This window comes from Barbatula barbatula, assembly GCF_947034865.1.
Source record: "Barbatula barbatula genome assembly, chromosome: 10".
Classification (NCBI taxonomy): domain Eukaryota; kingdom Metazoa; phylum Chordata; class Actinopteri; order Cypriniformes; family Nemacheilidae; genus Barbatula; species Barbatula barbatula.
This window is the reverse complement of record NC_136773.1, coordinates 21,480,655-21,739,677: the sequence shown is the minus strand read 5'-3', so window position 1 is coordinate 21,739,677 and position 259,023 is coordinate 21,480,655. Positions and strand designations below refer to the sequence as shown.

The 259,023-nt window shown below is 39.0% G+C and overlaps 10 protein-coding genes across 24 annotated transcripts in view; 5 read left to right on the top strand and 5 right to left on the bottom strand.

Moving 5' to 3' along the window:
- shank3a (SH3 and multiple ankyrin repeat domains 3a) overlaps nt 1–63,609 on the bottom strand; it is a 170,279-nt gene extending 106,670 nt beyond the window's left edge. Inside the window, exons 1-2 of the mRNA XM_079466447.1 lie at nt 63,518–63,609; nt 16,570–16,943 (exon numbers count right to left, since the gene is read on the bottom strand). Coding sequence (XP_079322573.1) covers nt 16,570–16,878 — 309 coding nt within the window. The 5' untranslated portion in view covers nt 16,879–16,943; nt 63,518–63,609. The remainder of the gene's footprint in view (nt 1–16,569; nt 16,944–63,517) is intronic.
- A 20,672-nt stretch (nt 63,610–84,281) lies between these two features.
- arsa (arylsulfatase A) lies at nt 84,282–88,214 on the top strand. The gene is made up of 8 exons (XM_079465715.1): nt 84,282–84,708; nt 85,147–85,387; nt 85,487–85,705; nt 85,803–85,972; nt 86,054–86,178; nt 86,417–86,544; nt 86,818–86,920; nt 87,008–88,214. Exons 1-8 carry the CDS (start codon nt 84,500–84,502, stop codon nt 87,304–87,306), a joined length of 1,494 nt encoding a protein of 497 aa, XP_079321841.1. The 5' UTR covers nt 84,282–84,499; the 3' UTR covers nt 87,307–88,214.
- A 1,377-nt stretch (nt 88,215–89,591) lies between these two features.
- Nucleotides 89,592–113,908, bottom strand: mapk8ip2 (mitogen-activated protein kinase 8 interacting protein 2). 4 transcript variants are annotated; one of them, XM_079465857.1, is made up of 14 exons: nt 113,804–113,908; nt 113,485–113,676; nt 105,347–105,452; nt 99,926–100,147; nt 99,777–99,855; nt 99,181–99,375; nt 96,645–98,972; nt 95,164–95,239; nt 94,800–94,972; nt 94,500–94,609; nt 94,296–94,418; nt 94,108–94,178; nt 93,766–93,864; nt 89,592–92,831 (listed from the first exon to the last, which is right to left on the bottom strand). In XM_079465857.1, exons 2-14 carry the CDS (start codon nt 113,547–113,549, stop codon nt 92,759–92,761), a joined length of 3,720 nt encoding a protein of 1,239 aa, XP_079321983.1. In that variant the 5' UTR covers nt 113,550–113,676; nt 113,804–113,908; the 3' UTR covers nt 89,592–92,758. The 4 variants fall into 4 exon arrangements, with proteins under 4 accessions (XP_079321983.1, XP_079321984.1, XP_079321982.1 ...); XM_079465858.1 differs by having other exon boundaries at nt 99,283–99,375; nt 113,485–113,881; XM_079465856.1 differs by having other exon boundaries at nt 113,485–113,872.
- A 2,096-nt stretch (nt 113,909–116,004) lies between these two features.
- Nucleotides 116,005–122,109, top strand: chkb (choline kinase beta). The gene is made up of 11 exons (XM_079465535.1): nt 116,005–116,673; nt 116,777–116,885; nt 117,066–117,179; nt 117,679–117,812; nt 118,293–118,397; nt 118,905–118,963; nt 119,211–119,295; nt 119,405–119,513; nt 120,133–120,227; nt 120,335–120,416; nt 120,707–122,109. The coding sequence occupies exons 1-11, from the start codon at nt 116,342–116,344 to the stop codon at nt 120,761–120,763; spliced, it is 1,281 nt and encodes a 426-aa protein (XP_079321661.1). The 5' UTR covers nt 116,005–116,341; the 3' UTR covers nt 120,764–122,109.
- A 406-nt stretch (nt 122,110–122,515) lies between these two features.
- Nucleotides 122,516–125,367, top strand: LOC306899640 (kelch-like protein 32; the record flags this gene model as incomplete). The annotated part of the gene is made up of 4 exons (XM_079466005.1): nt 122,516–122,776; nt 123,482–124,204; nt 124,622–124,922; nt 125,027–125,367. 4 exons carry the CDS (start codon nt 122,516–122,518, stop codon nt 125,365–125,367), a joined length of 1,626 nt encoding a protein of 541 aa, XP_079322131.1.
- Nucleotides 125,368–126,559: 1,192 nt separating this feature from the next.
- On the top strand, nt 126,560–133,878 carry cpt1b (carnitine palmitoyltransferase 1B (muscle)). Its single transcript, XM_079466599.1, has 19 exons — nt 126,560–126,894; nt 127,892–128,053; nt 128,163–128,302; nt 128,652–128,823; nt 129,039–129,140; nt 129,268–129,405; nt 129,484–129,561; nt 130,053–130,160; nt 130,475–130,559; nt 130,643–130,838; nt 130,984–131,169; nt 131,383–131,488; nt 131,559–131,675; nt 131,812–131,976; nt 132,654–132,788; nt 132,955–133,107; nt 133,207–133,320; nt 133,439–133,531; nt 133,608–133,878. Exons 2-19 carry the CDS (start codon nt 127,913–127,915, stop codon nt 133,689–133,691), a joined length of 2,313 nt encoding a protein of 770 aa, XP_079322725.1. The 5' UTR covers nt 126,560–126,894; nt 127,892–127,912; the 3' UTR covers nt 133,692–133,878.
- A 347-nt stretch (nt 133,879–134,225) lies between these two features.
- Nucleotides 134,226–138,374, bottom strand: sephs1 (selenophosphate synthetase 1). 3 transcript variants are annotated; one of them, XM_079465482.1, is made up of 10 exons: nt 138,278–138,354; nt 136,861–137,128; nt 136,637–136,740; nt 136,439–136,546; nt 136,183–136,337; nt 135,762–135,852; nt 135,572–135,671; nt 135,287–135,499; nt 134,997–135,166; nt 134,226–134,500 (listed from the first exon to the last, which is right to left on the bottom strand). In XM_079465482.1, the coding sequence occupies exons 2-10, from the start codon at nt 137,051–137,053 to the stop codon at nt 134,342–134,344; spliced, it is 1,293 nt and encodes a 430-aa protein (XP_079321608.1). In that variant the 5' UTR covers nt 137,054–137,128; nt 138,278–138,354; the 3' UTR covers nt 134,226–134,341. The 3 variants fall into 3 exon arrangements, with proteins under 3 accessions (XP_079321608.1, XP_079321609.1, XP_079321610.1); XM_079465483.1 differs by lacking the exon at nt 134,226–134,500 and having other exon boundaries at nt 134,514–135,166; nt 138,278–138,365; XM_079465484.1 differs by lacking the exon at nt 134,226–134,500 and having other exon boundaries at nt 134,814–135,166; nt 136,183–136,304; nt 138,351–138,374.
- A 1,204-nt stretch (nt 138,375–139,578) lies between these two features.
- Nucleotides 139,579–145,583, bottom strand: bend7 (BEN domain containing 7). Its single transcript, XM_079466322.1, has 10 exons — nt 145,271–145,583; nt 144,157–144,231; nt 143,824–144,096; nt 143,055–143,186; nt 142,493–142,773; nt 142,172–142,397; nt 141,163–141,276; nt 140,937–140,993; nt 140,545–140,592; nt 139,579–140,466 (listed from the first exon to the last, which is right to left on the bottom strand). The coding sequence occupies exons 1-10, from the start codon at nt 145,332–145,334 to the stop codon at nt 140,423–140,425; spliced, it is 1,314 nt and encodes a 437-aa protein (XP_079322448.1). The 5' UTR covers nt 145,335–145,583; the 3' UTR covers nt 139,579–140,422.
- A 497-nt stretch (nt 145,584–146,080) lies between these two features.
- Nucleotides 146,081–149,813, top strand: prpf18 (PRP18 pre-mRNA processing factor 18 homolog (yeast)). Its single transcript, XM_079465710.1, has 10 exons — nt 146,081–146,314; nt 146,467–146,544; nt 147,870–147,974; nt 148,069–148,182; nt 148,392–148,535; nt 148,770–148,838; nt 148,965–149,105; nt 149,189–149,260; nt 149,336–149,491; nt 149,574–149,813. Exons 1-10 carry the CDS (start codon nt 146,249–146,251, stop codon nt 149,652–149,654), a joined length of 1,026 nt encoding a protein of 341 aa, XP_079321836.1. The 5' UTR covers nt 146,081–146,248; the 3' UTR covers nt 149,655–149,813.
- A 3,718-nt stretch (nt 149,814–153,531) lies between these two features.
- frmd4a (FERM domain containing 4A) lies at nt 153,532–219,410 on the bottom strand. 10 transcript variants are annotated; one of them, XM_079465753.1, is made up of 24 exons: nt 219,117–219,410; nt 181,048–181,113; nt 176,530–176,624; nt 175,360–175,452; nt 173,748–173,832; nt 172,349–172,405; nt 171,826–171,848; nt 171,154–171,237; nt 170,765–170,830; nt 170,581–170,638; nt 170,232–170,318; nt 165,407–165,483; nt 163,703–163,841; nt 163,158–163,299; nt 161,211–161,344; nt 160,765–160,887; nt 159,898–160,129; nt 159,611–159,667; nt 159,164–159,401; nt 158,926–159,081; nt 157,910–158,742; nt 157,415–157,511; nt 156,631–156,698; nt 153,536–156,172 (listed from the first exon to the last, which is right to left on the bottom strand). In XM_079465753.1, exons 1-23 carry the CDS (start codon nt 219,129–219,131, stop codon nt 156,635–156,637), a joined length of 3,021 nt encoding a protein of 1,006 aa, XP_079321879.1. In that variant the 5' UTR covers nt 219,132–219,410; the 3' UTR covers nt 153,536–156,172; nt 156,631–156,634. The 10 variants fall into 10 exon arrangements, with proteins under 10 accessions (XP_079321873.1, XP_079321870.1, XP_079321872.1 ...); XM_079465750.1 differs by lacking the exon at nt 219,117–219,410 and adding an exon at nt 210,475–210,900; XM_079465748.1 differs by lacking the exon at nt 219,117–219,410 and adding an exon at nt 210,475–210,900 and having other exon boundaries at nt 159,611–159,682; nt 163,703–163,845; nt 165,408–165,483.
- Nucleotides 219,411–259,023: the final 39,613 nt, after the last annotated feature.

The window sequence follows — 259,023 nt, the reverse complement described above, 5'->3', positions numbered from 1 at the left end:
ACAATGATGTGTGATAACATGCTGTGGCTGTTTTTCAGTCGGTTTACTTTTACACAGACAACGCAGAATCCTAAAATACATTACACGCAGTGTGTCAATACACACATCTATGCTGACCTGATGTTTATCATTAAACATCTTTAAGTCATGCTGTTTGCTAACTTAAGGTTAGGCACGACATTGAGCATTTAAGGTGATGTGTGTAATTTTTCGGCGGATCTATTGACAGCAATATAATATACATAACTATGTCTTCAGAGGTGTATAAAGACCTTACATAATGAAGCGTTATGTTTTATTACCATAGAATGAGTTATTTCTATCTCCATAAACAGCGGGTCCCTCGCATGGAATTCGCCATGTTGTTTCTACAGTAGCCCTAAACAGACAAACTGCTCTACAGAGCCTTCAGCAAACAAGTGAAACCGTGACGTCATCTTTGTCCTGTGTCAGCCTCCATAGTACTTAGGAAGGGAGGGGTGGAGTGAGCTGCTGGTTGCAATCCGCAACCTACACTAGACCTTTAAACGTACATTATATATAAAACTTCGGCACACGTTTTTCCACAGCCCTGCGTTATGCACATGGATCACGGCTCAAGTCATGCAGCTAGTTGAAGACATGTTTCACCAGGCCGACACTAGTCAATACCTGTGTGAACTTTTAAAGTGGGACTTGAGCCATATCTAGAGATTACGATAGCATACACACTTGGACGAGACACATTTCATCCAGCTATCACATAGCAACTACACTGAACAGGACGGTAAAACTTTTCAACTGTCAAGACTACAACAATCTATTTTCAGTCACAAACACACACAAATTCAGGCATAGATATGTACTGTAACAGAGATGGCACTATTCGGCCGCTCTAGACGCGTCAAAACAACTGTCACTTAAGAACGGACCACATTTTAGTTGCCGTCATCTTACAGCGAAATAATGCCTTTATCTTATATCGTGTCAGTTTAGGAATTATAATGTTTGGGTCTACACTGCAGCACCTAAAATGTGATATTCATTCTTGCATATCGTTGCTGTCCTTCTGATATCTTAGGAAATTGAAAAGACACTTTAAATAATGAAGTACTGTGTTGTAAAAGTTGACAAGCACTTCCTACTTTTTATATATATTTAGATTTCCAATATGGCAGAAGACTTGCGTATAGTGGCCCATTCAACATTCATCTATGGGCGTATATAAATATACGTATATGTTATAAAAACTGTAATGCATAAAAGCATATATGACACTGTCAACAAGTAACATAAATCAGTTATAAAATAACATTTAACTTCTGAAAGAATAGTCTAAGCAAGCTCATATAAATCTTTGAGAATTTATGAGCCTTTATTTAAAGCCAGGAAATGACCATAATGAATAATTGTCCATCAGCCGAGTAGATTTATGGCATCATTTAAACACTCACATTTAATGAATCTTTTTGTCAAAAACTCATAATGGTAATACCAGCGGCGGCTCTAGAAAATGACATTTACGCTGACTGTTAATGTCACAAAGCACATGGGTGTTGACATATGCTTTTTAATAAGTGCTGCAGAGAAAGTTGTGTCTGGTCACGGGGCTCAGCTGGCCATGTGAGACTGACCAACACAGAGGAAAAGATCTGATTTCTGCATCTGTCTTTCAAGCCTGCTGTGCTGCTACAGGCCATTTGGGAACAGAAAGCAAACAAACAAGAGGGAAAGCCGATCGAGGAGGGGGAAGCGTGACGGACAGAAACAGACGGCGAGATGAAGAGAAAAAAACGGCATATTTTACCAGAGTTCTGCTTCTTTGCTTTACCTGTCTGAGCAAAAACTTCTAAATGCTGTCACTGCTGAGACTGACAAGCTTTAAAAAGCTTTTAATCACAAAATGTCTTACAAACCAATGTCAAAATGACTCCTGAGACATATTGTTTGCTAGTACACGATGCCAAAACATTACAGGTGTATGGATACTGTCAGCTCTCGATACTGGCTTCACAATACGATCACAATGTTTTGAACAAAATAAAAAAATGAAATAACATTAAACAGTAACTGTTTTTAATAAAACATTTTGTCGTACATACAACTTGTTATAATGACAACTTCAAAGTTTAACCGAACCAGTCATTTAATAAACATTTAAAAGGTACTGTCACTGAAAGTCAAAACTGAATTATAACTAAATTAAAAAATACATTTTCGTAACCCCTTAAAATGATGCATGTGCAATACTACAAAGGATCAAAACCGACTCGATGGTGGGTTGTCTTAGCCACGGGTCGACTAATCTTTAGAAAGTATTAAAAAATAAGGCTTGTTTAAAATGGCAATGCTTGTGGTGGAACAAAGTGTCCAAACACATCTATCTGAATGGTTGATTTGCCTGTGAGAACAATTTAAAACACCACCATTGAAACAGGATTAAACAAATTAGGCTAAATTGAACAAAACAGCGACTCTAACTCAAGCTCGATGACACAATTCAGAATCCTTTGCAAGTTTATAGTGCCTAGCTGCCTATTGCTGGCCAAATGCTGTGTGGTGTGTTAACCCAAAGAAATAATTCAACTGTGTGTGGGGGGAACACAACTAAGCGGTACCTGAAGAAAAAAACTGTTAAAAGCCCAGATCAGCTTCTATTATTTATAAGCATGTGCGTGTAGACTGTGCCTTGTGTGTGTTATATCTGTTCAAGCGCCAGTGGTCACTGACCCACACCTGAACTGAATCACACACACTTGAACTTCTCTCGACACTCTCTTACAAGCTCACAGACGACCATAAGAGCATCCTAGCGTCAGGACGGAGAGAGAGGGAGCGAGCTACTCATCAGCATCACCAAACATTGACCACAAAAACATTTCTGCATAAACATTTATCACATATTCCTGGCCTGCAAAACCCGATGGGAAACGCAGGAACTTTTACAGCCATTAACAAATATAATAGTCAAAACTAAAGTATATTACCAACATAAACAAACGTTACTGCGCATGTGCACTTTTAAGACCCCAATTTACACATTCACAAACAATAGAGTGCCAGTGGATTATTTCTGCTAACAATCAAAAGAAACAGAGACGAACCTTTACTTGGCTAAACTTGTCGCTTCAATATTTTGAATTTAGACTGCGATACCAAGCCTAACCACTAGATGTCAATGTATCATACGGGTACTTTTAAATGCGACTGAACCACAGGAACCATTCAGCAAATTTAATATAATTATTAAACAGTAAAATAATAATACAAATGAATATTATATTATTAGCTAACACAAACCGGAAGTTAACTGGGGGTCATTCGAGCCCGTTAGATGAATCGGTCTATAGTCTTAACTACAGTATAGGTACAAGATATTGTTATCATAATGTTATATATATATGTATCGTCATATACTATTGATAGCACAGTGAGGTAAGGTATAGTATCATAAGAAATATGAAAAATGATTGCTGATTGCAATGCATTCTGGGATTCTATTATATTCACAAAGAATACATGTGACGCTGCCTTAGACATTTGAAAAGCAGCATAGTTTTCAGAATAAGGGCCAAAATGGGTTGAGAACGGTGACTGATATGATGGATACGTTTAAAGAAATAGCTGCTTTGTTCTGTCTCAATTGCAGGCGCAATTAAAGTCTGTCTTTTCTTTACTGTCAAGTTCAAAGGCATCTGTCACACAATCTCATTGTTCGTGTCAGTCAAGACCCTCTCTTTTTCTCGCACACACATACACTTGTGTGTGCCTGTCAGGATAGAAATAGCAGAACTAACTCCTCTTATTTAGAATGTCATCTATCCCACAATGGCCGACATAAAAAAATACAGAAAATGAATAGAAGGAATACCTTGATCTTTCCAACATGCTACAAACTCTCGATGGTAGCTTTTCTAACAGGTGTATCTCTAAGAAATGTTGACTTTGTGTCTTCGTTATTCTCATGTTACTAGGATGAATCGACCCATTATTTTTGAAACTTTTATATGTCTGTTTGAATAAAACATCTGCTAAATGCCAATATGACAATAGTGGTGGAATCATCAATTTACAGTAACAAGAGTGTCCCCTTTGTATATGCACGGTATTAAAACAGACAGCGTCACGCTGGATACACACGGAGCGTCAGCGCTTCTCGTTTACTTTGAATGGGTGATGTCTGAATTGTGAAACTGAATTGTGGGTCCGTCAGCGTCGCTTCACTGGCATTGCTTGCGGCAAGAAGTTGAACATTTCTCCTTATACAAATAACCTAGTGCAGGCACTAGCCAATTGCGTTCATGTAAGGTCGGAGAACAATTTAACTGGCTGTGTCACTAGGACGATTGCGTCGGCCACGCTCCGGCCAAACCCTCCGTCAAGCGCTAACACTGTGTGATCGGAGCGTCAAAGTACAGTGGTGCCCATCTGATTCAGATTCTTCAAATGTCTAAATTGGCATAGTTTTGAGAGTGTTGCCTACACTAACCTAGTGTAAAAAACACTTTATAAAAAAATATAATCCAGAGATCTATAAATTCTTCCTTAGTTAAAATCATAATTCAAAGATATTTTATCTTATTACACGGCGTTCTGGAATACTTCTGATTGACTAACCACAACATTCCAAGGTCTGACATTCCCAGATAACAACCGCTCAAGACTCACGTACAGAGACGTACAGAGACGTGCATTATCCCTTACTTAATGCCGACATAATATAAGAACCGTGACAAGTTATACTTAATCTTAAACAAGTATTCAGCTGGTAACCAGATAAAACGTCCGTCTGGGTTCATGCAAGCTATTAAACACAAAGTCATGTCTGGCATTTCAACTTTTCAAACCAACATTGCAATCCTACAAACGGTGAAAGAAATCTAAATTAATTTATGTTGCCGTTGACAGCATGGCATAGATTCAATACACATTCATACGCATCAAGTCACAAATAAGCCCAGGCAGCTCCAGTCACACCACCCATAAAATGACCATGAGTCACATCTGATAACAGTCTTTCTAAACAACACTTCATAAAAGAGCATCATTTTGTTGTAAAATCTCGACGAGTGGGGGTATTGAATATGGATGCAAGCCCCTCGTCTCCAGAGTGGTGTCGATTTAGAAATCCGGCCCTCAGAAACCTGCTGGTGGTCCAGATGCCTCTTGACAAAGATGGCCAGCCACCAGCTACCCCCTTACATATGACAACAGCGGATGTCCATACTTATATATCAAAACTGTTGAGAGCCCTAACCACAGAGGCTTGACCTCCCTATATGCTCTGAGTCACTGTGTGGAGAGCAAAAATTGACGACTCTCCTGCGCCACTATATCAAGGATATTAATATTAACAAGATGCAACACTGCCATTACAATGAATGGGGAGCAATGCAGCGCTCAATATGGCCGCTCTACCCAAGGAAGTCCTGCCATCCAGTGAAACGAGCCAATCGTCTATCAGTATTGACTGGCGATTCTCTGGGGCGGGGCTCTCGTGAGGTGCTTACCTCGGAAAAGGTGATTTTTAGCGCAATTTATGCGTAGCAAACCCAAGTTGTGGTACAGTTCATGTCAGGTTTCATTATTGATCAGAAATATGCGGTTTAATTGCGTTTTTTTATATATGCCTTCCCCCATTCAGGTAGATAGGACTGTGGACTTGCTATTAACTGCCCAGAGGCGTTGCAAACACGGCCGCCGAGTGGCACGACTTCCGTATTAATGAGAGAAGTGCTGTATTCTTCTATTCACCTGCTGGATTACTGCGATACTGACTCACGAAAATACCTTAACATGTGCACGCACATGAAAAGCCCATCCACAGCGTGCAAACTGATGCGAAATCTAACTGAACCCTCTTCACATTATACACACGCCTGGTCTTAATCTTGTTTTATGTATTAATTCGCTCCACCTCTAAAATAACCTTTTATCTGGATGACATCATCAAGGCCTTTTCCTCCTGAAAGAAAAGAGGCTTTCACTTCACAATTCCATTGCAACTGCAAAAGGATACAATAACCTTCTGATCTACATTTAGCTTCAAGCGCAATGAGCAACAAAACATAATTATTTACATGCTAGTTGAAACATATCATTATATCAGGGTACTAACACAAACATGCTGCAATTACTACAATAGCACACGGATACACAGACCAAGCCATAACCCAAACCCCCAGTGTCGCATACAGTACACCCCTCCATCCTCGGTTACAAACACAAACTAACAGTTTAAGATGAGCAAAAGCTGCCCTAACACATCCCCTCAGGACTGCATTGATTTTTTAGAGAGCATTCGCTCAGAATCATCTATATCAAATCAAAATAAAAGTGTGTGCGTGTGTTTTGGAATGTAAATTGCCCAGGGCACTGAAGCTCCCTATGGCACTTAAACAGTAAGAATGATCTGGAAAACACAAACACGACACCTCTAATACAACAGAGAGAGAGAGAGATGGCCACATAAAAACAAGAATATTACAAAGAAAAGAAATAATGAAACGCTTTGTTTAAATGAGAGGCTATGTGTACAGTTGGAAGATTCGGAAAACAAAACCAATCTTTAGGAACAAACAAAATGGCAGACAGCTGCAGTTGTTGTGTGTTTGGTTTTTAAAACTGCAATCCATAACGTTTATTTTGCCATCTCTGCTTAAAACATCAAATCCCATTGGAAATTGGAAGATCGCAAAAAATGAAAGGTTTATGATGTTTACACGTTTTGTCTATCAAGCGTATCTTTACAAATGAATACAACATTTGTTACTTTTGAAAACGAAATACAATCGGCAGAAGAAAAAAGCTAACACGATGCTATAAACAGCCTACACTTAAGGTCGCTCGATCAACATCATCACCACCACCATGCCTCCGACAACTTTTTCAAACTTTATTAAAAACGTGTTCCCTGTAAGTAATTATTCCGTGAAATAATCTGCATCTACGTTTTAAGAGATGTGTGCCCAACTGCCCATGTTGCATTATTTGTGAGCTTTATATGCGCGATGACATCTAACGTCACAAGCGGGTCATAAATGGTGAAAACGTGAAAATACTTAGAGGTTTTGTTTACCACGGTCTTTATTTCAGGATATTTACCAAAAACCCATTCAAAATACTGGTAGACTTTGGAGCGATGGAACCGGAAGTCCTAAAATGCCAACTCGCTTCCAGCATACAAAAATATGTCATCTCTGCGGCTCCCTATTTCACTTTTTGAGACACAAGCAATGACAGTGATGATGCGTTTCATTTTCTTCACCTTAAAGTATTTTAAGGAAGCCAATTCATGACACTTATCCATATTCTGCACAAGAAAATTTAAAACACTTTCAATTTGCTATAGTGTGTTGTGAAGTTCCACCCCAATTGTAATTAAATTATAATTAAAATAAACTATCCATGTACATATGTTTTGACTTTGAGTTGCCTTTCCAGCTTGCCTCACCTCACGGAGCAGAGATGTATGTGAAACGGCACATTTAAAGGTCTGCAGTGCAGATGCTGTGACCTTTATAAACACCTTACCAAGCACAAATTTACATTCATCTCAGACCTTCACTCCAACACTTCGTAATGCTTTATCAGGGCAAACCAAAATCCTTTTTAATATTTATCAATGAGCACTGTTGTTTGAAAACATGTCGTTGACCACCAAAGCCAAAGCTAAATAAACCTATACACACATGTAAAACGTGCAAAAAAATAATAATTTATGATCTACACCTGATGCATATGATTTTCTACAGGATTCGGCCACTTCTAAAATCTTTAGAATCTCTGAGACACATTAACTCTCAAATAAATGTAAAAATGATACGATCCGTGCAACAGGCTAGAGTTTAAAACTATGTGAATGAATAACACTAAATTCATTCAGGAATGAAGAGCTGCAGGGAAAACCTTCAACATATGCAACTAAAGACATTCACAAACACATCAATAAAGTTTACACACACATGTCTGTAGAGGGTTTCAAAGCAGGAACATAGACACATGTACTGTGCCTGGACGCTTTTGTGACCAAAACTGAACTTCTCGTACACATCCACAAAAAAAAAGAGTTCATGTAGATAGTTATGTGTATTTTATAGCCACTAGCCAGACCAGACACAGACCGGACGCTAACTTTGGGCCATGTGCATCTGCGTCCAACGAAATTGTCTTTCAAAGTTTTTACAAGAGAACAGATCATCAGCTAAAGCTTTTCCTTTTTTAATCCCGTTTTTTGCAATAACTATTAACATACTTAACACTAGGGAATTTATTTTGATCCATTTTGGTCATTTTCACTGCTTGACTACAGGTATATAAACCACACATAGATAAATCGTCTAAAATAAATAAACCGATTCAGAAATACATAACTTATAAAAAGTTATTTCTAGCACAATCATTTTGAATTATACATTTTTTAGGGTGGCGTTTTGGGTTGTCTAAAAACCTGCACATGCAAATCTCCATTGTCTTTCACATAGGACTGCAACAGTTGTTATAGCCTGTTCCTCACTTTTAAAAATGTTAATATTTGCCCCACCCACTTAAGGGAAATACTGCTTTCCAAAGACCTCGCTCAAATCCATCTGACATGCCCTGTTTCACAACTTCAGATGGGACAGAAAGGTTGAACGGCGCTTTAGCAAGAAAAAAAAAGGGCAAATGCCAAAAGAACCAGAGATCTCAGCTGATGTCTGTCCTCGTTGTCATGTGCATATTAATCCCACAATCCACTGGGGCCACAGCAAACTTCACCTGCTCAACCAGCAACACACGCAGGACACACCTGAATAACAAGGTGCAGACGTTCGCTTCTAAAATCTCTCATTCATGTGTGTGTGTTGTGTCCAGACGGACCGGGAGACCCTGTGGCAGACACGCTTGTGCAGGTTGGGTTTGAATGAGCTAAAAATACCAGCGGAAGAACGTGAGATGCCTTTGCAAACGAATCCTGCCATTTCCATCTCCGCGGTGATGGATGGCGTGGCCGTGCCGTGCAAACGGCTGTGCCAGAAGAGGGGGCAAGATGCCTTCACAACTGCAGATGGTTGCGGAGAGAGAGAGGTGTAGAAGACAGACGTGCACAGACGTAACAATGATAACAGAGGGAAACGTGAGCTAAACGATCAAACCGAACGTTCAAAAGACTGAGAGATTGAAAGGTAAACCCCAGCTCTAGTGACACGCAAAACAGGTGAACGAGGCAGATTTATGGCCGTGCATTACCGCTGGCAGCATGCTGGGTTTTGTTAAAGAGGCATCCATCACTTGTACTTAAGTATACAGCGGAGAACAGAGAGGATGAGAGTGAAAGAAAGAAAGAGAATGAGATGCTTTTATGATGTTTAGAGAGCTTAAGTCACCGGCTAAGCTCACCTGCTGAGATCCAAACAAAAGACGCTCTCAATAAGTGGCTTTTATTAATCAGCAGGACGGGTGGCGTGGGGCTAATACGCTCACGACACGATGCTAATAACGCTAACCACCGAAGAACAATGACGTGCGTTCTATTGCTTTAGCATTGGGGTTTCTAACCAGGCAATGACAATCTTCAGCAGAAGGCAATTTGTTTGTCTACACTGAAGGATACATGACATGACATTATCATCCCTCTGGATAAACCAACCAGCTCTGATAGATGTAATTTTAAACCTAATTGTAAATGTCTACAATGAAACTGAAAATTCAGCCACGCGGTCAAAACCAGAATACTTTTGGTTTTTAATGTGTTGTTGTTTATACTGTTGTGCCTGGTTTGGACAAAAACTGATACAGAAGAGATTTATCGGTGTTTAATGCTGTGCTTGGTTAGGGCATCGCCTGAAGTGCTGCAGTCAAGTCTCAAGCTGAGATGCTGAGGTCTCGCCTCATACTGTCCACAAGTAATGCACATCATGCTCAAGAAAAAAACGATATTTTGGTGTAAGAAATGTAACTTTCTTTGGCTCTGTAACAAGTTGTATTTTCTGCTGGCGTAGTCAGGGTCGTGTACACAGGCAAAAATAATATTACACAATAATGACATTACCTAAAATCCTTGTTTCATTCAAATCCCAAAGCATAAATTCAAACACCATCGTACATAATGTCCTACTAAGAAATTCAAGATATCACAAATGATTTGCGACTAAATGTTTTAAATTGTTTAAGTTTTAGGTGGATGCAGATAGCAAAAAGACTGGCATGTGGATGTTAGGAGTACCTACACTGTTGATGTGTAAAAGATGATCAAGGATCAAAAAGAATGTTAAACACGTATGTTGGTTATATTGGAGAAAAACATTCAATTGAAAAAAGAGACCATTACAAATGTTCATGTAAACTGCATTTTTAGATATATCGTGGTCATTCCAGTCCAGTGTCTCTTGAATTTCAACTAAATCAAACCTCAGGAGTGACAAAGTCATTCAACAGTGACGTGAAAGACTGACAGCATGATACCTAAAAACTGAGATGAAATTTTCGGGGTTTCCTAAAAAATGTAGAAATATTACAGTTGTTTTGCTTAAAGGTGAATATTATCTTGTTTTCTTTGCATTATTTTGAAAAATACAGAGCGTTTCTGTTAGTTTGACCTGATTCTCCAGATTCTCCAGATTCTCCGGCAAAACATTTATTTGAAATGTGGGAGAAATATTGTTAGTATTTCACAGAAATGAAATAAAAATGATAATATTACCTAAAAAAATACCAACAAATTGTAAATTCAGAAAAACTGAAATTGTCTATTAAGTTTTTATGCATTTCTTTTTTCTATTTAATTCCTATTATTCACTTTACAAACTGTAATTGCTTCGTATTGGATAGCATGCACATCCTATATATCGCATTTTTCATCAATATCGTGAAGCACATTAATAAAGTGAACTTCTTTGCAAATGGTCCCCTCCCACACGCACGTACATAAATGACCATTAGACCTCAGTGTGTAGAGGAAGGCCAGGTGGGCTGTAAGGTGCAGCCCAGTCCATACTGTGCCACACAAGCCATCTGTCTGGGACCAACCGCCCGGTTCTCAAAGCGTTAAGAACATGTCAAATCTTCAATCAAGCAATAACAAACAAAGCTTATGGCTTTAAACACAACTGCAAACAATTAAATAGATTCCTATGTGTAGGACAATCGTGAATCTTTCTCAATGTACACATAAAAGTCAGACCTATAGAGAGTGATGAAAGGTCAGCATGAAGTCTCTCCAAACTTCCACATTACAGTATATGTGGAAAGATGTGTTGGAGGGGTTAAAGCTCAAGGCTGAAAACCAGGAAGTTTGATACCTGCAAGGAATGAGCCACGAGCCATCAATATAGTGCCCTTCAGCAAAACATTTAACTCCGGGTTTCTCCAGGGAAGTGTCTTTGTAATGAATGTGCTGCAAGAGCCTTAGGATAAATGCGTCTGCTAAATGACTACACTTACTTAATGCTCCCCGAGCTGAAACCATGAATCCAGCAGATCTTTCAATACATGAAAAACACATCCGGATGCTTCCATAAAACACTCTTCACGCTGCATAGCAAGAGGTAAAAGGAGATCTATGATTGGTTCCTCGCTCTCAGGTGGGAGCCTTCATCTTCTTGAAGATGCTTTCAAAGCATACAGACAGAAGATAAAGTACGTATAACTTTGAAGGCAAGCTGCATATATTCAAGCTAAACTCCACGAAGGACAAATCTGCATGTATATACTGTATTCAACATATTAGATCTCATCGTGACAGACATCTATGTGGGTTGGATTTTAAAATGGCTATAATTTACTCAATTTTATGTAATTTCAAGGCTGTTTCACGTTCTTGAGAAATTGCAAAAATGCCCAGAGTGCTTTTATTCTTCCTGACTCCAGCGACGGACGCTGTCGAGCTCCAATAAAGACCAAACAAACACCATAAATGATTTTCCACTATATTCCAGGCTTTCTGTATTACTATAGGATGAGTCAAATTTGACTCCGAAAATACATTCAGTTGAAAGAAGGCACTAAAAGATGCTTCGTGCCAAGTTTTGAAGCAATGGCACCTGACATCACGGACGTCAGACTGGCTGCATATCGATCTGCAATGTACAATGAATTTGAGCATGAATGAATTTTAAGAGCTCTGGCTGTTTTTGTTCTTCAGAAAAATCATTCAGCTCGAATGTAATTCCTTCATAAAATGCAAACATACTGTATGGCTTTGAATATTTCAGTGCACATGTTATATGGACTGTTTTTATGGTGCTTTTTTTGCCATTTTGGGAGCTTGACAGTCCCAATGCCCTTTATGCAAAACTGTACATATAATATTTCTTCTTTGCAGTCCAATTTGGAGCTTCATGAGAGGGTGAACATTTTCTTTTTGGGCTGAACTGTTCATATAAAAATCTAAAGATCGCACAAGATTTCTTCGTAGAAAAGTATTTGACTACCGCGCAACTGATATTACCCATTTAACAAGTTTCCCCATTCATCCATTTATTAAAGGACCCACACACAGCAAGCAAACGCTTCTTCTGTAAACAGGTGTCCCCGTGCGATTACGGTCAGGGAAAAATGCTTTTGTCACAGTTGAAGATCTTTACCTGAAACCCTCCAGAGACATGTGCTTTCCTTTCTGCATATCACACATCCTTCTCCGCCCTTCTCTTTCCTTTTCATGCCCTGTTTTATTTGTTTTCTGCTTCCTCTCTCTCTTTAATATTCTCCAATCTTTTGGAAGTCACACTGCAGTGAACACGGGTAACAAAACTGTAAGCAGATGTGACATTAATGCAATGTGAGAGATTCACTAGAAAACAAAAGCCCAAACCTGAGAGGAGTGGATCGGTGAAGCAGTCGAACCGGTACGACACACCTGTACGGCACAGATTCAGGTCTAATGCCTGAGGACGCTATTCTGAATCCTCCACATCACTGTGTGATACACTTCAGAAAGGACCTCACTGATTTTTCTCGCTGTCAGATACATCACAGCCTGTAATAAAAGAGCTGCGCTGCTTTTTAGAAATTATGCAAATGTTTTTAAAAGAAAATGAACAGAAAGGTTGGCTGAACACCTTCACACAATTTCCATTCCTTAATAAATTCGGCTTCTGTTCTTAACAAGCTAGCAGACATTTAATACGTTTTTAGTATATTTTGACAGTACATATTTAACAGATTCAGTCTCCCCGGAGGTAATGTGATCCTTAAATATATAATTAAGAAATACATTTGATAATATATGGAGTATCGAATACTTGATCATCTTTCACATCTTTAGATTTGACAGATCAACAACTTATATTACACTCCACATTGAGAGCGAGATCACCAAACATCATTAAACACATAAAATCACATCCATACTGGATAAGATAGCCTCCATACTGTACAATAGAAAACTGAAAGAAAGATTCATAACACCTGTCTACATGAGATCCAGCATTTCAAAGAAGGTTCCCCGGGAGCAGTTTGGCCACCTTTATTGTTAAAAGTTTGGGACATTCAAGAACATTTTAGAATAGTTCTCCAGATAAATCAGCTATGTGGACAATACAGACCTCTGGTCACAGCTGTTTACAAGATACTATGTATGCCAACATGCCTTGCGTTCGCCAAAAGACACTCACAGAACTTAAAGAGAGAAACACATCACTCTTTGGCTTCAATGTCGAATGACATTTCTGTTAAAAAGTCAACACTTGGCTAATGCAACACGATGGTGTCATGATGAGGCAGGAAGCTTCTTTACGGTCTAGGTCTCAGAGATCAGATCATTTAAAGAGCTAATTACTTAGAATGAAACACAGAAAGGTCTGCATGGGTAAAAAACCTCACCAGAGAACATGCAGGCTCAGACTGGGGCAATGAGCCATATTTCAGCATGACAAGAACTGGAGAACCGGTTTTTGAGAGTCTCTAATTGGCACAGCCAAAGCCAAGCGTTAAACCCACAGAAAATGTGTGGAGAGACCTGAAGATTACAGTTCACAGACATCTGCATGAAAAAACTGACCAAATCCAGTTTAGCAAAGCTGGTAGAAGCGCAGCCAACGCAAAAACCAATCGCACAGCTGTCACTGACAAACGCAAGTCCACAAAATGCTGAATAAAGACAATGATCGTACACGTCTATGGAGAATTTCATTTCACATTTCATATATTCATTTCACACGATTTAAAAAATCCTTGCTAATGACTAGATTTCCAAAAGAGTTAATGTCGTACAGACGTAAGTGTCGATGACATTAGATGGAGAGCAAATGGAAACTTTACCAGAGCAAGAGTATTATTGTTCAGATGTTACTCTTTCATAGCTCAGAAGATTTGGAGTTCTTATTTGTGTTTCATTTATGTGTCAACGTCGTTTCAGATGTTTCTCAACAAAAAGAGTAGAAGACGAATACAAATAATCTTGGTTAAAATAATGAAGGTACAATTATCATGTTCTGGGTAAATTTGATGAGAAATTTTGAGTTCATATTGAGATCTTGCAGACGGATCTCAGTTTGTGACATTTGTGAGATTTCTGAGACACTGGAGACTTAAGCAAAAGCTTCCATTTGCGCTTCATTTAATCTCATTGATGAACTATCTCATCTATGATTTTCCTTTTTGGGGGATTTGCATAAATTCAAAATAGCATTTTGCTCCAGAGGAAAAGTGTTTCAAAAAGGGTTCAGATTTGCCAAGATAGCAAGATCTTCAACTCACTGTCAGAGATTTCGATATGAACACTCATCCACAAATTCAAAAGATCTGATTTATTCTGTCTGCATTTATTTATTAGCTTTACACTCTTAATGGTAATCGTTTGTTTTGATTATGCATTGTAAGGAAGCTCAGGAGAAACATCTTATATACAGTTGATATCTAAAGGAAGCATAACCAAATCTATGATATAAAATTTTCTTTTGAGAACATGTCATCTTAAAAAAACGGTCCACATCATAGAAACCCTCCACATGTCAAAGCTGGATGCTTTCACTCCGAACCGCCTGTGGCCCTAAAAGCCAGCCCAAAAGCACTCTCTAAAATCTGCCAGACATTTATAATTTCTCAGACTTTCTCACACTCTGAACTCAGACGCGGGTGCACTTGAATAATGGTTGCGATATGATATTGATCAATGTGGATTATAAAGCTCTCACTGATGGTATCAGGATTTAGCGGGTGTGAGTTAGCATTTGAAAGGCGAGCGGTGACGTGCTGATGAAAATGTGGCATTTATCGCATTGTTTCTGATCCATTCAACCTCATTATTAACACAGGCGCTTGGGCCCGGCTAAATTCGAACCTCATAACACCTGGACCTTACGCTTTTAATGAGGCTCACATACATACACAAGCTTCCATGCGACCAAAACCGCATACAAATGAGCGTGTGGACACTCAGGCAGGCTCACGCAGCGCTAAGAGGCAAAGATGAAAGGTGTGATGCTGGAGATTGAAGGAGAAGGAAATTCCTGACAGGCGAGATGTGCCATTGATCTGTAGCTCACTCATTCCACTGCAGTTGCTCTCATACACTCTAATGCACCATATATGCACTACATAGGCAAAACATCATTGTATGTGCTTAAATGGTCAATTATTAATCTGTTATACTTGCTTTCAATGTAGGATCAATGAAACGTTCAAAGGCTCTTATAGAAAAGCAGACTGGAAGCTGTCCAAGCATATGAGCACACTTAACCCAACACAAATAAATCCATCCACGCTAATGAATATAACTTGAATCCATACCCTTAAAGCTTCAGCATTTTATTACTTCAGAATCCAAAATGTTCCCCTCAAAGAGCTTTTTACACAAACAGCGATACAAAGCTCTGCACACTTGACAAAACTTCCGTTTGAAGGCTAGAAATGCATTAGGTTTGGAGACGTGCAGAGAGTCGCATCGGTTTGAAACCAAGCAGGGATATAAAAATGGGGTTTCAGAAAGCACCCTAAAATTCCCATTGGTCAACAGAAGCTTCCGTCAGCAAGGCGTCTTGACTGCATTTGCAAAAATGTGAACGCTGCTCAACTTGCATCACCTCGCAGCGGCCGCCTCAAAATCAACCAATCTCATTGAAAATAAATGGAGCAAATCATTTAACCGAACATAAAAAGCAGATTAAAGTTCAAGCTTATCTTTAAACCACGAAGCCGACAAAGCTGTTCCGTCCAACAGACATTTAAATTAAAGATGCCACTGCAACAGTAACACCTGTATCTCTCCAACAGGAACAGGTGAATAACTGCACTTCAACCCTCTCTCTCTCTCTCTCTCTCTCTCTCTCTCTCATACATCCATCAGCACCATATGTCGCTTGTAAGGCCCTTGGGACTCGATACAATACACAGCAAACCAACTGTCCACACTGACAGCTCCGTGACAACAAGAAGAGCTTGTGAATTACAGTAAAGCTTCAATGACAGACCCGTGTCAATGCATCCAGTTCTCTTCAGTTTTCAAAGTCAGCTACAGCCGCTCTAATGAAGAGAGGTTTAATTCAACAACTGACCAGCGGAGAGAGATAAAAAAGAACAATCGTGCATATTGGTACACGCTGGAAATAAAGAGCGACTGAGAGAGAGGGAAAAAGAGAGTTTGGAGCAGTAGCCAGTAGTATAGTAACTCACCGTTTGCTGCAGGTCGGGGATGCCTATGCGGACGACCAGACTGTTGCCCTGGGGTTCCTCCATGGGGCCGGCCGGCGCTCGGCAAACGTCGGCGTGCGGAGATCGGGAGCTGTCCTCCAGGCTGGTGCTGAAGCGGTGACGGGGAAGAGGCTGCGCAGGTCGAGAGTAGATGAGGAGAGGGAGAGGCAGCGAGAGAGGCGGAGAGAGAGGGTGGGCAGAGGGGGGCTCAGATGGGAGTTTGGGCTGCTGCTGTGGACGATCTCTGGGCTGGGAAGGCTCATGTTTGCCCAAGCCCGCACTCACAGGCATGCTCTGTGTGTGTGGAGCGCCGACTGCATAGTGTCTCCCTCACTCACACGCGTATACACACGGAGCTGATCGGATACGCACACACGCACGCACAAGTGTGCAGGGGGGGATAGGGGAGGGGAGATGCAAGAGGGGATTGGAAAGAGAGAGAGAGAGAGAGAGAGAGAGAGAGAGAGAGAGAGAGAGAGAGAGAGAGGGGGGGGTTAGATGTTTGTTGTGATAAAGCACTAAACCTTTGGGCAATAATACTGGTGTAACACATTTTTTAATACACAATCTAACAAATTACAAGCAGTCAAATAAGGCAAATGAATCATATCAGATGAAAAACGAAATATTTTTTTTCTGCACTCAGTTTAAAAAAAATAAACCTCGTAGGTTAATAAAACCCTGAAATCTAATTGACAGATGTGATTTGTTGTGGCAGGGCATTGATTTCAAATATCTTAACAATAGGATTTCATCACACAGTTAGTTCTGGTGCTCTAATCTGATTGGCCGAGCTGTGATCTGAAAGTGATGATACTGTAATACATCAACACTTTGAGGGCAGGGAAACCTGTGAACTATAATACCAGTTGAACACGACATTGGAAATACATTACATTTGCGCATTTGGCGTATTTTCCAAAGCAGCGTACAGTACATAAAGTATATACAGTATTGTTATTTTCTCAGTATGTATGTTCACTGGGATCGAACCCACGACCTGTGTGTTACTAGCGCAGGAACACATCCAACAAGACCAACTACCATGTCATTAAATCATTTAAAAATATTCATATCACATCCCAAAAAATGTGAAAAGATCTGGTCAACTTTATAATGACATATGAAAGAATGAAAGTGAAAAAGGAGAGAAAGAGAGGGAGACAGAGAGGCTGTTGATTTAAGGCACATATTTCTCACAAAGTCTACAGAAAGGCATATCTCTTGCTGTTAGTGTGTCGTTCATTTTACAGGATTTATAACTATTTTATGAACTATTGAAAGGATTCTTGCAAAACCCCTTACATCTGCAGTCCCTCTTACCAATGATGAATTCATACAAATTAGCCACCAATTTTTGAAGTGAGATTGTGTTGACAATTGTGAATCTGTGCGTAAACGTCAACATTTCCTCATCTATAATCTAACCCCACACTCTCTCAAATCTACATTTGCATTTTGATAAAAAATGTAACATGCACAACTATAAAACATCAAGCCAGATACGTGATATACAGAATACCCACACATTCAACACCAGAGACAAACACATTTCTGTCTTTAATGACTCTTTAAGCACAGAGTTAAAAGCTCAGAGGGATAGTTTACCCCAAAACGAAAATTCTTTCATCATTTATTCACCCTAATGTAATTCCAAACCTGTATGACTTTCTTTCTTATGTTGAACACAAAAGAAGATATTGTTTAAGAACGTTGGCAACTAAATAACATTAGCCTCATTGTCTTCTATTGTATGGACACAAAACTTCTCTTTTCATGTGTATTCTACCTTTTTGGGTAAACCGTCCCTTCAAATGTTCACCACAGGTATCACATCCCGCCCATCATTCTCATGTCACAATGTCGGAGAGCATACGCTACTAGCGGGATCTGCTCACACGCTCTCAGTTTTATGCCCAAGGGAAAATCTGATTGACCACATGTCATTGTTCCGCTATATAACCCATCTCAGACGAGTCCCAGAGACGTGTTATTACGGGATCACGCTTTCATCCCTGCCAACAAAGCTTTTATTTTCTGTTGCTCTCTTTGTTTCAGGTCTCTCTCCTTTTATTAACCGAAAACTTCCTTCAATTTGTCTCCCTCGGCAACATAATGGTGTGTCTAAATCTTCTCTTGCGTTAACACTCTTGGGCATACTTGCATTGTTTTCTACACTGTCACTTTTCTCAGCACGCACAGCTTTGTCATCTCACGATGTCTCTTACTGCGGGAGGTTAAATTAGCAGAACAACGGGAAGTACATGTAAAAACAAACGAAAGTTTTGAAGGGTGAAGATAAAGATGATGTTTACTGTTCATGTCACCTACAAAGAAGGTGGAGATTTCCTATAGATTTCACGATGAGTGAAAAGGTTTATGATCACTGCTTTCGCCTTTGGTGAACTTTAAAGCCACAAAGAGCTCTTGTGTCCTTTTAAAAGCTCATAGAAAAATCAGAAGCGACGTAAAATGAAAACTATTTTTTTTTACAGTTTAAAACCACAGCAGGATTCACAAAACATCTGCCCTAAAGCTCACCCTGGGATACACTTAAGGTCCTCGTGAAAGTTGCTGCAAGTTGGCCCAGAAACACACAAATACCCCAAAGGACCACTTCCTTAAAAAGGGAACACAAATAAAAGCGTGCTCTTCTGATATCAAGAGTGAGACTCAATAAAGTTCGTTTGAGGTGAAATGAGTTTGTGATCAGTCTGGCTTGTGCAAGCAGATGAAATCGTCTCACACATTGAAGCAGTCTGCGAGTACGCGCGCCGCTTCCAGATGGAGAATAAGACACATCGGAGTCTCCACAGCGGATGTTCACTGCCATCTGTACAGAACCCACACACAAACCTGACATACTTATCTGAGCGTTCAACGAATATTATCAACATTTCTATGTACAATTGAACATAATTCTTTTTCATAATTTCAAACATATCACCGATAAACCTTTGTATTTAAAAATCTTAACCTTGCCTCCATAGGTTTATGCAATTGACACGTATGATACATCAATTTGTGCAGCTTGTTTAAAGTGATGATTATCTAAAAGATGCCAAACAGGTTCCAAATGATCTTAAGGTGGGAATCAGCGGCCAAAGAGGCAGTAGTAAAACTTTATTGTTAACATACATTATGACGTTCTTTCTTCGGTGGAAGACAAAGGGAGATGTTGGAAGTGAATGGTTCCACTGAAGACAGAAATTCTTACAGTAGCTGCGTTACCTTTACCCTTCAAAATTATTGAAAATACGCTCGGTGGAAACATGTCCATTTCGTAAAAACTCCAGAAAAAAAACATTTACGAGTCACCTGGCATACAAAAGCGACCTTAAACAGAATATAAGGATATCACATCAAGTACTATCTTAAATGCAGAAGATAATATCGCTCAAATAAATCTGTAATGGAAACCTGGCTAATTACAACCAAAAGATTTTTTTATTTACAGGAAATTAATGTTGTTCAAAACCTGTATATAACTTGGTGAAACCCAAAAGATATTTAGAAAATTGTCTCAGTGGTTTTGTGCTCATACAATTGAAGAAAATGGGACCAATGTTGTTTGGTTATCAACGTTCCGCGTTCTGTGTTCTGCAGAAGAAAAGTCACACATGTTTGCAATGACGTGAGAGTGAGCAAATCGTAAAATATATTTGTCTTTTAAGATTAACAATCCCTTTAAAAAGGTTTCTTGCAACACCCCTCACATTCGCAGTCCCTCTTACCAACCACAGAACAACATGAACCAAAAAACCATTGTATTCAAACACTAAATTAAAAAAATGAGATGATCTGCAAAAGTAATATTTTTATTTGTCATCAATGGCTCTGAGTCCTTTTCTAGTAAGCACATCTGTTACAGAGTCCAATATACACCGAAAACTAAACTGCAGACACAGATTTATTCCCAGAGATTTAAAACACTCCTTTCGTTTGAAAACTCACCAAGGGACGAGCAGAAATGAAGGTGACGGGTAACTGAGAGATAGAGAGACTTCTAATGGAAAACAAGTCTTGTGCGACGTCTGAAAACATATTTCATCTCCATTACATCATACTCTGCCAAAGACAGACACTATCTATACACTAGAGCTGGTCATCACAGCGTTTGCAAGCACTCAATGAGAATAGAGATGTGTGTGTCTGGGCATGTATGGATGTGTTTACAACAAGTATGTTTTTGTGATATATTTCTCCAAAATGTGTGGGTTTAGTCTGTATGTGAACATGAAATAAAATGAGACTTTGTCTTCAGGTTAAGAGAGGTTATGGGGTTTATTATATCACATACCCAAACCCTCCTTCTGCTCCAACACAACAAGATTCTGTGAGCTTCTACAGTATGTGGTTCTGTCTTCAACTATCTCCCATAAGGTCTCTAGCACTTCTCTGTATCTGTTCCTGCTGTCAAACAAAGTGAATTATTCATGTTCCTACTGTACACTGGGCTTTGCACAAACTGGCCAATGTATGCGCATTTTAAATCGGGCTCGAAGTCAAGTTACGACCAATTTCATGACTAAACATCTGCCCTAAAACCTTTGAGGGGTGATGCGGATCAGACCTAGACTTGAACTTGTATCCAGATCTTTTATCATCTTTTACAAATCTCTCTCACCGTCACAATCCAGATCTCCATAGAGTTGCCGACAGCAAACAACCTAAGAGATAATGTTTTATTTAAATCAGCTCGGATTCCTTTGACAGTGAATAAAAATTTCATTTGATTTATGTAAATGCATCATCTCTCATGTAAACATTACTTTGTGGATCCATTTACACGCTGAAACGCTGTACTTATCAATGAAAGCTTAGAGAACACTTGTATTTGCAAGTTGCACAGCAAGATCTTCGGGGAAGTTCAAATATCTTCTCTATCCCTTCTGTATATTCTTACAGCTGTAACGAAGGAGATGAAAGACAGCAAAGAAATCAAAAACATAAGATTTGAAATCAAACCGTACAAACAGAAACGCAGCTCCGGGGTCCAATGCGACAGCGCAAACATTTCGCAACAACACTGGCGCAGCCGACAGACGGAAATTAATTAAGTGACAAAAGTAAAATGAGCTTTAATCAGGATCCGTAAACAGGAAAAGAAACTGTTAAACCATCATACTCTATAGCTTGCGAAGATAAGCACGTCTGAGATCATCTGTCATTCAGACACATGTAACTACGTAAATTAAGTATAACCACAATGACCATTTGAAACTTGTTTTGCGTGCCGCAGCTCTCTAATTTAGGAGAAGAATCATGTTAGCTCCCATCTTCTCCTCTCCTATTGGCTATCGCTCAGTAAAGTTGCTTCTCATCTGCATAAAGTTAAAAGATTTTATCGTTAAACACGCCCTGTCCGGTCACCTGGTAGCTGTCGCTCGCTTCTGACGCCGGAAGGTGCCAGCTCTCCAAAAAAATGTATGGGATCGCTTCGCTTTGTGACATATAGCGTGAACGGCGTTAGTCTACAATTTAACGTGTTAATTTAGTGCAAAAATTGTAAAGTAAAGAAACACTAGTGTTTACTAGTTGCTATGAAAATACATTGACAATTACGCATTTGGCAGATGCTTTTATCCAAAGCAACTTTGCATTTATACTACACATTCGTATCAGAGTATGTGCAATGCCCCGGGATCGAACCCATGACTTTGACGTTGCTAGCACCATGCTATAACCACTGAGCTACAGGAAAGTTAAGTAAAAAGTAAACAGGAAAAAAACTGATTTAAATAAATCATTACCACAAACTCTGTAGCCTATAAAAGTATTTTCCTCATCAAATATTTAACAAAGCAACATTAACTTTATTCAAACTATTCACAGCAACCTCTTTAGTCCTGGCTTTAAAATACTGTATGATTTATGCGCTTCACTGTCAGTGGCTCATATGATAAAGTTTATAAATCTAATGTAAATAAAGCACTTGATTAACCCTGTTTACGAAAGAAAGACTGACGATGATACTGTTAAGATTAACTTCTAAGAGCACCATGACAGTTTGTTTAGCGCACTCATCCAGACACATGCACACATACAGATATGCCCCATTAACGGAGAGCATTAGACAGCCAGAGCCACTGATAGGGCATGAGATGTCTCTTATCAGATCAAACGGAGAGCCAATAAGCTTAATGAATTCCGGGTGAGCTGCGAGCCGGCCGTCCTCTCAAAAGGAGGCGAGTTGAAATCAGCTTGTCATTTTGAGTTATCACTTCATTTGGGGCTCTCACACTCCGGTAGCGAGAAAATCACACGCTCACGAAACTTTCACAGGTGCTGCTTTAACACGACGCTTTTACAGTTGTTTATCACTTACAGTATGATTCTACACACAAACTTGAAGAAGTATCCGTCAAGTCAACACGGCGGAAAACAAAATAGCCAAAGTATACAAAGGTCACGAGAAGAAATTGCAACTATGGAAGGTGGATGTTAGGTACATCTTAAAAAGAATAACACTCATAAAACCATCAGAAACAAAATGGATCATGTGACCTGATGGTTTCCAGATGTGAGCGTCCACAAGTCCATTTCTACAAAACCTGGCAGTGCATTCCAACCAAAAAAAAGAAAATGATGTCGGCTGATATCAAATTCAAAAGCTTGTCGTCATAAATCAACCTCTGATCTGATTGGCTTGTTTTATTTCATTTCCGGGACTCTCGGTGCAAATAATACGCAAATATTATTAATATGCTGTATATAAAAAACATCTGTGTGGTATCTTACATGCTTTTCTACATTGTGGTTACGACAATGTAGAAAGTCTCACATCCTAAATTGTTGATTACTGGACGGAGAAAACTGCGATGTGAACAAGCATAGAACCAGAAAACCAGACCGCCAATTAATGCCAAACATACGACTCGCACAAGACTTACCAAATAAAACCTTCAAAGTAACATATTGCTTCATAAGTGCCTCACATTTTCCCCAATTGATTTGTAAAAAGATCTCACCTCTAGGGCGCTTCAAAGCCAAGACGACGTGCGGCAATCTGAGAAAGTACGACAACTGGAGAAAGAAAGTCTGATGGCGAGGAATGTGTGTGTGAGAGTTAAGAGCAGCTCAGACAGGTTCATTTCATGCTTTCTGCTCTTCCTCGCCTCTTGTGTGTTCTGCCAAACACTGTCCCTCAACGGTAAAACACACACACCTCAACAGTGCACACCATATACACACACAATGAAGCTGTGCAGCACCATTCCTAGATATTCATCATCACTATAGGCCTATGTGTCTGTATTCACGTGCGAGGTTGCTGAGATGTAAATGATCGTAATTCACATAGAAACCAAATGTGTCCGTGTCAAAAATAATAAAATAGAATATTAATGCCCGGTTTCACAGATAAGACTTTCGACAAGTCCAAGAATTAATTTAGTTTTGTATGAGCTTACCCTGACATATCTTAAAGCGGAGGTAACATGCTATTTCATGCATCCTGACTTCTTTACACTGCATTGGCAGCGCTGGGAGGGGCGTGCCGGGGCTATGGCCCTGTCAGATATCTGCTTAGCCCCGGCATAGCACCCCCCCTCTCAACAACAACTCTTCACCACATGACATGAGCAACAAATAAGAGGTAGGACTATACTGACTGTCCAATGGCCAGGCATTTTTAACCCTCCCCTGCGGGTCCAACTTACAACAAACAAATCAAAAAGGAAAGGGCAAAATAGAGCCACACCCTTCATTTTTCAAGCCGTTTCACTTGGATATACGTCACAATTTGGAAACGAAGTAAATCGCAACATTCGTTTCATGGTGACTTTAAGTGCCATTGTTTTGTATTCATGTCTCAAGATGCACACTGGTCATGTTTCCTTCTCAGACAGGTTTAGCCTTTGCTTTTCTGAAAATGTGTGTGTACAAATAACATTATAATTACAATTCAAACAGATCCACAAAAACACTAAATACGCTGTATTACGCAAGTCAGGTTAGTAGTTGGCAATGCCACTAAGTACTTGAACATGCCTACAGGATGAATATGTCAAGGCATGTGCATTATGTCATTGTTTTCCCAAATTTCTGTTTTAAATAATATTATAATAATATTTGCAAAAACTCAACACCTGCTTCAAATTAGGCCTTTTTAGACCCCCAAACTATTGTTGAGAATGTAAATGAAGTTTTCAGATTTAAATTGAAAATGGTGTTGCATAGAAAGACGTTGTAACAAGTACCGCAGACAGAATGACGATGCCACACAGGGAACAGAAGTAATCTGATTATAATTTATCGCAGGGTTGAACGGAGGAGCAGGTGACCGGTTAAAATCCCTACAACAGGTAACATTCACAGGTAAATATGCACGGGTATCCACGGGTATCCACGGGTATCCACGGGTATCCACGGGTATCCACGGGTATCCACGGGTATCCACGGGTATCCACGGGTATCCACGGGTATCCACGGGTATCAAACTAGTGCAAAACATAATAAAACTAGACTTGACCCACAAAGCATCACAACACATGTTATAAATAGTGTCCGGGAAATGAGGTACAGGTGTGAGTGCAATGATTGGATGATAGGGTGCAAGGGATTAAGGGAAGAAAGCGCTGATGCTGGGGGGTGTGGCTGACATACAAGAGGGGATGTTACGGACATCCAATTACAACAAACACAGCACACTGAAGTGTTTAGTGAATTTGCTCATGTTATTTTGGAAACTGACTAGCATTCTTAAATTAACATTCTGCCATCCTCACGTTGTTTGGGACAACATGAGGGTGAGCAAATGATGACAGAATTTATATTTGTGGGCGGAGTATAACTTTAAGAACACGTGCAATTCTGATTGGTCAACTGTATTGTATAGTTTCTGGCTTCTCTTATAAGGTCTATAAGGATGTGTTCTCTGCCTCTGTCATTCTTCAGCCAAGCGGAGAGATTTATAACCTCATACTGTCTGCCTGGATATACATACACGCACGCATACATTCTGCGCTCTCTCTCGCTCTCTCTCTCTTTAAAAGATCAACTGTGCTTCAGGGACTATGGGGAGATGTTATTCATTTTAGATTGTAAGGCAAAAAAGACTTTACAATAAACAAGAACTGCCATTGTGAGATTGTGCGCCATCCTTCATGTGCTTGTGTATTCAGTGTGACCATATGAGCCAGTGCGGCTATACATGCCTTTAAGCAAAGAGCATACCAAGTGTTTACTGTGTGTTCCTATACGGTATGTATTGAGCCTACTGGAGACAGTAGAAACAGGAATATAACTGAGGAAGGAGAGAGAGGAGAAAAATGCGAGAGCCCTGCGGACGCTGCACTCATATTAATGAGAGCCTTGGTTAATATTGTGGCCAATTTCCACATCCAATCAGATGGGCTGCTTTCGGAGCGCTCAGGGTCTCCCCTTGAAAGTGAGCCGCACATTATTGACTCACAGAGACCACTGGATTTTACAGCATCAGTTACCCATTAACCTGAGGACACAAACACAAGAGAATCTTAAACGGAGGGAAGCAAATCTATATTCAGGCAAAAAGCAACGAGAGGCTGTGCGATACAGTGAATACAGATACGGTCAAGGGCGCTGTCATGACCGGCCATAACTTTATTTATAATATAGCACGATCTTGAGGGCCATACTTTTTATTGAACGTGTAGAATTGAGGGAATAAGGGACTTCCTAAACTAGGTAATAGTCTATGGATGCTGCAAGAGTTGACAATGCACCTGGAGTCCTGGATTGCTGATTGGTCGATACTGCATTTCATTGATCATAACAGAAACTCACACACCTACAGAGACACCCCATACACAAACAGAGCAGATGATATTTTAATGAAGGATTGTTTGAACAAAATATAACTAATAATCAACTTTGGAAAAATGGTTCTTATTAACTAGAAGAATACAGTTTAATTGTCGTTCAGAAATTCATGAAACCGCATAAAAAAAGCATGGGTTGGTTCTGTCTGTTGTCCCAAATCCATGAGATGTGGAAGGTGTCCATAATGTGCAAAAGCTGCTCCATCACATGCAGCCATTCAGGCCAAAGGACACACACACGCTTTATAACAGAAAATATAACTCATCACAGCAGCAGACAGAAGATCAGGATGGAGAATCAAGGTGAACACATTTTATTAACTGCTACGACAAGAAGCACAACTCTATTAAATATCTGTCACATGGTGGCGTTTGCATATTCTAATATTCTTTTGTCCAGGAGAACAGGGGCATGAAGACATTTTGTACTTTAGTAATGAAGCAAAAAGTACAAAATGACATACAAAGCAAAACCTCAAATGAAGATGTTAAAAGACATTCACGGTGACATGAGTAATTACAAGGGTAAGAAAATGTCTTCAGCTCCATTGGTGGGATTGAAGCTTTTCATGCCTTAATGGTCAAAATGATTTTCAGTTTTCTTTTATGTACCATTTGTGCATTTATTTGCAGAAAATTTAAACTAGAGAAACATGTCAAAATAACAGAATATAGCAGGGGTTCTTAAAGTAGTGGTCGGGACACCCCGGGGACGGTAGATGATTTCCAGAATTTTTTTTAAAATTAGGAACAGCGTATTTAATGAATTAGTGTAACAAAATATGAAGATATTAGTAAAGTTAAAATAAAACCATGCAAATAAAAAGCCATCAGCCTTTGGAATTTCCTCCCCCTCGATCGTGACCCCTGAGGTGGTTACTTCACATTAGCAACAGCATTAGGTTAGTTGCATCAATTCCCATATGTGCAGGCAGATTCTTTTACATGCTTTAAGTTTAGGATATTTTTATTTTTTGAAATGAAACGTTGGTTAACATCAACCGGAGACAATGCAGGAATGCCAGCGGAGGAGGGCAGAGAATCGGTGCAGTCAGAAAAGCCATTGTTCTCGGGTACGAAATGAGGACCCGCCGTTTGCATAAAGAGGACATCCAACTTTGGAGTTTGTGCGCTGTAAAGTTTGGGAACCTCTAGGCACTTAAGATTAAAAAAATATTTGATCCGTTCTAAATTTGACAAATTTTAAACAAATAGTTTCTCACACCGTCGTAATGAATCTTCATCTTAAGAGGGGCGATTTTACTGTCAATTTCAATTTGGTTCCAACAACTCGAATTTATACTTCCAGGTAACCAGTTGACATCATTCATTCATGTGAATCCACCACCTAAACGTACATCAGGTGCATCTCAAACAAGTTCCTCATGCACACCCAAATACAAACCGTGTTTGCTCAGCGAAGCGACCCTAAACACCTTAAAAAGCCCAATAATCTATAGTACAATCTATCTGTTAGATAGCGCAACGCAGACAGTCACCAAAGCACTTATGGATTCAATTAAATCCCAAATTGATTTTGTAAGTGGCCAAGCAATTAGTGGTGGATTTCAACCTCAAACGGAGCATGCTGCACAGGTGGCTTTCATCTCCAAAAGAACTTGAGCCCACTGCTTCATGCCAAAGAAACAGTCCGTCCCGCACGAGCCCGAGATGCGATGCAGTCATGACGCTGCACCGGCAATTCACAACACAATGTCTATTCGCCACCGTTCAATTCACACTCTTCATCCGCCGCCTTCCTCGAACAGACCAATAACAGCAGTGTCACCTCCTTAGCGAGGTCAATCAGATGGAACACACACATTGCCCCTTATGGAGCCTTCATTCCTCTCATCCTCATGTAATGACCTAACACCCGTTCCTGAGTGCAGGGGCAGAGGGGAAAAATCCTCTCTGCTCTCCCAGCGGAGGAAATTAGGTAAGAAAGCAAAAGGATTTGAAAGGCTATTGTTGCCAGCATGGGCTGCGTTTCATCAGAGCGACTGAAAGGAAATAAACGACTTAATCCTTGAAAAGGAATAGAGGACCCTTGAAAAGCAGCACAGCGAGAACACGCAAACAACAAACTGTAATCACATACATAAACAGGCTTTCAATAAACATATACGCATGTATCGACAACAAAAAGTTAGATATGCCAGTCTGTGTTTCTCTGTAGAAGGTGTTGAGTGGCTCATTTATTTGGTGTTTTGTCTGGTTTTAAATTGACTACAGGAAGTGGGAACTGTTGTGGAAGTTGTTTTGCTGATGGTGTGACTCAAAATCACATTAATCACATTGAGTCATTGAGTGAAACTTGGTGATTCTTAATTCTACGTGATTTTGATTGATCACATTCGATACTCAAAGGTCAGGCTCATGAACTCGAAACGTAAAATTGACTTTTGTCTAATGCATCCGATTTCCTACTGTGGGGTTCAAAACACTCTTGGTTTCCTCTTGGTGTACTTTGTTAAATTGCAAATTAATTTGACATGTTTAAATATCATTCATTGTGTCAAATAAAATCTATAAAACAGATAGAAATAAATGTTTTTGACTCTAAACATGCAAATGTGCTTTTAAATTATTGAATTGCTTTTAAATAAATATATTTTGGATTTTATTGACATCATGTAGTTCACATGGTCATTGCTTCTCTACATGGCCGGATCAGGGGCCTCATTTATAACCGTTGCGTACGCACAAAAAAAGGCACTGAAACAGGCGTACTTCACTTCGCACGCATAAATTGTGATTTATAAAAACAAACTTGACGGGAATATTACCTGCACGCAAACTGTGACCCATGCGTACGAACATTTTGGAGACAGAGCAGTTTTGGCGACAACCGATGGTGAGTTGAGGGATTGACGGTAGATTAATGAAATTAAACACATTGAACTTGAAAAGTTGTGCATATAGACCTATCCATATAACCATAAACATACAAATCACTTTCAATCTTCATTATGCGTCCACAACATAAAACATGCATGTCCACAATACCAATTTATATAAATAAATGGTAATAATTTATCAAATAAAAGTGCATCAATATAATTTATTTTACTTTCATTTGCTAATGATCTAAGGGTGGGCGTATGGGTTTACCACTCATTGTCTGATTGGTATGACAGGTGTAAAGGCTTGAATGTGATCGCTGCAAACATAAATACTACGGTGAAACCCCTGCATCTACGGCATGATGGATGCGCTGGCATTGCTGGATGACTATGCCAATGGCAGACTTAGGAGGGAAAGGGTGTTTAGAGACCGATTCCCTAGAGCCATGCTTTTGGATCTGTGTGCTGAATTGGGGCCAATTACAAAGGCAAACTAGACGAAACCGCGCCATCCCGGTACCATCCCAAGTCCTGTCAGTTTTAGGATTTTTAGCAACCGGGAGTTACCAGCGGGTGTTAGCCAATAGGCAAGTTAGGATAGTCTTAACGCCTGTGCGGGAAACCACCCCATAATGACTTTAGAAATACAATACAAGATCAAACAGGATGTCACAATAAACCGGCACTTGTTCAATTTGCATATCCTTACGAACGAGGGAGTCAATTTTGATAATAATAGCGTACCAGCATCATTGTCAAGCGTGGTCACAATATTGACACAAAGCATCAATCAGACCCCTCATGAATATCTAGATGGAATGATGATGTTCTTTAGAGCTCTGTTACATACGGCCGCTATCAAGAAAGCTTTGAAGCAATCTTACAGTAACACCAGCCGGTCATGTAGATGAATATGAAAGATGTGTTCGTGCAAAGCGAAGGAAGAGTTGAGATCTGACCTTGCAGGCGTACTACTTTAATCAGACATAATTAGCAGGTGTATCCAAGTGAGGGTGTATTTGATTGGGTGGGTGGGTGGTGCGATTTGGGTGGGTGGGAGTGTGGGTCGATGCATGGATTTGGGTGGGTGGGTGTAAGTGTGGATGTATGGATTTGGTTGGGTGGAGGGATTTGGGTGGGTGGGAGTGTGGGTCGATGGATGGATTTGGGTGGGTGGGTGTAAGGGTGGATGTATGGATTTGGTTGGGTGGAGGGATTTGGGTGGGTGGGAGTGTGGGTCGATGGATGGATTTGGGGGGTGGGCGGTCCGGTGGATGGATTTGGGTGGGTTGGTCGATGGATGGATTTGGGTGGTAGGGTGGGCCGATGAATGGATTTGGGTGGGTTACCCTAATGACATACTGGAAAGCGTCCTTATTACAGCCATAAACATGTCCTTATAGTGAGAAGCTGGTGTATTAGAATCTCACAGCTGTGTACCTGTGTCCCATTGGTACAGGCCAGGAGCTAATTATAAAGAATGATTAAGATTTCTCTCGCCCTCTTTAGAGCAAATGGTCTCATCAACCTCTCTCTTCTCAAAGTTAATTACCAAACTGACTTTTGCTCTCATACAAATCCCACACAAACAAACAAATCTATCCAATGGTAAATGCTAATCAAACCTGTGTACGCATTAGCGCCGGTATTGGCAAGCACCTGATGACACGGTACACGCTGTGATACAGGTTACATACATCACAATAAATCAATGAAATGTGATTAAAACTGCTGAAAACATGCTACGGAGAACCAAAGCGTGTCCATGAGCGTCCATGATTTCAATCCATGAGTTTGACATATTTCTACACAATATTTCAGACTGTAGGAACTGATAAAAACATCAATAGACAAAGTAGAGATTCTCAACCAAGTTCCCATTTACTGTAGACTACATTTATGAACACAAGCTTAATAAGCATACATTTTAGATTCAAAATAAGCTGCATGCAATGTTTAATTGTAAAAATGATACTAATGGCTCTGGTGAAGTTTAATTAACTAACCTCTGGCCTTGAAACCCTAAAAATACATTTCTGTCACTCTTCCGTTACCCATAAAGACCTTTAGACCATATAGAGTTTAACAAGTTCTGTCTAACTTAAGACACGGGTACAAGGTAAGACCTTGAGACACAATGTGTGTGAAGGTTTGTGATGTACTTGAAGACGACAGGAAGTTTCTTCGCCTGCTGTTGTCTCAGCTGTGAAGTACAGGGAGAAGACTCTGACCTGCTGACAACTGCTTCATATTGAGTGTGTGTGTGTGTGTGTGTGTGTGTGTGCGTGCGTGCGTGCGTGCGTGCGTGCGTGCGTGCATCCGTCCCTCCCTCCCTCCGTCCGTCCGTCAGTCCGTCCATCCTTGTCAAGCTCTAGTTCAGTAATGCAAGTCCTTTTTCACCTCTAAGTGGCCTTGAACTGTATAGTTATTAACAACTGCATTTAAAGCGATAGTTCACCCAAAATGGAAAATTCAGTCATGGATTACTCACCCTTAAATTGTTCCAAAGTTGTATACATGTCTATGTTTGATTGAACACAAAGAAAGATTCTCAACCGAGATTCTTGGGGCACCACTGACCACCATTGTAAAAAAAAATATTTGTACATTTTTTGTTCTGTTGAGCACAAAATGAGACATTTCAAAGGAATTTAAATGTAGGGAACTTAGGAAAACAAACAGTTCTGGGACACAGATCTCATCCATCATTAACTCCCATTGTATTCGTTTTCCCTACTATGGCATGAAAGGGGGGGTGAGCTTTGTTTGGTTACTGAAATTCCTTCGAATATCTTCCTTCGGGTTTTGTTGAACACATTTTTTTACAGGTTTGGAACAACCTGAGGGTGGTTAAATGATGACAGCATTTTTAGTTTTGGGTAAAGTATCGCTTTAAGCGGTGACATCACTTCCTGACCAAGGAGTTTATTCTAAATTTGTATTACTTTCATGCTAAAGCCTGGTTGCTTATACAGTAGGTGTCTTTGCAAATACAGTAAGATGGTTTAGGAGACAACACCAACAATTTAACACCAACTAAATAACACACTTCCCCTTTAATCTCTTCTAATGAACTCATAGCCCACGGTACTGAAGTAGGTACTTGTTGCAAAATATGTAATTGGAAAAGGCAGGTGACACTGCTAAGGTCGATAGCATCAGGGTCAATTCATTTAGCCTTTTAATTTAGTCTTCACACCCTCGACACACAAACACAAGCTCTCAATGTAAAGGCTCAGAAATACAGTAGAGACTGTGAACAGTATCATGTCGCCAGAAGTGCAAAGACATACTGACACATTAATGAATTCCTGCAGCTGACCAGCACATCTTCTCACCCACTAACACTTCACATGATAGATGCATGGCCTCCAGGCACACGTAAGAATGTAATGAGGTAAAAAAACAGCATTACGGCCAGAATATGCTCAACTGGGCGTCTAAGTAACATAAGGAGTACGATTACTTGTAGGTATCCGCAGTCAAAGGTCCAGTTCACCCAAAAAGAAAAAATATGTCATCTTTTACTCACCGTGGAGTTGTCTTTAAAGATTTCTTTGCTCTGATGAACACAGAGAAAGACATTTGGAAGAACGCTTGTAGCCAAACAGCTCTTGGCCATCATTGACTACCATAGTAGGAAAAATGACAATGGTAGTCAAAAGTGCCCCAGAGCTCTTTGCTTTCCAACATTCTTCAAAATATCTTCTTGTGTGTTCAACAGAACAAAGACATTTGTCCAAACTCACACATAAATTGGATAACAGCGTCTGCTGAAATGTTAAGCACAAAAGCTAAATAGAAGTTAAACAATCTATTTTTCTAGCTGAGAACTGTGCTTATTTCTTATGAGCTGTAAAAGCTGCTTGTTATATCTCACACCCATCAGTTAACAAAGTGCCTGATCATTTACCACCATCATAAACACCGTCTGCATCCCGTTTCCTTAACGTCACAAACAAACACCCGTCTCTGTCACCTCAGACGAGTGTCGACACAAGAGCAGAAAAACACAATTAGCTCTGAATAGCGACTCGCGGCTTTATTATGCAGAAATGTTAATCCAGCTCCATCGAGACGGCCGCGCTGGAAGAATTAGGCGGTGGAGAGTTTAATTCCTGTGTTTGATATCGGGATCTCGCAGAGGATGAGATTTAATCAAGATCAATTGCTTCAAAGCAATCAAGCCATTGCCTTGTTGTCCGAACATTTTTCTCCACGGCTCTCCAGAGATTTTCTCAGGGAAAGTGTCAATATTTATTTCGTTTTCCTTTATTAACACATCAGCGAGCACATTCGCACAGTAAAATGTTGATGTAGCGTTTAGGTATTACAGATTTTGAGATCTGCAACTCAGACTTTCCCATTCGCAGAGATTTCAATATGAGCTCATATATTCTAAGAATAAGTAATGGTTATATTACAATATTCCGTTGTAGAAATTCCTATGCAAGTCTTACAACACATACCATAGACACACACAAATCACACTAAACTTACTCTCTACTGGATGGAGGTGCTGTTTTTTCAACATGGATTACCTTTTCGTAACAAGGGTTCTTGGTCATTTATCGGACAGTTCTGACGGAAAAAAAGCACGACAACGGATCATCCAGCCAGCAACAGAAAGAGCACTTATGGAAGTTTATCTGTCTTTGGTTGCTTACGGTATTTCTGTGATGAATGTTATGTAAACGGTAGATAAAACGCTGCATTTGGAGATGGTTTGAAACTGATAGATGGCGCTGTCCCTGCGCTACAAGATGCCGGACATGTACCGTACGCGGTAAGTCAAACTAAGTCATATGTTTGTGTTTTGTTTGCAATCTGCGTGTCTGAGAGCGAGAGTACAAATGTTTTATATTATATCACACATAGATAGTATGTTTCAACAATATAGTGTTTTATAATTACTTTAGTGTCTTGCTGTCATGTTGATTGTATGGATGTGTTATTACTAATAAAGGTGTGTAATATAATAATAAAGTGGCTTTTATTCAAACAGATCAAGGAAAAGAAAGACAAATATAGTTTAAAAGTTTTTTGTGTATGTGTTGCATGTGTCTTATGGGCTCTAGACCCATTTTTCCCACTTGTCGCACTTTTTCATTTGGTCGCACCAACTTACAATTTAGCAGCACCCTTTTTTATAATAGTCATAATGACCTCAGATCAAAAATCATTCTGTCTTTTAAAATAGTCGGCTGTAGACCGCTTCATATTTGTGCTTTAACACTTCCGAGCCAAATAAATCCAAAATAATTGCAAATAAACTTTTTTTTACAGTTGTTATTATTTAATGTTATACTCAAGTTATATATTGGCTATGAAATGATCTGACACAAATATAACCTGTCACTCTTCACAACCGTGTGAAATTTTACCTCGCACTTTATAAAAAAAACGATCGCTTTCGAGTGCATTTTGGTCGCAGTCTAGAGTCCTGCTGGATTCAAAGGTATGGTGAAAAAAAAAGAGAGAGAGAGAGAGAATGCAATCACTTCAGATGGGCTTACAGTGCCATGCATTCATTAACGTCTAAAACAGCAGAAAGCCCAGATTCTCAGCTTCACTGGGAAAAACCAATCCATTTATTTCTATTCCATTTATTAGTATTAATTCAGACAATTGAACAGACACGGGGACAGAGCCATTTTCTCTTTCTTTCAACTGGCATCCGGAAGGAAGAAAGAATGATGATTAGAAACATTGAGAGAATTATGAACGCTATGAGCTAAAAGCCATAAGACACATACTGTAACGGTTCTACTCCATAACCACCACTGCATCACAATTCTTAACAATAATAAACAGATCGTGTAGGTTTTAAATAATTCAAAAACGACTCAATATATGATATGCATCTCATGTGTGATTGATAGTTTCCTGACCAATGACCGGTACCCTCCTGCTGACTCCATCAGCGAGAGTCAGAGGTTGTGAAGCAGGTCATGTTTGCCTGATACGTCCCATGGCATCGCCATGGCGACAGCTTGTTAGAGTGGGTTGCCGAGGCTGGCGTAACGCAGCGCCGTTCCACCGCGAAATGCTGTCTTGCCCCATTTAATGCCCTTTCTCTCCAGTTTAACACAGAGACACTGCTGGCAAACAGCTCTCCCATGGCAACCAATTTAGACGCTTTGGAAGAGCCCCATTTATCAATTAATAATATCCAGAACTTGAAGGAAGGAAAGCAAGTGTTTGAGTTCCTGTTTGATGTGAGCTGCTAATGAATGCATAAACCATATCGCACAATATCTTGTGTCTTTGCTAACATTTTTAAGGCTCAAGATAAAGCCATTCATCTTAAAATCCAAACTGTTGTTCCAATACATGGGTCAAGATAGACAACCATAGACCAGCTTTCCGAAAGAAATAGCTTGCTCATTAGTGAGATGACTAATAGACTAGTTTCATACTGTATTCACAGTTCAGTCACAAGCTTAGAAACATCCCTGACTGACGCCTATTGAACATGATGTCTGATGTCATCTTTAAAGTCACGTTCACGCCAAAACTGATCAATATAAAGATAACTACACTACGAGTCAAAAGTTTGGAAACACTTATTCTTTCTTTATTCATATATTTTCCATCGTTAATAATAGAAGTAAATGTATCAAAACTATAACTCTGAATTATGTTGCAAATAAAACATCTGAAATAAATCAAAACTCTTATATTTTAGCATCTTTAAAATAGCCACAGTTTGACTAGAATTTGCAAAAACATTCATTTGGCATTTTATCATCTAGCCTCTTGGGGGTCTTTATTTTTAAAGACTATACTCTATCTATTCAGGGCTCTAATGGGCTTTTTATTCATAAATATCTTGTTTTTCACAGACCTACTTCGAAATAGCATTTACATTTGCAAGTAATCTGAATTAATTTCATGTCACCTTTGTAATGTATAGTTGAACGGGGTCAACATTGACCCATCTATGTCTCTCCTCTCTTTAAGTGGCATCAATAGGTCTCAAATAATGCTGCTACTCTTCATTATGAATTATGGGAGATGTTTTTAATTGTCTGCCTTCTTTATTAGTCATGTGTGAAAGACGCTCCACTAAACACCAAAACAGTTCAATTATGTTGAATAAACATGCATGCAAACAAATACCTGCAGGTGCAACAAAATGCCTGAATGCTCAGACAACAAACAGTCAAACTGGTTGACTTTCATCGTGTCTGTGCATGCAAGGAGAAAAGAAAGAAAAGAAGTCAAATACCTGCTTTGGGAAGATGATGGCCGATGTAAGTGTACTTAAAAAAACGTACAAATGAGCAAACTTAGAGATCTTTAAGTCAGTATTTGAGAATAGAGTGCATGTCTGCGACTACAGTACAGCGCGCTCGCGTCCACCAAGTACAGTAATAGTGCTAATAGGATCATGCTTACCATCTGTTCCCTGATGCACACTATAAATGACACTTCAGTGGCAGCAGGAGACGGCGGGACAGGCCAGGTAAGGCTTTTTTTATCATGAAGCAACCATTTCAACTCAATTTACTAGTCAAGCGAACAGACTTGGTTTTAAACACTTCCACGTATCAATAAAAATTGCATGTGTGTGTACTCCATCTCCACCATCTCTTTCGTTTCTCCAGCTCTGGAGAACCGCAGAAAGAAAACAAAACCACAAGACTTCATGGTCTTTAGCAGACAAGCTCAACCACAGCGGAGTGTGCATCAAGCTAAATAATTCACAGCAAAAGGAAGCCCCTTTATCACACACTGCACTCTCACATGCACACTACTGTCTCCTAAAAGCATATAGAGACGCGTGTAGCAGCTGTCCATCCCTACAAAGACTACATCCGAAATTCACAGTCAATCCCTGATGTGCTCACCTGTCTAACAGACTTCCAGAGTTCTGTACTGTGGCTAGGGCAATGATAAAATGATGGTCTCAGTCAGTTTGACTATAGGGTGCAAAATCAGCGTCCACCATTGACCAATGGTAAATTAAATTAAAAAATATTCTACTCATAGATATTCATACATTTTGATCAAAGAAATATCTCTGACAACCAAATGTTGTGTTGTAACCACTTTTTAACTTTGCTTTTTGAAAACCGTGGTTATTTTGTGGTAACCATGTTTTTCCGTTTCAACTGTAGTAAAACAATGTTTTTCTTTTTGGTTTTAAACCTCGGTTCATTTTGGTTAGGGATGAGAAGAATATTCCACTCGTGTCGGCCCAGCGTTAAGGAGAAAATATAATCTTTCGAAAACTTCTTGTGATCAATTTCGTTCTGAGACGCAACTAAAGACCAAAGATGTTTTCTTCAGTGGATGTTTTGTATGTCTTTGATTGGCGTCACCGAGAGTCAGACCATCAAGTCAACTTGCAGTTCCTATTCAATTTTTCCAGCCAACTGGTGAGTAACCATTTTGTTTACATAAAGCCATTTTAACGTGCATTTGGGTCTTGGCAAATGTTTTTTTTGGACCTTGATTGGGACCTCTAAGCATACCCCAACCTTCACCGGCACAATGAAGTTAATGACCACTAGAGGGGATAAAAGAGGCAATTGGACATGCACCAGAATAGTCTTAGGTAAAATGTTTCTTTTTCGGGATAAAATATTCATGTGTCTAAGCCAGCCAAGGCAAATTAATTTTCAAACAATTAACCAAATATGAGCTCTATCTCTTTTCTAACTAGTAATAAAATAAAATAAAAAGTGTCCTGTTACTATGACAGATCGAGCTTTGGCATTTTCTGGCATATCACAGGATGACATCTAACAGTAAGTATACTCGGTAAGCTCAAATGACAATACTTTGCTTTGCTTTTTTCATTTTTTATTTTGAATACATTTACAAAGATTTCAAACAAACTTCTTTCACGTGGACGTGGTCATTATGGGGTATTGTTTGTAGAATTTTGAGGGAAATAATGAATTGAATCCATTTAGGAATAAGGCTGTAACATGACAACATGTGGAAATAGTGAAGCACTTTCCAGATGCACTGTACTGTACTTAATATATCTCTTCGCCAGTCAGTTGATCCATAGCGTGTGACTTGGTGGTTGGCATTGTAAATGAGAAAACGAAACAATCCCTGAACATCCTTCCATCAGATGTGAATTTACAACAAAAGAAAAAGATGGAAATGATCTTGATGCTATTGATGGGAAGCAGGTAATCGGTGAAGAGGCTGACCTCTGACCTCTTTACTGTCACTCTCTGCATTTCTTTATAATACAATCTTAACAAGCAATTACTGTTGCAATTATATAAGTCACCATGAGCTATTAAACCCACAATCTGACACGTCATCTGACATTTAACTCTATATACTGTATCGAGGAAAAAGTCTATTAAAGGAAGTGTCCTGAATCTTGATAATTATTAACAACTGCAAGACCGATAGAAAGAAGGATGGGGAGAGAGAGAGGGTTATATGCAATATGATACATAAAATGAGTTACTGGACATCAGACAGAGCAAGAAAATTGCACAGGGCCTCAGTGGCGAATAAGAGATACGATTGGAGAAAAAAACGAATGGCAGAAATAATGGATCCAGTTAGAGAATGATGCACTATCCTTTCATAATACTGTATTGCAATCTGTCTGTGTGAAAGGGTAGAGTTGACAACATGACAAACACAATTACATACATACACACATGCACAAATATTCATCTGTCACTATGCGTTACGTGACGGGACACTGGAGGAAATTAAAGTATCTTCTCTCTGTGCTATCGTGCCTGGAGAAAGCTCTCTGTTAGAGCTCTCTGCTCATTCATCTCAATGGCAGCTGCTCAACAACGTTACTCAGAGGAAGCACATGATTTGAAATCTGTCATCGCAAGAGACTATCTGTGAGGTTAGAAAGAGGTGAAAGGGGAACATTTCATATACCTGTGTGTCCCGTGCAAATAAAAAAGAAACCCTTTACATATTTAAACACTGGTTAAACATTACCTATAATATAAATCTGGGATTTACAATAGTATTAATTAACTAAATACATAATGAGTGGTCAAAGCCCTTCGGCTTTTTAAGTGTAGTTACAATATCAACCTGCAGGGGCGCTGATCAGCATTGACCACTCATTTTCTAAACTGCATTTTAAAAACAGAGCTTAAAATTAAAGACAAACCAAACCACAAAAAATCACAAATGAGATCTATTCTCAGTTACTTTTCATGTCTCAGTTACTTGTCCTAGACATCAATAAGATTAAATGGAGAACAAATGTAAACTTTGCTTAAGCCTCTTGCGTCTCAGATATTTCTCCTACGAGGCAAAGAAAGTCCAAGATATCTCAGTAATGTCTCCCTCTAGAAATTCAGAAGAGATTTCAGCTATATCACAAACTGAGATCAGATTTGCCAAGTCTATACTGTATTATTGAAGATCTCAATATGAACTTAACCTTCCTCATCAAATTGACCCAAATCCAGATTACTTTACAAACAAACAGTATAATACACGTTCACTTTACACCTCCATACTTCTAAGGTATTTTAACAACGGTCTCATTTGTTTCTATTTTTATTTCTCTTAAAGGGATAATTCATCCCCAAATGAAAAATCTGTCATCATTTACTACAACCCTCAGGTTGTTTCAAACCTGTATACATTTCTTTGTTTCAATGAAAGATATTTGGAAGTATTTTAGCAATTTCATCCACTAACAAAGTAGGAAACAAATATTGTATTTGTTCTTCAAAATATCTCATTATGTGTTCAACAGAACAAATTACGTTCTCGGGCCTCTTTGACTTCAATTTTTTTTTTCTACCAATTTATACAGGTATGAAATTACATGAGCGTGAGTAAATGATGACATGATATTCATTTTTGTTTTAGGGGAAACATCTGAGAATAAGTTGATCCTTAAATAAAACACAACTGAGAACTCCATCAAAGCTCCTGAGCTATGAAAGAGCAACACAATTCCCATCTGGGATGCTGGTAAATGATACATATAGACACATGAAAAAAATTAAGAAACTTTATGCTTGGATAGCTTCCTAACACTAAAACATTGACAGGGTCTACCTTCAATGACAATGTAGGTGTCTTCTATCCTAAAATCTTTAAATTGCTCCTTCTTTTAAATTTGCGCTGGTGAGAAAGTAAATCTTTTTGTTAATGTCCAGCTTTTTACATTAAAAATACAAAAGTCAAATGACAAATACTACAAGGGACTTTGTAGAAGTTATAGCTAAGGTTAAGATTGCTGCTCAAGGTCACAACGGCGATAGTTCACGGCTCCCTCCTCATGTCCCAAAGAAGCCTTCCGGCTACGGATTCTGATTACAGACTCCTCTCACTCTGATCCAGGAACTTTGATTAAATTTGGTGATCATTCTGGGATGGTGAAACACAGAGAAACTAGCTTCAGAAAACTGGCGTGATGCCAGAGCGATGCAGTGTAACACAGCATGACATGCGAAAGACTGAAAAGGAGACCACTATTAACATGCTTGACAAAACAGTCTTGAAGCTTGTCAGACATAAAAGCAAGTCTTTCAACGAACATACTGATACAAGGTCTTCAGGACACAAGCTTATCGGGAAATTCCACTTTCATCTGTTCTTTCAGTGAGGATATCAACAAGCTAAGCTAAAGCTACAAGGCTGACTTTAGTCATCTTTTGATGTTTATAGCCTCAGACTTTCCCAAAACAAAAAAGCCTACATCACAGATGACTCACAATGCCTTAACGCTGAACCTAGTCACAGACGCTACAGATTTCAAACCGGTTGTCAGAAGTATATCATAATATATATATTCCAAAGGTTTAGGCTGCACTAGTTAGATCAACCGGAACCAGGAACACTTCTAATAACAACTGATGCATTTGTTGTATCAAAGAGTGCAGAACAGTACTCTACTCTTGTCTCATTGTTCCAAGGTTACCAGAGCGGGTAGGATGCAGTCCATGCCCAGAACTGACAAATGCTGTGATGATAGAGCTGGACAAAGGACATGGCGACTCAGCCGCTATTAGAATATTAATGATTATCTTAAATCTATCTTGTCTTGTTGTGCAAGCACTGTCGAGCTTGTGCAGAGGCTGAAGCTTTTGCCAGAGGGGAACTGGAATCCCCTGGTTAGGCCTGGTTTCCCTCTGAAGTTTTTTGCTCCTCCAATGGAGTTTTGGCTTCCTCGCCACCTTTTGCATACTGTTTTGCACTGTTTGCCTGGCCGGGGGGGGGCTGGTAGAATTGTATAGTTTTATTTAATTTACACTGCATATAGGAGTTTATAGTCCGTCTGATATTTGACCTGTGTTTTGACTTCGATAACCTTTTATATTTTACTTATAGTCAATGTTTTCTTGTAAAGCTGCTTTGTAACAATGAAAATTGTAAAAAGCGCTATATAAATAAAGCTGACTTGACTTGACATCAGAGCGATTCAACGAAGAGTAAATTCAAACTTTACTCAGATACTTGAGAAAGAGGAGATCAGAAGAGATATCGGCAATAATAATAATTCATTACATTAATATTCTAGCGCTTTTCTGGGCACCCAAAGCGCTTTACATCGAAGGGGGGAATCTCCTCAACAACCACCAATGTGCAGCATCCACCCGGATGATGCGACGGCAGACATATTGTGCCAGAACACCGACCACACAGAGAGGAGACAGTGTTACGAAGCCAATTGGTACATATGGGGATGATTAGGAGGCCATGAAATGGGCGAATTTGGGGGAGAGTGAGGACCTCGGTTTAACGTCTCATCCGAAGGACCCATCACTATACTGGGGCATTAGGACCCACACCTTCCAGCAGAATCCTAGTTCAGTGGGCCATCAGTCCTGGGCTACAGTGTGATATGGCTGCCGACACAATGTCACAAACTGCAATCAAAAGTAAATAATATTGAAGATCTCGACCATTTCACATCAAATTGACCCAAATCCAGATTATTGTACCTCTACAGCGTTCATTAGTTTACTGATATCCGGAAGAATCAGAAGAGAGAATTACAAGAACTCTTCTAAGCTATGAAAGAGCAACATTTTAGCAATACAAATTTCCTCTGGAATGCCGGTAGATGAAGAAAAGTCACATCAGAAAGAAAACACAAACCTCCAAATACGTAACTGCTGTCCATTATTTAGAGGAGAAATGAGATGCTCAAGAACTTCAGCAATTGTTTCATCTTCACAATACGAAGCTCAGAATATTTAGTGTAGAGGATTTAAAACCTGCGACTGGCACACTGAGACGCTAAACATCATTTAAACCACAGATAAACACTCATAATATAATAAACTGCTGTCCTGCTTTGGCATCTTGAAATAATTTTTCATTTCAGGAGGATCTTCAGTCTCTACTGACACCGTTGAGAGAGAAGCAAAGATTGCTGTCAGTGGCTAAATTGACCTTTGATTGAACTGCTTAACACGTTAAAGTGAACTGACAGACCTGATTCTCTGGTAGTCTAATGCAACAGTGCTGTCCAAAACTGATTTGATTGTTTTTGGCAGAACCAAGACCCGCAAACAGAGAATCGGATTAGAGGAGTTTAGATGTCCTCACATGTTTCCGCAAAATGAGTCTGCAGCCAGAAGAGCTGCACAGAGGAAAGAAAAACAATGAGACCAGGAAATAATCACATCCAATAAAGACACATTATTGACGGAGGATGTATAGAAAGGAATTTTCTTCTTATTTTTCTTACCCTCCTCTCACCTCCACCTGAAATCTTCCAACATCTATGTGTCTTATTTTTTATTTCATTCACTTCTGCGCTGGAATTAATTCGATAAAACAGACACAAAGCACTGTGTGAATCATATGATATTACAGTCTTGGCTCCATCAATCTGAGTCACTCGAAACACATTGAGGTTCATACAAAGAGAAGCCATCTTTCTAATATTATAATTATTATGAATTTTATTTTATCACAAACCCTTGTCACTAAGAACCACATTATAGCAATAGCAAATTCTGCAGAACAGAAAAGCATTTTTGGAAGAAAGTTGGTAACAGAAAACCGTTGGTCCATAGAAAAAAATTAAATGGGGACCAATAGTTTTCGGTTACCAATAATCTTCGAAATATCTTCTGTCGTGTTCTGCAGAAGAAAGAAAGTCATACACGTTCGAAATGACAAGAGGGTGAGTAAATGATTTGATGGTGAACTATCCCTTTAAGAGTATCAAACTCTTTAAGCATCTAAATAAAGCAAAACTTGACAAAGCAACAATGCAGGATGATCTGCTTGGTCCATGAAATGAATGGAAGCCACAAACAAACGTCTAAACACGTTCAACAAGACTGTCAATCCATTCTCCTGTAACTACAGTTCACATCATCCTCTCTGAATCTCACCAGCAGATTCCCCTCTACAGCTATCGACCGACACAGCCATCACAGAGCCGAACCACAACATCTGAATGCGGTCGTGTGGAGTCGTGTGGCCTCCTACCGACATTTTACCCACTTCCTGAAACCTTTAACTTTAATGGAGACATTGATTTTGTTCGAACATCGCATTTTATTCTCCGTCTGAAAGCTTTGGGATTTTTATTCCACAAGATTTTATGTCACGCCTTGAAACCCCTTGAGAAGCTCTGAAGAATTCTGGTAGTGAAGGTGTGCTTTGCAATTTCTGCTTCAATTTCAGATTAGAGCCGATGCATTTCCGGTCAAATAGAAGAATCAAAACTAAACAAAAACGTATCTAAACGCACTTTTAACGTGCCACCATTTGCGATATAATCCAGTCGATTAATCCAGTTCTCTTTCTCCATCGCTCACAGTGTGAAATAGACGTGTTTAGCGAGCCAAAGACTGTATCAGCCTTATTAGTCCCAAGCGAAGCCATTTCGGTTATTGTGAGACCACCTAGTGCGCACAACCAAACGCAGACTTTCAAACGGAGTGATTATGGTATAGCATCACATGCCATGCAAAGATTAAACAGTCTCGACCACATTCATCTATTTTCTGACTAAAAACGTCTGCACGCACATAAAATTCTCACTAATCAGATGGCTTTGAATAAATCAGATAGCTTTGAATAAACCAAGGCCCCTGGTCTCTTTTAAAAAAATTCATTAAAAGTATTTCTAGCAAAATTATTCTAGAAAAGGAAAACAAGAATATTCGATATTCAAAAGCACAGCTTTGCTGGTTATTAATATACAGTATGTTGACTTTTTAAGTTGAAGGGACCTTTCACCTTATGTTGCTCCAAACCTGTATGACTTTCTTTTGAAGAACACAAAAGAACATATTTTGAAGAATGTTGGTAACCAAACAACATTGGCTTCCATTGTATGGGCACAAAACCACTGAGACATTCTCTAAATATCTTTGGTGTTAGACGAAAGAGTCACAACTAAAAGAAAACTAGGTTTCAAGATTATACTCAATATTAAGACTCGCCCACCATCACTGTGTTTGAGTCACAAGTCCTGAGCAACGAATGGTATTCGTTCCTTTCTAGGCACATTTTGACAGTGAATCATCCGCTTTTGGTCTGCAGAGGCACTTTTGTGTGAGGATAGATTAATCATTTATGATGATTAATCTAATCTCATAATTTACACATTTGCTTTAGGGAGGCGAGGATTTGTATTACAGCCGTGTGACACATCATAAGAATTAATGTGACATTTGGCTATTCTCTGTCTATCAGCTATAGAGCAAAGTTTGATGACTCATTGCCGAGTTCACCTGCAGATCTATTATTTAAAGAATGAGCCGAAGAGCACAGGTGTACAACCTTAATGCGATCAAAATTTCATGTGCCCATTTAATACGACTGAAAATTAATACTTTCATATATTGAAATTATAAAACCTGTTGGCCAAAGGTGCCAACATACAGTATGCCTCAAAAACTGAGCTTACTTTTATACATATACGAAGGACACAGATTTACATATCAAATCAATAATGTCAATAACATTAACATACAGTATACTGTATTTATGCATTTAGCAGATGCTTTGATCCAAAACGACTTACAGTGCATTCAAAATATACATCAATGTGTGTTCTCTGGGATTCGAACCTACAACTTTGCGCTACTTAAACAATGCAAGTGTGCTACAGAATCACCAAATAATACCATTTGGTTTATATTTTCTATTCTATTGCAACGACTTTCATATATTTCAGGTATTTCAATGGTGCAATAAACACCATTACATCCACTCTCGAAAGTCTCAAAATTCATGTCAGCAAACCGATATACAACAACGGACAGACACAGAATGCATCAAAATTGTCCGATCGGTTAAACAACAGTGCACCACAGTCAGATTCTTTGCCGGTTACAGCACCCGGGGCTGTCACAGAAACACTGGCCATATCTCAATACACCGATTCACCCATTTCAGCTAAATCTATTTGGTAGAAATGACATTTTCTGCATTCTCTTCTGTTAAAAAATAGCTCAGGGCACTTTTAGGAGTCTGCATACTGTACATACTGGGCCTTTAACCGTTACACCGCATTCAAAACTCATGTTTGTTTTTTTCGTATGCCGGTTTCAGGGGATGAAATTGATTAACGTTGGTTTCCTGGATTACTGACAGAATGACAGACCGTCTGACGGCATTAGTAAATGACTGACTGATTGTTTAACTAACTGTCTGTGAAAGGAGGCTGACCGCCAGGGTCAAGCGGCTCTTCCCAGGCTTTATACATAAAGAAAAACCTTCTCTTTAATGCCCAACAACACCACCCGCGTGTCACACTCATGGCCTCCTGCTGGACATAATTTGGTTCAATGCATGTAAATGACACGCTGTATAATTACGGCAAAATATCAATGGGTATCACGCTAATGAAATAAAGAAATTAAAATTGTTCTACTCGTGAATACACCGCATGAGGCTGATTTAAACACTTTATTAGCCATGTGCATAAGTAACCTGATTGGGTTGCCATGTCTTAATGTGATTGTCACAGCGAGAGTAAGGCCATACAGTAGGTGTGTGTGCGTGTTGAACTGACTACTGGAGAGTTGTACTTCATGTGCTGCAGTGTCGGCATGACCTGTAAACACAAAGTTTAATCCTAATTTAAAACAAACAAAGCTAGAGAGCGGAAAAGATAAGCTCTGCTCCAAAAACGAGTGAGTTACACAAACCCGACACACTGCTCATTTCAAAAAGAGTCGGACATTGGCATGTTGATAAGCAGGCAATATGTTACAAACAGGAAATGTGTCTGAAGTTAAAAGATTACTTGCTTTTCGAAACCACTGAAACGTCATGGCAGGATTTGAATTATGAAACATACAATTGGTAAAACAAAAATGATCACAATAAAGCTAATTGTATTTCTACCTTGGACAAAATATCATTGATGCATTAATTATTTAATTTATTGCTCTTTTTGCTGAAATTCTCACATGCATTATATGTTGCAGAGTAAAACTGTAAAAAAATATATAAACATTAAGTTTGATTTTATGTGAAGCAACATATCTACTAGTTAAGAAACTTCTTCACGACTTTGTCCCTCATTACCGATGTAGGAAGTGTTCCACATTTAAAGAAATTGTACAAGTATAATATTCTATTAAAATATAATTCATTAATGTCTTATTATGTATGATTGATAAAAACTTGCTTGGAGGCTTTGCTTGTTTTAAGCAAAACATGCTATAACATTGACATTGGTTTTAAATGGTTACAGTAATGAGAAGTTTTAAGGACTTTTTGTCCTAATATTTCCTAATATTGTATTCTGTATTTATTCTAACTGTATATCCTGCACTTGCTAATTGCTCTTCTGGTTAGACCTAAACTACATTTCGTTACACTGTACTTGTATATGTGTAATGACAATAAAGTTGAATCTAATCTAATTTGTTCATACAAGTGTTTTTAAGAAAGTATGTTCGACATCTTGAAACCAAGATTCAAACAGTCTAGAACACAGAACTGCATTCATAACACACTTATCGAGATTACAAAGAAAATAAAATGGTTTACACCCTTTTGGAAGTCAGCTCCTTGGATTTGGAAGTGAGTTACAGACATAAGGAGATTGCAAGGCATATCAAAAGCAAGCTGAAGGACAGAATCACTCAAAAGCACAACCACACCGTAGAGTCGACGTCAAAGCAATCCAACAAACTACTGATTGAAAATGAATGCTAAAAGTTGCAGTCTTTGTTTCACTTAAAGCAGAAAAGAGAAATAGACCAGTTTCATGTGCTACTCACCATAACAGAAATGCAAACAGGCCTTTCTTTTCTAGTCGCCATAGAGATCCAAGTGTACGAGTAAGCAGAGAGAGAGAGAGAGAAAAGGAGGCAGAGAGAGGAGAGAGAGGGAGGGAGGGAGGGAGGGAGAGAGAGAGAGAGAGAGGGAGGGAGGGAGGGAGGGAGGGAGGGAGGGAGGGAGGGAGGGAGGGAGGGAGGGAGGGAGGGAGGGAGGGAGGGAGGGAGGGAGGGAGGGAGGGAGGGAGGGAGGGAGGGAGGGAGGGTAAAAAAGACAAGACACTCCACATAACTTTAAAGCTACTTGCTCTCTTCCTCTCTGGAAGGGTGGATAGAGGGGGTCCCAATAGTTTGGTATGTTCCCATGGAAACAGAGGAAGGGCCAAACAAGAAGTAAAGAAAAGAGAAAAAATGAATAAAGAGAAAATCTCAGATCTGAAAAGATGGAGACTGTCAGACTGCGTGCACACACACACACACACACACACAGGAAATGTATGAAGTTAAAAGATTACTGAAGATTAGCACTGGAGTTTTATGTATTATGTGTAACATTTGACTCAAACAGTCTAGAACACAGAACTGCATTCTTAACACACTCGGGATAACAAAGAAAATGAAACACTCAAGCATGGTTTACACCCCTTTTTGTAGGCCAAGAAAACTCAGTAATGTCATTTCAACTGTAATGTTATTTCTCATTCATGTATTCTAGAATGAAAATAAAAGGTATAGTTTTCTGTTAGCCCAAAATTCTGATGTGTTTTAGCTCGGGGCGGATCAAGAATGTACATTTTCTAGGTTCATTTAACCCAACGATTGGGTTTGTCACTTTTCGACCCAACGTGGGGTTGAAATTATCCCAGAATTGTATCACAATTTTAAGCAATTATTCATAATTAAAAATAGTATGAGCCGGTTAAAATTACATTGCATGCATCTGTTGTATCCCACTTTTTAACAGTATACCATGTTGTTACACAAAATGTTGGGTTATTTCAACCCAGCGTTGGGTTGACAATGGACCAACTCAACAGTTGGGTCATAAATTAACCTATGCTGGGTTGTTTTCAATATATATTCAACCCAACATTTTTTAGAGTGTATAATGTTTTTTGGACACAAGAATCAACATGAACATGCCATTTTAAAAGTAATTAGATTTTAATATAGTAAGCATCAAACTGTGGTGCACAGCATGGAATTTGTGGAGGGCTTTTGTAGGAATCTGAATATTGAAGCTGACAACAGTCAGAAGTGCAAGCATGAATGAGTATTTAAACAAGCAAACAGCAAACCACAGTTACAAGGTGCTCTTGACTGTCTGTTGCATTTTCGCTGAGAACACTCTAGCCTAAAAGCACGCATAAATTTGTATGTTTTTACGCTTTATAATGAAAGTGATGCATACTCAATTAGATTTTCGAGATGTTAATGCATGATTCAAGTAAAATTGCTAAATACCCATGTACTGCTTTCCGCTGTATAATTGGAACCTCCACACCCCACTTATTTCAATGAGAATGGAGGAGCAGTTCAAGGTTGCTGAGTTACCAGCGAGTTCTCTTCATTAAAGGATTTCACAATATATTAGCCGTTAAATGGTTGTTTCTCTTGCTTTGTTTTCAAACGTATCACTGCCTTTTTTTGTTTCTTGCTCTAAACGACAGCCAATGCAATACACAAAAAACTACAACTGGCAAAGTTACTGACCACGCCCCTTTACAAATGACACCTTTAAAATAGCAGATCAATAAATCCGACCGAATCTAGAACCAACCTCTAGTAAAATTAGCATTTTACAGATTTTCTTTGAGGAAGCAGGTGAGTCTTTTGGGACAATGAAACTGAAAGACACAGACATAAAAAGATACAAGAAAGCCGGATAAAAAAGAAACCTTGCTCTTTCATCAGTGTAGTCAGAGAAGCGCCCAAGGCCTTTTAATAAACTATGAAACTCTTGTCTGACACTTTAAGGAAAATGATTGTATATAGTCAAATGTTATTACTTGTAAAAATGTTGTTTTCTTCTAAGAAAAGCATATTTCTAACATAATTCCATGTTAGGATACAAAGCACAAATGTTTTGATTCGACTCAAATCATCGCACGCTCCCAGCGTTGCCATTACAGTCAATAAGCGACTCAGTTTCGATGCGTTCGCAGGTTGCCATGGCAACCTCGTATCAAGCGTTTACCAGACGCCGCCGAGAGCTTCCTCTCTTTTCTGTGTCTCGTCTTTTATGTTGGCCACAAGAGCCTGAGCAGCATCCTCTCATTACCGTGACACTCTGCATTCAGCTACATCCGAAACAGGTCATTCTCCTTATCAGCAAAGAGACGCACCGTTTACCGCGTCAGGTAAAAGCGAAGGATCCGAGGGAAGTGAAAAGGAGAGCGTGAACGGCAGCGTCTGAGTGGTCATTAAGAATTTAGAAATTGAGCAGTGAGCAGACTCGTGGAGCAGACTCGTGGAGGTCTATAAAAGATGCAAAAAGGAGAAGCAGCAGCTCGGAGCTCATTACGCCAGCTGATCAGATTTCCTGTTCTGGTTTGTTCACGCTGCCACCAGGCTCACAGCAGGACGGCCCAATAAGATTTAGATAAGATGAAACTGGGGCTCGCAAGGATCACCCGCATCCTGCTCCATCCTTAATTTGAAGGTTGTGTGCACTATAGGGATCCTTCAGGATTTGGAGTAGAATACTAGGGATGCACGATATATCAAAATATTTAATTCAAAATATCAAATAGCATGCAAAAACAATGCATCAAATGTGCATATTGAGATGGTTTCTGATTAAAAAAAAAGATTTTTAAACACTGCAAATAAAAGCATAACTGTTCACTTTCATAGGTTGTACACCTCCTTCGTTTCTTTTCCATGAAAGACATGTATATCCTTTCTCCTTTAAAATATTTAGTTTAAATTGATTCGACAAACTTAAAGTTTATATAGCAAGTTATTCTTCAATATCATGCAGCCCTGTCATGATCCTATGTGTGGAGACACGTGGTCTTTGTTTTGACTTTGCACCGCGTGTCCTCTGGTCTTGTCTATTGGCCCCCTTGTTTCTCAGTTAGCGTCCCATTAGTGTTTCATTCCCCTCACCTGCCCTGTGTAATTACACTTGCTTAGTGTCCCTACCTAGTTCCCTCCTGTTTATTTTCCTGTGCGGTTTGTACTGTATCTTTTCTAGAGTATCCGTGCATCGGTTAAGTCATGGGTTTTAGGTCATTTTTTGTCACATGGACTCCCTTTGTTTGCGCATCCTCGTGGGTAGTTTTATGTTTGCCTTTACTATTTAAAAAGCCTTTGTTTGTGTTCAACGCTGTCTGTACTTGGGTCCCATCCTTCACGTATCATGACACAGCCCTATATAATAAGAAATGACGAATTATTATTTTTAACCACCTTTATTGTTTAACCACCTTTACGTCATTCCAAACCTGATATTTTGAGGAAAGTTTCAGTGATTTTGCGTCTGTACAATTGAATTCAATGGAAGCCAGTGTTCTTTGGTTACCAACATTCATCAAAATCCCTTTATTTTGTGCTATACACGAGTGACGGGTTATTAATAACATAACGTCGAGTAAATAATGACAGATTTTGAGGTAAACTTTCCCTTTAAACATTCAACAAAAGCAGAAAGATGACAAAGTACAAAACCTGCCAAAAATACAGCGTAATACATCAAAGCTAACACCCAATTAGCAATTCAACATTTCTGCTTGACACAAGCATTTATTTAGTCGCAGAAAATTGATAGCGATGAGGAACAAGGAGTTTTGGCGAGACAGGAAATGTCTTTCCTGTTAATAGCAGCTATCACATTGAACCTCAGCAGCATTAGCTTAATGAAAGTACACAGCGGTGCAGGAGTGTCCGTACCCAGCTGAGAAACACATTCTGCCGCTGCTCTCTTTTAATCTGTGTCACTAATCCACTACAATCCATCCGATCCCTCTGGACATGCCAGAGCGTGACTAGCCTATCCAATTAATTAGCTAGCCATACACAAAGCATTAGCTAGCCGCGCACCTAACTGCTCTCTTATTAAGCCGAACGGAGCCGCGGTTCAGACGTGGAGGACCTGAAGGGTACGTTCGCTTCGACTGGTACACACGAGGGGCGATGTTTATTTAAAAACAACACAGTGTGGGAAGGACAAATTTAATGCTGTGTAAACATCAGTTAGCGTTCATTAGCCACTGTTTGTTCACGGGAGATAATAGAGGGCAGAGGGGTAAGATGCTGGGCTGGGGAACGTAGCGTGATGTGTTCAACTTTTGGGAGTTCATTTTTCATATCATTTTAGCGTTTAGCAAGACAAAGCATAGAACTAGTTATACAAATGTCCACCCCACGATGCTATTTAAGATTATACCCAATTCACACAAATTGTATGTGTACATTTCTAATGTAGCCAACAAGGAAAAAAGTGGCTGAATATGTGGAACAGGACGTGACAGCGCTGGGACCCTACTGGTGGAGAAACGGCAGCGAAGATTTGGCATCCACAGATGTTACATCTTGAAGCCAAGCGAGCCAAGTGTAATAGCATTAAGTGTTCCCTCTCTTTCTCTGTTTTCCCCGTCTAGGTCACTGTCAATATCTCTCACTGTCTGTCCAAGCACATGCCATGTGGTGAATGTTTGAGCATCTCGAAAACCAAACACACTGATGTCTCATCTGAGAACACAAGCGACAGCAGGACACAGCTCGGCCTTGAGAGTCTCACACCCTGAGGTCTGAAACACGGAGAGATAGAATATCTGATGCAGATATTAAGAGTGTAAGAGAGGCAATGAGGCATTTTGAGGACTGGGAGAGACAGACAGCAGAAGTGAGAAAACGAAGGATGGGATTAGAAGACCAAGGCACTGCAAAGTTGCTGGGGTGACAGCTTCATTTAAATGCAGAGGAGAATCTGTTCAATCGATAGTTCTCTAGACTTTTCAAGCCAAGTAACAGCTCTGATGAAGTCACAACCTCACAGGACCGCCACAAACCTTCATGCTTTCTGCTTGTTTACTGTGTGCAACATACACTCTATTTAGATTAATATCAATATTTCTGTATTCAGTAATTCATATATACTGTACATCATAGTATTATAATATTTGCAAGCCCGACCTGTTCACATAGTTATTACACTTCTGGGATTTGACCATGTGAATTGTGCAAACGTTTACAATTATTAGAAAAAGCTCTAACCCTTACCCTCTAAACCTAAAACATCTGTATCGAAGAGACAAATCTGTGTACAAACATTCTGTGTCAAAATCTGAATGCAGTATTGAATAAAAAGCAGTCCACTCAGAAATACTGTAGATAGTAGTATGAATATCACTTCACGGTTTTGCAACTTTATTTGTGCTGCAGTAGTGCTCCAAAAGAGTTTTTATCAGCATGAACGAAGCATGAAATTCACACATTGTACCACAATGTTGAAGAAATCATGTTGGTGATGATGTAGGTCTAGATATCCCCCATGTGGTTGATAAGCACAATTGTCTGTGTCGAAAATAATGTCGCTGTTTAAGCTTCCCTGTATATTTCAAGCGCAATTCATGTGAATTTGTTTACTAGGCGCTAGTAAAATTCTTCGGGTTTGGAGTTGTTCTACCAATGAAATAATTTTAGAGACATTATTTTAAGGTCGAAAAAACTGCAAAGTTTTCCTTTAAACTTTGCTTTCTAACTTTTATTTATATTAAAATGAAAAATGAAGTACAGAACCAGTCGAATGTTTGGAAATGCTTGCTTATGTTTGAGCATCTTTAACGTTGCCACCTTTTGACTAGAAAATGCGTAATCGTTCTTTTGGCATTTTGATGTCACACCCTGAGAAACTTTCTAAAGAGTATTCAAGGTTCTTATTGCAGGGGCGGAGTCATCTCCGCGCTGGAATTCACGCATGGTTTATGTTACGCGCCCGCCTGCCGATTGGCTGAAGTTTGGTCTTCTTCAGTCTGATTGGATGACATTCTGCTGCTAAATTGATCGAATTTAGTCAACTCAACATTAGGCGCTAGCCGCTTGGGCGTCTCTAAATAAAAAGTTTAATTAAACTAACCAAAAAATTCTCACTTTTTTTCAACTATGCCATTAACTATTTTAATGGCTGAAACAGTAGTATTGGCCTGTAATGGAATACAGAAAAAAATCGGGCTCTAGGTGGGCCGAGAATTCTGATAAGCCTGCTATTATTTATTTATATCCCAACTGTGGGCCGGCCTACATTGAGCAACATAGACTATTCGCCACGAACCGGTAATATCTGCATCACCTAACAGTTTTCACATAACATAACTTCACATTAAAAACGAAGACACTGTAATAATGACTGATTTGAAAAGCATGTTTACTGTCAGACAAATAAAAAATAAAAAGGGACCCCTAACGTACACTAACCCTCTTCTTTCAAAAGGTAGTGGTCTAGCTTTTGTTGAAACTAGTAACTTTGTATTAGCACCTAATGTACTATTGCTCTTTTATGACATATCGCTTATTGCTCCCCGAATTCTTTGTAAGTAGCTTTGGATAAAACCGTCTGCTAAATGACTAAATGTAAATGTACTGTCAAAAGATTCAGCATTTTAATTTGCACAAATGTAATTTACCATTGTTTTAATCTGAACCTCTTCTTCCGTAAAATTAGCTGGAGTGGATGAGTTTAAAGCTGAATGCTGCCACCCAGCGTATTGAATTAATTCATTTTAGAAACCCGAGATAGATTCGGGGCTTTTAAGAAAACATTCGTGGCTTGATCCCCAAAAGCCACCCCTCCACTCCGCCCCTGTCTTATTCTTCATGGTTTGGTCCGGAGTCATTTCTTTCATTAGAAAAATTATTTATTAGGAATATATGTTGGCACAATTATATTTTTGTCTACCAAGTATCTGATATTTAGGCATACGCCTTGAGAATAAAAGATCATTAGAAACGTTTCAGTCAAGACTTTCTTAACCTGCCTGGTGCTGAGATACGTTCATCAAGTCACACAGATGAGTTTACATGCTTGAGGAATCAGACGAGCAGACCTTACAGTACAGCAACTAAAGTTTTAAAGAACAGAGTGATGTAGCCTAAATATTCACGTTTAAAATATGATTTACTGTAAAACAAAATGGGTTAGTCTCTTTAAATAATGTTAACCACAGACCTCATTTTAAATCGAAAACCTGTATCCTAAAAAGCCATTAGAAACGGGAGGGAACACGTGGCTCCAAAAAATGCTAATTCTGTTCACTACTACAAACTCAACAGTTGTATTGCCGTTTCATCACCTCCCTTTCTTTTGCCTCAAAAATATATTCCTCTCATTTCTCCATCTCGATTAGAACATCACCTCAATGTTTCTCCTGAAACCAGCTCAGAATAATCAAGAGAGAGAGAGAGAGAGAGAGAGAGTCACGGCACAGAACGCTCAGCACTTCTATCGATTCCTGCCTGATCTTTTCAGATTACACATTTTCTGTGTGTTATCTTGTTATTTGCCAAACCAGATAAGCATCCAGAGATGTTTTCAGCCACTGTGCCTCGAGCAGCCTCATTTTCATCCATTCATACGAAACCTTTGTAACCACGGTGGGGAAAGAAAGCCTGCTGGATATGAGTAGTAAAAAAAGCATGTGAATGGACGACTTGGAGATCGATAAACAACGTTAGAGATCCAATACAACAGATTTATCTGTTATATCTCATGGGAGAAGAGACGCACGTACAAAATCCAACAAAAACATTATACTACAGTTTCAAACGTTCAATCTTATTGGACATGAAGCAGTCATTTTCTCACACTGCTGGTTCAACATTTCAAGTTCAGATGGGATTCATACGTTTGATAAAACAGGACAATTGTACGTACTGGTAGGAGTTACTCTTCTATCAGATAACCGTGAGGCAAAAGAAGGTTACTTTATGTCAATATGTACAAAACCAGCAACAAAGAATTTGTTATTGAGCTGCTTGAAGTAAAAGGACGGTTATAGAAAGCCTAAAAAGGTCTATTCCTCCAAACTCTACTTAAAATTCATGATATTTAACATTTAAGCGGGCTTCCTTTTCCAACCCACAGAACAGACACGAGATCAAGTCAAAGCCATTTACTCGCATCAACTTCTGGAATAAAGGAAAATCTCAAACACAACATTGTGCACAAAATGATGCTCTTTAAGGATCACACTCCTCGTTTTTCAATCTCACGCTTGTTTTGCTTTGAATATTTTTAAACCGATCGAAATATACAAACATGCCATCAACAACATGCAAGTAACACATAACCAATTAACTAGAAAAATCATATTAACACCGAAAAGTCTATTACTATCATTAAGTTAATGACAGGTGAATTTTCAGTATTTTGCCTATGAAGCCTACTGGACTAAAATCTAAATGTTTCATTTCCTTTTACAGCGATACATCCCATTACAACAGTTCATAGGAGCTTCTTGTATGGTTTTATGGTTTAATACCAGACAATGAACCCTGTAATTCTCTGTGCAAGTTATTTACATTCTGTATGTATACATGTTACCTGACCATGCATCACAATCGCTCAACCTTAAATTAGTTTTAGTAAAAAAGTTTTGAATCTATTGGGAAAAAACTAAACAGCCAGCTGGAAATCACCTAGAACACACAAGCAACATTAGCAACAACATGGAAACGCCCTTGGCATCGTGATGGCAAAGTCATACAGGAAAAATACTACATTTTTGTAAAGTTAAATGAAAATCTTGTTTTACATGTTTGCATAAGAAGGAAATAGAATAGAACTGGTTATACGGACATACAGTGGGTTAACGTTTTCATTTCAATATGGTTAGATTTCATTCACTGAATCTTATAATAAAATGGAAGCATTCCCAAAAAATATAAACAGCTGCAAATATTGTACGAGTTTATTTGTAACTTGGTGACCAGGGTTACAGCTGTATTTTAACTCTATAAATATATTCATTGCTGCCAAACTGCTTCACAGGATCAAATAAACTTGTAATCCTTCAATATGAGACTCATCTGTTTCACACAATAATCTCAACAGCATGCAGTCCAAAGGAAGCGTTACAAGATGAAGCTTTCCGCCAATTCGGCTCCTTGGGAGGCGTTTGCCACCGATAGGCATTTAAACACCGTCTATGGTCACAGCAGCTCTAAAAAAGATGTGCACATCCCTATTTGTCTAGACAGCACTGTCTTCTCAATCAACATCTCACTGTTCATTGTGTGAGGGAGAGAGAGATTGCCCATTCCAGACTTCAATGTCAGATAAACTGCAAGATCAATCTAGCTGCTATCACGAATCGAACTCCACTATGCAGAAGACGAATCCAACACAGACACACACCGATGAGAACGCACACCTGCGGCGAGAGGGAAGAGGCAGCCTGATTGCGAATGAAAGATGCAATATGAACTCCCACGGCAGGCATGTTGCTCTCACATTATATCCAATTATTCCCATGAAGCATCCTTGAACCACAAAACATCCAATCAAACATCAGGCAGGACGTCACACTGACCCATGAGCTTAGACCCATTACTTAAAACAAAAAGCGAGAATGTTGCAAAAGTAAGAGCTTTCATTGCCGTTGAATTAAAACACAATCACACGCATGATAATGCAAATCATGTTCGAAACTGATTAGATGGACCTTAGCGAACTATAGGAAGTAATGACAAACTAATGATGAATAATTACCAATGAAGAGTTTAAAATTTAGCTAATTTAGTACATAATGTTTGTATCTGCCCTGGGTAACCAATAGCAACAGAGAAACTCCTTAGGACCCCAGCACTGTCTGTTCGGATCCCTTTGGTTCCATATTATGCACATAATTTAAACAAACTTCGCTGTTCAAATAAAATGTATATATATATATATATATAAAGTATATTTGCTGTAAGGTTAGTACACATAATAATATTCATGTTTTATATTTTATACATATACAGTCACGGAAAAGGTAAAAAGAACATTTCATAGACTGTTTTTCTGATTTCAAAATGTACTATTTATATGTGTTTAGGTAAATTATCACTTTTGTTTCATTCTATGAACTAATAACAATATTTCTACCATTGTATATTAAAAAATGTTTCTATTTGCATCTATTTTCTGAAATTTGAAAACTTGAGAAGCTGAGTCGGCCATCTTAAATTTGCCTTGATGCGGGGAAGTGTTTGGCCAGCCGTTGTGGATGTGGAACACAGTTTAATTCGTTTTTATTTATTTACTAAATCCCCCCGCTTCAAACCACCACCACATCAGTCTTATCATCAGCCCTGATTTGGTAAGAAACGCTAAGTTTTTGATATTCGATAAATAGTTTTAAATTTGGAACTGGGAATACATTTGTACAATGTGCACATATAACATTTGTTGTAAATAGTTTACAAATACAAGTAATTGTAACTTTAGAAGTTGTTGAATTTGACAAATACCAATCTTACAAACGGAAAAATGTTATCAGCGGGTTTCCTGGATGAACTACATTTGCCAAAATGCATGTTTGCCCGGGAATCTGACCGTGAAGGAAGCGCCGTGAGTCTGAACTCTCTGGCAATTAAGGCACGTATATGTAAACATATTTTAAGAAGTCTCCACTTAACACTGTCAATATTTTACGTTGTCGAGCTGTGTGTGCTAGCTTCAACTGTTCAGGTATGATATAATATGAATTAGTGTTATTAACAATTGGTTTTATTTTGTGTTTCCACAGTCATTCTTTTGCTATTTCTTAAAATGTTTTATATCAACTGTGGTCCACAGTTGATCACTTGAACACTTTATTAATACTTTGTTAAAAACATCAACAACAGAAATAGCAGATCTATGCACACAACTTTGATGCTTTACTTGTTAATAACTTGCTCATCTTTTAACTTTCTAATTTTTACTAAAATTAGTGTTAAATTAATGTTTTTGATATATTTGAAAACGTTTTATCTGTATATTCACTTTTTTAAATTGTATTTATAGTTTGTTTTATTTAAAAAAATGAACATTAACAAATCATCTTTGTGTGCGTGTTACATACAGATATCGGACTACAAAGAAAGAGTGCTACAGAGAGTCATCTTTTCACCATCAGACAGGTGCCAATAGGTGAGTTTTGTAAATTGGGTACTAATTTGAATTACAAAAATGCAAAGAACAACAACACTTGTTAGCACTTGTCATTTCTAAGTGCTAAGTCACAATAACGTTTAGACATCATTGATTTGTATCCTTGAGGGGCTGAACTCATTCTTGTATTATTTGTGTTTTCTAGTCAGCGGATGGTCAAGACCTCACTGACCGGTGGCTCTCCGGACAGTCGTCACGGATGACACAACTGAATACTGATATTCTGTTGCCTAATGCCTACCTTGATGTTGCCAGTTAAACTACTGGAGACCCAAAATACTGAATCTACCCTCTGTAGCAATGACCACTATCAGAATATGAAGATATTAACACTTAATATATGTAAAAACAGATTTAGTTTTTTATGGAGTAATTTTCTTTTGTTTTATTTTATGACAAGCACTTTGCCTTGACTGAGCCCCTTTGATTCGTGCCTTTTAAAACGCACATTGTATTAAATAAAAAAAGTTGTTCAATTGTCACTTTTATGCTTTCTAACGTTATTAGCTGATTATAATTGTGTAGTGGGCCGACATCAGTATTTCAGTTTAGAATTAATTTTGAGGGCATGTCCCACATTTTGAGGTGAAATTACATTATAATATAATATACATTATATTAGTTGAAAAATATAAAAAAATTCTATTGTATTTCCCACATTTTATGAGTTGAAAAATATTAAATATTTTGAGTGAATTGCTCCCTTATTATAAGTTGAGGAATATCAATGTTTTTAAGTTAACATTGGGGTAAATTAAGGCGACTGAAAATGTTATTTTTATGTTATGTAAACTTAAAACTTTTAAAAACATCACTTAAATATTGTTGTGTAATCGGTTACAAAATAATTTTTGAGTTCTGTGAACTTACAGTGAATGTTTTCATGCGTCTTGTCATGCTGTCAGTCTTTCACATTGCTGTTGGACGACTTTATATCACTCCTGGGGTTTATGTTGAATTTCAAAAAACACTAGAGTAAATGCATATATTGTAATAATATAAAAATAAACAAAAGGAATGCTTTTATAATTAATTTAGCAGAAAACGTCAATAGGCACACATACAAGCGCATGGGATCGATGCAATTTTGCAAGACTGGTGTTTTTCATGCAAGATTTTCTTGCGTTAGTAAAACTACAAGTGTCTTGAAGCAGCAAAATAATCTAAATTGTCATTAACTTTAATTTTCCCACCGTGTGTTCAAATGGATTTCTCTGACACCTGTCTTATTTTTACCAGCTAGGTGAATAAAAGGTGCACTTTCAAAGTTATGCAGTGTAATTCCAAGTCTACTGTAGCTTTCCAAATCTTAATACCATCACCGATTATATCCAGAACATTTCAAAGCAAATATTGATGTACAGAACTTACATGCAAATAAGAATCATTATCATGCTGCTATCAGTACCCCAAAAAATGCAGCATGTCACATTACAGGTGTAGAACGCTATTAAAACCTTAAAATGGTCGTGGCCTATAACATTTTATTTTTGTTTTTTAAGGAAAAATGTAATTTCACCATTATTACCCATCATATACAAAGACACTGCATGTATACTCTGTGGTCAAACAACATACAAACATAAAACACACACCGTATCTGCGTGTAGCCTCACAAATTCACCCCAATTCAAAAAGCACAAATGAAAGTACTTATAAAAGTTGGGACTTCATTCCAACATTTGCTTAATCGTTGACAGTTTCAACTACATTTAAGCTTCTCTATATCAAAGGTTTTTGGGTTTTCTCAATTACCATTCATTATCTGCTGAAAACTGACATGTAATGTAATGCAAATCTGTAGGAGGAACATGAGATGGAATAATGCAAAAAGTGAATATTCATATAAGAGTCTCTGTAAAAATGATCCCATTTCTGCTTTTATAGGTCACATGCTAACAGAAACTGCACACTGGGCGGTGTATTCTGCATTCTACCAGTGTAATATGTTTTAAACCATTCATTTTAGCTTTTTTCACCGCTCAAATAATGTAGTATAACGACAGCTACAGTCCTGGTACATGCATGCTTCAGAATTATTATCATACAATTATGAAGAATTATTAGTTAATTAACAATTTTGCAATTTAAGTTGTTTTTTGTTAGCATTAATAAATTCATTATCTTACATGAACGAACAATGATCAACATAGTTTTGTAGCATTTATTTATCTTTGTTAATGTTAATGTCAATATGTTTATTAATTTAACACTACGAAATAAACGTGCTTCATGCCATAGAAAACCCGTTTTTGGTCTAAATAGTTTCATAAAGAACCTTTAATCCTTCAGATTATAAAAATGTAGGAAAGAGATGGTTCTTTAAAAAAAACAAATGTTAATTTAGCCAACTTGTTTTGCTCAATTTTATATTAAGTTATATTGTATCATATTGAAAAGCAAGACAAAATATAAAAAGCATTTTGACCATTGAGTTTATACAATAGTGAAAAAATTGGCACACAATATTAGAAAAAATGCGAAAAGCTGTGTTAGGTATTCGGCCTTCAGCCAAGTGTTTTATTTTTATTGGGCTTCAAATTTTCGTTTCGGTGCATCCCTAAAACATGCTCATGAATATAACACATCGAAGTCGATGTGCTGCATAATTACTTCTAATAAGTATAAAATCCAATCTCTCCGTCCATCATCCATGCTTTGCTCTTAGCACTTGAAATGAGTTATGCCAATAGAATCAGCACTTTAACAACAACCTTGTCATCAAAGCGAACATCAATCCCCAGGCCCACAGCAATTGTGTTCCTGGCTGCATATACACATTTTTCTTAGAGGAGGGGTACAAGCATGAAATAGGTTTGTAACAAACTCTTCACAAATGGATTTCGGTGTTGTGTCGTTCGTCGTGGTGGTGTGCGTCAGGACTGAACGGTTGCTGGTGGCCTGCGAATCTCCGTTTTATTGAATTTTTTTCTCATTTTATTTGGCTCTTGAAAAGATATTGAAAATAAGTACATTCATATGAAGCGTGATTAAAAACCGTCCACATTTAATGTGACCCTGGACCACAAAACCAGTCATACAGCACGTGTATATTCGTAGCAATAGACAAAAATACACTGTATGGGTCAACATTTATCTTTTTATGTCAAATATCAGTAGGATATTAAGTCAAGATCATGTTCAAGAACAAGATATTTTGTAAATCTCCTACCGTAAATATATCAATACTTTGTTTTTGTGAGTGGTGCCTGTTAACACACCCACAAACTTCGATCACTGCTGCCCGCTTTTGGGGAATTACCCACTCAAGTTTGGTATCAATGTAAAGATTAGAATTTCGGCTTTTGGGATCATCTATTCTTAAGAACGTCATTTCAGCGGTTAGCCAAAAAGAGTGTAAAAACAAACCTGTTTCTTCTTAGTAACGGCCTGTTACAGCGCCTCTGATAGACAACTTTAAAGGCGATTTTCTCATTATTTGGATTTGCACCCTCAGATTCCAGACTTTCAAACAGTTGAATCTTGGCCAATTATTGTCCTATCCTAACAAACCATCAATTGAAAGCTTATTTATAAAGTCTACATCAAGTCTACATTGGTTTGATCTTTAACAATATTACAGCATTTTGAAAGCTGTAAGGTAGGCAAACTTGAAATTGTGAGGCTTGCTTTAGCATGCATGTTCATTAAACCTGGTCTATGGGATTTAAAACTGTAATTCAGATCAAAAATATATTCGTTCCCAACATTCTTCAAAATATCTTCTTTTGTGTTTTGCAGAAGTCATACAGCTTTAAAACAACAAGAGGGTTAGTAAAATATGACTGAATTGTCTTGTTGGGCGTAAACTATCCCTTTAGTCCCATTCTGCTTCGCATTGACATGGTTTGGGCTTGTGGCCAAGTGTTGGGAGATTCCCATGTACACGAGGCACCAAAAATCGAAAGGGTCTCTGATGGGAAAGATTTTCAAAGGCCTTCCCACATTCCTTTGGCCCAAGCCAGCTTACATTTCAACCCTGACTCTCAGACAAGACAAACAATGGATTATTTAGTCAGTGCCTCACAAGGCCATTTAGCATTTTCCTACTGCACAGACATCTTCATTGAGGACCACAGAGTCCAACCTGTAACCGTGACACCATCCTGTAAATCCATCGACCTGTCTTGACACACAGATATTTAGCATAAAAAATGAGTTTACTTTCAACCTGTAATTATAAGGGCAAGTAAACATCCGGTTGTTCCGGATGTGTTTACGGGAGACGACGGTGTTTAAGGGCGAGATGATTGCCGAAGTCATATTAACCCTCATTCAGACAGATGTTTCGTAAGTGTTTGGAAATAGCTATGATTGCCGTCAAAAGCAGCAAAATGCAATTAGCCGCTAATCCAGGAGCCAAAACTGTGGCGGAACTCATCTACTGCACTGCGCTGTGTCCAATTACTCACCTCTCCTACATTAACACTGACAGGTAGTGCTAATGAAGCTAGCATCACAGAGAGAGAGAGAGAGAGAGAGAGATAAAGAGAGAGAGAGAGAGAGAGAGAGATGCCTCATGCATAAAGCAGTCCTCACTCAACCAAAATCCTTAAAAGGATAGTTCACCCAAGGATTATTTTTCATCATTCACTCATCCTTGTCATTCCAAACCTGTCTGACTTTCTTCTGCAGAACACGAAAGAAGATCATTTGAAGAACGTTTGTCACCAAACAATATTGGCCCCAATTGTATGGACATAAAACCACTTACACATTTCTTTGTGTTCCACAGAAGAGTCATATTCAGGTTTTGAACAACATATGGGTCGATAAATAATGGCAGAATTCTAAGAACCGACAAGTATCTCTACCAAATTCTGTAAGGATAACTGAAATCAAAATGGGTATTATTTTCTGTCTGTGCGTGTTTTCTGTAAGTGATCTACAAGAAAGACCTTTCATGGAAGAATACAACACACAATACAAATTCTTTCATGTTTTTATACTGCAAGGATAATGACTCACCGTATAGTTAGCAGCATTATTCCACACAACGTTACATAGAGGCAACACATACGTTGTGAACACTACATCCAATTCGACATTAGAGATGAAGCTGTGGATCTACTGCATTAGAGAGTTGAGGGAGAGACAGATGACATAGGAAGACAGAAAACTCAGTATGCATTTCTGTGGGAAATTTTCTGCCCTTTGTGCAGCGCACATTTACTTATTAACTCAAAACAAACGTTCATTAAGTTTACTAAGCAGCGAATGACACAAATGGTTTGTTTTAGGGTCGATAACGGCATATTAAACAGAAGTAAGCATTTGAAAAGCCAGAAGTATGTGGCCAACCATATGTGGTTGGTAAGCATTACCTTTCCAAACACTTGCATTATGGGGCTGGACCGCACTTTGATTTTGTAAAAGCCACTCACTCCCTTTTCTGTTGGAATGTGGCTGTGGAGATTTCCATTTAGACACAGGAGCAGTCAGATCAGACACAATGTTGAATGATGCGGTCTGGTTTACAGTCACCGTTCCAAATCCCTCCTTTGGGATTCAGGTCTGGACTTGACGCAGGCCATTCGGAGCCTCCAACACCAGACCAAGTAATCATTTCTTCACAAAACCTGCTTTTTGCACAGGTGTATTGTCATGCCTAAACAAAAAAAGGCCTCCAAAAACCACTGCCAAAAATCTAAAGGACGCAATTGTCTAGGATGTCATTGTATGACATAACATTCAAAATTGTCTTCACTGGAATTGAGAGGTCTAGCCAAACCTTCCAAATCGTTCTAACTTGCCATTCACCGCCTCCAACTAAACAAACAATTGCCAATTTCATTTTGAACAGCATGTAGTGATTTGGCCGTTCTTGCCCCAACAAATTGTGAAAAAAACAACTTGGACAGGCGTTATAGGTGGTCCTTGTTAGTAACGCAAAAATCAAGTTTTACTCTTAACATACTGTCAACAGTAGCCTGGCACGAAAACTTTAAGCATGAGATGTCCTCACACACTCTCTGAAACAAACGTGTGTGTGTCTTCGAAGACGTGCTATTGTGTGGCGGTGTTATTTGCAGGCACGCTTTGTGTGACATTTAAGCCCAGTAGTGCCGTAAGTCACGCACTCAGTTTAATTGAAACAGATGGAGAGTCTGAAGCGCAGCCACAGGGCATGAGCTTTAAACTTGCGCAAACACACACATCACTACACACATACAGTATATATCTCTGCTTTTATTAGGCAAGCATAACTATCACTAATAGAAGTCCCTAACATCAAGTATTAAACTTTAACTTGTCCTGTGATGCTTCTGCTAAATATATGAATGACACCCCACATCCCCAGAACAACGAAATGCAGTGAGCTAGCAAGGACACTGTATAATAATTACATTGCAACCTCCAACACTGAAAATGTTTGGCATGAGTAGGTACCTTTCAATTTCTACGGTGGACAATCTAGTAATATAAGTCTTGGAACAAATAAAGAAAACGTATTTGGGATCCTAAGGGGCACTATCATACGCTTAATTGTAAAGTGCTGAATTTTCATAGTAATTTTGTATTTAAAGGAGCAGTTGACCCAAAAAAGAAAATATTATCTTCATTTACTCAACCTCAAGTTGTTCTAAATCTTTATAATATTTTTCGGTCCGTTTAAAATGAATGCTTGTAAACAAAAATGTAAATGCAAATAAATGTATTAGTTCTGTTGAACACAAAAATATATTTTGAAGAATGTAGGAAAGCAAACCGTTCTGGGGCACTTTTGACTTCCATTGTAATTTTGTGCCATTTAAATTTATACAGATTGTACTGTCCCTTTAACATACAAAAACATTTAGTATACCCAAGTGTGCTTTTTTAAGACACAGAGAACAGAAGTACAAATAATAAATATAAAACATATTCGATATAATATAAACATATTTTTAGTATAAGTAAAAAATGTATGTATAATAGAGCTTTTTTTAGTATGGAAGTGTGCTTAAATATAGTGTACTTTGCACTTTTGTACTTTGTAGCTAACATTACAAAATAACAGTTTCTTTCTCTGTAAAACCATCAACAAACTGGTGCTTGACAAAACCAAAATAACCAATAAATGTCATATCAACAACTTCAACAAAGTCTCTAAACCAAAAAATTAATTCATAATTAAATGATTAATGTTAACACTAATAAATAATCATTCATATTTTACTAATTGTAGCTAAACTTACTCACCCAACACAATGAAAACTGGCAGCTAAACTTGGTCTGGGTTGCTTGAAATGGACAAGTATAAAATGACTTTCTACTGACCGCATAAAAACAGCTCTTAACAGCACTAAGTGAAGCACAAAAAGTGGCCTTAAATATCCGAAAATAAATATCCGGCAACTCTTAAAAGACTCTTGAATCAGATACAACATCAACTAAATATGAAAAAATCTTTAAAATGTTATTGCACTTTACCTTGATCACAAAGAGAATCTGAAGAGGATAATCCACAGCGCTAAAAAACTCAAAAGCTGAATGTTGGTTCTTTCCAAGCCAAAGTTCAGTCATAACTCAACTCCATCTGCTACCTGTTTCAGGACCCCTCTGAGAGAAGAGGAAGGACTGTGAAGGCAGAGGGTGGAGGGGTGAGATAGTCACCTGTGGAGCAAGCGACCAGATGCATCCAGCCAAATCGTGCCGTGAAACCTGTGGAGAACGGGTTGTGAAGCTGGTCCCAGGTCAGTGGGCAGGCCGCTGTGATCTCACATTGCCCTTCTGTGTGTAGCTGATAGCCGGCAGGTAAGAGGATCTGTACTTAGTCGGGGAGGAAAACAATACCTGCTCACTCAGGCCCGAACGGCTCGGAGGGGAGGTAGAACAGTTGTGCGCTTTGGTGGCGGGGCGGTCAATGAAATAGACCTGTCAACACATAGCTGTTATGTGAAGATAGGCCATACCGGTGCACGGAGATTCACATACTGTTAAAAAACACACATTTACATACACAAGCAAAAAACAACAGGGTCCTATCCTGGCAAGAGGTTGCAGAATGCCGGGCCAACAGACGGGTTTAAGAAGACAGCATGGAAATGTGATTTTAAAACTAAGATATAGTTTATAAGTTCTGTATTGGTTCATATATCTAAAGCGTTTATTTTGATGAATGTGTGCGATTCTCCAAGGAGCAATAAAAAGATGACATTTTGAATTCTCAGAAGAGATGTAAGGTACACCTTCATTCATTATACATCTTCATTTCCTCTCACTCTTTTTGTCTGTCTCTGGATGTGTTTGAAATGGGATAGTATCGTACTACTCGTGCTATTGTTGTATTGTCGTGCTTTGCATCCTATGCATACTTTATGTACGGAAAGTCACATGAAAATGAAATATAAAAGCACAAATACTAGTTTTAAATAATGGCCAGTATGCGTAATACACTATCTATTATGCAGCCAGTTAGTATTCTATCATTCCATAAAGTTCATTTTTGATGACTTGAAATCTGTGCCAAACATACACCGCCCATTACGTTTAAATGTGAAAACTTACCTGTTTATTAATGTCCAAGTGGTGTAGTGCCATAACTTTTAAAAGTAGTCGAATAAAACTTCAAAAGGAGGGTGATATTATTCCCTAGACAGATTTCAGGTCAAAGTGACAACAGAGGCAAGGTCTTTCCAGTATAAATATTGCCACTTAAACCTGTTTAATATTATAATGAAAACACGCACAAACTGTTCCCTGCACCAGCGCACGCACACACAAACACCAAAACACACACTAGTCTAAAATAAATATGCAATGAAGTAAAAAAAGAAAGAAAATGTGATATCCTTATCGATATAGTTGAACATTTATTTGTTTCTGTGCATGAATCCAAATGTGAAGAAACTAACATTACTTATCAATTGTGTGTGAGGGAGAAAGAGATATGGCAGGCTTTTTGCCGGCATGGGGTGAGAACCTACCGCTGTCAGACACATTTGACTTCAAACAGAGCAGAAAAAGATGGAATTAAATATGCATGATGGAAAGGAGAGAGAGACTCGACGGCGTGCCCAAATGTCATGAACTTGAGAAAGGCTGTTCTCAAGACAGTTCACGTGCCGAGCCTTTGACCGAGTCAACGGCCCAGACATCCCGAGAGAACCACACGTGCCAACCTTTTAACCTAATATGATCCCATTAAAAGCCTCTTCAAATCCTGACTGATGTCATTAAGATTGTCAGCATACGTAAACTTACGAAAATCATACGAGCCAGCACTATTCCGAAGCTGGGCTTAAAGGTTTTGATAAACTTGAGTTCTCGAGCGAAAAAAGCTAGACTATCGGACTTCACGGCAACAGTCGAAAGGCTCCACTAGATCGCCTCATAAAGCGCCGTAGTACTTGAAAGAAATACACCTGCTGAAGACCTCCTGCGGTTCTCTCAGAAGTCTCAAAGCTGTTTGTCTCTCTCAGGACAGCATGTTTATCAGCTCAGGACGCATGCTGTGAGTGTCAAGGAGGCACTGTGAGAAGGATAAACTTGTATTAAACACTGTTTACCGTATAGGGAATTAAACACACTCACATTTCAAGTTCCCTTATGGAGTCACACACTAAATCTCAAGAACACACATGCACGTGATGAAATCACTCATCTGAAATAACATGAACGACTTCTCTAGAGAAGCACATCCAACCAGCATCATTACAGAATACACATTACAACACTACCACGTTCATAAAAATACAAGGCAACTCGCTACTATGCTTAGGTATGGAAACCCTTCATGCCAAGATCTGAAGATGGAGTGAATGAGAAATCGGGTGGAATGAGTAGGATGTCGAACAGCAAGGAAAAAGGGGCAAGGGGAACTATACGATTGCCGTTATCGAGTTGGACAGGTAGAAATTGAATCAGCGCCGCGACCGGTGGAGGAGTAATTGATTCTTAGATGAGGCAGCTTTGGGATACAGTGCGTGTATGTGTGAGAGAGAGGGTGACAGACTAAAACGGATTAAAAGTGGTACATTTTTGTAAGATCCAGGAATAATTTGCAGATATGAGCGTATAATCTGTGTATATAATAAGGAAGAGGTGCATAAAGGAATATGCATGGAAGTTATCAGAAAGTGTGTGTGTGTTTACAACACATATTCGGCCCTCTCGCTGGACTTTAGAGAATCGGCAGAGACGTGCACCAGCATTCTTATTGAGCGACGTACAGTCGCTTAAATCTCTGGCTTTAAACACATGAACACAGGATGAGAGTCAGACAGACATTAAGAGGACAGGGCCCTTTGTTCATTTAATAAACAGCCACAATGTTTCCTCTTCGTAATGTTTTTCGTTTTAAGTGGAGTCTAAAACATTGGTTCTATATGGTTTGAAGCAGATTTACTATCGCAAGTTAATGGCAATGTTGAAAAATTTAGAAAAGTCACCTGGTCTCTTTTATTTTTGGTATAATCTTCATTTATATTTCCCACAGCTAGATAAAATGACACGATTTTACCTCATTTATTTAACTCAATTTTTCAGAGCAAACAATCGCAGATATATCTTCCGAAAAAAATCTCTTTGGGATTTTTAAAGATGTTTTATCTCACAATGTGGTCGGATTTGTCAACATATTGACGTTTGTGATCTCACTGATTTTCATTTTTCAGTCTCCCAAAAAAAAGAATTATTCGAGTTGTTTTATCCACATTTATTTGTCAGCTGCTCTTATATTCTGTGACAACGGTCTCATTTGACTCAGGATGTTTCTTCCAAACTTTCTTAGGAGAATTACAACAAAAGCTGAATACTGAACTACAACGTTGAAACTGTCATTTACTCATTTGTAATGAAAATTTAATTGAATTTCGCTAGCGGGGCGTCAGCTATATCGTTGTAAAAAACTTTACGTTTCTTGCACGATTTACTTCATCGCCAGGAGTTACGTCTGTATCTGCTAAGGTCATGCATTTTATGAATCATCAAACACCATGATTTCTGCCAAAAAGTATCTTAACTCTTTTACTGAAGAAACAAAGTCACCTACATCTTTAATGGCCCGAGGGGGAGAAAATTACAAGCAAATTTTTATTTTATCTAACCCTCCTAGACATTTTTAAATGGTAATCGTAAGTTCTCGGTTCAATGTAATAAAGGAGAGACTTCTGGGGTCATAACAGTATCTTTTGCCATTCACCAATTAAAGTGATTTTATTTACAACCAATCAAACAGCGTTTAGCGTTTATCTCTAAAGTACATGGAGGGGACACAATAACTCTTCCACCAAAACAAATTTGTTTCCACAATGTCTGTCCACCGACAACATTAACCTCGGTCTTATTCTTGTGCATATTTCCGTACTTTTTACAATATCACACCATTGCTTGGAGAATAGGGATGGAGGCTGACGTGACAACTCATAAGTAATTCCATGCAGACGTGTAGTTTTACCGCAGGGAACAGAACTGATCACACACAGGTAAAAGCACTATGAAAATGAAGGGAGACATGCAACGGCGTCGCGTGCTTGGTAATTCAATACGTGTTTACATTAATATGGAAATGGAAGAACGTTTTTTTTGTGATCGGATGAGGGGAATGACAAACAGTAAAAATACTAGACGCTGGCGTTCAAGATAATAGATGCTGGCAGAGTTATTTACAGAGAGTGTGACTACGTTTTTAATAATATTCAATTCTATTGGACCTGTTGACCCCATGTTGTCCATCAAAATGTGAGTTCACCCAAGTTAAACTGAAAACTGCACACATCCTGCTTCATATCTTTAGTGGTCTATGGAGAAAAGAAAATGACACAGTTTTAAATTGACATGAGGATGAGTCAATTATGGCAATTTTCATTTCTGAAATGTACAATTCATTTCAGTAATATGTTGAAAAAAACCAGCAGGTGTGATGCGCGATTGAGAGCACTGTATAAACTGCGTGTGAACGTCACAGTGGTTAAACTGTAGAAAATCCAAACTATCACAGTGGCAAACAACACACAACCATAACAGTCATTACACAAATCTACACACCGTGCTGTTTACCCCCAGCAAGAGACAAGCAACGCTTACAGTAACAGTCATTACCGCAACATCTCAGTATCTGGAAGAACTCCAGTTTTGTGCAAGAGTGTGTGTGTGTGTGTGTGAAAGACCCAAAGACTGACCCTGTAAGAGCCAAAATCCACAAGTGCACAAATAATAACCTATTACGCTCTAAATGTACTGTGTGGCTTTACAGCTGAGGTTTAGTGCCTAAAAGATCTCCTGTAGGAAAAGAGAGTTTGCTTTGGGATGTAGCTAATGCTGTTTAACACTTCTTTCTTCTATATGCAAACAGTCTCTCTGTGGGGCAGTTCTGCTTTGACGGAGGAACTGAGCTCATCTCTTTTACATCTGTCTCCACCTGATTCTCAAAGCAAAAACTAGTTGGACATATGACGAAGTATGTCTGTGCTCGATACTCTTCCCCAGCGCAATAACTTTCTTAGACCCTAAAGGTGGATTTTTACTGCTGCGTCGGAGGCAACTCTGCAGTTTTTGTTTTTACTTGTGCGTTGTTGTCCGCGTCGACAGGCAATGGCCACTAGGCGTCAGTGTCTATAGCCGTGTTGCTTGAGTAACCAAGACAAGTGCTGAAGAAGAAGCGGTTCGTTGTGATAGCGGCAAGTACATTTTCACTTTTGCAGCTCGAGTTGTTACATACAGAAGAAGACACGCAATTTATTTAGATATTAATTCGTACAATGAAACACAACGCTCTCACATCGTTTTTGACCTGAAGGCAGGGGGTTCAATCAGACCAATCACAGTATTTGTGGTCCACATCGCATTGACGCGCTGTTACATTATTGGAGAGGTGCACGTCAGGCTATGGCGCAGGGTAGGGAGTAGGGTACACGTCTCTGCCTAGGCTCCACCGTAGGTCTGACGCAGAAGTAAAAATCCACCTTTATTGGACAATTCCCCCAGAAAGCATGCCCTCTTGTCAACCAACAAGAGCAAGAAAGAGCACGCCCACGGGTCAACCAGGGAGAGCGGGAGAAGGAGCATGCACACACGTCAACCAGCGGGAGCACTGCGATCGCAAAGTGCAACTGTGTTTGTTTGTTCACTGCGTTTTGCTGGATTTGGAGATTGTTTGAAACTGATAGATGGAGCGGTCCCGGCGCTAAAAGATGCCAGTCATGAACTTCTCATGGTAAGTGAAACCGAGGCATGTGTGTCCGTATTTTGTTGGCAAACAACGCATGCGTGCATAAGTTACACAACATTAACTTATAGCCAACAATTATGCTGGGACAATGCATTGATTGTTGTATTGTAGTCCCACTACAGCACGAGTTCAGTTCTGAGAAATAATCGTACAGCTGTATCTGTCTTTCATAAACCTATCTAAGATACGAAGCATGCAATACTACTCTATAGGTACTCAAGATTAATATGAGATTGGCAGAAACTCCCTGTTACGCCCCTTTAAAATTAAGAAATCCATAAACAGCAAATGTAAACATCACTAATTGAAATCACACCAACAAAACACGGTACATACCTAACGCTTAAAAAGTGAAAACAGTCCTTTACATATTAGTCTCCAGATACCCTGATGTCTAAATTTTATTTTACAACACAGAAAATTGACTATTGGAACTGAACTCCATTCATAAAGCAAATGAAGCTGTCTGTACAGGCAGATGGTATGTTCATTTGGATGATATCTGATGTTATACATGAGGTAACATCTGGAGTTTGGTCATGGTTTTAGTTTAGTAACCTTTCTAGTTTTTCCCTCGGGAAAAAGTTGAGAGTCAAAGGGGTCAAACAACACCCTCTCTTTCTCACATTGATGGTCAATCTGTTCCTTTATAAAAATCTATATCAAATCACATTTCTTCATTTCCTTTAATCGTTTGGTTACCTTCATGTCATTCCAAACCTGTATGACTTTCTTTCGCAGAACACTAAAGAAGCTATTTTGAAGGATTTTGGTAACCAAACAAAGTTATCTCCCACTGACTTCCGTTGCGCAGACACAAAACCACACAGGCACTTCTCAAAATATCTTGTTTTGTGTTCTACGAAAGAGACATTTACAGGTTTTAAACAGCATGATGGTGAATAGAAGATAACTACATTCCCTTTAATCGTAATCTGTAGTGTGCTGCATTTCAAGAAGCTAAAAAAAATAATTAGCCGTTTCCCAAAAGCCTCACACACACGCACACCTGTACGTAAATGTAATGCTCTCTCTCACTCATATGCATAAATACTAGCATGACTGCACTCCAGGGTCAGATGGAGAAAATGATCTACGTTAAGTGGCAAGTATTGAAGTTAGCTGAAATTGCTCTTGCTACCCAAATGACTCTTTAAACATTTACAAGTATGAGCAGTTGGGCTTACATAAGCTCGCTCCGAGCGCAAGAACCAGCCAATTATACCAAAAAATTACACTGGTGGATGTATGCCACGATACGAGGATGCTTGCTGCTCACTGCACTGTGGGGAAAATAACGTCATTCTCCTAGAACAAATAATATCGAAGACTCAAATCCTAATTACAAAATTCTAGGTTCAATTAAGCAAGAACATGCCTCTACTTATGATATTTGTTTAAGTGACTGTGTTCTTGTTTTGCTTGGTTGGTTTAAGGGAGCAGTCATGCTAAAAATCAGTTAAACTAATAACGTGTAGAAACGTTCCTGTTGTCCTTATGAGGTTAAGCACTACGTGACACCTGTTTGTCAAAAGCTACAGGTTTTGATAGCTGACAGTGATTGAGAACCCATGTAACTTCATCCAATTTATCTGGATCTGATGAAGCAGCTCCATCTAGTGATCTAAAGTTAAGATGGAATTCCAAAACCGGATACTTAAGCTCGTGGCATCCTGCAGTCACCCAAAACAATACAAGCCACCCTGATACAAATAATATAAAATCCTGTCATCACTTACTCACCCTCTTCTCATTTCAAACCTGTATAACTTTCTTCTGCAAAACACAAAAGAAGATATTTTGAAGAACGTTGGTAACCGGACAACGCCTGCACCAATTAACTTGCATTGGTTGGGCCATGCAATAGAAGTCAATGAGTACCGCCATTGTTCGGTTGCCAACATTCTTCAAATATCTTCTTTTGTGTTCTGCAGAAGAATGTCATAAATGTTTAAAATGACAAGAGGGGGAGTAAATGCAGATTTTTTTGGGGAAATGAAACTATCGCTACAAAAAGTGTTTTTTATCATGACTTTTAAATTAAAATATTAACATGGTTTGTTAAATATGATTACATTAAATATGTCAAGATTAAAACTGAATTGAAAAGGTGATATAGTAATACAGAGTGTCCTTCTATTGCTCCTTGTGAGCATTTGAGAGAGAGAGAGAGAGAGAGAGAGAGAGAGAGAGGGTGAGTGTGTGTGTGTGTGTCAGGTCTTATCGCACTTTTCCTTCAAGAAATAAACCCTCTCCCTGGTGTTGTGTTGGCGAGAGAACCATTTCCTGATGCGTTTAGAGAGTAAGATTGACTCCGCTAATGTAAACCCATCCCTTACGATGCCATGAGGGAATCGCCAACAGGAAGTTCATTTTTCAACGCACCACCACACCCCTGCAAAGAGAGAGAGAGAATGTGTGTACGTGTGAATCTCTAAGGCCATATCTAGACAGATTGGTCTATTCCCGCCGACACTCACCCCCAACTGAGAAACATGAGTCAGACACGACCAAACTGTGATAACAACATGGAAAACCCCTTGAAGTCAGACACATGCCACACATAATAATGAGTATGGCTACATGCATACACATGCAAACGCAAACTCGCATTTGTGCTGCATTGCCACTTAGTAGTTTTTTACTTTATGTGGAGAAAATGTGGATAGTGCTTGGGTGTGCAAAACACAGTGCCGAGAGTAAGGCCTGGTATTTCACAACAAGTCTTGATGCCCAATTCCGATTTTGGGACTATATCAGATTTGTTTGGCGACTTGCTTACATTTTCTTTTAAAAGTGACCCGTGTTTATACTTTACCTGCATTTACACTTTATGCGACCCAAGGTAGACGTACTGACCGGAAAAGGAAGTGAAAACGACAGGGACATTTCTTCTTTAGGGTTTTGCGGTACCTGACACCAACTTGTTGCATTACTGCCATCTTCTGTGGCCCAGTTGTTGTCCATCTGAGTTAACGTCAATCGCCACCATTGCTTAATCAATGACCTGTGACCAGTGGTGGACTGGCCGTCTGGAGCACTGGGAGATTTCCCCGGTGGGCCACTGCTCAATGTGGGCCGGCCCACTTTAAGGGTATAAAGAAATTATAATAAAATTTTTGTTTGCTCACTTGTTATAGTTGTGATTTCTGTGTCCTAGCCACAGCGGTATCAGTGCCCGTCAATGTCAAAAGATTGGCCAATCAAACAGGGTTACGAGAATTCTAGCCAATCAAAATACGGAGGCCAAGCAGAACTTAAACCAATCTGAAGACAAGATGTTTAAATCAATTAAATTGAAGAAGACTGGAAGACAGAAGTTCGGTAGGCGGGCCCTAAAAGAAACCAAGTGCGAATTCAGTTTGAGGACTGAGTTAGTGAGATATGGGAAGTCAAACAGAACGAAGCCAACTGTTTAACAATAAAACGAGGGCCAGGGTTAAGAATCGCTGGTTTATACCATTCAAGCCATAAGATAAGACTGTGTAAGTTATATGGTGGACTTAATTAAAATTGAAGAGTTCATTAGATTGCAGAACTATTATCACAGGTAATGAAATGACTATTCTATGTAACGTACAGTTTTGTTAGGCTTATTGAAGCAACTAAGTTATTAAGCCCAAAGTGGGAATGTTTCTCTGCTCTCTTCTCGATTTAAAATTTTAAATGTTCACTTTTGTTTAGACTTGTATGTTGACTTTGGACTTGATTTTTGAAGTAAAACAAGAGTTTTTAGCAAAGTGTAGTCGCACCTTTTTGGCAGCATTTAAGTAAATGATCTTGCCTAGGAATTATTATTATAAGTAGGAAGTCGTCACCCTTAGACTTAAAACAGGGTAAAACTTGAATCTTTGACTCAGGTGTGTTACATGTCATTTACAAACGGTTTGAATACATTATCCTACATTACACTGACATGTTTAGGCAGGCTTTTATGTAATTCTGATGTCTGTTTGTTGCTTAGACTACACTGGCCTTTACTGTTTAATGTGTTATTGTTTTATTGCCTTTGTAATGTGTCTTTAAAAACATTGTTTCTAAATTGTGGTGTTATAGACTAATTTGTGCATCAATAAGCTGGTGTTTTATGTTGACAGCCTGGTGCTGTGGGCTGCTCCTGGTGAAGAAGTCCAGTGCCACTTTTTAGTCTGAGTCCGCCCTTGCGTACGACTGCACGTACCCGATTCACTTTTAACTGACAGTGTAGAAGTGTGTGGCCTTCATGTACTGTAAGTGGTTGCACAAGCAATTCTATACGTGTTTTTTAGCATGTTGCTATGAGGTTGCTAGGGTGTTCTAGGAAGTAACTCAATGGAGTTCAACACAAGTTTCTAAGAGGCCATCCACACAGAGACGCATTTAGCTGTATACGTAAAGATTTTGTATCATTTGGTCATTTCTTTTTTGTGTGTACACAGATATATCTTGAGACAACGTTGTGAAAAGGGAAAAAAAAGATCGGATAGGGAAAGCTCTGGCTACGACTGGATGTGGCCTAAGATGTACAGTTGACAAAGCCCTTTTTTGGCTCTGAGATCTCCAGTCTCCAGGTTTTTCTTTTTGCTCATTCATCATCCGCCAGATAATTGTCATGCACTTATAGAGCAACAGTACATCTCTCCACAACAAGCCATGCAATTCAATATTGAGGTATCATTCATATCTGTAGCATAATACTTTGCACATGAATTATACTACTTAGAATTTAAACAATCACTTAACCCTAAATGTGAGCAATAGTAATAGTCGTGGTTCCCTTAGCAACACCAATTTTTTTTTTTATAATTTGTGCTCAAGGACGAAGAAACGCAGCAACATTTTCCGTAAAAGTACCGATCAGCCACTCAGCAACCAAGTACTTAATATAACTGTCCCGAATACAAAGCCTGAGGGACGACCGGGCTGTTATGACATACACTGACCTTAAAGTCCGTCTGCTTAAGACTTTATTTCCCACGTCTGACCCGCAATGTCACACCAACCCCGAGTGTAACTAATTGCTTAAAGTTTAAGACACAGAAAGATAGGTTTCCCCAAGCGGCACGTATATGCAGTCCTCATATATACACATTTAAAAGGTCAGAGATGTCGTTTTTGTCACACGGCCCTGAAGAATACCATCTAGACTGTTATTTACCCCTATCATACCTGCTGCAGATCCTATTCAGACTCTTCCTTGCTCGTCTCGAGCCACTGTGACATTTTATCGCTGTCATGTCAATGTGTCACTTCATGTCCCGCTCATAGCTATTTTTTTCCTCTCCTAAATCATATGCTGATGTTTTGTCATTTCTGGGTCACCCCCTCAGCGTCCTTCTGACATCAAAGCGAGCATCATTCGGGTGATTTTGTACTGTAGTCATGTCCAACAATAAAACACTGCAATAAGGTGTCACTCTGAAACATGCGATTGAATTAGCATTCGTATAAAACACAGATGTGTGTCGCCGCAGGTCTCTTAAGGCATGTCACGGCGGGTGTAATGTACCTTTAAAACAAGGATGGCTGGAATTTGGATCTGCTGTTGATCTTGTGTACTATAAAAATCAACAGTTGAATTAAAAAGTCAGGAAGGAAAGAAATAAGTATATCGCCTGATCTGACACACCGCACTGTTATTCTACACAGCTCCTTTACGAGTTTACCCTTTGTGTTAACACGTAGGTCACATTTTCTTTAAAACAATTGAGCAATTTTAAAGCAGGACTGTGTATATCTCCCCGTAGCTCTTTTGTGCGTCTGCGCGTGGCTCAGCCACCTCGATTCCAAAGAGCAGCAAACAGCCAGACACAGCCGAGAGGAGACACTCAATACAACCTGAATTATTCAACAGCTTTATCTGCTGTCCCAAACAGACGAGGAGAGAGAGAGAGAAAAAGTGAGAGAGTGTGTGTGGGCTCTCTCTCGTCATCTTTTTCCTCCCTTGCTCTGTTGTTCAATTATTCAAGTGCAGATAGTTGGGCAGAACGCAAGTCTTTTGATAAATGATGACTGGCAATCAATAGACTTAGTAAAAGCGACGCACAAACACACAGAACTGTGACTAACATGTGCTTTATCAATTTGGCCACTGAACGGCGACATATGCCAATGTCTATTCATTAAGCGCGATCATATAAAGATGAACCAAACTATTCTCCACTTCTGTCTTATTAAAGACCTGCAGATAATCACCTCTCCTTCCTTTATAAGAGTCTACTGCAGACGGACACGCATCTTGAATATAAAGTTCTTATTTAAAGCCAAATCCATCCATCTTATTAGGCACCAACTGCCCTTAGTCCTGTTAAATTAACACAATAAAGGTTTAATCTATTATCTGTTTTAGGTAGAGATTACATCAAGGAATTACACCAGAATGTAAACGGGAAGATTGATTTACTCGATTATCTAAATATCTAAACATGCTCGTCTTATTTTTGTTTCACTAGTCGGCTACGGACATTTTTCTCTTGAGAAAAAGACATTTATCATATTTTAAGATTTATCTTCTCTAGACTATCAGAAAATATATCAATTAACCTAAAATCAATATGTTAAAGGTACAATCCGTAGATCTTTTGATAAAGAAAATGTATTATTTTAATGATTTCTAATAAGTTATAATGTCACATCTACAGTATGGTCGGTATCTGCGGCAGCAACATATACAAACATTATAGTTTGTGGCCCGAACTTCGGCAAAGAATGAATAACAAGTACATTCCCTGTAGAGTAGATAATTTTATTACAATTCATATAAACTAAAATATGAATATACATGTGATATAATATAACTTATGTTGTATACTATAGACCAATAAACAAACACCGACTGGAAGTTAACTGAGGCCAGGCGCATGCATCCGATGAAACTGTCTATAAATAGAAAGCAGCGGAAGCAGTTTGCTCTGACATCTGATTCAAAAGAATAAATGTTTTTTTCCGTCAATGGGGGCCAAGAACTGTTTGGTTACAAGCATGTTCCCCAAATATCTTTCTCTGTGTTTATCAGAACAAAGAAATTTAAGCAGACTGTAAATGTTGACAGAATCTACATTTTTGGATGAACTGTCCCTTTAAGGGACTTTAGCTTAGGCCCGATTCACATTTCGCGTCTAAAACCGTGCGGAAACGCAAGCTCTCTTCTCTCTTCATATGATCCACGGTGGGTGCGCGGCACTCCGAAAAGTTCAACTTTTTCCATCTCGATGCGGCACCGCACCGCATGGGTGTCGCCTCCACGTCGCCCCCTATTTGCGCGCGCCTGCCACGCTTCTACGTTTAAAATGAAACGAATATGCGCGCAGAAAAGATGCAAAATGGGAATCGGGCCTTAAACTGCTCTCAGAATGCTGAAAACTACCATTTTCAATACGAAACTTTTCCTATATTATCTGCTCTAACTGATAATGAAAGGTAACATAAGTAATTGAACTCGTTCAGGTAATTATAATGCAACTGTCAAGTTATAAAAAACCTTTAGTTGACTTTCGAGGGCACTCTTTAGACCTACTGGAGCAGTGCCACAGTCCTCCTCAGAACTGCAGTCTGTAATGTGACCTCATCAGTTTGTGACGGTCATTTAAACTGTCAAGACTCACAGGCAGCAGTGATAAATATCAGTGATTCAAAACCACAGCTTTCTGTCTGCCTGCCAGAGTTATTCAGCTGATCAGAGATCCGTTCAGCCCGCCTATATTTATGCCAAACTGCAGCCTTCATATTGAACAGATTTAACTCTTTCCCCAAGTGGCCAGGCAGGGCCAAAGTTTTTGAACATTTTCACTAAAATTGTACGGCTCACAGTACATTTTATGTGATGAATATGTGGACAAACAATATATCAAATGAAAGAACAGAGTCTCTATTTTTAAACAAAAGAAACTGTATTCTTCAATTTTTTTACTTTGTTTATTCCCTCTTATATCTGGGTAGGTTTAAAAAAACTTAGATAATTAGCATTTTCTGTCAAAGTCTCCACCCAGATTAGACTCCGATCACATATTTCCATAAATGTGTAACAGCCCCATCAAGTACAAATACAGACTGCCGTAATAACTCGTCTTTGGCAGGGAACCGATTTTTTTAAATGGCGAGATACCTTGGCAGAGAATGAGTTAATACTCTAACATTGGTATAGTAATACATCTGAAGAAAATGAGAAGAGAGTGCACAGGTTGTGGTTGGATTGCCAGGGTGTTGCTATGTGGTCACTGAAGTGTTTAAGGGGTTGCTAGGGTTTTCTGAAGGATCGCGTACAGGCCCAAATCAGAAGAGCCCTGTGACATGGGTTTCTGTATTTGCATTATGAAACCGTAAGTCAGGTTAAAACGTAACAGTTTCGAACAAACCCCATCTTTAAGTATAAGCACAACTTAAAAAGACAATCAACGTCTTTAAAAACACCAATAGGATTGTATTAAGGCTGTAATTATTATTTTTTTACTTTCTCACTCCTTTGAAATGTAAGAAATTGATCATATGTTTGCGAGACTCTGATGCAATCATTCTTCAGAGCTCATTGCCTTTTAGGAAATCGTGTCTATAAAAACGAAATTGGGGGTGTCCGCAGAAATGATTTAATGCATTTGAGCAACATTTTTCTCGAAATGAGCCTCCGCTGCAAACATAATAAGGATTGTAATAAACAGTCTTAATTTACGTTACACTACACGGGTCCTTTCAATATAATTTCCTTTGAAAGCTTGTGTCGCAGATTCTCTAATAGTCACATGATAAAAGAAACTGTCTTGAACAGTCGTTCTTTCGTAAAGAATAAAGGATAGAAATCACAAAACTGATACAAAACTGAAGGTTAAAGCATTAAAGTAGAGAATTTACTTATTTGTCAATAAGAATTTCACCCTCATGCAACATGTCCAAGAAATGTGCAGGTTTGTTAGAGCAGGACATAATGTATTGTATGAAGTAGTAAATAGCATTTGGTTTACCTCAAAGTGCAGAATTATGACGTCACAAAATGTATTAATCTGTATTGGTGGAAGTAAGTCACAGCGATTAATCGCATCCCGAATAAGCGTTTGTGTTTATATAATACGTTTCTATGTGGTGTGCATATATTTATACACATACATTTATGCATATGTAGGAAATATTTACTAATAATTTAAATTTAATATACACTGTACTTTGTTTAGTTTTTTCTTAAAAAGTGCATGAATGTGTATGTTTTTATAAATACAAAATTAATATGCACAGTACACAGACATGTATTATGTAAACACAAACCTTGGATGTGATTAACCGTGATATATTCTTTTGATAGTTTAGTCGTACAGGTAAAGCTGTGTAATATTCATCATAGAATGGGCGGTCTTTGGAGGATCAGAGGCTGGACAGGTGGATTTCTTTAAGTTTAAATTGACAGTTTTTGGCTAGACTAAAATGCAAAGTGCGCAGACTTTTTTCTCCGCTGGACTTTAATGAGCATCTGACTGCAGGATATTCTCAAAAGCGCTGGCCGTTTCCATCATGCAAATACAATGCGAATAGATCCTGAAGCACCAGACGTGGAAATCATTACAGAAAATTACCATCTTCTGATCTTTGATCTTCGCTAAATCTTTACTTCCTGCACTGCCGAAAGAAGTTCTTTGCGCCTTCATTTTCTTATTACTTCTGACAAATGTGTAATGTCAGATTGCGCTATACTCACAATTAGTTCAACAAACTCTCCAACACAAGATCTGAGATCAAACGGCGAGTCAAGTGGACGAAGTATGGCTACATAATACAGCAAGCCGATAGATAGCATTCTAGCCCTCAGGTCCCCAAGCTGACACCACGCTACGGCCAAGATTTAACACGGCACGAATGAACGTACTGTGCCAAATGCATCAGTGGTGACAAGGGCATGATGTGAGGGCCTGCTTTTCCTCATTTTCCGCCAGCAGGAATGCAGCCAGACGCAGTTTAAGTCATCTAACATGGCCGCCGGTCACCAGGGCAAAAATAATAGTCTTTTTGGGACATGATAAATAAACAACAAACAAAAAAACAGCATAGGAAGGAAGTAAACAGGCAGAGAGAGCGAGAGAGATTCACCAAAGGGCACGTTTTAGTTATGCCCACTGTTTCATCTTCTATTCTTCGCTCACCATTTAATTTTCTCTTTACCTCCATTCATTGTTCTTTCACCACACACGTGGGTCAGGGATGAATGCAGGTCACCTCTGGAGGGGCATCTGAAAGTAAATGGCAAATCAAACCAATCTATCAGTGTGCAGATACCCAGAACATCACTACAAAACTGACCTCACGCCTGATTTATAAAGAAAATACATATATAGGAGCTCCCACTTCATGCACGCAACACACATAAAGCCATTTTCTGAATAATATGCAAAAAATGTAGGCTAATAGTTATCTGATCTAATATCTATAATATTCTGACTGCAAACTGTAAGTGTGGATATATTTTCAATAGCATGTACTGTGCCAGCACTGAACTTTTTAAATGTATTAAAAACAGAATGAGGGTTGGTGCATAATAAATCCAACTGCGCATTAAATACATAGAACAAAGTGTGGGATCTACCAAATTGTAATTATGCGTAGAATTGTGTGTAAATATATAAGCAAACCGGAGGTTTCCTGTGTCCTTTAGATGAAAACACTCAATTGGTAAATTCATAGTTCAAGCTAGACATGTGTATGATTGGTGTGAGAAGCTACAAAATACAGATGGGAAATAATTTGAAATGAAGTTGTAATGTCATGCCTGATCTCACTTTGCTGGATCTTTTGAACGTTTATTAAAAAGCACAATATAAAATACACACTTAATGCATGCAAACATAATTTAAAAAGAACAAAAACGTTCAAACAAACTGAAAAACAAACAAAAGAGGTTTGCTTATAAATCATTATAACAAAAATGACATACATAAAAAAATTATAATCATATTGCTTTTCTATTCTATTGGGATTTATCAACAATGATTAAGAGGCCGTTTACTCCAGACCGTTGTCAACTGAAAATATGTGCTTTGGCTGTCCGTTTACCCGGAAACAGGGTTTTAGGGGACTGAAAACGCAAACGTTTGAACGTTTCCACCTAAACTGCAAGAAGGAACTTTCTGAAAACGACATCGACATGACACGCATGCTTATTACGCACGAGAATAGCCAAAACAATATGGTGGCTTGGGTAACGCAAAGGAAAAACATTTCATCATGTAATACGTGAACCTTGTACGGTTTTGTACTTAGACACATTCAAAATGTCATTCGTAGGACAAATAAAGAGCCGTTTTCACGCACTGTTGATAAATGAGGCCCTACTGTTTAAGGAGTCTCAGCATCCTTTTCTGTGTGTGAACTCTGAGGTGTCATTCACATGCAGAGCGTGTTCGATTTCTGAAAATCTCCTCCAGACAGCAATCTATGTCATTCCCATTCATTTCGTTGACGCATTGTCACGTTGTATATCAAGCAAAGCTCACAGAGGACGACGTAAAGGACATCTGGATACTGCACCGAAGCTCCTAATGGGATATTAATGATTGAACCTATCAATCTGCACAGCTCCGGTGCCCACATGAGCTTCTACCTCTTGTGAAACAGCGACACGCAGTGGTAAAAGGGTGACGGTGCATCTTCGCGCTTATTGCTGGTGACGTCTCTCCAGTTTGCGAAGTATTGTCATGCCAACATTTTAATTCCTATAACAAATATGAAACCACAAATGTGTATTACTTATGCACACTTAAATGTGCATAATACTCCAAACCTCAAAGATGTCGCACAGATAATTAGATTAGATTCAACTTTATTGTCATTACACATGTAAAAGTGTAACGAAATGTAGTTTAGGTCCAACCAGAAGTGCAATTAGCAAGTGCAGGATATACAGTTAGAATAAATACAGAATACAATATTAGGAAAATATTATACAGTGGGTATGGACTATGCAAATATTTTACAGTAGGTATGGACTATGAAATTATATACAGATGGCTATATGCTATGAACATTAATGTACAGGTGGCTATGAACAGATAATAATTTAGACTAAACAATAGTGCAAGTGAATTAAGTGTGCATGAATTATAAATTATGTTTTGAATCTAATAAATCAAATACACATGGCGTTGCTGAAGACATTATATTTTTTTAAACGGTTCAATATGGAAAATTTAACATCTGGGCTCTGAGATCTATGACAGCACAACAGTAAAACATTCACTGATACACAAACACAATCTTACCTTGATACGGTTAAGATTTGCATGGCACTCATTTATATTCCGGATATTTCGTTTCTTAACGTATCCATTTGTTAAAAAGTTCGCCACAGAAATGTTTTCATTACTCACCCACGAACTCGTCCCAAATCCTTACGATGCTCATTTTCCTTTGTGCACATAGATGCTTCTACGTTAAAAACAAAATTTAAGTTTATATTTGCATTATTACATTTTTGCGTTCAATTACAATATTGTGTCCCAAAGAAGCACGAAAGAAAAACAACTGAAGTACCACAAACAACAGAAATCTAAACGACTCGTGCGAACATCCATTCAAACAGGTTGACGGTAGTCTTTGAATAAAAAACTACAAATCCCACCAAAGAGCACCACGTGACCGCGATCAGGTGACCCACGCGGAACAAACGTGAAAGACTAGTTTGTTATTAAAGACAGGTCAATAAAGATGCGGTGATTAAAACTGATGCTCACAATACGGGTTTATTCATGAACCGAGCAACCGATCTGTCATTCTATTTGAAGTGATCGGAAAACGATTTAATTTGATATTTAAGGGTTCGGGTGCAGCAGATCGCCGGATCAAAGATGATAGCGGTTTTTGTATTGATCGCGGTAGCGTGTGTTCGTGCATCTCCGCCGAATTTCGTGCTTATCTTCGCTGATGATTTGGGCTACGGCGATCTGGGATGTTTCGGGCACCCGAGCTCTCTGACCCCGAATCTGGACCGACTCGCGGCGAACGGGCTACGCTTTACCGACTTCTACGTCACGAGTCCCGTGTGCAGTCCCTCCAGGTACAAACAGACTCACCTGTTCAATGACAGACAATCTGTTCTACTTTAATAATGCGATTTAATAGACAACGTGTTCATTATATTAAAAACGTTAAGATTGATTTAAATCAAGTGTATCTTTAAATATTTAATCGTTTGATAATTTGGTTAATTTATGCACTGGTTTTGATCTGATTTCCGTGCTTCGATAAAAATGTCCTTTGATTTATTGTATTCTTATTTAATCTCTGGTTTACATGATCCATAATTCATAATTCAGTTTATGGCACAGAAGATGGCGCCAGAATACATGTTGAGAATGACAGGGAATGGCCACGTGTAGCATAATATGCAGGATGTATACTGTGTAGTATGCACTAAATACCTAAATAACATTAAAAGTATTGCAGTACAGTATTTTGTGCTATTCAAACATGCCCATTATTTTATTCTGTCCAGGGCCGCACTGCTAACGGGTCGGTATCAGACTCGCTCTGGGATCTTTCCGGGTGTGCTGTATCCGAGTTCCAAAGGGGGTCTGCCTCTTAATGAGACCACCATCGCAGAGGTGCTGAAGACGAAGGATTATTCAACAGCCATGGTGGGAAAATGGCATCTGGGTGTTGGGCCGAACGGCACTTATCTGCCCACCCGACAGGGCTTTGACAATTATCTTGGTATCCCTTACTCTCACGACCAAGTAATTGTTTTCTTCTTGTATATTTTCATTTATCTTTGCTGCATACCGCCGACACAGTGTTTACAGAGTAGACCGTCACACTTTTTTACTCCATCAAAGGGTCCATGTCAGAATCTCACCTGCTTTCCCCCGGATGTGAAGTGCTTTGGTCGCTGCGATCAGGGTTTGGTAACTGTGCCTCTCATGTTGAGAGAGACGATCAAGCAGCAGCCTGCAGATTTCCTGAAGATTGAGAAGGCCTACGGCGACTTTGCCTCTCAGTTCATTCGTGTTGCCGTCCAAAATGAGCGACCCTTCTTTCTGTACTACCCTTCACATGTGAGTGTTCATGCTGAACTCTCGATTGTATGGCTGAATATTTTGCATACATTTGATTTAATATGACCCATGACAGTCGTTCTCTCCCTCTCTTTAGCATACACACTACCCTCAGTATGCAGGTAAAGAGTATGCAGGTAAGTCCCTTCGAGGGCCGTTCGGCGATGCACTGATGGAGTTTGACGGCACAATTGGGAAGATTCTGCAGACTTTGTTGGAAACAGGCGTGATCAACAATACACTGGTCTTCTTCACTGGTGACAATGGGTACGTGTGAAATGAAAGTCCATTAGTTTGTGACTGTTTCTCACCGTCACGCAACCTACATGGGTGTGTTTGTGCTTCTAGGCCAGAGCTGATGCGGAGGTCTCGTGGTGGAAATTCAGGACTGCTGAAATGTGGCAAAGGCACAACTTACGAAGGAGGAATGAGAGAGCCAGCCATTGCATATTGGCCGGGTTTCATCCAACCAGGTGCTAGGGAAAACACAGTCACAAAAATGAACAACCTTTAAAAACGTATTGCAAGCGTCTTTAGAGCATTTACTCACCGTCATGTAATTCCAAACCTGTACGACTTCCTTTCTTAAGTGACTAAAAATAGGTCACTTTATTCATATGTATGGTTTGAGGTTAATTCTAAATGCCTAAAAATGTGCTAACATATGCTGTACATATTCTCACCATGGATTCATTTTCTCATTGTTTACAGGTGTTACTCATGCACTTTCCAGTTCTTTAGACATTCTGCCCACTTTTGCCAAATTGGCAGGGGCTTCATTACCCGAGGTGCAACTGGACGGGGTGGAAATGACAAATACCCTGTTCAATCTCGGACCGGTAAGAGACTTAAAAGATACAAAATCTTTTTTTTTGACAGACATAAATAATATCGGTCCAGATGCACTTTCTTTTTTAGTTTTTTACCATTTTACATGTGTTAGAACAAAATACAATCAAGAGAGCATTACCAACTGAAATAAAATGTTAAATCAACGTCTTTCAATTTAAACCGTGTGCCTTAAACAGGCCAGTACACATGAGACGTTATTGCATTACGTCTAGGCTATTTCTCAAATTGTCTAGCTATTTCAAAAGTGTTTGGTGTTTCAGAGTAAAAGAGAGACCATGTTTTACTACCCCACTGATCCAAGCGAGAAGTATAGTGTGTTTGCAGTGAGATGGGGAAAATACAAAGCTCATTTCTACACACGAGGTACGCTGCATTCAGACTCTATTTAATCTTCATCTCTTTTCTCCATGTTTCTTTATAACACATCTTTCTTTACCTCCCATAATTCAGGTGCCACTCACAGTGAGACCACTCCAGACCAGGATTGTTCCTTATTCGCCTTCCAAAAGTATCATGACCCCCCTTTGCTCTTTGACCTGGAGGCAGACCCCTCAGAGAACTACAACCTCACCGGTCCGGTCTGGGATTTTGTGAGGAAGCAGATCAAGGTTTTGAAGGAGCAGTTTGAGGCTACTATGGTGTTTGGAGAGAGTGAGATTGGAAAAGGAAAGGACCCTACGCTACAGCCGTGCTGTACACCCGATTGCTCCCCTAAACCCGACTGCTGTAGCTGCGATTCTGAGCTGTGATGGAGTCTAGCATTGGCCGTACATTAATACCACAAGGGAAATTACTGTGGTCTGAACATGAAGAAACATGCTGCTTATTAACCTTCAATCACTGCACAGAATGAAATGTATGACCGTAGACTAGTTTGACAATAATTTTATAGGTGGTCACTCAAAAACTTGCTAAGACTTCTCTGGGTCAACCCAGGAAATCACTCCCAACTTCTAAAGACTAAAGTTTAAAGGGTTTTTATTTCTTTAATTTACGTTGACTTGATGAAAAACAGATTATAGTAATGAGCATCACCTTCGGGAATAGCAGGAATTAAGAAATGTTAATGGTCCCAGAACGAATTTCCTTTATCTAAAAAGGGACGTGTTTTCTTGAAATTCATGTATGAAGGATATTACAAAAAAAGAAGTGACTAATTTAATCGCAGGTGCTGGATGGAACATCATGAACATAAATGTCAGTGTTAAACTATCCTTTCATTTTTAACATATTTATAAAAAATAGACCAGACCAAGGAAACTGACAGAACAAGTATGAATGTATAGTATTCTATAGTTTTTACAATTTTAAAGTGATAAAGTTCTCCCATAACTTAAAATTCTGTCATAATTTTCTCATTTTCTTTATACTTAAAACCTGTATGACTTTCTTACGCAGAAAACAATATATATATATATATTTTTTTTTTAAAGAATGTTGTTAACTTGCCCCCATTCACTTGCATTGGTTTTGTCCATTCAATAGGGTCTAAGTGCTGTTCGGTTACCAACTTTCTTCAAAATATCTTATTTTGTGTTCTGTAGAAGAAAGAAAGTCATAAAGGTTTGAAATGCCAAGAGATTTACATCATTATGTAAATGATGACATAATTTTTTACTTGAACACTGATTTTCAGAAATAAACGTAAACAAACTCATGTTTTTAGTTTCTCTTCCTTAAGGTATCACTAGTTAAAGGGACAATTCACCCAAAAATCGAAATTGTGTCGTCATTTATTCACCCTCGTGTTGTTCAAAACCTGTATAGAGTAGTTATGTTCAAAGTAATAGCAGTCCAACATCACTAACCAGTCACTGTTTTTGGTAGAAATGTAATTTCTATGTGGAAAATATTTTACTAGTAGTTGTAGTAGACTAGAAAACCAACAGTCATGACATGCATGCTGTTAATTTCGTGTAATTGAGTCATTAATTAAAAAGGGCGTGTTCAAAATAATAACAGTGTGGAGTTCAAATAGAGAGGTCAATCATTCTGGCCCTTATTTAAGTAAGAAGGCAGCAAATTTTGTACTGTGCATTTCTCTCTGACTGAATTCAAGCCACAGGACTGTGAAGACAGTGAAGCATGGTGGCGCAAGCATCATGATATAGGGATGTTTCTCATACTATGGTGTTGGCCCTATTTATCGGATTCTCGGGATCGTGGATCAGTTTGAGTACATTAAAATACTTAAAGAGGTCATGTTGCCTTATGCCGAAGAGGAAATGCCCTCGAAAATGGTGTTTTAACAAGACAACGACCCCAAACACACCAGTAAGCGTGCAACACCTTGCTTCCAGACCAACAAGATTAACGTTATGAAGTGGCCAACCCAACTCCAGACCTTAATACAATAGAAACTTGTGGGGTGACATAAAACAAAACTGTTTCTAAGGCAAAACTAAGAAATGCAGAGGAATTGTGGTCTGTAGTGCAATCGTCCTGGACTGGAATGCATGTTCACAGGTGCCAGACATTGGTAGACTCCGTGAAACACAGATGTGAAGCAGTTCTCAGAAACCGTGGCTATACAAATAAATATTAGTTCAGTGATTCACAAGAACACTTAATCTTCAAGCATTTTTCTTTTTAAACAGTAAATGTTTGACTTTGTAAAGAAAAATACAGACACTACTATTCCTTTTTCTTCACTTTCTGTAGAGTAATAACAAATGTCATATTTGAACAAAGTTATTATGAGGATTGTGAGATTTAATCGAACACACTGCTATTATTTTGAACACAACTGTATATACATTTAAATCTTAAAGTCGTCTGTTTAACATTTGGATTTGGTTATAAATGTTCTATTAGTTGCCTTTTGTTCATACATTTGTGTAGTGTGAAAAAACTGAACCATGAAGTTGTTCTGGACCAGCGTTGTTTACTTCTTCCGAAGACTCTTCTGTGGAACACAAAATAATAAGGGGTTCTGTGCGCTCGCCTTCGTTGTCCGTTTAAAAATATAATAAGTTAAATTACCTCCAGAACAAGCGGTCCTCAGCTTTGACAAACAATCAAACAGAAACACTTTGGTGACATCAAGCATATAGTATTTTATTCATAAGACCAAATCCATGACAAGGCAGTGAGATTTTTTTGTTGTTTTTTACAAGTTGTCATTTTTAAAGATACAAGATACATAGTTCGTCATACTGAAGCTGTTTCCATTATACAGTGAAGGACTGAATTATGTTTAAGTCCAGAAGGTTGTATTCCTTTTATTTCAGCTACCCAAGCTTAAGTTATCGGTAAGTATTAGATGCTCTGCCTGAATGTGTTAGGGGTTCCACAGCCAATTTGTCACTACAAATCGCTAAGTGAAGGCTAAAACATTTAGGATATTTACTGCATGAACAAAAAATATAACAGTCGTATCTAAAGAATCAGAAGCTCTCAGGAACGAGACGAACATGATCGCTGATTTGACCCGTTAGATGGTGAAATGCAGAGGACGGCGCTTGTGTTTCTGTGCGTGTATGAAGTTAAATTACACATCTGGTGACACAGCAGATCTGTTGCATGTAACTCCGCACAAGATGACAACACATCCAACGGACAGATGTATACCAATGTAAAGCGGATAAAGGAAAGGTACAAATACTAATTCCGAGCTATTTATATCTTTTGACCCCATCGCAGTTGGCTTTTGGTTGTGAGATTAACATCATCAACAATATTATTATTATTTCTTTTAAATGTACATATTTATCTCAATAACATACTCAACAGAAAGGACACAGCATGGCGATGCTGACTCTAGATTATTTACAGCAATCTAAACAAAACAAGTCACATTGAATCCGTCAAGTTTCTGCCCTCTTTGAGAATGTCACCATCACAAATCAACGGGTAACCGTGGAAACAGATTGCAGGCTGCTGGGGTTGCCAGTCGTGTGACACTTACAGGGAGTGTTGGGCTGAGTTCGGGATGGCATACTACCATACGACGAGTTTGGAAGTATGTAAAGTATCTGTGTGTTTGACAACCTTTTGCTGAATATTTAGTATATAACCAAGTACAATGCACGACATACTTTCCTACAATGCTGATCTTTGATTTCTAGTGTGGTGAGACAATATAAATGCCAGAAGTTGGATTTTAAATGCCAACATTTCCAACAAAACTAGAATTATTTATAAAACGTGTCACACGATAAGATCATGTGAGTGAGTACAGTCGCATATGACTTTTTGTAATGTTTATCACTGCATACTTTATGACTTGAAAACCGCTGTTAATCCTTTAACGCAGTTCTAAAGACCATGCTTAACTTGTTAAGATGTGTGCAACATGGTGGACCTCTAGCAGCAGCTCTGAAAACATTTGGAATAGTGTAAAATAGTACGCAGCATGCGGTAAACTGTATGCTAATATTCCATTCCGAACTTAATCTTAGCCCAGACATTGTTTCCTATATCTACCTGTCTAAGTCTACGTTTATGTGATCTAAGGACCTGACAAAGTACCGTATACAAAAATGAACCCCTCAAATTCTAGAATCAAACAGGATACTATTTGACTGCTATAACTGTCTTTCATTAATATAATTAGAAGGCAATATAGTTTTCATCTGCAAGACATTTTCATGTCTCAAGCACGGCCCGGATACGGCTTCACTTCTGATGTAGGCCATTATGTGATTTTAAAATAAAGTCAATAGTCACTGAATGTCAAATGTATGATTGTCAGCTTGTTGCCGCTATTATATGATCGTGGATTGTGTTGTATCTTGTACACTAGACGAATGTAATTGTAAGTAATAAGTGTTTGGAGCTGCAGGGGGAGCCGGTCCGCACAGCTTTAACGCGTCCAGTCAAGGCCAGGACAAGGACTGTGATAAAACAAGTAAGAGAACAACTGTTTCCGACATTTCGGAGGGATGCTCTTTTTTTCATAATGTCAGAATTAGAGCTAAATAGCCTCAGCAAAAATGAATAAGGACAGTTGTTTTTCTCATTTTGCTTCCTGGACGTTCCTCACTGAAATATATACCTGCCATCATCTGAAGCGTGACTATTTTCGACTTGACGTCACAAGGTATCGAGGTATTACCTGATAATTATACAAGATATCTGAAACTGTATTGTTCAACTGAAAGCCCACAGGACTGTGCCAATCTCTGATAGACTGTCAAGAACATTCCCACGACATACATCATCCTGAAATCACAAATTATAAAGAACATTAATACTATTTTTTTCTTTTTTGCCATTACGACATTGCTTCCATTACAATTGAGCAAAAATCTCATTATAATTCTAAACAAAATGTCGTATAATGAGGAAGAAATGAGAATCGTCATTAAGATTATCAGACAAACATCCAAACACAATTATTTTTGGGGGTAGATGCTCAATTACAGCGAAAACAAGTCCACATGTTATCATTTTCCTTAAAAATTCCTATTCTGTCTTTGTATTCAGAAGTAAACTACAGTATGACCCAGAAATGTTCTTGACAGAACTTGTTTCATACATTTGATCAAGTCACCTGCAGAACCTGCAATCTGTCCCACTTTCTCATCCATAGACCCTAATGTGATCATCTGTTTTCACCTACAAACCACTCGAATTATACATTATTTACATTGCGGTGAAATCAGAAACGTACAATAAACATTCTACTACCGGAACAGACAATCTGTAGACCTTTCAAGGATTCCAGGTCACGTCCTACTGCCCAATCCTTTGAAGTACAAATACAGTAATGTATCAGAATCAAACAAATACATATTTACAAACCCAGCCTCCGATTCAAACCTCTGATCGCATTTCATTTGCAGCCATTTCACTGAATTGTGTACGTGTGTGTTTGTGAGCATAAGCCTCAAAAGCCATGCATTCAAACATGTGTAGTCATATTTCTAAATCAGAATTATAAAAAATGAAATGTAACCAATGTATCCATCCCTCACCATGTCCCTGTAATTATATAGTAGAAAAGTTAAATAAACAAGCAATCCATCTCAATGAAGAATACATAAAACGGATAAACATTGAAATAAATAGACAGACCTCTACTGTATGTGGAGTATTCAGCTCAGTTCATGTTGAGAAAACGACAGAAACCGAGGAGGAGAATAAAGACATGAGGCCTATGTTACATTTTGAAAAGGCTGGCAGACGCCCCGCAGTGGCCGAGCCCAGGAACAGACATCTGTCGAGAGGGACAGCAGTTGCCACGGTTACCCATTTCCTCTACTCAAGGTAGATATCCTCGGTCGGACAGGCGTATTCTAGGTGTTCCTGGTAGTACTCCTGGAATGACCGCCTAGAACAAACAAGGAGAAAAGGAGGGTCTTAAATAAGGATTTAATGATATCTACTAAAGGATAGTTATTGTTATCAACCAATCATTGCTCTATGATGTAAAGAGTTAATGTTCTGATTGGTTGAATACAACATGTAGCTTTTTGTTCAACTTTACTAAAAACGTGTTCCCTTGTAAACACCTCTACAATATTTTTGCAGTTAAATCACTAGGCCAGTGTTATATATTTTGTTCAGTTGAGTACTTACAATATCTCAAATGTTTCCAACTATCAAGAGATAATCGGCATTTTAACAAGTGACACGGACCGTGTCTGGCAGTCGTCTATCAATGGCGTAATATCCGCGTTACCGAAGACACTAGATGGAACGCCTGCAACTTTCAGCAAAATGCAGGCTGCAATATGATTGGCTGATGTGATACGTGTTAGCCATTTCCAAAATGGAGAGAGTTGCGTGACAAATTTGAACTAGACAGAGAAGCTGATCTCGCATGTGTTACAGGTGAGCAACAGAAAACCTATGATTATTATATCGATCAACGAGGTTATTCTTATTGTTTGATAGTTTTTTTCTTAATTTAGCACGAGTGTCATGAATATATTTACTTAACAAGCATCATTTTTAGATCATCTGACTAAATAGTAATAAATTAATGTTAGGAATTTCGTCTAATGCGTCTAATTCATTAAATTAAATAATGTAATCAAACGCAACATTTATTAAACGTTATTACTGTACATCACCCATAAACATGATTTCTCATTCACTTCTGATTGGTTATTAGCGCCTTCAGAGCGTCATCAAGCTACGCCTTTGTTGTTGTTTTGAACATAGCTGTTTTGAATGTCGCGCTTAATGCTTCATTCGCGTTTGGTGTGAACGCAGCATAACAGGGATCGATGCCTTATGTGTATTGAGAGCACAGAACTCACCCCACACACTCGGCTACATGTCTCATGGAGTCCTGAGAGACGAAGACGTGACATGCAAACCTGTTCAGCATCGGGTGTTTGGTGATGAAACCGAAGTAGCTACAGGAAAACACACAGATACAGGTTAGCACGGCTTATTTAAACAATCACCTGCATTTCGTCAACCAGATACTGGTGCTGAGTTATTTACAATATTATCCTGTTTAGTATTTACACTTAATCTGTGATTGTTGATCGTGGTATATTGCAACACCTCATTGTACAACATTATCAAAATTGAGAGATCATTTTGCCTGATTGAAAAAAAACATATAATCCTGGCCTGTGTGTGTGTTTGCATACCAGTTGTTTTTGGGATGACATCCACAGAAAGAGATGTTCTTCATTTGGAAGAAGTGACTACATCTGTCAAACTGGGATGAGAGAGCAACACAGAAATTGTATTCAAAACTCTTTCAGAAAATCCTTTAATCTTACAACTAACCCACATTCTCTGTGTATCCATACTGTATTTTTAAAGTCTCTCTCACCTCCCCTGAAAAATCGTACTCATCGTCCAAACTCATGACCAGTTTGACTCCCTGTAGGCTTATTTCCAGCTCGCAGATAGACGGAGGATGAAGATGCACCGTTCTCTTCCTCGCCATGGCGATCTACACACACAATCATATTTGTTCTGCTTGCCTCGTGGGATGTGCAGCTGTCTGACTGCTAATATTTCCTGCTGACTGTACCTTCTGCATGGCGGCACAAAGGATGCCGTTGCCTTGGTGATAAGGAACCTCCACTGATCCCAGGAATTGCACTCGGAAACTTTCCATCCAAGCAGGGTTCCTCTTCATTGCTATGGAAACAAACACATACAGACACTGTTGACTAACCGTCTCTTTGACAAAAGTTCAATTGGGAAGGCCAAAGAAGAAAAACGTATTTGGATCAGAAATCTTTCTGTTGGACTAAATAAAAGTCTGCATTCTTCAATCTGTTCTTATGTAGATGCTGTCAATAATAACTCATTTTACAGATTTTCTTACTCATCAGATCTTTAGTCTGTCCGACGACCTCATGGGCGTAATACGCTGGGAAAATCCCTGTCGCTCCTGTGCGCATGTTGTACCCACGGTACCAGTAATCGTCCTCCTCTTCCTCGACGAAAAGCGGATCATCAACATCTAGCTCCAGCTCATCTGCATGGCGTGGGATGAACCTGCGGTGTAGGCGTTTGCATTATTTGCATCATACTTTCTAAGCAGTCAATATGATGCTTTAAAATAGATGAAAGGTGACGTGTGAGTTTTTTTACGATTTGTGACTGTACGTTTTTATCAACTTTAAACATGCCCGGAGCGTTTAAGTTGAGGCAGTTTTTAGAATGCTGGTAGGCCCAGTATTACTCACCTGAAGACCGCTCTGTGAGTCTGGTCCCTTTCTTCTCCGTTTATAGTGCATGAGAAAAGCCCAAAGGATTCTGTGCCTAGAAAACATACATCATACAGGATATGCATGATCCTAACACTTAAGTAAAACGTGTCCCAATAGGTTTAATGAGCACTAATAATGCAGAATCATACAGGACACATATATGCCTTCATAAATCATACATTTTAAATGCAATGTAACTAAAATGGATCAAAATGTGTGCAAAAAACTGAAATGTTTTTAATTTTTCTACTCACGTGAAAGTTAAAACGCTGTACAATGTGATGAAATCACAGCCAATCAGAACATATTTCATGTTAAACATATAATTAAGAATAATTATAATAATTCTTACAATTAAAATAATTTTAAACCAATGAGAGCCAGTGTTTCTCGTTGCTCATCAGTTGCTGTAACTGGTTCAGACATTGGGTATAACATCTGTGCATGTGTGGGTCACAGAGTAATTTAAAACTCATTTTGTCACATTATATCCTTCATCTTCTGATGCATCTCATTAGGATTATTAAACACCCATTCTGTTCAGTGAGACAGCTTCCTAAATTATGTAAAATGATCATCTAAATCTCTTAAGCTGTACTTAAAAAAGCCTAAAATAGATCAGTGAACGGAAATGAATTTAGATATGGGCAAAAAGCTTTTACCTTTTATCAAGGTAAAGTACATTTTCTATTATTTGTCCGTCTGGTGCATAAAGACCCTTAGTGTACTTAAAATATTAAAAATATATATATATTAACAAGATTTGCTTCTATAGTAAATATATTTTGTTTAGATCTTTCGAAACGACCACTACCGGTCAATGAGTTTCAATTACTAATTCATTATTTTTTATATTCTTCCACATTTTAGAATAAATGTGAACTCATCTAAACTATTGACAAACACAAATGTAACTATGTGAATTGTGTTAGGGCAAAATAAAATAAAAATATGTCAAAACTGTTATATTTTAGCATCTTCAGTTTAGTTACCCTTTCACTCTCAGAATTTGCAAAACATTTCAATTGGCTTTTTTGATGAAAGCTTGATAAATGTTTTACCCCGAGATGTCGATAAAACAATATTAAAAGAGTTTCCATCTAGTCTGGGCTGTTATTGGATCATTTTTCTTTATTTAGTCCAATTTATTTTATTTTAAATAAGGCTTATAAACTTATAAAATATATAAACTTTAAAAGTATTGGCACAACGAACATCATTTTAAAAATCTAATGGTTCACCCAAAAATGAAAATTCTGTCATCATTTACTCACCCTTGAGTTCTTCCAAATCTGTCAATTTCTTTGTTCTGATGAACAAAGAGAAAGATATTTGGAAGAATGCTCGTAACCAAACAGTTCTTGGCCACCACTGACTACCATCGTAGGAAATATTACAATGGTGGTCAAAAGGTCTTCTTTTGTGTTTGTGTTCAGTACATGTGTGTGTTCACTTACTGGAGGACCTCGATGTACCGTTGACAAACACGTTTAGGAACTTCTTGGAGAAAGGCATATCCGCCTCAGGGGAGGAGTCTTCTTCAGATGAGCTCAACAGCAAACTGGGTCTCATGCCTCCAACCATATGTCCCCGCTCATACGCATCTTCATCAGCTGCCTCATCATCACAGATCGTTAAGAGTCCATCACTGTCATCACTCAGTACAGAGGTGCAGCGTTTCAGACTCACCAACTCAAGCGTTGTGTTTTCATCCACCACCAGGGTGTACTTCATCGAGTCATACGCCAACGAGTCATCAACCGGCCGCACGTGCACAACATCAGAATTCCTCAACTCTCGCACGCTCTCGTCAATAGGTGGAGAACTGTCAAGGTACGTCTCATTTTCATAGTTTGAGTGTACCTTCTGAAGATCCTCCAGAAAAGGAGAGGTATCCCGTTCATCTTCATCTTCGTCATTATCTGTCGAGTAAGTGAGACTGAAACAGTGATTGGTCTGTATTGTTGAGAGGTCCAGCGTTAGGCTGTTTTTGACCTCTGTAATTCGCTGCAGATCGCGCTGATCGACCCCCGTCTCCCGACCCTCATCCTTGTCGCTGACTATACTTTCAGTCAAGCTGGGAGAGTCCAGCTCCTTCATTCTCTCCATCATTAGGTCATTATTTGGCTCCTCCTCTTCTTCATCCTTCTGTTTGTTTTTCAACGAGTTCTGACATGTGAAATCCACCGACTCATAGTTTTTTGTCCTTGTATTGGTGTCATGAGTGGGGCTGCTCATAAACAGACAGGAGTCAGTCCTCTTGGCACCCTTCTGTCCATCATCATATGTACGGCTGGCTGATCTTTCCTTCTTCTCTTCCACCTTTACCTCTGACCTCTCCAAGATCACTTCCTGTGACCTTTCTTCACAATTCTCCTTTTCCAAATTGCAGCCATCCGTCTCGTTAAAAGCATCCATTTCCAGGTCAGATGAAGGTGAGATGGTGTCAGAGATGGAAGTTGAACGATTGAAGCATTCTTCCGGGCAGCTGATTGGGTAAGAGCCTTCTGAGATCATCCGGTTGACCAGGTTGCTGAGAAGCCAAGGAGAGTCTGAGTTTTCACTAAGCTCATCCTCAGACTCCGACTCTGAGTCTCCCTCGCTGTTGCCGTCGTAGTCATCCACTGAGGAAATGAGTCTGGGGCCGACGGGCAAGTAGAAAGAGCGCTTAAAGCTCTCAAGGCTGTGGTCAGGCTCAATCTTCAGCAACAACTGTTGAGAGTTGCCATCTTCGCAGGGGACGGAAGGGGGAAGAGTCTCATCTGGATCAGCTTGGTGTTCATAACCCTGTTCGTCGTCGACGTTCTGCAGACCCATTAGTGCTTGGCCATCATCCAGATGCAACATATCTGGGCTGGGATCTAGAACCTTTGAAGGGTCTGGTTTTATTGGATCCGGCTGACCCAGCAGAAGAGATGCTTTCAGACCAATAATACCACCGTCCTGCTCAGTGTCCAGCTCCTGATCCAGTTCTGGGTCAGAGGTGGGAGAGCTTGCTTCTTCAATGGAATTTGTGAGGTGCGAGGAACGTCCGCTGCTGGATTCACTGGTCAGGTCCAGCTCCGTCTCCGAGATGGAGGAAATCATGTTACTAGCAAGTGGACCGCCACACGCAAATGCTGCCTCAAGTTCCCCTTCGATATCAGAGTCTGATCCGGGCGTGCTAAGGTCATCGCTGTGTTGATCTGACTCTGCGTAGCACTTGGTGTTCATATCCGCAATACCGGGATCCGAGGAAGGTGAAGTTGTGTCATTCGCAGAAGTATCACGTCGACTCTGAAGCATGTGTCGAGGTTCATCCACAGCTTCAAGGACATCTGATCGACTGGACGATACGTAGCTACAGACCGAAATTGACTCAGTGGGTTCAATGCAAGGAAACTCCACGTACGAAGAGCCCTCGTCGTCCTTGCAGGCTTGATCATAGGTCTCCTTACTCATGAAGTCGATCTCAAAATCTTTATCCAGCTCCTCATCTGATAACGGAGTCTCTGCGTCATTGCCAAGAGGTACAGTTGAGGACAAGCACCTGCTGGTGCCGTCATTTTCCAACTCCGGGTTATCGGTGGACTCTGTGGTGACAGTGTAAGTGTCGTTAGTGGTTCGGGAATGGCAGGGTTGATGTTTGGCGTGGCCATTCAGATCGTGGTCCACTTCAGTGTCAGAGCATTGGGAAGTGCAATCATCCACAGATGGGGCAAGCTCACTTAGAGTGGATTCCTCTACATCAGGTTTGACGACAGTCACCTCAGAGCTACCAGATGAGTTATGTTGACCAAATGAGCCTGGTTCAAAAAAGAAATGAGGAGGACATATTAGATGTGCTGACAAGGATAAGGAAAAGGACAAATATGTAAAATATGGTAATGGCGGTTACACAGAATATTTGATGACAACAGCAGACACTGATTAGGGTGAAAACATTCAGGACGATACGGTCACATGTTCATGAGTGGTTTTAACAACCATTAACAACACCGTCTGATGTTTTACCATATTCAGGCCGTTCTCGTCTGTTGCCCTCAAAGTCATACAGCAGGGGTCTGCCGGGTGACTGATGGAGACCACAATTTCCTGGTAGGTTTGAGGGTGTACCTTTGGCAGATCCAGTCGTGCCTGGAGCCGCTGGGCATGTGGTAGTCACATGGGAGCCATCCTCAAGACAGGAGTGGTTAGAAGACAAACAGCCTGAAATAAAGAGCAACAACTATTCACAATCTGTCTATTTGTATATGATCTTTAACAGGGATTAAGCGAACAAGGATATTGCCAAATGAGGATACTATAAAAAGCTTGGAGTTTTAGGGGCTTTGATACATAATTTGAGACATAATTTTGACATAAAGATGAAACCGCTTCATATGAGTCTTAAAACACTATGCAAAACAAAGAAAACAAGATGTTGACAAAAAAAAACAGATCTGCCGGGAAAAGCCCTATTAAACACAACTGAAATAAATAAAACAGAGTTTTACAGAAGTCTAATATTGTATGAATGAAATAAGCTTGTTTGAGCAGTAATAACCACAAATTCCTTCATTAGACAAAATGTTTTGGAGTAACAAAAAGAGGCTGTGAGCAACAATCACCCTGTGAAGTCGAGTTTCGAATAGAATCCTGCCAGCTCGACTTCAGAGGTGAGACATTACTGTTGTTGTTCAGAGAGTCCTGAAATGAGAAAAGAAAAGTTTAAATAATTTCTAGTTTGTATGTGATTCAGATGAAGGGTAAAAAGTACCTGTGAAACCGGTGCAGTCAGGTTAAGAGTGGTTGGGCGGCTCTTAAGGGTCCCAAGAGTAGGGGAGGGGGGCGGAGATGCAGATGGTGATGGAGGGGCATCAGGATCCGCTTCCTCTTCTTCGTCATCATCTTCATCATCAATCATCTCAAACTCTTGGAAGTCGTCTTGGAATGAGCACACTGGGTGGTGGAAATCATTTTTTTCTAAAATAAGACAGTCCTTCGGAGAAAATGAAAAGAGAAGAATAAAATCTATTTTAGATTTTTTTTTAAATCTTTAACAAGAAAAGCGAAATTTTGTCTTTTAAAAAATGGCCTTTAGAGGGTTTAAGTAAAACAAAGTGCCTGTGATAAGAAAAATCGAAATATAGAGTCATGCTGAAACTTAAACAGGTGGCTAAATGGACCAGACTTGGACCAAAAGATTATACACAACACAATCTGATATCCATCAACTCTTCATACATCTCCCATATGTCATTCAAAAACGTAATCTTGCTTCTGTAAGTTTGAGAAAGAAATTGTCTTCCATCCATCAGTTCGGACATATTATGTTCAACACAGATTGAACGCACACTTGAAAAGCAAATTGTACTTCACTGTTTAAAGATAGATCCTGGCAGAAAGAATAAACGTCATACAGACATAAATTGGACAAAAGTTTTCCATTTGGACACATGGTTGGATAAAAAAAAGACAAAAATGAGGGTGCTTTTCATTTTATTATTGCTGAAAGAATACCACGGATGGGGAATAACTTTCCAACACTGACTACACAGTGTAGTTTGATTTCATGTCGTCATAAAGTAAAAGAAACGAAATGAAAGGCACATACAGAACCTGGGCTGGGCAACGGGAGATTAAGATCGATGGTACAGCTCCTCAGGTTTCAGGATCCTTCCAGGAATACAGCTCATGCCACTTAAATACCATCCAACATCTGATATTCGCTTCAGCTACAAGAGTGAAAATTCCTCTGTCTGTTGTTTGGCATAAGTGTGTGGGTAATTTCTGTAAAAACGTCCCACACCGTATCAGCTAAACAACCGTCTGGCACTGCAGGGACCTGAATCTATCAGTCATCAAAATCAATAACGTAAACCAGCAGCAGCCAAGTCTACTGACACCCATAACAACATCAGAGAGTCAGAAGAAGCCATAATGCTCTATAGATGTACTGCATGAGTGAGCGAATGAAATATCCAAGGACGAGGTCTCACCTCTGACCACCAGCAATGTTACTGCCGCGCTCAGAGACGGAGTCAGCATTACAGCAGCAAAAACTGTTTTGCTGAGCCAGCCGAACTCACACAGAACTCATGAATGAATGCAGCGCTCGATGCTGACCGCATGCTAAATGCAGAGCAGGGACGAGAAACGAGATAAACAAATATAAGATGCAGTGTTGTAAGTACATGACGTAACACTACAGGAGTGAAACAGGACTGAAGGACAAGATGAAGAAGCACACACTGAAGGTAATATCAGATAGCAGCTGTATACTGCAGTGGATGCAGGATGGAGGTGGGGCGGTGAGCCATTGATGCCGTAGACAAGTATTTATACCAATGCAGAAACATTACCGAGAAAGTTCACCCAAAGATAAAGATTCATTCATCATTTATTCAACCTCATGTCATTTCAAACCTGTATGACTTTCCTTCTATATTAAGAAGATATTTTGAAGAATGTTGGTAACCGAACAACATTGACCCCCTGTTGACTTCCATTCCATGTACGCAAAATCACAAAGACATTTCTCAAAATATTTTCTTTTGTGTTCCTGACAGGGTGAAAAACAATTATAGATTTTTTATATTAGTACAACTCTGCATAAATAAAGTGCTGTTTAAAACTTTTTATCAGTGTTTTGACCTTCTCCGAAGGCTTTTTGCTGACATAACCAAAGTCGTGCACACAAAACACTGTTTTCACATTATTTGTGTGCCAAGTATTCTGTTTGACTTAAAATATGTCACAGTATAAAAGTTAGGTCGTATCCCTGCTCAGCTAATTCTCATCAACAGCATACTGTAATATGCAAAACCCCAGAAACGCAAATCTTTTAAATGTATTCTCAGAGCTGTGATAGAATGAATAATACACGAAGGAAGTGAGAGAGTGAGATAGATTGAGAGAAAGTAAGTAAAGTAATTGGCTCCTATGTACATTTGCTGGTTGGAAATGTACTGAACATTACACATTATTACGATCAAAGAGGTATCTGATCTCCAACAATTATACACATCTGAAAATAAAACACAAGTATACTAAGCTAAATATTGTTGACTATCAATGTATCATACTAACATTTACTTTAAAATCAAGATTGTGATGGGCTAATCCATCGCTGTATTTCAGAAAATTATCTGAATGATAAACATCAGATTATTCTTCACCATACCAGGATTGCATTTATGTTCATTCATTATTTCAACAGTTCCGTCTTGTAACCCTCTAAACATTGACTACGTTTACATGCACCCTCATGATGTGATTATAAAAGGATTTTGGCAATATTGCGATTACACTTTACCACATGTGAATGCATTCATTCAATCTAAATAATGCGATCAAGCTCATGATCGCAGTAAGCATAATCATTGTAACACATGTGGCGTATGCCGATTTTAATCGCAGTAGGAAGGCATGTAAAAGACCTTTTTTAAACACATTTATTATGTTTATAACAAAGTGCACATCTTAATCGTAGATTCATAGAAAACATGACATTCTAAAGTTTGACCGTCAACCCAACTCACTGCCAGCAGTCTCTGTTCCTTACCTTCATCCAGAGACAGCGCGAACACGATGACAGCGTCCGAACCACATCCAGAAGCTGCATATGCATTTGATTTTAATACATTAAAATGGTAACATTAGCCAATAATGCACCTACTGTATCCGAGAGCATCGTTTGTACTGTGTGTATATTATAGTAAAAAAAATATAAAATTATAACATGTAAATTGGAGTGAAGAGGTTTCCTTGTGTCATGTAAACAAGTTCTACGATTAAATTCTTACTCCGATTATCACAAATAATCGCATTATTGGTACACAAGTAAACGTATTCATCGATACCACAAACAGACAGCTATTGGTATAAACCTATACAATGCCTTGTGCTCTAAATGGCACATTAATTTGTGAAACAGATATCTTCTTCTTTTAACAGTCTCTAGTTACATAGACATAGGGACTGGCCCTTCAAACATAATGCAGTGTTGCCTCCATGTGATATAATCCTTTGGGACATGCTGGTGTGCATCTGCATGTACAAGTTTAGTGCCACTAGACGTTGAGATAAAATAATAACAGTGCATGAACTCTGCCTACTTTCAGCTAAACTGACCAATCGATAAAACACCAGCCTGTGGATCGTCCAATCACCAGCTCGAACCAACTAATCGATCTGCCTTTGCTGAGGTCATCGCACACTTAGATGATCACGGAGCATGCGGTTGTGTGAACCACATCACTGCATTTAAATCAATTTGACACACCAAAGGCACGTGACCCTGTGAATCGAAGGCTTCATGCACATGTTTGAACATTTCCGAGGAACACCGAGGTAAAAGGAAGATGGGAGGGTGATGAGAGAGCAAGAAGTCTTGTTGCAATAAGACAAAAATGCAGAAAGCTGATAAGTCTGCATAGCAGCAAACTTCACTGGGTCACTAACCCTTCTACTGCAGCCATGGCACGCAGCCACTGCAATGAAACATTTACATTCCCTCAGTGCAGCCACGACATACACAAGCATGTCAGGTTTATTATCTCCGTGGGGACAGTCCATAGGCGTAATGATTTTTATCTGTATATTGTATTGCCCTAACCCAACCCCTAAACCTAAAGATCATAGAAAGCTTTTAGCATTTTTTTTATTTAAAAAAAATATAGTTCTGTACAATTTATAAGCTTTTTTGCGTTGACACGAGTCCCCATGAATTGGTGTGCATTCAGGTTTAGGTCCTCATCGGCATATAATATTTTTTTACTTTTAAAGCTTTCAGCCCTTGCGTGTAAATGGGTTCTTCGACATGCACGGTTGGGCGTTGACGTGATGACACCACTACCAATGGTGGGAACAGCTACTTCCATAAAAAAACTATATTTCCTGCTCTGCCACCGGCCATCGATAGCTGTTTGATTCAAGTGGTGATGCTGTGTTTCAATTTCCTCTCTATCAATACAACACTATACTAGATGTTTTTGACATGACTGTAAAGGTACTTGGAAATGATCACTGGGTAATAAATAAACTCTTAACAAATTGAAAAAGAAACTTAAAAATTAAGCATAGATGGACTTTTGAAGGATGTCCTCTGCTGTGATGACACAACACAATAATATGTAATGCGAAAAAGATAGATAATACATTGGTAAACTTGGTAAAAGTAGTAACAATTGGTAACAGTTATCCTTAGTTTTTTTATTTGATTTTTATGTTCATTTTATTTCGGTAAGTTCTGTTTTAATGTGTTTGATATTGTTTTGTTAAGCATTAGCTACTTAAGGAGTTGGCAACACTGCTGGGCATCTGCGGGTAAATCATCATAACTAAAAAGGCATACCACTTCAAAGTAAAGACTGTGCAGATCATTACAAAACTACAAAACACAGACCTTTGACACTCTTTTGACTTACCGCGTGTAGTTCATGTCCGTCATCTTTTAACACTGGGACCACTCCATCTATCAGTTTTAAATGATCTCCAAATCCAGCGTTATATCCACGGTTTATATAAAACACATCATTGAAATGCCTTAAACAAACAGACAAGCAACTTCTCTCACTATCGCAAGAGTAACGAGCTGTAGCTGCAGGCCCACAGCGCAGCCTATCTTGAAGCAGCGCAGCCAATCTTGATAAGAGGTTCTTCCTCTCGCTATTTCTTTCACCTTGTTGTGGGCGAGCTTTTCCGGGATAATTGCCCAATAAAATAGGATAGGATTCCTGTTACGAAACAGGGATCCAGACTTATAAAAATCTTTCAGAAACAAGTTGGACACTGGGTGAGTGTATCAAGCACAGAAATACATACGTTCTGATCCTACGTTCAACTCGTTTTTTAACAAGTTGACCATGTTAAGCATGAGAAGCCAGCACGTTCAACAGTGTAAAGAAGTCATAATGCACGAAATAGCATGTCACCCCATCGTTGAGAAGCATTCGAAGCTGATCTGTTCTCATCGAGAACTGATGGATAAACGCACGCATCGATTGGACAGAAATGTTACTAAAGTCAACTGTGATGAGAGTTTCCGGTTCTACATAAGCCGCCAACTTTGGTTTTTTCACAGGTCACTTTGGTTACATGTGTTATTGACAGCTATCGCGAGAATACACGCGTCACATCCCAAACAGTGCTTAAATCAAGACTAAAAGAACAGAAATGTTTTGTGAATGCCACTTACCTTTTCATATGGGTCAGAATCATAATTGAGGCCTATGCCACAGTCATCTGTGATCTCAGACAAATCTTCATCATCAAACTCCTCCAAACTGATGTCATGAGCCGGCCTGCATCAGAAACATAAAATAATGTTTTTAAAAAAATACATTTTACTAAGATTACCCTGCTGAAAAAACAACAGAACCCTACCCAAAACAGTTAATGGTTATAATGGCAATTGTATTGGTCAATGAAAATTATAATGATGTCTACAGGTGTGTGGTGGATTCGATTGGTGGGGTGTTACCTGGCAGATTAATCCTACTTGGAAAGGAAAAAGAATAATGGTTCATAATGGCATTATAATGTAAACCTTTAGGATTTCTGTGATGGATTATTTTGTTTTATTTTTCATCAGCGTAAACACAGAGCAAATCGCCTGTATACAATAATTATAATTAAAATAGCAATAGAGATTATGTCATCTCATATAGGGAATCCTTGCATCCAATTAGGAATGTCCTAAATTTGAAAAAATAATATGAAATCTACTTTATTTATAAATTACACATATCTATATAATTTAGATGCATTGAAAAGGTTTGTGCGTGTTTCTGAAGAAGTATGATTTGAATTATGAGCTGCCAAAATAAATCTGCTGATTCTACACACACAGGTCAACGGCCTAAGAATATCACAAGGTCACTCAGTCCAGCACACTCCATCACATACTGTGTATACACAGTCTACACATTTGTGTTTATACGTACGCACATCCATTTCCTTTTTCATAACCAGCTAGATCTATCTATTATTATGACTAACTGGGTTAGCATGTTGTTAAACAGGGCCAGCCTCTGAATTGCCTTATTTGGCTGTGCTTTGGATCAGCAAAATGCATTAACCCGGATTCTATGCCAGCCACTGACACAGGGACGATTGCATCGCGCCAAAACCCCGCTCAGCTGAGAGCAGTACTGCAATGCAGCTTTTCTGTCAGAGAACCACAGATGCACATCTCTAACGTATGGAGGAGCACAGACAGGAAATGAGAAGATGGAGGAGGAGGGTCTTGTTTAATGAGTGTATTTCAGAAGTCTCAGTGTACATACATTTTTTATTTTATCTGTGCAAATATTTTGTACAAATCTGTCATAGTACTATCTTATCTTTTGTTACAAACCGATAGAGAATATAAAACATGTCAAATTTGGATTGTTTGCAGCCATAGAAAGCCTGCAGTTAGGCGAATAAACAAAATGTCTGGAACTGATTATTATTTAATTATTTAATACTGGTGTATTTCATCTAATGCTGCTCTTTTCTTTAAATGAAAAGCCACTTGAACCTTTGGGTTAAAATGTTTTTACAACCTGTAGCTCAATGGGTAGAGCTTGAAGCTTTCAGCGTCATGGTGGGTGACTGATACAACAGTACAAAATGCCTTGTGCTATCTACCAAATATATCAATGTACACCAATTTCAATGTGTCAAATGCTATTCTTATTTTAGATTGTTTAAAATGGGGAAACAAAATTCAAATGGGGTAATACTGTGCATACACTCATCTCCATACATACAATTCAACTAATATAAAACAATACAATTTTAATAAACAATTGACTAATTAAAAACGTGTGGTTTCCAGGAAAATCCAGTAACTGTGGGATATTTTTGGTTTCTGGTGGCTTATGATAAGTTGCGTCTTTAAGAAGCAATCCCCTGTGTGTCACACTGCATCAAAATGACAGCAATATCATCTGTGCACTTCATAACAACAGCGTTATGTGGGCAAACACGATTAGTGCTGTGATGAAAATCTGGCAGAATGCAGTTTGCAGTTTTTATCTATTTATAGTCTCCATATACAGTGTTCCTTACTCACATGTAAATGAATCAAAGAAATGTGAATTATATTTGGCAATATATGACTCAAGGGGATTTTCTAGTTTGCTAGATTTTTGTGTTCACGGTCAAACCTCAACACACATGATGTTTAATGCGATCATTCTAACTCATTTCCATCATTGAGATTCTACAAAAGAGGAAGACAGCGGTCGAGATGTTCTTCTCCGCCATTGTTGAATCCATTTCCAACTATGCAGGCTTTTCTAAAATCAAACATGAAAATGACGTTGCTTTTAAAGTATCACCAAACCACAAAGCACAGCACACGGAAAATAAAGTTTATATACAATCTCATCTTTTATGATCTATTCATCAACCTATGGTGCATGTGGGTCTGATTTCCGGTTAGCGGGCAGGAGACCGGATGGTGTAGGGAATGCCAGATATTGTGGACTTCCATTCTCGTCAGCTTCAAAGAGAACAGATGTACAGTATTGCGACTGTTAAAGCATGAAACCATAGAAATGGATCTTATAATCCAACCAGTGTACAGCTCTGATTGGTTCAGCGAAATAATCCTCAGATTTGAATAAAATGCAAGAATGTTAATGTTTCTGACAGCCTGCCATCCTGATCGGAGCACAAATATAAAATGCATTTACAGGGATTAGAGAGCTGAACATATTTCGACATGAGCCTCTGTCATAACCTTTACAAGAGATCAAACTTGAAATTGTGGGAATAATCTCACATAAACATCCAGACAGTTGCTTGTATGAGTTGAGAAAGCATTTTAAGGAACTTCTGGTAAATCAGGAAAATATCAGAGGATTTCCAAGAATATCTCTCCTCTGATAGTCATGTGATTCACTTTCATCTGAGACACATACCCATGTGTGCAATGTAATACTATATATAACATACATTACTACATAGAAAATCTCTCAAACGGATGCCTCTACATCACAAAACATATCCGCTTAAAATTTGGGGTCACTTATTCATTTTTTTATTTCCATATTTTAGAATAAAAACTACTCATCCAACTCATTCAAACTACTGTATGGAATAACACAATTGTACGATTTAGTCATAAGATTAACCAGAAATAAATCAAATGATATCATACTTTAGCATCTTTAGCAATTTGTTAAATGTGCCTTTGGTATTTAAATAAAGGAATATTTGACCTTCAAAAAGAAAATTCTGTCATCGTTTAGTCCCCCTGTCGTCATTGATTTTCTTTCTTCTGCAAAACACAAAATAAGATTTTTGAAAAATGTTGCTAACCAAAAACCGCTGTGCCAATTGACTTGCATCAAACGGTTTTCTGTTACCAACATTTTCCAAAATATCTTCTTTTGTGTTCTGCAAAAGAAAGTTATACAGGTTTTAAATGACAAGAGGGCAAATAAACGATGACAGAATTTTTATTTTAAATGTAAGCTATTCCTTAAACCAGCTTCTTAAGGCATCATTTCAACCAGCATCGGGAGGAGTGTTCTTTGTGCTCTAATAGTTTTTTTCTCCATTTGAAAAATATTTTTTGTGAATTAATAAATTTTTCTTTGGATAACTTTTATATTTTAACAATCATGATGGTTTCAACATTAGTGGTGATCCTAAATGTAGTTTCAACATATTTCTGTACTGTAGTCTGATGTATTTCTCTTTACTTATTGTCCATGCTCAAATCTAACCTAAGCAGTGGTTTAACTTTATACATGCAGCCTCTGGAAGAAACACTGCTCTCAAACCACTCTGTGATATTAGTTACAGACTCCCTGCCATACATGAATTATAAATGAGTTCACAAAAACCCGATTCAGCAGCTGTGCTCATACTGGAACGCACAAACACATTTAGGAAAGTGTGTGTGTGGTTGAAGTTCTGAAATAAATGAATGTAATGAATCAGGTAATTCCTGTATTTTTCAGATGCTGTTTATTTATTCTGCATTTATTGGTATTATTGCTCATATTTAGGGTAAGAGTTTCTTACAATCTCCCAAACTAAGCCATAAACCATGTCTAAAGTGCAAAATAATCACAGAGACTTGGGGGGTGAACATTATAGCAACCACACAGCAACACATTAAAATCCACCCAGAACACTTAAGCAACCGCAGAGCAATGCCCCGGCAACCACCCACCGCTGTGGCCGGACAAACTCATTTCTTCTCCACAGAAGATCAAATTAGTGCACTTGAATTTGCATGTACAGTACGTGTGTTTGCGATAAGAAACTGATTATTTAATGTGAAATTAATTTAGCCTTCAAGATCCTTCAAGAAAGCAGCTAACAGCGTCAAGGAAAAGATGAGGTCATGAGCAGGTCGTGAAATATTTCATTCATACCGAAGATGGGGTGCTTTTCACGTGAAATTAATCACAGATCAACACCTGTTTTCCCAATGAACCACTAACCTCTATACAGACAGCCCTATCAATCTCATAAATTAAGATATTATTTATTAGGTTTCTTGATGAGTGTTTGCAATCACCCAATGGGTCCTAATGTTCTTTCTAAAGCCCCCTTTTGCATGCTGTCCTCCCCACTAACCAACAGTTGGCTCCTTCCAGCCCATAAATCTTAATTACAAAAGGTGGGGCGTGTTTCAGTCCCTGGGGATGCAAAGAACTGCCAATCAAAAGACGTTGCCATAGTAGCTGATGCTGAGCAGGAGGTGATGTCACACCATTAACTGAACACCGCTGAGACACAAAGCAGGTTAAGTAGGGTGAGGTCACCTCTGCAGCTGTCACCATGACAACCAGATCCCACCAGAAATGGCCTTAGTTTGGTGAATCGTGTGGCAATTCAATCTAGTTTGTTTTCAATTAATAGTTGCATATATAGAAAATAGGCATTTAAAAAAAACTTTGGTATTTCCCTTTTTGCTTCCCATTTACATCATGCACTTGAGCTTGGCATGGACTATCAAACCTGATGAGCCATGTTATCCCAGCATATGATTAGAAAATGTTCCAAAGAGCATCTTACATGCTTCAATGGAAGCAGGGACATTTTTCTTTCTTTTCCTTTCAAATTATTTAAAATACTAAGAGTACTTATTTAAAAAGTTTCATAGCAGGAATAAATAAATTCCCAGACTTCAATGGGTTCTCAGGCTTTTGGGCACTGATGTATATTTCTTTTATTTTTGCAAATGCGAAACAAGTAAAACAACGAACATGATGATTTTAAAAAAGTATGCCAGCAGGTGACTTTTTTACACATCTTTGTTCTTTTTCCTCCCCCAAAATAAGAGAAATAAAAACCTAGCACATACCACACACACACACACACACACATACTTGACTGTACGAGTCTGCATTAATTATGAATAAAGGAGGGGAGAGACAAAAGAGTAAATGAGGAGAGAGTGGAAATGAGAGATGAACAAGATGAAAAGGTCAGTTGAGCCATACAAGGTTTTTCTAAATTGTGAATCAAATGTTGAAAAAGGATGTAAAACACTGTCAAAATAAATGCATAGATGTACATTTTAATTTATTATACGGCTCTCTGAAGTACTTGATTCGGATTGGTGAACTGCAGCTTTCAACAGTAAATAATTTCATAAATTGATGATTAATGATAATTAAGCTGTAAATTAACTGTTGTATATATATATTTCCTTTAAATCGTTATTCTATGTAAACATATACCTACAAAATGGGCCATGGCGTACCAAAGAGATCTAAAATAGAGATTACCACAAAGCACCTGTATCATACCCAGTATTCTTTGAAAGACTTTTGAGTAATGTGTAAATAAACATTAATATAGTCCTTTTCAGCTATTGCACATACTGTATTTACATATCCTCATACCATCCTGTTTTTCTATGTTTTTTTAATATACTACACCATTAAAATAAATATAAGACACATATTATTATATAGCTGTTCATGTTTTAGAAGTGTCAACAAATCACACACGCACACACACACCTCTTCTCTGACTCCGGGCAGCACAGCTCACATACAGTAATGGTGAACCTTTCACCTCAATCAATATTCCCATCATGACATCTGCACACTGATTACATCATGGGTCACATGACACGCACATACGACAAACACTGGAAGAATATCAGTACAATCTGAAACGATTAAAGTTTTATGAATTATAGCTGATATCAAGATCGGCGTAACTATCAGATGCAAGAAAGATACACACATATGTTCTCATAGTATTGCAGTATTCCAAAGGGAGCAGCCGTGTGCTTACATAAACAACTTGGGATGTTCCTTCCCATTGGATGTATTCTTTACCGCATTAGTTTGTGTGTGTGTAACGCGTGTCTCTCTGCTGGCTTGTCTATGCGGCGTCTAACTGAGAAAGCTTTGTGTTTTGTAGAGAGCAACACTCCTGAGAAACACAGTACCTAAGAGTACTGCTGAGCCAGGCTTTCAAACACACACAAATAATACACGGTGCACACTGCGCTCGCGGTCAGTGAAAATCCCTGCCATTTTAGTACATCCCACACACACACACACAAGATATAGACTTGGGGAATGCCTTGCTCACGTGGACAATTGTCCCTTGTTTTTTTCAAGAGAGAGAGAGAGAGAGAGAGAGAGAGGAGAGAGAGAGAGAGAGAGAGAGAGAGAGAGAGAGAGAGAGAGAGAGAGAGAGAGAGTAGAGAGAGAGAGAGAGAGAGAGAGAGAGAGAGAGAGAGAGAGAGAGAGAGAGAGAAAGGGAGAGAGAGAGAGAGAGAGAGAGAGAGAGAGAGAGAGAGAGAGAGAGAGAGAGAGAGAGAGAGAGAGAGAGAGAGGAGAGAGAGAGGGGAGAGAGAGAGAGAGGGAGAGAGAGAGGGAGAGATGCAGACTGCTTAGTTCCATAACAAAACCATCATTCACATCATCTTTTTTATGCTGTCACTTCCTGTTTAGAGCATAGCTGATATCACCTGCCCTGCCCTGGTCCAGCACGTGGATTCTGATCTACGCTTGGCCTGAGACTGTAAGACTGTCAAATGTGATGTGATCCGTAAGACTCATTCGATTTATTTAGACGGAGGGCATTTTGAATGCTTTTTATTCTTGTTTGTGGTGGGCAATAAGGAAGTTATGTTTAGTCTGAACTGAAGACCATCTTTACAGCACTTAATCTATATGAGTGTGTTTGCAGAAACTGTAAGCAAACAATAGCCTTTTAGCATTGAAGTGCATTCCCAAATCTAGACTTTATTGGGTATGTCAATATCACTACATACACTAGGTACACGTCTACTTGAGTGCCAGGAAGAACAGCAGGACATAGCAGCCATAGTGAAAATGGAATGTCATTTTTAATAAAAAGGTCAACATTTTCATTTTCATACAGACAATTTAATTTAAAAATGTCTTTCATTTGTATAGTTTCAATTATTTATTATCTGTAGATAATAATAACACCCAATCTACTTCATCTGGTAATATGAATTATTTTAAAAGTCAAATATATGAAATATAATTGAAACAACCTGATTATTCTGGAGGTAACTGCATGTTTACTTTATACAGTGAAACAGAATTGACAACACATGGTTTTCATAATGTGATTCGACCCGAATCACATATTCAAACGAATTATCTTTAGTTCTATATACATTCACATCAGACAAACAGAGACGCCTGTGTGCACTAACCAAATAAATGCAAAACGCAATGCGAATTAAAACATAACATTAAAGCTCAAATTCTGTTTGATGGGGGTGGATTCCAGGTAACACTTTATACAATTTTACCAATCATTTTCATGGACATAAAATGTGTCAATATTTGTGTGCCCGTATTTTTATAAATCAATACAAGAACAGTGTGTGCAGGCAGCATAAGTACAGTACAATTCATTAGAATATGGAGTACTTAAGCAATATTACAGTTCAATTAAAACTATAATGTTAAGTGTGATTAAACATTAAATTACAGTTATGAACAACAGGGCGTGGGGCCTCTCCGGTATGCCAATTAACGGAGAGGATGCGTCAGGCAAAAACAATCGACCGTCTTTCTCACAAAGCTTTGGCACAATATTACATATATTTGCATTTAAAGGCATTTATTAAAAACATCCCAAACACGTGCTCAAATGAAAATAAGCGTATTATTGATTAAACAAATTAACGGCGGATGCTGAGCATCAATGCTTTCGGATGCTGGTGCTGTTCTCCGGATGAGTGGTTGCGTTTAAGGACGTTGGAGATAAATAAACATATAATGGCAAGGTTATACGAATAAACCGTCAGTTTTGCGTTAAACTGAAAGGATGCCATTGCCTATAGGATTGAGAGGGAAGCGAATCGATGCTGTGTCTCACCTGCATCCTGGAGGAGAGAGGGAGTGGAAGGTGGAGAGAGAAAACATCTCTGCCCTGTCCGCCATCTTCTTAGTGACTCAAACCAGAGACTGCAGATGTCCGCAGCCCATCCACAGACACTGGAGACGCGGGTGTTAGATATGATCTCGCTTTGATTCGTATTCCTCTTCGGCCGCTTGCTCGACACACCCGCTGGAAATTAAACCATCAAAATCTGACAACGCGGTCCGGTTGACGATCCGAAGACAAAATACAGTCAGCTATAAAAACCATTAGGTGGTGATGTTTATATAGATAATCTTCCGTTATAGCCACACACCTGCTGATAAACCAATGCGCTGTTTGGCGTGTTCTGCGCGCATCTGATGATGCTGCTGCTGATGCTGATGAGAGAGGAGAGGAGGCGTAAGCAGACGGGGTGTCTCTTAGAAATAGGATAAACGGTAGAATGGCATACAGAGGTTCAAAATGGGCGCGGTTTAATAGATGTAGTTCATGGGGGCTATGAATATGTTAATATTAGAATTATTTAACACTACGTGTTTCACACCAAGTTGCCTTCAAAGTGTAAACAACTGCAACGCGTTGTCTCGTGATCGGATGGACCAATTCTATTTGTTTGACATTACATTAAGTCAATATTATCACAAAGAAAATGTAACGAAGGATATGAAAGTCGGTGTCATCTTCAGGCAATGGATAGATTGAAACGATTATACTTTTAAGTTTGCAAATTCCTTCAAAAACCATAAAAAAGCGCCAAAAGTTTCTAATGCAGCTTAATGAGGATTTTGCTTTCTGGGCCACTGAGCGCCCACTAGTGTTTCTGTGAAGAAGCCGTGATTTACGTAACTTACGTGTCCCCTTCAAGATCTACGTAAGATTTTGCTGCACGATGTTGCGTGTGGGCAGAAGAACGATATAAAGTGTTTTATTTATTTAGAAGACGATTTTATCCAAAACGACTTGGTTTGCAGCGAAGCTAAGGGGTAAATATCATAAAATTGCTTTGTTTGTTTGAAATAAATAATTGTTTGCAATGTAAAACATATTTATAGGCTACAGCGTAAAGTGTGGGGTTTCGTATTATAAGTAGTGAAGTTACAATTTATATGCTATAATAGAAAATACCTATAAATAGAATTGCCTACAATATCACAGTAAGCTCAAATCAACAAAAATAGCCTAGTTTCATTTTACACATTTTACATGAATAAATATATAAAACAATATTCCTATTCTGTCATATTTTCATAGAACATACCTACTGTAAAATATGTTCATAGTCCATGCCCACTGTATAATATTTTCCTAATATTGTATTCTGTATTTATTCAAACTGTATATCCTGCACTTGCTAATTGCACTTCTGGTTAGACCTAAACTACATTTCGTTACACTGTACTTGTATATGTGTAATGACAATAAAGTTGAATCTAATCTAATCTAAAAACCAATTTATATCATGTCTCTTTGGACGCGTTGTTCTGCCTTATGTGATATCCATCACATCACGTATTTTCCATCCATCTGCATTCAATGAATTAGTAGGCTATAATTTGCGCCTAGTTTCAGCAATAATTTCCACTAAAAGGTCTAATAGTGCAACAAACGTATAGTAGGCTATTGTAACTTTTGTACAAATCAGATTTTTTTCTTAATTTAAGGCAACAATTAGGAGTTTATCTTTGATTCCTTCAGTCCTTGACTTGAATTCAACCGTGAAACGCAGCTGATATAATTGCACAGATGTCTGCGTGAAGATTTATGGATAATATCTCATAAAATGTAGATAATAACCCCGTGTCTGCCCCACATGAGCTGTTCAGTGGTCGGTGCTGAAATCATTACTGACAGTGCGCCCCCAGTGGTCAACGCAGATAATGCAGGGAACACGATATGCTGTCCGCATTTAAATAACGCGTTGCAAAGATATCGATTGTACAAGCAAGGGAGGTCGTTTAGTTCGTGCGATTTTACGCGTAGAAGTAAAATTGCTGACGTGTCTGTGCGTGTTCCCAATTAACGATCTTAAGGGAACACACTGTCCTCAGAAGTGAGAAAAGTCTGACTGTCTTTTAGGGTCATGTGCTTATTTGAAAGAAAAAGAAACGCCATGGTATACATTAAAGTGATGACGACACGTGGTTATTGACGTTTGATATGGGACACACACTGCACTGCACCAAATCATCACTAGTATATTCAAATATACTGTAGCATTTATGCTACACGGTGGCACGTGCAAAAGTTAAGTTAGCACCTTATAGATACCGTTTGGCTATTAACTATACAACACACTTTTCCCACTTCACTTCCTTTAAACAGAAATGTTTGCCGAAACACCTGCAATTCACCGTATGACCGCTGTGCAACCGAAAACCCGTGACGTTGAAAAAATACACTTCCCACAACACACTGCGTGCCAAAACCACCAATCAGCGCTCCGTCCTTAAGAAGGTGGTGCTAGAAATGGATCGCCGCATCGTTTACTTAATCTGATTGGCTGAAATCGACGTCAATCTTTTATGATGATATGACAACGATAACGGCGAGTGGAGCTCAAGGAAGTAGCGCACGTTGTAGTCAGAGGATGTTTTACAGCCGCTACGCATTGTCAACGAGCGTATTTTACGCTTATTTACAGTAACAGTTAGAGACATATCATGGGAAACAGTACGTTTTGTTTAATGTAAATCTAAATCAAACAGTCGTTTAGTTCGCTGGAATCACGACAGGTCGTTTCGTGGTGCGTTACGCGCACGTTCAATCACGCGTATTTAAGTTTGGTGCATTGAGTTATAGAGGTTCGGTTCTCTCACTTTCTTTAAGACGCGTTAGGTCAGTTGTGGGCAACATGATGGATTCGAGCCATAAAATGACGTGCATGGGCGACCGAGATGGGGATTTAGAAAAATGCGTGACAGGTGACCCGAATTCGCGTAACCCGGTGGACGTAACGTTACCGGGCTGCGGAGACACGCTGACGGTGGACGATGAGAGGCACCCGAGGACGGCCAGTCCCCGCGGGAACGGGGATGATGACTCGGAAGCGGAGTCCTATCAGGACGGGCGTAATGTGGATGTGGACCCGGATACGAGGAGAAGAGCGTTTCATTGGTGCCGTGACTTTCTGTCTGGCTCGTGGAAAACTATATCAGAGCATGACTTTCGCATCGAGATAGTCAGGTGAGCAGAACGTTTAAACTATACATGTTTCTATACATGTAAATGTATGGAAAATGCATGCAGATGTTTTAAATCCCACTTATGACCTTGGTTATACCTGCAGTGGAGGACTTAGTAACCTGCTGTACATGTGCAGTTTACCCGCCAATGTTCAGCCTGCGGGTGTTGAACCCCAAAGAGTTCTGCTGCGGATCTACGGGGCCATTCTACAGGTGACAAACAAATCTACACTTTACACGTGAAAAGACCAACAACTGAAATACACCGATGCAGAACCGAGCAGTTCCTCATGTCAGAGAAGCCCTCTTTACATTGTATATGTAAACAAATTTGTCATATTAATTTGTGTGCTGTTGTGTGTATTCATATGCATCTGTGTGTTCCATACACAGGGCGTCGATTCTCTTGTTTTGGAAAGCGTGATGTTTGCCATTTTAGCAGAAAGAGAGCTGGGTCCACGTCTCTATGGCATTTTCCCAGATGGGCGTTTAGAGCAGTACCTGCCTGTGAGTCGCACACCTTTAGCAACCAACAATAAAATCTGATTAACAGTGAACGTTCTTACAAAAATAAAAATTCTGTCATTATCTACTCAATCTCTTGTCATTTCAAACCTGCAGGACATTTTTCTGAAGTACACCAAAGAAGATATTCTGATGTTGTCAACCGAAGAGCGCCGGCACCCATTGACTTGCAATGGTTTCGTGTCCGTACAAAAGAAGTGAATGGGTGCCGGAGCTGTTGGGTTTCCAGCTTTCTTGAAAAGATGATCTTCTGTGTTCTGCGGAAGATAGAATGTCATACAGTTTTAAAATGTCATGAGGTCGAGTAAATAAATGAGGACGGAATTTTCATTTTTGGGTGACCTTTAACTGTAAAATGTACTGTACATTTTGCAGGGGTGGTCATACAGATTGTTTATGCTTTAAATGTATACAAAACATTTGACATTATCCACACACACAGAAAGTATGAGTCACGAATCTGTTTTGTCTTGTTTCACAGAGTATTCGCTTGTGTACGGAGCAGCTTGGGTACCCTGAGATTTCTGCAGAAATAGCCAGTAAGATGGCACGATTTCACACCATGGAGATGCCATTCAATAAGGAACCTAAATGGCTGTTTGGGACCATTGATCGGCAAGTCTAGTCCATCTGGTTGTGACTGGTCGTGCCAAAGATACCCAAAAATGAAAATTCTGTCATGAATTACTCACCCTCAAGTTGTTCCGAATCTGTATATATATTTTTTTTGTTGCTCTGTTGAACACAAAGAAAGATATGTGGAAGAATGTTAGCAATAGAGATTTGCTTCTTTTTTCCACTTTAGTAGGTGGCCCAGAACTGTCAGTTGCTAACATTCTTCCAAAATATCCTTCTTTGTGTTTAGCTGATCAAAAAATGTATACAGGTTTGGAACAACTTGAGGGTGAGTAATTCATGGCAGAATAAAAACTTTTTGCGTGAACTATCCCTTAAAGCTGAAAATCAACCTTTGGCAACATTGTAGCATTTATATTACAATTAAACCAATATGGTTTATCATGTAAATGTTGTGGCCATATTGGTAGTGTTGCGCCTGACTTGAAATGATGCATGTCTGTCCGACCTTCCAAACAGGTACATGGAACAGGTGAAGACAATACAATTTGTGCGTGAAGCTCACATCAAGAAATTTAAGAAATTGATGAAGTATGATCTTCCGGCACAACTGGAGAGCCTGAGGTAAGGGTATGGGGAATAAAAGTGGAGATAGATGGCAGGTGGATGGAATGTTATCAAACAAGATAACAGCACTTGATATACAATTATTAACTAACATGGTAGAGAATGCAATGTTCTCGTGTGTGTGCGCGTGTGTAACAGGATTTACTAAGCTTATTATTTCATGGATGGTCTTATGTGTTTTGCTGACAGTGTAACATCGGCTCAAGGCCCTGTAATGAATAAAGGGTTTGTGTGTGTGATCTTGCCCAAAGCCCAATGACGGGCACCACTAATAATAAACACTTTTAGGAAGCAACATTCTGTGCATGCTCAGCCTGCTTAGTCAATCACTAACACACACGTGTGTTTGAGTAACCTGCTTCCCCAGTGCCCCGATGCGTGTGTGTGTGTGTGTTTCCTAGAAGAGTACTGTACATGTTGTTCGGTGTCTTTTTAAACTTTAGAAACAGTCGTTTGAATAGGTTTATTAAAGAAAACGAATCATTCTCTTTTTCTGTCCCTCAGGTCACTGCTGGTGTCAACTCCCTCACCAGTAGTATTCTGCCATAATGATGTACAGGAAGGTAAAATCTCTCTCTCAAACAGAAGGTCACACACATGCCAGTGAGGTCGTTTAGTTTCTGTACAGTATTGAGAAATGGTAAAGAGGACACGTCATCAGTTTTTTGTGCCCATTGTGACTCCAACCCACAATTTTTGCATTGCTAGCAACACGCCCCCTCTCAAATCTGATGATCGGATTACTGTTGTGTTGTGTTCTTATATAACATTTCAGCCCCTTCACCTACAACATCATAATTTGTTCTTTAGGGAATATCCTCATGTTGGATGGCAGGGAAAATTCATCCGATAAACTTATGCTCATTGACTTCGAATACAGCAGCTATAACTACAGGTAACGAAGAGTTAATATGAGTGACTGGGCAAAGCACTACATCAATTATACATTTAATGCAATGCTGATTATTAATGATGAATTGAACTGAACATTTTGTCCGGTGCAGGGGTTTTGATTTTGGGAATCATTTTTGTGAATGGATTTATGACTACACGTTTGACCAGTGGCCGTTCTACAAGGCAAAGGTGGAAAATTATCCCAACAGACAACAGCAAGTGAGTCACACTCCTCCACCCACATAAAACGCTTTATCATTTATTGTCCTAAAACTTTAGACCTTAGAAATCTAAAATCCAATAGTCCAATTTGTCAATCAAACAATTTGTTCCAAACGAAACGGAATGCAAACAATAACCTGAGAAATATGATAACAGGCATGATTTATATTATTATAGACGTGATTTACATTAAACATTTCATTTAGGCTGTTGCACTTGCGATATGGATATTCATTTGGTGCTTATTTGAAATGCTGATGGTTTTATTTATGTATTTATTCATTAATAAATGTTATTAATTCATATATTTATGATTTACTTGCGTAAAATAAAAACATTTGTGGTGGTCAATGCAGATTCTCGGTGGTGACAAAACTGTCACCTAGTGGAAAGTTGTAGAATTATGTCAAAGGTTATAACAATAACTTCGAGAAGCTGAGGTCAGAAGCCTAATAAAATGTTAATATTTAATAGTGTGATATTGAAGTCTGATTAGAAATAAATTGACATGTTGTAGTAAGATTATAGTAATATATCAAAAATAGTCATGGTAAAAGAGAGCTGTATTGTTTATTTTTCTTCTTTAAATTGTTGTCTTATTCTGTTGGTTTTTCAGTTACATTTTATCAGACACTATTTGTCAGAAAGTGGAAACGTAGCACCTGAGGATCAGTCCAGGATAGAAGAGGAGATGATCATCGAGGCAAACCGGTAGGAATCTTATTCATCACACTGTGTATAAATAAATGTTACCGTGCACAATATCATGCATTTTCATGTATTCCCACTCTGTTTGTTTTCCAATTGATCAAATTCAGGTATGCCCTTGCGTCTCATTTCCTCTGGGGTTTGTGGTCCATTATACAAGCAAAGATCTCCAAAATCGAGTTTGGCTACATGGTAAACTATACATTTAGATTGATTCATTTGGCAGATATACAATTGCTCTAATGTCTTTCTACAAATATGTGAAACAACTTACCAGACCAATTCTTATATTGGTTTTCTGTCCTGTGGTTATTGATTTGTCAACTCCATAAACATACTTAACCACCTGACATCACAGTGTGTTTATAGTAAAGAGAAACAGTGTGTACAGAACATATGATCCCTGCACATTACTGATGTGGAGCTTTGTGAAAAAACACACCATGTGACCTCATTGCTCCGTTTTGTTTGTTTGTCTGCAGGATTATGCACAGCACAGGTTTGACACCTACTTCAAACAGAAGAAACTCGTCTCTTAAAATCTTCCTCGCTTCTAAAGCGTGTACTTTACATTCTGTATTAACCTCGATAATCTTGAATTGATTTTAATGAAACTGTCAAAGGAAGGGGCACAGATTAAGACTGTTAAACAGAGCGGTTCATTCAAGTGAAGAAGTCCTAAAACTGTGTTTTATAGAGTTTGTCCCTGCAAAAATGGTTAAAGGGAACTGAAAAAAAATCCTTCAGAAAAAGCATCTGTTAGATACCTAGAACCCAGATACAGTATTTGCACTGGTCATAAAGGCAAACTAATGTTTTTAACTAATTTATTTATAACTTTACCAACCATATAACTGTTTACATTTTATCCAGCTTGTGTGTTATCCATGTAACCTTATTTTTAAGTAAATCCATCCATCATTGATACTGTGTAATGGGTCCAAGTGGTCTAAAACATTTTAGTCAACTTCAGCTCAATTAATGTTGCTTCTCCTGGGACTGAAAATATCATGACATTTTGCATCTTTATTGTACTTACATAATGTGAATATTATCTATTTGAATTAATTAATTTTGTTTCGTTAATGGCACATATTCTGACGAAACTATTCTGTTTCTGTATGGCTTTGTTTCTGTTTAATATAACAAAACTAAAGCAAAGAACATTTTTCGAATCACAAGTTGGAATTAACGGTCCTCGGTTATATGATTTACATCGCTATGTTTTCATTTAATTTAACCTACATGTGTTTATGTGTGTCGGTCTGACCAGAACAAAAGGAAATGACACTTCCAGAGAAATACAGATAAGAATTGTGAATACACGCGGCCTCTGTGTTTCTTATCATTTAATTTATTCAGAGCAAATGACGTCCTGTTTCCAAACAGTAAAAACTCAAATTCTTGTTTTTTGTAACTGTAAACGTCTAATTTGCTTTTCTTGTATTAATGTTGTTTTATGCTTATTTATCCTTCATTATTTTGTCCAAAGCAATGAAATTGTCAATGAAACTTTGAACCAAATGTGTCATTCTTCTCAGTATGGATCCGCAGTTAATATGTACTGCAGAAGCAGATTTCATTTTTTGGGGGGTCTTTAATTATTTGTCAGAATTATATTGGCGGTATTTGAAAATCTCATTTCTTTTTGTTAAATGAATGTATCTTCTTTTGTTTTCTTCTTTAAATCTCTAAATTCCAGGATATGGCAAATGACCAGGAGATTTTTGGACCTTGTGGAATCTGTGATCCTGAATATTAATTTGAGATGTAATGGCACTGTTAGAACCAATGCTAATTTCCACAGTCATTTAAGTTATAAACTTGCCTCTCTGCTATAATTCATCTGTTTGTTTCTTTGCAATAAATACATACATTAAACCTTGCTTCGTTTATTAGGAAGAATGCATTAACGTCTTGCTATTTGTGCACATGTCAAATTGGAAGTGAAAAGTTCTGAGCCATGTTGAATATAGCAGTTTCATTAGTTCCTTTCAATGTTCCAGCGTAGCGACAGAAACACCCAGCAAGCTTGTGTTTCGTCTTTCCGTGCACCAGTCTGACCTGTAGATTCCCTAAAATAGCTCTACTGACCGCTCTGGCAAACGGACGCCACGTTGAGCTTTGAAAACAGCCATCCGTGACCAATCAAAGGAAACAGAAGCTGAAAACTGTCCATCTGCCTGGGAATGACAAAACGTATTGCAACTCAAATTTGCTTTCATATATTAGTCTAGAAAGATTTAGTCTCGATTCAAAATACAGCTGTAGAGGCATACAAAAATCCCATCATGGCTGGTTTTCGTCAGGTTATAGCTGCTGTCTTCATGTATTTGTGCACATGGCTGAAGGAATGTTTGAAATGGGTTCGGAGACATTTCAACAGTAGATTAAACTGGGATGAGTTCAGACAAGCAGATCCTGATCTCACAAAGCAAAAGCCTGAAAATCAACAGTCGGACGTTTGGAGAACACATGAAGATTACAGGACCTATCGACACCAGAGCAATGGACCAATGGTGATGGTCAAAACCAGCACCCATACATTCCACGTGAGTATCAACACTTGCTGGGTTTGCTCGGGTTGCTTTAATCCACACTAACAAAATTCAGTTATGCAGCTAGTTGTCAGTAATTTACTGTAGATTTACTGTTAAAAAAATCCTTTAAAAACACAAATGTGCCGTAAAATTGTTTACATCCTGTCTTATTATTGGATATAAGGATATTTATAATTAGTTTTCCCAGTTTTTCTGTAAATGTGTTGTCTTATTCTGTCATTTTATAGTTTTTTATCGTAATTCAAAAATAAACTGTAAAAAAAGAAATCTTGTTAAAAAAACTGTAAAATAACTTCTAACCAATACAGTTGCATTTATTCTACAGTGTATGTTTATCTAATTTATTGTCAATAGTTTGTTCAAAGATAAATGAACACTAAACATTAACAGGTCTTTATGTTTACAGAAAAAAAAAGCCTCATGCAAAGTATTCTGGGAACCAAAATCTGATTAGGAAAAAGATTGATGAGGATTTCTGGTTCCTAGAATGCTTCGCATGGGACTGTTACTTTAGATATAACCCATTTGACCCATGACTGGGTCAAATCTGGACATTTGCCGAGTTGTACACAAACAATTGGGTTCATCCATTATTTACCCAACCTTGGTTGAAACAACCCAGCTCAAACATACACAAAAACCATAGACTTTCTAACATCCTGGTATGCACAACCATCTAATGACACTTACTTTCAGGTGGATTTGGAGAAGCTAGCAGACTGCAGCGAGTATTTCAGGGCTTTGTCCCACTCCTGTATGAAAGAGATGTCTGAACGGTTGGTGCATCTAGAACATGTTCCATCTTTGGTCTTCCACGACCTACTGGAGTTCTGCTTCCATCAGCGGTTCTGTGTTCCTGAACACCTTCTAAAGGAACACCTGCGAGTGAGTAGCTACCTGCTGGCGTCCCGCTTCACTGATCGTCTGCTGATCACCCTCTCTCAGGCCCTGACGGAGCACACCTGTCTGAGTTACCTACAGCTGGCTGAAGAACTGTGTAGTGTGGAACTTCAAGACACTGTTCTAACTTTCATGAGCAAGCACCTGCTTGAACTTCCACACCTGATTAAAGGCTTGGATGAGCATCTTCACGCTGAGGTTCTCCGATTAAGGTCGGATGGAACTCCACTATTATGCTGCTTAAGGAAGGAGAACTTGACCTCGTGGAGTGACCCAGAAACAGAAGCTGCCCGGAAGCTTTTTAGGCTTGAAAAGGGGGATTGTGGGAAATGGAGTCCTTTGATAGATCTGCCTTTTTGCGCTGATAAGTGGTGTTTTACTACAGCGGTGGTATATAATTATTTGTATGTCATCGGGGGGTACAGACACCGGGTGAAAAAAGGCTACGAATTCAAAATGGCGTCCTTCCGCTACAACCCTCTCACTAATCGGTGGGTGTCGATGGCTCCTCTAATAAAGGTATGAATATTACAGATTGCATGAATGTTAATGGGATGGTTCACTTCAAAAAATACTATTCTGTCATTTTTTATTCACCCTCATGTTTACAAAACCTTTACATGACACGGTGGAACAAAAAAATAAGTTTTTTGAGAAATGTTAGAGTGGTTTTGTGTCCATACAATGGAAGTCGATGGGGGCCAATGTTGTTTGGTTACCAACGTTTTTTCAAAATATCTTATTTAGTGTTCTGCACAAGATAGTCATACAGGTTTATAACTATAAATGAGGGTGAATAAATGATCAAATAATTTCAATTTTGGGGTGAACTTTCCCTTTAATGCTGGAGTATACTCACCCAACAAACCATCCAACAATGAAACGACTTTACTTCATATTCCTGGTTTAAAGATGGATGTCTGTGATTTCTCTCAGCACAGACGTCACTTCAGTGCAGCAGTGTGTGAAGGAAGAATCTACGCTGTTGGGGGCTGGTATCTGGATTCACTTGTGACTCCTGACTCCTGTACAGGTGTGTACACTGCTGTGGAGGTGTATGATCCGTGGACGGATGCTTGGTCATTTGTTGCTTCCCTCCCTCTGACGGACTTCCAGTTTAGTCTATCTCTCTCCCACGATTCCCCCCTCACCACCAGCCTGGGACACTGCCTCTACGTACTGGGGAACATCATGAGAACTGGAGAAAAACTGGTTCTGCGCTACGATACTAGACATGGTACAGTGCGATAGTATATTTAATTATTTATATACATCCCAGTGTATTTTATGCCACATATTTTATCCATTAAAATATCCCCCTATTCTTTTCTTGTCACACAGACCGCTGGTGCGAACTGCTCCCCACACTCACCCCATCGAGCGCAGACCTCCCCAGTCTGCATTTCCTGGGGGCTGCCGATAGTGAGTTGATTGTGATTGGTGGTAACAATTCTGAAACCATTGTAACCTCATTCTGTGTGGAGTCTAAAAAGTGGGGTCAAATCAGAGCGATGGAAAAGAGCACTTTCATCGGGCAGGGCACCGTTCTTCATCATGATCTCTACATGTCTGGAACAAACAACTCTCTAGTTAAAGTGAACCTGCAGTCTCTTTCTCTCTCTGCTCTTCCTTCACTTCCGGTCTCCACCTATTACGAGAGCGTCTTTCATCTCTGCTTCTGAGAATCTCTTTTTTATTGAAGTTAGTAACAATAACCATAACACTAGTTTGAGATAAAAGATTTTAAGAACACATACTGTTGTGTGATGATTTTACTGTACGTGTGTTTTATACAGATAAACAATGCGTATAGTTCTATATACTTTAAGGGATAGTTCACCCAAAAATGAAAACTATGTCATCATTTACTCTCCCTCTTGTCATTGTAAACCTGTATGAAGTTATTTTGAAGAATGTTGTTAACCAGCACCCAGTTTTGTGTACATCCAATAGAAGTGACTCAGTGCCGGCTTCGGTCTTCAAAATAACTTATTTTGTGTTCTGCAGAAGAAAGAAAGTAAATAAGGTATGATGAGACAATTTAGGGGCATATTGTGCGTCTAATACCACAATAAAACTAGAAAAAGATAAAGAAAAAACATACAGACTACCGCGCATGTTTATATATCCTCCTTGCCCCTCCTCTCTGAAATGCAGGCTTTTAACAAAGCACGTCCCTCTGAAAAGCGAGGTGTGCAATGATTGGCCAGTTACGTACTACACGATGTCCGAGATCGAGTATGTCGAATTAATTAAGTTAATTGAGTGTTAAAAAGGAAATTTCCAAATGATTCCGGTAAAGTTGAATCCGTTAGTTACAAAAATAGCGCAGAGTTTTGGATTCGGTACTCAAGGGGCCCCCCGGTGGTGCAGGGGCCCTATACAACCTGTGTAGTTTGCGTACGCTCTTGCCATTTGGGAACATCAGGTTCCAAAGCAATTGTACTGACAGGTACGCCCACCTTACTTGCATTTACATTTAGGCGGTCTTAGTCAAATCATATACGAAATGACATTTGTGGGGGTGTGGTGACACAAGGTGTTTCAGGCAGGTCTGGGTGAGCATTCGTTTTTAGATAGAATGCTTTTTCTAGATATAATCTTTTGTTCCGACGCTTTAATTTTTACAATGTCTAATACATGCATGGGCAACTTATAACACACCAAAGACACAGAAAAACACGTATTCTGACCATATGACTCATTTAAAATAAGAAATATGTGTATGTGCAAAAAGACACATCCCTATATGTACATGAGACCTCTGAAACTCTTTGGTGGATATTTCCAGCTGTTGAGATTCAGGCCTGTGTTTGATCATACAGTATGTACTGACTGAACTGCCACCAGTTTAACTTGGCCCGGAGAATATCCAGTTACACAGTTACACGCACACACACACACACACAGATGAGAGAGAGTTTATGAGTATCACTCAACGGCAGGGGCAGGTACTGTGGAGCACAACGGAAGAAACCAAAACATTTAAGGGAACAACCAAAACAAAGAAAAGGAGAGAGAGGAAAAGAGAAGATACACAGTGAGTGAGCGCCAGATTCTTCACAGATTCCTTCAGTCGAGTTCAGGAGTCGACTGAAGGACACGGGAGCTTCCCTAAAGATCAGCTGAATTCCACAAAGGACATTCCAGCCATACTGATAGAAAACTGGACATTCTCACCTGAATTACAACAATACATTGCATTAGAGGTACTGTAACATTATTGTATGCTTTATTACGCTGTCATGTCACTGATGTTGATTTATAAACTTCGTTATGCTTGATTTCCTTTGTGTCAGGATGTGCACTAAGTGTATTTAATGAACCTAAAAACTTCAAATAAATAAAATACAATTTTTAAATAATAATAATATTTATAATTTGTATCATTCATTTAAATTTATAAAGCTTTACATTTTATTATAATTTTAGTGTTTTATATGATTCTTATTTGCCTAGTTATGTAATTATAAACAAATGTTATGTAATTAAATGTTATAATAATGTTGACATTGTGTATCCGACATACAGTTTCTTGTATATTCTGGCTGATTTTATATAAAATCTGTACGTACTTTCCATCATATGTCCATTCTGCATGTTTAATTGTGTGTAAAAGTACAAAATCTCCAATCTTTGAGACCATGCGTATGATGTCACGTGTGTTTTGGCCCCCGTGTCACAGAAACCTCATCGCCCGCCTCTCAGATGTGCTACTAGGTTATTTCTGACCATTCAACTTTGCCCCACATCTTGTGCCAGCACTCAAGTCATATGACATGGAAAAAGAAACACAAGCTTTATAGCGTGTCACAGCAGAAATGGACTTGGTGAATTGGAGTGACACATTTGTACAGTTCTCTTTGACAATGTGATTTAAACTGAACATTTTGTCATATAGTCGAACGTTTAAAACTTAAAAAGAGATATGTTACGGGGTCATGCCTGGAGTTAAACAACAGTGCTGGTTCTAGTAATTCTCTAGTTCATAAGTCCCTGACCTTCACTGACAGGTCACGCAAGTCAGGAAAGTTGTCCCTTGTTTTCAACATGACATTAATGAACATGGCATTAAGAAACAGGTCCAAAACCAACATAAACCCTGGTTCAACCACAGCAAAGTTAAAACTCCAACCTTTAAATCCAAGGCTCTTTAACCACTACCCCAAAAGACAATTATAGTATTTCATATGACTCTTTCATTAGGTTGTGCTTTAAGCCTGTATAATGGCAGAAGCACATCAGGCCGTGGGCTTTCAGTTCACGGTTACACCTGATGGGATTGACCTTCAGCTGAGCCGCGAGGTGCTGAAACACATATACCTCTCTGGAGTCACATCATGGAAGAAACGTGCCATCCGCTTTAAGGTATCTATATTCAATCTAAACTTCTCAAAACCGACATCTTCGCTCTAATGATGATATAGTGTTTTACCGTACATGCCAGTTTGATGTTTTTTTCCGTTGTTTTGAGCAGAACGGGGTTCTTACAGGCGTGTACCCCGCCAGTCCATCCAGCTGGTTAATCGTAGTCATTGCGATCATGAGCACCATGTATGCCAGGATCGATCCCTCCATGGGCATGATCGACAAGATCAAGACATCGATACCAGTCAGGTAACTTATTAGCAGATTCTTGGAAACATAAGATACTATAACTATTATGGTTACATGCAAATACAGGTGCATAAATACCGACTACAGCTTAGAAACATATTCTGAATGCATGCTTATGACATGCAAAGGATCGTTTCAAAATATATCATTTTATTTAAACACACTATTTTGAGACAATTTGTAATGCAAATTGTTTAAAAATACATCATTTTTTGTCCAAAACCCTGAAGTTTTATTTAAAATGTGATTATATTGACCCAAATCAGATTAACAGATACATGATTTGTTTTTCACACAATCATAAAGATTGGCCTGTATTTAACGTCCGTTTTACCTGTTTGTCATGTAGTAACTTTATGACGGTTCAGACACAGACGGTGTTCAGCGCCATCCTGTTTGCCACAGCTGTGTGGTTTTCCCTCATCCTGCTGATGCGTTACATCCTCAAAGCTCTTCTGTCCTATCACAGCTGGATCTTTGAGTCTCATGGCAAAATGAGCCTCTTTACTAAAGTCTGGCTGGTACGTCACACATCTGTGGCATAAATAATAAATAAAGCAGGGAAAATGTGATTTCTTTTAGATTTGGCAAGGTCTATGTGTCTAATGTTGTGCATGTGTACATATAATATATACACAGCATACAATAACACAACAGTCAAACAATCGATTAAATTATTTGGGGTTCACCTCCAACCATCGCAATGACCCCTAATAAGTGACTATGTCTATTCCAGAGTCTTGTTAAGCTGTTGTCCGGCCGGCGACCATTGCTGTACAGTTTTCAAGCATCCCTGCCCCGCCTGCCTGTACCAAGCATTGATGATACAATCAGTAGGGTAAGAACAGCTATAAATGGTCGTCTGTTTTCGTGTAAAGACGAGAGGGGTGAAATATTACAGATGTTATTCCTGAAATAAATGTTTAATTTTGTAGTTATTGACCTGTCATACTCGTCTGCTATAGTATTTGGAATCGGTTCGACCTCTTCTGGACGATGAGCAGTACAAACAGATGGAGGTAGTTGCTAATGATTTTAAAAAGGACCCTGCACCCAAACTCCAAAAATACCTTGTACTCAAGTCCTGGTGGGCTACCAATTACGTAAGCGAGAGGTTTACACGAGTGGAACATACATTAGTGACATAACCTTTACAAAAGGTCTGTTTTGCGTGTTGACAGGTGAGTGACTGGTGGGAGGAGTATATCTACCTGAGAGGGCGGGGTCCCATCATGGTCAACAGCAACTTTTACACTATGGTGAGCCGACAGCTTCGCACGGGATGAGTCCTATGCCTGGAACAATAATGCCACATTTCTAAGGTTTGAATCGATACGAAAACAAGGAGGGAGGCAGATACAATACAAATTCTAGTAGTTTCCATCACGAATACCAGTGTAAAACAAAGTTCTGTACTGAAGTGTGTTTTGGGCCTTATTCCAGTTGAATGATGTTCAACTGGTTTCCATCTGCCAAACAGCGCCCCACTAATACCCAAGAGATGCTCTAATGGTTTCTATTGTTTTTGTCTTCTGCAAAAATGTTACGTCTGTTTCCTTGGAAAATAATGTTTAACTTATTAACAATAACTAATCATCACTTACAAAGTTCACGGAAACCACAATGAAAACAATTCCAATCGCGCCACCTGTTGACCAACTAAGGGAACAAACAGTGACGTAAACATATCCAAATTTCATTGCTTTGTACTTTGTTATTTACAGCCTTGTTTTCTCTCTCTGTCCGTCAGGATTTACTCTACCTGATCCCCACACATAGACAGGCTGCAAGAGCAGGAAACGCTGTGCACGCTATGCTGCAATACCGCCGTAAACTTGAGCGAGGAGAACTTACCCCGGTACACACACACTCCCAGAAACAAACAACACACAACTTATTTTTATGTTGCCTTCAAGTGTTGGAAATCCAGTGGGAAATATCGTATTCACTCAGGATTATAGATTTGTAAAGAGATACATTTACAGGCAATTGGTCAATTTTATCAAATACAAATGAGATGTAGTATTCCTAAAGTCGAAAGGAAAACTATTTTTGTTGAATTTTGTTTCACGGTACGTTTCCCAGGTTCAATTGGGGGCAGCATCCTTAAAACACCAAGCCAACAAAATGTTTATCCACTTTTCCATCATGCTCTCTGTTCTCTTCTCTCAGCTGAGGGCCCTTGGCATTGTGCCTATGTGCTCTTTTCAGTATGAAAGGATGTTTAACACCACCCGTATCCCTGGCATTGAAACTGGTAACGACATTTGTATTATTTAACATAAACCTGCACGGTATGCGATCATACAGATGTATTTTTATTGTGTTTTGTGTTATCAGATTTTGTGCAACACCTGAAGGACAGGAAGCATTTGGTGGTCTATCATCGGGGGCGGTTCTTTAAGCTGTGGCTCTACTATGGCGGGCGTCACCTCTCGCCCTCTGAGCTTGAGCTGCAGTTTCAGCGTATACTTGACGACAAGTCTGAACCTCAGATGGGAGAACTGAAACTCGCTGCACTTACAGCCGGGAACAGGTAGAGATCTACAAACTAGTATTGAAACGGTTTACTAGACTATTATACTTCTTGCAATGAACTGAAATGTGTGCAACTAATTATATTGCACATAATATATTATGGGCCATTCACTTAAATAACTGTTCTTTTTTATTACATGCAGGGTTCCCTGGGCCAGGGCACGTCTAAAGTACTTCGGTGAGGGCGTCAACAAAATGTCTTTGGAAACCATTGAGACGGCATCGTTTTTTCTGACCCTGGACGATGATGCGCATGGATACGATCCAGAGAACATGCGGTCCCTGGACCTCTATGCCAAATCTCTACTACATGGAAAGTGTTATGACAGGTAGGCCCTAAATTTAACCCTAACCTCTTCCTAAAATCTGATTGGTTGCTATTGATACCAAGTGCACACTTGGCACGGACACCAGTTGGTTGCATAATTTATTGACCTAATCGTTTCTCTACAATAAAACATGTGGGAGATTGCATACATGTACAGCTCTAAATCGCAATGCACATATACACCCACTCACGAATAGCTTCTCTCCTACCTCAGGTGGTTTGATAAATCCTTCAATCTGATTGTCTACAAGAATGGAAAAATGGGCATCAACACAGAGCATTCATGGGCTGACGCTCCTATCGTTGGACAAATGTGGGAGGTAAACACAAAATAATTCATAACACGTATATTTTATATATAAAATAACACCTGTTTGCACTTCTTGTCAGTATGTTTTGGCCACAGATTGTTTTCACCTTGGTTACACGGAGGAGGGACATTGCAAAGGAGATGTCAACAAAGGCCTGGCTCCCCCTACCAGACTACAGTGGGACATCCCGAAAGCAGTATGAATTAGACCTTACATTTACTTAAAGTTTTATTTTCAAGATGGAGGGCTTGAACTTAAGTCCCTCTAAAGCCTTCTTTATGTAAGATCATTTATTGCATTCCACTTACAGCATGTGTTTATCTCTGTCTCAGTGCCAGGAGATAATTGAAGGTTCATATGGGGTCGCTAAGGGAATTGCTGATGATGTGGATTTCCACGGCTGTTTGTTTACCGAATTCGGGAAGGGCCTGATAAAAAAATGTCGAACAAGTCCCGATGCTTTTATCCAGCTGGCACTGCAGCTAGCTTATTACAGGGTACGTTTTACACACGATTGTTCTCTGAAGTGATAATAATGCTTATATGTATATAATGTTATATTTCTGCTCTACCGATTCGAAAAAAATGAAACTTTTAGAAGATTCTGCAAGGATTACTTATAAAGTAAAGAAAAAAGATCTATGCATATTTACAAACTCATTGCTCTAGGACAGCGTCAGTATATTGTTTAAGTTCAAGCTTTATTAAAATCCCTTTCGGGCAATTTGGATGCAGCGGAAAGCGAGAAAGATTTCAACAGACTTATTATAATAAATAACAAAATATATTTCTTGAATTAATTTAGATAATTTAGCAACTGGATTGCAAAGGGGACAAATTAATATTTGTATCGGTTACTTCTCATATTTGGCAGTCTATGATTTGAACCTGAAGGGAGCATAGAGAACTCTGAATACGGGTCATGGGTCGTGCCCAACATTTCAACTTCTTTGCCTATGATCTTCCCGCTAAGAGTAACTATTCTATGTAATCCATTACATTGTTTCAAAATGAGATAACCGAACCAACAACTAATAACCGGACACTACCGGCTCAATATACGAAGAACAGTTCCATAGATGTCATATCTATAGTGAATTATTAGTATATTATAAGTATATTAGTATAATGAAAGTGTTTGATGCAGTTCTTCCGTATGTTTTAAATAAAACAGGACAAAGGGGAATTCTGTCTCACTTATGAGTCCTCAATGACACGCATGTTCCGCGAGGGACGCACAGAAACCGTCCGCTCTTGCACCTGCGAGTCTGCCACGTTTGCCCGAGCAATGGAGGACGAAAACATCACGGTGAGATGTTAGAGTAATAGTTTGCTCAGGTCCTGCTGAATATTACAATGTTTGCTTTTTCCACACGTAGAAACTCATTTATTAATAAGTTTTATCACGGAGGATCCTGATTTTCAAAATAGTCCTGTTGAAATTGACCACATGTGTGACTCCTTTTGTTTAACAGAAAGAGGAGAGGTTAGCGCTCTTCGGTCAAGCCGCAGAGAAACATCAGAACATGTACCGTTTGGCCATGACTGGAGCTGGTATTGACCGGCATCTCTTCTGCTTGTACATAGTGTCTAAAGTAATGGGCATAGACTCACCCTTCCTCAAACAGGTATGTGAAAGTCTGAATCTAGCTATAAATACAAGAAAACATACCGGTCCATTACTTCTGAAGCTTGAGCCAAACTTCAAGGTCAACTTTGTTCGACAGGTTTTGTCAGAACCCTGGCGTCTCTCCACCAGTCAGACCCCTCAGCAGCAGCTTAACCTCATTGACATTCAGAAGTACCCCAAATATGTAGGAGCGGGTGGAGGATTTGGGCCTGTGAGTCTCACGCACACCCCCTGCTGTACACTGCATGTCATAACAGCAGCCTATGACAACAAGTATAGATCATATTTGATCAATATACATTAAGTATAGATAACCATTTTATATGCAGGTCGCAGATGACGGTTATGGCGTTTCTTACATAATTGTTGGCGAAAACCTCATTACCTTCCACATTTCCAGCAAGTTGTCCAGTCCAGAAACAGTAAGTTTGCATTCTTTTTCAATCCCGTATAGCTTAACAAAAACGGTATCCTGATCTGAGCTGCTTTCGTCTGCAGGATTCGTATCGCTTTGGGCAGAACATCAAAAAGGCCATGCTGGACATCAGATCTCTGTTCAACCAGAAAAATAAGAAGTTATAAACCCTTGACTTTCACGTGCAAGGAAACTAAAATATGTTGAATGAAGATCAAATGTATTTATTGTAAATTCCTGATGATTTTTGCATGAACGGTTTAATTTTATCTCTCATGTGGCTGTAAATATTGAATTTGTGCACATTTGTTTTTAAAATGTTCAATCTGTCTTGTGTTTAAATAAAGGTGTACCAAAAAAGTATTCAACAGTAATTTTTTAAGTATACTAATATCAGTGTACTGGTTTCGAGAATCAATACTACTTGGGACTTCAGTGGCCCACTTTTTAGTTTAGTTTATAGTTTAAGTATTAACTACACGCGCACACAGTGAACTTATAGAAATACACTGATAGTTTATTAGTTCAAAAATTGTAGCACTATTTTTTTTTATTAAAGTTTTTTTTAATTTATAAAACAAACGCCTTGTTTTATAAAATGAATTCTTAAAACATAACATTAACATTTATGGTTAAAGCAAATAGGTTCTGGAGGATCTGGCCTTGTAAGGACTGTTCAGCCAAAAATGCATGCATTTCCAAGAAATTAAAAAAGATCCGAGATTTATTGGAAGGGCAAGGCATATACATATATAACGATTAGCAAATATGAGAGACAGAGAGAAGTACAAGCTTTGTACAGAATATAAAAGCAGCTCTACCACAGATATAATAACGTCCATGTCAAATTGTGAAAATCATACGATACGAACTGCGTCTCCATTATTTCGAACATCCTGCCATCAAAAACAGCGATGCGTTTCAGAGGTATTATCTTGGGTTTCTTCAATTGAATAATGTTCCCAACAAACAGGAGCTGATACAAAAGTAGAAAAAGAACTCAAAATATATTTCATGTGACAGCTTTGTGAAATTGTTACAATATGACCTACCAAACGTCTAAAACACGACATGAAACAACAGTTGATTCTTTCATTGGTGGGACAGAGGAAGAGCAGAGAAAACTGGATGTGATCAACAATATCGAATGAAACTTATACTATGAATTATACTTTCTACTTGGAAGCTGCCTTACAGTCAGGTGCATGTTGGGTTAATGAAACTGAAAACTATAGACAAAAAGGGCAATAGATTTTTCCTTCGTTAAATGATCTTATTACTTCTGCTTTATAACCGTGTCCATAAGAAGTCTTGCCCCAAAGGCCAGGGTGGACAGACCATATATATATCATTCTTTTGATATATGATCAGGTGTGGCTAGAGTGCGCTAGCTGTTCAGGGTTGTCGTGGGGCGTACGGATTCAGAATTAAGACGTGGTTCCCGGGGTGGTGTTGACATTCTGTGTGGCCACCTGCGGTGCGACTTCGATGATGCGGGGTTTATCGATGATCCGTGCCGTGCGGTTGCCTTTCTCCACGATGCCTATGATCCACGCCTGATGACCCTCTCCGTACTTGGGAGATTTGATCTCGGCGCAAAAACGGGCAGCTTGTTCACGAGGAAGACAGATCAGCAAACCTCCTACACGGCAGATAGAAAAACGGCAATGAACAGCATTATCATCGGCGCTCTCAGTGTTCTGGAACCAACTGTGATCTTATCAGAAACCAAAGAGACAGAGATGTGCAGTTAATCTGATACCTGACGTTTCAGGGCAGGTGCCGTGCATGAGACCGAACATATTCCCGCAGGCTTTGCTCACAGCAGCCATCTTGGCGAGAACCGGCAAATTGTGAATGACGAAGGACACCTCGGTGCGCTGCTGCCGCGCCAGGTTCTGAGCGTGACCCAGGATCCCGAAACCTGTGATGTCGGTCGCCGCGTGTGCATTGAAGGTGTGCATCAACCCGGCCGCTGGACAGAGAGAGCGAGGTAACTTTATATGTTTGCTGTGTAATTTGTAAACAGTTTGTGCCGTGTACCAACCTGTTCTGTTGAGTCGAGCCATGTTCAGCATTGCCTCCTGATAAGCCAGTTCAACATCCTCCTGAGTGACCACCAACTTGATCTTATTCCATTTCTCTGGCTAAAGGAGAGAGAGAATGTGAAAATACTAGTTGAAATCAGTCTTTATAATATTGATTTGTATAATAAAAAGATAAATGAAAGCACTCACAATGTCCAACCACTGGTGTACTGCTACTGCGACCTGCGTACCTAAAGGTTTGGTGAGGACCAGCACATCGCCTGGTACTGCATTATCTGGCCTAAAATGTACACAAACAATACATTTTAAAAAAATGTTAAGGTTCACACATTAATATCAGACAAATTTGTAAAGTAAAATGTCGCTGGTGTCCTTCTGAAACCTTATTATCTCCATAACTCGTTAAAATGTTTTGCCATATTATCAGTCACCCTTTATGTTTATGATTATAAAGAGCTTGTCAACTTTGAAAAACATCATTTAAAAGTTGTGTTTTTTCCATTTCCTGAATGATCTGAAGTTTCAGAATGCCAGCAACGATGTTTTGTATTGTAATGTAATGATTACACTCCAAAAAATGAGACTTAAATGTCAGGAAAGAGATACTCACATAATGAACTCATTAGGTTGGCACACTGTTGTGGCCACACCCCCAAGGACTATCCATGGGTTTAGAACCGTCTGACCGCCTGTGATGGATGTGCCTGCCTCCTCCGAAGCATCTTTAAAACCCTGGATGATAAGTGGCATGACCTTATCACGCTCCTACAATAATACATCAGCATGAATGCCCATTCCAACAATACAAAACAGTCTTTATTTGCAGTTGTAAGGATAAAGAAAAAGTTTAGTAGTTTCCATCTCACCTTCTCTGTGAGTTTGTTACTGACACCAAGCAACATCAGCATGTTATCACATTCTGTTACCCCCATGGCATACAAGTCACTCAACACGTTGGCACAAGCAATTCTGCCCTAGAAAACAAACGGCAAAACAATCCGAAATATTTTCAGTAACGAAAATACGTTGCATGTTTACATTATTCTCAGAAGCAGATTGTTTACCATCATATATGGGTCATCCACTATGGGGTAAATGTAGTCTGTTGTCTGCACAAGTGACAAGCCTCCATGTCTCAATGGAATAACACAGGTGTCCATACCAATGCCTGTTTTGAAAGAGAGAAATATAATAAGTTTCATTTCTTTTCAGATGTTCTTGTGGATTGTCTGAACTTCATGTAACGTTAAAGGCACTTCTATGGAGAGTTGTGTGTGTTTTTATGTACCCAATCTGGGCATAACAGATCCAAGAAACTGTTCATCTTCCTGATAATGATTTTCCTGCAGGGACTCCAGAAGTTTTTGAAGCACTTCTTGGGCGACTTTGCAGCCTGTGCCCTTGAGCTCTGTGAATCGCGTCAGTCTGAAGTTCTTGTCCAGCTCATAACTCTCAGGATTAAAAGACTCCCGCACCGACATGTTTAAAAGAACAACCTCGCAAACGCACAACAGCGAACACACAAACACACCACTTCACACTAGGATTCGGGTAATCTGTAAGAGAGCAAAAGAGGGAGAGACGTTTGTAAAAATGGAAATCGTGTATTCAAACATCACTCATTCAGAAAACTGATAACAGCCAAAAGGTATAGAAATCGATCCCCATGCAACGCCTCAAATGTCTTGAAACTGACTCTCAGAGTTCATCCTCCCCTTTAAATACATCAGCTCTGAGATCAACTTATCTGATGTGAATTCACTGTCCAGACTGTTGTTTATATAGTAACTGTTCATTACAGCACTTTTGTACAGTGTTAATGCATTTTGCTACATGTATACTTTACTTCCCGCGATAAACAACGGGTTACTGTACAAAACACCATTCAAAGCATGTGTGGAGCGAAAATGTGGACGCGCCGATGTTGTGACGGTGCCCGCGCGTTCTGTCCAAGACCGATTCGCGTAATCGATTCGTATGAACGGTTCAGTTCAAAGAACCGATTCTGTTTGTGTCATTCGTGAGTTCCTAACACTCCCCCACTAAACGACTTTGATTTGAAGTTAAAATGATATGGATTATCACCGATTATTTCTTAAAATACATACATGTTGTCACTATTCGTGCAAAAAGTTCCAAAAATAAACCATAGTCGTACTACAGTAGCCGAAGTTTAATTATTACAAATGGTAATCCGCACTTTTACTGTAATAAAACCATTGCTAGATAAATACAGTTAAGATGCATTTTCAAATATCGTGTCACTAATGTCACAAGCGTTATAGTTTAACTCCTAAACAAAAACACGTCGAATCAGTTCAGACGAATCGTTTAAAAGAACCGATCGCGAATCGCACATTAAAAGAGCCGCTGCACGCGCTGATTCAATGCAACACCCCTCGTGTATGTACAGCCGTAGCGGCGCGTTTACATTCCCATATTTACAATATATATAGATGATAGTTTATGCCTTTCATTGACAAAAAGTCTAAATCGTAACTACAATAATATGAATAGGAGAAGCAGGCCGGCCGAAATGTTTATAAAAATGTCGGCGGTGGAAAAAATTAACCCTTAAAGCGCCCGCGCCATGATCGCAGGGTGCACAACAGAGTAATAATATAGAATAAAAATTATTTGATGCACTTTAAGCAAACTTTGTTGATTATGGCTTCTACTGTGATAAATAAGATAGCTCTCCTTACGCTTAATGCATTACGGCACAGTTATATTCGTGTCCCATTTCCCCTTTAATTGTGCTGTTAAATTTCTGCTTACCGGTTTCGCTTCAGTGGCGCCTCCCGATACAAGAGACGAGACTCGACCACAATGCACCGCGCGCAAAAAGGGCGCCCGGGAAATGTGCCTGACTAGAATCGAAGAGTATTCAGTGATCTATTTCTCGGATCGTAGCGACGTTTAAATTCGCGTACGAAGTTATTTGAAAGGCTCGTGTGTTATTATGTCCCTCCAGAGCGACGGTTTGAGCGCACAAGTGTTCCGAGGACATTTTATCATTTAAAGTCAGAAATCTGAAAGGGTCCTTCTTTCCCGCTCTGATGTCATTACCTCCCCTTTAAAGGAAATCTGATTGTGGCAACAAAAAAGTCAACACTAGTTTGTACCTTTAATATAGAAATCTGCGGACTGTTTTGCGTTAAACGAGTAACTGTTAGATCACCTTCAAAATGAAAATTCTGTCATCGTTTTCTCACTCTCTTGTTGTTTAAAACATGTATGACTTCCTTCCGCAGAACGCAAAAGAAGATATTTTGAAGAATGTTGTTAACAGCCCCACATTCACTTGTAGTGGTTAAAATAGAAGTGAATGGGGTGCTGTTCTGCTACCAACATTTTTCAAAATATCTTCTTTTATTTTCTGCAGAAGAAAGTCATACAGGTTTGAAATGGCAAGAGGATGAGTAAATGATGACAGAATTTTCATTTTGAAAGTGAACTACTACTTTAACGTTGTTACATTATGATAAATGTGAACTAATATTAAAAAAGCGCTTGATAGTAATAAAACAGTTATACTATATACTGTATTATCTGTAATAGTAGTTTGTAGATTGTCCTACATATGTAGATTGTCCTACATTTCTGTATAATGTTATTAATAGCCTATGATTCTATCTATAAAAACATATTCAGATTTTCTTTAAGCAAATTATCCTACATTTCTACAAGGTCTAATATTATTGTATTTATGATATACTTCTAAATATATAAAAATTTTCTTTGAGGACTATTAACTTAATTTGATGTGGTTTTAACATTGCTGCTGCCAATATTAAAGAGGTGATCTGTTTTCTAAGGGAATTCAAACACTTATATCAAATAAAGTTTGATAGCAGGTGTGGGTAGTTCAAGTTTGGTTCAACATTTAAATATTTTAAAACACAAACATTTTAAACGAATAATCAATGTGTATTCAAAAATTAATAATAAATACACGTTAAAGTTATTTTAACGTGTTCAAGAAATCAATGTAAACACTCTTTTTCATGTCTACCATGTTAGAAACAACCATATAATTTATTTGAAGTCTCAGACCAAACAATTTATCACCGATAAACCTAAAGTTAAACTTGATCTGTTTCAAAACAGAGAGATTGTAAAAAGAGCCACAGACGAACAATCTGTGCTTTTAAATACATTTTCTGCGTTAAATCCAAGTAAAGCGCATTTCATTTAACATTAACAGTTACAGTACTTAAGCATGAGGTAAAACTCTTTTGTTACAGAGACATAAGACACTATTCACTCTGTAGACATTCAACAGACACCAAATCCTTACGAAAAATAAAACGGTAACATTTCTACATAGCCAGTCTGCCAGATTATATTACAAATGACACATTAGTAAGATTATATGAGGATAATATTAATATATAAAATGTAACACATTTCACCAGAAAGAATCAATAACCAGCACAACCATGAAATGACATCAGTTTGTTGCCTGGCATGGCAGAGGGAATTAAAGGCACAGTCATGTTTTTTCTCGATCAGCTCTTCTGCTGATATGTGTTGGTGAAGCGTTTGGATAAATAATACAAACACTTCCGCACGTTCGTAGAAGACTGGTGACCTCAGCGACAACCCACTTTAAAACAATCAAATGAGAATACTGTTACAAACGTCTTTAATCCAACATAACACAACTGAAGGCCTAACTGTGGTCAGTGAAATGTTGTTGGTTTTATGCAGACAAACTTTCTTCTTTTTGGGAGCTGACCGTGATCATTCAAATCGACATCCAATACGTCGTACAGTCTAGGCAGATCAAATAAAGAAATCTACTTTGGGTAGGTCGGAGGTTGCATTTTTATAATAACAATTTCTGCTCATTCAGTGTCCATAGCAACTCTGCATTCAGTTTTTTCATAACCTGAAATACAGGAAGGAGGGTTAGTGAAGAACAATGGCACTTTATTCATGTGAGAACTTAAAAGTGTGAATGCGGTACCATTTCGTATCACAGTTTCCACTTCATTAAGAGTTTGTGGACATTTTTCTGAAAAAATATTATGAATACCGGTGTCAGTATGTGAGTTCAATATGTCAGTCTTTTGAAATAATTTGTGACGTTTACCCTGCTTTCATTACATTTACCAGTCAACCTTGCATTCAAAGTTTTACTTTAATCAGTTCGTACATTCTCTGGAAATGTAACTCGTGACCTTGGCTATGCTTATTTAGCTGAAGGTTTGACTATCTGTCTGAATCCATTGAAAGAGTTATCTTCAACTCTTCATAGAGTTTGTAATTCCAAAGATTTCTGGGATACTACGTAATAAAATATGTTTCAATCATCAAAGTTCTTTAACTGACAGTGTGTTGCTGTGTTTGAATGAGTACCTGTCGTGTCTGCACATGTCCTGTGCAGGATCTCACTGACATCTGAAGCCGTCTCTGCTTTAAATCGTAAAAAAACAATAAAAAGATTTAATTGGCATAATTCAAGCATTTTGAATGAACATATTTTCAACATAATTTCAATGGCACTCATCATGCCAGAACATTTTTTGTTGCAACTTTAAATCCCTGGAGAGAAATATCTTTCTCACATAATCTAATTTCTTACCCCTTTTTAAGCGTCGACGGGCAAGTTTAATCTGATCTTGCAGAATCTGGACCCAGTCTCTGGGCCCTGGAAGCTTCTCAATTCCGTTGGCAGTGCAATACTTTTCTGTGAACGCTAAAGTAACACACACACATATCTTAAACCTTATGAGTCAATATGTAAAAAATGGTTCAGATAAGTAAAGACTTACAAAAAATATCTGTAAAAATAGGGAACTATATACTGTATATATATATATATATGAAGGAAATTTCCATATCACGTAATTAAAATGTTGCACTGCACTGCGTTGTTTTATAACATTAATGGAAATGTCTGCAAAATAAAAAGATAAAGTACTGGCAGAACATTACCAGTACATTTTCATTTTACTGTTTTGAAAACAACTTTTTTATTCCTTCAATTTTTTTTATCTTAGCTCTGTATAATGTGGCAGGATTTATGAGACCAGTTTTTTATTGCATTTATTTTTTTCTGTCATTATGTGGTAAATGTGAAATGTAATTTACATTTTTAATTACGACATTTGAATTAAATGTATTTAAATGCACCCTTTAACGTTCATAGGTTTAAATATTTTATCATTCATTTTAAATGTTTTGTCATAAAACTAATGACATTTATCAATGTCTCCCATAAGAAAGATAAATAACAAGAACATCTTTCAATGACATTTCTATGACATTTACTGTAAAAAAATCTATATGTCTCCATTAGAGTTTTAGAAGAGATCTCATCCATGTCACAAACTGAGTTTAAGTCTGCAAATATATTCAACTCATCCCAACTCAGATTTCAACATGGACTCAGCTGACACCAAATTGATCCAAATGTGACCTCTATAAGATAAACTTTACACCTTCACATTCTTTTTTTTTTCGTGAGAAATGTATTTCTCTTGAGCGATACTTAAATGAAGTCCATCAAATCTCCTGAGCTATGAACGGGCAAAGTCTGAGTGAATTCAGTATAATGTACTGATGCTGTGATCCAGTATATTTCCACACACCTTTAATGGCTCCTACAATGTTCTGATCCAGTCCTTTCCTGGTGTCATTCAGTCCTCTCTTTCTCTTGCCATTGGGCAGTGAGTTAGCCAGCGTGGCATCATCAAAGAAAGCACACACCAGTTTCCTAAAGAGCAGGCTGCCGGAGCGTGTGTAGTTCAACAAGATAGAGTCTAGCTGTGCTTTAGAAATAAATACATCATGATCCTCCGCCAACTGCACCTCCGGCTGAGATAAACAGAATATCCATAAAGTGAATACACACTCATAATGTTAACAGTTAAGACATGACAGTGACACAATAAACAAACGAATAAACAAACCTCTCTGGTCACATGATAGTGAGAGGGAGGGGTCTGCAAACTGCGAAAGGGATCTGGAATCGATGTCACCAGTGTAGATGGTGTGTCCTCTCTGGACGGCTTTTCCTTTAGATCTGATTCTATAACAGCAACAGTGGGCGGAGACAAAGGTGTCGTTTTTTGGGAGGACGTGGTCAGCACAGTCATTCTATGACCTGGCCTTCTTTTTCGTGTCCTCCTCCTGGAGATGGAGTTTCGCGATAAGGGAACCGAGACCTGGCAGCTCTGTTTGTCCTGAGCTCCTGGGAATGCATTTAAACATGGCTCATTGAAAATAAATGATTTTAAAATGATTTTAATCTAAAGGTTAAATGCTTAAGAATAGTGCAACAAAGTTATATAAGCATATATAGAGTATGTGGAATTTTAAAATATCAAATATTTTCAACAAACATTGTTTATTAATAATTATAATAAAAAAAACTACTTTTCTGTTATTATTCTTAAAATATCCTTAATAGTACTAATAAAGAATGAGAAGCTGTCTTCAAGTCCTGTGGGTATGTTGGTATGGGTGATACACCTCTTTGAGTCTGGATCAGTTTTCTCATGGTACGTAACTCCAGCAGAATCGCCCGCAGGGTGCTCTTGCAGTTACACATACAGCAGCTGGATTCAGTTGCCATGGCAGCAGGCGCATGGGGCAAGGCCATGTCTGAATGAAAACACACATGCACAGTCAACACAATGATGTTAAACTCACACAGGCTGCGAGCGCGCCGAACAATAGCCCCTGACTTTCAGACTCGGGCGTGTTGATAAGTGTGTGCGCCAGAGAGATCGAGGGGGTGTTATAGTGTCTTTGCGTTTGCGGTGGAGAAAGACGTTACGTGTTTGTTTTTTATTCAAGGCTGTCTAGACGCTTGCTGCTGCAGTGCCAGACAATACATCTACTGTAGTCTACAGTCACATAATACAGCTTCCCCTAGAAAGATTCCCGACAGCCGTCCCGGTAATATTGTCTCTTTGTCTCATCTCAAGGTATTCTACCATCAGCTTTACTTTACAAAGAACAGTCTGATACAAGCATTGCCAAACCCCCAAAAACAAACAATGTAGGTAGTGTGGCTTTGTGGTTAAAGATCTAGACTGAAAGGTTGTCGATTTAAATTCATAAGTGAAGATTTATTATTTAATATATTGCATCATATTTGCCAATATGTCCATATGTTTTGGTTTCGTAATGGCGGCATGCTTCATTGACGTTGAAATGTCAGGAAAAAAACGATATACTGAAATGATAGTCAAGCATTTTAAAGGGCCACTGTACATAAAGTGTGACAGACACGTACCATTTGTTTTGGAGTGGTTCAGCATCCTCTGGGTTTTGGAGCGGGTGCTGTATTGTCCGTGAATCAGAGGCAGAACAGAACTCCAGTACTGGGGATTTTCATGGACCGAGCTCTGGGCCACAGGCATGCTAAAAGCTTCTTCCTGTGGCTCTTGTTTAAGCGATTCCCTCTCTCTTCCAACCCGCTGGTACACACGTCCCGTTTTATCACTCAGCAAACGCATCATGCCTGTTATTTGTTTCTTTATCTCCATGCCTTCATCACCTAACCAGACTAAGACACAAAGTTAACATGTGCAGGCCATGCAGGTGACATTTAAACATCAAACCATACCTTCACTTTCAGAAGCATCCAGGGCATCTCCTTCAGTGTCATTTTGGTCTACATCATCCAATTCATGAAAGAGTTCTAAGATGAAAAAGTACAAATGATACAGCTTCTGTGATCTTGTCTAACATGTCTACTGCAATTTCGGATCATGGGTATTTAGCCTTTACTCATAAGAAAGTGGACGGAGAAATAGCAAAGTTGAGAGAAAGACAGGGACATTGGGTCCATGACATGATGTAAAATGTTTACTGGAAAATAGAGAATTGTAAATAAAGAAACCCCAAAAGTCTATGACTTTGCAAAGTTCATAAATCATGTTTTATAATTGTTAATAAATGTATCATGTTGGTTAGCTGTATTCTTAGTTATTATTATTTAATCAAAACAACCCAACTATTGATATTAATTGGAATGCACAACAAACATCATTTTTGAAAATAAAAGTGTCTATTTTATGCAAATGAACTCTTTTTTATGGAAAATGTAAAAAGTATGTTTGATTATTAAAATACTGTTCATCTGAAATGCCGCATAGTTTCTAAATAAATATGATGTATTGATAAATGCTTATATACGTCACCGTACTTGCACAATGATTGAAAAGAACAATAGTTAGAATAGTTGAACATGCCGTCACGGCTTGACATGTACAGTAGCCTCATTTTTATTTCAGGGGTCGTGATGTCACTCATGAAAGCAGCGTGTGCGGTGCAGATGCGCTTCCCTTAGCAGACCACCTGTAGGATGCGTGTCCATAAAACGCTCACCAGAAAACCATATTCACTTTTACACCGTACACGCACCTTCAGGCTACTATATTCTATCGTCCGTTAACAGACTACATGCGTTAGATGAAACGTGACTTTAGCCTACTATCCTTGCAGCCGATAACCACGCGATTAAAATAATGAAAAATCCGAATGACTCAAATTCGAAACTGTTGAAATGCAACTATTCTGATGTTGCGTCGTGATGTCAGAATGCACGATGATGCGAGAATGATACATTTGTAGCACAGGTGCATTCCGGAGTCCTGACGTAACGTGTTTGCTCTTTTGTCTGCTGTGATCTACAGGACGATGCTGAGTCGGTGTCTGCTGTCCTAAAATCATCTTACCTGCATCACTGACCAGTTTAAAGCTCTGAGATTTCCTGCTCCGTTTCCTCTCCACAAACTCCATTTTCACGGAAGAATCCAGTCCGGTTCATGAGCAGACAGGCTCTTTAATCACTGACAAACTCATTAAGTCCCAGATGATGATGATGATGAGTGAACCGAACCGATCAGTGCAGGACCGGAGCATTCATCATAACACAGGCTCGTCCCTCTGGACTGATAAGGGTGAAGCAAAGGACGCCTTTCGAAATGATGCCGCGTAGCTGCTCGTTTATGATGTAAATAAATACACCTCTTAATTCTTTCAAAATTCGTCACGTCTTTTCCTTTGCGCCACCTTATGGTCGCTAAATATTTGTGGGGCGCGTGTAATTATTTTTAAAAGGGTCCAGATTTAAATAACCAGATTTACGTCGGACAGAGACCGAGTCAGGAAGAAGACAGACTTTTAAATGTAATTCATTCATAAAAGAAAACCAAAGAAAAACAAGTTTTTGTAATAAAGGCAAAAATAGCTTAAATAAAATACTTTAATATGAATACAAAATAATACAAAATACATTTCATTATATGAATAAACAGGTTTATTTAAAAAATGTTTTATGTTAAACTTAGTAAACCTACCACGTTTTTATTACCACAGTTTCACTAATAGCATTGTTAGCCTATTGTCACAGTAATAAAAACATGCTTCATTTTATGGCACTTTGTAAAATAAATTGTTTTAATTAAAATGTTTAATAAACGATTATCGTACGTCTGGACGCAACCTCTCTGTATAATTCCTGTTCACTAACACATATGTCCACTAGGTGTCAGTAGCGATCCAGACGATCCTCTCGCACTGACCAATGAGAAAGCGATGAACCGACCGAGCGGAAGTGTGTAAACTACGTCCGGTTGGATGTTTATATTCAGTATTGCTCTACTTTTCGCCCAAAAACTCCAAACCAAAGTGTCGTTCATCGTTTCTTAATCATGGATATCCTCAAAGCGGAGATAGCGAGGAAAAGAAAACTGATAGAGGACAAAGAGCTCGTGGATGTAAGAGAGCAGCGAGTCTTCTAGTTCTTTCGACGTGATCCGTTTAGAGTTGATATAAACGTGCTTATTTCAGCTCTGTGTTTGCTTGTATTATAATCCATCAACGTTTTGTAAAATATTTTAACTAATGCAGCCTTGTACTGTTTCTGTAGGATTCAAAGAAATACTTTAAACGGGCTGATTTGGCTCGTAAGGAAGAAGAGGAATATTACAAGAGATGTGGATACAAGGTAGAGACGATGCTTTGAATTCCCACATCATGAAATCACGGTGAACCGAGTCAATCTAGATTTATTTCTAAAGCTCTTTTCACAGTTTGAGACGGTGGCAACGCTTAACAGAAATAAGGAGAAACAGATAACAGTTGAAAACAGGACAGTTATCACAACAGAATAAAATAATACCTGGTATTGAGGTGGTGGTCAACTCAAAAATCATCTAGTTAACCCACATGTCATTCAAACCTGATTTCCTTCTTCTGCAAAACACAAAAAATATACTTATATACATCGATTCCCATTGACTTCCATTGTATGAACACACAACCACTTAGACATTTCTCTAAATATCTTTTGTGTTCCACCGAAGGACCCACATAGAGGCTTTAATCGTTTAACATGTGGATGTATCATATTATATCATAAATAATGAAAAAATATTTAGTTATTGGGTGAACTATCTCTTAAAAATACAATTATTGGTTATTTTTTGTTTGGTTGTTCTAACTCATTCATAGACTAAAACATTTGTATTCATTCATTAACTTGACACACTCACAGATCTCTCTAGCGCTTCTCGCTGTCTCTTATCATATGCAGTAAAGCAGGATCTTCTTTCTGCTGTGTATTTCTCTCTCTCTCTCTCTCTCTCTCTCTCTCTCTCTCTCTCTCTCTCTCTCTCTCTCTCTCTCTCTCTCTCTCTCTCTCTCTCTCTCTGCTGTGAGTGTAGGTTGCTCATGAACACCCTGTGAGACAGGTAGGGTTCAGTCACAGGCGGACAGAATGCATGAGCTCAGACTGCTGTTTGACTGGTTGACAGCATGACAGAGTATTTTAATATATCTGTGTGTTCAAGCTTTTGCTCCCAGTGTTGGACCAACGTCGAAGGCAGAATACCTGCTGTTCTCTTTGAGCTGCATTGTTATGCGTATTAGAAGTATCAAAGTAAAACCTTTGCGCTTCACCGATGGTTGACCAGGAGCAAAGCAATGCCTTGCTGCTCTCTGAATTGTGCAGTGCTCTTTTTATTAGCTGGTTTTGGTTTAGCTGGGCATGTAGATGATGTATCTCTAATGTGTGGTTACAGGAGAATTTACTCACGATTGCATGATTTTCTAGCGAATTATCTGTTTTTGGCCTTTTCTGCTTCTCAGCACGGGAAAATCGTATTAATATCCTTTTGATATTTATACATTTTCATATTATTTTGCAAGCTTTCCTTTGCCTCAGTTTCGCATTTACATGCTTTAATATACAGCAGGAGACGCATTATACAAATAAAAAAAAAATGTAACTCATTTATTGTCATTCTCTTTATTACATTTTTTACTCCAAAGGTGGACAAGAACAGTGAGGAGTCTTCCCCATCTACATCAGCCAATCCTGTGTTAGAACTGGAGATGACGGAGGAGAAGCTACCAATGACGCTCTCTCGACAGGAGGTGGGTCAGCCAATCTCTGATGGACTGTTTGTGCTTTGAACTGCTGAGGTAGAGCGACCGCTATGATTAAATCATTTTTCGTGTCTGCGTGCAGGTGATCAGACGTCTGAGGGAACGCGGCGAGCCGATCAGTCTGTTTGGTGAATCTGATTATGATGCTTTCCAGAGACTCCGTAAGATTGAAATTTTGGCACCAGAAGTAAATAAGGTAGGACATATTTTTCATTTTCATTTGACTTAAGATAAGTCTAGCAGTAGCTACTCGTATCGTATAGTTTAAAGGTTTTAAAGCTGCAAATACAAAGTGACTTGCATTCATGCCCATATAGTTTAATATTATATAAGCACAGTTTATTCACCGTGTGTTTGTTTTAAAGAATTCATTCTTTAATTCAATTGATGTGTGTGTTTTCAAAGGGTTTGAGAAATGATCTGAAGGCTGCCATGGACAAGATCGATCAGCAGTATTTAAATGAGATCGTGGGTGGAGAAGCTGGAGAGGTGGACACACAATTTGATCTCAAAGTACATGAAGAAAACACTACAATTGAAGAGCTGGAGGTAAACACACACGGATCCCACAACGTTAACTTTTGCTAGTTTTTTCCGTTCTAAAATCCTAGCCGACATATACCTGAGAAGTAATTCTGCCCGGTTACCACTAGGCGTCACCATAGACTGGTATCTGAAATGATTGATTTTCTAGAGTAACTGCTACTCCATCTACAGCGACAGATGGATTGTAGTTATGAGTTTATTGCTTTACTAACATGCAATAATCTGTGTATTTAACAGGCTCTGGGAGCATCTCTTGGCACGGGTAATGATGTCAGAGACATGGAAATCATAGATAAAGTATTAAGGGTATGTTTCTTTTAACACTGTTAGTTTATTAAGCGTTTCACATTTGCGCACTGACATTTACTATTCCAATTTTTTTTTCATTTGACTGATGACGTGTATTTTTACTATTTTGTGTGGGATCTATAGTTCTTGCTGGGCGTGTGGGCCAAAGATCTTAACGGCAGAGAGGATCAGGTCAAACGTGGCGTGCAGGGCAAGCTCATCAGCGCCACCCAAAAACAGACCGAATCGTACTTAAAACCACTTTTCAGAAAACTGCGCAAGAAGGTACGACACTCTAGCAAATCATCTCCTAATATTATTGGATTTTTTATTCACACGTCTCAATTCATTGCGTTTCCTGTCTGTAGAATATACCAGCAGACATTAAGGAATCCATCACAGATATCATAAAGTTCATGCTGGAGAGAGAATATGTGAAGGTACATTTGTTTACAGTTGTTAAAATGTATATTCTTTTGAGAAACCCTGCTTATATTCAGTTTGTGTACCTGCAGGCAAATGACGCCTATCTGCAGATGGCTATAGGAAATGCTCCATGGCCCATCGGTGTGACCATGGTTGGCATCCACGCTCGTACTGGACGTGAGAAGATTTTCTCCAAACACGTAGCCCACGTGCTCAATGACGAGACCCAGAGAAAATATATCCAGGTGTGTGTGTTGTGTTATTATGTGAGATGCTGGTGTGTGTGCGTGATCTGGTCACTAATGTTCTTTTTATTTTGTTTTTCAGGGTTTGAAGAGATTAATGACAATCTGTCAGAAACATTTCCCAACTGATCCTTCAAAGTGTGTAGAGTACAATGCTCTGTGATGCACAGCATTCAGTCACATTGTGTTATAATATACAAGCTCCTGCTTTTGTTATTCTCATGTTATGTAAATAAGTCGTTGACTGTAAATATACCCTATTTGTGAGAGGCTTTTTGCAATGTTTTTTTTTCTCTTTTAAATAAAAGCTGAGTTCACTTTGGGTAATGAGTTATGCTCTACGTAGTTTTGTCACATTTTCATAGTCTTAACACTTAAAAGCAGAGATGCCCAAACTTTTTCCTATGAAGGGACAAACATGAATCTTGATCGAGGCTGTAGGCCGAAAGTAAGTGTTATTATTGCCAATTGTAATCTCAAACTCACTTAATTCACATAAATTATATTCAATTTCGATGTACATATCTTTGCAATCCAAACATAAAAAAGATCGAGTTGATGGCATGTTTTCCATGGCAAAGGTCACCATGGGCGAAGTTTGAGTGTTCCACAATTTGCATTCCTCTTTTTGCAGGAACATAAGAAACAATTCGGGTCCTTAATAGCGGGAGAGTGGAAACATACCTTTTAAAAGATGAACATCAGTGATTTGTGTTTGAGACACTGTGAAAATATTCCTCAGTCCATGTGAGCTGCAGTCGCTGCTGATGTCTGTATCAGGGCTCCTGGCATGAGTTTAAGGGCTTAGTCACAGGAAGAGTGAGTGACGTCCTGATCCTGGGACAGAATTAGATTTCAAATGTAAACAGGCAATTACAGATTTACTTTGACTCAGTTCATTCAACCTTCAATGAGTCAGTTCCAAAATCTGATTCACTGATCTGAGTCAGAAATCTACTGAAGGTCCAGTGGGGCATTGTATGACTTTCCACTTCTTTATTAAGAATTCTGACGGTATTTATTATTGACTAAAATAAGATTTTTTTGAAGTTGAATTATATTCAAAATGTTTGAAGAACAATCACAGTTTTTTTACTTTTGTCTTTTTTACACACCTTTAACCTTTTCAAAGATACAATGATTTTAATGCTAAATTATATAAAATATATTTGATCTTCTATAATAATAACTTGATTTTATAATAAAAACTACTCGAAATGCCCTCCCAAGTGACTTCTTACAACATTTGTATGTGCCGTTTTCAAATCCTCACACAAAAATATACATACGAAGGTGTCATGACCCTCATATTGGCAGAGCTAGAGCAGATTTCTCTTGTGGTGGGCTATGGAAAAACCCCAGACTCCAGCTCCCATCACCCCTTGCTGCAGTTTCCACGGTGATGAAAGAGTTGGACTGTAAACACACCCACCCGAAACTCCCAGGATACACACAATATACGTCTCTTCACACAGCATTCCAATGCGGACTGCTTTCTCACGGATTGTGGGAGTAAAAAACACACACCCATGACATGAGAGAATAACAGTTTCCAGCTGCTGTGGAGAATAAGCTGCCCTAGATCCTGAAGAAACATTATTCAGGAAGAACTGGACTTTATTAGCATAAGACTGAGGCTGCGTGTGCGTTTTTGAATCACGTAACCAAGCAGTTACTGAGAAACTCAGAAAGCGAAACGATGGGAAATCCTCTGATGTAAAACTGTTGAATTATTGTAGGTTCGGGAGAGATCTGAAAGTACTAAAAAGATGTTAAGTTGTTGTTTTAAGGATGCTTTTAAGTCTTGGATAATGTTCTTTTATTTTGTTTTGCAGCCAGTGGTCGGGGGTCTAGCGGACCCACATAAAATGTTACAAATATTTGTAACCGAACTGCAGCAGTACTATTAGTTTTGTATCTTTACAATAGAAGTAAACGGTTCGGTTACCAACATTGTTCGGAAAAGTTACGTTCATTCACATTAGTTCATTCAAAAATAAAAATGTGCTCACCCCATGTCATTCCAAATCGGTATGATTTTCTGTCTTCTGTAGAACACAAAAGGAGATATCTTGAAGAACGTTACCAAACAACATTGGACCCCATTGACTTCCATTGTATGGACACAAAACCACTAATACATTTCTCAAAATACTTCTTTTGTGTCCGCTGTATAATAGTCATATACAGGTTTTGAACGACATGAGGGTCAATAAACGATGAATGATTTTTATTTTTGCTCAAGTGCACAATGTTGACGGTTGAATCATTTCTGGTGATTCAACATTCTAATCTTCTATTTTTAAGCCTTTTTACAGACCCTTGAGCTGAAAGCAGTCGTGCGGTCTACAGACTGCAGTGTTTTCTTTGGCCTGTAGTTGGTTCTTCGGCCTTTCGAATTCTACAAAATAACTCTAAACGTCTTGACCCGCCCCGACTGAGGGTGACAGCTTAATGTTCTCTTTAAAGTGCTTTCATGTTCTTCTGAACACAACATTCCTCCGGGTTCCTCAATCTTCCTGCACAGCAGGGGAACGGCGTGCAGTCACTGGGGAAATATTTCATTCAACAAAGCTTCATCTAAGCCCGACAGGAAATGGATCTTTTAAAAAACAGCGTCTCTTGTTGTCCACATTCCAGCTTCAGTAAGCACAATGAAATCACGCCCCAAAAACATCTCCAGCATCACACTGGGCAGCAGTTCAATCTCAGATGTTCGGTTTCCAGTGTTGTCCTCCTGTGTCCGAGGGAAACCCCTCAGCCATTGTCAGTGATACAAACATCCACACACAGACTTCCTGTGGAGGGGTGAAAACCTAAAAGTCATATTAACAAAATAGGCATGAAGAGGAGCGTTTATCAGAACCCAAGAGTCATTGCATAACTTAAGGTTCCTGCAGGAAGTGGTCACGGGAATTTGTAAGAATCCATTTGTGTCATATACCCACCCTTATGTTACAAACCCCCTCTGATTGTATTTCTTCAGCCGAACAGAAAAGAAGCCATTTTAAACATTGCTGATGGAGGTTTCCCGACATTGACCACATAAAATGAACGTTTCAGTTAGGACTGCCACAATACCGGATTTTCACTACATTGTTGAAATCTATTTTCCGACCAATAAATCAAAATTAAAATACGATTGTAGAGAGAAGGAGTGTTTATAACCATTGTGGCTCTTAAAGAAAACTTCGTGGTATTATCATATGCTGGGTATGCACACAATATTGATAATCATGGTATTTAATATCACGTTTTTTGGCCAATAACGGTATATTTTGTCACTGCCAATTTCAGTGTTTTTGGAGCCCCGGTCTTAAAAATATGACTCGCTGGCACCGCTAATGGACAAGAGTGCTGTTCCTCATGAAGGAAGAAAAAGCAGATATGCAAGTCCAGTTGTCCCTTACTTTCATTTGAAGGATGAACATGTCGTTTGTTAAAGAATCTCTCTAGCTAATGAATTTGTATGGTTCAGGAAGAAAGACTTTAAACAGACCCAAATCTGCATGGATTACATGGAAATAAAATGTTAAGTCATGTGCAGGTGCTAAAACTCTTTGCTATTAATATTATTAATGTTTCTAGGGCATGGCAATGACAAATTTGCATATCACTTGAGCAGCACTCAAATTTGACAAATACATTTTCAGTTTCATGCCTTTCGGCTTCACCTACAGCTCATCTCATTACTAATGCACTGACATAAAGCAAAGTCTTCAATGAGACCTCAAGGAAACAAAATCATCACATCTGGAGGCATGATGCATTATGAATAATGATACTTTAACAAAAAATGTATAGACGGTTTCAGCGGCAACAATGTAAACAAATGTTATGTGGCCCTAAGCCTCCGCAAACAATGACTGTTGAGTTATTTAACAATTTATAATACAATTAATAAACAATAAATTAAATAAATTGTTAAATATCCACTAGCCACACTGATAACCTAACAAAGTCTGGAGTGTTCCTTTTGAAATGTTGCATGAATACCGATAAAACAATTTCTAAATACAACAAAATGAATTCACACATTAGTTTAGAGAACATTCAGCAATAATTTATTTCAGAATCTCAAGAACCACCACATTTCTCATCTGGAAAAATCAGTATCAGTTGCCAACAACACGGTTTTTAAAAAAATGTTACTATACAAATTCTTAATAGAAAAAAGAATAAATTAACTGTGGAATTTGGTTACATTTAACCCGCCCATCAATTCCACTATTTTTTTCTTTCTACAACATTGTTTTAATGTGTCCGGTTACGTCTGTAATGAACTCATGCTCTATTGTCAAGATGAAGTGATAGACATACTTTAGTAACTAACGTCCTTCATTTTGCACGACTGCATTTAAAACTATTGACAACAGTTAGGAAAAGTCTACAGCTAGGAAACGAAAGCGCTGATCTCGCTCGGTAACCGCTCTCTCCGTAGCACCTGAACGTGTTGTTACTATTTTCCAGCTTTGTGAAAAATACCTGTAAGACTGAAAGAACACAAATACTGATTTATAAAAATCATTAAATAAACGCTCAATGTTTGACTCTCTTTTAAAAGAACCCAGTCAAGGTTTTCATAGTCCTGCCTATAAATGTTGATAAATGTGTTAGTTGTTCTATTAATATAAAAAGATTCACGTTGTTTTCAGTACAGAATACAGGTAGACGAGTGCGAGCAAGCTCACATTGCTGTTTTATTTGTGGTAAGGGTTGTTTGGTTGAACATTAGGATGCACAGTGTGTATTGAGCATGCACTAAAAATGGGAGAGAAAACATTTCTATCTTAAAAAAAGAAAATCCGGTTTACTTTTCTTGCATTTAACGACATGATAGTGTCTGATTTGGACCCTTTTGAATCAATAATGAATGAACCGGTTGAGGGTGTGCTTTCAGCTACCTGTTCTTTAAGGTACTCTGGGTGTACACTCTTTCACTGCAGGATGTATAAATAAATGTGATCTTTAGCTTTATGGCTTGATGTTTTTCCTCGACAACAGACGATCGAGGAGACGGGCACCAGTGGTCTCGGATGAGATTGTGATGAATCACCTTGTTCTCATCTCGCATTGAGATGTCTGAACTATGGTTGTTTACGGGATATGACGTTAGAGGTTTGTCTGCTTTGAAAACGAAGCACCTGCTTGAGTCTCATCACACTCTGGAATGCTGTTCTCCTGACATCCTTCACAGGCCAGGTAACATCATTTAGACTGCAATATTGTCGTGGTTTTAAGTCTGTGTGCCATGTTATGTTGTGCTCATCCGGTTTTACAAATATAAACGTAATGTTAAACCGTGAAATAACTGTGAGCAAAATACTGGGTATTAAAAACATGGACAAGCACAAAAAACGCATAACCAATAAGGCTAGGAGTGTTTGAAGTCCCACGTGTAGACTCATCATTCGTGTTCCCTCCATGATGTCACAACGCAATATAGAGCAGGACTGTGGGGGTATTCAGGCCGTGACAGTTCTGCATGCAGTATGGGCTTACAGCAGGGGATTGTGGGACATCTTGTAACTCTGTGTACAGGCTCAGAGCACCATTTTGGCAAGTTGCAGTAGTAGCAAAGTTCACTGGTTGGGCCGGAGTTATTATGCAGCACATACAGTACTTCACAGATTGGTGGTTTAACACGAGAAGGTCATTGCTGACCTCTACTTAATGTTTCAGATTAGTTAAACAGCTATGGCTTCTAAAGAATAGCTAATGGATGAATTAGCAATAAAGGTTTTGAAAATGGCAAATCAACATTACATACAGACAAAGACAACATTACCTCGAAATGACATTTGTGACACGGTTATCACAAAGCGACGTGAACAATGTTTTTTTAAATTACATGCATCTGGTCATGTCACGACCGTCTTTTGCAGTGTGATGGGGAATCGAGGTCGACCGTCGAAAGGTTGACACCAAAAGCTCTATTCTTAGTCACAAAATATCGCAGATCGTGAAATTAGGATGTCCACAAACTTTGGGGATTATGGTTCACTCCAATGACAAAGGATTCTGTAGAATGAAGGAGGGTCTTGCGGTCACAATTGTTTTAAAACTGAACTGAGAACATAAAAATCTAGAGTAGACGGCAATGCAATCCATCGGAATGTGTTTTTGTGCATGTCATGTGTATGAAAGAGAACGTCGGCTCTCTGACATCAGTGCAGAGGGACACACGACAAATGTCTATTCGAGCATGTGTGTGTGGGTGCGTATGTGTGAAATTTACTTATAGTACAACGTTGACACATACATGTGCACATAAGAGGTTGTTCTCATGCGCATCAGATTAGACACAGAGGGTCTGTGCATACAGAGGAACTGGCTGCCAGCTAACTGGGTCAAAGTTCAACGTCCGAGGGGAAAGGTCAAAACAAGGTCAAGCTCAGTCTCCTGTATTTCCATTGTTCGTTAGCACTGTACTGCTGGATACATACAGAGAAAGATAGCAGAAAAGGAGCAGGTCAGGTGATACTGGCTTCAGCCAATGGGATTAGATGAGGTCCAGCAAATAGTCAAGCCTGCCTTTTTAACTCTCTCTTTTAGACAGAGGCGAGAGGGATGGGGGTTTAGACAAGTGTTCCCGGCTTTGCCTTCTCGTGTCCGTACCACTGTACATCTGCTATCTCAGAGCACAGGGGACTGCTCAGGAAACAATCACTGAATGGAGATCTGCAAAGAGCAGAAGAACACGTTTAACACCTTTTTGACATTTAATAGGTACATAAATACTTCTGAAAAACATGACTGGTCAGTTAGTTCTCTAGCTGTTCCAAATCTGTATAAATGTCTTTGTTCTGTTGAACACAAAGATATTTGGAAGGATTTAAGCAACTGAGATTTTTGGACATTATCGACTACCATACTAAGAAAAGAGCTTTTTCTTTTCCTAAATTCTTCAAAATATCTCTCTTTCAAAATGTCTAAATTCGTGTGTATTTTTGTACTTAATTGTAGATTTTTTTTTGTAGTACTCAATGACAATTATACTTAAATTTCTCATCACTAGTTCAGTTTCAAGCTTCTATTTAAGACAAGAAAGTGAAACACAGCACGATCAAGTGAAAGAGTGAAAAAAGTGAGATAAAGAACATGCAGAGAGAGTGAAAATAGAGAGAGAGAGAGAGTACCTCTCTACTGGTCAGTGGTTTGGTGAGAGGGAGAACGCTCTTCAGTAGGAGAACTTTCAGTCGTATTACTGCCCCGAGAAAACACACACACACACACACACACACAAATTCAGGCAGACGTGGGTTAGTGAGAGAGAAAGAGAGAGAGAGAGAGAGAGAGGTTAGCGTGTGTAGTGTGTGTAGTAGTGTTCAGTTACTGCAGAGTGAGTTGTGCAATTCTGACACTGCAGTGGTTCTTTTACAAACCATTCAAGTAAACAAACAGACAAAGCATTGTACAGTCAGATGAACCAGTAAATCAAAAGAATGTTCTCCGTAGCTAAAACTTTGACCAACATCCACAAATACACCTCAAGTTTGGCTGTTTTAGGGATGACTTCCCCGACGACAGACAAATTGAGTTGTGTAATCTGAAGGACAACAAACCAAACAGCACAGTCTTGGAAGGACACCAAAATTTAAAATATAGACGTATACTTGTGTTTGTAAAGATGGTCAAAGTGAGAACAAAAAAAGCACAGATTAACAGCTTAAAGGTTTATGCACACCAAGGGATACGTAAATAACCATCCATAAAAACACAGCAATTTACACTAGTAACTGTAACATAACTATATAACGTCTAACTTCGTAACTACGAAAATGACACAGCACTAAATCGTTTTTCTAGATCTCGGAGGCAAATATTGAAATAAAAGTACATTTATACTCATTAAAGTTTAAAACACGACTCACTCAAGACGTGTTTCAAAATCTGTAAACATACACTTTGTGTATATCTTACCCGCTCTGCCAGTTGAGTATGTGCTGTGGGCTGCAGGGGGGTGTGGCTGTAGGGTCACTACACGGAGTTCCGCTCCTCTGACTGAGTGGAGAGGCAGCTGAAACACATACACACCCGTATAAAACACTTCTGATTACAATCACACACACGCACGGTCCACGTGTCAGATAAAGTCGACTGCGGGTTGCTAACACACTCTGTGTGAGAGCTTCTAAAAGAGCTCTGGATCTTTGAGCGTGTCTGCCACCCGGAGAGGCGATAATCCCCTTACACACACACACACACACACACTGTCCAGACCACCCTTACAGACTCCAGACACACTCACACACGTACAGTAACGTGACTCCCAGCAATGCACTTGAGTGGATAGATAAAAAGGGTCTGAACTCTATCATTCTCTGTCACACATAAGTAAATGCAGTTTAAAATGTCTGGTCAAAGAGTATTTTGGTTGCACATTCCATATTTGTGTACTGTGTATGACCCGCTCACCTGGTGAGCCCTTCGCTAGCGATCCTATCCGCCCTCCACGGCCGTCTGAGGTGTTGGAGCTGGTGTGCGTAACCCGACTGTGTTCCTTCAGTGATCCAGATGAGCGCTGGTACCAGCACCGTAGCTCCTCTGACACTGCCACCCGCCCCCCTCCTCCTCCTCCCTCCCTGCCCAGAGACGGAGTCCTCACAATCTGCGAACGGGAGGGTGTCAACCTCCCACTGCCCACGCCCGTTTCCCCATCCTCCCCCGAGCCCCAGCCCTCCTTATAAAGCCCTCCAGCTGTGTAGGAGTTGGAGGTCTTGAACTGCGCCTTGACGCTGTAGTGTCCTTCCTGGTCGTTTTCCAAACTGCGGACCACCACGGCGTTGGGGCTGCTGCCCTCCGTGTAAAGCGGGTACTCTTTGATACGATACTGTGAAGAAGGTTGGCTCTGGCTGTGGAGGTACACTCCCTGGTGGCTGCCGCCCACCCCAGCGTGGGTGCCTCCGTTACGGGCCGCCAGGTTGGGCATGCTGCCGGAACTAGAGGCGCCCAGGTGACCGGTGGATTTGTGCCGTTGTCGTTGGCGCTGACGGGCTTTGGAGGGTGAGTCCTCGGCCAGCGTGCAGTAGTTGGGGTTAGAGGTGGATGAGGGATAGTAATGTTCTGAACTGGAGTGGCTGGTGCAAGATGAGCAGTCGTCGGGGACAACAGAGCCGTTGCTTCCTGTCCTCTGCGTGCCTGACAGGAAGAGGCCAGGGCTAAGCCCCGCCTCTGTGTCTGGCTCCAATGAAAGCAGCTTCCCCTGAGACTCCAGGCTGGAGCTCCGCCCACGGAAGGGCTGAGTTAGACTAAGAAAAGTAAACAATTTTAGAAAATAAATAAGTTACAAGAGCATACAACGATGCTACGATAAAAAAAAATCCCATTTATTTTATAATATAAAACATGAATGAAATGACTAATATGTTAAATGGAACAATAAAGTTTTTTTCAAGCTGACATCAAAGGACATTAAGTGTGTGTGTCAACACCTTGCTGAGTGAACGTAGCTCCTTGTTCTCAGGTCAGGAGTGGAGGGCATGCTGGATTGGCTGTTCCATTGAGAGAGGGAGCGCACGGGGCTGTTTTGAAGAGAGTTACTCCCTCCTGCCTCACAGCTGCCTGTGCTGGGGAACCGCCTGTGACTACTATAAGGACAAGAGAGAGAGGACAATGAACAGAGAGAACCTCGACTCTGCTAGTGTGTAAAAAGTGCTGACTGGTTTATACCTGGAGTGCGAAGAGCGTTTCTTCACCCTTTCATAGGGTTCGTCTAATGAGCTTTCGCTCCACATGCGCGGTTTGATTGGGGACTTGTCGTAGTCGCTGCGCTGGTAGTGCAGATGTCTCAGTCCATCCAGAGACTGTGGAGGGGGCGGTCGGGTATGGGAGGGGGGTCGTGGAGGGAGACCCTTGTGGGGAGAGGCAGCCGGAGAAAACGTTGGGGTTCCTGTCACCTGGGGGTCATCTAAAACGACAAGAGAGAGGTAAATTCACACGACACTCACTTATAAATCAACCAAAACACATTCCACTTGAATCTAATAATGTGTGTTTATATTTATGGGTTAAGATTGTCTCTTCATTGCTACAAAGTTTGAATTGTATACTTTATATTATATGTATAGCTATACTATTGTAAATTCTGATTTGTGTTGTCCATGTATTAAAACTGACCATCATCCAGCACCAGGGCGTCAGACAGTGAGCTGTCTTCTGAGCCGATATTTGCTTCTGGAGATAAAAAAACTAAGAGAATTACGACACAGTAACACGGCACATCTCTCAACAGCACGCACACAGTAAACATCAAACCCATGTTTGAATTCTCACAGCAGAGGTCACACGGACACACGTGTTTTATAGGTCTAGTGGGAGGTGCGATTACTCTTGCTCTCAGCGTGAAAGACTTTACAGAGGAAACTCTTAATGAACTCGCAGGAGCTCTGAGAGAGATTCCTCACCCTCTATGATGAGAGAGGCACGTTGTGTGGGTTTCTTCCCAGAGCGAACGCGGTATTCGTTGATGCTGTTTTCGATATCCTGCAGTTTCTTGAGAGCGTTCAGATAGGACGTCTTCCTCTGCTTCTTCAGCTTTTTGCTACTGATGTGCGGATCCGACGCTAACCGCCGCGCCGCCTCCGTTATCTGAGACTGGATCGCAAACTCCCTCTCCATACGTTCCAACTCCTCTTCCTGAAGAACATAGGCACAAACACACACACAATAAAGACCAAAAACATATATGATCCTTTATATCACCCGTTGTGGAACTGCCAACACACACTTCGTCAGACTGACAAGACAGCCACGGGCGCCAAAATGTCTAGTCACATTCTCACACGCATACATTTGGACTAGGATGCTGTGACCTCAAATCAACGTCTCAGATTAATCACCCAAAATCAACGTTCATTAATCACACAGAATCACACACACATTCTGGCAAAGACAAGACTGTGACCTTATATTAATGGATCAGATAAATCATCTAACTTTAGTGTTCGACAGTCACGCACACCCATTGCTATTCTCCATTCCTGGGTTTTGTGATTCGGTTCCTTTGGCTGAATCTCAACACACACACTTCACTTTTGCCACTTCCTTCCATCATGCCAGACTGGAGCTATTTATATGTAGACACACATTGCTGCAAAGTCTGATTTGGGCTTAAAGGGCAGCTTGTGATGAAACAATTGTGCAGCATTCGCTGTGGTCAGCTTTAAACCAGACTATGCACATCCAAAGAGTCTCAAAGATCTCGTAACAGGTCATGACCAAAATAATGATCTATCTGGTCATCAGGTCGGATTGGGTCAAATGTCACTGACCTCTCCTTTAGGCAGGATCTTCTTTTCATCCAGTTTAAAGGCCGTGCCAATTTTGCGTCTGATGGTAGGTGGCTCCTCCCCGGGGTCCAGAGGATACTCCTTAGGGAGCTTTCCTGTCAGCTCCTTAAGAACAACACACACTCTTATAGTACACAGTAGTTGTGTGTTTACATATAGGTGTTCATGAATATGTGTGTTCACCTAGTAAGGTGCCTACACAGGCGGCATTTTTAAATACGACATAGCGTGCTCCTTACATAAAAGTTTGCTCCAAGCAGTAGGAAATGATTCAAATCTAAAACCACATTGCATGAGCTATATTCTTTTTATGCTTATTTGAAACGTTTACTGGCAATGTAGACATATAGGCGGCACGCTAGGTTTTGGAACAGGGAAGTTGTGCTGATGTTATAAAGATGCTGAAGACGGCTTGTTTCGGTCCTCACCGCTTCCCTGATGCAGATGCTCTTCAGTTCCTCTATTCTCTGTTTGAGCGTCTCCTCAAGAGCTTCCTGTCTGGCCCTCAATGCCGCCAACATGTCCTTCTTTGCGGTCTGGGAGCTGTCCGACTCTTGAGAGCCTGCACACACACAAACACACACATACAGTTAGATCAAATCTAGGGCTGATGTTATTTACATTTATTCAAATGGTTTCATTATTTGGCTTAGATTGGGTCAAAGGTCAAATACATAAAAGGTCAAACCAGCATCACTTTTGCCAGACTTCACCTAAACAATCAACCTGACCTTCTCGTGGGAGGGGGTGTGCTTAACTTCTTCCAATGCTCTGAAAGGGACAAAGTGTGCGTTTCCGGACTGAATGAACAAAGGGTCCCAACAGGGCAATATTGTTTAGCAAAGACTCCATGTGGATCAGAGCATGGAGCAAGAATGTGTCTCTATGTGCATGCATGGGAGCACCTGTTATAAGGGTTGGGGTGTTTTAAAGGGAGTAAGCGAACATGTTGTAATAGTGCAAAGAAACTTCATTACAATGCCTTTGTTTGTGTGCCTAGAGGAATATTCTTGGAAAATGTCTGTAACTGTTTGTGAATAACTTTTAAAGACATTCCTATATGTACTGGGATGTTTTCTCACACTGGCATTGTGAAGCATGATGGACAGTTTCCTGCGATGTCTCATGCTGAGGAATGTCATTTGTCTGGTGTGTTTGTTTGGAGGAGGATCTTGTGGGATCTTTGCTGGCAATGAGCGTGTGTGTTAGGCATGTGTCTGTGAATAACTGGACGGAGTTGCTAGTGTCCACTAAGGTTTAGGGCAAAACTTGACTTTACAATCTGGGATTTGATTGGGTTCATTTTCCATATTAATAGTCATTATTATATGAATTAATAACATTCAGAAAGTGAAGAAATATTTATTAAATCTTCAAAATCGGTATGGACTGATATAACTGAATAGTCGGCTATTGGTGAAGAAATGTATTATTGGGGCACCTCTATAAAAACACAAAGTCATCACTTGATAAACTCTTTTTCTTAAGGATAATGTGCTCTTATGAGACATTAAAAACAGACACAGCTGGGCCTTTGAATCTTAAAATCAATATTAACATACAAGTGAAGCAAAATGTAAATTATTTTCTCCTAGCTAGAGTTTAACTGCAAATATATTTTCCACTTGGTTTAAATAGAGAAAATCTGAAAAGCAAGCTACCTCTATCACACACACACTGCAAAACTCAATCTATGGAACAGAAGGACGTTGCTTTCAATTACTAAATAGAAAAGGGACAGGACTGAACAAAATAAGGATTTAACAATGTGAGCATTTGAACACATGGACTGGGTTTGACTGTGTGTATTCATAGCATAGAAACATGTATGTATCTGCACATTAACAACGTGTAAATGTCCATATTAATGTGAACAATCCATTAATGCATGTTATTTTAAGGTAAGAGGTTTGGTGTTATAATATTTCATAAAAATGTAATAATCTCCATTTCATCTATAGCCGTTTCTCTCTCGTGTGAGAGATTGTAAGATCCACGGCCCAGATTAAAGAGAAGATCATATAACTGACATCAGAGGAGCTCTGCTACAAGCTCGTTTGATTCCACGGATGTCTCTCTGTTCATATGATAACTGACACCGCGGCACCGGTCCAAAACCAGCATTATGACAAGCTGTTTCCAATCGCACCCCGCGGAAAATGTACAAATACGCACACACTAAAACTGTCAGTGCATGACATCATGAGAACATAAACAGGGATCATAAACATAACAATCACGAAAATAATGAAAGAGAGAGTTTAAAGCCAACCACACGCTATGAAGCTTGTCTGTGACGTGGTCATGGCTCACATTGTTGATGGTCTTCAGACTAAAGAATAATCTCTGGGTATAATGTGTGTGTGTGTTCTGACCTGAAGACAGCAGGCTTCCACTGCTTCCACTGATAATTTTGCCTTTGCTGCCCATGTTGGCCAGTTTGGAGGTCTTGAGCGTTCCCGTTTCCGTCAGGTCTATGGCTATCTCATTCAGACTGCGTGCTGCGTGGATCTTGCTCTGGGAAAGAGAGAGAGAATGAATGTGCTTGCCAGCTGTATGGAGTGTGACAGGATTTTCCAAGAGACGAACATTCCGCAACTTTTAAAAGTGTAACAGAATACTTCTGCAAAATCAGAGACAGATATGTCTGTGTGTGTGTGTGTGTGAGAGAGAGAGAGTTCAGGCAGCCCAATAATTGCAGAGAGTTGGTAGTCTAGACAGTTAGAGGTAGACCCCAGAAACACACAGGAAGGTCTGTGCAGGAAATAAGTTAACAATTCTGTTTCAAAGTACCTTCCAGTGGTTATTTCATGCACAATTTTGCCAAAGCATAAAAACAAAGCACATTCGCTCTGGAGGCATGTAACAAATGGGCAAAAACTGCATCAACCTTGTGAAATAAACAATAACAAATACACACCTTGCTCTGTTTGCGGTCCAGGTAGAACTGGTGTTGGCTGATAGCCATGGCCCAGATGGATTTGATGAGTGTGGGACAGGCGTACCAGGTGTGCACAGCGATGCCACTGTGACCAAACGTCCTCCGCGTTACCGACGCCCTGCAGTTGGAGCGAACACAAACCGACTTTATATTCACTGAATTTGATGGCGGTGTCAAAGCAGAAACAAATGTACATCTCTTCAATGCTGTCACCACACATTTAAAACTCATTTCAATTTCAAAGCATTACTATGCCACGATAGAGTATGTCTGTGCTTTGCTTTTAAAACCAAATATCAAAACTTAAACATTAAAAAAAGCTGTAATTCAAGCACCCGTGAACTAGAATTAGATATATGAAACCCTCTTGTCATTTCAAACCTGGGTGATCTTCTTTCTTGCGCAGAACACAAAAGAAGATATTCTGAAGAAAGTTGTTAACCGAACAGCACTGGACTCATTCACTTCTATTGTATGGACACAAAACCGGTGAATAGGTGCCAGTTAACAACATCCTTCAAAATATACTCGTATGTGTTCTGTGGAAAATTGAAAGTCATACAGGTTTGACTTTGACATGACGGTGAGTAATTGATGACAGAATATTTGACCCACAAACTCACCATTGACACTGATCAAACCCTTGGCACGGGTGTGTGCGTGCGTGTGTGTCCTCCCATCTGTCCTGTGATGGGCTTAATACAAACATCCAGACCTCTAAAAATATCCTCCTTTCCATCCACTGAAACTAAGATAAACAGCAGGCCCTGATGTTCTGACTCTTATCAAAGCTACATTACTCTCAATGCGCACGTGTTTCCTTCAGCAAACCATTCGAAAAACGCAGAAAGTAGTAGGAACCAAACTACATCAAAGTCCCTCAAGCTGCTGAAAGAGATTTCATTTCATCCTCTTAAATGGTTTCTCTCTCTCATGTCTCCTTTTCCATGATCTCCGACATTCTCCTCCCGCCCTCCCTCCCATGTTTGGTATCGTGGTGCTTGTTTGAAGAGTGTGAATGAGGCGGTTTATCTGTCAGCGTCTGCAGCGTGTGCTGCTGATTTTGGCAGCATCTGCTCTACGAGAAACTAACCAGCGCTCGGCACGCACCGATGATGTCATGAAAGCCAGATCATACCAAAAACACCAAGAGAGACAGGACAAAAACAAATCACCTGAACAGCAAACGTGAGACAGGCAGAGAAAAAGCATCAAACTAAAAGCGCAATTTCAGCCAAGTGTCAGACAGACAGAAATCAACGATAAAGAATAAACTTAAAAACATCTTCAGACTTGAAATAATAATAGAGCAAAAGAGGGCTCTGGATGTTTTGTTCTATCCTTTTCTTCACAGAACGTAGGGTAGTAAGAGATTTTAATTCAACAACGAAGACAGACTACTCAACAAACAAACTGGTAACATTTTGAGGCCTCCATCTCTGTAAGTGTGTGTAACACTAGTTTTGTGGAATTACTCAAATTAAAACAACAACAAAACAAAACCGACAAACAGCTGAGCTCTTTGAAACTCGTTCAATGTTCCATAACATCCAAAAAGACTGTCCTCCAAATTCTTGCTCAATTTAAATAAAAGTGGTATTCAAAACACAATGTTTCGTAAATCCTAAGGCCACGATATGTGTGCGTGAAATCAAGCACGTGTAGGCTGTAATATAGATTTACCTTCTGGGGTCATGGACTTCCACTGAGAACTTCTTCTCCCTGAAGTACAGATTCTCCAGCTGTCTCCATTGGAACACCTGTAGGGACGAGAGAAAGCTTTAACAACCTTCCCAAAACGTCTAGTGCTCCAAACTCAGTTCTGAAAACTCCTGGAACCAGAAGAAAAACCTCAATCCAGAACACAAGTCCAAGCCAGGATCTGTTTTACTATTCCTTAAATTTTCTGTGCACTTTTGAGCATCTCAGCTCTACTCCAGTTCTGGGAACCACCGCTGACTTTGTGCTTATGATGTCTATGTACAATCCTTAAGGATACGGGAACAATGAGTTCTCTACTGAATGTGTGTAGAAAGAGACTGTTTGCATCAAGAATCTCAGAGAGAGAGAGAGAGAGAGAGAGAGAGAGAGAGAGGAGGGAGGAGTCAGCCCCCTCGTTCCCTCTGGGACACACACTTCCTGTGTGGGAGGAGTTTATGGAGAATTCAGAGTGACGAGTGTGTTTTTGTGTGTGAGGCGTAGTAACCCCCTCTACATGGAGCGCTACAGCTTTGTTTAAACCCTCAACAGCTTTGTTCAACCCCTCCACCTCTTTTTTCCCTCGTTCACTCGAGAAATAAGTTCTGGTTCTCATTACACACTAGCACACAAAAACACACCCACGGTTGACTGCGGTACACTCACTGGACCTCTGGAGCCATCAGCTGAACACAAAGAAAAAACAAAGGAGAAAAAGTAGGAGACAGAAAAAGTATGTGGTCAGTGAGACTAGACCATTTTTAATACAAATCTGAGAAAAAGAGAGATGAATATGGCACAGCATAGAGAAATTCATACACTGCCTCCTAGATATACTGTCTATATTAGATATTAAAACAAATATTTTGATTTAACAAAATCTAGAGGAGAAATCGAGAAAGGGTGAGAGTGGAGAAGAAAAGGAAGCTGAAGAATTTTAAGAGCCTGGGAAAACAATGGACAGATGAAGGAAGAGGGAGTAGAAGAAACGCACACACACACAGAAATATTTCCACATATCACTACAAATTAAAAAACTGTTCCTATTAAGAATCAGTTCTGTTTATAAATACACTGGGAAATTTCAGGATCGGAGTTGCAATGGCAGTATGCACAAAATTAGCAGATCACATGACAAACAACAACGTAATAAAGTACACATGTTCTTAAATATATAGTTTGTCCACAAAAAAAAACCATATGATTCCTAATCCCATATATCACACAGACAGTGCCCACAAGCAGCACAGAGACGTCAATGTAAAGCGAATGTTTCTTGGTGTTTACGAGATGCTTTGATGGTTCCATGGGACAAAGAACAAACTTGACCCCCCACGTGACCTTAACACTTTCAAAACAACTTTCATTATGGAGATACAGATCTCAGGGCAAGGAGAAAGTGAGAGTGAGGGTACAATGTTCCATAACAATCTAAACACTTCATACTCTACAGATCGCTGCAGTTATAAGAGCCAATGAGGCATTAACCACACCAGAGTATTTTGGGTAGAACTGGACTTCGGCTATTGTTTTGAATTGAGACCCTCTCCACAACTGAATTTGAGGCGTGCAGTCACGAGAGACTCTTTCCGTTGCTGTAAAGAGCACAGGGATTTAAAATGGCCCCAACGAGACCTGTACGTGCCGAGTCCCCGTTAGTTCCGGCACATTTTTCACTGACAGCTAAAGCATGTTTTGTGCTCTGATGTCAGATAAAGCTGAAGTCGTCTGAAGACGTTAAATCAGAATCTGGACTTCAAAGAATGACATGGTGATGTGGACCAGTCATTGGCCATGTTTGCGTTTGAACACCCCAGCGCTGGTCTGATAACACTGATGGCAGGTGATTCCAATAAAAGTCTGATGTTAAGCAGAATAAGCATGTTGTGAAACTACCACCTACTACTAACTTTGTGTAAATCAAAGCATTTTATACCGGAAGGAATCTAAAAGCAGTGATACTTAAGATTGTGTTTCTAAGAACATAGGGGGCAGCTAGCAAGATTTTGGCAAAAGAAAACTGACTGGATCACACACAGTAAAATCAAATTGATTCGCCCCCGACTTTTTTATAATTCTTTTACAATTTTTTGGTGGTAATTATTGTGGTAATATTTATTTTTATGTAAAATGAATGATTTGTGTACATTAAGCTCAAGTACAGTTTGAGGTTTCATCATTGATTTTCATATATCTGAATATTTACAAAAAAAATATTTTCCAATTGTCACAGTCAGGAAATTGTAGAAATATCTGTGGCACAGGAAAAGTGGGATGAAGCGATGATGGGTGACTAAGTCTGGAACTTGGTTTGTGTATTCATAAAGACAAAAATGATCAAATACACTTCTGAAGTTTTGGACTCGTTTTTAGTAACTCTTAGGTTAAACTGTCGTTTTAAGCTTAGTGTTATACCAGTACCTTGTAATTTCTGCGTATGGGTAATAATACCTAATTTTCCCGTCGGTGGTATTCAGCATGTTAACTTCTTAAAGAAACAGAAAAAATTAAAGCGAAACACACCTTAAAACATGTTTTGTTACATTGTCTCACAACCCCATCCAAGTAGACACTCCTTATAGAGCTCAGCTAAAATCTCTTATTCAAAATGTGATAGGAGGGAGTCTCAGTAAGTGGCATGGGTGTGTCGTCATAATGACTGCCCTTATTCCTTATATAACCCAGATCTCCCACCCTGTAGTCTGCCGGTATATACAACAATACAATCCCCCACCCCAATGTACACACACAAAGTACAGGAAGCCTGTGTGTGGCATGCTATTTACTCAGCGAAAGCTATAATGAGTTCCAAATAGAAAAGACAGGGCAGAGTAAAGGTGAAAGGTCACCAGCAGAAGACAGGACACAAACAATCACCGGCGGTGACTCATGGGTCACGATCCCATGACTCATAGTTTTCAAATCACACATGGCAGTGTCAGAAAGTAAACTTTTGATATGTTCTGCTCATTAAGGACTGGCAAGAATCTTTAAATTGGTACGTAAAAGTAGCTGTTACACACACGCTTATACACAGACAGCTACAAACATCCCAGATTTTGAGGAGTGGTCCTAGATTTGTCAGACGTACTAATGTTTCCAGCAAGTTGTGTGTTGTCAGGGTGACAGTAATCCTCTAGTTTTCTGTTGCGGGGTTTCGCAGCAAGGCTATTGGAGGGTCCAAAAGGTTCAGTTCGGTACTAAAGCCCGGACGAAACACACACTCCTCACAAACAATAACTTGCTAAGAAACCACAAAGATACCGGTCACACCTACTCAGTACGACACACGGTTACGTTTTATAAAGGGCACCTACACACATTTTGGCACAGATGCTCTGCGGTCTCTCATTAGGAGAGAGTTTCAATTAGATTGAAACTCATTATAGAAACCTAACCGCTAACTCACCAAGTCTGCAACTTATAGTATGTGGTATATTTAACTGTGTATTTGCATTAACACACACACTGTCTACAGATGGAGAAGAGCCATTAACCATAAGCGCATGTGCTAACCACGAAACGTGTGTGATGGATACCATGTGTAATGAGATCATTAGCATAATGAGCCACCAGATGAAGAACGCTGTTAAATTTTGTCATTATTTACTCATCCTCATATCGATAGCTTTCATTCAAAACCAGAATTTAAGTTTGAAATTGCAACAGTGAGAATTATAGAGGACCGGATTGAATTTTCATTTGCACCACACAAAAAGCAAAGAAATTTACAATCACATGAGGATGCATATGCTTGTTTTTCTGCTTTCTTTTCACTTCCACTCTGAGCTCTTCTCTGCTTCTTATTTCCAACTCTCTAGTTTTCTGTAATAGATCTTTCTCTGTGAATAGGCCTGAGTTTGGCTTTTTGCTCGGCTGGACGACTTTTGCTTTGAACACTATTTTTAGCTTGCGGTTTAGGAAGGTTTTTCTGTTCCCCGCCACAGGCTGCAGTTTTGCCTCTCCTTGACAGAGAATTTAAACACTACGAGCTACGAGCATGGAAAATCAAACCCAGCATGACTCACACCTGAAGCAGAATCATTTGTAGCATTGTGTATGTCAGTTATTGTGAGTCACCGATCTAATGTTACAACAAACGCTGCCCTGAAGTCAGACTGCTAGAGGTCATGACCTCTGAGGTCAAGTCTGAGGCTACCACACCCAAAGGTCAGTGTTGGATGGTCAGACCTCTTATGGCTGACATCATGAGGTTAAGCAAAGGTGACGAAGAGTATGTTTGATAAACACATCATCATACACACATACACATAGTCACACTATGTTTCAAAACACAGAGAAAAACTGCTTGTGTCTACTAGATTTTCTGCAAAGGAGAGAGTTTTAAAAGAGAAGGGAGAATTTGTTCCTCCCTCTCTTAAAGGAACAAAGGCCTCTTCTAAGGAAACGCTGTCATAAGCTACATTTTCAAAAGGAACTGTGCAAGGCACCCTAAAATAGTCTAATCCCCAGATATGACTTTGTTACCAGTTCCACGAAAGGTTAAGGGATATTTTCTACCTATTTTCCTCTACCATCTGCCAGGTGAAAATGTACTTTTTGTCCAGAAATAAGCAGCACATGGATTCCACAATAAGCTGCAGGATTTGACACATTAGTAGCACAGGGGTGTGTTCAAATCTCCAACCCCAGGTATGAGTAATTGTTATATTGAAGCTTAATTAATTACCACCAGGGAGACAAAACCATAACTGGATGACAGAGATGAAAGGGAGTTTAAAGAGAAAAACATGAAAGTCAAACTGTATGAAGTCCACAGAGGAAAGAAACGTTTTTTGGAAGGACTTACCTTCCTTGGTTTGACTTTGTCCTGGTGGTCATACTGAAAAATACCCTTATAACTCAAACCCAGCCACCATGGAATACCCTGCTTATCCTGAGAGAGAGAGAGAGAGAGAGAGAGAGAGAGAGAGAGAGAGAGAGAGAGAACATTAATGGACACTCACACACATCGATAAGGGAAGAAGTGTCAGTCTATGGTTGATGACAGCATGATTATCTTAAACGCATTGAGCATCATTTAACACTTCAGTCAAGCACGGATATTGAAGGTTGTGAAAAGTGTGTGTGTGTGTGTGTGTGAGTGAGTGAATTGATGGCTGTGCTTACAAATTTCCCCTCCGAGTACTGAGACCCACCTTAACAGCGTAATAATGCACTCCATATGTGGGCAATGATTCCACTATGCTCATATAACTATGAGAGAGCAGAAAGAAAAGAAGAGTAATGTCATGTTTTATGTTACATTTAAAAATAATTTACAACAGTAGCGAATATGTGGCGGCATTTTAAACAACATTTTGGACAGTTTTGATGTCTTACTTGACGATAGCCTGGCCTCTGGACTGCCCGCCTAGCTTCTTATAGTGCTCAATGACGCGGTCCTCACTGCAACACGCATAGACAGTGTATTTATTATAATAATTCCACAGGAACAAAAGAGAGAGCTTGCAGATGTACAGAAAGACAGCCAATGAAACACAACACCAGGAAGGAGCTCGGAACAGAAAGTGTACAAGGCACCGTGTGTGAATGTGTCTCCATCCCAATAACATCAGGGAGACATTTCATTTAGATTGAATAGTACCGGAAGTATATAAGGTAACCAAATTCTAGGAAATCTTTCCCATGGTGATCTTAAGACGCAGAGCAGATGCATATTTCCCCCGTCACTATCAGTTGACAGCTTTGTAAATGTGTGTGTGTCTCACCAGTATGCGAGTGAAGGGTGCTCCTTCAGTGCTTGTGTAGGCAGTGCTGGCAGCTTCTTTAGATCAGCCCTAGTAGCATCATTACTGCAGAGAAACCAACACAAAACAGTTCAATAATTGAAGTGTTAAATGTAGTGTGTTACAGTATTGTCGCATGACCTCAATCCAAGGTATGGCATCGGGAAAATCTGCATACCTTATGTAGTATATATAGTGCAAAAACTCAGAGAAAAATGGTAGTGTGGGATTCTGAACCGAGACAGAGAGATTAAGAGGAAGTGTAAGAGGAAATAGAGATGAAGAAATCTAAAGCATCAGACAGAGTGACAGAGTCGAGCTGGAAGGATGCACATGTAACAGATTTGCAGTTGAGACATTGTGTAGACAGTGTGTTTGTGTGTGGGACAGAGAAAGCCAGGGGTTAGTGTGTGTGTAATTTAACACTGTTTATCCTCTGCATTCCATTTCCTCCCTTCTGTCTCCGTTCCCAGGGTTCACACCCCCATCTCTCTCTCTCTCTCGGATCATGTGTATGTGCTTATGTGGGAACGAGAGTTTGATATATGCCACAAATTGGATCTGCTTTCACTCTGCAGTGATAGAGACTTTGATAGCGTGTGTGTGTAAAAGAGGTCACTGGAAGGTGATTCCTTCATTGAAACGGTCGCTTACCTTGTGAAGTCTCCTTTAGCTTCCTGTGGGAGAGACAAAACGACATATTTTAGTATCAATAATGAGTGCTGCTGGTAAATGAGAGTGCTTGCAAAGATCGTATCCTCTGATACACAGAGCGGTGTCTCAGTGGGGGTCGTGGTCTGTGCCATCTGGACTGAATCCTCTAAAAGGTCAGACATGCAATACATATCTGATTCTAGTACACCTGGATCATACACACAGTGTCACATAGGGAACCATATTTCTAAAACACTTCTTTTGAGATTGAAAATAAAGCATCATGTCAGGCTAAAATACTGTAGTGACATGGATATGACCCTGTAACCCACACACATACACACAGCAGATGTCAGATCATCCTGATGTATGAACTTTATGAAGGTTCCAGCAAACAACTGTGTCCGGTACGGACCCTCTGCTTCCGACCCAAAGTCCCAATACAACACAAACTCAAAAAGCCTCATACAAAATGCTAGGAATGCACAATATATTAAATGTTTGTTATCACTCATGATCTCACCTGTAAGATGTAGGAGGCCAGTTCAAACACTACCTCACTGTCCACCTCTATGAGCTCCTTCAGGGAGAGACAGAGGATGAGGGTTAGGTTCAGGATCACAGACTACAGCTGACACATGACTCAGAGCATCTTCATTAATCTGTCTCTTATCTAGTCTCTTTTAATGACTTAATCTCTTATCAGTCATGCTAATCTAAATCAGATGAGCTATTTCCTGAGTAATCAATGGCAGGACAAAGACACACACATATTGGTTTTTGAAAGGGGTTACTGGCGTGTAGGGGGTCTTTATGACTTTAATGACCAAGACAAACTGAGTGTTTCATTATCCTGGCTTCACGGATTAGTCAAGAATTCCAGGAATGTTACACACACATACAAATTTACAAAGTGAATAATATTGGAAACCTACTGTAACCAAAGTGTGAGCCTGAGCAATAAGTGACTGACATCCAGGCACAATCCCCTTTTTCCAACTTTATAAGGTGATACTTATATGAAAAGTACCATTTCATTAGTTTCCTAAATTTATAAAATGTCCTGTATTTATTTTAAAGAATGTGAATGCAGTCTTCACCGAAGTTAGAAAAAGGGGCAGTAGATAAAACTGCCCTCTGCTGACAGAACGGTGACACCAAAAAAAATCCTTCAAAAAACTACTTAAAACCAATCTCTTCTGTGAATACTTGATAGACAAATTAAAAAAATAAAAAGAACCCTCTCTCTTCTTTCAACAGGTTGCGGTCCAGTTGGGGTCTACATTTGTTGAAACTAGTAACTTTGTATTAGCACCTATTGTACTGTTGCTCTTTTATGACATATCGCTTATTCCTCCCTGAACTCTTTGTAAGTCGCTTTGGATAAAAGCGTCCACTAAATGACTAAGGGGGCAGTTTTCCGGACAGGGCTTAAGGCTAGTCCCAGACTAACTGAAATGTTAGAGGTGTCTTTAACGAAAATAACTTACACTGGCATATCTTAAAATATATCAGTGCGATTGTTTTGACTCAAGATGCACACCAGTAATGTTTTTTGTAAAGTATGTTTTTAAACATAACTCAAATATCCTAATTTAACTAAGGCCTAGTCCTGGTTTAAACGAATCCTTGTTCGGGAAACCGGCCCTAATAAATGTAAATGTCATATGGCCAATGCAGTTCTGTTGTCTGTTGGTAAAGAACAGGTCAATGAGAAAAGGTTACAGGCCATTTGCCCTTCTGGTTTAAGGCTCAACATCAACTTCATTAAATACCTCTAATTCTGTCACTTGCAATATATTTACAGTACAAGATATAATGCTCTAACACACTTAACTATACACCGCAAAACATGTTTATACCGCACAAATATAATACTAATTTTATGCAGCTTGTACTGCTTTCATACTGTAGGACTATACCTTATAGATGCAGGACTTTGCATTGAGGAAGAAGAGCTCGATCGTTGCATTATCTTTAAGGTATGAGATACTCTCTATGTAGAACCTGAAAAAAAGAAAAACAATATTTTAAAACATACCTCCAGTTTAAAATCAGTACAGTACAAATTCACCTTTTAACACATTTAGCTTTGATTGGATGAATATGCATGCATATGCAAAGACCATGCAGTAGAGGGCATCATTCACACTAATTTCCTCATTTGTTTTCCATCTCTCTTAAAACAATCCTGTTCAAAAGGAGAATTCCATGGTATTAGCTTCATTTAGCACTCAGATTAGGGTAAGCAGGGGCTATAACAATCATAAATAAGTATCTGCCACAAAAAATCATAGTTAATGCTCAGCATGGCATATAAAGCTCAAGCTGTGACATTGTTAGTCCCGTGCGCACTGTATATGTGACCTTGTACAATCACTGAAGCATATAATGATGAGACATCATACATGAAGACACCTTTCAAGTACATGATTGGCCATTAAAGACCACTTTAAGAAAGAGAAGGAACAATACAAGATTGAAAGTGAGAGACGAAGAGAGATTACAGTGATTAAAACTGTATTGACAGCTGGTTTAATTTGAGATGCGAGTCTTACATGCATCAAAGACTTTGGCTTTCTAATCAATAGTCCAATCGTGTGTGGAAAGGAGGATAACACGCACACACAGATAAACAAAACTGTATGCATTCAAATTGGACCTTTACTCCAATTTAAACTGGACTGACATGCAATAGCTCATGCAGAGGACATACAGCTGTGTACTGCTATGGAAGTGAAAGGCAGGGGTGTGTACGCCTGTTTCTAAGTGTTTGTGTGTATGCATGACCCAGAAAAGGAAAAAAGAAGTGGAAGAGACCGGATGAGAGAAAAGCAATCCAAATGTGTCCCAACAAAGGGGTGAAATGCTTGGCAATTTAAATTCTGAGCCTGACAGCAATAAACCAGCATCCACCCACAGCGAGCGTGTTGATGTATGACTGTGTGCTTTAATGTGTGTGCTGATTGTGACTTGAACGCAGTAAAGTGCCACGAGGAAGCACACAAATTTGCCCAGTTTAACTCTCTCCCATACACACACAGTCAGATAACTGCACGCAAGCTATAAATATACTGAACTCCTGCTAGTATTGGTCCTTTTGGTGAAGCAGAATTAAAAATGTGATCGAATCAACCTTTTAGATTGACTGCTGCTTACTCCCTGCAATTTAAACACATTTAAACCAACACTCCACTGTTGTCACGGCGCTGAAATTGATGGGGGTGTAATTTAGGAAAACGGTGGATTCTGATTGGCTTTCGTCACTAGCTGAGAAGGAGTTGTCGTTTACTGACCCCGTGAATTTGAAACAATAAACAAAAACAAACAATCCCCCTGACATTAAATGCGATGATTGAAGTGGGCCACTTAAATGTGTAAGTGTTATTTTTTTATTTTATTTAAATAACATGCATGTTTTCTCTCACATCTATTCTACCCCATGTGACAGACTGTGTTTCAAGACGCATTTCACAACTGAATGATTCCAAAAAATGCTAGGTACGCGGACCACCAAATGTTGACACAACTTACCTCACGCAGAAGTAAAGCACAACGGGTCCGGACTTTTTGGGAAACTCATGTTCCAGAACACGCCGATCAAGCTGCAACCAGCTGAAATGGCCCCTGAAACAGAAAAAAAATATTTATGGCATCTCCGATAGCAACCGGAAGCATCTTACAATGTCTCATTCTTAGTGCCTCATTACATCATAAAATATCAGGAGAATAATGAGCCACAAGGGTGCATTTTGTGTCCAAGATGTCATCATACTTGCATTTCATGCATAATTTAGTCCGGATGACAAAAACACAAATGCTCACGAGAGTAATGTATTGACATTTCACCGAACACGCGCACGATATGCTTTGCAGGCAGATAAACAAAAAAAACACAAAACAGTTTTTTGTTGTAAAATGATATTTTTTACGGTATTGATAAAGCGCCAAATTGGTCAAAGCTAGTTCATGCTGGTCTAAGTGATGGACAAGAAATGAACGCTGGTCAACCCGCCATGATGTTTCTAATGAAGCTTCTAGGGCAATAGCAAGTAAATAAATCTTATTTGGACCATCATGGAGCTAATGCCCTAGCAAGCACCACAAAGAAGCAACAACACAACTCGTTTTAAATTCTGCTCATATACGGAAATTATTGCGAATCATTAAATCGTACTGTATGGGAGTTCTTGTCTGTGACATTGAAACACATCTGTTTGTGTATTTGCATGTCCCTGGTGTCTGCAAACTGTCATGCTCTTGTTGGGAAGCACGTACAGTGGAGAAATCAAAGGTCACCAGACAACATTTCAAAATCTTTCAAAACTACAAATAACACATTCCCACAAGCACACCAGCAGCGAGGCGTGATGCTGCTTGATTGATTGTGTAAGTGTGTGTGTGTGTGTGTGAGATTAAGAAGTCATGTGAAGATACATCTAACAAATGTCGCACAGCGGTAGGTCACACTGTGTATGACTAAATGAAGAGGTGACTGCTGAAGACATCAGAGAGGAAGGAAAATGGAAAGCCAATCATCTCCCTGTGGAATTATCACAGCATGTTCACTCATCCACAGTCCTGCCAGTCAGAGGCTCAACTATTCATGTTGTACTGTGATTTGATATGACACAATAACAGTCATCTTTGGAAGATAAAAGGAAGGCGTGATGTTTCATGGAATATTCCAGTAAGAATACGTACGTCTCATCTACGTAAGAGATTCCAAAATATTCCTTCTCCTTCAGATTGAAGTGGGATGCCACCAGGTCTAGAAGATCCTTTGCCATTAACTTGGGCTGCAAGAGAAACAAAAAGACAATGTCAGGTTTAATCACGAAGGGAGACATTTTTGTCTTAAAATGTGATGTTGAAGTTACACACACAGACAAAATCTCTCAGATACAAGCGCAAGGTCAGGGAGTTGGCGGGCTGTGAGTGTTGGATTCTGATGAGTATTGATGCACTGCAGTGACTCTGCACTTTCATGCAGACTGTTTGCAGTGTGCGGCACACCTTGGTAACTCGTTCTGATGCATAAATCCCCATCACATCCTCACACACATACAACTTTTGCTTTTGCAATAACTCTAACATTACTAACAAGTACTAACATTACTCTGAAACAGATGTACAGAACCGAGAGACACCAGTTGTCATGCGGTCTCTGATTCTGCAGGCCAGGGTTTTCCCTGTGTGTGTATGAGAGCAAGTGTGTGGTAAACCATGGGTGTGTCAGTGGCTTTAAGCGTAGAGACAGAAATCACTGACATCCTGCGAGATCTCTACCGCAACACACAAGAGAAAGCATAACATACTAACCTTATTTTCCATAAAACTGCCTCAAAAGCATACTTAAGTATGCCAATGTATACAATTTCTATAAGGTCAGAAAAAAACAACACAGTCAATGTAGAACGTAGAACAATGATTTTGAGGCCAGACGTCACGTGACTCAATATGAACAAACACTTTGCGCATCAGCCTGTGTTCAAAACACTTTAATTACTGTTTCGGTTCCACACAGACCATATTGAATGAAAGACAAATGCAAGGATGCACGCACGCACGCGCAGGCACACACACACACACACACACACACACACACACAGCACCAACCTTCTTTATGAGAGAGCCAACTCACCCACACACCCTAAAAATAGCAAACCAAAATCTGGAGCAAAAGTACAACCACAGCCACAACCAACGCTTATGGAAAGAGAGAGAGAGAGAGAGAGCTATAGGCAGCAGAAGTAGCATGTAAAATGACATGCTTAGCTTTTTGTTATTATTGCATTTTAAATGAGCAAGTTGTTCTTGTAGATAAAGCTTTGACTCAAGATAGCTGTTTTATAAAACTTAGTGAGTTGCCTAACTAGACTAATAAAAAATGATGCTTTCACTCCATTCAATAATGTAAAGCATGGATAAAAATAGTGGATCTATTCAAACAACGGTTTCAAATGAGACGCATGGCGTTCCGTCTCAGGTAGCACCCTGTCTTAAAAGGTTGCCTATGTAGTCAACAGACAGGGAGGCTGCTCACTAGTTCCTGGAACAGAGCTTGTGTCAAAAGTATCACGACACAAGTTAAAAACCTTAACATCTGTTGAGACCGTTATTACTTTCCTCTCCAATTCACTCGTATCCCTTCAGGCCTGACCTCAAAGAACCAATATTAGCAGTTTTTAGCTTACTCCATTCGACCAAATCTTCTTGTACGGATTTATTATTAGGTTACGTTTGTGCTCTGTTTAAATTAATTACACACATCTGAAATTGCAGGTTTGTTTGCTTCTTGATCTTCGGGTGAAATCGCTCTACCACATCCATCAGCTGGCACATTTCATCTCTTCATTCAAAGTAATGTGCTGAACGATTAACCAACACGAGGCTGTTAGTGTGTGGTACGATGAGGAAGTAGGTTTAATATGACCGCAATCTTAAATCTGAACCCATCTGTGGCAGTGTACACTCAAACCATAAACTCCCCCCCCCCCAAAAAAAGCATATTTCTTCTGTATCCCTCCGTTTAGCCTGCAGACTTGATTATGAAATTTACTGATATCATAATGTGTTTAGAGACTCTGAAACGAGCAGATAAGCAGGATAAAGCAGTATTAATATCCTGTTAGTGCGTTGAGGGCCATCAATATGAGTGCTGTATGGTTTTAACAGATTTATCTTCTCCCTGCCATTACATTCATTCTGATTCAAATCACAGACATATGTTTCCGCAGAGAGGTGCGCCTGATATTGTGTGTGGCCGTGAGGAAGAATATCCGGTGCCTTGTGATTTAATAACATAAAACCATGGCTGTCTAAGGAGGATGGATGTTTTTACACTACTATTGTAATAAGGTTTATAACTGGCATTCTGTCTCAACAAACCGTCCAAACTATCAATGAAAAAATAAACCGTCTCTTGTTAAACTAGTGACTTTACCAGAGCTCCTCATGGACAGGATAAACTACAGCTGTGAAGAATGACTGATCTCCGTGAGAGAGCCGGAAGATAACAGCACCTGCTTTGACTCACCAGGAAAATGACAAACACACACTAAATACACTCACAAAATTACAGCCTGCTAAAGGATACAGGTGGAAGATAGTAATGAGCAGTAAGACAGCTAAACAACAGAGCAATACGTCTTGCAAAAACCATCATCTTATTTTTTCCTGTCCATCCATCTGTTTTTACTTCTGCATCTGCATTCTTCTAGCATTTTGTACTTCACTAGCATGAACTATGAATATTGCTGGCTTCTGTATACAAATTACTTGTGATGTTTCTCATTTGTTTGCAATTTTCACATTTGTCAAATATAACCCAACGTAAACACGAGACATGGGAAAAACTTGTCCAATGCATTCAATACAGATTTCACATCACCACATGCAGAGCCGTAGAACGTCCACAAATAAGGACTCTGGAAAGACATTCTCAAAGTTCAGTCTAACTGCAATACACATAGAATCATTCACTACGATAAAACTAGTTGCAAATTGTAGGCCCATCTATGATCGTTCAGATTGGCACATTTCCTCTAATGAAAGAGAAGAGGAAAGAGAGAGGAGGAAGAGGAGGCAGTTAAATGAGACTTCATAGAGATTCAGCACAAAAAAAGAACCATGTGTAAAACTAAGCCAGGGACTTCAATGCGTCACATCTTAAACCTGTGCGAAAATATTTTGGACTTTCAATAACTACCGTCTGTGATAACAGAGATACTCAAACTTACCCCAACACTTTGAAACTTCTCTATATAATTGTTTAGATAAGTTTTTTTATAAAGTATAAGTCTGGTTCTAGACTGCATTTGGGCCTGATAGGTGTATAAACAATTCGTCCCACAAAAAAAGGAAGAGGCGTCCTCAAGGAACAAGAAAGAAATGAAACCCTGGAATAACACCAGAATTCTCAATGGCCCGATTAACCTACACAGCCTGCTGCAGAACATCCTCCCACACGGAGAGAGAGAGGAAAAGAGAGAAAAAAGGTCTGACAGCAGACTGAACAGGTTAGCCAGCGCTACAAGAACGGAAGTGTTCACGACTTAAGCAGGACAAATGTATACAATTCATGCAGTTTGCATTTCTCCAACAACTGAGAGACAGTGATGAAAAGCCAAGAGAAAAGACATGACACGCTGCCTTGTCCTCAATATCTCTCCTCCTAGCGATCTGTTTCCTCTTCCTTTACCACTTCTTTCTATACTTCTCTGTTTATCAGCCCAAACGGTAATCAATTCGTCCAGCACACAGAGGAGAAACTGTGAAAAGAAGGGACTGAAGAGGCGGAGGAATTACATTTCCCCACCTATGACGGAGTTTAAACTGGATTGGAGTCTAGAGGAATCAGGTCAGCTAACCACACCTGACAGCCGTGCACTGAATCACTCTCATTGTAAGGGGGATGAAAGCGAGGCAGAACAGAACTAAACAGAATAAAACAATAGAACATAACGTAACTTTGTCCCTTATGAGTCAGCTTATAAGACCCAAAGGCAGTGTTTTTCTCTTTATTAGAAATTTCCAGAGAAATTGCAAAGAAATAACTCATTGAGGAGTTGGTCCTGTTTGTATTAAGGTCTGATGGGGCATGGGAGACAGATGGTGTTGTTATGGAAACGGAACCAATACAAGGAGAAGATGTTTGTGTTTTGATAGGAGAATTTATAGGGTGTTTGGGCAGGAGAGGCTGCTGTGTGCATAAAGAGGTATTTTGACTGGCTAGGTGACCTGAGGATGATGTGATTAGGGCTGATATGGGAACATAAACATGCCAGATTGACTAGTAGCGGCGGTACTGATGTTTAAATGACACTTCAGAGACAGACATAAGCACAAACATATGACAGAGTTCAGGTCAGGGAAGCGAATCTCAGAGTTTGTCTGTTCATGAAATTGGAGAAGGGCATAAAAAGTGATATATTACACACACACCAAACATTCATACATACCCAAAGACAAATAAAGCGTTTCCTATTTTCAAAAGACATAAATGAAGTCTCAACGGAGCAGTGAGGATTTCCCTTCTCAGAAAACAAGAGGAAATCTGGGCCACTATTACAAAAAAAACACGCACCAAAACTTTACACCTGCATACTTCAATACCCAGACAATAGAATCAATTATTTCACCAATAAAGAGAACAAATGCAATATGACACCTGGGAAATTTAGAAATTGCCTGCAGTTTATACATTGTTGCGTGTCTTACCTGTACCAGAAGCTCCAATTTCCTATCATCCAGAAGATGAACCTGACATCTCCGCCCTTCCGTCATCTGTTGGAGAGATGGGAGAGAGAGAATGAGGGATTAACCACGGCATATTCACAGTAGGATGAAATCAGTAAATAATAGGTCATGGTGACATGACAAGAATAGTAACTCTTCTTACACACATGCAGTGCGATCCTATCTCTTTCACTTTTACTTATCACTTCAGTGCTGATGCAGAGCAACTTGGCTTTTATTGAATATACAAGTGACATCACCACAACAATACAATCAAGCTTCTCTTTAAGACTGTAGATGGAGATGTGTCTCTGCACAGCTCGTGTCCTAGACGCGCTTCACTTTATAACGTTGCAGGGCAATGTCATCATGGTCCATCGCGATGTTTCACTGCCAATTTGGTTAACATCACCCGATCTTAGCTTTCATGTATACAAGTTGCATAGGATGAAAAGCGTCTGCTTAATAAATGACTGGAAATGCAACAAACAACGAAATAAAACTGCAAACCAGCAGACAGATGCACATCTATCAGAGCCAAAATCATAGGCAACTAACTACACAAATTCATAACATATCACAATATCTACATGCTTAAATTCAGCTCAATGCTTGGTGTCTTAACTCCCTTCAACCATCACGTATTGCTAAAGATGAATCATGTCGTGTTATTTCCCTTACCTAATCGAACTGTTCAACAACCCAATATGCTTAATACATTGCTTGCTATCTGCCATAGTGAAGAATATATTTTTAAGCCTGAGATTACATCTCATTCTTGATATGAAATTGAGCCTGCAGGAAAAACAAACACATTAAATACACGGTTTCCTCCAAGGAGTGTGAATCCAGAAGTCTTCCAACTGGGCTCAGCTGGATGTCCACAATCCAGACACACTCCGCATCTGAAATATGTTTTAATCGTCATTTGATCATAGCTCACTCCTTATACTTTCGCACAAATGTATGCGTTTACCTAAAATCGTTGTTGTTGTTGTGCAAAGCCGTTATAGTAAACATGCCTTTAAGAGCAGGTGGACGACACACATTTGTGTGGAACGAAGTCTGACTAACAGCCATGTCAATTTGAGTTATACGACCTTCTGGCTCGGCTGGTTTGACAGCTCAAGTACAAAGAACTCAAATGTAACATGATACTCCCTTTGTCCTCTTTCCCTAACTGAGAGCTTCTCAATTTAGGTTTGTTTTTATGATTTGGTCATAGGAAAAATGCTTGGAAGGAATCTGGGGGCCATTGAATGCGATACTAACAGCCGCGGTAGTCCACGTCCATCAGCACGTAAAGACTTTCCATCCTCTTCCTGTTTACATATCCTGTATGGATACAAGAGACACGGCATTGCACTGACTCACTCCATCTTGTTTACGCCATATCTCTTTCTTATTCTATCTCCTACTCCCTCTATCCCTATATGTAGGGCAAGTTCAAAAGGAAAGTTCTTTGCTTTTCAATGTGGTGTTATATGCAAGGATGTGAGCTCTGAATGGCTGCCATCAGGAAGGACCGTCCCCGAGGAACACAAACAATGAGGCTGATAAAAGCAACATGGCTCACATTTCCTCCACGCAGACTGCAGGAGGGGAGTCACAAGACTGAAAACACATCCTTTCTTCCTCATCTCCTTCTCCTTGTTCCTCAGCACAGCAGAGGACTGCACAACCTCAAGCATAAGCAGTAAACACACAGCAATCTGACAGACCACAAGATTGATGGTACGTCTCTAAACAGACTGGTGTGAGTTTTTGTGTTGATCTGTGAAGATGTGTTCTTCACAGAATGCAGTTAGATTGCAGTTTCTCTTGGCCAGGCTAACCTCACTTTCTCCTTAATTCTCATAACAACTTCACACAGTAGCACACAAACTTAGCCTTCTGTGTTCATATCCTGTCAACAAAATAACTCGCCCTCAGGCAACATCCGTATTTTTGTCCTCCACCACTGAGTGGGATCACATTTCCATATTATAAAGACAAAACTAAATCAAACTGAACTGACTCACCTGAAGCATGTCCAGTCTATACTGATGAGTTGACTTATGTCTAATTCCTAACCTGGAGCTGCACAGGACCCAATTAAAGCCAGCTCATCTAACTTTCATGATCTTCCAAATTAAAATGGCAACATAAATGATCCAAACCACAGAACAGTTCCACTAAAACCGTATACAGTACATGCTATAAAACTCAGAATGTGTTATGTGGACCAGAAAAGAATGTCAAACCCTGAGACATCCAGAAAGTTTAATGCATCAGAAATTCGGCTGACTTTTCAATCTCAAAGGTTCAAATTCCCTACCGGCCTTGCGGTTTATTCATCCCCATATTAACCACCTGAGGTTCTTAACAGAACTATCACAGGTAGATATTTAGATAGGCAAAGAATATGACCCAATGTAAAGTTAGAACCTTGAGGGTTAACTGCTGTCGATGCATGTCCCTACATCTTAAACTCATAGTAAAGCTTACAGTGAGACCTCTGATCCCCTGAATATGAACTTATCTCAATGACATGCAACTATTCAGTGGTTAGAGCATGGCGTTAGCTACGCCAAGTTCATGGGTTCAATCCCAGGGATTGCACATATTTAGGAACAAATGTGTAGTATAATGCAATGCAAGTCGCTTTGGATAAAATGCATACAATTGCAATATGTTAGCAGCAGTGGGGTGTTTGTATGCTGTGTCTGGTGTGGGGTTACAAAATCCCTTTGCCTGTAATCACCGAATAGTGAGTCACTTCTTCCTCTGCCGAGATCCTACACTTACACTTCCCTGTCAACCTGTGATGTCATTAAAATCACATACCGCACACATTCCAGAGCTACTGGCAATATAGTTATGTAATAAAGTTGTTTTCATATAACTGTGCACTTAATCCGCTGCATAACTTGGTAGTGTTGTGAAATTAATCGAAAATTCATCGCAATCGTCAATTTTAGCCTTCATCAATTACAAAAACAAAATAATCGAGGTAAACGCTCATTGTGCCGCATTCCATTTAGCAAGGATCAACTCTTTTCTCGTAGTATAAATCCACAGCGCACACCTTTCCTTTACAGTGGTTCGTTTCTTTACATTTCTTTTTCAGTTAAATTCAGAGTTTATTTTCTACGTTGTTTTAAAGGTTAATGAGTAATCGTGTTAAACAATCGGGATCTCAATATTGGCCAAAATATTCGAGATTAGGATTTGCGTCATAATCGAGCAGCCCTACTTGGTACCATTGCATGATTCCGGCGCAACAGACTACAGAGTAGGATAAGCTGATCCAATGATAAACCAACTCTCTAATGCAGATTTAAGATTGACCCTGATGCCCTGTTTAGGGTTTAACAGCGGTTTAAGCAAGATAAATCCTAAACTGCATGTCAGCTTGATATACACCACCACTGAGCGGCATGATACATAAAACATGACCAAAAACAGGCATAAGATGCTTACCAAATAGGGAACTTTACCATCTCTAAGATATCAAACAAAAACAAAAATGGTAGAAGCTGTCACAAAGAAACCCCACATAAGCCGACGGGGGATATAAAGCCATTATTCGTCCCAATGCACAATTCCAGCAAAGAGACAGTCACGCATCTGGGCACCACAAAGAATCCACATGGCAGACAACTTGATTTCATCACAAATTCAAGCACAAGTGGAGCCTTGTGGTGCAGACTGACAAATGATAAAAGTCCAGGAGACTACAGGTCTGGTTTTCATGCCTGACTTGTGTGTGCTCTGTGCCGGAGCAGACCAGCCCGACACTGCTGCCCCGCAGTGCCGCAGACATCGGGTGAAGCTCAGCAGCACAAAACAAAACACATCCGTCACCCTAGACCTGCTGGCACAAGAGTGTTGCTGTCTTTGAATCTGCAAAAAGACAAAAATCAGTCTCTCCCTATCTAGACAGCATCACTGAATATTATAGGGCGCATGGACTAGAAATTATAAGCACAAATGATTTACCTTTTGGGGCTTTAACATGACAATGCAAGCCATTCCAGTTTTTGAAAAGCATCGTGACGTCCAAAAAGGTCGCTTTGGGTAGTCAGCTAACCAGGTTGCAGCACAGCCCAAATCTACACAGTCATTTCTCTGTAGGGGACATTGCCACCAAATCTAATAGACAGACCAGATAAGAATATGACCCTTCATATGAATGCACTCATTTTAGGTTTCTTCTCAATGTAAATCTGACGGTAATGTATATGTTAATAGTATACAGATGAATCCGACTGGACATCAATTGTGACCAAGCAAACGAGCTAGCCATAGACAAGTGTGGTATCATGCAAACTCTGTCCCTGCCCATTAAACGCAGCCTTTATTTACAATCACCATAAGGATGATGAAAAACAGACCGACATTTGGAGGAACATATATGACATTTCTCAAAAGGAATGCCTTTTTCCTCAGGTAAACGGCTAGGTGGCTAACATTAGCTCAATTCAATGCACAGTTCACACTGTGGAGAGCCCCTCGAATATCATTTTACTGCAACATCTTATCTCTATGCTAAAAATAACAGCGCTATAAGTCGCGAATGTGAATCTGGAAATGCAGAAATAACAATGCGTTAATGTCGCCAAGTACAATAAATCGCATATGCACAGCATCCGTCATCGTCTCTCTCAGACAGAAGCGGGAAGCGCGCGACCGGTAACACAGTCGCAAAATGTACCTTGCTGAAGATCTCCTACTAGCCCAAAGACATCGAATTCCTCGCGGAAATACGTTCAAATCGGATAATAAAAGTAATCCAAACACGTTAAATCCGAATACAGAAGGGGTTCTCGCGTCGGCCTAAATCGTCATCGCACTCAGCAGCATCATCCATCCCCTTGTTGTGATTCCCGGTGAGCTGCACAGGCGGACCGAGGGGACTCTCGGTCAGCGCGGCGCGGGCGGAGCGAGCGGGTTGACAGCGACGGTACCAGTACATCCCATCTCTCTCTGCTCTCAACGCGCCGTTTCACGGAGACTGCTATGAAACGAAACTATTCACACACACACATTCACACACGACGTCCACGGAAAAAGCCCGACCCCTCCCCCTGCTGCCGCTTCTCTTCCTCCGCCTCTCCCCCGTGACACCGGTGCGGCTGGGATCAGGCAAAGCGCGACACACACACATAAAGTCAGCTCGCCATCATCACCACCACCACGTCCTTGTTGAGAGATGCAGAAGTCCTTGTTTTGCATAAATATACAGAGAGTATGTTTATACTAACAGAGATCATGAGCAGAAATTCTGTATTCTTTTTGAATAGGCTACATTGAAAAGCATGATAATTCTTCAGCACCATACAATATATAACAACCGTATCACCATGCATTTACACTATTTATCTGTCATGCACAGGAACTTAAAGTGCAGTCAAAGTATGTATTTTGTATGTGCGTTCATGAGAAACAGAACCCACAACTTTTGCACCGCTAACCTAATGCTTTGAGCTAGAGTATAATGGCCTATTTTTCATATTCTGGGAACACAAGTAAAATAAAGAGAAAACAAGAAGTGGATACAAGCATCCTGCAGTTGTGAAAGCGCACCCACACACAGCAACGGCTACCACATCTGGATTTTAAGGACACTAACAGAAACATTTGGGAATGGGTTTCACTCACTGCCTGACTTCTTCCGCCCCTCCGTTTCTAATTCTGACTTCCTTTCCCGTTTGCTTTGGCCGGGGTGAACGGAGCAACAAAAAAACCCCAGAGAGTAACGTTTAAAAGATGCTTTAAAACTGTACCCGTCTGTTAGAGGGAGCTGATGCGTGCGCACTCCTCCACATAGAAGCCTAACGGTCGCTTAACCGCAAAGTCAACATTTCGCAGGGCTCGACGAAAACGTAAACTTCAAAGTGTTTAAGTTGTAAGGGTCCTAGCCACATACATTCTGTGAAATAATGTGGGCTGTGTGCGTAGTGTGTTGCATTGAGAGCTTATCACACCTAAAATTCTAACTACATTTTAACCGTAGGTTCATGTCATCCTGGAACATATTGCACCATACCTATTAATTTCGTAATATGATTAGTTCGTTTTCTTTCGCACTGGGTTGTAATAACGCATCTCTAATGTCTTCTGTCATACAGTGATGCTTAACAGAATCATTTCCGCAGCCGTCGGATTAACACGCTTTAACTACACTTGAACAGTGAAGAGAAAGGGTCAGGATTTTCCATCTCTCTTTATCGTGTTCTCTGTCTCTCTCTCTCACGCACATACAGACATACTCAAGGGAGGGACTTGAAAGTAATTGAAAAACCCTCCAACATAATGTAATTAGGCTGCAGACTTATTTCATTTCAATCCAATGGCTGGTGAAAATACCATCAATAAACCATCCAGCCAACTGAACTCAATACTCAAGTCAATCAATCAATATATGACAGAACTGTCAATCATATCTAATTTCAGAATAAATCTACATTATATATAGACATATACATAATACAAATAGATCCATCCATCCATCTATCTTATCTTATCTTCTTATCTTATCTTGTGTATATATAGTTGACAAATAAGCCGTTCATTTGTCCTAGTGTATGACAGCAAAAATGTTGGACACTAACAATACAAATAATTATCTATTAAATATAAATATTATAAATGTAACAGTTTGTTTGTTTTCCGCTAGATTTCCCATGTCACACATATAGGACACATGTTTTGAAAAAAATACTGTATATTATTATTATTCCTACTGTATATATAAGCAATGTGAGCAAGTGTCATAACCATCATTGTTCCTATCATTTCCACTTCTGGACTGATGGCGGAAACACCGCTGTCCAATTTAAATCGTCCCTCGTGATCTCTCTCCACTCTCTAATACATATTTTAACTTTATTGGGTCCTTCCTTTGGGCACATGTCCGAACACCGTCACAAGAAGCCGTTGTTTAAGAGAGCGAGCATGTTTGTGTGTGTGTGTGAGGACGGGGTGAAAGAGGGGAAAACTTTGGAATCTGAACATTCGTACGAACGAAACTCTTGACACTGTGGGGGAGTTTTGCAACAAATGAAAATGTTCAGTCTCACACGACCGTGATGGAGCAGACAGGAATTCTAAAAGAAACTTCTAAAAGGCAAATCCATGTCTGCCAGACCAACGCACAAAACCGTTTCATGTGTGCTGCCGTTTGTGTCTAAAATGCCCCAAAACAGTAAAGAGATATATATAAAGAGATTGAGATGAAATTTCCTTAAATCCTACAAAAATATGGGTAACCTACTCTTATATTCTCTCTGTCTCTTTGGCCTGCTCTATAAAGTAAATGTGGTTCTTGTTAGGAGTCTCTGAGTTTGGTTATTTCTGTCTCACTGCTCAAGGTTTAGCATTTGTGTGTGTATATTATATATATCGACTCGAGGGGATCTGTTGTTTTGTCGGAAGGCACTTACACAGGTAATGCTATTTTTCTGCAGACATTATGATAGGTCGCATGGTTGACATAAACTATATCGAATACAGGAGGGGTTAAATATTATGTGTGTGTGTATCATGAGGTCACGGCCGTAGCATGTGGCCTATAATGTTGGAACGACATGTAAACAGAGCTGACCTTTAATTGAAGCAAGATGGAGTCCATTGCCAGTCCCTGCAGCACACACACACACAGCACACAGCACACACACATATATATGTATCTCTTCTACTGACTTCCCGTAACAGCAGGGACACATTCATCTTAATTATTTCGCTGTCTGTTTCACACTGCACTCATAAAATGTGCCGGGACAATAAACACAGAAACCCTCTCACCCTGACAAAACATATGCACTTTCATGTGCGCTGTTTCCATCATCTCCCAGCTCAGGGATGGGGGGCGGATGAGCCACATGCTTTTGTGGGGTTTCGGATTTTAGGGTGTAGGATGTAGGCTGTGGGTGGAGGTTTTTCATGGATAATCTGCGGTACAACAAACTCCCTTAAATCACATCAAAAACACCCAACAGCCTCTGAAACGAGCCCTAATGTGTGCGAGCTGAATTTGTGTAATTCTATACGGAGAGTCTTCAAGGGTCCAGGTGTAAGTGAGGTAGAACGTATGATGGCAGGTATTTATGGAATTCTAGCTGGGCTGTTGGGGAATGATGCATGTGTGTTAGCTTGGAGCTTTTAAGGGAATTGGTTCACGTAGGAAGCAAACGCGTTCCACAAAGTATTAGTTATCCAACCATGTCTGGGATGGGCACCAAAGCACCTGTACAGTTGTATGTGTCTGCTACTGGACTATTGAGAATCATAACTTCACAGAATTGTATGAGAATGTGTGCGTGTCTGAGTGTTTTTGAACAGTCTAAAGAGACAAGTAACGTCACTACATAGAAGCCAGTAAAGGGAAGGTGTTCAAATACACAAAGAGGGCAGGAAGACTGCAAAAGAGTATTTCTGTGTCTCCAGTTAGTTTGCGTATGTGTGTGTTATGAGAAGCAATGTGTTTCCAGTTAAATCTTTGGAAAAAAGAAACACACACCCACATGCGAGCACTTCAAACATGTGTGTGAGATTTCTACTGCTGTAATTTTACTGCATAGCTGTACTCCCATCTGGCTTATACTACACACACACACACAACCTAAACATCTGAAGCTTTCACTAACACACCCACATACAAATGTATCCCATAATATGCAGAGAAACACATGGGAAAAATAAAGAGGCAGCTGATTTAGTTTAGTTTTTAGGGGATGTGTGTGATTTTTACATGTAATTTTGTGTGGCTGTAAAGGTTTGACTGTTTGTTGAATGCTCTTTGAATATCGAGGGCGGGCCTACAGAATGCAAATTTAAGCCTGAGAAACAAAATCCCTACTTTGAATTGCATGTGTGTGAGATGAGCAACCAAAATATGAGACAGAGCAGCCAAAGTATTATGCAGAATAAGTTCTCGGGTAGTCAATACAAACAAACATGACTAGTAAATAAAGTACAAGCGCATGTTTGCAAACATTAAAGGGATACTCCACCCAAAAACGAGAATTCTGTCATGAATTACTCACCTTCTAGTTGTTCCAAACATGTTTACATTTCTTTGTGCAGGTGAACACAAAAAGAGATATTTTGGAATAATGTTAGCAACCAACAGTTCTGAAGCGCCATTGACTGCCATAGTAGGACATTCCTTTTTTAATGTTTTGGTTCTGTGAACACAAAAGAAGATATTTTGAGGAATGTAGGAAAACAAACAGTTCTGGGGCACTTTTGACTACCATTTACATTTTTCCTACTATTGCAGTCAATGGTGCTTCAGAACTGTTGGTTGCCAACATTATTCCACAATATCTCTCTTTGTGTTCAACCGGATAAAGAAATGTGTACATGTTTGGAACAACTAGAAGATGAGTAATTCATGACAGAATTTTTGGATGGAGTATCCCTTTAAGTGTTACAGTAGAACAATCTTCTATAGACCCATTTGCAAGATCTAAACACTGTTCCAGAAAAACATACGGGTTCCTTTCTTATTTCATTTTTTTATAAAACGCATATTAAAACGTAAAGATATTCGTTCTGAAAAATTGCTTCATAAAGAAGAGTTTGGTTCCAAAATGAGATAACTCAAAACTGTCAAAAATCATGTTTTTTATTGTGCATTCCAATTAATATCAATCAAACTAAACCCTAATAACTAAAATAATATCTCATTTTGGAACCAAGCTCTTTAGACTTTCTACTATGGTAGTCAATTGTGGTCAAGAACTGTTTGGGTACCAGCATTCTTCCAAATATTTTTCTCTGTGTTCCTCAGAACAATTCTTTTTATTAAATTATATCAATTAAAATAATTGAAATACATATCTGTACGATTCTTCAAAACGCATGTGGCTTATTGAGGAGGGGTGTGATGCTTGCTTAAGCAATTGTGGCGTACAGTTTCAGACGAACACAAACAGAGGATCTGGAGGTTTTATTATTATTCTGCATGCAGCTTAGTAACTCAGCTGAGCCAAACATCTCTCTGCATTGTATACAAGGAAACAAAAGCTTTCTGAAGTTGTGCTCTGTCCGCAGTCATAAAGAAAGACAACAGGAGTGTGTCAGTCTGCCACGTGACGTGAACAGATTGCTGACTCAGGAACTGTGTGGATCAATGAATAAGTCTCTCTCCTTATGCCTTTAATTGTACATCAGCAAAACGCCTCGCATGTTTCTCTAAGTGTGAAAGAGAAGAGAGAGAGCTGTGACATAAACCTCACAGAGTATTTGAGTGAGTAGAGCAGCGGAAACCATAATTCACACACATCTCAAAAGAGAGAGAGAGAGAGAGCCAACAGAATTACTTACAGAGATTGAGTATCTACCTCTTACACACTCGGACCACAAACCACACCACTTCACTATCCATATATGAATCCATAGCAAACACTCATCCTCACAGGGTGTGCATTTTTGTACTATTGAATGAATGACTATCTTGGGAACCGCAATACATTGAAGAGGAATGTATCAGGAATGAATAGTTCACCCAAAAGTTTGCCCGACTATTTTTTTGGAGCTTCTCTATCCTAAGTTTGACAAGCCCTGATCACTGTTTGCTCTCACATTTCTCATCACATAATTTTGTAACTGCATAACAGTTTTGACTGAATCTTCATTTCTGGGTCAACTGTTCCTTTAAATGTCCCTCTCACGGTGTTGTTTTCTCATGCTGTGTATTAAAGGAATGGTTTAATTCGTTGTATGTGAGATTTTCTTTAGTCGGTTGAGCATTCCTGGCATTCCTGAGAAACTAGAGCAATTTGAAGGTTGTTGATAAAAGGACGTGAAAAGAGCATTCGGGGCCACACACACATCTGTAGTTTATTAAACCGAAATGGATCTGTGTATGAAGGCTTCAGGTGTGGACATAACGAAACCCCCTAAGATAAACACACACCCTTCTAGCCATCAGATTCTATTGGAATCGATTGTCAGTCTCCTGTGCGCTTTGAATGAGTAACATCATTTGCGCGGAATGCAAACGTGCTGTCTAGGAAGAGCGCATGAGATTCAGTGAGGGTTGGCAACTTGGCACGCTGCATTAGACTGAAAGGCATCTCATTAGGTTTTGTAAAAGAGCTCGTGAGACACTGAACCATCTACAAAAAAAGCTTATTTGGCTGACAGTACATGGCTTGTCGGTTGTGCAGTGCTTGTGTTTAAACGTTAAACGTTTAATTGTTTTGAACAATGTTAAAATGACAATTGTTCAAACAGTACCTTAAGAGTAGGGAGCTGTCGAGTAATGTTTAATGTACAGGCAGCCGGTTGTTATCGCAGAAGTACAGAAGCGGAGGTTCACTGAAGGGGCTTATTGAGCTATAACAGCCGGCTGCTTGTACTTTATCCCGCTTATTACATGGCTACTTGGGACACGGGAAAAAAATGGACATGAAATGTGAATTTGAAATGTTTTATTAGCTATTTTTTACAGAATGCACACAAGGAAAAGCTGCTTACTTTCGGTTTTAACGATGTTCAAATGTCACAAATGTTTAATCCTTTGTAAATATGATGTCATATGTGTTTATAGCTAATTTGTAAAGAAAACCTGTCAAAATGATTTGCAGCATCGGGGTTACTGTGTGTTATTTGTTTTGAGGAGTTGTTATCTGGGAATAACCAACCTGCAAATGTTGCGACTGGCCAATTAGAATCAAGCATTTCAACGAGCCGTGTAATAAATGAATTTAGATTGTAGAGGTTGAGCAATTTGAAATTGGGTCAATTTGATGAGAAATTCTTAGCTCAGTAAGTGACATTGTCAAGACGTCTGACGGCATTTGTGAGATTTCTGGGTCTTTCCGAGGAGAAATATCGGAAATGCAGAAGCAAGCAAAAGTTTCCACTTGCACTCCATTTAATCTCATTATTGTCTATGAAAAATAAAAAAGATATATCATTTTTCTTATGGGCAGTCATGATGAATATACCATTGTGTCACTAGGCTAAGCGGCAGTTTCTACCTCTCTATCTCTCATTCATAATTAACCAAGTGTAAATCAATCACTTAGACAAAACCGCAGAATAATGCTCATCTCAACAGTTTCTCCCGGGAACTGTGATTGGTACGTTCAGGTCAGGTGTGTCAACTGAGCCCTGATCTCTGATTGGCTGTGTTGTGCAGGCAATGCAGACAAGATGAACTTCGTGACCTATCACATAGTCACTAAGCAGTACACAGAATATCAAACAGAAAGAGACAGGATGAGAAAGGCAGCTGACCTTGGCTACCCTTGATATCATTTTCTCAAACAGGACATGAAAACGCTCTCTCACACACAGAAACAGAATAGTCCAAAACGCTTATGATACTTTTATAGTGCGTTTGGTCATTTGAAGCTTGGAAGTCCCAGCTCTCATTCATTTTTTATATGGATAACAACGGCTAAGATATTCATCAAGATTCATTTTAAGTGCACTACGCCTTTAAACAAACATGCACTATACAATGAACCGCAGGCTAACTTTACTGTCACATACACTAAAATGCCCTGCAGTATCAAAGAGAAAAACGACATTACAGACAGGTGCAGTTAACACAAGAAGTGATCTTATCAAGACTAGATGAACCTTTAAAAATGAGGCCTTGGGTCTCATGGGAGAACGTCTGGCTGTTAAACAAGTATAAACAAACACACGCAAATCTGTCTTCACTTCTTGTACCAGTTTGCATTTCAAATAATAATAGATTAGCATTTCAGCCCCCTTTTCACACCCTGATGACATCATTAGACACCTGCATCGCCATAGTAACAGACCGTCAGTCCAGGTGCGTGTATCTTTAAATTCCTGACAGGCAATAACTCAAATCCCGTCTCAGCGCACATGTCGTGTCTGGAGAGCATTGATGGAATCTGCTCTAGAGAACCTTTAGAGCCAGAGGGATCCCATCACTTTGCATTCAAACAAACATAATGACAGACTTCTATTATTTCTGAAGTATGCAATATGTCAAATCTTTACTGCCAACCATACACAAACACACACACACACAACAACGTACTGTAGAAACAATTCATACTGACGTCAGGTCCATGTAGCTTCATTAGTGATTTATTTATGACGTAATGATGTGAATTATTCACACGCAGATAACGTGTCTTCAGTTCAGGCTTCAATGTATGTCTAATGATCAGGTCACAGGTCATGGAGGAGGAGCGTGTCGCAGACTGTAATGAGGGCCAGTTTTTGGTGTATGTGTGTTTTCATCTCTAAATATATGACAAGCTCATGAAGGGTCACCGGAGATGTCAGCTAAAGGCTTCGAGAAGTTCATTAAGAATATTCTTTCTCGACAGCCCACTAGCAAGCCAGGACCGTTTCACAGTTCAATGGTCAGATCTGTGACCTCATATCGAAACCTAACTGTGTTTTCTTTCTCCTGTTATTTCAGTCGTAGTAGTTGTATTGTTTTTTGTTTGTTAAATAATAATTAGTATTATATACTAGGCTTAAAATAAAGGAAGGGCCAGAGCCTTTTCTAAGTACTAAAATAGTATAGAGGGACTTATGGGTGAACTCTTTTGACCAAAAAGCAACGACAGCAACCACACAGAACACTGTGGTAATCACACGGTTGCCAAATAATCTTGTTGGCATCCACCCGTAAATCTTCAGAAAATGTAAAGAACTTCACGGGTAAAATATTCAAATCTGTGTGCTAACAAAAAACTAAATGATGGCAACATTTTGAGTCGAACATTCCTTAAAGTCATTAGAGATAATGAAATGCAGACTAATGCATAATAAACTTTTTTCTGTGTCAGTGGTGTTAAATGGTGCAGAAATGTTTTATATTTACCCACGTGAGTTTAATGCCGTAGAGAACTTCATAATCACATTGTTAATACATAATCTATAGGATCATGGGTCACTCACAAAAACAGTTTAAACCACATTTTTCAATAAAACCTTGACAGGATCGTTGAATAACTACATGCTGTACCTCTCTGGTATGTAACTATTACAAGAAACCCCTTAGTCCACACGTACACTGTTGTACGAATTAGTTTTTCCTTCTTCGTTTAAAAAAACCTGTCCACACGAAAACGCAAAAACACGCTATAAAGAGCTGTCAAAAGCTTGCCAAACCAACAGGTGGCGATATAACCCTAACCATAAAGCTGTGTGGGCCAATCAGAAGCCTGAAATCTGAGCTCAAACACAGGAAATAGCGACACGCATTCCAACGTCATACGCCAAATCTGCTGTTTCAGAACAATGAATAAAGGTTCCCTTAACTTCGGGAGTTTCTCGCACATGGGCAAAAGTCTCTAGCGATTGTTTAAACTTTGTATAGCACTTATACAATTATTGCCTCCATACGATAAATCCCTTTTTAGTTTTTATAATTGTCTGGATCGAAGATCAAAAATGTAATCATACTGTATAAAACACATATTATCAGCCATATCTGTGTCCAGCCTGGGATTCTCTCATCGCGTGTGTAAGAGAGTGACCTGGCCTTGTGGGTAATACACACTCATCACATGCTTTTCACTGTAATCCCACCAGATTACACAATTGCACACACAGGGAAATCATGAGATTAAAGAAATGCTGCATTGAGCTTTAAATAAATCTGTGTTACTTCACTAAATCCATAATGTATGATTGCATTACAGTATGAAAAGGCTATTTTTTTAAATCAACATTTATTCAATACTTCTGTTATACGAGTAGTGAAATTGGAATAGTCATAGAGAATGACAAGCTTGTCTGTGGATTAAGATCCCACTCCAACAGTACATACTGTATATAAAAAATATTTCTGATCATCTGCATTTGCAAGGAGTTTTTACTCGGTGGAAGGACACGGTAGGACACATAATACTCGCAGGATGCTGGTAGTTCTAGGCCCACAATAGAAAATGGATAAATACCTTTTTAACACGTCAAAATGAAAAAGGGTTTTTGGTAATCCAGTCATTCAATAAATATTTATATTAAATAACTTAATAAAAACTGGTGATATACATATTTTTATATTTATATGTTTTTATGAACCTATACAATGTTTTAACAAGTTTTTAACAGTGCATAATGTTATGGTTGTAAAGGTTACAGATACAATGTTCTAATATCATCTTTTTTTAAAACAGGAATATGATAAATGCAATCTATAACTATTAAATAAATGCGATTTATAACTATTTCTATGCCATGTCTGAGATCAGTCTCTTCTTCATTTTGAGTTGCATAAGTCAAAGTATTTGAATAATACAAGATGATCCATCTTAGACCTAGAATAAATCAATTGAAAGTACAGAGATCTCCAGTCTGTCTACTGAACAATAAAAGAGCAATAAAAGATTCTCAGAGGAACCTGTTAAACTTGCACATTCATCTCATCACCTTTCAGTTATAAACATGTTCAGCATCTGTCCCACCTATTTGCATTTCTAAATCATAACAAATAGTATAATGTTTCTTCCTAACGGTATTCTCACACACGCGTTCTCAAACAGCATCTGCAGCCTACGTGTGTGAAATAATGAAGCACTCAATCATATGCAAACATCTTATCAGAAACACAGACACTAACAAACACACAAGCCGATCGGAGCGATAACGACAATTGCAAACAAAACTCTCAAATCACCACCAAAGAATGTGCAAAGAGTCCTTAAACACATTATGTTCTGGGAAAATACCATCAGGGATAAATACAGCTGTGGCGTATCGAAGTATGTGTGTTTGGGATGTTAAGAGCATTCGGACTGGGCCAAACAGCTTCAGATGGCTCTTAAATTTTCCTTCTCTGATATCAGAGTGAGACAGAACTGATCCCAGAGCGGCGCAGTGAAAGTACCAGCTCCGCAGATGGGAAACTAACTGAGATTGATGTGGGAGAGTCCATTTATCTGCAGCTGTGGGGTGGCAGACTGCCATCAAAGAGGAGAAATGGTATTTCCTCAAACTTCAGGCCATGTCAGTTAAAAAGAGGTGGGAAAACACAGCAGGAAAGACTGTTGAACACGGTAAGACTGTAACACAAACACACACATAGAGGATAAATGGAAGGAAAAGGAAATTCCTAAGGTCCGGAGCAGAACAACAACAAACTAGGCTTCTGTTGTGTGCTTTGGTATTTACCTGAGGAATTTACCACATACTCTAAAGAATAAGGCATTGCAAAAAATGACCGTTGCACATTGCAAAATTCCGGTTGCACTGTGGGACTAAACTGAAAAAAGAAACTGCAAACGTGCAGAAAAAAGCAAACTGCAACATAACAAAAAAAACGATTGCTCCCGTTTTCAAGAATCTTATCCGAGAAGAAAATCAGGTGTGTATCAGAGTATATAAACAGAACCAATGCATCACAATATGTGCCAAAACTAACCAAGAAAGTCTCTTTTCATTCACCCGTTCTCTCACACTCCCTTTAAGAGACCCACAATTAGCAGCTTAAATGGAACAAAAGCAGCTTTATAGATGAGAATTGAGACGCAGGAGAGAAAAGACAATGTCCTCGCTGAGCCTAACGGACACAGAGACACAGTACTGAAAGAAAGAGAAGAGAGAGACTTGTTTTTCTGGAGAGCAGAATGAAAGGAAAGGGGAACAGGGGGGGTTACAGGATCTCCCGAGGAAATACCTGCTGGTTCCAACACTGCTGCAAGAAAAGTGTGTGAGGAATGCATTAGAGAAAGTCTCTCCTTGGCTCTTAAATATGCCAGTATATACAGCCGCGGAAAAACATTATGAGACCATTCCAAATATTCATTTAATCAGCATTTCTAAGCGTATTGTGGTCGGTCCAGTGTCTGCTGAAAACTTCAGGAGTGACATGAAGTCATTCAACATCAAAGTGAAACACTGACAGCATGACAAGACACATGAAAACTGTGATAAATATCAAGCTTATCACAAAAAAGTGAACTTTACATTTATTTAACATTACATTACACTACATTACATTACTGTTAAAAGTGAATCTGAACTTTTTCTTTGCAGTATTTGACGTCTGTAAAAAATACACAGCATCTTTTCTGTTATATTGACCCGTTTCTAGTAGCTTTCATTTTTTGCGAACATTTCTATTAGAAATATTGTTAGTAGTTCACAGAATGAAACACAAATTATCATTTTACCTAAACAAATACCTATAAAGAGTAAATTCTGAATATTATAATTTTTTCCGGCTGAATGTTCATCTTATTTCTAGGCCATACTAACCCATTTGTGATTTGATACACTTAAAGTGTGATTTCTTTAGAATCCACATTGACAAATATTACCATAGTATCATATTGAAAAATGAGGAAAGAGCCGTAGCAAGAGCACTCACACTGTGAGATGACTTTGTTTCTATAGGTACTGTTACTATAGCAGTGGTCTGTCATAGACACTCAGAAGTTCGACAGAAATGCACTTCTATCATTTTTGCAGGTATGAAGATTCAGATGTGTCTGGTTCAGTCTGGTCTGTTCGGCTCAGCAGTGTCCTGTTTACACAGCAGGAAGGTAAAAGAGAGACACAGGCTGAATACTGATCTATACCTCTCTCTCTCTCTCTCTCTCTCTCTCTCTCTCTCTCTCTCTCTCACACACACACACACAAATAGACAGAACCGTAGACTCCTGTGGAGAGCTGTTTTCATGACCGTGAGACAGTGTGCGATTTAAGCCCATAGAAACCACCATGGCAACGCTAATACTCTATATAGCGTTCACTCCCTAGACTGCTTACAAGTCAAAGCACTATGTATTTATTGTTTCATTCTCAATGTAATTCTAGCATCTAAGGCAAGATTCAATGCAAGAACTAGTCAATCTATACACAAGTCTGTTCTGTACACAAGTTGGGAAAGGTACGATTTTGAAACCTTGATCCATCTAACCTGCATGTCTTTGGGCTGTGGGAGGAAACCGGAGCACATGGTGAACGTACTAACTCCACACGGAAAGGCTTCCCGTCCCATCCGGGGCTCAAAAAGGGACCTTTTTGCTGTGGGGCAACCGTGCAAACCACTGAGCCAAAGCAGTATATATTATCAAAGACTAAAGTATGTAAAGTTTGTCTGTTTTATTAGACGGTAGGCAAAATCCAAAATGAAAAATTGCTTAAAAATGTGTTATTACACGGCTCATTGAAATGCTTGATTCCCAGAAAACAACGCCTCTAAACTAATAAAACACGGTAACCTGGATGCAGCAAATCATTTTGACAGTTTTTTTGACAAAATAAATATAAATGTCTTTTTTAATAACATAATATTTAAAAATGATTAAACCGTATTGCCTGTTCGTGACATTTGAATGTCCTTTCTTACCTTAAAACTGAAAGTAAACAGCTATTCCTGGTGGAAGGTCTGCATTGGTAAAAATGAGCTGCTCAAATATTTAAAATTGACATTTCATGTCCAGTTTTTTTCTCATGTGGCAAGTAGTCGTGTAATAAGAGGGATAATGTACGAGCAGCCGACTGTTATCACGAAAATAGCCCCTTCGGTGTAATGCAAGACAGATCCTGATCACACTGTCGGGGCTTATTTCTGCGATAGCATCCGGCTGCCTGTACACATTATCCCTTACATAGCACACCACTCCTGAACAATCCCCATCATTTGAGATATCATTCAACGAATACCCTACGCATAATTAATGACAAGCTATAGAAACACGAGGCTTTCTCTGAATAAGTTTCTTCTTCATAAAGTTATGTAGTGATAGTCAGAAAACTGATCTATAGCACACACACACAAAGCCAAACTCATTTTACGTTTCATACCTGATATACAGAGCGGACCAAAACGTCAGGTGCCCTGAGGTGTGTGTGCCTCAACCTCCTGAGAGCGGCTGAGGTCACATCCCATAATACACTGTGCCTCACACACACACTCTCCCCCAAACTCATGAGCATCGCCTCCATGACTGACAAACACACACAGGTACGCAGGTGCGTGCGGTCAAGAAATCCCTTCTCAGCACAGGTGTGCGTGGGAGAACAGGTCCCCAGGTAACGCCGGACTCCTCTGGATGGTCTCTTCTTTCATTTTCCCTTTAATCCTCCAAACTGCCCCGTGGGAGAATTCTGTGTGACTTTGTTCCTCACAATGACTTCAGTCTCACCGGCCACTCTCTCTCTCTCTCTCTCTCTCTTGACTGCAAATATTCCCAGAATAACAGCTCTTGGTTCGCCCAACACAAACATTCCCACATATAGAGCACTATTGGTCTCTCTCGCCCTCCTCTCTTTCCCTCTCCCCTCCTTGTTTGTTTGTTTTAAAGCAACAGTCCTCTTAGCATGGCATTGAGGGGTTTTAAGCTCATATGATGCTCTGAGACGCCCATCTAGGGCAGAGTAAAAGACACTTGTCCCTCCCCGGAGGACGGATCCTGCTTGGGTTCATCGGCCTCAAGCGACTGAGAGATACCCGATATGTGTGTCTCAGCTTTCCCAGTGTGGTAGGGCAGAAGATAGCAAGACCCAAAGGAGCCGAATACTCTTTTTTCCATAAAGAGTTGGGATGGGGAGATTCAGGGTTTCTAAACGTTTGTGCCAATGTTCTGGAGGCACTGGACTGTGTACCCCATCATGACCCGTCCTATGGACAAACTTCACTTTATTTAAATTTCTTCCAAAACTGAGACAAATTGAGACTTTGGGAGATTTAGACTCATTGATGTCTAACAGAAATAATTTTCAACTTAGATTACATTTACTTCTTAGATCATTTTGTATAAATGCCTTATTAAATATGTAAACAATCCTGTGTATTTTTCCCAGGGACCTCTCGAATTCCAGAGTAGATTTTATCATATATTAACCATGACTAAAGCAGACTAAACAGCAGACATGGTGATTTACATGCCTCTCATTTGAACGGCACAGCACATTTTATCTTCCTGCAATTCAACAGAAAGCCTGAGTCAATACAACCTCTCCTGATTAAAAGCACTTCACGTCTGAGAAAAGATTCATGGACTCATGCACAGAATCTAACCTTCATCAATGCCCCTCAAGTGCAGGAACAATATGTTTCAAAAACAGGAATTAAATGAATGATTTAAAGCCAAAAATAAAAAATTCTGTCGTCATTTACACACCCTATTGTCATTTCAAACCTTTTGTTTTTTTAAATATCTTCTTTTGTGTTCTGCGGAAGACAGAAAGTCAGAGGTTTGAAATGACAAAAGTGAAAGATGACAGAATTTTCACTTTTAGTTGAACTATCACTTTAACATTATAACAGTAAATCTTTGTTAGGGAACATAAGGAATCATATTTTCCATCAAAATACTGTATATTTTAATACTTAAATAAAATCAGAAGTGAAATTAATATTCCATAAATATGACAAAACATATTTTGTTTGAAGGAAGTATTACATTAATAAAATATGTTAACCATAATAACTCACTAGTATCTGATACTCGTGAGTATCTTGTAAGGGTTGTACGAATCACAATGGTACCAAAGGCAAAACAAAGACCGACTGGCACATTTCTGTGGTCCATGCAGAGACATGTACTTATTGACATTTACAATAACCAAATCGCACAATTATAGAGAGTAAAATGGTGATGATGTAATGACAATGTGCACTGTACAGCTGATGTCTAATGAATGACCACCGAATAAGAAACACACATGCATTTCTATTTGTGTGCATGATCCTTTGGTACCGAGGAGCTATAGAACCAGAAGAGCCTACAACACAAACCTCATTCACTGTACTCGACTATCGGATAAGTGTACTGCACAGAATAAATGTGAATTGAGATGTGGAGAGAGACAGATTAGCTCAAAATGCGCATGTCAAATCGTGCTGACATCAATAAATCAAAAGGTTCCAAAAGTGATTATGTGAAACAAATAAAATTCCATAAGAGGAAAAAAGTCAATGTAGTCCTTCAAAAACAGTGATGTCAATAAAGCAGTATGGTGTAGTGAATAGGACCTCAAGTATGTAGCCTCACATTAAATTTCAAAGAATGTTCAGAATGTGTTCCTTGATTCTTTATGAGTCACAAGCTGCTGAGTCCTGAGGGGAGAATGTCATCCAATGTAATTTAGATGTGTCAACGTCTGTGTGTGTGCGCGCTTGTAAAGCGTCTATTGCAAAGGGACAAAAGGGTTAAATATTTAGAAATGAAGTTAGTTCCCAATAGTGTGTGTGCACGGTCTTTTTTGTGGAACCCTGGGAAATGTTGTGGTATGCACTAAGCTCACACAAATGCACGTACAGATACAGACAGACAGTTTTAATATAAACCATATTAATCATACTGACACATCCAAGAGTCAAACACACACACACAGTATAGATAGTCTCTCACTGTCTGTTTAGATGTAAAGGAAACACTTGAGAAAAGCCGGTCACATAAGATAAAGCCACAGCAGCACAGGCTATATATTCTATATGGATACTGATAATAAAACGTTTGATTCAATTATTCGATTCGATTCATCTTTCCACAAATAGATACAGTCTCGGAAAACGCATCGTTGCTATGCAACCAAAATAAAGACTGAGCAGTGAGTGCAGATGTCTTACACCATGTTAATAATAACATATGCATAACTAGACTTTACTGACCAATCAGCATTTAGGTCTAAACCTAAACTCCAACATAGTATAAATAAATAAATAGGGCAACATTGCCATCACAATAATTGGCTAAATGCTTAATTTTTTATCTATTTTCTTTTTATCACGCACCAATGTAAGAATAAACCTTTGAATGAAATGATATGCATTTTGATGCCTGTCCGTTTCATTTCAGGGTTAAACTTGCTGTTGTATCATAAACTCATCTTTCAACATAGAAAATCATTATAATACATTACCTTATATATAATGTGTCTTTATTTTTCACAATGATATCTCTACTACTGTAATTATTGCCTAAATGCATGTTAAGCTGCTTTGCAACAATGCATTTGTTTATGAAAAGGACTATATTAATAAAATAAAACTTAACTGATTATTTAATTTAAACATTTTGTCACTCTCCTTCTGAAACCTCATATGTCCAAATTTGAAGTTTTTCAGGAAATGGAAAATCCAATGTACTTTTTAAATGATTAAATAACGTGTTGTCAGAGTTGACAAGCACTTTTATTATTTGTATCGGTTAGATATTTGCAAAACCCAGTGACATAAAGGTATATATTACGGCAAATATGGAGATGCAGAGTTTCAGAAGGACAGCAGCGATATATATATATATATATATATATATATATATATATATATATATACGTATATATATCATACATACTATACAGCATGTGTGTTGATCATGTATTTTAAAGCATTACACTGTTTAAGATGTAAGCATTAAATCGTTAATTAATTACACCGGTTTATAGATAGTTTTCTCTCATTCAAACTAACAAAATAAATAAAATAAGAGTTGTGGAAGAGAGAGAGATGCTGTTCCTGTACACCAGAGCAGTTTGTAGTTTCAGCACGTGTGCATGTATATGAGCATGTGTGCGCACTGACCTACTTAGTTTTGCATATAGGCTAATAAGTGTTTGCTAAATATTTATGAGGATTATAACATTATAGCACGAACCCACGAGAACGCATAGGATTCAGACACACACAGCCAGCCAGGGAATTACTCCTGGTGTAACACAGCCGTCCAAGGCCACCAGCAGAAAGCACATCCATTTCTCCCCAGAACACCCAAGTACACCATCACACACCCCCAGAGAAGCATGAATAGACTATTGAAGCAGAAAGATGATTCACATTGTCTGTGTGTGTGTGTAATGTTCTATGACAAGCCTGTTCCAATGCGTGTGAAATGATCTATTCTCTATTCTTATTTTTAGCACAAAGCTCTGCACTTGTTCATTCGCAGGGAACAATATTTTGGGGGTTGATGCATCCTGTTTTGGGGGACGACAGAGACCCCCGCTGACCCTGGACCCTGGACGGTTGTTTCTGGGAACAGCACATGAGATTTAATTTAAACCAGCAGACATTGGGTTCACTTGGAGGCTGGAGTGATTTAAAGCCAGCTTTATGTACTTGTGTACGTGTGTGTGTTTCGGGTCGTAAGATAGTAAAACTACCTATATTTTCAGGACTGGCTTACGGTCCCCTTGAGAAACATGACTTAATAAATGTATAATTTTTTTAAATTTAAATAAGGCTTGGCTGTACTCTAGCCTATCGTAAATTAGATAAACACAAGATGTCACATAACTCAACAGAATACACTCCTTTAATATCTAATATGTTAGATATTAAATGTGTGAAAGTGTGTGTGTGAAGAGAGGAATTATTCTCATTTCTCAGACTGCTCTAGGCCAGTGGATATTACAGAAATCTATGGGGCCCATAAGTGTACGTGTTATGTCAAGTTTTTCTTTCCCAAAGATTGGTTTGAGCTGGAGGGGATGTCGAAATGGAGGAGAAAACAATAAAAGTGTGTGTATGTGCATGCGTGTGTGTGCGTGCGTGTGTGTGTACTTGTAGGTTAGGATTGCTGAGGACAATGAAAAAGCCAGTCCATTATGAAAGACTGTAATACAACTCTAAACAATCGAAACATTTTGGTTTATCTGCCCTAAATGAGGAATATTGGGATGGCCGGAACAAACATCAGTGCAAAAGGAGTCGTACGGTTACCTTCAAAATGTCTGTTCTTTTAAACCAGATGTGTTATTCTGTATGTACAAGCCATACACTAGACAGACAGATTAGAGAGAGATAGACAGATAGAGAGATAGAAAGAAAATAGAAAGACATACAGACAAAGACAGAAAGATGGGCAAATAGAGAGATAGACAGATGATAGAAAGACGGATAGACAAAAAAATTTACGGATAGATAGACAGGCAGACAGATAGAAAAATTATAGAAAAAAAGAAAGAAAGAAAGAAAGACAGACGGACGGACGAACCAATATAGACAGACAGCCAACATTTGCCAAAACAGACAGGTGGACAGACAGACAGAGATCGACAAATAAAGAGATGGACAGATAAAGAGATAAATGGAAGATAGAAAGACTGATAGACAAACAAACAGATAGATAGATAGATAGACAGGCATACAGACAGATAGATAGAGAGACAGATGATAGAAAGACACACAGACAAAGATAGACGGACCAAGATAGACAAATGATTGATAGACAGACAGACAGATCAGATAGATGGATAGACAGATAGAGAGATAGACACACGATGAAAGACATACAGACAAATAGACAGACAGACAGAGATGATAGAAAGACAGATAGAAGAATAAACAGACAGACAAATAGACAGACAGACACAAATGAATTAGAAATGTTAGAAATGAATAAAACAATTTATAGACAGATAGATAGACAGGTATACGGACAGATAGAGAGAGAGATAGGGTAATAAAAAGACACACAGACAAAGATAGATGGACCAAGATAGACGGATAGAGAGATAGACAAATGATAGACAGACAGACAGACGGATAGACAGGCGGATAGACAGAAAGAAAGAGAGACAGATAGAAGAATAAATAGACAGACAAATAGACAGACAGACACAAATGAATTAGAAATATTAAAAATGAATTAGAAGCTTGTGAAGATGTTACTTTGCTCAAGCTGAAACACACACTTGCATATTAGTTCACATTTTATCTTCATCATGTCTGACCTGGTTGCTAATGGGAGGCAACAGAACGGTTAAATTAAACAAGCTTCAATTAGCAGCATGTTTTAGCCGAGCGACTGAGACATAACACACTGCCCAGAGACAAACTCTGTCTATGAAGCACACAAAACAAGTCTCAATTAAATCCGCGCACACACAGGAACGGTTCCACCAATCACAACAAAGCATCTCCAAGGAGAACCCCAGTGGCCCACTAAACATGGAGGTGGACGGAAACTGTTTTCCAACTTCTGCTGTTGTTTTGCCAAGGAGCGCTGGATTGGAAATCTGGCTTTGAGTCGGTTGCCGTAATACGGTGTGACAACCGGTCACGCCATATTACAACAGAGAAACATGCCGAGGGATAAATAAGTGAGTCAGAAAGAGGAGGACATGGAAGTGGGAAGCTGAAAGGACAGGAAACAGGAGTGTAGAAAAGTAAATGAACGACTGAGCGACGTGCATAAGGGATGAAATGAGCGGGAGAGAGAGTGAAGCGCGCAGATGGAGGAATTAAGATAGGAGGGATGGATAAATGTGGGCGAGAGAGAAAGAGAGAGAGGGGGAAGAGCGTCTTCCATTATCTCACTCTAATGAAGCAGAACATACGTATTTGTCTGTCACAAATGACCAACAAGCGTAAAGATTCGATTTGCAGTTTTTAAAACCCTGTGGCTACACGATTACATTAACCTTCTGTGAAAGAACACACACACACTTAAGGGGATAGTTCACCCGAAACTGATATTATTATTATTCTTTTTACTCTCCCTCACGTCATTTCAAACTGTATGGCTTTCTTTTATCTGCAGAACACAAAAGAAGATATTTTGAATAATGTCGGCAGCATTGGACCCTTTTAACCTGTGGTGTGTGTGTGAGGCAATCAAATCATTCAATCGGATGAAAATGAGAAGACAAAACAAAAATAAAGGCAGAAATAAGCAGAGGGAAGGAGAACAGAGGTCTTGTTTGATTAAATTACTTTGTCTGTTAATAGTAATGGTTATGTCTTATCAAGCCCACCCGCCCCTTCACATCTGCAGTCCTCAGGATATCTGTAAATTACAGCCGCGCTTCAAAATACCCAATCAGACCAAGCCAGCAGGACATCCACAATGGCAAAGGTTTTATTAAGACCAGCTCTGCCTCTTAAAGGTGAGCGAGACCCCGAAGACACGTTTTAATGAAAAGAGAGCAAAGGCGAGGCAATCTGAGCAAACTTCACTCATTATTGAACAGGTTCATATGATTATGAGCGATTTTGGTTGAATGGAGGCATTACGCTCCCTTAACTGACAGCTCATAATGAAGGGTTAAAGAAAGGGACAGACATATGTACTCCAGTTAAAGCCATATGGACATACGATAGGTTAAACACATCTTCCTGTAAAAGACAGCAGCTGGCAAAGGAGGTTTTCCTTTAGCTTCTATGGCAACTAATCAAATGTTTAACATGAATTATTTCTGATAACTTGAAAAGGATTTGCCCATCCAGGACTCTTCTGTGGAATACAAAAGAAGATTATTTTGAGAAATCTGTGGTTTTGCATCCATTTAATTCAGTATGAAGTCCATATAAGGCTCAATGTTGTTTGGGGTTCAATCAGGGTCGGCGTTTGCGTATGGAAGAGTATGGCAGTTGCCATACCATTCAGACAAAACAGTGGAAACAAAGTGTGCATATTGATATTTTGATTAAAAGATAATCAAAATATTTTAGACGACTTTATATCTTTAGCATGCGCGTCGGAAACATGTTTATTTTTGAGTGTAAAAACGCCACTCACTCATCAACAGCTCCAATGGTTTTGTGGGTAAGATGCATGACTAGTCATTTTTGACACTATCGCCCTGCAGGTTGGAATCCACCTTTAGCTTGTCTACATTTTCACATCACATATTAGATCATACAGGCATTTCAACAAAATGAAGAAACAATTTAAAAAAACAGGTGTTTAATAATAACGTGTATGGTAAGGTAAGTAGGGAGGTCTTTATTATCGACGTATGCAAATAAAATTGGCAATTATTTTTATTTTAACAGTCACATAACAACCTTTAGAATTTAAGATGGAAAATGAAACTTTGTTTTCTTCTGTCAATAAGAAACTATCCAAAACTACCCCAAAATGAAAGCAAATACCAAATCGAAGCAAATCTTCAAGGAAGATTTCATCTGACATTATAAACGAATCTTAAAGAATAATAAATAAAAAACAATATATTTTACTACTATGCTGCAAGTAAATATCTTCTTAAATTCAATCTCTTTTTTATTTTATCTCAGCAGGCCTGTAGTAGCTGTGTAGTTAGTATGTTCCTGTCCAGCTGCCTTGGTCAAACTAAGAAGCTTTAGCTCAAAGCTCAACTGCTGTCTGTGTTTTCTTCTGGCACGTGCTTGCACACGCATTCAATGTAGAGCGGCCTGTAAGCGCAGCTATCGGGAAAATCTCACATTAGTCACAGTACAGATTTAACAGAGTACTAAAGACATTCATGGTAGATGGGTTAAGTGGATGGATTCTGCTGCCATATCGGCTGAGCGGCTCCTGAATGCGGAATGAGAGGTTTCTAAAACTGCTTTTACTGTAATGAAGAATCTCAATTCATTTCAGCTACACACACACAGATTTACTTTTCTAGAGAGAGGGGATTGAGAGATAGACGGGTACATATGCTGGTTAAAGAAAGAGAGAGAGAAAAGAAATGTTCCAATGTTCATATGTTTTCTATATGTCATTCTGCATGCACATGCATGTAGGCATCACGCCACAACGCATTTACTGTTCAACTAAGTGTTTGTAATTTTGTTGCTAAAAGGACAGCCCCAGGCTGGACAGAGCGTCACACAGCGCAGAAGTACCACGGTGAAGGGGAGGACAACTGCGCAGGGGTGCTGTAAAAACAACGTGCATGAGGAAATCCTCTGATCAATAATGTATACTGCTATAATTACACACATTTGTCACATCGCAAAGAGAGTGTGTAATTCAGCGCTGTAAAATATTAAAAGCTTCCTGTTATTTCAGGCAAGGCGCTCTGGTTAAATTGGGCTAGTAACAGAAAAAAATGGGCCATTTCACCATCACAATAAGATTTCAAAGATAGTTCTTAGTGTTTCTGGAAGTCAATTGGTTGTTCTACCCACGTAGCTTTAAAATGAAACCGAGTATACCTTGAATGCCCTCTAAGGCACTTTGGATAAATCGTCTGGCAATTGAATGAATGTAAATGCAATGTAGTGCTCAACTGATTATAGATTTTGCAGTAAATGATGTCAATACTGATATCTATGATATATAACAGAGAGGCATATATAACTAATATAATGCTGATACAGCTCAGCTTTTTTTGTAAGCATGTATTGAAACCATTTAATTCCAATGCCTGTTGAATTTCAATAAAAGAAAATTCTATTGATGCTAAAATACATGGAAAAGTATTGTTGTTTGAAAATGAATTTATTCTTGTTTTCTTTGTAGTATTCAAGATTTGCAAACATTGCATCTTCTGTTATTTTCACCGCTTTGTCCTGCTTCAATTCCCTGCCGATAAAGGCAAATAAAAGACTAGAATGTTGTCACTCGTTCACAGTATGAAACCAAAATGATAATTTTACCTAAACACATCACTAGAAATATTCAATTCAGAAACAATTGAATTATTTTGGAGTAGTCTCTTGATATACAAAAATATTCAAAATACAGTTTTTTCATCATAATTATTTTTCAATTAACAATGCGAGAATAAAAGTTGAAACATTCCTAAACTGATGAACCGTGTGATCCCAGCGTGATGGAAGTCTGACCTTATGTACAAAGAAGTTAATATGGTCAATGTCACAAAGTTTCCGAAAACTGGAGTGCAGAATCCGAAATATTCGTAATATAACCTTTCCTTCATTTTGTATGCATAAACAGATTTTTTAACCCTAATGTGCTATGTGCGTACAAACATGTGCACAATATCAATATTTACTCCCAATTCACTAAAATCAGTTTTTTATATCTATAATTTCAAAACGGTACAAAATCTGCCAAATAACCAGCCTGATATATCTCTACTAGTTTCTTTAAAATCATTATAATAATTGCATGCAAGATGCTATTCCGACAATCTGAAGCTTTAAACATCTTCGCTTGACACTTCTCTATATGTATTCATTCGCTGGTACTATTGAATGAAGCAAATGTCCCATCTAAACACACATATAGCGAATCAAACATCCAAACACGCAATAAAAGCAAACCAACACATACACATACATGTACACAATCTGTACAAACAGAACTTTTACCCTGTGGCAATGTGTGCTTGCGTTTGTGAAAGTGAAAGCTATGAGTGCTTTTCTGCTAAAATGATTCACATAACCAGGCAGGCCTGTGCTTGCTTTGAGAAATCTCTGCCTGTATCTTTACTGGAACAAACAGACAAAACACTATTGTGTAACACACTTCGCTGTCATTCAAGCTATCATAACAATGACCAACACAAAAACCTTACGGAGCATTCCACCACAATTCACAGCTCACGCACACAAACTCACAAGTTTTACAAACAAAGAATTAGTGGGAAAATGCAAATCGATCTGAGATTCTACTGTATGTAAACCATACAAAGCAGGTACATGTCAATAGAAGAAAGCATGTAAATATCTTCACTGTGTCCTCAGCTACAAGGATGCAGTGCAAAATCTTAACGCTCAGGAACACCACGGCACAAAAGACTCCCCAGATCGAACAAAGTAACCTTGAGCCAAACACACTGGCATGCGGTCTTCGGTCTTACCCGGTCTTCGCTATTCCTCCTCAGTGTTCCCACCGGAAGCTTAAGAAACAGCCTGCGGGACCTGCCGGGAGTTACGGCCGCCTGGACCACCATGGTGTGCGTGAGCGACCCGGTGTCTGTGTCGCGAGCGTCCTGCGTCTGCTGTCCCGCCACAGACGGACGGGTTCTTCCTCTCTTTCGCAGCGTCTCCACGGCTCCCTCTCTCCAATTTCCAAGCCTGTTTTTCTTTCTTCCCTGTGTCACCCCGAGTGTTCACACACTCGTTGTCTCGGCTTTCTGTGAGTTTTAGTGAGGGGCTGTCTTTAGTATGTTCCTGTTCAGATGTCAGCCCATACTGTGAGGGGTTTCATACCGTTGCCTTACGAAGAGTGTGTGTTTTCACTTCACGAGAGAGACGTGGGAGGGAGATTGCGCTCCCTCTCTCTCTCTCTCTCTCTCTCTCTCTCTCTCCCTCTCCGTCACTCGCTGTAAGTAGCCATGGAATGGCTTGTGCTCCAGATATGTCAGGCTTGCTTCCTCCAGTCAAACTCAATCCAGGTCAGCGGATTAATATGAGTATTATCACACACACATACACGTGACATCATGTTCAAACGTATGTATGATTGCACGGCTCAACGCACAGGAATCTTCAAACTACCGTTCATGTCCTTGTGCAAAATATCCTGTCTCTCTAAACAGAATATCTGATGTTTTGCCATCTGCTGTTCAGATTAGCTATAAATCCCATGACTGCTTTCACCAGACAGAACACACACACACACACACACACTCACACAAAGGGAAAATACCCCCAAGCTGCCAACAAGATTACACACTAGGGATTTTTGCATGTGTGTGTATGTGAAACATTATCGCCTATATGTCCTAACAAGGAGAAGGTCTTGTAAAAAAAGCACTAAATGCCTGTCTGTCCTTCTCTGCTCTTCATAACTAAATGAAGCGAGCAGTCTTGGGAGACTGCAATTTGTCCCTCGTTTCTATGCAGCTTCTTGGGTTGCTAGGGTGTCCTGGGTGGTTGCTAAGCCACTGAATCCCGACTCCGACCAAAAGAGAACACCTTCTTTATAATTCTCCGGACCTTAAATATGGCTTTGTTTACCGCTTAATCATTTAATCACATTGACCAAGACATGAGAAAGACATTTTCCCTGGGAACCTCTAAAGCCTCTCTGACCCCTGAGAATTAATAAATAAATACCCATCAGCGCCACATCCTGTTAGCCACCGCTTGTGTGTGCATGTGTATTACACGCTATCTCCCATGGTTGGGTTGAGTATGTACAAAGCCAACCATTGGGTTATTAACCTAAAACCGAAGGGATGTTATCCATTTCACTGGCAGTGAGATTAAGAGAGAGATCATGTTAATTTATGACCACATGACTACATAGAGAGCGAAAGAGCGAGCGAGAGAGATTTCCTCGCTCTAATCCTTTCTAGGCATCATTCATTCAGTAGCTGGCCTAGATTAGGAATATTGAAAACTGCTTCTATTTATACCCCGCTGGTAGAAACCTACTGAGCCGTTGAGGGGTTGAATGGACGTTTGTTATATTACGGCTGCATGGAGAAATGTTTCATGACTTTTTTCTTTTCGGGCAGAATTTAGAGAAGTGATTTATTCAGCCCAGTGTTGGCCGGCCCCCTTCTTCACCAAACAGGCTATTACCTCCTGTGTAACAGTGACATCCATAATACAATTTGAGGGTGGAGAGAACGCCTGGGGGTATAAACGCACACACACATCCTTACACGTGAGAACGTTTTTCAACATAAAAGGCAATTTAAGCAAATGTCCGAACATGTAACACATGTGTTCCCTGTAAATTAACCTGTCACATGCTTGCCGTTTGGCTAAATTACCAAAATAATAACACAAATAAACTCTCTAAACACCCTCAATGACACACTCGAGATGGGAGTGTATACTGCAGGGGATGGATGGGGGGGGGTTAGGTTGTTGTAATGAAGTTCTGGAGAACTGCAGGGGTCTTAATGTTCACATTGCACCTTATAATCTCAGCCTACGGCACTGCGAGATGCTGAGGATGTTATCTAAAGCGAGTTTCGTGAATTTGCATATTTATGGGAAACAAGACACACACGCCCCTACGCAGCAATACTGTGCTTCTCAAGAATTTAATCCAGTATAAAGTCATGCTTTGGAACGAACAGAAGATGTTTGGACGGAGGGAAAGCGGTGTTGAAATAGTTTTCGTGGGAAAGGGTGCGGCTGCAACACAGAGCGGTACACGAAGGGGAAAAAACGCAAGTGTAGGCAGCGTTGATTTGCTGGCCAGGAATAATACATTTTGGTAAAGACAAGTATCGATGTGTATTAAAGTCAATGGAATTTCATTCAAGTTTATTTGTAAAGCGATTTTGACAATTTTGCATTGTTGCAAAGCAGCTTTACAGTAAATACATGAGTAGTTGACAAATACCGTACATGTGTCCTATGGTGTGAAAGCAGTAAATCTCTTTTATGCTATTTTATATTATATATATTATACTATATTATATAAATATTCAAAGATAATTTATAAATATATATATATTTTTAGTTTTTGTATAGACACATGTAGGGTGTCAACTACAAACATATTAAAACAAACAGTGGTGACAAAAGGACATTACGAAATATATAATATATATTAAATACATACAAGAAAATTGTAATTTTAGTCAATAAAATGCACATTGCCGAAATTTACAGAACACAATTCTGAAAATCGGACTATTAAATTCACAGTGATGTGTGAAGTTTGTGTCAAATTTGTATATACTGTAGTTTTTAAAATAAAATCTGCTTTTAATAAAAAGATTTTTGTAAATTGCAACTTTAAAAAAACAATTGAATATAAGATTATAAAAGAAAGATGACTACAACTACATCACATTTGAACAAATTCAGGAAATGATAAACCGCCACTATTTAGTCTAAGAAAAATGTGATTTCGTTTGTGTTTTTGGGCTGTCATATAAAATAAGTGACATCTGCTAGCTATGTTTCTCCGAACAGTTGGCAGCTTATCCTTTACTTCAGGTTACGTCTACATAATATGAACTACATAGTATCTTATCTTTAAAGACCAAGGAAAATCTTGTTTTCCATGACAGGGCCCCTTTAAGTATCAATCTGACAGAATCAATGGGTAGAATATATGATGGGAGTTTCCCCCCTTACTTTGAAAAACACCTTACATAACTTGCGAATGCTCGACACGAAAGGCCTATTCTTCACAACTCCAATTGAACCCCGCCAGAGAAAGTCAGAAAGCAGGAGAGAACGTCCTGTTCCACGTGACACATCTGAATACTGGGTGCTGTTGCTATGTGTGAGAAACATGAAAGAAATAACCTGCAGTTTCTTCAGGTTGAAACACTGGAACAATACGTGAGGTGCATTGACAATAGACATCACTCAGGAACACTGAAGCGCTGCCAAGCACACAGAGGCGAAGCCAAACAAACACACACTCTCAAACACAATGGCCTTTCTCGCTCACTTTATACTGTGACTGCTTTTCACACTGTCCCTTTACCATTGGGAGAATGACATGTACAGCAACACCACAGTGCAGTTTTCTGTGTGAGACGAAGAGGCAATAAAAAAGGAGTCATGGCCATTGTTTCCATAGTGACCGGTGACAAACTACTGCCCATGCCCCATGCCACCAGAATGACTAAATGACACCCATACACACACACGTGAACATACTCTTCAAAGGTGAAGTGTGTAACCTCAGCTTTATATACAATGGCGGAAACCATTCACAGGTTGTAAATATAAATGTACATACACACGCGGTCTGTGCATTAAAAGAGAGTGACATGAAAAAAATAGGAAATACGTGTCCATGAACACGAATCATTCGATTCCAAATTCCGTGCCTATGCCACGAACTGCTGTGAGACTTTGGTTAGACTTGGACAGCCAGAACTGATTAATGTTTATTTAAAAAAAGGATAAAAAAATTCATTTGATAAGAATTATCATTGAATAAAATCTCCATCGGTTTGTCCTAAGATCCTATTAGCTCTGAAAGGAGTAGTTTTCACGATAATTTACTCACCCCATGTCCTCCAAGATGTTTATGTATTTGTTTCTTTAGTCGAAAAGAAATTAAGGTTTTTGATGAAAAGATTCCAGGATTTTTCTCCTTATAGTGGACTTCAATGGACTCCAAATTGTTGAAGGTCAAAATTACAGTTTCAGTGCAGCTTCAAAGGGCTTTAGAATAATAAAAAACGAAATCCATATGTTTTATAAACACAAATGCTTGCATTGCTCTGTTCTGCGATGCTTGATCATGACTTCAAAAAATAGGTCAATCATCAACATCGTAAATTTGTTTACAAGTTTCAACGTAATTACGTATTACGTGAAGACATGAACCCGCATCGCAGAACAGAGCAAGGTGAGCATTTGTGTTTATAAAGCACATACATTTTTTTTAGATAATGCACGATCGTTTCGCTAGATAAGACCCTTATTCATCGTCTGGAATCGTTTAAAGCCCTTAGAAGCTGCACTGAAACTGTAATTTTGACCTCCAACCGTTTGGAGTCCATTGAAGTCCACTATAAGGAGAATAATTCTGGAATATTTTAATCAAAAACCTTCATCTCTTTTCGACTAAAGAAAAAAAAAACATAAACATCTTGGATGACATGGGGGAACATTTATTTTGAAAGTGAACTATTCCTCGAAAATACAATCACAATAAACACATTTATTTTGATTTGGAGAAGCATGCGCCTCCTGTTTTTCATTATTTACTCCTGAAAGATTTCATTACGGAACGTACAGCAAGCTATCACTGATACTGGCCTTTCATTTCAGACACTAGTTTAAAGTGAACATTATTTATTTCCCAAAATAGCTCCATCAGGAGATTAAAATGAATGGATTATAAGAGGGCTGGTAAAAATAATCAGATCTTTGTTCTTAGACTTCCCGTTTAAGCTTCATGCTCTTGCTGAGGGAAAGAGACTTGTGTCTCACTGCCACGTGTTGTTTGGCTCTCTGCTCTTAGTTGCTGGGATGTTTTGGTTGCTAGAGCGTTACTAGAGTGTTCTGTGGGGTTGCTTACTGGCCCAAATCAAAACACTGCGTCCCTAAATATCTCATTTTACGTATACTGTTTTTTTTTAGTGCTTTATCATCTGCTGGAAGACAATCATAAGTTTAACACTTGGGGTTTGTTCAAAGCCCTGAGTCTGAGTATAAACAATAATATTAAAATGGATGTGTTATGCTACTAATGTGTTGTGTTATTTTTATATTGTTTTTCACACAATGGTTTTATACACACACAAATATGCTTGTGTGCATACACAACCACATGCAAGCATACACTCAAATGCACAAAAATATGCATTACATAAACTTTCATATACATGTGCTGCATGAGAAAATTGCATTTTCAACCACACACACCAACACTAACATACACCAACAGACTATAGTGTAAAACATCCAAGAATCTGTGAGGTCTGCCACTCCGAAGAGATGACTGAATTATTGAAAGCAGTAAAACTTCAACATCATCACCACGGCGCTCTCAATCAGAAGCTGGAAGAGATGGGAGAGGCACCACAAACTAAAATGGAGAAATGAAAATAATAGAATTTGACTTACAAACACGTCCATTAGCATGTGCTCCAGTGTCATCTCCAGATCATCGAGCCGCGCTGCCAGAGTCATGTCGAGATCCCACTTTCAAACTGAACTCAACATAAACGGATGTAAACTAAACCACAACCTTAGAAGAACCTATATCAAACGTTCACATGAGGTTCCTTGGGGTTGCTTACATAAAATTCTACCTTTCTGGAAGTCTATCTATAAATTTTCTATACTGCAGTTACAATACACATCCCGAGGTTTCCTGAAGATGCACCATCCATAACAAAAATGCTGAAACTTCACAAATTCTTTAGGATGAAAGTCTTTTCCTTTAAGCATTGAAGAAGGTGCAAACGGAAGGTCATTCCACCAATGGTCTACCCAACAGTCAAGAGATTATGGATCACAGAGGACCACAGCGCTCACAATGTCCCCATGCTGTGATCTCCATACATCCTGTACGTCCTGGTCTGAGTCTTTGGCACTGTTCTTGAAAGACTCCACACCACGACACTTAAACAACTGTCTCACAAACTTCCTCAAGCCGTACACACTCTCAAGACATCAGATAAGAATAGACTGAGCTACAACCCTTCATAACTTCACTATTGAAGATGACCGTCTGTGTGTGGGGTACTCTGTGTCCGCCTTTTCCTGGGGGCAGTGGACCCACAGTAGATTTCATTGTGCACTGGAACCCACGAGTACGATGAGGACCCGAGAGGGTGTCTGTGTCTAATGCCCTCTGATCAATGCGCCTTTGTGTTGGCCATTAATGAAGGGCCAAGAATGTCCCCCGGCCACAAAACAAGGCAATGTGCCCACTCTTATGCAAGCGATGGCGGAAAAGAGGAAGGTGCCTTACGTGTTTACGGCTAATTATGTGTCTAATGCGATGTGATCAGCTCAAAGTGAGGAAGATGCTCTCGCAGGGAGCTGAAACATGTGCTCGTGTGCGTGTCTGTGTGGTGAGACAGATAAAGACGGAGGGGTGTGATTATAAATAGCAGGATGTGACTCCGTTTGAGTCACAGTTTAAAGTTTAGCCAGGACTGCAGAGAACACAAACATTTACAGATGTTAACAGCTGTTGGAGACTGTGCATGTGTGTGTTATTAGATCACATTGTGGATATGTGAAGCCGTAGAACTTTTCCGATGGCGTGCCGACCATATGCTCATTCAGTGATCAAACACAAAATATGCACTCACGCATGCTTTAAAATGTTAAAGCTTCATTAAAACAACCTTATGCTTAACGAAAAATTATCAAAACAACTATCATTTGTCATGGGCGATGTTGAAGAGCTTCTTTTCATGGAACTACACGCCACGGAAACACATCAAGTATAGTGGAAACATATTCACTCAAAGTGATGTTTGGATTTAAACAGAACAGGCTGTGTGCTCTTTTTACTTAAATAATAAAAAGTACATAATGCATGAATTTCACATACAAAAATGTGCCAGATTGTGATTAGATACTTCAAGATCAAGTCCAAGTCATATGCATCATGTCTAACTGCACACAGATGAATGGCATTACTAGGGGCGATAAATCAGGAGAATGAGTAAACTAATCCTCTTTCTTATGTGCTTGTATGGCAGAGAAGAGCTTTTGAAGAACTTCCACAACAATATGACATCACTGCGATGCCACTATGAACTAACCAACAAATAACTAACTGATTTGATGACAATAAACTGCATAAAACTGACCTATAACGTTTACGAGTGCTCTTTGACCTACTGTATGACCTATGTGAAGATTACAGATTCACACACACAGCCAAAATGATTTCATTGATCTATCTGTGATCCCTTGACCCCAAAATTTAGTCCGGGAAACAATGACCTATGACCTCACTGGGTCAGATGATCATCAGTTGAGATCAACATCCTGGTGTTGAATGTGGATTTATGTGCATACTGAAATAATATTTCAACCAATATGATCACGATTTCTAAATCTAAAATCACATTCTAATAAAGAATGGCTTTTGAATATTATGCAACAAAACAATATACAAGAAATTGGTGGGTAAACTAAACCCATGAGCTCAGATGTACATCTACATCCATCATTAATATCCACACATCCATCAGTCATAATAACTTTTGATTAAACATTCATTATATTCCCAAGAAAAAATGATCTGCATCATTTTATTGCTGAAGGCCACATTTAATTTACTGTACAGTAAAACTGCTGTACTTATATTTTGCATTAATTTGCTAATTTAATTAAACAGAATTAAAATGATGTCATGAAAAACACGAAGGCCCGGTTTCGCATGCAGACAAGGCTTAGTTTAAGCCACTTTTAGAAAAATTAAAGTTATTTTCAGTTTAGAAAGCTCAAACGTTCATTTTAGTCCGGGACTAAGCCTTGTCTGTGAAACTGGGCATACAATTCAAATTAAATTTCATTATTTGATTATCAATCAACTTAAAAAAACTAACATTTCCACATATAATTGCATGGCATACACTTCCTGGGTTTCTTTGCTTGGTTAGGTATGTTTTGATGCTGGTCATGTGCTGGTCCTTAGCTGGTTTAAGGTGGTGACGAACCAGTTCATGACCAGTTTAAACCAGCACTTGACCATCTTAAACCAGCACATGACCAGTTAAACCAGCACATGGCCAGCTTAAACCAGCACATGACCACCTTAAAGAAGCATAAACCATCTTAAACAAGCATAAACCAGCTTTAACAAGCATAAACCAGCTTAAACAAGCATGAACCAGCTTAAACAAGCATAAACCAGCATTAAAAAATACATAACCCAGAATATGCTTGTTTTTTCAACAGGGTTGTTTTTTTTCTAACCCTAAAACTTTGGGTTTGTTTGGGATCTCAAATAAAGTGAAATTTCCAGTGTGGTCTCAAACTTTGAATGTTCATTTTCTCTTCTAATGTTGGATGATGGCTCAACGTGCTAATTTTAGACTCAGCCAACGTAATTGAAATCGCTAATGCATATAACAGTAAAATGTCTTCTTACCTTAAATGGGAACATTGTAAAATTGAGTTTTTAGGCTTGGAAGACACCTCCCTTCACTGTCATATGAATTATTGACTCAAAGTTCCTGCTCTTCCTGTTCAATGTCACAGTCTGGATCCCAGCCGGAGCACATTTTTTGATTACACGCAGCCATCTGACAGACATCCAAAGAGTTCTGACCTTCTTCTGACTCTCAAAGTCCATTCAGTAACAAATTAATTTCACAACCCATTCTGGTGCCAGACTATTCACAGCGCATGCAAACATGACCCACAGTCTCTCTCACACGCTCTCTGAGGCTTAACACAGACACTAGAGAAAGACTTGCCGCTGATCCATTTTAGTCCTGACCTAAAGCCTCTTTTCTTTAATGACAAACATCAGTGGCCTGATCTGCTCACCTTAAAGTTTCTTTAATATTCATGTCCCTCGATAACCCTCCTTCAAAGAAAGTATGTAGGTTTTTTCAGGCCATTTACAGATTAGTAACTGCACAACAACAACAAATAGTTATGGTAATTCTTGCCTTAGCAAACACCAAGCGTCATGGCTCCCCGTCCAGTACCTTTCAAGCTTCTGACTTCTTATATTACACTCAAACACATGCTCTCTCCCGCTGCCATCCTCCTGACATCACATAGATTACTTTTCTCCATATGTTTAACACCAGCCTGTCCCACATGGTTGGGTAGGTGGGGCAGTGTTTACATTGGCACATTCACAGACACTTTACACATTTTGCCAACAAAGATCTCACTGTTTTCACTGAGATCAGCTTCAACATGTCGAATGCATCATCACACATAGCACAATAAAGGCAGACTGGAATATGATACCTGCTCGCTCTTTATATTCAATCTATTCTGTCTCTGTCTTTTAGCCATAAATATGCCACGCTTTTTTAAATGCATTCATACATGCAGCAACGATTTTGTTTTATTTTAATTGTATCATAATTTCTTCATCATCATCAATTCTAGTCTGTTGAATTTAGACAAAATCCAACCTCAGGTCATCCAACAGCAATGTGTCCTGACAGGATGACAAGACACATGAAGACTAATAAAAATCATGGTTATTACATGAATATTTATTGTTGAACTTGAAGTATTGCTGTTGTTTTACTTAAAAGTGAATATGAACATTTTTTCTTTGCAGTATTAAAGGTCTAAAATATACAGAGCATTTGTTCTGCATGTTGCATGTTCAACAGCAGGATTAATCCACTTTTAATCCCATAAATATTATTTAGGTCAAGAGACTACAATGAAGATTAAGGGTTTAATTTGTCTTAATAGCTCTTATCCCACCCTTATGACCAGCTACTGCACACGGTTTACGCAGCGATTTTACGCAGCGATACTTAAAGGAATGGTTCACCTTTGAAATGAAAATTCTGTCACACACCAGTTTATCATTTCAAACCTGTATGATGTTTTTTCTTCGGCAGAATCAAAAATATAATAATGATAAATGTTGGTAACATTAAAATGTTGGTCCCCATTGACTTGGCATCATACAAAAGAAGTCAATGGTTACCGACGTTTTTCAAAATAACTTATTTTGTGTATAACAGAAGAATGAAATCACACAGGTTTAAAGGGACAACAGGTTTTGTAAATGATGACAGAAATTTATTTAGAAGGTGGAATATTCCTTTAATTGTTAAACAAGCATTCTCATTTACATTTCTCCACCACACAAAGATACTGCTATAGCACAAGAAACCTCTTTGACCTGTACTGAAGCAGTGTGGACAGTATTTACCTGCATGTCAGAAGCACATCATCTCTGTGTCTCCTTCCCATCATGCTCTGCTGTCTTCTGAGTCAGCCCTGGCCAACATACACTCAGTTTTCTCTCTCTCAGACACACACATAGAGGAATTTGCCCACACACCATTACCTATAGCCTGGGCATGAAATTTTCTCAAAAAGATGAATTAGTATGAGTCACGAGTCAGCGCTTTCTGGCCTACTAAACTCAGCCATAATTCAAATGGATTCAGGAACACACCCACGCCTACTTCAGGAAACTGCAAAGATGCTCATTTTGGGTAAAGGTTTAATGAGGATTCTGGGTATTAAAGTCGCAACTCACATCCACCCACAGTAGATCCTGAAACTACTTAAGTACACAGCAGATTCCTCTGGTACATGTATTTCTGCAGACGAACATGCGTTTAAACCCTGGAACATACATTAGACACAAACTTTAAATGTAAATCTACTTCTCTTCTGGTTCAAAGTTACATTAAATGTAACTGCAGTCAAATGTGAAATGGACTGTGAAGACAAATATCAGGTGAATGTCCAAAATCCAAAACAATTTTCATTGCACAATTAAAAGTCAAATGGTCATTTGATGACAAAATAAAGCCGTAAAGTCTAAAACGTTCTTTTCACTTTTCATAGAAATGATACACTTGACTGCACCGCTATAAGAGAGCGATGGAGTGTGTGCACTCGTGTGCTCATCCGGTCTTTAACTCTTATATCCAAGTGACATTCTCAATCGCATAAATTAATTTCACGCATGACGTGAGCCAAAGATCCACTACAGTGTTCATAATCACTACACATGTGTGACTCCAGCTATAAAACTGCACAGAGAAACCAAAGCAATACACTGATATTTAAAAAATCAATCTTTACCACTACCTTTGAGGCACCAGTGAACATATTTACACGTAAAATGCATTTAATTTCATCCATCTGGATCAATCTGACTGTTATCAGCTAAAGTGGAATGAGTCTCCTTTCTCGATCTGATCGGATCTGTCAATCTCTCACATGTGCACTTAAAGGTCCAATGTGTAGTTTTTTTTGGAGGATTTATTGACATAAATGCAATATAAAATACATAGCTGTCTTCAGAGGTGTATAAAGACCTTACATAACCATGTGTTTTGTTTTTATTACCTTAGAATGAGCTATTTCTATCTACATACACCGAGGGTCCCCTTGCATGGAATTCACCATGTTGTTACTACAGTAGCCCCAAATGGACAAAATGTGTTTCGTAAATATGCTATCTCCTTCGGCAAAGAAACGAAAACGTGATGACATCTTTGTTCTGTGGGAGCCGTTGTAGTGCTTTGAAAGGAAGGGTGGGGTGCGCCATTGGTTGCAATTCGCAGCCTCACCACAAGATGTCACTACATTCCATACACTGGACCTTTAACTAGACCAAAACCCTAAAGCACTTTCGATTTATTTGTTTGTATTTTAAAAAGTACTGATCGTATTATTGAAGCACTTTTATTGAAGCACCGGCTAACATAAATGTATCTTAGAGGAACTGATATAAATTCAGTCCATTCCTTAACTATATATTCACACAACTGATTTCATTTTTGCGTGAGAAATTCATGGATACCGCCTAAACTACCACGTGTGCTTACAGTTTTTACATTTGTCCGATAGCAAACTGACTCTTGAAAACTCCTGACCAAACTTTTCTAATTCTCCTCTCCAGATCCAGAAAAACATGCTACAGTAAAATGATAAGAATTATTATAAACACGAGTAAAATCTGTGATTGTCATAATAATAATTACAGGATCACAAGAACAGAGTTATGCATGTCTGCAAAAAGAAGAAACAAGTATCGACGCATTCAAAGGATACAACTGAAAGAAAACTGTATAAAAACATTTAATTATCATCTTTATCCAATTATCTGATGTTGCATATAATCAGAACTTGCAATTCCAGTTTGACTTGCGATAAAAATCGATACAACTGCTGCCCATTAATAACAGATTCAAGGAAAAACGTTCATACGCTTCTGTATCAAATTTTTGTGCAATATGCCCCACAGCAAACTGTAATCATTTGTTTTTGTGGTTTCGTTTCCCAGCATAACCGTTTTCAGATTCTCAACCCACATCTTACGTAAGATAAAGTGCTCTCTAAATATTGTGGCAATGCACATGTGAACTGCAGTGAAATGCCTTCAATTATCTGGCATTCATGTTGCGATTTGTATGGAACAAAAATGGCGGAACGGTAAGAGACGAAACGTTTCGCCATATATTTCGTTTTTAGCACTAGGCATTCCACATCAAATTATTAACATATAATGTGTGTGTGTATGAATATATAAATAAATAAAAGTAATTTAATATATATATATATATATATATATAAATTCCCTAAAACTCGCCACGCTATCGACGATGTGAATACAGAGGCCCAGTCTGTGACCTCACACAAACCCTCATAATCTTCATCATAAACTCTGGACTATCTGATGTCTACAGTCACATCAGAACTGGCTGGACTCCGCCCACAATACCTCATTATCCCACTCGGTACTCCTCTCTCTCCATCTGTCCTTCTCTTTTGGGTCTAATGAGCAGGTTCAGGTGTGTGTGTGTGAGGGGGGGGGGTGTGATGTCCGTTAGCGTCTACCTTTAAATCTGTGCCGAGCTGTCCACACGAGGGTAATTAAAGACTGTACCGAACATCAAATGCTAACGTGTCATCCACAGCCATTCCTTAAGAATTAGTTTTTCCGTAATACAGATTCAAAAACCCATAACTTGCTCACCCTCATGCCATCCAAAATGCATACGATTTCTTACTCGGTTTTACACAAACAAACATTTTTTTATTAAAATGCTGTCTTAAATATCTGGGAGGAGGGTGAACATATAACAAATTTTCATTTCGGGGTAACTATTCCTTGACAATCTCTTAAGAAACTATTTATCCGTGTCATCTTCTATAATGATGCCAAAGACATCTGTGTTTCTGCCCGTCCTTTGAGCTCGACAGTGGACTTACTTTAAATCCTTATTTGTCGTTTTGTGCCAGAAGAAAGAAAATGAGAGCGAAGAAGAGAGACGGAGATAGAAAAAGATTTAAAACCAGCCATGAAATTGTCATCATGCGTCACAAGAGCGGCATGGACCTGCCTCGCATTACCATATTTCAATACCAATGACTCTCTCGGTAGATCAGCGGGGTGTCCCATCTGAAAAGGATACCCCCAGGGACCTGCCGTTCAAATCTCCAGGTGATCTGTTTCACGGTGACGCACAAGAACCCTGCAGGCGACGGACACACGGCCACATGTTATAGAGTAACAAGCAATGAGCCAGAGCCATGAATAAAACCAGAGTGCATGAGCCTGCTCCCAGACACAAAGAGCGATCTGGAGAAGGGGGCGTGTCTAATGCATCCCACCCCCTCACCATCACCTATAATAAAAACGTTCCTAATCCCCTTGATTTACACATTGTAAAAAACCTCTGTAAAATAACCCAGTTTACCAGGAGAATTCTAAAGACACAATGTTAAGCTTAACTAAATTGTGATTTTGAAGAATTTAGCACTGGATCATTTGAACCTGGGATATTAATTCACAAACGCGACAATAAAAAAAGGTTATATAAAAAAATAATGAACTAAAACAAGATGATAAAGTAAAATGTAAATTTGGCCTTAGACGCCACCATTCAATACTAAATGCTAAATAAACTGAGAATCAGAATGAGGTATATACAACGTAGATGTAAATAAATGGCCAGACACAGGAAACCACAAAAAATGATGAAATAAAGAGTCCCAATCAATTTAAACAGAAGTGTTATGGCTTTTATGTCAGCCTACAGATGTTTATAAACTAGTAAGCACCAAAACAAATGACTAAATTTAAATTGACAAGATATAAGCATTCAAAACAAACACTCACTCGCTTCCGCCGAAACGTTTCCACAATTTATAAGACATATTATAACACTTATAAATTAAACACTATAGGCTGTTTTAAAAGGGGAAGGGCCCACTCTATATGTCCCACCTTAACTTACTGTTTCAGGGGAAATGCATTGAACAAAGCTGCGCATTTTAAGGCACTTTGGTGGGTTTTTAAAAACGTTCTTTATAAAAATTACACTTTTTTTATGTGTATCAGCTACTGCCCTGATTGTACAGAGGGGTTGTTTTGCATGAATCATAATGAATTAAACTGACGCATATGTGTGTGTGTGTGTGTGTGTGTGTGAGGGGGGGGGGGGGGCTTAAGGCAGCACAAGCAGGGTCTGCAGTAATTATTAATCACGACGTACCTCACAGCTGCACCAGGACAGAGAGAGCATCAATTACACACACACTACTGCTTATCCCTTTAGCCTCTTGATTTTAAAGTGCGCCCCCACCTCCGCACACACCAACCCGCTCAATGTGATTTATGAGGGTGTGTCAGGGCTGGACCTTCTATAAAACTCATGTTTTAGGGTTAATGAATAAAACAAAAGTCATTGTCAGAGACCCGGCCATAACATCTCCTGTCTCCCTCTCTCCCTCCCACACATACACAGGTTTAGATTAAATTGATAGATGAGCTATTAGTTGTGTGTGTGTGTGTGTCTGTGCATAGGGTAATATTTCCTATTTGTGCTTAAACTGAATTTTCATTGGTGCTAAATCTCTGGAGGGTCATCGGTCAGCTGACCCTGCCTCTGACCTTCACCAGCAATTAAGGACAAACTCAAGTTGGGTTTACTCAGATGAACATCTCTATGTGCACTGAAACTGGCTCAGAATTAACACGCTCCTGTTTACAGTTAAAACATCTTTAAAGGGTGGGGTGAGGATATTCCGGACATACTGCAACAAATTCAACTTGAAACTTTAGTTTACAAGCTTCCTTAAAGTCAAATCAAACTGTCTTTACAGTCACTTGAATAGAAATGATACTGAACTGGCCTATAAATGTTTTTAAATTGGTTAAGCTATATATATATTTTGGGCCGTCATAGCTTTTATATTGATGGGACGGTGGAGAGAGAGACAGGAAATTACAGGATGAGAGAGAAGGAAATAGGAGGTGGGAAAGGACCATTCGCCGGGATAAGTCCACTGGACCACCACCACCGACGGTTTAGATAGATTTGTTAGGTTGTACTAAAAATAAACGATAAAGTACATTTGTTTTAACCTAAAAAATGAAACCAGTTTAAAACAAAGTTTTTAAATTGGAATAGGTGAAATCAGTGTACATAAAAATAGTAAGCTGTATGTTCTATAAGTATTATGAAACAGTATGCAACCATTAAAACTGTGCTTTATCTATCTTCATGACCTTACTACTGTACACATTGTGTTTGTCCAGTTATCATTTCCGAGCTCAAGACTCAAAAACGGCTCAGTTTCATCAATCACAGTGAAAATGGAAGGTCATGTTCATTTCATTTTGGCATACAGAAACTCAAACAGTGTGATCCAGTTGTATACTACACTACTTATTTTGCAAATCATGGCAAACCATTCAGAAAATATTATACTGTCAACGTCTTGCAACCCTGTGTTCATCTCACAACGCCATCTCCTGGCCACTCACACGGTCACATTGAATGTAGGTCACATTCACTCACTAGTGGTTAGTGTTCATGCAGCTAAAATCAGAAACTTATTTGTCTATTAATAACATCTCACATTGTGCCAGCGTCCAGAGTCAGCCGACTGTACCCTGCAGCAATTGTTTGTGTGTGTTAACCTCTGCTCAGGGCAAGGACTAGAAGTGTTATTGTACATTAGTATAATATTACTATCCACTACCCCGTTGCTGTTAAAATGTGAAAGATGATGATAAAAGAGAAAAACAGACCATTTTCATTCCTTCTCTACAAAATTAACATTTTGAGGCTGAATTCCCAAATCTCGCTTAACACAGAAGCACCAGACATATATGACAGAGTGCACCTGCCACATTAGCTCTCATATCAGGTGCAGAGGATTATGGGTTGGGATTAAAGACACAGGCTACATCCTAACAGGGTCCTCCCAAATGCATGTCTGGGAAAGACACAAATAGTTTCTTGTAGACAGCAATGAGATTAACTGGAGAACACATGGAGACTTTTGCTTAAGTGGCCTGCTTTGTCTCCCTTAAAGAAAAAGACCCCAGATCTCCTCCTGGATTCGTTTGAAACTGATAGAAGGTGCTGTGCCCACGCAAAAAGATACCGGACATGACCCAGTTCTGTTTGGTAAGTCAAACTAAGTCATATGTCTGTGTTTTGTTGGCAATCGGCGTGTACGTGCATAATGTAAACTACACAAATTTATAGCGAATCAATGTGATGATGTATTATGTGCTCGTGCTGTAGTTCCGCCAACACCGCCTTCACGGCTCCAGGCCCTCGTCTTTTTCCGGAAATAATCGTACTGCTGTATATGTCTTTTATAAATTTGATCAAACTAAATACTTTTGGAAGATACGAAGTATCTGTATAGGTACTCAAGATTAATATGAGATTGGCAGAAACTGCGTGTTACCTCATCTTTAATATGTACTCATACATTTCTCATTCATTCCCCCAAGGTCGAGTTTGAAAGCAGCCTCTGAGCAGTACAAATTTCCTCCGGGATGCCGTGCAGGCCAGACTCGGGAAAGGTTATCGCAACCCAGAAGACATTTACATTTGGTTTCCAGGGGTTTGGTCTGATTGAATTTGTTTTGCAAATGAATTTCCAGTCGGTAATCCTAATTATGTGGACCTACACAGACAGATCAGTGCTTCGATGCTTATGTTTCTCTAGTGAATCTGATGTAAATGAAGTCTAAGAAAAATACGACGGAAATAGGTCGGCACGGAAGATGTGAGGATGTTTGTGTTGGAGTGAGTGTGTGCCTCTGATGTCAGAACACAGGAAACTGTGTGTTGTTGTGTTCTTTTTGTGGGATACATTCATGAAGATATAGCCTAAGTGGAAATGCTCGCAGGGACATGGGAGACATACACACAAACACACACACGTGCACACAAAAAAAGAGATGCACTCCGTTTCTCATTAGGTCGGGGGTATTTTGAGTTGGTGAATGTGGGTCACTCTCATTAAACAGAATTACAGGCTAAATGTATCTGTATGGTCTTTAGAAGCACCCGTGACTGCTGAGTTAATATAGAAAACAAAAGCACTGATCCAGATGTGAAAGCGAAGCAAAATGAGTTGACCCAGTTCAGTTGGTCCACAATAAACCAGCGTTCTCTCTAGAAGATGCCCAGTAGCCAGAAACAACATTTGACATGCAGGACTGTAACTGCACTCAATGGAGAAGGGATGTTTAATAAGACGTCTTTGCTTCGGAAAGCATCACTATTACTTCTTATCAAACTTATTTTAACAAACCGCTATAATTTAACATCATTTACCGAGAGAGGCTAGCAGATACTTGAAATAATTAGATATGCTTTCTGCCCGGTGCATGACAGCAATACGCTTAAAGTGTAAATCTGTGGTGTGAAATAGGCAGTCTCTGTCCACTGGAGCTCTCATTAAAATCATCACTCTCATTCATGCTTTACAATACTGCAAAGAGAGCGAGAGACATTGAGAAACAACAAGGTAGAGAGAGAGAAAAGAGAGGATTTTGCTATCCTCTTTTAGTTAAGCTAATGGCCAGAGCACATCGAAGACCTTTCTTGCATTCTGCAGATAAGGTAACCACACACACACACACACACACACACACACGTTGGGTTGCGTTCGTGTTTTATGAGACTTAAAAAAAATTAAGTTTGATTTATAAGATGTTATTCCTCATGAGGACCAAAAGTGTCCCCACAAGGTCAAACAAATGACTTGTATTGCTGTCTTCGTCAGGACATTTGGTCCCCAAACTGTACGGTTTACCGAGACCACACTCTCACAAACATACAAACAAAATTAGAGAAAAAAAACAAAAAGAGTGAAAGACAGACAGAAGGATGGGGGGTTCTTCTCTCCAGTCGAGCAGAACAAGACAAACATGTGGTATGTTCACTGACACGCAGTGATGAAATTAAAATCCCGTTTCCTATGCAGACACGGGACAGGACATTTTCTTATTTACTAAACTGAATTTAAATGAAAAAACACACAATATCCATTACGGGGGAGAAATATAATAGTTGTGTAGGAGACATTTCACAGCACATTAAAGTCACACTAATGTTTTGGAAAATATGTTTTGCTAAAGCAGACGAGATGAAATGTTTGCAAGCCGGCGACAGAGCTCAGCATACATTAAGAAATAAACACTTTTCTTGGTGTTTGCTAGTAAAAGTAAAAGCATCGCTTTTACTATTGATCAAACTTTGTGATGGTTGTACTTGTGTTACAACATCTTAAGACAGATGTGATATAAATTCAGCAAAAGCAAAGAAAGGGATCTGCATATCCGCTGCTGTCCTTCTGAAAACTTGTATGTCTCTATATTATATTTTGCCATAAATCATTATTTTTGGTCACCCTTTATTTTTGTCACTTTTCAAATATCAAACCAATAAAAAGTATTTAAAGTGCTTGTCAACTAAAAACTATTTAACACAGTGTTTTTGGGACATCCAAGATTTCGGAAGGACAGCAATAATATCAGTGCCATTTAACGCCAGAGGAATTGTGTGTATCATACCATCAGCTGCCAATGTTAACTCACATATGACCGATCAGCTTAACCAAAACACGTCACACGAATCAGCAAAATGAAGATTCACCAGAGTACAGCAGAAGGTGGGTGAGAGAAGACATGGTGAGAGGTTGTCTGATGATAAATGAGCAGCATTTTGTAGGTCCTGACACCACCTGAATCCTTGACCATCAAGGAACAGGGAAAACTATTGAGATGAGGGGTGTGCGTTCTGATAAGCATTTTGAATGATGAAACGCTTTTGGTTTGGTTGATAGGACAAACCATCAGCACTGACATGCCTCTGCTGTTTAAGAGAATCACAATGGATGAAAACATCAGATGCAGACGGCGTTGAGAGAAGATGATGATGTCACTGAGACGCACACACACATAAACATGCACCGTGTTGAACGTATGATTAAATGAGTGGCATCCGTCGCACCACGACCCTCAAGTCATCAACCCGCTGTGCAAAATTGTAGATCAGATGATGATGATGATGGCAACCCATCAGCCTGCCTGCTGTTTCTATGACAACTGCTGGAGTCGCAGGGCTAAGGCTGGAAATGTTGGTGAAGTGCTGCAGGTCTAATGCTTTATGAAGAAGATCACAAGAGTCCTAATGGAACAGAGGAAGGAACCACTGGCCTATTACTGCACACACGCACACAGGGAGCGATCTTAGGTGACTCGAAAGAAAATTGGGAATGGGGTAAATAACTCTGATTCTGTGCATCAATCAGGACGGACTGGACAGCAGAAAAGGAGAACAGGAAGGAGAGAATGGCGGAGAAGAGGAAGGAAAAGAGAGAGGAGAGCAAAGCACAAGAATGAGAGAGAGGAGAACAGAAGGGGAGACTTTGATCTTTAAAGACATTTCTATAAAAAATATTTCACCTTGACTTTTTCAGACCCTTTCAAATTAACAATGCATCGTTTTGACACCACAGCATTGACTTTACCTTAACATGATAACCAGATTAGCAGAGAAGAGGAGAGCGAAGCAAAGGGAAGAACACAGAAGAGGAGAGGGGATAAGAGAGCAGAAAAGATTCATGATTTATGAATGTCCGTGAGACTTCAAATGAGCACAAAGGCATCGCTCCTATGAGGGACTGGCAGAAAGGTCATAACCTCTCTCCTCTCTCTCTGTCCTCTGAAATCATCAACACTTCCCCTTAACAGTCTCTCTCTCTCTTAAACACAAACATGTCCTTTCATAAAAAGTTTTGTTATATCAAGACAGACTTTATAACAAATAAATTCTCATAAATCAAACAATCGTGCATCCGCTCAAATTCATAACCGGCATCAGACCGCAGCACTTCACCCACATAATCATTTCCTCATGAACTGTCTGTAAGCAAGCTGCTCTTTCACCCTGATCACTATGACCGGTCATATCACACATTCATCACGGGAGAAAGGACAGCTGGGAGATGGAGTCTACAGCCCTGCTTCCAACATGGATTGCACCTGCCCGTCACGCTCCAATAGTTTACTTTTCTCCGAGAGAACCGAGAGAGAGATGGAGGTGGTTTCAATATTTGCTTGAGTAATTGAATCAGCTGTTTCCCGACTCATGTTGAGGTTTTGCCCATGACCTGGAATATCATGCCAGCTGTTTCTCTGTCGATGAACAGAGATGGGAGGATACAGAGAGAGAGAGAGAGAGAGACAGACGCGGATAGAGAGACTGGCGTCTCTTTGGCCCAAACCCCTCTCTCTCTCTGGGCTTCGCTTTGGGGGTCTGTCTTAATGGGTCCATCTGTTAGAATTAACATGGTCAGCTGTAACACTGCTTACTAGAGACACACACACACACTAATCGTGCCATAAACACACACACAAGGTGGGTGCCAGACTCGCAAAACACACAAACTGATAAATACTCTCCATAAAGCATATGATTTCTGGTTTGATCATCTGGACACCGTGGCATTTATTCTCAGTGCGTTTTGTTTGTCAAAACAACATGTGATCAATTTGACTGTTAATTTATTTTTCTTCCATGAAACACAAAAGGAGACGTTATTAAGACAAAAATACAAAAAAACAATCGTATTGAGATGTGATTCAATACACATTAAAATGTATACTGTATGTTGACAGGTCACATCGCGAAAATATTAAATCCACACGGTAATTCTTCAATCCATCGAATTTTACAATTTTACTTCACATTACGGCCACAGGAAAAAATAACCATTTCAGACCATTAACCGTTACATTTTAAAATGATTTTCTTTTTTTAAAGAAAGGTAAAATTATCATTTTTGTTTCATTTGTTCAATATTTCCCTCAAATATTAAATGAAAAGTTCGTTTCGATTTGCATTTATTTGCAGAAAATGAAAACTGGAGAAACAGGTAAAAAAAGAGATGCTCTGTTTTTGTCAGATCTCAAATACGTTTACATTTTCTTTTAACCGATTCAACAGTAATATGTGTACATGTATTTAGAAAAATGTGATAACCTCTATTTTTATCAGATTTCATGTCTCTTTCACATTGCTTTTGGATGACTTCATGGCACTCCTGAGGTTTGATTTTGTTGAAATTCAACAGACACTGGACTGGAATGGCCAAAGTACATCTAGTAATGTTGATTAAATGAAATGTGGAATGGTTGTATTACCGCCCCCTAAATTGTAGTCTAAATAATTGACTATTATATTCCAAGTCTCCAAACTAATAAAATAAAAGGAACAGGTTAAAATTTACTTCTTAAAAAACATCCCATGCATAAATTGGCCGTACTATCCCTTTAAATCCTGACTTCAACAAATGAAAGTTAAAGATGTGGCCTGAAGCTCCTCTCGCATCCCTCAAGTCTTATTACACACAATCTCACACAAACTCCCCCGGCTTCCTTCAGACACGTAATCCAAGATAACATCTGCTCATTGATCTACTCCGAGTCTAATGGAACTGATTGAAATCACCTCATCTATACACCTGCTCGACTGTTAGAGCTCACACACATCATGTCTTTGTAGGGTAACACACCGAGTTCCTTATGAGGGAACTGTTTTGTCGCTTTTGATCCACTGGCCTACATACATACATTAAGGAGCTGATGAAACGCACGCACAAAAGTTACACATTATTTAGATCAGAAATGGTTTATATCTCAAGAGAATGCTATTACACGGTCATGTCTGGCATGATGTATAGTAACAAACACAGTACTACGTTATGCCTCAAAACAGTCTATTCAAACCCACTGCGGACTCAGAGGAAGTTCGAGAAATAATGTAGTACATTTTGGTGTCTGCTCATATCAGACAAATGTGCTGACATCTCTTCATCACTGTTTTCCATGCATGGCTGAGTTCAGGGTGACAATTGCTGTCTCAGCACCATCATGCAGCGGCGGATCTGCCTCACACACACACACACACACACGCTTTGTGACGGCCAGTCAACAGTAGCATCAGTAGCACTCTGTAAATGAATGTGTGAATGTATGTGTGTAAAATGAAAAATAGAATTTCCCTAAAGCCACACAGTTGGAGTGGTTTATATTAGAAAGTAGATCAAACATCCCGCTGTGCTGGCAATCTGTTAGGATGGTTTCAAGATCAACACACGGACACAACATGAGCATATAAGCTGTATATTTTGCAGACAATGTCAGGTAAAACAGTTCAATAGTCCTATCTACAGTATGGTAGGTGTTTATGTTATGTTTATGTTAGTGATGAGTAAAACATATTTTAATTAGGGCTGTCAAACGATTAAAAGTTTGTGTTTAAATAATATATGTCTGTTTACTGTGCATATTCATTTTGAATTCATACACACGTACACGTAAACATATTTAGGAGCTATATTTACATATAATTATAATTTAAAGGGGAGGTGCAACGGTGTGTCATGCATTCTGACTTCTTCACAGTGTTGAACGTGCTGTCTTCTCGTGCTTAACTTGTCAAAAAACGAGACGTATTATGTAGTAAGTGCTCGATACACTCCCCCACCTCCCAAATTGTTACGTAACAACTTTTCTTGGTCTCTTATTGGATTTGGAGATCGTTTGAAACTGATAGATGGAGCGAAGGTCCCAGCGCTTAAAGATATTGGACGCGGTAAGTGAAACTGATGTCTGTGTTTTCTTGCCAATGCGTGCTCACGTGTGTGGCATGTTTTCGGAAATAATTGTACAGATGTATCTGTCTTTTATAAATGTGATCCAACTAAAGGATATTTGAAGGGTGCGATACTATTCTGTAAGTACTCTGTGTACGTTTTTAGAAATACAAAATTAATATGCAAAGTACACAGACATACTGTATATCATTTTAACCCAAACTATTATTCTTGATGCGATTAATCGTTTGACAGCCCTAGTTTATATCCATGAAAAGCAATGTGTCACATTCGTTATACTATTTGTAGGTCACTAGTCAAATGTAAATGAATTTGTAACATGGTCCTTGTTAACTCAACAAAATGTCAGTTTTCCATGCTTTCATTTGATTTTCTTGCTCTGGAACGTTCTCAAATCACGCTGGGAACACATCATAACATCAACCATCAGGTCTATCACAGAGCTGTTATTGTGGAGTTTATGCCAGTTCAAGTGCACACTGTCACTATACACTATAAAACCACAGAGACATTACTCAAAATATCGTTTTGTGCTCCATAGAACAAGCAACAAGCCATATACAGGCTTTGGATGCTGGACTGAGGGTAAACAATAATGACTAACATTTTCATTTTGGAGTGAACTATGAGTGTGTGTGTTTTACTTTAAGCAAGAGAAACTGTCATTCAAAATAATCTCACAGCCGCACACACACACCTATACTGTATATATACATATTTATTGGGACATTAAATTTTGAAGTGTCAGCCTGTTATCTGGAGAGCTCAGGGTTGCATCACCTGTATGATTATAATTTCGATATTCTCACAACTACACACACACAACAATCTGTGCACCTCCGCAACACACAAACCGAGGGAGCTAGATATAGTACCTGAGAGAGAGAGAGAGAGAGAGAGAGAGAGATGAAATGTCACAGGTTGATTTTTTATATAAACGACATGAATCAACAGCTCAAATGAAATTTTGTATCAATCCAATATGAGTGTTTGCACTCCGATTTGATCCTCATGCTTGTGTGGACGATGATCGAATGACTACTTTCTACTCATTTTTCACTCTCCTCATCCTCAGGGTTTCAAGCTTGCATTTGCATTTGTGTCAGGCATCCAAATTCACACACAAGTGCTGTTCTACCTCAACTTACTGTTTGTACATTTTAATTCAGAATTGTACCTGCTTTTATGTCTTGGACACAAAAATCCACATGCATGCAGCTGCGAGTCAAACACATCAGCGCCCTGCAGGAAAGGACAACCATCAGCTTTCAACAACTAAAGGGATAGTTCATCCAAAAATGAAAATTCTATCATCATTTACTCACGGTCATGTCATTTCATACCTGTATAAATGATTTTATTCTGATGAACACGAGGAAAGATATTTGGAAGAATGTTAGTTCAGTTCCGGGACATCATTGACTACCCTAGTAGGACCAATTAAATGCCCGATTCTTCAACTGAAAGTTGCTAAAATTCTTCCAAATATCTTTCTCTGTGTTTATTGGAACGAAGAAATGCTATACAGGTTTGAAACAACCTGATGGTGAGTAAAAGATGAAAATTTTTTGGATGAACTGTCCCTTGAACAAGTCCATAATCTTAAACTAAACCCAACACAACCTTTTAAAGTGTGCATCTCACTAAGTACAGTGCTGTCTCCAGGCAGAACGGGACATTCACGACCCGCGTTTACCAGAACGCACACTCTCTCTCTGTCCATCTCATTCTATAGCATTTCTCCCGTATCCCCCGGCAACTAGTGCACTTACCCGTGTGCGCATGGGAGAAAGAAGCCCCTCCATGTCTACTGTTCATTCCTCAGAATACCCACAATCCTTTCACTCTGCCATCATCGCTCGGTAACGTATCCAAACCGGTCTGCACTCGCAGAGAAATGAGCCCTGAACACACGCTTACACGCGCAAGTGTGCTCTCTCACACACTCGCTCGGTGACATCACAGCACCTCCCACCCCCCCCACCCCTGCAGGAAGCCTCGGTGCTTCAGTGTTACCGTGCTAGTTAGTATGTGAGAGTTAGATGCTCATATGACCGTGGGAGTTTGTAGGGGAGAGAAGGTTATAGAAAAACGTCCTCGACATTTCTATACTTTGGGAAACAGACACGCAAGAAGGTGTGTGAGAGTAAAGTTTAAACGTAGGGGAAATAATATATAATTATCTACAATATATTATTGGTTCATGCTACAAAGAACAATTCTGAAGTTGGGACTTTGTTTTCGGTTGTTAGACAAAAGACAAGAGGTGTCACTACATCCTAGCAACACGATCTGCTCAATTCTGTTTGATATGAACTATTGACCTTGCACATGACACACAATTTAAAGGGACAGTTCACCCAAAAATAAAGATTCTGTAATCATTTTCTCACCCCCGAGTACAAATCTGTATACAGTACATTTATTAGATAATAAAGACACATATAACGATATTTGGAAGACAGTTCTTGGCCAACATTGAGTTGTAAGTGATATTTTTACAGCACATGAAGGTTCTAGATTTGTCACTATAGAGATAAGGCCGTTGCCTATGTAGGCATCATAGGATTTGTTACATCACTAGTTTTGGGACAACTTCTGCTTCTAATGAACTCATTTTCACATCCAACAAACGGTCTGTATTCTTCCCATCCTCTTGTCCCTAGAGCCTCAGCCCAAATTCTCAGATATCTGAGAGGTTTCCTCACTCTCACGAGTCTGATCTCTCAGACTCTAAATTAAAATATTATGCCTCAGGATGGATAAAGATGTCTGTAGCTTTCCTGTATCACTTATATGAGAGCTTTTGTTTAATGCTTTGTAGTTTATTCTACAGGCTCAATGAATCAATTCTATATCAGAACTTGACCGAACTTGATAGATTCCCAGTGAAAATAAAAAAATACGGATAAAGTATAAACCTTTAACTGAAGTTGCATCTCGCAGACTGAAATGTATGTTTATCTTTCTCACACGTCGATGCACACACACGCACATCTTCAAGCACCACAATCACCATGGCAACCGTCTCCACCTTACATTTACTCTTCTCAACTTGCTCTCTAGAAGGCCTAAACCGGCAAACACTTTGAATTGTTTAGTTTTCCAACTGGTGACTCTGTGATATGACAATGAGAAAATGGGGTCTGTGCTGGGTTCTATCAATTGACTGGCAGTTCAACACTTTACTCCAAAATGACCTTTAAAACCCCCATCCAGAAATCAATGAGATCCCAAGAGATCACAGTAATCTCTGTTCTTCACTAGTCAAACCCCTGCTATCACCAAACACTCATGGTGCTGTTTACATGACATATGACCTCAGGGCCGGCCATTACAATTGCAGCTATTGGATGGGTGTGTGTGCGTGCACACATTTCATTTATGCATTTGGCTGACACTTATGCAAAGTGACTTAAAGTGCAGTCAAGGTATACATTTTACCAGTGTGTGTCTTCTGTGGATATTGAACCCACAATCTTTGCACTACAAACACAATGCAATACCAATTTAGCTAAAAGAATACACAATCATACCCGTGACATGACAACACAACTGCAACATTTCATTGTGTGTATTCTTCCTATAGCCCATGTTATTTGAGTTTATAACCAGGCGGATTAACAAAATTGCAGTGAATCCACTCTCTTTAATTCCACTATGTGCATCCCATTTGTAGAATTCAGTGTGATGAGAGCACATAATTGATTTGAGCAAACATGTGCACACACAGGAATAACAACAATGGATGAAATCTGGAATCCCTGATCATCGGTTGTTATACAACTATCAGGCGATAGCAGATATCGCGTAATAAAAATCGTTTTTATCGACCGTCCGATCATATCGGTGCATCTCTATTCCCAAGATCTCACTTTGAATGGTATTTGAACTACGGGGATTACATTAGTTTAAATCAAGGCAATTCAAATATTGACAGTAAATAAAAACTAAATTAAAACTCTAATTGAAATAAAAATGTATTGATCAAATACAGCAACATAAAAAATTTAATAAGCAAATACAAAAGCACATAACAAAATTGCTCAAAAACATGAATCTATAATGACACAAATTGGCTCAATACTCTACTACAAACACACCCACTGGGATCCATGCCAACCAACAATCCCACCAAAAAAGAGACGACCCATTACATCATTGTTCAGTTGACATGGCGATAAAGACTTGAACGCTGTGTCTAGTAAATATTGACTCTGATAGCCAGATAGTTCCAGCATGTAGAATACAGAGAAGTGTAATTTTCTCTTGCTATGTCTGCTGAAAGCTTTCATTAGGATCTATAGAGCGTTGGGATCTTGCTAATGGCTCCGAGCGTCTGGAACCAACACAGAAACGGGTTTCACAGTGGGAAAGCTCTGGACTAATAGCTGTAATCATCAATTAACCGCCATTAACATAACAAGCTAAAATGAACCAATTAAGAATGCATCAGGCGGCCGATCGCTTTAAAGGGTTTTTAAGGTCTCGCCAGAAACTAGACTTCTTTGTTAACTCTAAATAAAGATGACATTTCATTCACTTCTTATTGATGTTTCTCCAGAGTTATTTGCCAATGGTGTGCATTTGGCAAAACATGTTTATTTTGAATGTAGAGAAATTCATGACGTCACACACAGTACATGCATCATAAGTCCCTACCTCGGAGGATCATATACACTATTATTTCAACACTTTCTCACTTTATTTCATCTGTCACAGTACCACCAAAACAACCCATGGCATTTGGCTAATTGGTATGAATTTTTAGGATCACATTTGTATATTTTTTTATGATCTGCGTTCATGCCAGTGACTCTTTATTATTACTTTTTTAAATAATCATACAAATTCATACAAATTATTTACAGAACCACACAAACACACATGCCCGCCACCATGACAACCAGAGAAAGCAATAGGCAGTGGCAGACTCGATGCATTAAAATGAAGATCAATGAAAGGGAACACATTGCTGCGCACCCAAACACAGACCTGTCATACTATCTCACACCAGTTACCCACCCTCAGGCCAACCACCCAGCTGGATTGATCGCATGGTAATACTGGTATAAAGGCCTTAGAGATGAGAGAGGATTGTTTGGACACGCAAACATGTTCAAGCTGCGGGTTCACACATGTGCAATGTGGCAACACACATGAACTAACAAATCGATCAGAAGTTAATGACAAAATCCCAGAAGAACTTGTGTCATTCACTCGTATCCCTGCTGCACGTGGGTAAAGAGACATATTGCTCTCTCTCTCTCTCTCTCTCTCTCTCTCCTCACACACACAGACACAGTGACGGTACACACTGAGATCAAATAAATAAGATATAGTTAAATATATTTCGTAAACTTCAGTGAGGTTATTTATATAGATATTTCTTGTGAAGATGAAGCAACAACTGTTTGTTTTATGCTTTCAAGTCTTCATATATTTGTACACGATACAACAAAATTAATTTAAAGTTGTGTTTTGCTCACATTTTTACTGTTTCTAAGTTTAAAAAAACACAACATAATTCACACATTTATACATTCCGATATTATTACTGAGAAAACAACACTGAACCACAATAATAAGCATGAGAATAGAAAGCAATAGCAGGCTTGTGAGCAACTAATGTAGTGAGTTTATAACAGTGGTGTTTAAATGCTATGGCAATAAGATGTATATTTGTATAGAAATGTGTCACTTTTATATTCACTCACAAGCAATATCACAGTAGTACTATAGGACACATTTCTTCATATTATTTCAATATAACGGCAAAGCAGTTCCTGCATGCTATGCTATCTCATTCTTACGATCACATAACTCCAATGTTATCAACCCTTCACCTGCTACCCGTTAAGTATCGTATTGACTTTAAAGTTCTTTTAATCACTTATAAAGCCTTAAACGCTTTAGCCCCACCTACCTAACAGAGCTTCTATCACACTAAAAGCCATCACGCTCTATAAGATCTCAAAACTCAAGACTTTTGATCATACCTAGAATAACTAAATCCACCAAAGGAGGTCGAGCTTTCTCTCACGTACCATCTAAAATCTGGAATAACCTTTCCAACACTATTCGAGGATCAGACACACTCGCCCGATTTAAATCTAGATTAAAGACGCATCTTTTTAGCCAAGCATTCACTTAATGCAAAATATGATAAATAAATGACCGGGAGAATGCGTTTATTAGATATTATTTACTAGAATAATTGAATTTATTATATCTAACACCATGTAGTGTGTTTGACCTTTTTTGTGATTTAAGGTTTCTATTTTCTCCTGTAAAGCTGCTTTGGAACAATGCACATTGTGAAAAGCGCTATATAAATAAAATTGAATTGAATTGAACTGTGTGGAGGCCCAGCAAACACTGGCGTATGAAGTCACTCGCTCCACAGTCTCCTAGCAACTGTCGTCAGGGGCAACCCCTGCCTGGCTTTCCAGACGGCAAGCGGCGATGGCCGCATCTGTGCTGCTTCTTCGAATCTCCCTTGTTTTTTTTCGTGGGGGTGGAAGACTGGAAACAAGCGGGAAGTGAGACAGCTAACTGCTTCCATCATCTCTGATTTCTGTCTCACTCCCGCCTCCAGTGCCAGGGCAAGCTCACACACACACACACAGATAGTCCTGCAAACAAAGGAAGGACAGCCAGCAACTGTCTGCACGCTATGACGTCCATTCATTATTTTTCTGCATCTGTCTCCATTGCACCCAGGGTTAACATCACCACATTAACGACGTCATCACATTCAGTCATTTTTCTTGAGCAGTGTGAAAAGTAAATCCCCTGAAAAACGTAAAAAAGAAAGGGTGTTATCACTATATAGCTGTGTGCGTCATTTCAGCGCAAAACCCTGCATCTCATACCACTCACTAACTAATTCCGAATAAAGTTTAGCCAAGCTTTACGCGGACAAAGAATAGCACTGAAATGTACATGATTCCTTATGTGATTCAGAAGGTAAACAATGCAGAAACTCTATGAAAACATCAGTCTTTGCATTGATGATAAGACAGAGCTTCACATGGGTCTTGTGTCTTATCCTCTCCCTGTGTACCAAAGGATTCTAATAAACATAAATTCTTCCCTAGATTACGTTTATCCCCACCGAATAAGTACTGCAATAAATTTAAGAGCTTAAGACTGAAGAATTAATAAAATATTCACTTTTAACGGACTACTTTTATCCCTGGTGATCTTTTATAAGTTATCGAATTAATTCCAAACCAGTAAAAAGGTTTTATCAACACCATATGCTTTTTATTACATGCAGCTTTGTTTGTAAAAAAATTTAAATCCTCTGTATCATAACTCACATTTACGAGGGAAGTCTACAAGGTTATGCAAGTTTTTCTCATCGCGTATAGAGAATGGTATAATTAATTGTATTATTTACAGACTTTGCCTGCTTGTATAAAAAAATATATTTTAACAGATGCAATAGCAATAAAAAGTGAACAGTGTTCATCTATGTTTTGATTTTCTATATATTTGAAACTATATTGTGCCGTATATTGTTACCCAAACAGATTCGTGCTCATTTCACCCAACCCTAGTACTGAATGTGGAAATAATCAAATAAAAAAAGAAAACTTCAATTAAAGAAATAATACTATATCGTAAATGTAAAACTTCAGGTTCAGCTTCCCTGCTATATAAGATGTGTCTGGACATCCTCCCTCAACCCTTCCATTGATCCCAAAAGCCAAATCAAACTCATCATTTTTATGGATCCATTTCTTGTCCTTTGGAAAAGCAGTAACACTTTCCTTCACATCTGCACTGCCCTCATAAGTCCTCGTATTACGATGTCATTACGTGCAGCATGGGCCCCAAACGCATCACAAAACACGAGATGGCTTTACACGTGCAGTTTACGCACCCCTGACATTTAATTTACACAGACGCCGGCCGTCACACATCTCCCCAGAGACTCTACATGTGTGTACGCAGGTATATACGTGATGTATTGTTTCTGACAGGAGAGCCGTTCTCTGAAGAAATGCAGCGGTCGGTGTCACACACACTAAAGGCTGGGAATACCAGCGAGGAATACAGATACACAATTCCTGTGAATTCCTACAAACATGCGACCCAGATTTCATACTCTTTCAGAAATCTGCTTATGAGACAGGACTACACCTAACAACCTATATACAAATATTATACTGTTTTTGAAGAAAGAATTGATGCCAAAATGTAAACTAACTATATTAGGTCTCCGAACTACAATACAGGAAAACCGTCCTCAGGTAAAATAGGTCAGCATATTAATTATTCAAAATTTCATTTTAGCATATCTAAATGAAATATAATTTATCAAAATAATCAAATGTTACATTTTTATTTTTGAACGGATCATAAATGCCCCATTCATTGTGCACCGACCTGAAATTAAAACTCAGACGTACGGTTGAGTTTAGTGAAAAATGAGCTGTGTTCCTGTGTTTCTCTTCACCTTTCCCCGGGGCACGTTTAGATGTGAAGTGACCTTAAAACACAGGCAGAAAAACAATTCATTTGCCCTGTTGAACTCTCTCCTTTAAACTCGAGTAGAGAGGGATTCGGTAAGCAAAACAATGGCAGACACACAATACCACCACCGCTTTTTGACTGTAACTTTAAGGGTCAGTTCACCCTGAAATGAAAAAACGATGTTATCGCCCTCAAGTTGTTCCAAATCTGTATAAATGTCTTTATTCTGATGAACAGAGAAAGATATTTGGAAGAATGCTTTTAACCAAACAGTTCTTGGCCAACATTGACTACCTTGATGACTTCCGATGGATTTGCATATTTGTTCTGCAAATCTGTTCCGGATGCCACCTGGACGCCTTCCCCGGAAGGTGTTCCGGGCCCGTCCGACCGGGAGGAGACCCCGGGAAAGACCTAGGACACGCTGGTGGGACTATGTCTCCCGGCTGGCCTGGTAACGCCTCGGTGTCCCCCCGGAAGAGCTAGAGGAAGTGTCTAGGGTGAGGGATGTCTGGGCATCTCTACTTAGCCTGCTGCCCCCGCGACCCGGCCCCGGATAAAGCAGAAGAAAATGGATGGATGGATGGATGGGTTCTGCAAGTCTGACGAATAAATAAACAAGCACACACCACTAAGAAAACGGACTGTCTTCATATAAAAACAGACGCAAATGTGACAAGACACAGAACACAAACTGGCAAACGTAATAAGCACCACAGCTATGTTTAAAATAAGCAGATCTGCAATACCTCACGCTCTTAAACACTCACATGTGAAGGGCTTTACAACTAAACACCATCAGACAAGCAGCCGTGAGTTGTTACACAAACAGCAGGTCACACAGTCATTACAATCACTGAGGGACACAGCTCGCACACTCCTGTGGTCGATTTCTCATTTCACTTGAGCAGGAAAAGACATGTTGCATAAAGGGAATCGAAGAGCAGGGGGACATCTGTCAGAGCTGGAGAGCCAACTAGTGGGACTTGAGTAATTCATTTGGTTTATCTGGACATGGTTCATTTGCATAAGTAATTACTTTCCTAAGTGTGCAATTTTTTATTGAAATTTTAAGTAAATCATCACAGCCGCTTACCACAGACAAATTCATTAACTCCAATAAAATATTCCTGATAAGACAAAATGTAAAATAATTTGCACATAAGATTGTCAGCTGTTTGCAGTCTGACAGAACATCGTCTCAACCAATGGCATGCATTTGGAGCAGGATTATAGTTTGCAATAAATGAAAGTAACTCTTCATGAAAATCAAGTTAGTCCCGCAAAAATTACACACTATCGAATTAAGACGATAAATGTGACAAACTACACAAGTTGTCTTGGCTAATCTAAGTATAAGGAGTAGGGAAAGATGCATACTGTTTTCTAATCCTTCATGAAAATGATGGAAAATGTGATGCAATCTTGTAGCTACATTTTGCGTGTAGTATGAGTGCTTATCCTCTAGCTCCCTCTACTGGAGAAAAACGATCTCGTGGCCCAAATGTATACTGTATATTTGACCTAAGATATCTTCTAAGCTCATAATGCTGACTGAAAGAAGTCAGTGCCTTTGTGGGCATGACATTCATTTTCAAGTAAAAGGACATGATTTGTGATCTTTGTCAACCCTTTCTATGTCCATCTCCAATGGGATTAAAGAAGCAAGTAAATCAGTTGCTATGGAGACAAAATTGATGCCCTCTTGTCCTTTCTAAAACAAGATTATATCATAGTGGTATTCATGCGCACACACACACAGCTCTGCATATTTTTTTGTAAGGGAAACTTCAGTCTATCTTCACATGGTTTAATAAATCACAACACACAAACACTTAAAGACCAGATCCACTAAAGCATATTCATTGAAAGGCTCATTTTATATTCTATAAACGGATGTTCAGTCAAAACTGAAGTGTTGTCTCGAGTGAATGTCGGCACATTCTGATCCGCTCTCAGAATCAGACTGTCAATCAGTTTGGCCCCAGAGGGTCTCATGCACTTATCTGTCATATAAAGGGTGTGTTTATGATATTTAGCATGCATACTCAGGGCCGCTTCATTAGGATGGTGCATGACAGAACTCATTTATAAACATCCAGCATTACCCACATGGCATACAATGTGCATCTATGAATACCATCCACTCTTTTCTAATACACAAAAAAGAAGAAACACGGGGAATATTATCCAGAATATATGATATTTCACGAACACTTTACAATAGTTATTTCTTGAAATTGGTTGCAGTGGCATAACTTACATGAAATAACCATGTTTGTCAATCTTGGTAAATGTTCGTTTCTGTGTATTCATTTTTCAATGTTTCAAATGGTTAATTTGAATTGTGATCAAACATGATTAAAAAAGAACTTTATTATTTCATAAATTAACATTAACCTCAATTAATAAATGTTAAAAAATTATTGAAGGTTTTTACATTTTGATGAAGTCTAGTTCTTCAACCAACCTTAACAAATTGAACCGTATAGCGAAGTGTTAGTGTGTTTCTATGTGGGGTGTCTCAACATGCCAATATATTGACAAAAACTGTGATATATCAGGGTCAAGTATTACAGGGTTGTATTAAATCAAAAATAAAATCTATAAATGTTTCCAGTTAAAATGTGAATCTCTGATACAGTATGCTTAAGTAAATGGTACGAATCATGAATATCAGTTGTATGTGACTTCCAGAAAAAAATGTGTTAATTTAAGAAGACAGAAATATGAGATGATTACTTGCTAAAACTCAAAGAAATGCCAATATTTTATTTATTTTTACTAATCTTTAGTATTTAAAGTGTTTAGAAACAATGTTATGTATGTCAAGGAAATGAATTTATTTAAGGATAAATCACGTGCCAATTCATAGATGAAAAACACTCAAATCAATTCATTTAAAATCTTAATCCACATTAATGTGTACACCAGATTCTTATTGTTTGAATAACTGCAATAGATATCATTTATTTGTATTTTAACATTGGCATGTGGAAAATACTTGTAAGTCATTGACCTATTAATAACCATGATTTGTGAACTTTACTATATTATATCATATAGGTTCCCCTAAATGGGGTATATTTACATTACATTTATAGATTTTGTGAGATGCTTATATCCAAAGCGATTTGCACTGCATTATATTTTACATCTAACCCACGACCCTAGCGTTTCTAGTGCCATGCTCTTAACCCCTGAGCTACAGGAAAGCTGGGTACAAACACGCACGCACGCGCGCGCGCACGCACGCACGCACACACGCACGCACGCACACACACACACACACACACACACAGAGCTGTAGACATCTGCTGGGTCTGCAGGGCAGATGGTTTCATGCACAGGCCCTTCTCCATTAAAACTATCCATCCTGCTGGCGAAGCAGAACCCTCGCAGGACCTTCCCTCCACACCCACCCTCACCTGACGCGCATCTCATATTATCAGTGTCTACCGGAGTTATGTTTGTCATTTATTTAGCTGATCTGTTGATCTGAATTATTCTCTCTTCTAACCCTACAAAAATGTATTACATCAAATCTTTGAAATATATACTTTTATGGTATTCTGTACTTTTCGAAAATATTTATGAATACTTGAATAATTCTGTAAATTAATCATTACATTTCATTTGGATTAACAACAGATCCCAAATTCCAAGTCAAGTCAGCCTCATTTATATAGCGCCTATGACAATTTACATTGTTACAAAGCTGTACAAGAAAACATTGACTATAAGCAAAACATAAAAGGTTATGGAAGTCAAAACACAGTTCAAATATCCGACAGACTATAAATATGCAGTGTTGCAGTGTTAATTAAATAAGACTATACAATTCTAGCAGCCCCCCGGCCAGGCAAACAAGACTAAATAAAAAAAAAATAGATTTAAGATAATTTTTTATTATTTTGTAGAGTCGCCATGTTTTATTTTTTCCAGCTCTATCATCACAGCATTTGTCAGGTCTGGACTGCGTCCTGCCCGCTCTGGTACCCTTCTACTGCGTCCTGCCCGCTCTAGTAACCTTGGAACAATGAGACAAGACTGGCTAAGAGTAGAGTACTGTTCTGCACTCTTCCAGGACCGGTGCACCATATTTAAAGGTGTTCCCACCCTAAACATCACAACAATCTGTGACTGGTTACTTATGCAGGAACTGTATAAGTCTCACTGCCCTAAATCAAATCATTTATTTATTTACTGTACACATCATGGCAGTGCAAATCAAATCTACCAACAGAAACTACCCAGAACTGAACACTTTTAACAGTTCAAACAAAGCAGGTTCAATACCACTACATGTCAAAGGACTCGTGCAAAACGTGCCAGATATATTTTGGAGTGGGGGAGTTTGAAAAGCCTAAAAATATCAGACAACGCCCACCTCCATTGCCCCCCAGCACTGGCTCGGCTTTCATGTGTAGGCAGATTTGTCTTAAATGCATTGCATACTGTACATGTTTACTTCCGAGTTTTTTCCTTTCTTGTTTCCTCTTTCATAAACACGCATCCACTCGCTCATGTGCATTTCACAGGTGCACTTTACTATCTCACACAGACATTGCATTTTCTGTGTGCATCTTTCTGTCAGTGTTGATTAAGGGCTGTCAACATTTGACAGGAAACCAGAAAAAAATCCCCAAAGAACTTCAGTGCAACATTGTGTCTGTGAGCCTGTGTGTGTGTGTGTGTGTATCTCATGTCTCTGCGTTAAGATCAGATCTCATCCTAAGGATTTAATTGGCCCCATCATGATCAGATTGTCTTTGTGTGCCAGACTAAAGTGATAACCTTGAGCCATCGCCATTAGTGACGCGCGGAAGCCCACAAAGAAACAAAATACAGTTTCTCAAACACAGAAAAACATAAAGACATTAATATGTATAAGATTAACCACAGAACCCAAACACACAGAAATACTCCATAAATTCATGAGGCTCCAGTCATTCAACGTACGTCAAAGACACTCCCACAGGATTCTCCCACAGTCCCACTCATTCAAAGACACTCCCACAGGATTTATCTAACAGTCAGAGAGTTTCTTTCTCACTCTACATGTCATCTTGGGAAAGGTACTTATTGACGGACCCTAAAGACCTCTTACAGAGAACTAAACAGAGATTATTATTAAGAACTAGAATTGAATTACTAGTCTCTTTATGCATTTGTGATGGTTTTCATGAAAGGAATAGTTTAGTAAAAAGGGGGAGGGGAATCAGTAATCGATTATGATTAAAAATAAAATATGTGACTATGGACTATGGTTTGTTGTTGACCATTTTTTCTGCTTTAATCTTTCTTGTGTTTTAATGCTCTACTTCTACTAGTGTCCATTAAAGGGATAGTTCACCCAAAATTAACCCAGTTACTCACCCTATTGTCAATTCAAACCTGTATGACTTTCTTTCTTCTGCAGAACACAAAAGATATTTTGAAGAATGTTGGTAACCAAACAATGGCGGTACACATTGAATTAAATTGCCTTGATTTTGTGAATGGGTACCGCTGTTGCTTGGTTACCAACATTCTTAAATAATTTCTATGCATGTACTTTTTTCTTCTCCCTTGTTCATTTTTATATTTAAAACATTTTTTATTCTAAATAATAATAGTAATTTAGCCTAAGTAAAAAGGGATATATTAGATATATAGATGTACTTCATTCATAGATAACATGGAAATAAATTGATATGTGTGAATTCTAACTGTAACATACAGTAAATATCCAGTTCATCCATACAGTTCATTGCTTAAACAATTGAATGTATAAAATATGAGTTATATTGTGTGTCCCTAGAAGATGGTTGGAATTGTAAAAAGGAAAAGTTCAAGGATGTGGGATCAGAATATTTTATTGTACGAACACCCGTGCTGTCTAATTCCACTAGAATAAACCCTAGAAATAAAGTCATTCATCTGATCTGATCTTTCTCTCTACTATTGCTGTGATTCCTCAATATTACCCTTTTTTGCTGTTTCTGCCTTTTCTTTATCCCTCTCTTTCTATCGCACACACACACACACACACACACAGATTCACAGAGCTGGACATTGCAGCAGTCAAAGTGCAGTGATCTGAGGGAAGATGAGGTGAGATGTTCACTGCTGGAGCAGGTCTTCATGCAGACTAAAGGACAAAAACAGGGTTGTGTTTTCTCTTTTTGCGCATTAGTTGGGAATACTTGCTCGACGGCAGATGGGATTTATAATTATCTCTGGCGCTCCCACGTTTGGTGTCCAAGATTTTTAAACACAGACAGAAAATGTGAACACACACACATGTAATCCAGACTACAACAGATATTGCAACAAAACCTAATACAGCAACAATGTAGCAAAAGCATCCAAATGTTTATTAAATAAATAACTTTCTGAATAGTTGGTATATCCAGCCATGTTCCCTCTATTCATGCACTTTTTATCATTAACAGTGCACACCCCACTTTTAGGTTTACACTATATTTGTCTTGTATTATCACTTAACTAAAACTTATGAATGATGTTTGCTTAGGCAAGCATCACTAAGTGTTATCGATCTCCAATTATTGCAATTAGTGCAGGACAGGTGTGTAACCACAACCTAGCAACCACCCAGACCACCTTAGCATCACACAGTAATGCCATTGAGACCACCAGCAACGTGGACCATAGTTTCTTACAAAAAAGTTAGCTTACAACTTTCTCTATATTCTTTTTTAAGGGTGCAAAGATACACCCAGCTTACAATTCAGTACTGGGTTCACAAAACAATTAAAAAAATTCTACTTATTTCCAAAATATGAACAACCTTCAATAACTTTTTTGTTGTATAAAACATCTAACAGAATTGTGTGCAATAAAAGTTTAAATTATAAATAATAACAGGTAATGATAGATATTGTCATATCATCTTTTCTAATCATATAATTGTAAAGCATCATTGAAAATAAAACATAACAAAAGCACATTCATCATGCTCTGAAAGGACGCTCAACCAAGAATGTTATTACAAATTCAGAATTGAAGTTGGCAAACCAAAACCAAAAATATACAAAACTTGAATCTTTAAATCATCACCTGTGTGAGGGTCCATTGTAAAATGATTGACCTTATATTACATCCATTGTCATAAAATACATATTGTATAGGTTTTGTTATTCTGCAACCAGAAAATGTCAACCTTTTTTAACACACACGCACAATTCAAATAAATGTCTATTACACTTTGCTTCATTGCCACAATACCTCCGCTCCACCACACCTCATACACAGCAGGACCGGACAAGACACCGCATGAGGCTTACCGTTGAGCTCTGCAGTGCAGAGAGAAAATCTATAAGATGTATAAATAGGCATTCAGAGGAAACAGCACCCCATTGATCATCTCAATTACAGATAGTGATATTTAATCCACAGTCTCTTCTACTTCATACACAGATTGATATTGATCAGTTTGGATCAACACACATAGGCAGCCGCTAGTGATCTTGCATCAATATCATACTGAAAAGCTCTTAAAGTCTGCATCCTGGATGGATTTATACATGTTATATGAGCCGAATAGAAAGATTGACAGATTTATTTGAAGGGGAATTCATTAAGTATATTAACACTTGCACATTTTAATAAGAAGCAGGTTTTCTATATATGGTTTACAGCAGCAAGGGGTCTCACACTAGCTGTGTGTGAGGAAGGGGGCTGTACTTCCCAGTTCTGCTATAAATCACCATCTCTCTCTGTCTCTCTCTCCGCTAACACTTAGACCCCCTGGATGATGTCATTCTGCAGAATATCATATATTACACACAGAGGACCAGGATGCGATAAAATGAGAAAAAGTTCAGTGGCGGCCTTAAGGAACCATTTCTACCCGATTTGAGTGACCCTAACAACACCATATGTTAGCTAAACCTAATGTGCTTATGGATAATTTATGACAAAATGTTAAATAATGTGCAGCCCGGTAAATTAAATACATTGAAATATATCAATACATAAGGACTTTACAGTTGAATGAATATTAAAGATTTTATTGATGAAGTCAAATTAATGCATATATTTGAATGTACTAAGAATGTACTAAGTCATATTAAAAGCATAAATCTAATTTTCACAACCCTCTTGTTGTTTTAAATATACAGTATATGAACTATTAACTAAATATATTAATATGTGAGATATTAACTAATCAGTTCTAGAAGATCATATTAACACTGACCCTATGGTTAATTTAGGACGAAAAAATATCAAATAAAAACATGTAGACCCTTAAATACAAATTTAAACACAAATTAATTAAATGTAAGTACAAACTGTAAATAACTTTTTAAAGTAGAGTGTAGACCAGTCAAAGCCAAAACAAAGACTGGCTTCTATCTGACTGACAGGATGGTACGTATCTTACATGTACACCCTTCCCTCTCCATCTCTTCTTCTTTTTCTTTGTGAAGTATACAGTGATGGATTTCCTGCTGGAGAAGTGTTGTGCTCTACTGACCTCAATATATCATTGATAAATGTTAACCCACCCACCCACACGTATAAACACACCCACAAAAAGGGTGACATCATCGATGCTGCCAAACAATGGAAGGCCAAGTGCTAACGTGATTAAAAGTGAACACGGCAGAGACATCTGGTGTGTATGTGCGGCTCTGATCTTGTGCATGCCTGCATCTCAAACCTAAATTTTCCATTCACGTCCCGTAGACGAGCAGTTTAATGAGGTTAGTGTGGATTCAAGGGCCGTGCAAAAGCGAGAGAGCAGGTCCATTCCTCTCCATTAGCTCTGTGTGAACAGGCTGCACACTGAGAAAATGAAGACGCAGTGTTCTGTGCAGTTTTAATGAAGGACGTATTAAATAGACTGTACTGCTTTTAATGTACTATAATATACCTAGTGTGCAGGTGACATCATCAGGGCAAGATCTTTAGGGGAGACGGTAAAGAACTCCATTGTAAAAAATGCTTTTGGTACAAAACCAAACAGAAAATTAACCAATGCTGAGTTGCTTTAACTCATTGCTGGGTCAAATCTAAACATTTTCTGGTATCATTTACAGTAACCCAACAGCTGGGTTTATCCTTATTTGACCCAACACTGGGTTGAAGATAACCAAACATTTTTAGAGTGTGTGGTGGAAATAAAATTTGCAGTCGTCATGAAATGGCATTTGCACCCGATTTTATTTCTGTAACCACATTTCAGAGTGAACCAAAATATTTAACACTAAAAAACAGAAAAGCAAGTTACTTTATTATAAATAAATAGTATGAAGACCACTGATTTTATTAGGGCTGTCGAACAATTAACTGCGATGAATCGCATTCAGAATAAAAGTTATATATGTTTATTCATGTTTATACTGTATATATGTTAAATATATGCATGGTTGTGTATGTTTTTATACATAAAAAATGTATATTCACAGTACACAGATATACGGTTTATTATGTAAACATAAGCTTTTATTTTGGATGCAAATAATCATTTTGACAGCCCTAGTTTTTATCTTTGTAATGAATAGCACACAACAATGAATTGTGCACAGTTGACAGTTTTTCCTATTGCTTTATCTGGGCACATTAACCACAACTTGCTTTTAAAAACAAGATGTTATTTCCAGCTTTGGTGGTTGTTCTACTGGTGAACTCTTGTAGAAACATCTTACAGGCGCCTGGCATCTCTCCAGCGTAGCACTAGAGTTCTTGTGCTCGACAAAGAGGTTATGAAATAAACACAGGAGATAAAAGTAAATGCTCACTCATTCTTAACAGCTCCCCGCTGACCGTATAATAGCTTTTCTCCTAAGAGACAATCACTACAGGAGGTACTCGGTGTCAAACACCTGAACAGGTACAGAAAGTGTGTGTGTTCATTACGAACCCAACCCCACCAAAACACCATGGTGAATTGGTATTTTACTGGCCAATGTTATCAAAAAGGAGAATGGTGTACATTATTATGGTATTTAAGATGTTTTATGGTGTTTCTTATTCATTTTTTGAACCATGTAAAGTATGCAAATACATAGGCAAATAAAAAATTCGGGTCATTTTTGATGGGAGTTCTTTGACGTCTGTTTTCATCTGTTTGCTTGATACTGGTGTTTTCACAATGCTGTAGTGTGAAACTCAAGGCCACATAAAGAATCACCCATACTGTTTTTGCTGTGGTATGCAGCTGATGTTTTGAGAAAGGGGAGCAAAGAATGGTAATAAAAAACATTTAGCGTCCCTGCTACGTTCGACTATAATCTTCCCTCAGTGTATTTTTCAGCAGTAAATATCAAAGGGGCCAAAATGCAAACCCCTAAAAAGCAACGGCGTTAGAGGCAACTAGTATATGCTACCTTTAGCCAAAGCTTTTTCTAAGCTAGACCAAGTTATGTGTTCTTGACCAGATTTTTACCAATACGTACCAAAACATGTGTATAGTTCAATGCTTATTCATTGGTATTTTTAATAATTCAGGCACGTGATCAGCAACACAATATGATACCAGAATGCTTTTAAAGCCACTATCCACAGCCCCAATGTAATGAGATTCTGATAGTCACAGAGCGCTCCTGAACATCCCAGAGGATCTCAGATAAAACTATTGATCTAGACTTAAACAGAACAGAGCAAGATATATGGCTGGATGGTGGAGCCAAGCTAATGTATCTGCTGGTTATTTGCATACACTTCCAATACGGCTCAGATTTTCCCGGCATGCCGTAGTCAGACGAAAACAGGAGGTCATCGAGAGTTATTGTTCTGCCGAATACATCGTGCTGGTAATAACATGATACGACGGCAGGAAAGTAAAACTAATAAAGTATTCATAGGAAAAATGTGTGTTTCAATCGGTGCACCTGTCAAAACAATTTAATATGGCGTGTGTACATGCTGCACAGCGCTCGTGTAATGCAAGACTTAAATTAAGAAATCATTGGAAAAGGTAAAGGCTATGGGTTTAGCAGACATTTTACAGGCAAGCAGTTTCAGTAAAACTGATTTAGCTTGATGCCGCCACGCTAGCTATGGATGCAGATATTGTAGGTGGGACTGTATACCATTATTGTAATTTGTAACCATGGCGATGGAACAGATGGGTCAGCACAGGAACTGCATGCAGTGTGGGGCGGGGGGCATCACTGCTTGGGAATCAGACATTGTATCACATCTAGATGCATTTTTATAATAATGCATGCAGGTTTTAAATCATATTCTAATCATGTACGTCACTTAAGACGATGTTTGTTAAAGAACTAAAGAAACGTTTTCATTTATACACAGCGGCATCATTACTGCGAGCGTCCCGTGATGCATGCAAATTATAAACGTACAGCAAAATAATATATTTTTCTGCCTTTTTCGAGTGCACAATTCCGAAAGGTCCCTAAAGAGTTTGACTTTATTTATGAACAGATCCAGTATAACCCTCCGAGTCCCATGACACATGCAAATCGTAAACGAATAAAGATCCAGTTTTCTGCTGAGATTGCACACATTATTCCGAAACGTCCCCCCAGATCGAGCGTCAACTTTGATCTTAGTTTACCGTCTGGGAACAATGTGTGTTGCATGTCTGTAAAACGTACCGTGGGCAAACAGTGTGACATTAAAGGCATGTCAGCGTGTCTCAGAGAAACGCAGAGGGATAGAGACACAAACACGAACTGGAAATATGAAGTGTTTGCTGCTCTTCTGGCACTAATGAGGAAGTGAGAAATAAGAGCCCTTCATCAGCCGAGTTGGCAGTCATTCACCCACAGATGTCTCCTCCTCAGAGAGAATGAGAAAACCACCAATTGGCTCTCCATCCACAATCTTCGAGTTTTATTGTGGCTTGTTGTGGTCTTACAAATGTCAAGCATCTTAATTAAGATTCTGACTGAAATATTAATGTTCGCTGCAGACACGTCATTAATATTCACTAGCTGGTGAAGACAGCTCTAACTACTGTTAATATTTCAAATGCTAACACAGCTTTAATGTGACATACACTTTGCTTTTATAAAATATAAAGGGAATGGGTGGATAGATAATACGCGGGAAACAGAGAGTTAATGCAATCTATTATTCACGTGTTTATCGTTCACTTCTTGATGAACTTTGAGAATAAAAATCTGAACTTGCTTTTCTCAATCATAAAGCCATAAAAATAGCATCAAGCATACAAACCTTCCAGGATGTTTATCTTCACAATAAAATATTTTAGTAAAGATTTCGCCAAAATATTGATATTGTTGTAAATAAATACAACACAATATTGATTTGTCTCTTACCTCTGGTATTTATATATTTTTATATCAATGCAAAAATTATAATCAAATTATTACAAGCAATACAACATTATTATCAGTTTTACAAAATGTACTATTTATTTGCGTGTGTTTTAGTACAATTTTAGTTTTTAAATATTTTAATATGATATGATAAAATATCATATTATTAAACGTTTGTTTTCTAAATCTTTGCACAATAGGACACACGTACCCTTAATTTGTCAACTATCCACTTTTGCAGAAAAGTGACACGCTAAAAACTAGTGAAAATAACAAAATAACAAAAAAGCTGTTTGTAGATCTTGAATTCCGCAAGGAAAACAAGGTCATATTCCTGTTGAAACAACACATTACTAATGTGTATTTTAGGATCAGTTAAAAAATGAATTAAGCCTGATCTTTCTCTCAACTTTCGTGCGTCTTTGCATTAACTCTCTCAGTAATTCATACAGTATTGCACATTCTTGGGGTTTGTCTTTGTTAGAATTCACCTGTCTGGAATTGGCACAATACATGCAAAAAGCAGAATGAACTTGAAACTGGAATGGTCTTTTCATTTTTTCCATGGCTGTATACACGAAACCTACATACTGCTTCTCTATTGCCTACAAAGACAGACATATCTAATAGACAAGAGATGGATGGAAAGTTCTAATGCAATTGTGAATGTGGATTTAAATCCAGGGTATTTCGACCTCATGTGTCAGAGGTGGTTGAAAGGGATAAAGAAAATGAGAAATAGAAGATGAAACCTTATTTGCTAAGCACTTTGGTCTCTCTCTCCCTCTCTCAGACGATCTGTCTCTCTCATAGCTTTTGACATGTCAGAAAGAGCCATGGCCTATCACCATGGAGACAGATTGCAGTCACAGGTACAGTAGAGGGGTGGGGCAGGGACATGCTTTCTCCTTGTCTAGCAAAGGTGATTTTACACCACCCAATGCCTCATGCACTCTTTGTCTGTTTCACAATCTCTCTCTCTTTCTATCCCCAGACAATGCAATCATTTCACATCTTTCACAAGCACAATGGCAAACTCGATATACTGTGTTGAAACAGGTGCACACATAATCAATAATCATTATCCACCTGATTTCACACAATTCACTCCCTCTAAAAAAAAACGGTTTCAAATCCCTTATTCAGCCAAACACACGCACACACAAACAATTAAGTCAGCGAAACAAAATTCAGCACCAAAAGTCTATCCTGCATAAATGAGAAAACAAACGGTCTGCAAATAAATATGCATTCACAAACTCAGTCAGTCTCAATGGACATCTCTCATCACAACACTGAAACCCATGCATCAGAACTACAGCTTGACATTCAGCGCGGGTCTGAATGCTGACGTCGGGGACCTGTCAAGGGTTTTTTCGCTGCAATGTAGCGTGCTGCAATTTGGTCTGCACTCAGTCAGCGTCCGGTGGCAGTGCTGCAGAATGCACATGCTCCTGTGTGTGTAAAGGACTGAGCCGCAGACAAATTCATCAGTTCACATGTGACGTTATTCATATAAATCAATCCCCAGGGTGTGGTTAAATGTGTGTGAAAAGAGTTTGCATGCAAAGCACCACACTCACCATTAGAAGGCAGACGGCAGATTCGGGCTTTAGTTGTACAGCCATGACGATGTTTTGCTACTATCAACAAATGTTTAAGTCAGGTTCAAGTATAGTGCCGAAGCCCGTTGACAACAGTCACACTCTACAGCACCCCAAGGAAGAGTGGAGGCAACATTCGATCAACGCTCAGTAACGTCCTCTCGTCTGATGGACTCTTTGACTCTCTGGCTGCTTTGGGACAATAGTTTCCTGTCGCCCGCCGTTCCCTACTGTCCGATCAGAAAGCGTGACTCAAGCTTCGTCCCTGATCCGAATGAAAGGTCTCGTCTCAAACAGGCTGTTAGACTCCCACCTCCCTGAGGACTGGAACAGTTACAAACACACACTTGTGTCACACATAAACACTCACGAGGCAGAGACCGTTGCTTGAAGACTGAACGGCACTGCAGACGCACATGCGCTTCCACGCTCACAAACCCATCTGATACAACGGGGCACTGGAAGAATAAGAGAAAGAGAGAGAGAGAGAGAGAGAGAGAGAGAGAGGGAAAAAGAGGAGGGGATGAGGGAGAGAGAGAGAGAGAGAAAGAGAGGGAACCCACCTATCAATAAACACAAAAATCATATCAAGTGTCATGAGCCCACTTAGAAAATGAGCAAACACGCACACATCTCTCATTGAAACAGATATGTGAGCACCAACAGGGAGCAGTTTGATTTAGTAAAAGTGAAAGATGAAATACTGCAGAAGGATAATGAGCAGAGCTTGATCATGTTCATACTCGTGGTTATGGATTTGAAAAATACGAACAACATAAACAATAAACTCATCCAGCGCTGTTTGAGCTAATCGAGTTCTTCTGTTAAGAGTCGTGCTAATCATTTTCTAAATGATCAGACTCAAATTTTCACCTGTCAATCTAACACTGAATGCTGGATTCTGTTATATGTTCAGGGACAAGAACATCAGATAATTACAGCCAGCATAGCATCTGCATAATTAAATTTTATTTATTTATAGGGATGCACGGCCATTTTTAATGCTATCGGCCGATAATAAAAAATGTAGGCCGATATATTATAGCCGATAACTCAAAAATCATTTCCTCTGTTTAAACTTCTTCAGCTGCACGCTGCTCACAGTTCAAATACTGTACAGTACTATCGTTCTGTCGTGATCATTTTCTTACTGCTGTTGGCAATAAATGTAAAAAATGTATTTACAAAATCTTATTGTTTGAATCAAACTGTTGTCTAAATGCTGTCTGTTTTGAGACCTGTCAGACATGTGACTATAAAGAACATCGTTTCTGGGTTGCTTTGAAGGTTAAAAATAAATTAACTAGTATAAAGTAGGTCTGGTACATCCACTTTTTGCCTTTTGTTTCAGTCTTAGAGAAATTTATATTAATAATTAGATAAAGTATATTGGCCATATATCGGATTATCGGTTATCGATATGGGCCAAAATATGTCCCTATTTATTTATTTAGAAAATGTATTCTGTCTAAATTGTGCTGTCGTTCTTGGTGCGGTAAATAGCCTATGTGTGAGAAATAAGGACCAGAAACACAGAAAGCCAGAAAGATTGCGAGAGGTTGTTGCCTCAGGGGATCTAACACACTTTCCCCAAACATATGATTAGATGGCTTGGTGTGTGTGTGTGTGTGTGTTTTTTGTGTTTATTGATAGGTGGGCTCTCTCTCTCTCTCTCTCTCTCTCTCTCTCTCTCTCTCTCTCTCTCTCTCTCTCTCTATCCACAAGGTTAGAAGGTGCCACTTCTCCCCCATTCTGCTTTTTTATCTCACTGATCATTTCACTTCCATGTGACACTGATGTTGGAAGGGTTTAAAGCACCATCACTTTAATCTTCAATGAAACTGCACTATTTTAAACATTCACACACCTGGGTCTCTGTTTCTATCAAATTAGTGTCCAGCTCTAATTCCAAGAAAAATCACACAAATGATGTATGAAAATAAATGACATATATGGGGATTAATAAGGCTTAATACTTTCTCATCTGACAGTCCTTGTGAATAAGTTTATGATGTACTGTATGGTGACGCTATGACGTTATCCAATGAGGAGAAAACACCTGGGCGTATAAAAAAAAACATAACAGCTATGTGCTATTGGGATTTAAGTCCGTCACACCATTTACGCTTACAGATATAATTGTATAACAGTATAATGTTAACTTACGATCTGTCCAGCGTTTGCCATTCATCTTGGGCACAGTTATATTAAAAGAAAGCGTTTCCACATCGTTTGAACGCTCGCGCAAAGTGCGAAAGGTCACTGCGCATGCGCTTGCGAGTTTATAAGCGCGGAACCAACGACGTGCTGTTGGATCAAAGGTAGAAATTAAGGTCAAGTGGAAAATGTTTGTTTTATTTATTTATTATTTATAGTAGTACTTATGTATTTTAATTCATAGATTTTATCAAATAGATTTGTTTACTTTATATATAAAATATTTGAGTAGCCTAATAGTCATTATATTGAAAAAATAAGCATAATGCAATGTCAACTGGTGGTAAATATTTTTTATATTTGTAAATATCCGCCTATACAGAAATAAAATGCACCCAAGAACAAAAGAATAAATGTATATGTTAGTGATAAAATGAAATCTGCTGTGAATATGTTTTTCCCTCTGGGAATCTGGGAATACTTCTGTGAATAACTGGCAGGGAAATCAATATCATACTGCAGTAAGATTTGATCACAATGCCGAATCAATACCCAGACACCAAGTATTGATTTTGTTATTAATTATTTTATTTTACAGTTAAAGACTTTGACTCTTTTACTCAAGACAACTCTGTCTTTTATTTGAATATGAATAAAACTTAAAATGTATGTTTCTCAGCATCACTTGTAACAGAAAGACTGAGATCTGTATGTGCAAGATGGATAAGACATTTCTGTGCAATAGGATGATTTGCTCTGTGTGTACTATTGATTTATTTAAACGTGAATTGCTCAAAGGCGAATGTAATAACATCACACGATGAATACTGAATTATATTTTAAAGTTTTTTAATTCTGAGGTTCTGTTGTAGAGGCAAAACAATAGGCT

What these genes read in the sequence shown, in the direction of transcription:
- arsa (XM_079465715.1), top strand. Translation starts at nt 84,500, where the DNA reads ATGATAGCGGTTTTTGTATTGATCGCGGTAGCGTGTGTTCGTGCATCT. An exon ending in GCCGGGTTTCATCCAACCAG is followed by an intron (nt 86,179 to 86,416) that starts GTGCTAGGGAAA and finishes CATTGTTTACAG; the next exon opens with GTGTTACTCATGCACTTTCC. An exon ending in AGCTCATTTCTACACACGAG is followed by an intron (nt 86,921 to 87,007) that starts GTACGCTGCATT and finishes CCCATAATTCAG; the next exon opens with GTGCCACTCACAGTGAGACC.
- mapk8ip2 (XM_079465857.1), bottom strand. Translation starts at nt 113,549, where the DNA reads ATGGCGGACAGGGCAGAGATGTTTTCTCTCTCCACCTTCCACTCCCTC. An exon ending in ATTCTGACCCATATGAAAAG is followed by an intron (nt 100,148 to 105,346) that starts GTAAGTGGCATT and finishes TTTTCTCCGAAG; the next exon opens with GACTGTCTTATTTTAGAAAA. An exon ending in TCGAAACTCGACTTCACAGG is followed by an intron (nt 99,376 to 99,776) that starts GTGATTGTTGCT and finishes TCTTTATTTCAG; the next exon opens with GCTGTTTGTCTTCTAACCAC.
- chkb (XM_079465535.1), top strand. Translation starts at nt 116,342, where the DNA reads ATGATGGATTCGAGCCATAAAATGACGTGCATGGGCGACCGAGATGGG. An exon ending in TTTCGCATCGAGATAGTCAG is followed by an intron (nt 116,674 to 116,776) that starts GTGAGCAGAACG and finishes TTATACCTGCAG; the next exon opens with TGGAGGACTTAGTAACCTGC. An exon ending in AAATCGAGTTTGGCTACATG is followed by an intron (nt 120,417 to 120,706) that starts GTAAACTATACA and finishes GTTTGTCTGCAG; the next exon opens with GATTATGCACAGCACAGGTT.
- cpt1b (XM_079466599.1), top strand. Translation starts at nt 127,913, where the DNA reads ATGGCAGAAGCACATCAGGCCGTGGGCTTTCAGTTCACGGTTACACCT. An exon ending in TCTTTACTAAAGTCTGGCTG is followed by an intron (nt 128,824 to 129,038) that starts GTACGTCACACA and finishes TGTCTATTCCAG; the next exon opens with AGTCTTGTTAAGCTGTTGTC. An exon ending in TGCAGCTAGCTTATTACAGG is followed by an intron (nt 131,977 to 132,653) that starts GTACGTTTTACA and finishes TAAATAAAACAG; the next exon opens with GACAAAGGGGAATTCTGTCT.
- sephs1 (XM_079465482.1), bottom strand. Translation starts at nt 137,053, where the DNA reads ATGTCGGTGCGGGAGTCTTTTAATCCTGAGAGTTATGAGCTGGACAAG. An exon ending in TACACCAGTGGTTGGACATT is followed by an intron (nt 135,672 to 135,761) that starts GTGAGTGCTTTC and finishes TCTCTCCTTTAG; the next exon opens with CCAGAGAAATGGAATAAGAT. An exon ending in TCATCGAAGTCGCACCGCAG is followed by an intron (nt 134,501 to 134,996) that starts GTGGCCACACAG and finishes CTTTTGTATCAG; the next exon opens with CTCCTGTTTGTTGGGAACAT.
- bend7 (XM_079466322.1), bottom strand. Translation starts at nt 145,334, where the DNA reads ATGGAGTTTGTGGAGAGGAAACGGAGCAGGAAATCTCAGAGCTTTAAA. An exon ending in ACTATCATGTGACCAGAGAG is followed by an intron (nt 142,398 to 142,492) that starts GTTTGTTTATTC and finishes TGTTTATCTCAG; the next exon opens with CCGGAGGTGCAGTTGGCGGA. An exon ending in GACATGTGCAGACACGACAG is followed by an intron (nt 140,593 to 140,936) that starts GTACTCATTCAA and finishes ATATTTTTTCAG; the next exon opens with AAAAATGTCCACAAACTCTT.
- prpf18 (XM_079465710.1), top strand. Translation starts at nt 146,249, where the DNA reads ATGGATATCCTCAAAGCGGAGATAGCGAGGAAAAGAAAACTGATAGAG. An exon ending in TGACGCTCTCTCGACAGGAG is followed by an intron (nt 147,975 to 148,068) that starts GTGGGTCAGCCA and finishes GTCTGCGTGCAG; the next exon opens with GTGATCAGACGTCTGAGGGA. An exon ending in TCATAGATAAAGTATTAAGG is followed by an intron (nt 148,839 to 148,964) that starts GTATGTTTCTTT and finishes TGGGATCTATAG; the next exon opens with TTCTTGCTGGGCGTGTGGGC.
- frmd4a (XM_079465744.1), bottom strand. Translation starts at nt 210,567, where the DNA reads ATGGTGGTCCAGGCGGCCGTAACTCCCGGCAGGTCCCGCAGGCTGTTT. An exon ending in GTGCTTTACTTCTGCGTGAG is followed by an intron (nt 173,833 to 175,359) that starts GTAAGTTGTGTC and finishes TCTTTTTTTCAG; the next exon opens with GTTCTACATAGAGAGTATCT. An exon ending in TGCATTATTACGCTGTTAAG is followed by an intron (nt 170,319 to 170,580) that starts GTGGGTCTCAGT and finishes TCTCTCTCTCAG; the next exon opens with GATAAGCAGGGTATTCCATG.